Here is a 288,358-nt window from a genome sequence, read left to right on the forward strand (position 1 = left end):
ATTGGGCACATAGTACTGAATAAATCAGATGAAGTCTCTGGTCTATACTGTAGTGTGTGTGTGTGTGTGTGTGTGTGTGTGTGTGTGTGTGTGACTATGAGTAAATAAATATAAACATAACAGAATGCCATAATAGAAATACCACTGTAAAGAAAAAGAAAGCAATGGATGAGGGAAGGGTAATGATGGGGTGTGTGTTATTTTAGATAGGAAGTCAAGGAAGGTATAGCTGACAGCCATCAGCGCCCGGCCCACATTCCCATTCCCTAAGCACTCTGGAATGATCCAGTTCAAGACAGTCTTACTGGCAGCACTTGTGACTCTCTGTCCGTGGCCTGAGGGCTTCTCTCTATCTGTTTGTGTGACAGGTTCATGCTTGAGGAACAGCTCTCAGCCAATGGCCAACAGGAGTGGAAGGACAAACATCCTGTTTCCCTGCCCCCTTGAGTGGGACATCTTTGATGTGTGGTCCACGTTTCCCAGAGGATCCCTGTGGGCTGAGCTCCAGCTGTCATTGGTAGTATCCTGCTCATTAAAGTGCTCTGGATTGTTTCTTTTCCTTTGCGTCTCACGTCTCCACTCCTCTATCACTGCTTCCTGGTATCACCTTTTACTCTTCAAACATACCACTCGCACTCAAATCCTTAAGTTTTGGAGGAACACAGCCTAAGTCAGTAGGTCCTAGAAGTGATGCAAGGAAGGAGACCCTCAGAATAGGATTCTAGAATTGGATCGCTTGCTGGTCAGATGGCAACTAAGACGCTGCTACTGTTGGTAAGTGAGGTCACGATAATGTCTGGCTACTGTAGCATCACTATCACTAAGAGTCTTACCTCTGGTGAATGGGGCTGGTGTGCAGGCGTAAGACAATGTTCTGACGCATAGAGGAGCTCATGAACAGAATGGGGAGCAGCGGCAATTATTAGAACTTTGGAGTTGGTTTGTTGGTGTCAACTGCTAGAGGAGCCATGAAAGAAGAAAATAACAGGCTCAGGTCAGGTAAACATTAATTTAGAATTTGGGTTGAAAGAAAGCCAGAAGTCTTCCATGTCATCTTTTAAAGGGGTCTCATCTCCTGTAGACAGAGGGTAGACTGAGCTGAAAAATAAGACCTCAAATTTGATCTTAAGTACAGCAAAGCTAAAAAAGGAGGTTGACTTCACAGCCCAGAAGTGTTCTTATGCTAAAGTCAGGAAACAGAAAGGGAAGAAGAAGAGCCCATTTGGGTAGATGGGATTGAGGATTTAACTCTCTAGATTCCTCTGAATAATCTGAGCCAGAATTCTCTGGAGCCCTACCTCTTGCTAGAGAAAACTAGTCTCCAACTGCCTGGAGATTGTACAAAGGTCTTACCTAGGGCAGATGCCTTGCAAGATGATGCTTGTCTGTAAGATCTTTCCTTCCCTCTCTTTATTGCTCCTAGACCAATAATTAGAAGTCTTACTATGAGCCCAGCAGAGAAATACTACTATGTGAAGAAAGAGATTATTCACTGAAAGCATTGCAGAATCTGGCAGTGTTATGTACCACCAGGAACTGGGAGAATTTGCCTGGAAATGGATATTAAAGGTGGTGGAATCATGCGGGACAGACTGTGAGGCTGGATAAAAGAGAGTTTAGTAATATGGGTGCATTATTCAGTGACTCAAGACTTACTGTCTTGGTAGGATGCCTAGAACTGTCCCTAGTACATTGCAGGAATAGCTCTTAGAAACTTGAAAACAATGATGAGATGGAGATGCTTGAATTTCGTAGAAGAAAGCTGAGGAAGGGGTAAAAATATTCCAACAGACTAGATTTAAGAATGCATTTATTACATAATACCAGATAACCTACCTGCTAACAATGTTCCCTGGGCGGGGGTGGGGGTGTGTTCAGAGGGCACTCTCTTCACTAAAATATGGAATGTGCTAGTACATTCTGAGAAGCTCAGAATTGTTTGTCCTCTACATTAAGCTTGTTGCCCCAGAATCAATGGGAATAACAGGATTCTAGGGGCCAGGCTGGCAGCACTATACCATCAGAGGCAACAGGGATGTAATTATGATCACATGTATCAACCTGAATAAATCTTAGGGGCCTAACATTGATGGGGGGAAGTGAATCCAGAAGAACATGTGAGTTATTTAGATTTTAAAAACACACAAAATGAAAATGTAAGTGTGTGTGTGTGTGTGTGTGTGTGTGTGTGTGTGTGATGAGAGGTTAGTAAACACAAAACTAGAAGAACGGTTCTGGGAGGAAGAGGGAAGAGAGAAGGGTTGGGGAGGTTATAACAAGACTTCTATGGTCTTGGGAATATTCATTCTCTCAAGCCAGATGCTGAGCACACAGGTGATCACTTTACTGTCACTCTTTATACAAATAAGTTATACTTTTTGAATGTATTCAATATTTTTTAAAAGATTTATTTATTTATTATTTATTTATTTTTGGCTGCGTCAGGTCTTAGTTGTGGCACGTGGGATCTTTTCATTGTGGTGCGTGGGCTCTTTGTTGCAGCGCATGGGCTCTTTGGTTGTGGTGCGTGGGCTTCTCTCTAGTTGTTGCGTGTGGGTTTTTCTCTTCTCTAGTTGTGGTGTGCAGGCTCCAGGGCATGTAGGCTCTGTAGTTTGCGGCACGCGGGCTCTCTAGTTGAGGTGCAGGAGCTCAGTAGTTGTGGCGTGTGGGCTTAGCTGCACCGCAGCATGTAGGATGTTAGTTCCCCGACCAGGGGTCGCACCCATGTCCCCTGCTTTGGAAGGCAGATTCTTTACCACTGGACCACCAGGGAAGTCTTGAATGTATTCAATATTTAACAAAAATAATTTAAAGAAATAAAGCCTAACCACAGTTTCTGGCTGGTAGAGAGTAGTGAAAGGAATGCAGGTGTTGGGCTTTGGCATCAGATAGAGCCAAATTCAAGCCACTTACTGGCTACACAACTTTAGGGAAGTTACTGAGTCTCTTGGAGATAGGTTTCTTGTCAGCAAAATGATTTTGATAATAACTATCCAGCAGAGTAGTGGTAAGGATTAAACGAGATCATTCACATAAATCTTATAGTCAGCACCTGGCACATATCAGGTGCTTAAGATACAGCAATTGCTATTCAAAAAATTTGTCCATGCTTCCCATTTTTTTCCCTTTTAGGAACTGTCCATGTTCCTCACTTGAGTTTGACTGCATTCACCTTAATTATTTCCTGAAAGCACAGCTTTATGTTGGGTGGGCTATGTCTTATTTAAAAAAATTTTTTTAAGTTAGTTTCAAAATACCATTATCTCATTTGACCCGCTTTTTTAATCCTCAGTTCCTAGCACAGGTTGGAACATGAAAGGAGCCCCAATAAATTTTTTTTTCTTTTTATTAGTTTCTGCTTTATAACAAAGTGAATCAGTCATACATATACATCTGTTCCCACATCCCTTCCCTCATGCATCTCCCTCCCTCCCACCCTCCCCATCCCACCCCTCCAGGCGGTCACAAAGCACCGAGCTGATCTCCCTGTGCTCTGCGAGCCCCAATAAATTTTAACAAATGAATGCATGTAGCAGGTAGGTATAATGGGCTGAATTGTGTCCCCCCCCTCAAATCCATATACTGAAATTCCAATCTCCAGTACTTTCAGAATGTAACTGTATTTGGAGATAAGGTCTTTAAAGAGGTGATTAAATTCAAAAGAGGCCATTAGGGTATGGCCCTAATCCAATATGACTATTGTCCTTATAAGAAGAGTAAGAGGGGACTTCCTTGGTGGCGCAATGGTTAAGAATCTGCCTGCCAATGCAAGGGACACAGGTTCAATCCCTGGTCCAGGAAGATCCCACATGTCGCAGAGCAACAAAGCCTGTGTGCCACAACTACTGAGCCCATGCTCTAGAGCCTGTGAGCCATAACTACTGAGCCTGCGTGATGCAACTACTGAAGCCCGTGCACCCAGAGCCCGTGTCTGCAACAAGAGAAGCCACTGCAATGAGAAGCAGGCGCACCACAACGAAGAGTAGCCCCCGGTAGCCACAACTAGAGAAAGCCCGCGCACAGCAACGAAGACCCAATGCAGCCCAATAAATAAATAAATAAATACACACATAAATCTTAAAAAAAGAAGGGTAAGAGACAGGCCATGTGAGGACACAGGGAGAAGGCCAAAGAGAGAGGCCCCAAGAGAAACTAACCCTGCCGACACCTTGATCTCGGACTTCCAGCCTCCAAAACTGTGAGAAATACATTTCTGTTGTTTAAGCCACTTGGTCTGTGGAAGTTTGTTATGGAAGCTCTAGCAAATCAATAAAGTAGGGCAATGTTACTACCCCCAAGTTATAAATGTATAAACTGAGTTTCAGGGGTTAAGACCTGTACAGACTTAACATAAGCAGTAAAAGGGTAGAATTGCTCACTGAATTGAATCTAGGTGTCAGATTCTGACATTAAAGATGCTTCAATCTATACAAACAATTTTTAAATCAAATTCTTATTTTTATCAAAGTTAATATATGGGTTTCTGAAAATAACAAGATTCACCTGCCTTTCCCTCATCTAACGTGGCTTCCTCAGAGGCAACCCATTTGAGCACTTTAGGTGTTTCTACGCTTGGTATACGTGTCTAAATAACATGCTGATACAGAATATGTGTTGATTTTTCAAACCAAGACATCACCTATGAGGTTCGCTATTAAAGATGAGTCTTAATTATCTCCACACACACACAGAGACACACACATAATCACTATCCTTCACCTTTCATCCCAAAGTTTTATCACGACCTTTGATAATTTTTCTTCTTCTGTATTGTCCTAGTTTTCTCTAGGTTAATTTTATTTTTTGCTTTCATATTAGACTTTCCTCAAATGTCTGGTGATCCTTGGCTGTCCATTCACATTTAAGAAAAAGCTTTTTTCCACTTTACCCTGCTCTCATCCTTCAAAGGTGACTAGTGACTTCCATTTTGGACATTTTCTAGGGTTTCACATCAGAGATTGGCTAGTTATTGCTGGACACTCTGCAGGAACTTAGGTTTTAACTTCATTTTCTCTAAGTTAGTTGTTCATTGTCTATCTTTCTATCTTCTAGAATTTCCTGACATCTCCTCTCTGCTGTCATTTCATCTCCTGTGCTCTTTGTACTTTTTATGCCTTTTTATTCCTTAACTGTTATTTTAGGGGTTTTTGAGAGTAGAGACAAACACAGGCTTTTAAACAGAAGCCTACATTTCTAATTTTGACTTCCCTTGGGTTTTTACTATTAGTCAGTAAGTCATGGTTAGTATCAGCTCAATGCAAATGAATAAAAATATCCATATTTTTTCAGTTGCCTTTTTCAAAGCCTCTTTTACTTTGAAAACCTTGTGTTATGAGTTATGAGTGTCACAAATAAGAAGAATAACAAGAAGTTTCTTACTTAAGTATCACTTATACCTGAAGACGTCTGTGCACTGAGCAAGGCTAGGAGGGTGTACACACAGGACAAAGGGCTGGTGTGGAGTCCCATGGAGGCTGGCCCAGCGTGTGGTGACAAAGCCTGTGCAGGGAGAGAGGTGAGGATCCGTGCAGGGGCAGAGTCGGGGTGGGACAGGTCCCGGCCAAACAAAGAGGTCACCCACACTACGGGGCGGCCTGTGGTGAAGTGAGTGAGAGGGTGTCCACCTGCGGGGATGTCCCACCATGGGATCTGAGCACATGCAGGGCATCCTCACAGGGGAGGGGGCAGGGACAGTGATGGGAGTTTGGTCATGTATCAAGAGATTGATCAAATAAGTAAAAAATACTAATGGTAATGAGAGCCAGGGTTCTCGCCCTCAGAGAATGAAGTCATAAACACGGAAAGGGAGAAAACCAGAATACACCTTCAAAACTGGAATTAGAATTTATCAGTGTGAAATCACGGACTGCAACGTATCTGTATCTTTATGGCATGAATGTGGATATATAAATACAGATGTAAATGTCTGTGTGTGTGTGTACACATGTTCCCTAGCTCTGACCATCAAGAGAGCCTAAAAGCTGGGAACTCAAATTGCAACAAGCAGCCCTATCCAGATTGTGGATTCTAAATACCATTTGCTACATAAGGGACCCAGGGCTCCTTGGTAGGGTGCCAGATTTAGTATATAAAAATACAGCAAATATTTAGCAAACAAGAAATTATTGCATGGGACAGACCTACACTAAATATTTATTATTTATCTGACTTTCAAATTTAACTGATTAACCTCTATTTTATCTGGTAACCCTATTCCTTGGAGAAATGGCCACTTGCAATACCGGGGCAGGGAAAGGACAATATGAGCTGGGAACATTTTGTTGCGTCAGGAAAAAAAGAAAATACTCACAGGAGGATGGGGCAAAATGACAAAGAAGCCAATTTGAAGGGGTTCCCAAATATGGGACAACGTGAGCATCAAAATAAATAATAATAGTAACAAATTATAACCCAATGAACAAAATAGGAAACCAGGAGCTGATACTGACGTGAATAAAAGTAAAGGCGTGATAAGGAATAGGATGTTTATTTAGATCTAAAGTATTTCTTTGCAAAATTAATACTTGATAATTCCAACTGGAAAAAATAGTAACTTCATTTTGGAGTTACCTCCTTGTGGAGAAGCCTGGTAGACCGTTTTAATCAAGCGATTAAAGTGAACATCACCAGTAATAGGACAAATCAAAACTGAGTGTCACCTGAACACAGCGTCACTTTGGTGATATTCCTGCCAAACACAAACACCCAAACTGAGGGATATTCCACAAAATAACTGAGTCTTCAAAAGTATCATGAAAATCAAACAAAGAGTGAGGAAACATTTTTGACTAAAGAACACTAAAGAGATGTGACAATTAAATGCAATACATATTCTGAAGTGTATCCTTTTTTTTTTTTGCGGTACGCGGGCCTCTCACTGTTGTGGCCTCTCCCGTTGCGGAGCACAGGCTCCGGATGCGCAGGCTCAGCGACCATGGCTCATGGGCCCAGCCGCTCCGCGGCATGTGGGATCTTCCCGGACCGGGGCACGAACCCGCGTCCCCTGCATCGGCAGGCAGACTCTCAACCACTGCGCCACCAGGGAAGCCCATGTATCCTTTTTTTGCTATAGAAGATATTCTGGGATGATTGATGAAATTTAATTAAGGTCTTAGGATTGTTTAATATAAGTGATCCGTGTTTATTTTGATGGTTATATTGTGATTATGTGGGAGAGTAACTGATTGCACTCCCTTAAGTATTTGGGGATGATGGGGCATCAGGTTGGCAACTTACTCCCAAATGGCAGTTCAAGATAAAAAAGTTCTTCCTACAGTACTTGTAACTTTTTGTAAGTTTCAGATTGTTTTAAACTAAATAAAAGTAATGCTTATGTTTGGTTTTAAAAGGGGAATGAATATTTAATCATTCTTACACATGGGTCTAAATCAAGAGCTTAAAATGCCACTAATAAGCAGTGTTTTGCTATGATGATGTAAGAGATTAAAAACAAACCACATGGAAGTCACAAATTCATTTATTAAAAATGCTCCTGAAACTATATTGCTGGAATTTTTAAACTACAAGAAGCCAAAAAGAAAATTCTACATATTACTGATGTTTGTATGCCAAGCATTGGGGAAATTGCCATTTAAAACAAAAACCGTGGTAGCTGTTTCTGGGGTTTAGACCTTGGCATTTCATCTCTGGGGTAGATGGTCTTTTTAAGAAAAACATCTTTAAGGGAGCTATGGACTGAATGTTCGTACGCTGAAATCCTATTCTGCCCTGCCACCCTCCTCTCCTTCCCCCCTTGTGATGGTACCAAGAGGTGAGGCCTTTGGGAGGTGATCAGATGCGGTCATGAAGGAGGAGCCTCATGAATGGGATCAGGGCCCTTTTAAAAGTTAGGAGAGAGGTTGTTGCCCTCTGCTCTCCATCACGTGAGGATGCAAGAAGTCAGCAGTCTGCAACCTGGAAGAAGGCCCTCTCCCCACCATGCTGGCACCCTGATCTCAGACTTCCAGCCTCCAGAACTGCAGGGAATAAATTTCTGTTACTTATAAGCCACCTAGTCTATGGTAATTTTTTATAGCAGTCAGAACAGACTAAGACAAAGTGTGTCAGACACTCCTAATTTCCTACTCCTTGTCTACTCTTCCCGCTTTCCTTATAGAAATCCAACCTCTTGTTGGGCAACAATGCCCAGCTAAAATACTACTCAGCCTTCTTTAGAGCTAGGTGTGCCCCAAGGCACCACTCTATCAATTAGACCTAAACGGAAGTGTGCTGGAAATGTTGGGAGAAGAATCAGCTTTCCCTCATACAGGCACCACCCGTTCTCCTTCCTTCCAGTCTGCAACTTAGCTGTAGCTCCTGAGGAACAGCAGCCTATTTGTGACTCATTAAACAACAGGCTTGATGATAAAAGTCAACATGACATGGATGGCAATGAGGACAGCAAGGAAAGAAACACAGCCTCTGGGTACCTGATGGCATTCCTGAGCTGCTGTGCCAACCTTGAGCTCCCTACCAGTGGATTTGTTATTAAGAGAAACAGCAAACTCTCTACATGTTTATGCCAGTTGGGTTTTCTGTTATTTGCATCTGTATAAATTATTAACAACAAGTTTGATGGGCTTTTTAAATCAAAGGTGGAGACCCAAGACAGTTGAATTGCTTGTAATAAAGTAAAAGGAATCTTGTATTTAAAGAGACTGTTCTGGAGAGGTGTGAAGGGGATGTGGGGTTCGAGTAGCAAACCCAGGGTGACTGGAAGAGACCTAAGGAACGACATAATCGGTGAGAAATTCCCTAAGGTTGCAACTGACCAACAGTTTTAGGAAAAGTTATATCTGACATCAATTTTGAAATTGTTTCCTGTGCTGTAAGTTGGTTCTTATACTATAATAACCATTTGTTACCCCTCAACCTAAAAGTCTGCTACATAGAACAGTATTATGTTGATGAAATGAAATACTCGTGTCCAATGAGGGGCAAGGCACTGAAATAATTTGAGGACACCAGCCACAGTGGAGAGAACTGGCTCTGAACTTTTCATAACATATAAGATGGTAGGTCATAACATTTTGTTTGGTTATTGAAAGAAATGTCAATCCTGCAACGACAGGCTGGAGAACCTAAGGATATCTTCTCATCCTCGAAGTGGAAGCCTATTGGTTGACAAGGAAGCCTTCAACAAATATCTGGAGGGTGCTGATGTTATACCATGTGATTCTTTCACAGAAGAGTCAGTACCTAGGATTGTTGCTTTCTTTTCCCTAAATGTCATTTCATAGCTTGAATTGGAACTCAGAACTCATATTTCTATAAAAATATAACAAAAGGGGGTTGCATTTTCTCGTCAGGTCACAAAAGCTTACTTATATCACTTAACCTCACTAGATTAGAATACTAACATTCTTTATGTTTTAAATGCAGACTTGTTATTAAACTCAGCAACTTAACATAACTTTATATGTTTTGCTCTGTTCACTGTTTAAGTCAGATAGCACTTCTCCAAGCAGCAACTAAAGAATCTGGACTCCTTCTAGCATGTGATCCAATATCTGCACATCCTTTGCTTCTAAGCCTGTAGACAGAGGAGCTGATTATCTCATGGAAAACTTTAGGGATCAAGCCTGGGCATGACACACATTACTCCTGCCCACATTCTGCTGGACAGACTAATCACTGGGCTCCAGCCTAACTTCAAGGGAGGCTGGGGAACAGTCTTCCTTTGTGGCCAGGGAAGAGGAAAAAGGAACGAGGGCATCTTGCACCTACTTTGCAATGTTTTGTGAAGATTAAATGAAATAACTGCACATTCTAGGTTCTTGTCAAGTATGTCTTTTCCTTCCTCTGGAATCAGCTAAGTACATACTGTGGTGGCAGGCTGCAGTGGTGGTGGGTTCTGGTGCAAAGGACTCCTAGTGAAAGGGTTTTGGTAACGAAAATCAGATGCAGATTCTGGTCGAGTTAAGCAGAGGTTGTGGTAGCCTGAAAGACAGGTAGAGAATGAGAACATAAGGAACTGTTAGATGCTCTTGAAAGGGTTCCTAGAAATTTAGGACAAATTCAAGGAGAGGAGAAAGAGGGAATAAGGGATTTGGCTGGAAGATCAGAGCCTTCCAGGGAATACATGGTGGGGCAAAGGCAGTAGGAAGCAGCGTCTGAGAAACTACAGGTTGCTTTCAGAAAATAGAGGAATGCTTAGCACCTCCCCCAACCACTGAAGCCGCACGGAGTCAAAGGTGAGTGAAAAAGCCACTGAAGGAAAGGAGATCACCCTTTACTGAAAATATATAATGTTCTTAGTAGACTTAAAAATATAACATTTTTAAAAGGAAATGATATAATGTAAAGCAGTTACTTCCAAATAGTATTGGAGAGCCCGGTTTTTAGTTTCCCTAAAAATATTTACATTTACATATGATTGAAGAATGCAATGTGTGAACCTTGATTGGATCAGGTTGGGGGGGAGGACACAAGCTATCAAAAATAATGTTGGTATTTTATGCTTGAAATTTGCTAAGAGAGTAGATCTTAAATGTCCTCCAACCCCCCCCCCCAACAAACACACAAAGGTAACTATGTGAGGTAATGGATTTGTTAACTAACTTTATTGTGGTAATCCATTTCACAATATGTGGGCATATCAAATCATCACGTTGTACACCTTAAACGTATACAATGTTATTGGTCACTTATATCCCATTAAAGCTGGAAAAAATATTGTTGGGACAATCAGGAAAATTTAAATGTGAACTAAATTTAGATATAGATTTTTGTTAATTTTCTTAGATCTGACTAAAGGTTGGGGTTAGGTATATCCTTTTCCTTAGGTGATACCTGCTGAAGCATCATCACCTAAGAAAAAGGATGAAGCATCATGATGCCTGCAATTTAGTTTCAAGTGTTTCAGAAAACATACATAAAGCAAATATAGCAAAATGTTAACAATGACTAAATCTAGGTGGAAGGTGTATGAACAGAAATTATACTGTTCTTTCAATGTTTCTGTATTTTAAAAAACTGTCATAATGAAAATCTGAAAAATGACAATACGACTGAAGGTTTCTAGCCAGTGATCATTTATTTGCTTATCAAGAGAACAAAGCAGTCACCCAATTATTCATAAAATATATCATCAGATGATAATATAGCTCAAATAGTTTTAGATGGAACTGGCTGGGGTCAAGTATCAAGCCTGGGACATACTGGCACCAGACCGTGAACTCCATGAAGCCAGGACACCATTGTTTTCACCATTATACGTCCAGCACTTAGTCAAGTGCTAGGAAATAGTAGGTGATAAGTACATTTCTGTTCATTGAATGGTGAAGTAAATGTGAAAGTTCTATGCTTAGAATAGATATTGCAACCCTTTTGTGTTTTCTACATACCACTGCTTTTTGGAAGACAAAAAATATACAAATAATATTTATGCATCTGGTACCTTTGGCAATTCCCTACTGTTAATTCAATAACTCAGTTTTGAATTTCAAGCCAAAACGTTTAGAAACCTGTGCTTTTCAGAGCTAAGTTACGTGTAAGCCTACCTTAATATTTTTATGAAGTTATTTTCTTTAAGGCTGTTTTCACTCGATATTTTATTTTAAAAATAACAGCTAGATTTCAGTGGATAAAAATAGTGACTATTAGTGACAAAATCAAATGAAGGATTCTTCTGAAACTTTAAAGGTAAATTATCAAACATAACAAAATTATTTCAAAATTATTTTATTAATTTATTTTCCATTAAAACTAGTAGTCATCTATCATTCATTTTTAGAATCAATCTTTATGCAAACCTAGATGATGATAAAGGCCACACAGGGACAATCGTATCAAACAGTTGATAAGTTTTCTAGATTGATTTGTTCTTGTATTTAAAAATGTCTTTAAGTTCTGATACCTTGCAACATTTTTAACAGCATTGTGATATTATTAGGGAGCTGATCACCAAATCCGAGGGCGTTTGCTGCATCATTTTGACACTACCAACCACTGCTTTCTTTCAGTTCTTTTTTCAGATGTTGAGGAAGTATGGTAATTCTCTGGAGAGGCGATCAGGCCTAGTGACAGACTGGCTATAAGGGATGAAGGCAAGAGTGGAGAAACCTTCTTTTTAAAAAGCAGGTTTCCATGTTACCCCTTTTTAGCACTATTATTTATATCAATCTCTAAAAATTTTATTCTTTTATTTTTTATTTTTTTCGGTATGCAGGCCTCTCACTGTTGTGGCCTCTCCCGTTGCGGAGCACGGGCTCCGGACACGCAGGCTCAGCAGCCATGGCTCACAGGCCCAGCCGCTCCGCGTCATGTGGGATCTTCCCAGACCGGGGCACGAACCCGTGTCCCCTGCATCGGCAGGCGGACTCTCAACCACTGTACCACCAGGGAAGCCCCTATTCTTTTATTTTTATTTAGACCAATCTTAATCTGATCCTAAAGCTGTTAGGCTTAAAATAAAGTAACCTTACCCAACGGTAGAATAAGAGGTTTGCCATGTGGAAGTGAAAAATACTCTATAGACCAGGAGAATTAATTTACCTTACTGCTCCAGGAGCCTGAGGGCCAGTGTGATATAATAGCGAGCATACTCTATTTTGAAGACTTGGGGCCAAGTCCAGGCTTCCTTTTTACTTGCTCTTCTGACCCTGGGTAAGTCATTTAATTTCTCTGGGTCTTCCTCCAGTCTTATATTATCACCGACTCTAAACAAAGAACTGACAGAAAAGAAAATGATAAAACAGTCAAATAGAATATGCTGGGAAAATTTGCCAGAGAGTGACATGGATAGTATGTATTTGATATTAATGAGTAAAATGAAAAAACAAACAAAGTATGTATTTTAGCAGGAACTTTAGGAGGAAAGAAAAAGCCATTGTGACTTTTATAAAATGAATGAACATTGGAAACGAAAAAACAATTTGTGCTGGTGAAACGATTTGTTACACAGTTGCCTATAAAATACAAAGCAACAAAGAACAGACTTTAGTTACACAGATTCAAGAGAATAAACATCTGGCTTTACATACTTGAGGGAAACTAAGTCACAACAAAACCGGAAACCACCATGCTGGATTCCAGCAACAATTTAGTAGCCGAAAGCATGGCATTATTTTGGAATGTAAAAAATATAGCCTTATAGGGCTTCCCTGGTGGCGCAGTGGTTGCGAGTCCGCCTGCCGATGCAGGGGACACGGGTTCGTGCCCCGGTCTGGGAAGATCCCACATGCCGCGGAGCGGCTGGGCCCGTGAGCCATGGCCGCTGAGCCTGCGTGTCCAAGAGCCTGTGCTCCGCAACGGGAGAGGCCACAACAGTGAGAGGCCCGCGTACCACACACACACACACACACACAAAATATATATATATATATATATATATGGCCTTATAGTCCTACTTTTAAGAAGTTTATCATCAAATTCATAAGAGATAGTTAGGCAAACTCTAATTATCCTTATTTTGGAAAGAACTTGTCCCAAATGTAACTCATTTGGTAGTATCACCTTACCTGAACTATATTATTCAAAAGTGGACTATAAAAGGATATTGGAAAATCGGGTATCTCAGTGATTAGGCATGAAAACGATAACACATTTCACAAAAGAAGAAATACAAATGGCTAGTTGATATACGAAAAGGTCCTCAATAGCATCAGCAATCAGGGAAGTGCAAGTTAAAACCACAATGATAAGTATACACCCCCACCAAGCTGGCAAAGCTGAAAGGCCTGACTATACCAAATGTGGTTGAGGGTGTGGAGCCATGAGGCTCACACACAGTGGGCGTGAGTGGAACACGTTAGAAAACAGCGCGGCATGATCCGTTCAAATTTATAATACACGTAACCCCTCCCAGGTATACACCATACAGAAACTCACAGAGATGTGATGGAATACATACATGAGGAATATTTACAGCAGCATTTAGAACAGTTCCAAACTGGAAACAACCTAGATATCCATCAACAATAGAATGCCTAATAAATGACGGCATATTGCTACAATAGAAACTGTAATATGCAACAATTAAAATGAACAAACTACAGTTATAGGAACGACATATGGATTAAAAACGATGTTGAGCGAAGCCGTAAGCACAACAGGTTACATATTATTTTGTTCCAAGAAAGGGCAAAACCAAACAATATACTGTTTAGGGATGCATGCATGCTTGTGATAAAACAATAGAGAAAAGCAAGGAAATGGTTATCACAAAAGTTAGAATAATGGTTACCTCTAAAAGGGAGGGAAAGAGTTGTGTTCAGGAAGGTCACCGGGGGACTTCTGGGGTGCTGGCAGTGTTCCAGTTCTTGACCTGGTTGGTTACATGGAGGTTTCTTTTACAGTTACTCATTACAACTGAATAACTGATTTATGCATTTTAATGCATATGTCACAATAAAACCGCTAAAAGTAACTGAAAATTGTAGATGGAATTTCTAGAAAGAAATTTTGCTAGAAAATTTAGCTTATGAAATCTTTGACAGCAAAAGCTACTGATGTGGGATAATAAAACTGATAAAATAGTTTCTCAGACGAGCTCACTTTCAAGTGTAGCAGAAAAGAACCTTATACAAATATCCCATTGTTATATTTTAACAGAGTATGAAGATCTTTATCATACAAACTGATGTACCAGGCAAAGAACGCTGTTACCTAAAACTTCGCATTTTTTTTTGGAATTGCGAATGAACCAACTGTTTTCTCCTCTGAATTAGTAAGAAGTAAAAGAACTAAAGAGATGCAGACCAAGTTGGAAATGTATGAACTTCCTTCTCTGCCGTCACCAGTTCCAGCTGTTTCCTCCAGTTATCATACTGGGTGAAGTGGGTGGATCTTGCCTAGTAAGCTAGGGCAGCTGTAACTTCATCAGTAGGTGGCTGAGTGCCATTCTGCCTCTCAGCACCAAAGTTCTCTGGTGGAGCCAGAGACAACGAAAACAGATCAGGCTGCTGAAAAGCTCCACGTGGTTCCACACTTTTCTGGAGGCGTCCTCTGCTGGGTTGCAGAGCTCTGATGTTTGCATTCTTTTCATCCAAAGCTCTCAGAACTTAAAATCTGAGGTGCTTGGCTTTACAAAATCCCCTCAATCTGTGTATTTTACTCCTGCCATTTTCATCAAAAAATTAGGAAGAGGAACAAAATCCAAAAAGATTTACTTGGTAGCCATGTGGGGCCATCACTTGCTGGTTTGATTTCCTGCGAGTCTTATTTGGAAGGACCTGGCAAGGACTGGTCACGAGAAGAGAGTCGAATCCAGGGTAGCTGAAAAGTAGGAGCGTTAACCTGGCTCTTGGAGCTTTGGATGAAGGGTAGCTGGGCAGACGCTACTTTGTGAGTCTCTTCTGGCTTTGGCAATATCCATCTCCCTCCTCCCATCACTTTTACTGCAGCATTTTAATAAAAATGAGCCCTTGGATTTTACCCAGTTACAAGTTTCCTTGGCCTATTTGCACATGGTGGTGGCAGGAGTGTCAGGAACTCTGAGCTCCCCAGATCTGCCCATAAACGCTTGCGCCTCACCCCCCTGAGGTGGAAAGACCTGTACCAGCCACTACTGCTGCTTCCAGACGAGGTAAGGGGCGCCAGAGTCCGGAGACCCAACTGTGGAATCTGCTTCCTTTCATCACTGCTGCTTTTATCTCGTTCTCACACTATTCACCAGGACAGGTTCAAGACAGATTTCTGAGGATTCTGAAATCCTTTTATCTTAAAATTTCTTGTCCTAGAGAAACCCCCTTTCAACCTCATGAGTTTTTTTTTTTACTTTGATTTACTTTCCAGAATAACACCCGTAGGAAGACCTGCCTAAATGGTAATGATATTTTGGAAAGGAAATAGCCTTTGAGTCAGACCTGAAACACAGGCCAAAATTTCTTGATGACGGTAATGGACACTGATTAACAACCAATACCAGCTCTCCAAAGCTCCAAACCACAAGCAAGAATGATTCCTGAAAGGGAGGCACTGCTAAATTCTCCTCCGGAAAAAGTAAAAAATCCTTCCACACTCTCCGGGAGGATGGCTCCCTTCCCTCATCCCAGCAATTCGCCTCCTTTTTCACTAAAGACTCAGGTTGTGACTCCTCACTCAAGCCGCACCCCTATTTCCTTGCGGGGAGGGGGACGGGGGGAAGAGGGATGTGTTACAACTCTCATCTTTACAATGCTACGCAGTTTACAAAGCGCTTGCACTTCCGTAAAACTCCTCTGAGCTCCACGAGGGAGGGAGGCATTCATTCATTCATTCATCAAACATTTGCTCGGCCCGACCACGCGTTACCGGGCGCTGGGTCTCGCCCCACACGGCGGGAAGGGTGGGGCGCTCGCTCCCTCGAGCAGGTGCAGCGGATCAAGCTGTAAGATAACTTCTCGCTCAGCCGGGCTTTTCGAAGGCCCGTTGGGGCCAAATGCCTCACCTTCGGGTGATGCGCGCCCGAGCATGGCCGCGCGGCCTGGGCCTCCTCCTTGCTCCCCAAGGAGCAGTCACCACCTGCTCTGAAGGAAACCGCTACGGAGCAAGCTCTCTCCACTGCCCTCGGGTCAGGGGTAAGCTTAGGCGGCAGCTTAGGCTCCACGCGGCTCCTCCCCTTCCTCTCCTCAGTTCTGACGCGGCCGTAGAGGCGGCGGCAGCGGCGGCGAGTCCCGCGGCCCGAGGCGCACCCACCCGCTCGCCGAGCCCGACTTCCTCTTCCCTTGGAGCGTCATCGCGCGCGCCAGAGGCGCCCAGGGCGGGGTGGTTGGAAAGGGGAAAAAAGGCCCGCGGAGGAAGCCTCCGAGCGGAGAGAAAAGGGAGGGGGGAAGAGAGCGGTTGCTAGGTGACTTGCGTCATCGGTCCGCGCCGTTTTCCTCCCGCCCCTCTCTCTGGAGTGAGGCGAGAGCCCCGCACTGAGCGAGGGAGACAGCGAGCTGAGCTTGGGGCGCTACCGCCGCCGCCGCCGAGAGCGTGAGAGCGAGGGAGCATCCGAGAGACCCAGCGCCCTTGCACTGGCCGCCGCCGAGACCTCCGCCTTAACCTGGGCCAGCGGGAGCCGCGGCCAGCCCTCTTCTCCCCCCCTCGCCTTCCCGGCCGGCAGCGGCGGCTGCACACGCCGGAGCCCGAGCCCGAGCCGGAGCCGGCGGCTGGGGGGCAGGGAGGCGGCTACCTCGGGTCGGGACTAGTCGGCTGCTCCGCGGTGAGAGGACGCTGAGGAGGGGCCGGAGCTTCTGTCCGTTCCGGGGCGCGGGGCGAGGGACCCCCAAGGTGGAGGGAGGGGGTCCCAGCCGCAGCGACACATGCTGGAGCCGGGAGCGGGGGCGGCGCCGAGCGGAGCCGGCCGGGTCCCCCACCTCGCCGCCGCCTCGGCCACCCGCCCGGGGCCGTAGCATCTTGCCCCGGAGTGTATGAGCCGGGACCCCAAGCCCGGCAACCACCCCCCGACCGGGGGGGCGGGGACCCCGATGTGAAGCGGAGGCCGGGGCGGCGGGGACAGCAGGACCGGCGCCGCCGTCCTTTCCTTCCCTGCCCCCTCCCCTCCGCCCCCTCGGGGGTCTTCTTTCTCGGCCAGTCGCCGGCCCCCCGGCTCCTCGGCAGGACTCCGGGAGGAGTTCTTAGAACCCCCTCCCCCGCCCCAGCCCCGAGGGCGGCGGGGCCGGGGGGGACCCGGGGGGCCGGCCGCAGCCTCCGCCCAGAAGAAACTTTTCAAAAACAAAATCCGGAGCCTCCCAAACGTGACTGTCTGGGGAGAAGTGGCCCGGGACGGGCAGAAGACCCAGCCTGAAGAGACCCAGGAAGAGGAAAAGAGGAGGTAAGCGGGGCCGCCGCCTCGTCTGCTCCGGCGGCGCGGAAGAGACCCGGGTGGCCGCCGGCTTAGCGATCCCAGCCCCGCTTCTTCCTCAGTAACGCGCCGGAGCCTGCCGCAGCTGTCGCCTGAGTCCCAAGGAGGAAGGGAAGCACCCCACTTTCTCAGCGCCCGGCTCGTCTCTAAAGTGTGAGTGGCCTCGGGAAAGGGAATGGAGGGATAGAAAGGGGGAGGATGCTGGGGCGTCCTCCGGAGTTTTGCCGGTGTTTTCCAGGAGTGTTGGGAGTGTCTAGACGAGAGGGGTACCTTAGTCCTCACTGCGGGGAGAGGCATCCGGCAGTCCAGTGTTTTGTAACCTTTTAGCGCTCTGTACGTGTGATACGCAAGCCCACAGGTTTCTCCTCGAGGAGTTCTGTCTTCCTCCAGGGTGGACACTTGGTATCTTTCTGGCCAGTAATTGGCAAAAGGAAATTGAGGAAACCAGAGCCTATGTGCGCACAAGGGACATCTCTGTACTACACATTTTCCTGGTACACCCGGTGGGAAACAGCGCGGTAGCTTTTGTCTCTGGGCAACTCTTATTTGGTTCCCAAGTAGGAACCCCTGACTCTTTGAACCCCTGAAAGTAAAATTACTTTCTTTTTTGCCAGTCTTCCTTGAGAGAGTTCATTTCAGTACCGAGTGGTACAGGAATTTTTTTTACCTTCTCATTTCCTGGGTGCAGTTCCTGCGTATCAGGAAGACACTGTAACATTTCAGTTACTCAGGAAATTCTGAGTTCTTTTGATCACAGCTGATTTGGGGGAGAGCATTTAGTACTTTAACCAGTTTATAAAAGGTATTACATTTTTTCCTTACCCAAATGCTTTTTTTTTTTTTTTTGAGTAGCATATGTCCTGATTGCTAGCAGTTTTTTATTTGTTGGAATGACTTGAAGCTTTGCTTATTTGAGTTATTTCATGCTTCTCTATCAAATGAGGAGAAACTTCTGATGTTTAATTCTTTGAAGAATGATGTTTTTCCTCTTCCTTTATATTAAAGGTGAAGTCTATAAAATCTTTGATTTGGAGTTTAGGTATCCCCTCAGAGTGCCAAATTAAGGCGCAGGAAAGTAATTGACATTTCATATGTTTATACAGACCTTAGGGTTAAGCACAGGGTGGAATTTTATATAACAGAACACAGGCAGTAGTGAGAAGTATGGCCCCTCCAGACAACGGTGTGAGCTCACACTCTCTGAAGCCACTGCCGAGAGAAACTTTGTGGGAATGAATGTAAGCCTGGGGTTATCCATGCTAACTTTTCCATTTGGGATCTTGATTAAACTTCTTTAAAACTTTCTCAAACACTTTTCATCCTGTACTTTTTCTCTTTTGAAGAGATGAATTCTGCAAGTTTATTAGCTCCTGAATTATGCAACAGTTCATTTCTATATCCCAAACCTGTCTCTTTATAAAGTTTCAAGACACATCCCAAGTTTGTGTTTTGAGAATTGCTAGAACAGGCTGGAGTTCGTCTTTTCCTGGTTTGTAGATTTTGATTGTTCCTCTTTACTATCATCTTTCCTGACTTTTTGTCTTGGAATAATTTCTTCCATCCTTTTGATCACTTTGCCCTCCTCTGGAACTTCACCAGCTGTTTTGTTTTTCTTTATATGCCTTTTCCTTGTTATGCTTTTGTTAGGAACCTTAAATTCTACTTTAAATAAGTACTGGCATCAAAATATTGAGTAGTGGGGCTTCCCTGGTGGCGCAGTGGTTGAGAGTCTGCCTGCCGATGCAGGGGACACGGGTTCGTGCCCCGGTCCGGGAGGATCCCACATGCCGCGGAGCGGCTGGGCCCGTGAGCCATGGCCGCTGAGCCTGCGCGTCTGGAGCCTGTGCTCCGCAGTGGGAGAGGCCCCAGCAGTGAGAGGCCCGCGTACCGCAAAAAAAAAAAAAAAAAAAAAAAAAAAAAAAATTGAGTAGTGGATGTAATGTTAGGCGTGGAATCAAAAACAAATGTCTCTAGATCTGTTATTTTGTGACCTTGAGGAAGTCATGTATCCCATACTTCACAAAAATAGGAGGAAGAGAAATCTAGCCTTGCATAGGCTGTTTTTTGGGGGAGGAAAACAGGACAGACCAACAAACTAGTTTGAGCGTAGATTATACTTCATCAGAGTTGCTTACAACTTTGACTTGTATTGTTTTGACTATAGATTGGTTAAAAATCATGGTAATGTTTTATCGTATATTTGGGTAGCAAAGAAACAACAGAACATTTGTGGGTCCCTGCCTTTGAGATGCTTTTGCTTATGGGTGGCAGAGGCAGTGAAACACAGATTGCACAAAATTATAGAAAAGGGGGAATGGACCAGTTTTTATCTACGACCACTGTACGTCAGTTACTGTTTGGTACCTTATAGATGTAAATGTATTTGTACATTTTTCACTAGGGAAATGTTGATGTTGGACTATACAGAACTTATTGGAGTGTCTGAGCCAGGAGAAAGTGTTTTTTAGGAAGAAAAGAACAGGTGGAGATAAAGTGTTTAAGACTTTTGGAATTGGAGGAGGTGAGGGACAAATGTAATTAGGAAGTTAGCTTATGGGAATACAGAGGGAGATTGTTGAGTAGGCTTAGGGCCAATTTGTGTTTGTGTGGATACATGTTTACAGCCCAAAGAATGAATTGAGAACAATGTTTCTGAGAGGGTAGTTTTAGACCATTGAGAAGAAATCGTATTTTAAGCCAAGAGGCATTATACCTGGATTAGGATTTTGTTTTTCTAGAGAACTAACATTTTTACACTACAGTCATTGAAGAGCTGTACAGATGGAGGGGTGAAAAAGAAGGTGCTTCCAGTATGTTGGTATGGTGCTAGTGGTTTCTTATAAAAAGTAATTCAGAAATGAGGCAGTGGACTTTGGACACTAAATTTTAGGGTTAAAGTTGGATGCCAATGCAATCTTAAGACAGTAAAATAATGAGTGATATGCTGAAAATGTAGAATTGGGAGTCATTATAAAAGTACTAAGGTTTCTCTATAGTGCTGATGGAGAGTGGAGAGCTGAAAAATGGGTATTTGGGGGAGGGGAATGTGTTAAAGTTAGCAAAGATACAGGAAGGGGAGAATGGATGAGACTCTCCTGTTTTAAAAGTGAATAAGGGTTGAAATTGAAAGAGGAGGAACAACCTTTACACATGGGCACCAGTTCAGTCTTAGGGCAGATGATTATTTTTGAAACACTAACAAGCTTTTTGTAAGGTATATAGGTCCCTTGAGATTAAGTTCAGAAGACTGTATAAGATTTCAGTGTTAAGGAACTTATACATAAAAGGACAGGTCTGTTTCATCAAATTCATGTTTTTAAAGTTTGCCTTTCATTATTATGCTAAGTTTGGTCTCTAACATGACGAAGTGGGGCTAAAAATAGCTGGCAAAGAACGCTGCTTCCCCTGCTCGCAGTTGGTGTGTGTCTTTGTGTCCCATACAATGGAGGGGATGTCCCTGTGTTGGCACAGCAGTGCCGAAAATGCCTTAAAAAAAATCTTTTTATTAAAAAACAAACAAACAAAAACCAACTTGGCACTTAAAAAAAATTCAGACCTCTTCGAAGCATTTATGGACACTGGAAGACTGATTTTGTAAAAAATTAAAATTTAAACTTTTTGTGGTGAAACTTGCATTTAGTGTTGACACGAACAAGGATTAAGGATTGTGAGGTAGGGAATATGTATATCCACACGTTTTTTGTGTTCCTTAGTTCCAATTCACCTTCTTAGTAGCCTGTTTGGCCTCTTCTTAAGAGTGATAATTCAAATGGCAGGACCTTCCGGGCCACAGCTGTTTACACAGGGAGCTAGATCTATGGTGGTTCTAGGATCTGGAATATATGCCATATGAGTGCCTTCTCTCCTCGCCCTGTGTTTTCCACAACAGTTTTTATGCAGGCGAAATCATGTTTCGATGAACTTTAAAGGGCAGCCTTTTGGGGTTAACATGATTTACTAGTGAAGACAAGTGGGGAAGGTGGGATCCTGGTAGTAGGGAGTGATCACCTCGTGTGCTCTGCCTTGGCAACTTTGGGACTGATATGGGATGGTTAAAGAGCCTTGAGGGTGTGTGTTTGTGTTTGTGTGTTTTATCACCGGATGATCCCAAAACCCCACACCTAGGCTAGCAGCAGCCCAATTCGTTTACTTGGAGATGGTTTTTGGAGAAGTCTTGTGTTGCCTCCGGCAGCTCATTGTGTAGAGGAGGGGTTGGCATACTTTTTTGGGTGAAGGGCCAGTTATTGAATAGTAAATAGTTTAGATTTTGTGGACCATATGGTCTCTGTCGCAACAATGCAGTTCTGCTCTTGAAGTGCTCTTGAACGCAGCCACAGACAATATGTAAGTGAATGAATGTGAATGTGTTCTAATAAAGCCTTATATATAAAAACAGGAGGTAGGTTGGGTTTGGCTCGTTGTTTATGGACCCCTGGTATAGAACACTGACTGCCAAGTCCACCAACATGCAGCATGAGCTCCATTCCACTACAAAGCTGGGACTGGCTCTTTTAGCTGGTCTCTGTTTTCTAAGTGAGATGTGTTCCTTGGAGGCAGTCTTAAAATGATTCTGAATAAAGCACAGAGTCTACTGTTCAAGGTACCTTTGCCTCCACAGTGATGAAAACTGTGGACTGAGGAGCAGGGGCAATGCCATCTATAAAGTGATGAAGCTAAAAAGTAGGACTACTTGTATTTCTTATTCAAAGATACCATACCATATAAGATATCATATAGTGATATACTGGCCGTGTATCATGGCCAGAAGTATCTTTGAAGGAACTTGTGAGTATAATTTTGAAAGCTTCTGAAAATAAGTTGTAAAGCATTTACTTTAGATGTAAAATTAGAAGTATTGATGGTTTGTTTGAATCAGATGAAAATATTTGTCAAACTATAAGAACATTAAGGTTTGATACTTCTGTTTCTTAAAGCTTTGATCTTTTGCAATGACCAATTCATTGTGTAGAATTATTGGCTCCACAATTTTTGTTTTGTTAATTTCAAGTATTATATCTTACCAGATCACTTAAATCATTTAACTCTGTACTTTAAAAAGTTTTGCTGTGTTCTTAAGGGTAAATGTAGCATGGGTTAATAGATTCACCCAAAAAATAAATCTCAAATGTGTTGTTTAGAAAGGATAGTTCACTTTGTGCAATTTTACATCATAGCTAATATCAAAACATCTGTTTCATATGTCAACATTGGACGGTGGTATATTTTTACCCTGGTTTCATAAATCTTATTTATCTCAGGAGTCCCCTGTTTATGGCAGGGGAAGGGGTTAGTCTTGCAATAGTGACCACTTTTTAGTTTCAAACCTGCTTTTACTTTATATAATGTTTCTACATATATAATTGATACTTCAGTTCCTCTTCCTTTAAAAAAGGGGTCTGACAATTTTACATAACCTGACAATTTTAGTATACCTTTTAGAAAGAAGGTCACTGTAGAATTGCTTTTTTTTTTTTTTTTTTTGCGGTACACGGGCCTCTCACCGTTGTGGCCTCTCCCGTTGTGGAGCACAGTCTCTGGACACGCAGGCTCAGCGACCATGGCTCACGGGCCCAGCCGCTCCGCGGCATGTGGGATCTTCCCGGACCGGGGCACGAACCCGTGTCCCCTGCATCGGCAGGCGGACTCTCAACCACTGCGCCACCAGGGAAGCCCTAAAGTTGCTTTTTTATTCATTAGGAGAGGATTCTTTCCTTGCTTTTTAAAAGAATCTTGCTTTTATTTCAGGCTTAAGGGTGAGTGGCAATTTAAAAGACACAAGGTGTCCATCTCCTATCTCCTACCTTCTATCCGAATAGAAATATTCTATATTGGTGACACTTTCAGTGGACCAGGGAAAAGAGTGGTGTATTAGGTTTCATTTATTTATTTTTTTTAGTGTAGCTGAATTGTCATTACAGATGACAATTCCCCACGGAGTGTCAAACCAGTCTGTCTTATGCCTTAGTGTAGTTTTAGATTTTTGCTACTTTTTTATGATACCTCATTGATACTGTCTAATGATCCCTTTCACAATGTGTTTAGAGTGTGTTTCCTAAATCTACATGACATTTCCTGAACACTATGGGATATATATTTTCTAATAATTATACCTTTACACACATGTATATTTAAAATTTCCTCCTGTTCTACCTTCAGAACTGTGAAATATTTGAGGGAACATCTGTACTTGATCTGGATATTGAGTGACAAACCAGTGTATAACAGTTTTTTCTAAAATGTTCCCTTAAAAAGTTTTGAGTAACAATTGATTTCTCTAAAACTAAGAAAATATTATGTTTGTGTTGTATTATCCTGCAATACAGGTAGTTGAAAAATAATAAAAGAAAATGGGCAAGAGACGTTATTGTTTGGTATCTTATTGTTTGCTCTTTCCCCTCATCTAAGGGCTAGCTAGTAGGTCAGTCAGATACTTTGCAGTTTCTGTTGCTCTGCTGTTTCACCTCTGCCCTTTTTTCCAGCTGAAGGTTAGCTACTGGAAATCTGGGTGGCTTTAGGCAGGAGGCAGCATGTGCTCTTTGTGTCTCTGTACGTGTATCATTGCTAGATGCTCCTTCATGACTGCTGTGGAATTTAGGAAATATTAAAAGATAGTGGTACAAAATATTTTTAATATCACTTAGCCTTTCCTCTGAGAGGATCACCATAGGAGAAGATACTGAACCCATCAATATATGTTAGGCCAAATGTGAAGTGTCAAGACAGATTGCTTGTTTGTTTTTGGAAGAATGTATATATCTTAATGAGACTTTTAGGATGGCATGCTTTTCAGGGTAGTGTAAGGGGTAGTAATAGACCTTTGCATGACATCCTCTAGGTCTGAGAAGGACTTGTCTCACTAATAATGGTGGGTAATTTGTAACTATCTAATGGTTGAAAATATGCATGCATGGAGCCAGCAACAGTTGCTAATTCATGTCTCATTTCCCTCATAAAATACGTTGATACTCTGGAGGCAGACGACTCATTAGTTAGGCAGTACCTTTCTTGGCTTTGTGGCATGGGACAAGCTACTTATCCTTTTACTGTCGACTTCATCACCTGTTGATGGGCACATGTCTTACACAGGGTTGTTGTTAGGATTAAATGAGATCATGTAAAACATATGCAAAGCTCTTCCAGTGCCTGGCATATAGTAAGGTGACCCATCACTGTTAACTTACTAAGTTAAAGATCTTTTAAAGTGTGACAGAGACAGAAGGCTAAAGTCAGGCTTTATATTGCCGAACACTTAAATTCAGCCATTGAGTTTGACAAATAATACTGAAGTAATTCTGCCGTGTTTTCAAAAGCCTCTGAAACAGTGTATCATTCATTAATGTTTTTATTTAAAAAAAATCTTAAAAAGTAAAGAAATGGCAGAACTGCTGTGCTTATTATAGAAAAGAAAGACTGATTTGAACATAACTGGAATTTGAATTCATCCCTAAAGACTTCAGTAGTGCTTAGATCAGAAAGGACTCTTTTTTGAACAATTTATTATCTCTGAAAATGACTGTGGTTTAAATTGTCCATTTAGAAATATCAGGATGTAATTGGATTATCCAGTCTTTTAACTATCCATCTCTTTAACACTGGGAATAAAAAACTTAAAAAAAATCATGAAGTTTAATAAGTTTTATTTGTATCCTTACATCTCAAATTAAGATTGAAGGAATTTTATTTGAAGGATTTTATTGAAGGATTTTGTTTTAACTAAATTTTTAGTTTTCTCCTTTTCCTAAAATGATGAGAGTGAGGGAGGGAGGGTTGGATATTCCCTTTTCATGCTTAATATTTATTAAATACAGGATCAGTTTTCAGAAATAACTTTTCCTTCAAACTTGACATAATCAATGTTCTATTGGCCAATTCAAGAAATAAATGTTTCTTGATAGTTTTTTGTATTTGGAAAGTATTTCTACTTTGAGAACAATTTGTCTATGCCTTCATAGTTTGTTTATCTAATAGAACTGTATATTTAAGATAAGTGTATGAAAAAAATCCAAAGGCAGAAAGAAAAGATTGAGATATGTTCCATAGCACTGTTTGTCTTGCCAACTCTTGTTCTCATTCTTTAACTTTTCTTTTAAGGCAGATTTGCTTTAGATTTTGGTGTAAATGCAGAAATCAGATTGACTTATATATTAGTGAATCTCTGGTTAAGTAGTTAATTTAATGGATATTCTAGTTTTTAAACAAAGTCACTATTTTAAATATTTCTCTCGGTGGTGATTGGAGTTATAATTCTGGAGTTAGCTTCTTTCCATTTTAGAGATTTTTCAGAAAGAATTACAATTATGAATAGGTTAGTGGATAGATGGGAGAAGAGCATAATCTCTAGTGAGTTTAATTTCTTCCTGTTTATTTATTATGTCTGTGATACCAGGTTATATAAATAAACATGCGGGTCATCAGCTTTCTTTTGCGTGATTGGTGGTCTCTTCATTGACTAACGTAACTTTTGGAATGCTGCTCTAACGAGTAGGGAACCTTTTTTCTACCGGAGTATTACACAGGTAGACTTCTTTTCCTTAGAGAAATATAAAAGTTTTAACTTAACTAGGTTAGAAATTGAGAGTGGGAAACACAAAATTTCCAAGTTTTTGAAAAGGCCTTTTAGTAGGAGAGGAGAGATGGGATGTACAGAGGAGGGGAGAGACGCAGAGCGAAGGAGGGAGGGAAGTGGCAGATTTGGGGAGAATGGGTCAGGAAGTTTTGAGGTCAGCCTTAGTCAGAGGTCACACCCTGTTATTTCTTTGGGTTGTGGACACGGGGTGTTACCACTCGTTATCTACCACCCTTTGAAATGTTGATTAGATGATTGACTCTAGCTCCTAGTTTTTCAACATCTGGATTCTTTAAACCATTGAAGTTTTAATCTGTATGGGATAATCAGTGTATTCTAGGGTGGGAAAATATCCACAGTACCTGCTAGGAGAGGGGGCGGACATATGGTTTTTGACTACATTGGAGTTTCTTTTTGGTTTTGGTTTGTTGTCTTTCCTCATTGGCCACATTTCCGTAGCTTTGCCTTAGAAGGATACTTGTAATTCTATATATGTGACATAGTAGTTGAGAGGCAAGCCTTGTAGTTGATAGACCCAGGTCCCAGCTGTGCTGCTTTGTGACCTTGGTCAAGTTGTTTATTCTGTGTGTGAACCTGTAAAACTGGGGTGATAATAATAGTACCTACCTCTCTAAAAAGGTAGTTAAGGGGATTGAGATAATGGATCACAGTGTCTGGCTCAGAGTTAGTGCTCAATAAATGTTAGTTGTTGCAATAATAATAAATATTACAATATTATTGTTATTTTTGTGTGTTTGCTGAAGGTCTTTGTGACCTTTGTTCCTGAATATGTCACTATTTTGAATAGTGCCTTTATTCAGCAGCAGATATTTACTAAACACTTACTGTGCCAGGCATTGATTTAAGTGAACAGAACATTAGAATCCCTGCCCTCTTGAAACTTACATTTTGGCTGAAGGAGACAAAATACATAAAGCAAAGTAGATGACCCATCACTCTTCTTATGAAATTTGGTGTTTGACTCATACGTCTAAGCCTCCATTAACCAACCCTACCAGTCTTCACCTTTAGGTCTTTTGCATTCATTCCTGTTGCTGTGCTTGAGAGCGTCTGTGGCAGGAACACCCTAAAAGCACACGACTAGTGTCATTGTCTCCAGCTATTGGGCGATCTTAACTTTAAGGGAGACTTATTACTCCATCACTTCCTTGGCTTACTGTTTACGTTGGCTATCACAGATCTTTCCTTTCAGTCCTCATACTTCTGTTTCACATTGTTTACAGAAGTGTTGCTCCTCCCCAGCTTATCATGTTTTGCTCATCCATTTCATTTCCAAAAGGGGATAATAGAAACCTCTTCTGAGAAGTATTCCCTGACTAATCTAACTATGTACTTTCCTTCTGCTCTTTTTTAACTTCTCACCTTCTATGTGTTGTTAACAGAGATATTTCACTTGCTTATTCTCTGTCTTTTTAAAAAACTACTTTTTTTTATCTGCAATTAAATTGTAAGCCTTTTTAGGTCAGGGACCACTTTTCTATTCTGAGCCTTAGCTTCCTCACTTGAAAAAAAGGTAATACCTACCTCACAGGGATGTTGTGAGATTTCAGAGAGAGAATGTATGGAAAAGATAATACCAAATCCTTAATAAATGTAGTTTTCTTTTCTTTGAACCACTCTAGTTCCCAAAGTTGGTACGGGACATGCATACAGTCAGTGCTTAAAAAAATACTTGTTAAGTTATCCTGAATTGAGGTTGGGAGTCTTTTAATTTAACTTCCACTTGTGTGGATAATTTTAGTTTTTACTTCTAGATAAGATTCAAAATATTAACTTTCCAAGTATCTGATGAAAAAAGCTGAGGCATGAATAAGAGACAACAGAACGGTGCTTAGAGTAGGGATTGAATCCCCGTTGTGTGGGTTCAGTTCGGGCTGGTTGTGTGACTTTTGGCAGGTTGTTTAACTCTTGGCCTCAGTTTCTTTATTTGTAAGATGGGGAAAATAATAACTGCCTCATGGATACTATGTTGTTGGATTAAATGAGAATCAGTGAGAAGCACAGAACGTTGCCTGGCATATAGCAGTAGCCTCAGGGAACACTTGGCAATATCCAGAGATGTTTTTGATGGTCACAGCTGGGGGAGAGGTATGTGTGAGGGTGCTACTAGTATTTTGTGGGTAGAGGCCAGGTATAATCTTTGTACACAGGACAGCACCCTGCTACGAGGGATTATCTGGTTCAAAAGGTCAATAGTGCCAAGATTAGGAAACCTTGCTTTATCGTTAAGCTGTTTCTCATTTGGTTATCTTTGTAGTATAAGGTACTTTGCCAGTTAGATTCTGTATAAATACTGACATCCTTCACTTGTATCTAAAAACTATATATCCATTTGTATGCAACATATGCATATTTGTGTGTGTGTGTATGTATATGCTTTTATGTATGTCTCTGTACTTTGCTATTTCCTCTGCCTGGAGTATTATTTCCCTTTCATCTGTGAAACATTTATCTCTTAAGACTGTACTTAAATATCATCTCCTCTAGGAAGCCTGTCCTGGTTAATGTGAGTAGAGTTCGTTCTTTCTTCTGGTTACCCACAGTATCTATGTGACTTTTATAGCACTGAACATAGTTATTTGTATTTTTCTCTTTTACTGGTCTGTCAGTTTTTTGAGAACAAGGGTTCTATCTTATTCATCTTTTCAGTAAATATCTCCTTCTGCCAAATGCCTGTAACATTTGCTGCCACATAGTAGGCATATATTAAGTTAACGAATGGAAGAGAGAAAAACAAACTGGAAAGGTTTTTTAATAGGCTCTACAAGAAAAGGATATTATCTTGTCACCTTTGTTTCCAAGTGAGTGCTTAGTGTTCAGTGAATATTTATTGAATGAATTAGAGGCCAGTTGCAAAAGTTGATAGATATTTCATGTGACCTTATTTCTTCATTTCTAGAAAGTGTATCCTAGAAGTAAAACGGCCTAGATACTTGGTGCATGTGATGCATTAAGTCGACCTTTCTTTCCTTGACTCACTTAATGAGACTTGATCCAACAGTTACTTCCTGAAAGATGTTTTTGGTTGATTTCTTTTTCACCTGTGTGTCCATTCTAGTGCTGAGCTTGTTGGAAAGATGAACGTGTGGTATCAGTCTTACATTATAGATGAGCTGTCATTAAGTACAAGTGTTAAATAAGGCTTTTGATCTCCTTTACATTTGGGCCCAAACTGAGTGAGTATGTATTTACTTACCCTCAAGTATGGATAATGACTGAGGCTAGTGAAGCATGGGAGAAAAGGAGGGTGAGGAAGTTGCCTACTAGGTCTCTTTTTCTCAATAATGACTGCTTTTTACCTCAGAGCTGCCCCCAGCTATTTATAAAGAATTAGCTAGGAGAGGGTTGTGAATCTAGAGGATAAGAATATAGGTTTGATAATTTGATAAAATCAATTAATAATTTGACAAGTCATGTTTTTTTAAATTTATTTTGTTGAAGTATAGTTGTTTTACAATGTGTGTTAATTTCTACTGTATAGCAGAGTGATTCACTTATACATATATATACATTCTTTTTCATATTCTTTTCCATTATGGTGTATCACAGGATGTTGAATATAGTTCCCTGTGCTGTACAGTAGGGCCTTGTTGCTTATCCATTCTATATACAATAATTTACATCTGCTAACCCCAAAGTCCCAATCTATCCCTCCTCTACCCCCTCCCACCCCGCCCCTTGGCAACCACAAGTCTGTTCTCTATGCCTGAGTCTGTTTCTCTTTTGTAGATAAGTTCACTTGTGTCCTGTTTTAGATTCCACATGTAAGTGATATCATGTGGTATTTGTCTTTCTCTTTCTGTTGACAGTCATTGTTTTGATTATCCTTGTTATCACTTATTGAATGTTTGATGTATGTCAGGCACTGTGCTAAGGAATTTTACCTGCTTTTTAAATTTATTCTTCACAGCAGTGCCTATGAAATATGTACTAATCAGTCTGTTTTATGGCAGAAGAAACAGATTCACAGAATTTTCTAAGAACTTGTAGCTAGGCGTTTGAACGCACAGACCTGAGATTCAAATCCAGATCCAGTGACTCTGTGGTCTCTGTTTTAATTACTGTGCTCCTGCCTCCTAAGTTTCAGTGGAGGAGCTTTGTATTGAAAGTGGTGGTACTGAGGTAGGAGGGGAAAACAATAGGATTTCATCCTGTACAGATGTTAGAAGGAAGAGGATGAACAGACTCATGGAGAAGCCGTTCCCAAGTTTATGTCCTTATACAAAATAATTATGAAATTTAAACCTGTGATTTAACTAACTTACACTAACCTGCATTTTTTTTTTTTTTTTTTTTTTGTGGTACGCGGGCCTCTCTCTGTTGTGGCCTCTCCCATTGCGGAGCACAGGCTCCAGACGCGCAGGCTCAGCGGCCATGGCTCACGGGCCCAGCCGCTCCGCGGCATGTGGGATCTTCCCGGACCGGGGCACGAACCCGTGTCCCCTGAATCGGCAGGCGGACTCTCAACCACTGCGCCACCAGGGAAGCCCCTAACCTGCATTTTTTTATTAAATTTAGTCTTGCTCTTTGTATCAACATCAGGACAGGTGTCCCAGATACATCTTTAGCAGTAGAAGAAATCTTTCTAGGTAGAATCTAAAAGATCATGAAGCAAAGTGATTTTTATAAATACTTTTTTTCTATATGTAACATGTGTTTTGTAGTTAGAGTTAAATCTTTCGAAAGAGATTTTTGTTTAGGGGATGAGCCTCAGAATTACATTATTTAGGACTTGAAAACCTATGATTTGTTATGCTTGGAAGGTATAGCAGAAAATTTGATAATTGACACTTGCTAGTCTCTAAGATATAAATTATTTAAGTCAGTGGATATCTGTGGAGTACGTTTGCTCAGATGGTGTTTGTCATTAAAAAAAATTACTTTTTCCTTCCTTCTCATACTTTGTACTGGACTATTTCTTACACAGCTAGTTTACTTATAGGTGTTGTACATTTAATAAATAAAGTGAGAACGTAGCTTTGGCATCTGTGCACTATTATTTTTATTCATTAGGAGATTTAAATAGTTTTAAATTTTGTTTTGTTAACCTTAAAAAGAGCTAAACCTGGATATGGGTCTTTAAAAAGTTTCCTGAAAGATTTTCTCTTTCCTCTTGGTTGTGTTTTAATACTGTATTTGTAACCATAGTTATATGCATTTGAACTTTGCTCCTTTCAGAATTATAATTCAGTGCTTTTGTAAGATTTTATCAAAAGTTACATGCAAACACTCAGAGCAGTGTGCTGAATGATGTTCTATTAAAGACTAAAGATGCCTGAATGAAATTGAGTTCTGGTAAATAAGAATTTAGGGTTGGGGTACAGGGAATCAGATAATTACGTCAAGATTTTAGGATTCTAAGTCTTAGGCTTGTTAGTGCTTTCACATTATCTACCACAGGTTGCCTTTCTTTTTTTCTTCCAGGCAAACAAGTTTTATTTTCACCTTGCAAGCTTGCATACTTATAAGAAAATGTAGTTTTGTAAAAAGTTTAAGGTTATACAAAGTTTATAAATAACCCTGCAACCATACATAGTAGACAATCAAGTAAATGTGCAATAACTTTGAACTACATCAGCCGTAAATAACATAATTTCTTTGTAATTCATGGGCTTGGTCATAGGTGCACTTGTCTCCAGGTGTAAAGGTTGGGTTTCAGTATTTTAGTGTCCTGTTTCCAGCATTCATACATTTTCAAACTTGATCAGGTGGAATTGCATTCAATCTAGTGATGGAAAACTTAGTATAAACTTACTATACCAGAACCACTATTCCAGTAGTTCCCGAACTTTAGCATGCATCAGGATCACCTGGAAACCTTGTTAAACCATAAATTGCTGGTCCACAAACCTAGTATTTGATTCAGTAGGTCTGGGGTGAGACCCAAAAATGTAATAATTCTTACAATTTCACAAGTGATACTGTTGATCGAGGGACCAAACTTTGAGAACCACTGTATTATACTAATGAGGTGATATCAAATCACTTATTTCAAAAGTTCAAGTACTTGCATATAAAGATTAAGACCTTGAATTTGTAACCTTAATTAGCAGTACCCAGTCATAGGCATCAGTTTTTCATGTTGCAGTTGTGACCTAATCCCACTTCTTGGTGGCTTGTGCCATTTTTTGGTTATAAAGCAACAACATTAGCTGTAAACAATATTTATTTGAATTTGAATATTGCATTTTAGTATTTTATTTGCATAAAATAATATTTTTGAAAGGCTTCTATGGCCTAAATAATGTTATTTTCTCCTTAAAATATCCTGAAAAATAGTGTTTCACCTGCTGTGAAAAGACTGAATAGCATCCAGGAGCCTTAAAGGCACAGAAAAGGAAGTAATGAGTATTAAGAGAAGAAGAAAAAAGCCTGAAATGTTATCCCTCCCATGTAAAAGAAACATAAACTATATTGGCCAAATGCACTGTGTCTTTCGGGTTTGTGCATTTCTAACAAGCCTCTAGGTGATGCTGATTTGGTGGCCCTCAAAACTATATTTTGCATAGCAAAGCCCTAGAATGTCAGTTTTTAATGTTTCCATATAAGTTTCAATTAGTATTTAACAGAGGAACAGACTTAATACTCAAACCTGTAAACATATCATTAAGGTTAAAAAATACAGTAATAATTTTTAACTGTGCCCTGGCAGATTCATACAATTAAATAAAACTAAAAGCCACCCAGGGGGACAGTCCGGCAGGATCCTCAGCAGATACACAGTTTGCCTTTGTTAGAGGTAACTGTTAATATGGTATTATTATAAGAATAATATTGATGTCATCATTTGAGTGCTTAATATGTGCCAGGCACTCTTCTATGTCCTTTGTATATATTAACTCATTCAGTCCTCACTGTAACCCTGTGAGGTAAGTATTGTTAATGTCCCTATTTTATAGTTGAAAATTTGGCCCAGAGAAGTTAAACATGCTCAAAATCTCACCTTTAGTTAGTAGTGGACCTGGGATTGTATCCAGGCAGTCTGGTTCTACAGCCTGGGATCCTAATCACTATTCTGTACTATATTTATCGTCTATACATTTATTTCTTATGTATTATTTAGAGAACAGTGCCTGGCACACAATAAGATCTATAGAAGTTCAGGCTGTTTTCAGTGGCATTTAATTGTATACTACATAAGGTTGGCAGAGCAAGTGTTATTATCCATTTATGGGTGTATATTTTTCTTCTAGTAATTAGACTCCAGACTTTATTCAGGTTTCTATTAGTCTTTTTTTTTTTTTTTTAAGTAGCTGAGTTCCCTGAGGTCTTAGAAACTAGATGGTTGTCCCAAATTATATGGCCTTGCTAGATCTAAAAATTATCTTTTCTTATCACACATTCACCTTTACTTTCATTCCTTTAGAAATGGATAAGGACTGAGATATTTACTTATTTATTTATTTTTGGTATGTCACTGGTTTAGAAAGACAGAAGCAAATATACTAAATTTGTGTGCCCAGTTGATGGAGGAAATAAATTCTTAGATGTTATAAAGTTTTTTTTTTTTTGCCTGTAAAGTTTTGAGAGTGGTATCACCTCATCCTACTGATTTGTGAAATTGAATAATAACACATAATGATGTGAAGTATAAGAAATTGTTCTGATGATAGAGCAGATTAGTAGCGTTTAAGAGAAATAATATAAACCATATTTCCTCAAATCTAAGAAGGCATCTGGTTAGTTTTCCATTGCTGCATTGCAGATTACCACAACTTTAGCAGTTTATCTCACACTTTCTGTTGGTCAGGAGTCTGGCCTTGGTTTAGCTGGGTCCTGTCCTCAGGGTCTTACCAGAGTGAAATCAAGGTGTCAGCCAGAGCTGTGATCTTATCTGAGGCTCATGGTTCTCTTCTAGGCTCACTGGTGGTTCGCAGAATTCAATTCTTTGCATTTGTAGGAATGGCATCCCTGTTTTCTTGCTGGCTCTCTCTGTCATGGACCACTCAGTCCCCTAGAGGCTTCTAGAGGCCACCTTTGAGTTCTTGCTCTGTGGTCTTCCCTATGGGCAGTTCAGGACAATAGGAGACACTCTGCATTCTTTTTTTTTTTTTTTTTTAATTTTTTTTTTTTTTTTTTTTTTGCGGTACGCGGGCCTCTCACTGTTGTGGCCTCTCCCGTTGCGGAGCACAGGCTCCGGACGCTCAGGCCCAGCAGCCACGGCTCACGGGCCCAGCCGCCCCGCGGCATGTGGGATCTTCCCGGACCGGGGCACGAACCCGTGTCCCCTGCATCGGCAGGCGGACTCTTAACCACTGCGCCACCAGGGAAGCCCTGCATTCTTTTAAGAACTGATCTCTTTAGGTCAGGCCTACTACAATAATCTCAGTAATTTAAAGTCAACTGATTAGAGATTTTAACTGCATCTGTAAAATCCCTTCACAACAGCATTTAGATTAATATTTGGTTGAATAACTTTGAGAAGATGTGTACACCAAGGTGTTAGAATCTTGGAGGCCATCTTAGAATGCTATCTACCACATGATCAATTTTAAGACAAATTGTTATTTTATTTACCACTAAGGAAGAAAATGCTGGCTTAAAGTATGATACAATACATTATTAGTACTTGGATGTTGTCTTCTTTAAAAAAAAAAAAGCGGAATTGTGGTCATTCTTCTAAGCACAAATACTTGCTTCACGAATGTCAAACTTATTCCCCATTGCTGCTTTTCTGTGCTTTTTTGCAAGCATAATTTTTTGTTTCAATGCTGAATCATAGTGTAGTCTTTTAGGGGACATTTAAAATTGGGAAGTAAACTCGACGTGTGTGTGCCAAAAGTACACAGAATTCAGTAAAAATTATGGTGATATAAACTGCCATGAGCAAATTCCCACATGCACAGGGAATGGCAGCTACATTGTGACAGCCACAGGGCAAATGGTGATTGCTTTTTTTGTTTGTTTGTTTCCTATTTATTTTCATTCAGCTTTATTGAGGTATAATATGTACAGTAAACTACATCCATTTAAAGAGTTTCATTTGATGAGTTTTGACAAGTGTATACATGAAACCATTACCACAATCAAGACGTTTCCATCAGCCTGAGAAGAGTCAGCCCGAGGCAGTCACTGATCTGTTTTTTGTTAGTGTAGATTAGTTAGCATTTTCTGGTATTTTAAGCAGTGAGAAAAAAATTAAGACAGTGTTCTTGATTTTTGTGTTTTCTTCACACGCCCCTCATTCTTAAAGAAATAGTTTCTTTGTTAGGTCCTAGGTTTATTCCTTCATTGTGGGGGTAAAATGATTCTCTTTGAACCTTTCTGAACTCAATTCTGGGATGTTCTTGACTTCTTCTTTGCCTAGGTATTTTTTTTCCAGCATAATCAGGGTTGGCTCTGCTAAACCATACTTGTGCTTGCATGGCTTCCTGGTCCACTTTTCTACTTACTGTCTTTGAAAGGGCCATAAACAGAAGCAGTTTTCAGCTGGAAGTTCTAAGCTCCTAAAATATTACACTTTGTTATTGCCTGAAGCTTTTCACTTGTTATTTAAGATAGTCCTAACCCCCAAGAGAATCTCAAAATGTACTCATCTCAGTTTTTCTTGTTAAGATTCATAGTACAATTTGAATTTTAGGAAACGTAAGAGATTTCCCTCCTAGTCACTTCTTAGGATTATTGCTTGTTTCATGTTGCCTGGTGTGTGCAGTGTTTTCCAGTAAAAGAAACACTCTGGGAAAAGTCTTACTTCCTGAGCATAAGACAAAGGGAATTGAAGGAGGACTCATGAAGCTCTGAAAAAGCTCATTTAGCTGCCATTTAACACAGCATTGTCCAATAGAAATATAATGTCAGTCAACCTCATTTGAATCAGCCTCTGATACATGAACTCAAAATCATTCATTTTCTAGTTAACACTATTAACAGTTTGTTTTTTCTGGGGCCTCAGTTTTTTTTTTTTTTTTACTTATCTAGGTAGAGTCAGTCTTTTTCTGCTTTTGACATGTCTGAAATAGTAAAAGTAAAATATTTTTACATCTATTTAAAAATTATAGAATGTCTTTATGTGTATGCGTGCATGCGCACACACGCAGAGATACAAACACAGATGTTTAGTGGTATTCTCTCCTATTTTACAGAAAAAAGAGCATAGTATACAGACTTAAAAAAAATTCACAGTGTATCCTAGAAATCTTTTCATAATAGTACATTGAGAACTTTCTCATTTTTTTTCCCTGTAGGATAATTTCTTCAAATTACTGGCTTAAAAAGTGTATCCACTTGAATTTTGATTACCTATACTTAGAAAAAGAGATAAGGGAATATCAATGGGAAAAAGGACACTATGAATGGACATTTGTTTACAAGTGAAAAAATGGAGGATCAGAAATTTTAAGTAATTGCCCATGGTCATGCAACCAGTGCAGGGTCAGGATGCTAATCTAGGTGTGCCTGATTTTAACTAAGCTCCTGGACTTTCTGTTATATCCATATTGCATTTGATGAACAAAAGGGGAGATATGTCATGCCAACTTATTTTTGGAGGAAAATAATAGAATTCCAGGCTTTATTTTTGGGGTCAGTCCTTTAAGAAGCTTTGCATTCTGAAGCCTATAGGTGTGCTTTTCAGTTTTCAGAAGAACTATTTCTGATATTAAGAAGTATCCTGAAATGATAGTAAATGAAACACTCTAGGATGAATTTGAGGAAAGTACTTGAAAAAGAGATCCCAATATACATAGGTATTTATCACAGGCAGCATTTCAAATCGGTGAGGGAAAAGTTGGCTGATTTGGTAATTTGTGTTGCAACAACTTTCTAATCATTTGGCAATAACAACAAAAATCAACTGTTCATTGCTTTACTTTTTACATAAAAATAATTAAAAATTAAAACAAAAGATAATATAAAAAGACTTCATGAGGTTAGCCTTTTTACTAAAAAGACTGAACTCAGTGAGTATAGTCATGCAAGTTTCTTTTTTTTTTTCCAGTCACTATCTTTTGAATTTTCTTCAGTTGCCCCTTAACATCATCTTGGGTCAAGCTCATAGCTTTCCCAGTATTTTTTTCAGTCACAAAAAGTCTAATTCTGCTCTTGTCCCATATTAGGCTTGACCTGTGGCTGGAGGGGTCTGTAGTACTCTTTCAGGCTCCTTCCCCCGTTGTTGGGAGTGTAAATTTATGCAGCCTTTTTGGAGAGCAGTTTGACAATATCTGTGGAAAAGAAGTGCATATGCCCTTTGACTCAGGAGTTATACTTCCAGGAATTTAGTACTACAGATATACTCACACAACTTTATTTGAAAGGTGAGTCCATTAGGGATGAAAATTCTTTGTTAGTTCTGATAGAAATTCAGAAAAGCTGTACTCTGTAACTTAATGTTTATTAACAAGAGAGCTGTTAAACTTATTCTAACTCTTCCAGTAAAATGGTGAGATATGTTATAATTTAACTCCTGGACATTTAAGTTGCTCCCAGTTTTTTTAATAAGTATAAAAAAATGCTGCAGCGAACATCTTTGTGTATACGCTACTCATTCACGGGTGTTGAGAATGTTTCTGAATGGCCGTATTTAGAAACGTCTTCTGCTTTATATTTTGCCCCCGCCTCATACTTCAAGGAGCACAGGAGACCTCCGTTTAAATCACAGCTAGTCGTCTAAATGGGTGTGTGACTTTATGACAGGCACTTTAACCTTCCTGAGCGGGAGGTTCTGCAGATCTGGGCGTCTCAGGCTGACATTTAACAGCTGTAACAAATGCAGTCTTCATTGTTGCCCACTATCACATTCTTCACCACCCTGTAGCGAGCATGTGTCAGCAGGGGTGCTGTGAGTATTTTGGATAAGACAGTCCATTGGTGAGATAGTCCCATGCTTTTCTGGTCTCCTCCTCCATTGTGATGTCATCGGTGCTGCAACTGTGTATAATTACCGATTCAAAAAGCAACTTCAACAGTTATTAAGGAGATAGTACTGCTCCCAGTTGAAAACTACTATAGTAAAAACGTTTGGCAGGAATTATACAAGATTATTTCTGATTTTTATTGGCTTTTCTTTATCACATTCTTTTAGCAAGAAGCAGTGGTAGTTTAAGTTATTTAATCTCAGTATCTACCCTAGAACATGTCATTTTGTTTATTATCCCCATGAAAGACTGGGTCAACAGTAATAGTTTCTTCACAGATACATTAATAATTTGGTATGATATAAAAACAAGACCGTATTCTGATTTATTAGCTTTGCTTTTTAGGTGGTTTTACTTTTTTTTTTTTTTTTTTTTCAAACTGAGGAAAAAAATGGCAAAAATATTGCCACGAATTCTCATACAGCCTTCATTCAGGTTCCCCAAGTGTTAACATCTTACACAGTGACAGTGCAGTTATGAAAATCAGGGAACTAACGTTGATATAATACTGTTATCTAATCTCCAAGCTTTATTCAGATTTCACCAGTTGTCTCACTAATGTCCTTTCTCTGTCCAGGATCTAATGCAGTTGCATTTTAGTTATCATGTCTCTGTTTAGTTTTCTTTAATCTGAAACAATTCCAAAATCTTTGTCTTTCATAACTATTACACTGTGAAGAGTACTAGCCAGTAATTTTGTAGAATGTCCCACAATTTGGATTTATGATTTCCTCCATGATTCAATTAATGTTGAACGTTTTGGTTGAGAATACTATAGAAGTGACATTATTAAGCTTAGCAGGAGGCACATGATACTGATTTATACAATTACCAGTGATGTTAATTTTGTTTATTGGTTAAGGTGATACAGTTGTCCCCCATAGTTGTGTTTTTCCTTTGTAATTAATAGGTATTCTGTAAGAAGATACTTTGTGGCCAGATAATTATCTTATTTTTCATCATACCTCTCTACTTTTTACTTTCATTGGTGATTCACACCTGAAATGATTATTACTAAGGTGTTTGCCAAATGGTGATTTTCTATTTCCATTATTCCTTTTACATTTTGCACTAATTAGAACTGGAGGATTTCTTCATAAGTTACATTGTGCCAAATATGTTATTTCATGGAAATGTGGTTGAAAATTTTATTTGGTTTTTATTGGGTATTTGATAATAACAGTTTTAAAAACTTTTCTAAGAGCTCCCTTCTAATGCTTATGGCATAGAAATGTTTGTATCCTTCATGTATTTATTTAGTATAGTGGTCTCAATTTTTTTTCCTTAAGAAAAATCTTGACTTTGACTTAAGTTCTTGGTTCGTTTACAAAAGGTTGGGTTGGCCATCTATCCAGAGTACATTTTTAATTAGGCTTTACAATATCTACAAAAGATTTCAGGCTTTTCTGCTCATTTAACTTCTGAAACACGTGTTTGCTCTTAATATACAATATACATTAGATCCCTGTCCCAGACTATAACTTTAAATTTGCAGTCTCTAGAAGTCGGAAAAGGAAAATTGTAAAGCATTATTTATAAGCCATCAGCTCCTAGATATCTGAGCTTTTGACTAAGGGAGGGATTAGAACCTCATGTTCTTAGACTGTGTTGTTTTGGCACCACAGAATTCATTCATACTGTCCATTAATTTATCTTGATTTTATCTTGAATTTATCTGTAAATTGTCCTTACCGGTGGTTCTCAAAGATGGTCCCCTACCATTAGTAGTGTCAACCTCATGTCAGAACTGGTTAGAAATGTAAACTTCTTAGGATCCACCCAGAGGAAGCAGTCTGTGTTAACAAGCCCTCCAGGTGATCCTGATGCAGGAGAAACATTGCAGTATACATTTCCTATAAATTGTTTTGGATTGTTGGTGGAGGTAGAGAATACAGTGCCAGTTTATCCATCTGCTGTGTTATATTATCTGTTTTACCTAGCTTGTAGGGGTAGTGAGATATTTTGAAGATTAACTCTCTATTCTCTACCCACCCTGGCACCTGAACCTGGTAACCTCAAATTTACTTTCTGTCTCTATGAATTTGTCCATTCTAGATATTTCACATTAAGTGAAGATTCATACAGTATTTTTCCTTTGTGTCTGACTTATTTCACATAACATAATGTTTTCAGGGTCCATCCATGTTGTAGCATATACGTCATAATTTCATTTCTTTTTATAGTTGAATAGTAGTCTATTGTATGTATATATCATATTTTGATTATCCATTCATTTGTTCACGTATACTTGGGTTATTTTCACCCCTTGGCTATTGTGAATAAGGCTGCAAAGAACCTTGGTGTTAGAGCCCCTTCTTTCAACTCTTGGGTATATACCTAGAAATGGAATTTCAGGTCATAACGGTAATTTTGTGTTTGTCTTTTTGAGAAACTGCCAAACTGTTTCCCACAGTGGCTGCACTGTTATACATTCCCACCAACAATGTACAGTTTCTCCACATCCTTGCCAGTACTTGCTATTTTTTTCTTTAAAAAATTTATTAAACATAATTATAGCTATCCTGGTAGGTGTGAAGTGGTGTCTCATTGTGATTTTGATTCTCATTTCCCTAATGACTAATGATGTTAAGCATGTTTTCACATGTTATTTGGCCATTTATATTTCTCCTTTGAAGAAATGTCTGTTCAAGTCTTTTGCCCATTTTAAAATTGTTTTTTTGCCTTTTTGTTGCATTGTAGGAATTCTTTATATACTCTGGGCATTAAACTCTTACCAGATATATGGCTTACAAATATCTTCACCCATTTGGTAGGTTATCTTGTAAGTTTCTTGATACCGTGATGTATGAACGTTGTAACTTTGACGAAGTCCAATGTATCTATTTGTTTCTTTTGTTGCCTACACTGCTGTCATATCTAAGAATCCATTGCCGTGATCGTGGCAATCCAAGAGCACGTAGGTTTACCCTGCGTTTTTGTGCGACAATTTCTTGGTTTTAGCTTTTACATTTAGATTTTTGATCCATTTGAGTTAATTTTTGCATACAATGTGAGGCAGGGATCAACTTCAATCTTTTACATGTGGAAGAATTCGTTGAAGAGACCATCCTTTCTCCACTGAATGGACTTGGCACCCTTATTGAAAAGCACTTGGCCATAGATATATGGTTTAATGTCTGGACTCTCAATTCTGTTCCATTTGTGTATATCGTCTGTCCTTATGTATTATTTTATTTTGAATATAAATTTCTCATGCCGTTTTATTTACTTAAAAAAACTCTTTCAGCACTTTGCTGTTTTAACTTTTTGTTCTTAATAAAGCTAAAATTATGAGTAACTTTAAACATTAAAAATACTACAGTTAGTAAATTCTAAAGAAATACATTTAGTATCATGTGATAGGTACTCTCCTGAGCTTCTGTGGGAAGCATGAGGATGGGCAAGACTTGTTTCTGTTCTCTAACAATTTGCAATTCAGTTCACTAACTTAAAAAGTACTATACTTTTGCTTTGTCACTCTATTTTTTTGTGTGAGTCCAACCTTGTGATGTCTTTCGTTCACGACATGAGATGCTTATTCCTGTTGCAGCAAAATTGGAATGTTTAGCTGTTATAGTATTACTTTTTTTTCCTTTTTTGCTGTTGTTTGTTTACCTAATTTTATTACTAATTTTATTAGTAATAAGCACCTAATTTTATTACTCTCCTTAACTTTTTGTAATTTGCTTCCGTTATATTCTTCAACTAGTTTCATAGAGAACGGTTCTCCCCTGTTTTAGTTTTATAAAAGACTGAGCTGTTATAACATTGAAGTTTGCCTCTTTCTATATTTTTTTACCTATCCATTTGCAAACAACTGAATCTTAGGCAAATTTATAGTCTGATACTGAGACTTGTTCACTGTGTGTTGTGCATATAGTGGGTTGGGCTATTGTAATGTGAACTTCCAGGGTGAATTGTTTTTTTTTTTTTTGCTGTACGTGGGCCTCTCACTGTTGTGGCCTCTCCTGTTGCGGAGCACAGGCTCTGGACGCGCAGGCTCAGCGGCCATGGCTCACGGGCCTAGCCTCTCCGCGGCATGTGGGATCTTCCCAGATCGGGGCACGAACCTGCGTCCCCTGCATCGGCAGGCGGACTGTCAACCACTGCGCCACCAGGGAAGCCCCAGGGTGAATTTTTAGTAGTTGATAGTTATGTTCTAAAGAATGTGCTCTTCTTGCAAGAACATAATTGCATTCATTTTTAGTTAATCTTGCCTAGAATAGCACTGTGTAATAGAAATATAATTTGAGCCACATAAGTAATTTAAAATTTTCTAGTAGCCTCATTTTAAAAAGTTAAAAAAAAGATTAGATTTATTTTAATATATTTTAGTTAATCTGACATATCCAAAATATTATCATTCTAACATATAAACAATATAAAAATATTGAGATATTTTATATTTCTTTTTTGGACCAATTCTTTGAAACCTGGTAGATGTTTTATATCTCAATTTGATCACCAAATTTTCATCAGAAATACTTCATCTTTCTCACTTCATAAAAATTTATGGTTGAAAAAGTAGATTCACATACCAAATAAACTTATGTTGTTCCAAATAAACTTATGCTTTTCAATATCTGAATTAAGTGCCAAAAAATAAATTTCTCTTGTATTTGCATCCAAATTGATAAAACTGTTTCATATGTTTTTAATAGACTTCATTAGACTTTGAAGCAAAAGCTTAACAGTTTCAAAACTGTGCTACTCAAATTAAGCAAATTCACTGACTCGTGTCAACTCAGTATTATTAACCTCAGATTCCTTAAGGATATTGCATACATTGAAAAGCAACACGAAATTCAGTCAGTATCATAGTGTTCAACTATTTCTTGTCATTTTCTCAGCCAGTTTTCATAAAACTGTCCATTGTAATTAAAATACTGTGTATATGGATTCTTGTTAGGGAAAAGTGTATTAATCAATCTTTATTATTGATCTGTATTGTGAAAGCTTTCAATTTCAAGACAAAAATTTCCATACCTTGTAGCTAGGTCATAAATAAGCTTGTTCTTTCTTTGATACTTCAAATTAAACTTGTTTACATGTAGTGAGATACCAGTGAAAAAACAAAGAATACTGCCATTTTTGTTTTTGATTATTGAATATTGAAAAGCAATCCTTACTTGAATCAGAGTCAGTACAGTAATACAGTAAATCTTTGTGAAGTTCTTCCACTACTCAACCATTGAGCAAAGAGTACAAGATTATTAAATTATTAAATTATTAAATCTTCTGTTTTTTCAATAGTTTTGTAAACTGGCTAGAATTCGTTTTATTTGCATGTACATACTTATCAATTTTAACAAGTTAATCCATTACACTTTTCATAGTTAGTTTTAGAAAGCTGAGCACAGATATTTTCAATGTATATCATACAATGGAACAAAACAATAAGATAAACATCAGTTTCTTCTTTTTTTTTTTTTTTTTTTTTTTTTTTTTTTTTTTTTTTGCGGTACTTGGGCCTCTCACTGTTGTGGCCTCTTCCGTTGTGGGGCACAGGCTCCGGACGTGCAGGCTCGGCGGCCATGGCTCATGGGCCCAGCCGCTCCGCAGCATGTGGGATCTTCCTGGACTGGGGCACGAACCCGTGTCCCCTGCATCGGCAAGTGGACTCTCAACCACTGCGCCACCAGGGAAGCCCCAGTTTCTTCTTTTAAAATTCCAATCAGTGTGGATGTTTGAGCTAACATGACTGGAACTGTCTGTTGAGATAGAAACTAATTTTTTAATTTATAGCTGAAATTCTTTGACAGATGTAAAAGATGAGAAAAGGTCTGTGCCACAATTTTGATTTTTTAAAGCTACATATCGACATTTCTTCTTAAATTTCAAAGTCCTTTCAAAGAAAATGTGTCTAAAGTTTTAATTTGGCAGTGGCTCTCATATCACATGCTATCTAAAGCTAAAAGAAAAGTAATTTCTCAAATCTGTTGATTTTTTGATATTGTTAGAAAGGTCTTCCATATGATGGACAATTGTTTGGTGGCTTAAATGAAGACCTTCCACTTTTTGTAAAATAACCTTTTTAGTATTCCTCATAATTTTCTAACAAAATGTCTATAATTGAAATATCTCTATTTCAATGTCTATAATGTCTATAATTGTCTATAATTGAAATATCTATATTTCAGTGTCTATAATGTCTATAATTGAAATATTTATATATACTATCTTCCCTTCCTCCCTCCTTCCCTCCCTCCCTCCTTTCCTCCCCCCCTTCCCTCCTTCCCCCTCTCTCTCTCTCTCTCTCTCTCTCTCTTCCTCCCTTCCTTCCTTCCTTTGCCGTTTTATAGCTGGTCAGAGTCATAAGCCCAGATCCCTTAAAAATCTTTTAAAAATGTCTGTGGGACATTTAATTCTTATATCAGGTGACTAACTTTGTTGCTTCTCTTTTTTTTATATACATTTATTTATTTATTTTTGGCTGCATTGGGTCTTTGTTGCTGAGCGTGGGCTTTCTCTAGTTGGTGGTGAGCAGGGGCTACTCTTCGTGCCGGTGTACGGGCTTCTCATTGCGGTGGCTTCTCTTGTTGCAGAGCATGGGTTCTAGGCGCCCGGGCTTCGGTAGTTGTGGCACGTGGGCTCGTTAGTTGTGGCTCGCGGGCTCTAGAGTGCAGGCTTAGTAGTAGTGGCACACGGGCTTAGTTGCTCCGTGGCATGTGGGATCTTTACGGACCACGGCTTGAACCCATGTCCCCGGCACTGGCAGGTGGATTCTTAACCACTTCACCACCAGGAAAGTCCCTGTTGCTTCTCTTTTGACTTAGGAAACTTCTTATAAAAATTTATTGCATACTTGCTGAAAATGTCTCTTAATATTGTCCACTTTTTTATTTGAAAAATTTTCTACATAAGAAACAGCTTTTTAATTTTGCTCTACCACAGCTAACTGTGATTATTATTCCTATTAGAATTTGTGGATTATCTTCTTCCAGTCTCACTTCACTGTTCTAGTGATAGTACTAACTTCTGTGTCTCTCCTTGATTGTGCAGGGGTGGAATGCCTTTGTTTTAATTTAAAATTTTTGTTTACCCCCACCACCCTTTTGTCCATTTGTTTTTTTAAAGTTAAAGGGAACAACTTAATTATATTCAAAATATATTAAAATTTAAAAATTAAAGTAAAAATTAAAATGAAAAAGTATCTCCATTTGGTTATCAATTACGATTTCCATAGGCATCACTGCAACTTGTGTTCTTTGCAAAAAAATTTTAAGTAAATGCTTTACACTATCATTACATTGGTATGTAGAAAAAAAGTCATTTCAGTTGAATAGTTAATTGATGCCGCCTAGATCACAACAATACATTTTTCTTTAACAGAAAGACATTTTACATGACTTCAGCTTTTAAATTTAGATAAAATTAATTATAATTAAATAAAAATTTAACTCGATAATGGTAGTCAACATTTCAAGTGTTCACTAGTCACATGCAGCCAATGGCTATTGTATTGGAAATTAAACTTTGATAGTTGGTTATATACTGTATACTTCCAGGTCTGGAAATGAAAACCTTGAGAGTTGGTTATATACTTGCTTAAAATATTTTGGTGACTTGAGACCAAGCATTATAGTCTTTTTTTGATAATGCTAATGTCACAGGAGCAGTACCAAGAGGACTTATGAATCAAGAACCCTGGAAAGAGTTTCTTAGAACTACAGGAATACCTTGTTTTTGTTTTGCACTTTGCTTTATTGAGCTTCGCAGATACTGTGTTTTTTTTTTTTAAAACAAATTGAAGGTTTGTGGCAACCCTGTGTCAATCAAGTCTGTTGGTGCCATTTTTCCAACAGCTTTTGCTCACTTCATGTCTATGTGTCACATTTTGGAAATTCTTGCAGTATTTCAAACTTTTTCATTATTATTATATTTGTAATTGTTATCTGTCATCAGTGATCTTTGATGTTACTATTGTCATTGTTTTGGGGCACCACAAACCACACCCATGTAAGATGGCAAACTTAATTGATAAACGCAGTGTGTTCTGACTGTTCCATCAACTGGTCATTCCGCCATCTCTCTCCCTCTTCTCAGGCCTCCCTGTTCCCTGGGACACAACAATATTGAAATCAGGCCAATTAATAACCCTACAATGGCCCCAGTGTTCAAGTGAAAGGAAGAGTTGCATGTCTCTCACTTTAAATTGAAAACTAGAAACAATTAAGCCTAGTAAGGAAGACATGCTGAAGCCAAGATAGGCTGAAAACTAGGCCTCTTGTGCCAGTGAGCCAAGTTGTGAGCAAAGGAAAAGTGCTTGAAGGAAATTAAAAGTGCTCCTCCAGTGAATACACGAATGATAAGAAAGCAAAACAACCTTATTGCTGATAAATGGAGAAAATTTTGGTGATCTGGGTAGGACATCAGACCAGCCACAATATTCTCTTAAGCCAAAGCCTAATTCAGAGCAAGGCCCTGACTCTCTTCAGTTCCCTGAAGGCTGAGAGAGGTGAGGAAGCCGCAGAAGAAAAGTTTGAAGGTAGCAGAGGTTGGTTCATGAGGTTTAAGGAAAGAAGCTGTCTCCATAAAAGTGCAAGGTGAAGCAGCAATGCTGATGTAGGAGCTGCAGCAAGTTATCCTCAAGATCTAGCTAAGATAATTAATGATGGTGACTACACTAAACAACGGATTTTCAGTGTTGATGAAACAGACATATTGGAAGATGCCATCTAGGACGTTCATAGCTAGAGAGGAGAAGTCAATGTCTGGCTTCAGAAAGCTTCAAGAGAGTCAGGCTGACTCTCTTATTAGGGTCTAATGTAGCTGGTGACTTTCAGTTGAAGCAAATACTTACTTACTATTCTGAAAATCATCAGGCCCTTAAGAATTATGTTCAGTCTACTCTACTGTGCTCTGTAGATGGAACAACAAAACCTAGATGACAGCACATCTGTTTACTACATGGTTTACTGAATATTTTAAATCCACTGTTGAGACCTGCTGCTCAGAAAAAAAAGATCCCTTTCAAAATATTATTGCTCATTGACAGTGCACCTGGTCACCCAAGAGCTCTGATAGAAATGTACAACAAGATTAGTGTTTCTGTGCCTGCTAACAACATCCATTCCGCAGCCCATGGATCAAGGAGTAATTACAACTTTCAAGTCTTATTATTTAAGAAATGCATTTTGTAAGGCTAAAGCTGTCATAGATAGTGATTCCTCAGGTGAATCTGGGCAAAGTAAAGTGAAAACCTTCTGGAAATGATTCACAATTCTAAATGCCAGTAAGAACATTTGTGATTCATGGGAAGAGGTCAAAATAGCATTAACAGGAGTTTGAAAGAAGTTGATTCTAACCTTCATGGATGACTTTTTAAAGAGGGTTCAAGCCTTCAGTGGAGGAGGGAACTACAGATTTCTCTTGCTACAGAAATAGCAAGAGAACTAGAATTTGAAGTGGAGCCTGAAGATATGACTGAATTGCTGCCATCTCATGATAAAACTTGAACGAAGAGTTTGCTCCCTATGGATGAGCAAAGAAAGTGATTTCTTGAGATGGAATCTACTCCTGCTGTGAAGATTGTTGAAATAACAACAAAGGATTTAGAATATTACATAAACTTAGTTGATAAAGCAGCGGTAGGATTTGAGAGGACTGACTCCAGTTTTGAAAGAAGTTCTACTGTGGGTAAAGTGCTATCAAACAGCACCACATGCTACAGAGAAATCATTTGTGAAAGGAAGAGTCAGTCGATGTGGCAAACTTCACTGCTTTAAGAAATGGCCACAGCTGCTCCAGCCTTCAGCAGCTACCATCCTGATTCAGTCAGCAGCCACCAACACGGAGGCAAGTGCTTCCACCAGCAACAAGATTACAACTCACTGTAGGCTCAGATGATGGTTAGCATTTTTTAGCAATAAAGTATTTTTAAAAAAATTTATTTATGCATTTATTTATTTTTGGCTGCATTGGGTCTTCGTTGCTGCGCACGGGCTTTCTCTAGTTGCGGCAAGCGGGAGCTACTCTTCGTTGTGGTGCGTGGGCTTCTCATTGCGGTGGCTCCTCTTGTTGCAGAGCACAGGCTACGGGCGGGCGGGCTTCAGTGGTTGTGGCACGTGGGCTCAGTAGTTGTGGCTTGCGGTCTCTAGAGTGCAGGCTCAGTAGTTGTGGCTTGCAGGCTCTAGAGCACAGGCTCAGTAGTTGTGGCGCACGGGCTTAGTTGATCCACAGCCTGTGGGATCTTCCTGGACCAGGGCTCAAACCTGTGTCCCCTGCACTGGCAGGCGGATTCTTAACCACTGTGTCACCACGGAAGTCCAACAATAAAGTATTTTTTGATTACGGTATGTACATTGTTGTTTTAGACATAAAGCTATCGCACTCTTAATAGACTATAGTATAGTGTAAACATGACTTTGTACTGGGAAACCCGTAAATTCGTGAGACTCACTTTATCGTGATATTCGCTTTACTGCGGTGGTCTGGAATCAAGCCTGCAGTATCTCCGAGACATGCCTGTATTTTCATTTTCTTTGTGGCATGCCTCATAGTCATGAAAAATTAAAAACATTTCAAACATTGTTTATGAGTTAAAGGATATTTAGTAATAAAATACTTGGACACACATATTATATATGAAGTCATGGCCTGCCCGCCTTTTATCCTCCGAGTGTTTTGCAGGAGTACTTGAGAATGGGAACATGTCTATATTCTAAAAACTATTTCATCACTTCGGTGAAAGACCAAGCAACAACAAAATTAGGGGAGTTATTTTTTTTAAGTGCTCTCTCACAAAGAATTAAGAACATTTCATCTATAGAGATCTCATCAGGTTCACAACAGATCTTTAAATTAAGAAATTTAATTTCAGTTGACATGGATTGTGGAAAGATTGTTAATGGAGCTTAAGTATTTAATATTCTGAGTTTGGGTAAATATGAAAATGTTTTATTAAGTATCCCTCAACTCCTTTGTGGTTCTTAAATTTGGAGGGGCCATATCTCAACTAGTTATAGCACCAACATTTCTTTCTTTCTTTTTTCTTTCTTTCTTTTTCTTTTCTTTCTTTTTTCTTTCTTTCTTTCTTTTTCTTTCTCTTTTGTTCTTTTTTCTTTTTCTTTCTTTTTTTTTTTTTTTTTTGCTGTTGTCTTCTGAACAAGCAGTAAGTTCTCCAAAGTTTCTGATTTTCCCAAAATAAAGGAATGGCAATGTTTATTCATTCTCAGTTATGATCTGTGAATACAGGGGGATGTCTAAAGACCTGTTTTAAAAATCAGAGGAGCAGGTCTGTGAATAAAAAGGGAAGTGAAACTTGTCTTAATAGAATTTGTCCACTAGATTGTTTCCAAAATTTGTTCTGTAGAAGTAGTCACTAGCGATGGTCCTTGAAGAATGCTTTCTGTGATTAAGTTTGAAGAAATACTATATACCATAATAATGACCTGTTGAAGATTCACAATGCACAGTGATATATTAAAGACTTTGGGACATCTTACAAGAAAGAAACTTGCTAAAGCTTGTTTATCCTGTGTTTCTTAAACTTCTTGGACAATGGAACTCCTTTTTATTTGTCAAACCTGTCTATCCTATGAGAAATGCTGCCCTCTAGAGGCATAAATTCAATTGCTCTTGAATTTGAGTACCATAATGCTGCCTCATCTTAGTATGTAGAAGCTGTAACAATAAATAGTAAATACATAACAAAATAAAACAGAAAAATCTTATTTTGTCAAATTTTAAGAAAATTCGGGGAGATGGAACAGCAATGTAAAATATATGTTCCTCTTTTTATTGGACATATGCCATATTTATGGCTGCTAATAATCTTTTGAATACATTTTCTTTATTTAGGGAATTATGGACAGAAGTCAAATCAAGTCTCCAAACACCATAAAGTCTCTCTTGCTGGCAGAAGTCATCTTTCCCTGTCTTCTTTGAAGACTTGTAACAATCTTGCTTATGAAAGTTACCATTCAAGGGGAAGCCAGTTTCCTCATACTCCTTCCTATAATTCTCATTGTTTCCAGATCTGTAACTGGAGTCAGATTGTAGCATGCTGTACTTTTGGGTAGTCAAAATGAGAAGAAGGGATTATATATCAACTTAAAAAATTTTTTTGCTAAAATATCAGAAAAAATTTTTTGCTAACATATCAGAAAAAATTTCAGGAGTATGTGTAGACATGGGTTCTGATGATGAGAGGGAAACATGCTTTTACATTTGGCTCAGAGTATTGGCATGGTGCAATTACCAGAGATTTTCAATTCATTATTCCAGCTCAAGCAGCTAAGAGAGGTAATTGTTTGTTTCTTTGACTGATCTCAACATTGGCCTATACTAATGAACTTGAATGCCTGTGAACTCATGGTATAATGAATGTAGAGGAAGAAGTCAAAAGATTAAGGGTCAGAGGACTGATGGAGTGGATTTTTCATTGTGCCCATTCACCCACCTCTTCTGTCTCCACTGTTAGCCACTAAGAGGTCCAGAAGACACTTTACTCACCAAGGTAATGTGGAATACTTTGAGGACAATAGCAATAATTGCTATTGTCTGTAGGTAGGAGACCTACCTGCATTTAATTTAATTTAATTCCATTGAAATTGTCTTTCTGATTTCAGATGGTGGGAGTCTAGGGTGCCTCTAAGTTTCACAGGCAAGGTGGGCATCATTTCCATAAGGTAGCATGACCCGCATGATGATGAGAGATGCAGTGACCTGAATGCTTCTTTTTGGCTGTGGCTAAATGATCATGGGATCTGTAGATCTAAAGTAGATGGGCGGACCATTAAGGTCCTACTAGATCTGTATAACCAAAAATTTTAGGTTTCACAAGGGAAGGTCTGAAGAGTGAGTTGTAGTTCTTCACACGGTTCCTAGACCCAGGTCAGGTCTCTAGAACCTATTAAGTTTTCCTTCTCTGTGTGTTTATGCATTAAAAAATATTTTCATTTGTTTTTCCATTCCCACCTCCTTTGCAGTTTTGTCCATAGGTTATAGAAGAAACCAGGAGGGTGGGGGACACGACCCAGAGATTCTGATATTGGAGCTGTGCGCAATAACTGATGAGACTGGTTCTCATCGCCCTTTGAGGAACAGAGAGTTTTGTTTGTACAAGGCTTGGGTATAATCTGTCAGGCTTGAGAATCTTGTTTGGCACTTGAAGTTTGGAATAAATGTGCATGTTGTTCAATAGCCAAGACTTGGTCTGTATTTGGTCTAATTTCAAATAACCTCCCACTGTTGGATAAATTGGTATGTTAGGAGTCCTACAGAAGGCAGAACTCAATTTCCTAACATCCCTTGCAGCTAGGACATGGGCACATGACCTAGATTCTGTTGATCAGATGCATCTGTGGAATACATGAATTCAGAAGAGAGAATTGTAGGGTAGCAGCTCGTGCTTGGATTGCTTCTTAACGTGGATGTTGGGTGCTGAGACGTTGAGCTTTTAGTGGGGCAGATGTTCTGGTGAGCCTTACAGTCTGAGGCTCTACTTTCATGGCACCAAGGGCTCAAAGAGTGGGAATAATTGGTGAGGATACTTAGGTATTTTTCTGGCTGTTATTCCCCCAAGCTGATTCTTTGCCTCTTTGCAGGGAATTCTGTGCATCATCTAATGTGTTTTAATGAATTCCTTTTCTGGTGAAACTACGGGAAGTAGGTTCTGTTGTTTGTAGGTAGAAACCCTGATTGATCTACTGATTGTAAAGACTTTGTTTATTGTCAAAGTATTTTATTTTTCTAACTAAGATCCAAAAATTACCAAGCACTTGCACTCTATTTTTCCTCCCTGGAGGTCTACCATTTTTTTTCTCCCTAGAATGCCAATTTTTGTACCTTTTGAATTGCTTCCTGTCCTTCACTACTCAGCATGAGTTCCACTGCTGTGGTGAAACCTTTCTTTTACATCGTAGCAGCTGATGGATTCTTTTCTTCCTCTGAATTCCAGTAGCACTTGTTTAGGTGTTAAGTGCTAGTTTTTTTCTTTCTGTATGCATCTTAGTTCTCACACTAAGGGCTAAGCTTCCTGAGAACTGGTAGTATACCTCTTTCTGTCCCTTGCACTATCTAGCAGAATGCCTAGCACCTGTTGGATTCAAGGTCCAGCACGGTCACTTTTATAACATGTGGTGATTAGAGTTGCTTGAGAATCACAATGATGCCAGGCCAAGTGAGCTGAGATAATAAACTGATTAGACTCTATCTTGGTCCTAGTGAGACAAAATTGTCTGGCCACGAGGCCCAATTTCATCTTCCTCAGGAGGTCTGAGACTTGCCTCTCATCCCTGTTTTCATCACTAGGTGGCCATATCTTTTAAATTACCATCTTCAAAATGTTTTACAAGTTTTTGCCTTGACAGAAGCCTTCTATGTATCTCTCTCTTACTTTCTAGTTACTTGCATTGTACCCTCTGGAATTGCTGTTCATAATCAATGAGCTTACTGTTTTCAGTCTCTTAAAATGAAATAATTCAAACATACAAAAACGTACAGGAAGTAATATAACAAACACTTTTGTGCCTCGCCTCAAGATCAAGCACATGTTAACTTTTTTCCTCATTTGCTTTTTCTCTTCTTTTAAAATTCTCCCCTCCTCATCCTTTCTTCCCTCCTTCAGAGATACCCATTATCCTGAAGTCCTGGTGCACCATTCCCCTGTTCTTTCACATGTAGATTTAGTTCATTCTTTTTAACTGCTGTTTGGTATTCCATGTTGAGTGAAACTCAGTTTTATACTGAGAGGTAACTAGGTTCTACCTTTTGGCAAATAGTATTGTAATGAATAGACTTGTACATAGATACCTAGTCACTGTGTAAATTTATCTAGGCTGGACACCCAGCAGTAGAATTGCTGGATCACAGGGTATAGGTGCCGCTTTATCTTACCAGGTAAAGCCAAGTCCAGTCCAAAGTGGAGGTACTACTTTGTAGGCACCAGCATGTTTTCCCACATCTTAACGACATTTTATTTTATCTAGCTCCTAATTTTTCCCTCTCTGAAAGATAAGAAATGGAATTTCAGTTTTCATTTCATTACTTTGATTTTTAGTAGAGTAGAACGTCTTTGCATTTTGGTCTCCTAGTCTGTGAATCTTTTCTCAGTGTCCTTTGCAATTTTTGTTTTTGTTTTTTCTTTCCTCTTAGGCGTTGGCTTTTACTGATTTGTGGCAATTCTTTTTATAATCTGGATATTAATGTTTTTGGTAATATGCGTTGCAAGTATCTTTCTAGTCTGTGGGTTGTTTTTAACTTTGTTTAGAAGTATTTGATTTGTCTACTTTCATGTCACTATCATACTGTGTTAATTACAGCTGTTTTGATATGTCTTGATGTCTGATAAGGTGTCTTCTCTCTCTTAATGAATTTTAGGTCAGTTTGTCAAATTTCACCCCACCTCAGAGAAAATCCAAAAAAACCAAACCCCAAACCCTGTTTGGGATTGTGATTGGAACTTCTTTGAATTTACTGGTTTACAGTCGGGATAATTGTCATCTTATTGGATGACTGTGGTATACATCTCTATTTAGGTATTCTCTAATATTTTTCAATACAGTTGTATTGTTTTCATGAAAGTCTTCTATTAGACTTATTCTTAGTTTTTTTTTTGATTTTTGTTATTGTGAATGATACATTTTTATAAAAATACGTTTTGTAAATGGTGGTTACATACTAGTAACCACCAGTAACCAATTAATATGGGAAACATATTGCTATTTGTATACTGGTTTTGAATTCAGCAACCTTGCTGAACTCTTAATTCTAATGATAGATTCTCTTGGGTGCCCTATGTAGTTAACCATATAATCAGGGAATAATGATGTTTTTGTTGCTCTCTAGGCTTAAGCCTCTTTATTTTACTTGTCTTATTGAGCTGTTCAGGACCCCTTACTAAAACTGCAGCCCTCCCTGGGTCTTGGCTCTATATGAGTGTTAATGTACAGAAGAGGAAGGGAGATCTGAGTTCTGAAGTCTCTCACCAAGGGCCAAAATTCTCATCTACAATCCCTGCATATGAATTAAAGGCCAAATATATACGTTCAGACTAGTAACCCATCCTAGGGCAGAAGCACTGTCAATTTGTAATCTTGTTAGTTTTTCCTGTATTACTGGCACTTAAAGATTTTTCTTTCGTGGTAGCTAAAGGATTTATTTAAACGAATGATTTTGATTTATCCTTTCTGGATGAAGTTTTTGTGGGAAGGCTTTTCATGTGATCTAATCTGATATATTGTTGGGACTAAAGGATAGCCTATGCTTTCTACATTTCTGTAATTGAACTTTCACTCTGGGGATTCTCTGTGGTCTGTACTGCTACCACCTTGGTTTTTGATGTACTGCAGTATCAGACTGCATAGTGGTTTAAGAGAACAACCTTTGTTAAATCTCTTAAAACGTCTCTGAGTTTGTTTCTTCATCTGTTGTAGTAGTAGTATCATTTTTGTCCTTATAGGTTATTGAAGGAATCAAGTAAATTAATACATATAAAGCTTTAAAACAGTGTCAATTATTGTTCTTAGCCTCTTTGTAGCTGCCACCTACTGCCTTCCTGGTAGATTCTGCTTATTCCTCTAAGACAATGGCTCATTGCTCCTATCTCCTTGTACATTCCAGGTCCTGCAGTGATTCTGGATGATTTCAGCATCTGTATGGATGATGCACCAACATTCTGAGTCTCATTTCCCTGACCTCACCAAATCCAGTGACTTTCTCCTCCAGTCTACCCTATTCCTCAATCTCATGGGAATTATTATATCAATAACTGTTACATCTAGTAAATCATTAATAAGCACTTTGTTTCCCTTAGGGTTGTTTGATTCGCTATGTAACTGTTGATTAGCCATTATAACTATTCTACCAGTTCATTTATACTTCCAGTCTTTTGGCCTCTCATTTTTCCAGTCATCATACTTTTCCATTTTTCATATCTCTTGTTAACTAAGAGTCTGTTGTCTACTTCTTGTCCATATCCTAAATTTCTTTTACTTGCATGTATTTCTCCCAATTCTCTGGCAAAATCCCAATTCAGAATTATCTGCTTCCTCCCTTTGTAAACCACATGAATGCTGCAGTCAAAATCATCTGAAAGGACATAGTTCTTTCATTATAAATTCATGATAATTGAAACCACTATGAGATATCATTTCACACCTGTCAGAATGACTAAAAGAACCCAAATAACAAATGTTGGTGAGGATGTGGAGAAAAGGGAACCCTCATACACTGTGAGAATGTAAATTGGTGCAGCTACTGTGGAAAACAGTATGGAGGTATCTCAAAAAACTAGACATAGAACTACCATATGACCCAGCAATTTCACTCCCGGGTATATATCTGAAAAAAAATGAAAATACTAATTCAAAAAGATACATGCACCCCAGTGTTCATCGCAGCATTATTTACAGTTGCCAAGATATGGAAGCAACCTAAGTGTCCATCAACAGATGAATGGATAAAGAAGATGTGGTGTATGTGTGTGTGTATACACACACACACACACACACACACACACACACACACACACTGGAATATTACTCAGCCATAGAAAAGAATGAAAATTTTGCCATTTGCAACATCATGGATGGACTTGGGGAGGGTATTATGCTAGGTCAGACAAAGACAAATACTGTATGATATCACTTATATGTGGAATCTAAAAAATAAACTAGTGAATATAACAAAAAAAAGTGCATTCATAGATATGGAGAATAAACCAGTGGTTCCCAGTGGGGAGAGAAAAGCAGGGAGGGGCAGGATGGGGTAGAGGATTAGGAGGTACAAGCTATTATGTATAAAATAAATAAGCTACAAGGATGTGTTTTATTATGTATAAAATAAGCTATACTGGGAATATAGTCAACATTTTATAATAACCATAAATGGAGTATAACCTTAAAAAAGTGTGAATCACTGTTGTATACCTGTTACATAATATTCTGTTTTCAACTATGCTTCAATAAAAATTAATAAAAAAAATGCGTGATCTTCAACCATAAGTAGGCCGTACTACTGCTTGGAAATCTGTTGCATTACTCTTGTCAGCTGGTCTCGTTGTCACTGTAACTGTTTCAGTCTTCCACTCTCCTCACACTTCCTCCACCATGGCCCTTCTCCTCCTCCAGAATGCTTTTCCTATTACTTCACAGGGAAATAGGAGTACCCGTAGATGCCCACTGTCTTTACGTAATTTTTTCTTCTTTTATGTTAAAATACAGGCACCACTGCTTTTTGTCTAAGGCTCTCTCCGTTTCCTTCCCTCCCTCTGGGGTACCTTAACTGTTAATCATCTCCTCCTTCTTTTGTATATTCAGTTTCTTTCTTTACACTGGATTCTTCTCATCAGTGTTTAAACATACCCAGTTCTCAATATTTAAATAACCAAAACTATATGTCTTCATAGGTACTACATTACTGATCTTTTTGTTCTCTTTCCTAGCCAGATGCTTGAAATCATTGCTTAAGTGTGTTTCCATTTCTCACCTTTGACTCACCTCTTCAATTTATTCACTCCACCAAATAGTATTTGCTAATGATACCAATGACCTCTGTGTTAATAAATTGAGTGGATATTTTTAGACTGGCTCTTACTTGACCTTTGTGTTAGTTTGCTAGGGTTGCCATAACGAAATACCACAGACTGGGTGGCTTAAGCAACAAAAATTTATTTTCTCCCAATTCTGGAGGCTAGAAGTCCAAAATCAAGGTGTCTAGAAGTTTGGCTTCCTCTAAGACATCTCTCCTTGGCTTGCAAATGGCCACCTTCTTGCTGTGTCTTTCTCACATGGTTTTTCCTCTGTGGATGCACATCCTTGATGTCTCTGCATTTCCTCTTATAAGGACACAAGTCAGATTGGATTAAGACCTAGGTGATGACAGAATCACCTCTTTAAAGGCCTATTCCCAAATGCAGTTATGTTCTGAGGTACTGGAAGTTAGAGCTTCAATATATGGATTTTAAGGAACACAATTCAGCTTAGAACAACCTCCTGGCAGCTTTTGGCATTGTTGACAACTCCTTCAAACCTTTTGGGTCTATTACTCTTACGCCTTTTTTTTTTTATAAGCTTCTCTTCCGCTTGGTTATTAAAAATTGTAATTTCATGAGGTTTGGTCCTGGCTGGTTTCTCTTGCTTTTTTGTTCTTTCTCCCCAGGCAGTCTCACCATTCCGATCTTCACTAATGACGTGATGTGCGTGTCTGTTGCTCTAGCCCCTCCTTATCTAAGTTCCAGACCTATTTTATAACTCCACTTCGCCATCCCAGAGGCACCGCAAACAAAGAGTCTGAATCTGAACTCATGATAATTTCGATGTGATGTGACTAGTCTGTTCCTTGCTATAGCCATTGCTGGCCTCTTTATCCAAATGTGATAGATCGTTTACTCCAGAGCATTTGCTCTTGTTATTTTCTATGTCAGTACACTCCTCACCTTCATTTAAAAAATTCCCAATTTTGGGGGCTTCCCTGGTGGCGCAGTGTTTGGAAGTCCGCCTGCCAATGCAGGGGACACGAGTTCATGCCCTGGTCTGGGAAGATCCCACATGCCGCGGAGCGGCTGGGCCCGTGAGCCATGGCCGCTGAGCCTGCGCGTCCGGAGCCTGTGCTCCGCAACGGGGAGAGGCCACAACAGCGAGAGGCCCGCGTACCGCAAAAAAAAAAAAAAAAACAACAAACAAACAGAAAAACCCCCAATTTTTAAAATATATCAAAGTTATAAACATTAGTCGTTAAGGAAATGCAAGTTGAAACCATGAGGTGGCCACTTAAAACCAACTAGAAGGGCTAAATTAAAAAAGACTGTAACAACAAATTTTCTAGTTAGATACCCAGAACTCTCATAAGTTGCTGGCATGAGTATAAAATGGGAGAGCCACTTCGGAAAACCATTTGCCATTTATCAGTTTAAGCATACATCTACTTTTGAATCCAACAATTCTGCTTCTGGGTGTTTTCCCAAGAGAAATGAAAACATACGTCCACAAAAAGCCCTTTTCAAGAATTTTTGTAGTAGATTTATTCATTATAGTTAATAACTGGAAAAACCCAAATATCAGTCAATAGGATAATGGATTAAAAGGTTTTGGTATATTCATACCTTGGAATGCTAGTCAGTAATAGAAAGGAACATGCATGCAAATAAGGTAGATGAATCTCACAAACACAGTGGAAGATGCTGGGCATGATATGGTATGATTCTATTTATATTAGAATCTAGAACAGGCAAAGCTAATCTGTGGTTAAAAAAAAATTGAACTCAAAATTGTTCAAAAGAATTGAACATGGTTCAGTTCTTTTGGTTGTGGGGAGTGCTGGCGCTCCATTGGGAAGAGGCAGACGGGAGTTTCCTGAAGTGATGAACACATTGAGAATCTAATAGAGATGTGGGTTACCCGAGTTTATCTGCCTGTCAAGAGTTGTATAGTTAAGTTGTATAGTTAAGAAATGTATATATCAATATATGTAAATTTTACCTAAAATATAAAAACAGCAGTCAAGTTGGTGGCAGGGTGTGGACGGTATAGATGAAACAAGAATGGCAGGATGTTGATGGTTGCTGAAGTTGGGTAATGAGTATATAGGAATTTATTATGCTATTCTGTTTATTTTGTATATGTTTGAAATTTTCCACATAAAAAGTTTTTTTTAATCTGAAAGTTACAAAGACACAAACTGCACCCATATTCTCACCACCATCTTAATAAATAAAACCTTACCAGTATAATTCTCTTACCTGTGAACCACACCCTGTTTCCATGTCCCATCTCCCACCAACCACTGTCCTGAATCCCTCTTCTCTCTTAAACATTTCCAAATCTCAGTCTAAATGTCGCTTCCTTGAGGGAAGGTCTTTCCTGACTCAAAACACTCACTAGGTTAAGTGCCCCTGTTACGTGCTTTCATGGCTTTTATCACAGTTGTGGTTTATTTGAGTACTCCATATTAATCTCTCCAGTAGACTAAGTTTTCAGAGGGCAGGGTATATTTATTTTTGCTGTCTTAGTGCGTAACATAATAAATTTATTAAATGACTGTGTTGGTGTAGTTTTTTTCTTTACTTTAATGAAGATATCTTAAAAATTGGAGAGCTGTTCTATTATTGCATACTTAGATTGATGGGTCAGTATGTTATAAAAAGTTATGAATGTGAGAGAATGATTGATAGGTAGTAATTCTTTCTGATTTTATTGGCATCAGATAAAAAAGGAACAATAATACTGTGTCCTTAGATCGAAACCATGTCCAAAAGGCCTGCCACTTGGTTCCAAAACGCTCCTGAGCTTTATTATTAATTATTTTAAAAATAAATTTATTTATTTTATTTAGTTATTTTTGGCTGCATTGGGTCTTTGTTGCTGCACGGGCTTTCTCTAGTTGTGGTGAGCGGGGTCTACTCTTGGTTGCAGCGCGTGGGCTTCTCATTGCGGTGGCTTCTCTTGTTGCGGAGCACGGGCTCTAGGCGCATGGGCTTCAGTAGTTATGGCACGTGGGCTCAGTAGTTGTGGCTCGCAGGCTCCAGAGTACAGGCTCAGCAGTTGTGGTGCATGGGCTTAGTTGCTCCACGGCATGTGGGATCCTCCCAGACCAGGGCTCGAACCTGTGTCCCCTGTGTTGGCAGGCGGGTTCCTAACCACTGCGCCACCAGGGAAGCCCCCTGAGCTTTATTATGTTGTCTTTTTTCTTACTTGGAAGCCATGTGAGTGAAAGACCCCTTTCCTATTTACAAAGATTATTTCTAAATACCTTTTCTTTTCCTCTTCTCTAATGTGCCTCCTCCTTTGCTTATTAGTTTTGGTGTTTATCAGGGATAATGATCTTTAAGGGCTTGTTGTTTTCTTATTTTTTATACTGATACTATATATTTTAAACTTTGATATGCCTTACTGCCGAATGACAGTATGAAGTAATAAATAATAGAGATTAATAAAAATGCTTTGCTTATAATTGTACCATTAAACATTATCATTAACGCAAATAGACATTAAAAGTATTGAAGGGGAAGGATTGTATTTTGATTTTTGCCATTTTATATTTACAAGGAATACTTAGGCAGTTTAACACAGTAGTTAAATTTCTGCTATAATTGTTTTTTGTTTTTTAAACTTTTGCTGTCTCTGGAAGACTCAGACCGCCAGGGTTTGAGTCCCGGTTCCATTGTTTCCTAACTGTGTGACATTGACTAAATGACTTAACTGCTTTGTGCTTCAGTTTCCTTATCATTAAAACAGATATTAATAGTACCTGGCAGCATTGTTGTGGGGATCATATGAGGTGGTATGTATAGTGACTGATACTTAGTAGATGTTAGAACTTAATACTTTTTGGGTTCTAGGGAACCTAGTACAACCTTTTCACCATCTTTAAGTATACAATTCAGTGGCATTAAGTAAATTCACAGTGTTGTGCAGCTGTCATCACTATCCATTTCTAGAACGTTTTCATTGTCCCAAACAGAAACTCACTAAAAAAGCTCTCTACCCATTAAATAAAGTTCTCCGCCTTCCCCTCCCCATAGTCCCTGATACCCTCTATTCTACTCTCTGTCTCTATGAATTTTACTATTCAAGGTACCACATATAAGTGGAACCATATATTTGTCCTTTTGTGACTGGCTTATTTCATTTGGCATAATGGTTTCAAGGTTCATCCATATTGTAACATGTTATTGTAGCCATTGATTTTTCTTTTCATTCTCTTGTGATTGGAGAAGATACTTTATATGAGTTCATTCTCTTTGAAATTTTTGAGACCTGTTTTTTGGCCTGACATATGTAGAATTCTTGGAAGAATGTATATTCTGCTGCTTTGGGGTGACATGTTCTGTAGATATCTGTTCTGTCACTTCAGGTTGACATGAAAAGACACAGCTTTCATTCATGAAGAAATGAAGAGAACCATTACTTTTCATGTCAACCTGAATGATTTATTTTAGTACTTGTAAGGCAGGTCTGCTAGTGACGAATTCACTGGTTTTGTTTATCTAGGAATTTCTTAATCTCTCTTTCATTTTTGAAAGATAATTTTGCTGGATATTCTTGGTTGACAGTCTTGGCATTCTGACCTCCTTGGTTTCTGATGATAAATTTGTTGTTGATCTTATTCAGGATCTCTTATACATTTAGATTAGCTTTTTAAATCAAATTTTGGAAGTTTTTGGCTACTATTTCTTGTAATATTCTTTTTGCCTCCTTTTCTCCTTTCCTTCTGGAATTTCCATTTTGTATATGTTGGTAAGCTTGATAGTGTCCCAGAGGTTCTCTGAGAATCAATTCATGTTACTTCATTCTTTTTTCTTTCTGTTCCTCAGACAGGTTAATTTCAGTTGACTTGTCTTCGGATTTGCTGATTATTTCTTCTACCTGCTGAATTCTGCTGTTGAACCCCTCCAGTGAGTTTTTCATTTTAGCTGTTGTACTTTTTAATTCCAGAATTTTTATTTGTTCTTTTAAAAATGTCTTTCTTCTTATCGATGTTCTTTATTTGTTGAGATACTGTTATCTGACCTTTAGTTCTTTTGGCATGCTTTCCTTTAGTTCTTTGAACATGTTGAAAATAGCTGATTGAAAGTCTTTGTCTAGTAAGTCCAGTGTCAGGGCTTCCACAGGGATAGTTTCTTTGACTGCTTTTTTTTCTCTGTGCATGAGCCATGCTTTGAATTTTCTTTGCATGTCTTGTAATTTTTTGTTGGAAACTGGACACTTTAAATTATATAGTATGGCAACTCTGGAAATCAGTTTCTTCTCCCTCTCAAGACTTGCTTTTGTTGTTACTTTTTTTTTTTTAAGTGATCTTTCTCAACTAGTTTTGTAAAGTCTGAGTTCTTTGTTGTGAAGCCACTGAAGTCTTTGCTCAGTTAGCTTAGTAGTCAGCTAAGAATTGAACAGAGACTTCCTTGAATTCATGGAAGCAGTAAGTCCACTGGAGAGATTGTTATGAAGTACTGAAACAAATTAATCACAACTGTGATAAAAGCCATGAAAGTACATAATAGGGACACAACCTAGTGAGTGTTTTGAGTCAGGAAAGACCTTCCCCTAAGGAAGTGACATTTAGACTGATATTTGGAGAATGTTTAAAAGTGAAGAGGGATTCAGGATTGTGGTTGGTGGGGGATAGGACATGGAACCAGGGTGTGGTTCACAGGGAAGAGAATTATATTGGTAAGGTTTTATTTATTAAGCTAGTGGTGAGAACATAGGTACTGTTTATGTGTCTTCAGAACTTTCAGGTAAAAAAAAACTTTTTATGTGGGGAATTTCAAACATACACAATATAAACAGAATCGTATATTAAATAAACTTTTTTCCTTCATGTTTTTCAGTGTAGGCTGGCTTTTCTGCATTGTGGGAAACCTGCAGAAAGAGCCAGTCTGAATTTTTTATCTTAGCACATCAGCCTCTAGAGAGGTTCTGATTAATTTTTGAGCCCCAAGCATTAATAGACTCACTGGTATGGCTTGGTCAAGTTGGACTAATTCACTGTAGTCTAGGGTCATGTAAGAACACTGAGTTCCCAAGGTAGCTGTTGGGATGTGTGTGAAAGGTGGGGAGTTGGGGAAAAGAGATGGTGCTTGGAAGAAGGCAGGGGTGCTAGGCAGACAATACCTTGGATGTTTGCACTAAGGATTACAGTGAACTGAATTTTATGACTTAATTTATAGATTCTAAATGCAATCTGTTGACTTTAACTGAAACTCATAAAATTGACCAATAATATGACTTTACAATATATGAAAACTGATGTTTTTCTAATACTTTGAAGGGGTTTAAAATGCCTGATTATTATTAGAACCAGTATTTTATTTATTCATTGATAATTCTCTTTGATTAGCAATTAGTTTAGAAAATGCTAACGTTAAATTAGTAGTACATAATAGATATATAATTATACTGAGCATGAATCATATTTGAAAATCTAGCATTCATGTATTCCTGGGGTACCCTGCATGCCCCAAAGCATTATGTATTCTGAGGTTACTGAAAATAGAAGCTTTTGGGGGTTCACATATCTCAGGAGTAAACTTTCTAAAAAAACAAACCTGAACACCATATATCTTATAATCTTATATATCTTATAATCTTTTAATGACTACCCATTGCATAGAATAAAGTCCAAATTCTAGAGCAATAAAAACATGGCCTTTCAAGGACTGACAGACATTTCCTACTAACTCCCTACACATATGATACATTCTAGCCTTGCTAAATTAATTAAAAATGTCTGAGTTTATTGTGGTGTTTCATGTATCTGTTTTTGTATATGCTATTCACTAAGCCTAAGGTATACTTTCCTTTATTTAGCCTCAAGAATCTCCTCATTAAAGACTTATCTTGTTTAAGCTCATTTAATGATATCCTTCATGCTATTATATTTAGTAGTTAATACTATTATAAGCTACCTTATAGTAATTTTTTTAGATGCCTGTCTTACTCCTTAAAGTGAATTGCTCGAGGGCAAGGATTGTGTATTAATCTTTGCAGTATCTTCCATGCCTTGCTTACTGTAGTTGATTGATTAATGCTGATTGGGTAAATGAACATTTTTGTTCTTCATTTTAGACTATTATAGGTGTTGTTCCTTTAGTTGTTTATGAGAAGATGGCACAGATTTCTACACAACTTGGCTCCATGGGAAAACAGAAGAGAGTAATTAAATAAAATATAAGTAGTTTCATCTAGGAACAGCTTTCTGAAGTTGGAACTAATATGTTATTAAATTACCTGGAGTGGAAGGTCAGATTTCTAGAATGATCATGTTTTAGTTGTTAAAGCAAATGGCATGTAAGAGAACTTTCAAGTTCGTATGGCAAAAACAGGGAAAAATTGCAAAGTTAGAGTCTCTGAGGTTTCTGATGTTTCATAGACTAACAAAAGGTTGCTTTATTAGCAGCATTAATGAAGGAATCGCTTTATTGGCTTAGGCATACTGGTAGCTTTGTCGGTCCAAAGAGCTAAGAGTTCTTATTTCAATTCATGATTATGTTGGAGTAGTGAAGTGAAAGCCGTTGACCTTCTCTTAAGCAGAAAATAGAAAGTTTTTACAAATAGATTAAAGCATTATAAGGAATGTGACGAAGAACTAACTTATGATCAAATCACTTAAAATTTGAGTTTTCAGAATCTTTTGTGCACCATTTTTACAACAGTAGTAGATTTTTTATAGACTTATTAGTTGGTATTTAAAGTTATAACTTTAATAGGATGGTTATGTAAAATCAGGTCAAAATGATTGAAAAAAACCTGAATTATTAGAATGGATAAACTTTCAGTTCTCCAAATGGTGATGCATATTAAGAGCAATATGAGATACAGGAAGTATTAAACTTTAGAGATGGTGTAATGCCACTCAGATGGTGTACCTTCCAAGTTGTTTTTTATTTAGGTAAATGAAATGCATTTTGCTTTTTAGAATCATTTTGAAAGGGCTGATTTGCTTCTGTTAATTTACATCAGAGATTAAAGCAGAAGGAGGCACTGGGGGCCTGCTTCTAAATTAAAAGTTCTTCAAATCAGTAGTTTTAAACACCAGGAATTACAGAACTAAGTATTATATAGGTGTATAACAGAATTAAAATTTTTGTATAGCAGCAATTCATTTAAAATTTTAAATTTCTAAATGATGGAATATTTAAAAGTATAAAAATTACAGGGATGAATATAAAATGCTCATGTATCCATACTGACCAAATTAACAGATATTAATATTTTGCTATAATTGTTTCAGAACTTTTAAAATAAATTAAAAATATGGCTGAAGATTTCTGATCTCATTCTTTTGCTTCCAAGAGGTAATTACTAATCTCAAGGTATCTTTTAAGTTTTTTATACTTTTATGCACACATTTATATAAAAATATAAATAGTATTGATTTGGTTTTAAAATGTAAATTAAGTAGTATCATATTGTTTACATACATTTGTAACATGCTTTTTTTCACTCAGTGTTCAAGATTTATACATGTTGATATATGTATGTACTTAAAGTTTGCTTATTTTACCCTTTGTATTATTATTAGTTTGTTCCATTATTTGTGATGTTAAGCTAGATTATTTGGTTTAGCTGGTGCTGCCAAATGTCTCTGTTGTAAAGGTATTACAAAGGTATTTTTCCCTTTGGTAATTAATCCATGCCTTCAGGCTGAATTAATATTGTTTCTCAATAACCTTTGACCTAATGATTTTAGTATCCTTTGTTGATTTTTGCCTGAACCGTTGATTATATTGTTGCTTGAAAAATGATGATTTTCTCGTTTATTATTCTTCCCACATTTATTAGCTGGCAGAGTTTCTGCCCTCCTTTTTTCACTATCTCTTGTGGGCTCATGGATTCTTTTTTTATTCAGTGGGCTAAGATCCATTATTGTTACATTTCTTTTGAAGGCTCAAAATGTTAAAATTCAGCAGTAGGAACTCATTCAGTCTGGTTTTTATGTCTCTTTGATATGTACCATCATTTTAGATCACTTCTTTACTTTCTGGCACAACAAAATGTTCCATTCTTATTACCCTATGCTTTCACTGCCCCTAGACCTGGAAACAGCTATTTCTCCAGTAATCCCCATTCCTCTTGTTGGGTACTTACAGGCTACCTCATGAGCTCTGAATGTGTTCTGTATTACTGGTCGTCATTGCTTCTAGGGGTTCTTTTCATTGGACAGGGAGCAAGGAGTTATACTTAAAAAAACTACTAATATTTGTGATTCCAGTCCAGTACCCCAGGGTCCTTCTCTTCTCCTGTTTCATATTTGGATCTCTCCTCTCCCACAGTGAGGATATTGGTTAACAGTAGCATCAATATACATATATTAATTTTCTCTGACCTATGATATACATGATATAATATTGGAATTGCCACACCAATACTACTGCCAACAATAAACCCAGTAAGTAAAGAAAGCTGAAGATTTCTGTGCATTTTGTTCATGTAATGTATCCCAATGAAGGTATGCATCAGAGTACTGTGCTCATAAATTATTTTAATTAGTGATATATTTTTATGCCACCAGTTTGATAAACACTAGGTTCATTTTTTTTGCTTCTATTCAGTTTTAGCGCCCCCATTACTGATTTAATTTTAAAAAAATTTTGAGGCTAGTGAAACAGTAAAATGGCTAAAAGTCAAAACTATGTAAAAAGGCATTCTCAAAAGTCTTACTCTCTTCTTGCCTGTTTTCTATTTTCACTCTCTGCAGTTACCAATTTCATTAGTTTCTTGTTTATCCTTATGTGTCCTTTTATAAAAATAAGCATATTATGTGTTCATGCATTTCTGTTTGTATCTTTATTCATTTTCTTATTTTATACAAACAAGAATATACTATATATACATATTCTCTATGAGTGAAGTTGAACATCAGCTTATTGAGCTCTGGGAAAACAGTTGTTGGTATTTTTATTTGAATAATGTTACTCATTAACGTGGGGAAATCAGTATCTTTATGAGGCTAAGTCATCCTTTCCAAAAGAATAGGGGATTTTTTTTCATTTGTTTACTTTGGTTCGTATCTTTCAGAAGTGTTTTAAAGTTTTCCTTATAGAGACTTCACACATTTATGTTTAATCCTAAATATTTTTTATCTTTTTTGTTGTTTTTGTAAATGCTGTTTTCAAATAAGCAGTTTGAAACTTTTTCCTTTTAATAGGAGAGTTAAGCCTTTTATATATCTTGATATGACAGTGTTTCTTCTAATTGATACATTGCATTTACTGCTGTTTTATGCTGTAAACTTTTTTTCTTCTCTCTCTATGGGCTGTTTCTTTACTCTTTTTGAAGATTATTTTCTTATTTAGGAAGGTTGATGTTTTTGTTTTAATGGCTAACTTTATAGTAATACTTTTTATAATATCATTAGGGTCCCCTTAGGCAAAGGCTTAGACTGCTGATAATTGCTTTGTTTGCATTAAATGAATATCCTTTGACATTCACTTATTACCTGTTCAACTCCAATGAGCTGATTCTTCTGTTTTTTACTTGTTTTCTTCACATTAAAAAAATTGCATGATAATTTGTCAGAGAATATAATATTTAAGTACTATTCTTCTGTCTTTGTCCATATCTTTGTTTTAGTAATGTTTATCCCACTGTTGTAAAGTTTTTGCCAAAGTTTTTGCTGTCTTTTTTTAATGGGTTGAATCTCATTCTTTTGTAGATTGCTCAGAATGGGCTATGAATAGTATAGTCCCAGAGTTCTTGCATGTTTATTTCTGTAATAGACTTTGTAGTTATAAGGATACTTGACTGGATGTAAAATCCTTAGTTTACACTTTCATTCCTTGGGTTTCTAGAAGAAGATGCTACACTGTTACCTCACTTTGACTGTTGCACTTTGGAAATCTGATGCCAACCTTACCTTCTGTCCTGTGTAAGAGGCCTAGTGTTTTTTGTCTGGAGGACCCAAAGATTTTTTTCCTTACTTCCTTTTGAAGTTTTACTAGGCTATATTTTGGAAGTTTATTATTCTGGGTTTTTCCAAGTATATAGTAGGTTGTTGCCAGAATTAATGTATCTTGTATTTCCTCCTGCCCACCACAACATACAAATACATATTTGTTTTTGTTTTGGAAATACTCTATAAATTATAGTTTTAAATATTTGTTCCTTTATTTTGCTTTTATTCTTCTGAGTTTTCAGTTATACATATGTTATAGCTTCTTTAAAGGTATATGTTAATAATGTTTCTCTCCAATCATTTTTTTCTTCTATAGTTTTATTCTCTTGGCTGACCTTCTCTTGTTCCTTATTTTCCTTTATATTTTTACTTGAATCCAACCTTCCTTTTTTTTTTTTTTTTTTTGCGGTACGCAGGCCTCTCACTGTTGTGGCCTCTCCCGTTGCAGAGCACAGGCTCCGGACACGCAGGCTCAGCGGCCATGGCTCATGGGCCTAGCCGCTCCGCGGCATGTGGGATCTTCCCAGACTGGGGCGCGAACCCATGTCCCCCGCATCGGCAGGCGGACTCTCAACCACTGCGCCACCAGGGAAGCCCCAACCTTCCTTTTCATTACTTTTTTTTTGGCCCTGCCAGCATGTGGGATCTTAGTGCAGCATGTGGGTGAGATCTTATTTCCCCGACCAGGGATCAAACCCACACCCCCTGCATTGAAAGCATGGAGTCTTAACCACTGGACCACCAGGGAAGTCCCTTTATTACATATTTTAAAAGTGATTTGTCTTTTTCTCCATTCCCCCCCCCACCCCCGCCCCCGCCTGAGCATGCTCAGTTCTTGTTTCATATCTTGTGTTTTGACCGTTTCTATTTTTGATTTTTGGTTCAAGATTTTTTTTTTTTTTTTTTTTTTTTTTTTTGCGGTATGCGGGCCTCTCCCTGTCGTGGCCTCTCCCGTTGCGGAGCACAGGCTCCGGACGCGCAGGCTCAGCGGCCATGGCTCACGGGCCCAGTCGCTCCGCGGCATGTGGGATTTCCCCGGACTGGGGCACGAACCCGTGTCCCCTGCATCGGCAGACGGACTCTCAACCACTGCGCCACCAGGGAAGCCCCTGGTTCAAGATTTTTAAAAAAATATGTAAAAGTCTGTTACAGATTCATTTTGGAATATTATTTTACAGTTTTGCTGTTTCTGGATTTTTTTTCCTTTGGTGAGAATTTTCGTTAGCTGGAGTGTTTGGACTTGGAATGTCTGTGTTCTTACAGTAGCTTTTAAAATTAGTGTTGTCTGCTATTTCTGTTCCTTTCATGGCTCAGCATTACAAGTTGTATGTAGATGGGGTGAGGGATTTGCTTAGTTTATAAGGTTTTCAGTTCACGAAATCGCATTTTTGTGGTATGGTGCAGTATAATTTCTTTAATCTACAAGTTTTTTGTTTTGTTTGTTTTTTGTTGTTTTGGTCTGTGAGGGGGAATGGGTAGGTATATTGTACAGTTTTTGAAATTCTTTTTTGTTCTTGCAGAATACTTAATTTCTACCCTTTGCTTCCTTCTTTTCCCTTCACCACCAGCCTCTAAGGGATACCCAATCCAAATTATTTTACTGTCTCCCAGAACTGTTGCCTTCCTGGGACTGCCATCTTTGATCCTGTGTACTTTAAGTCCTCCTTTTCTATTCTTTAGTAGCCAGTGATCTGATCTACCCTTCTCTCAGACGCTTTTTCTCAATATTTTCTATTCACTGATAGCAATAATTATTTGTATTTACTGAAACTAAGGTTCAGGCTAACATCTTAGCACCTATTGTGTGTACTTATTATCTGATTTGTTCTTAAGCCGTTGTAACATGTAGGTGTTACTATGCCTGTTTTACTTTGATGAAACTGAAGCTTAGAAAAGTTAAATAATTGTATTCAATAAATATTGAGTGACTACTATATCTAAGGTTGTTTCCTATATGCTAAATGTGGAGTCATAAATAAAACTGATACTAATACAAAGATTTTAAAAAAGACATAATGATCCTTGATAATTATAAAATGTAGAATTGCTTGGTTATGTTGTTTGTTACATATATTTTAAATAGGTAAAGAAACACATTAACCAGAATTTGCAAAATAGATGAAAAAATAGAAATCACCTGCATAATCTGCTATCCTTTCCTGAAAAAGTATTGTAATTCATATCTACTTCCTTGATAGTTACTTGGCATCTAATATTTCTTGCCACAAGTTTATTTAATATTTCAATCATATGTCTAAGTGACATATGACAGTTTCTTTTTTATGTACAAAACAAAATGTAGTTGTATTGCATATTGTAAAGCAGATCTTTTTTAGATACCACATGGCTGTGTTTTAGTAAATAGATTAAATAAAAGTGAACCTTTTTGGTTGGGTCTTAATGATATTGCATGATGGAAGGTATCTATATTGAGATTATGTTTATATCTGTATCCTTGTTTATAGAAAAAGGATATTCATTCTAACTTTGCTCTGAAGTCATATGTGATGGGCTACTGTGGGGCTGGGGAGTTTCCACCAATAATATAATATATCCTAATATTGATAATGTAATGAGTAGATATCATTCTACTCTAAGGAAAAGAATAAAAGGAACAGAAAATGATAAACTTGGAGTGCATATACAAATTTCTCTTTTGTAAAATAATTCATTTACACTTGGAAACTTGATTAAGTAATTGGGGTTGTTTGCTGTGATATTTTGCTTACTGTAATGCCTTTTTAAAAGAGGTATGCATGACGTGAATGTTAACTGAATATTTTCCATATGGAAGTAATTGGAGATAGGACGCATGGGACTAGAGACTGAGAACTTTTTGAGTACAGAGCTGTGCAGCCAAGTTTTACTTTCCGTGGCCTATTCCCAAATATTTATGCTTAGAAAGGTTTCAAGTCATCTTATTAGCTATCCCATTGGAAAGTTTGGAATCTGCTGTATATTTTCTTAAATACATAAGCTTATTATTATGCCAAGGTTATGTACATTGGTGTATATTATTTCTTTTCTTAATGCTAGATAAAATTTGTTAAAACAGGTTTTGGTGCTTGAGAAAATGTATGTTTCCAGATTTTACTCATTTGTAAAGATTATTATTAAAGATAAAATAGAAGACAATTCAAAACTTTTGTAAAATGACCATTAAAGACAAATTAAATGATAGGTTAAAAAGATCATTGTTACAATTCTTTCAGTTATGAATGAAGACCTCATAATTGTTTAGTAATTATAAATGTCCACTGTGGTCATATTTAAAGGAAGACCAAACACTACTTTTGGTTAGTTCCTGATTTAAAAATTATCATTTTGACAAATTTTGTTAAAAGTATTAGAAATACACACACACACACACACACACACACCCCTCTATATATGCTTGTTTCTATTCAGTTATTATGAACTTATATTTTCTGTCATTTTGAACTTAACATTAAAGGAAAAATATACCTTATGAACTAGTATCATTTGATTTTATTTCTCACCTTTACTGTTAGTTTCTTGTTTTTAAAGAAATTTGTGAGGTCTTACTTTTATACCTGATTTAAATAGGAACTTTAAATATTTGACTGTTTAACCATAAAGTATTTGTCCATCAGGGAATATATTAATGTGTATTTTGTTTATATTGTCTTGTTCTCGATTTTCTAAGGTCTGCTTTTTATGTATAATTCCCTAGCATTTGGTGGTGTGGTCTAGTATGGTCTAGCCTGTGTGAAGGGAGAGTCATGTACCCATAGGATAAATACTATTTGTTAGAGCATCAATTTTACTTGAAGAGTTGGAAAAAGGGAACATTAGGCAATTTAACTGTTAAGTAATTAGAAGGTTATTTATATAATAGCATGAACTCACAAATAATACAAAGTTGAATGCAAAATGTGTGTTAATTTTTAATGTGAGTCAAGCATTCCAAACAATTTGGCTTTCATGTAGGCTGTTTCAGACTGCACTTTTCATTGTCACAGGTTAGATGGAGCTGAAGAGTAGGGGGGATAAGGTTGTTATATGTTTTTTACTTTTACCTTTGGTGGTTTTTTGCTAAACTGAAATGTGAGAAGTATTGTCCTAAGGTATTTACCCCTAACTCTTCAGCTGCCTCTGGATACCTTCTTTGTGCCTAGGATACCTTCCTAGGAAATCAGTTTGCCAGCATCTGCTTATCAGGACAAGGCCTGTTTCTGGACTGGTAGTATAATACCTAAAGGCTTTCTTGTCTTGAGGTGTATCATCAGCAGAAGTTTGTCTTCCTTTCTGTAGATCTTTAGAATTTTAATCTTAGCCCTTAGATAGTGGTTTCAGTCTTTTTTGGTATTTTTATTGTCATTACTATGTTTAATTTTGTTAACTAGAATCTACATTTTCTTTTTTTCTGTCCATTTAGTTGGGCTTTACACTTTTCTTTGCAAAAATCTTGTGTCCTGAGGTAAATTTGCATCTGAGCATTTAGTAATTAAACAAATTACCATTGTGAGTGGATCTATTTTATATGAATAGTGTGCCACAACTAAATTGTACAACAGTTGATTTTTCCGTTTTGTGGAGCTTTTACAGTGTTGATAGTATTTTTGTTTGCCTGCTCTCCCTTATGTATAGCTAAGTAATTACCAAAAAAGGTGTTTTTTGCCATATTTATTCTATAATTGCTACTGTGCAATTGAACTGCAAAAGGAGGACATTCTCACAGTGGTTATATGTCACTGCAATAAAGTGATCAGTTGAGACTTGTATTGATTTAAGGAGTATGAAGGTGGTAGTGAAAGATATAAGACCCAGGCTTAATGAGAGGTATGTTGTAAAAATTGGCAATTGACAAGAACTGTGAGGAATTTAGAAATACTTTTAAGGTTTGTGGAAATGTTGAAGAAAAGCGATGAGAGCATAACTTTATAAAGGTGTAATTGTGTAGTGAAAAGGATTATAAAAATGCAGGTAAGTTGTACTGAAACTTATGTTTTGTAATGTTTTAATAACTGGAGCAAGTAAGATGTTTTAAAAGTGTCATGTGTTTCTTTTTAAATTTGTTGGTAGTTTCTATGAGACTGTCATCAGAACATTGAGGGACTCCTTTCAAACTGTTGGAGGCATTGTGGAAGCATTCTTTTGCAGTTTTGTAGCAATCAGGCAAGAAGCTTGAGAGGAGAGGATAAGTGCTGAGTGCTGTGTCTTCTTTGTTCAAGAAATAGAAATGCAGCATGAGATTTTTAAAGTAAAATTTTACATCTTTTACAAAAAATTATGATAGTGTGAAGTTTTTTGAAGACATGTGAAGGATAAAATAGGATTTAGTTCTCTATAAGGTAGGGATAAACTGTTGATTTGGATTGTGTTGATTTCTGAAATATTATAATTAGGGTAAATTGAATGGGTGATGGGCAGTTTGAGAAGTGATTGCTAATGCTTTTTTTTTTTTCCCGGTGAAGATATTTTATTTTTCATAAAAATATAATTGTACAGTGCTCTTCAGAGAAAGAAAAATTCCTTCAATGCCCCAAAATACCATGTGAGTTAGTAGTAATTTTCCTCTCCTTTAAAACTAAAAAATGTAATTGATAATATGCAATTGATTTCTTGTGAAACATCGCATTTACGTTTTTAAATTTTATTTGCCTTTAGTTTAACTAAAGGTAAGTCTGGTTTTAACCTACAGTTTTTGGAATGAGCCAAATCAAGCCTATCAATTCAAAGATGATAAAATAAAATGCTAAATGGTGATGCTGATAAATACTGTCAGTTAGCTGGTAAACAGTGATATGAATTTGCTGCAGCAAGATTCTGATTCCGATATATTAGAAAGATTTTAGATAAAATAGAAAAAAAATTTAAGAACTTCAAGTATATCCTAAAATTTGATCTAGTCAAACTTATTCCATATTATACTCAGTTGCTCTAATATACGATGGATCTTTGCTAAATTAATGACAGAAAATTAATGACTGGTCTAAATTTTCCCCCTTACCTTTCCTTCTTTGGGAAAAGGAAAAAGGAAACATTACTCTGTCTATTCAGAGAGCAAGGAGAACAGCAGAACAGATGAAAGGGGACTGAGGTCACTGACTCTTCCACTGGCTTCTGTTCTCTCTCAGCCTGTATGTTGTCCTTATAGGTTGAGTGAGAGATGCTAGGATTTCATCTTGCTGCTCCTTAACTGGAATGGGACAATTACTTAATTTATAATTCAAGATCTGATATCTTTGTAACAACTTAAAACTCTTGACTAGCTGAGACCTTGCTTTTTAGATATTTTTCACCAGTCTGGCTCTAACTCTTCCACCTCTAAAATTAAAATAGAAAACAGCAACAAAAAATAACAGAATCCTAAGAAAATATATCATTAACATTATTCAAAGATGCTAGTTTTTCAAATACCAGTTTTTACATAGTTATCATTCATGAGCAATCTGTATTAGGTTTATTGCTGACTGAACAGTGTGTAGTCACTGAATTCACTGTGCATCTTTTGTTTTAGGGGAAGACTGCTCTACTTACATCCTTATCGTCCTCTCTGGGATTTTTAGTATATTACTAGAAATCATGAAGTTAGATAATTTTCCTAACAAACCTTTGTCTAGTCCTGTAGGTTCTTTAGATTTGGGATGGATCTATTGGCTCTCTGCCTCAAAATATGTCCTACACGATGATCCTGGTCCTTCTCTTAGTGTTTGTCGGTCTTATTTTAGTGAGATGTGTGACCTCTGGGGAGGTCTCCTTACATTTAGTCAGTTGATCGTTCTCTTTTAGGTAGATAAGCCACACTTCTCTTGAGGGAGAGTTTTTTCGCCTGTATTTTCTAAAGTGCCTCTCAAATGAACACTGTTGTTCATTTCAAACGTTGCCCAAAGTGGGAACTGTACGTCTTACGTTGTTCTTCGTGAAAATACACAATTTAGAAAGATAAGTTCGTGAATTAGAAGAAGCAGGTGTCTGGCTCGGGGGGTGGGTTGACCGATGAAAAAAGTCAGTTTTGTGCAGGTGTTCCTTTTGCAGCTGATGCCTTAGAACCACAACTCAATGGTTGGCTACTTTCAAGTAGAAGCCTGATAAATCCTGGCTGCTTGGAGGTTTGGAGAGATCTCTACCAGGCCAGACTCGTAGGTAAGGCAACCCAAGACTGAGGAAAGTTATTGGAAGGTTTTGATGAGTCGTCTGATGTTGGTCCAAAGGATACTCAGCCTCTGGGAATTGTTCAGGGAACTAACCTGTTGGGGCCTATGCCGTTCTGTTCCTCCGAACATTGTCTTAAGAGACTTATATGACAGGACCCGCCCCCCCAGCTCAAGACAAATCTGTCTTATGCAAATAAGACAGATTTCCATCAACGATACAAGTTTTCAAATCTGATCAAATAATGGTATCATTTAATTTAGAGAGAAGTTAGGTTAAAAAAATAGTTATTAGGTAAATATAATGGAAAAATAAAAGGATATACAGATGAAACTGTTTATATGTTTAATAAAGAAGGTATACCATTGTAAGTATCAACGTAAAAATTTTTAGATATGTAAGAATATTTATTTGGAAGACTTTTCTTCAAACGGTTACTGGTTTTTGACAGTCTTAAATTTTTTCTGAGAAACAGGGCCAAGTAGTGTGCCTTAAGGTTTTTATGAATGCCTGTCTTGGCCATACAATTGCTTTTAAAATCAACTTCTGAGTTGGCTATTAATACTTTTAGTATGTGTGAAGTTATACATTTGTGAACCTAACTTGAGCCTATGTAGAACAGGCACTGGCAAGACTTCATGCAGAACTTTCTCTGCTATTAATAGAAAATCATAAGGAATCCCTTCTTGGTAAAATTTATATTTACATTGAAACTATTCTTAAAACTTATTAATACAAAATAACCAGACATATTTACTTTACCTTTATGCAGTCTATAGAAATAAATTGAAATACATTGTTAGGAGATCCAGATTTTCAAATGAGTGAGTTACAGATCATTAGTACAATGACCTGGAGTTAATTAACTGAGAAGTGATTTTTCATCTATTTTATTTTTTTTTAAATAAACTTTTAGGGACGTCCCTGGCGGTCCAGTGGTTAAGACTCTGTGCTTCCAATGCAGGGGGTGTGGGTTCAATCCCTGGTTGGGGAACCAAGATCCCACATGCTGCAAGGCGTGGCCAAAAAGTAAAAAAAAAAAAAAAAAAAAAAAAAAAGAAACTTTTAAAATGATTGAAGTATAGTTTATATACAGAAAAGGATAGGTGAACTTTTCTATACTGATGAACTTTTACAAAGCGAACACACCTTTGTAACCATACCTAGATCAAGGTATCTGCTGCTCTGAAGCCTCCCTCTGTTCTGTCCCCAGTCAAATAACCCATTCACCCAAAGTTAACTACTGTTCTGACTTTGTGATCAGAGATTAGTTTGGTCTGTTTCTGAATTCGAAAGAATAATATATAGGCTTCTCCTCCCCTCCCCGCCAGCTGCTTCATACAGCATTGTGTTTGTGAGATGTATCTTAATTTTGTGTATGGCATTAGTTTTCTCATTTTCACTGATGTGTAGGATACCATTGTATGAATATACTACAGTTTATTTCTCCTTCCTACTGCTGACGGACATTTGGGTCATGAGTTTTGGGCTCCTTAAATAATGTTACTATGATAAATCTTGTACATATCTTTCTGTGCACAAACATATACATTTCTATTGATTGTATACACAGGAGTTGTATTACTTAGTCATTGGGTATGTGTATTTTCACCTTCAGTAGATATTTCCAAATAGTTTTCCATACTGGTTATACCAATTTCCATTTCTACCTGCAGTGCATGAGAATGCCATTTGCTGCACATGCTCACTTACATTTGGTATTCTCTGATTTTTCGATTAAAAACTAGTCATTTTGGTGTGTAGTAGTATCTTATTGTGTGGTTTATCTGTGTTTTCCTGAGGATTAGTGATACTGAGTACCTTGTCAATATGCTTATTGGTTTTTGAAATTATCTTTTATGAAGTTTTTTTTTGGTCTTTAGCTTATCTTAAAAATTGGGTTGTCTTTTTCTTGGTGATTTAAAGTCTTTTTTAAAAAAATATTTCATACATGAGTCCTTTGGACATGTGCATTGAGAAGATCTTCTCCTACCCTGTAGCTTTTTCATTATAAGAACACAACTTTTTAATGAAGTCCAATTTGCTGTGTTTATCTTTGTGTCTTGTTTAAGAAGTCTTTGCCTGCCTCAAAGTCCTGACAGTGTTTTCCTGTCATCTCACAGCTTTATTGTTTTAAACTTTATTGTTTAGGTCATACTTTTTTCTTCCCTCCTGTTCCATGGCCTGTGGATGGATGTGATTCATTTGACTGATTTTGATTTTAATAGTAGTAGTGATAGAAAATATACTGGTATGGCTTACTCATAAGAAAATGTTTTTATTTTATTTTTATATATGGCATTATAATTTCTGTGTGATAACTTTTAGTGCTAGTTAAAGTAGATGATTTTTATTTTGTTGATTCTTTAAAAGGAATTTAAAAACTTTCTTTTTGTCTGACTCTAAAAGAGGCAATCAGTTTTACTATATATTATGTCATGTTCTGTCTTATTTGTTTTGTTTTTGAGGAGTCATAGTGTGATGCCTTAAAGACATTGGGTTGTGCAGTCAATGGCAGCTACTATATTTAAGCAGATGAATGAATGAATCTCTATAAGGTTTGGTTTTGTAATCTGTAAAATGGAGAGTAAATAAGGTGATTAAAAAAAGTGTGTGTAAGTTTTTTCAAATCTTTGGCAATGTGGCTGACAAACAATAAGAGCACTATAATATTTAGTGCTTTTTTCTTGAATTTTTGAACTTCGTTTTGAAGATTATTTTGACCTGAGACTTGACTGAAAGGACATATACTGTATGTTTATTATAAAATTATTCACAGCTAGCTTTTGTAAGTAGTAAAATTAATTTGTAAGTTTATGCATTTCTTTTTATTGTGGGTAAAATCTTAAATTTTTTTTAGTATCAACATAAGGTGGATTTAAAAATACTTATGTTAATTTTTTAATAAAATAGAGTAAATATATATATTAATAAATAAATATTATAAAATATCTTTCTATTTCATTGGCTCTACTTTAACTCTGTAGATGCTACAGTTACATTGTCTAGCAGCTACTTAAAAGGTGGTAACTAGATACTAGAATGTAGAACATGGCATTGTATGTTGATGGTTAGGAATAATTTAACATATGGATGCTTTTCTAAGACATTGTTAGCATGCTGTTATCTGATTTGTTATAGAGCTCACTCTTTTTGTAGTCTAGTAACTGCCAGTATCTGATAATTCATTAACTTTTCCATATATTACATTTAAACTTTCAGTTGTTTATAAGATTAGGAAAAATTTTGTTAATCATTTGCCAAAGTTCAGCACGTGCTTTGGGTTTTAAAGTACTGTGAAAAAACAAATTGCTGTCATGAAAATGGGATTCCTGCATAGACTTTACAGATTAGAGGTAACTCCGAAGTTGAAAAATTATTCCTGATATATTTATTTTTTTATTATTTAGGGAGTCTCAACAAGATTTTTAAAAGGCTATCAAATATTTGGTAAGTACATATTCTCCATGTTAAATACTTTGCATGTTACTTAAGTTTACATGTATATTACATTAATGGCATTTATAATAATAGCCTGTGTAAATTATAATTATAATTTATATTTCTTTTAATTTTTACCCAGTATTGGAATTTCTTCTCTTTATATTCTGCTCCTCTTCTGATTCTGTCTGCACATTGCATCAAGAAAATTCTTCTAGCATGCAGGCTAAGTATTAAAAGAGTTCAAAGAAAGTAGTAGCGTTCATGGGCAGAAATGCTAATACTTTGTGAATGAAACAGGATTTTCCTCACTTGAGATTTTTGTAACAGTTTTTGATTAGCTGTTGATACTAGTACAGATATCAAGATTCTTCAGCCATCCCTTACTTTACTCCTTACGTTAGGTCCAATTCATCACAATAAGCCAATGTGAAGACTCCGATCAGACCTTATGCTGTTTCCTATCTGGGCCACTCCAGTTTCTTTGTAATAACATTATAATATGAAAATTTGATAAGGGCCTGTAATTAAGAATTTCATAAACTTTTGATTTCACTAGATAGTGATTTTACTTTTTAAAATTTTTTTTCTTTTTTTGCGGTACCCGGGCCTCTCACTGTTGTGGCCTCTCCCATTGTGGAGCACAGGCTCCGGACGCGCAGGCTCAGTGGCCATGGCTCACGGGCCCAGCCGCTCCGCGGCATGTGGGATCTTTCCGGACCGGGGCACGAACCCGCGTCCTCTGCATCGGCAGGCGGACTCTCAACCACTGTGCCACCAGGGAAGCCCTACTTTTTTAAGTTTTTGAGTGAAAGTGGGAGAATTAATCTCAGAATGTGTTTTACTTCACTATATAGGATTTTAGAGTTTTGTGCTGTGGTGATCATATAGATGTAACAATGCTTTGGTTGGTTACTCATGATAGATTTAAAAATTATTGGATATACTTCAACAATGAGGGGAAAGTATCAAGTGGCATATGTAGATTTTGATTATTTTAATACAGTCAATAAAATTTTTTCAAGGATGAATAGATTTACTTGATTAGCTAAAGGAAATTTCCTAGATACATGAAGAAATATTTAATCATTCATTTCTTTTATTATACTTTTTATGTGTTTGAAACAATAAATATTCAACTGAATGATATTTCTAAAATTCTGTAATAATCATAGTTGATGTAAGTATTCAACAAATTATACCACTCTATTTACTGTATATTTATAATAAATGTAACATTTTTAGGAGCAAATGATGTTACAAAAAATCTCTTAAACAATATTTTACTACTTTAAAATGTGGTAACTGATTTCTGGTGATGTATTAAGTGGAAAAAGCAATTTACTGCCGTTTTTTTCCCCATTGATGCAAATATTTGAGTTAGTTTGAGTGAACCATATTCAGAGTTGTGTAATCATTACTGCTATCTAGTTTTAGACATCCCCCCCGACCCCGGCCCAGCACCCTAGGCAACCAGTAATATACTTTTTCTATGAATTGCCTATTCTGGACATTTCTTATAAATGCAATCATACAATATTTGTCATTTTGTGTCTGGCATCTTTCACTTAGCATACTATTTCAAGGTTCACCCATGTGGTAGCGTGTATCATTTATTTTTATGGCTAAAAAATATTCCATTGTATACCACATTTTGTTTCTCCATTCATCAGTTGGTGGGTTGTATCTAGGTTTAGGCTATTAGGAATGCTTCTGCAGTGAACATTCTTGCGTCAGTTTTTGTGTGCACTTATGTTTTCATCTCCTTTGGGGGTATACTTACAAGGGGCAGAATGGCAGGTTAGTATAGTAACTGTGTATAACTCTGAGGAACTGTTAAAATGGATGCTCTGTGTTACAGTCTCACCCCAGTGTATGAGGGTTCCAATGTCTCCACACTCTTGCAGCCATTGATTGTTACACTGTCAATCTGTTTTGTATTTTAGCCATCCAGATAGATATGAAATGGTATTTCATTGTGGTTTTGATTTAGATGTGAAATGGTATTTCATTGTGGTTTTGACTTCATTTCCGTAATGACTAACGATGAACATTATTTCATGTGCTTATTGACCATTTACATATGTTCTTTGGAGAAATGTCTGTTCACATCCTTTGCCCATTTTTTAATTAGGTTGTCTTTTTATTGTTAAACTATACACGTTCTTTATATATTCTGGAAACTAGCCCCTTAGGAGATAATATGATTTGCAAATACTTTCTCCCATTCTGTGGATTGTCTTTTCACTTTCTTTCTGGTGTCCTTTGAAGCACAAAAGTTTTTAATTTTGATGAAGTCTAATTTATCTCTTTTTTTCTTTTGTTGCTTATGCTTTTGGTGTCATATTGCAAAATTATCTTTAAATAAATACTCATTGATAGTCTAGGTCTGTGACAAGGTTTTAATTATCACAGGGCTGTAAAGCATTGACATTTCCTGTGTTTGACAGCCAAAGCCCAAAGGAAGCAATTATCCTTATATTTGTGCTTCAGTTCCTCAGCTAATTGTTTTAAGCAAAACATTATGTTTTGATCCCATGTGTTGCCATGAAAACGTTAGCTGTGTGTGATATGTTTATTGATATTGGTCTCATGAATTCATAGTTAGTTTTTTAGATTGGAGAAGAACTAAGTATTTAGTTTATCGTGGTGTTTATTGCATATCTGATTTCATACCTTAATAAACCATCACTTTTTAGGCTAAGAGTATTATCAGGGTTCTTTTTAGCTTTCCTGTGAGGAAAAAATAGATTTTGAGAATCTTATTGATTTTAATCTTGTACAGGTTATTTGTAGCAGTGATATTTTGATGTTTTTGTAAACCTACATATGGAATACGTATATTTTTCTTCTGCTTTATTAAGTATGTGCCTTTTTAATTTTTATGGGACCATTTTAGTTTCTTATTTTTTACATTATGTGGTTTTTTAAATCAACTGGAGGCATATTTCAGGATGTATTGGCCTGTAATGTTGTCTAATTCAGTTTTTTAGAAAAATGGCATGTAACAATGAAGTGTCACTACTCTTAGTAGATTGGCTTTCTGTGTAAGGGCAAGAGGCTGTAATACAGTATATTTGTTATAATACAGTATAACAAATATATTTTTATTTGGGGAATTTACTTTTGTATCTTTCATATTATCTAATAGTATTCTGTGTTAACTTCAGGTTAACCAAAGTCTATTTTAATGAAATTTTATAGAGCTAAGATCATTGATATTCTTCTTTTTAGTTGATTTTAAATCATAGTGTCCATTGGTGAACAGTCCTTAAGTGCCCATTGGATGAGTGATATTGTTCTTTACATTGATGTGTTTATAGTTTGTGTTATACTATCTGTGGACATTTTGCAATGGAAAAGGAAATAAAAACTGACATTTCATTCATGGTGGTGTTAATTGTGATAAAAATAAGGAAAAGATTTAGCTGAGAGAGCTACCTCATCCTATGGTTATATGTCAAATATGGTGATTAAGAGGATTTTGGTGATCTATTTATGGCTGAATTAAGGTGAAATGGCTTTTGTGTGCTGTTCTTTCCCCCTTCCCTTCTCTTGTTCCAAATGCTTCTAAATGCTTACTAACATAATCACTGAATATATATTAATTCTCTTTGAGTATTTATATTTGAAATGAGGTTTTAATATTAGTAGAGACCTCTTTTTCTTAGAAGGGTAGGAAGGATTACCCTTTAGTTAAACCACTAATTAGTCACTAAAGTCAGTAAGGCCTGCCTTATCCTACAGGGGGCAGCTTCTCAACACATGTAGTAGAGTTTGCCATTCCACTGATCCGTAATACCTTGAAGATATTGGTCAGGGTTGTATGGATAGAACAATTAAACTATTCTTCATCGGAGGGGTCTTTCACTACTTTCTTTTTTTTTTTAATTAATTAATTTATTTATTTTTGGCTGCGTTGGGTCTTCATTGCTGTGCGTGGGCTTTCTTTCTCTAGTTGCGGCGAGCGGGGGCTACTCTTCGTTGCGGCAGGTGGGCTTCTCATTGCGGTGGCTTCTCTTGTTGCAGAGCACTGGCTCTACGCATGCGGGCTTCAGTAGTTATGGCACGTGGGCTCAGTAGTTGTGGCTCGCGGGCTCTAGAGTGTAGGCTCAGTAGTTGTGGCACACGGGATTAGTTGCTCCATGACATGTGGGATCTTCCTGGACCAGGGCTTGAACCTGTGTCCCCCGCATTGGCAGGCGGATTCTTAGCCGCTGCGCCACCAGGGAAGTCCCTCTTTCACTACTTTCTAATCTTACTCTGGAAAGCTCAGCTAGACTTGACTTACTCTAAATGTCACACTGGTTTTTGCACAAATGTCTGAAAGCTATCGCACAAGTAGTATGACTGTTCTTTCTCCCAATACGGTTACTGTAGTAACCACATCATGCAGAGAAGTTTTCCTAGAAGCTTTTTCCTTCAGAACTTACTTAAAAAAAATATTTTTAAACTTAATTTTATTTACTGTTTTATACAGTAGGTTCTTATTAGTCATCAATTTTATGCACATCAGTGTATACATGACAATCCCAATCGCCCAATTCATCACACCACCGTCCCCATCCCCCCCCCATGGTTTTCCCCCCTTGGTGTCCATATGTTTGCAGAACTTACTTTTTAAATGAAAACTTAATCCAGATTAACTCACATTCAGTCTAGTAGCCATCTTAATTTTATTCTTATTAATATCTAAGATTTCCATTCCCCTGATCTTTCTTCAGAAATTTCGCAGCCTGTTAATCCAGGGGTCCCCAATCCCCGGACCGGGAACCAGTACTGGTCCAGGGCCAGTTAGGAACCGGACTGCACAGCAGGAGGTGAGCGGTGGGCAAGTGAGCGAAGCTTCATCTGCGGCTCCCCATTGCTCGCGTTACCGCCTGAATCACCCTCCCCACCCCCATGGAAAAATTGTTTTCCACAAAACCGGTCCCTGGTGCCAAAAAGGTTGGGGACCGCTGTATTAATCTGAAGAGTTACAACTGTTCATTTCTTCTGTTTTATCCCCTGTTCGTGGACTGCTTTATTTTGCTTGAGTGATATATCAGTTTACTGTCTTGAGAGGTTCCTAGTATAAATTCACATCTCCCCCCGCCCAGTATAGCCTCAGCGCTTCTTGGTCATCTTTATCTCTTTTTGATCTTCTATTTCATTCCACATTATTAGTTATTTGGAACCTTTCCACTCTCCTCAAATGACCAGTCCTGTCCGTATTTCGCTTATTCTTTCTTCATTTCATATTTCATACTCTTTCTTTCCCCAGTCTGATTTACTCAAAGAATAAAATGTTTTCATTTCTTTCAAAAGCTAACATCTATATTCTCAGTCTTATTCCTCCTTTGCTTCACTGGAACCTTGTTATTCTCCCTTTTATGCTCCATGCCGGGTTCTCTGCCTTATCACACTAAATCTTGAAACATATCTTACTTCTACTCTTTTCCTGTCCTTCCCGTTATCACTGAGCTTGTTTGATTTCTAGTTGTTGACTGAAGGTGTCCGATTTCTCCACTTCTATTCAACTACCTTCTGCAGTTTGACTATTGTTTCTACTGTTCTGCTTCCTCAAATGAAAGTAAACCACTTTTCTTACCTACCCAGATCGACATTGGTTAGGTTGATGATAGAATGTTCTGTATCATCCCCAAAATAAGACTGAGTTCCAATTGCTAATCTGTGTCTTTTCTCTTCTCCTCCTGTCCTACCTTTTTCAGCATTTGATCTTTTGCTTCTCCTTAACATTCAGTTCTCCCTTGTCTTCTGTAATACTTCAATGGTTTTTCTACTACGTCTCCAACTAAATGCTTGCTTTCTTTGTTATTGCTTTTCTCCTTTACATACTCCTTATGTATAACCTGGGTTGAAGCTTTGCTCCTCCTCATTATATATCATTTTTAGGAGGTGGTCTCTGCTTTTATTATGTAAATTATCACAATTTGTGATGACTCACAGATGCCACATTTTCCTTTATTACCTGTTTTACTTGAGTCATTAGGTCTTAAGCACCCCAAAATTAATATTTCTCAAGCTGAAAATATTGCCTCGATATATGCATGGAACTCAGTAAATACTTGTTGAATCAGTGAATAACTCATCTTAGTCTCCCAATCTGTTTAGTCTGTTCTTTTTTTTTTTTAGATAACAATTTTAACCATTCACTTATTCTCATACTGCAAGCCTTATAACACCTTTGACCAACTCTTGTCTGTGCTGGTTAATATTAGTTATCGTATTTTGGTCCTAAGCTTAACTAATGAGGCAGATGATATTCCCACTTGCAGATGGTAAAAATAGGATCACAGAGGTTGTGATCTGCTTATAATTTCACAGGTAGTGGTGGAGTTGAAAATTAACGTCTGATTCCTTATCACATATTTTCTGGTTTTCATAGAAAACATTCTAATGATAAAAGCAGTATGATGGACAAGAAATTATTGTCAGTGTACTATGTGAGTTAAGGCAGAGAAAACAGGAAGGTGGGAATACTTTAAATTGTTATGTGATGAGATGAAGTCCTAATTTGGTGGGAGGAATGAAAATCAAGGATGTGAGAAGTTTGTCCCTCAAGATTAATACAATTTTGACATCTGGTAGTGATGCAGTGATGCAGGTAAAGTATTGCATGATCCCTCAGATAACAATGATAAAATCTGGATAATATATTGAAAGAAAAACTCTAACTACTTAAAAGCAACAGAAAATGACCAAAAGGAGACAGAAGTCAGCTGAGAAGTTATCCTTTAAAGCCAGAAACTACAATGTGTAAGAGTTGTACATTTGTGTTTTTCTTGCTTTTGGGTGCATCCCAACCTCCTGTATTTCCAGTAGTACAGGACAGAAGTTAAATCTAGCCAAGTAGCTGGAAATTTATTGAGGGAAATCCTAGAAGCAAATGAACCACTGAAAAGTAAACAAAAACTGATGGAGTTTTTTGCCAGCCCACCACCATACAAGCAATTCTAAAGGAAGTTCATCAGTCTGAAGGGAAATGGCACCAGATTTCAAGTGTTATTTACAGGAAGAAACCAACATCAAAAATAGTGAGTAATTGGGTAATTATAAAAAACTATATACAGTTGACCCTTGAACATTATGGCATTAGGAGCACCGACCCTCCACACTGTTGATAATCTGAATATAACTTTACAGTTGACTCTCTGTATCTGGGTTCCGCATCTGAGGATTCAACCAACCATGGATTGTGTAGTACATATTTAGTGAAAAAAATCGATGTATAAGGGGACCTGAACAGTTCAAATCTGTGTTGTTTAAGGGTCCACTGTATATTTTTATTATTAAAAAAATTACTGATTAAAGCAAAACTTATAATACTGTATTTTGGGGTTTGTAATGTATATATGAGAACAACAGCACAAAGTTGGGGGTGTTGTGTTTTTGTATTTCTCTGATGTTAATGTTGAGTATCTTTTCATGTGTTATTGACTATTTGAATATCTTTGGTGAAGTATCTGATCAAGATTTTAAGAATTGACATATTACACAGTATTTAATATAACATGTCATAATAAGACCTATCATGACAAATTGACATACTAAGCAATATTTAGTCTTTTGTTTTGGCTGCACCGTGCGACTTGTGGGATCTTAGTTCTCTGACCAGGGATTGAACCTGAGCCCTTGGCAGTGAAAGCACTCAGCCCTAACCACTGGGCCCCTGGGAATTCCCAACAATGTTTAGTCTTCTAACTTATGAACATGGTATATCTTTTATTTATTTAGGTTGTTTTTTCATTTCTCTCAGTAATGTATGGTAGGTTTTTTTTTTCTTAAGGTGATAAAAAAACTGAACTCTGTACCCATTAAGCAATAATTTCTCATTTCCCCCTCTCCCAGGCCCCAGTAGTATCTAATTTACTTTCTGTCTGTATGAATTTGCCTATTTTAGATATTTCATACAAGTAGACTGTCATCCAGTATTTGTTCTTTTGTGTCTGGCTTATTTCACTTGGCATAATGTTTCCAAAGTACATCTGTGTTGGAGCATGCATCAGAATTTCCTTTCTTTTTATGGCTGAATGATGTTCCATTGCGGTATTCCACATTTTGTTTATCTGTTCATGTATTGATGGACACTTGGGTTGTTTTCACTTTTTGGCTGTTGTGAATAATGCTGCAATGAAATTCAGTGTACAAGTACCTGAGTCCTCTTTTCAGTTCTCTTGGGTGTATATCTAGGAGTGGAATTGCTGGGTCATATGGTAGTTCTATGTTTAGGTTTCTGTGAAGCTGCTAAACTGATTTCCATTGTGGCTTCACCATTTTACATTACCACCAGCGATTTACAAGGGTTATAGTTTCTCCACATCCTCATCAGTGCTTGTTATTTCCTGTCTGTAGTACCTTGGTGGGGCAGATTCCTTAGGATTTTCTACATAAACAATCATGTGAACAGAGACAGTTTTACTTCCTTTTTGATCTTTTTGCTCTTCTTTTTCTTACCTTTTTATTTGGAATTTCTACAATATAATATTGAATATAAGTAATGAGAATAGACATTCTTGCCATGCTCCCAAACTTAGGGAGAATATATTCGATATTTCATTATTAAGTATGTTGTTAACCATAGGACTTTCATAGGTACTCTATCTGGTTGAAAAAGTTCTTTGCTGAATGGCTTTGTTTGCTTGTCTGTTTTTAATCATTAATGGTATTTGATTTTATCACTGACTTCTGCATCTATTGCCACAATCATATAGATTTTCTCTTAAACCATTAATGTGGTTGAATTACATTAATTATTTTTCATGTTAACTCAACCCTGCATTCCTGGATAAACTTTACTTTGTCAGACTGTATTACTGTTTTTATGTATCACTGGATTTGATTTGCTGAAAATTTTGGCAAAACTGGAAAGTGTCCTCTTTTTCTTTATTTTGTATACTACTGGCATATGTTTATATGCCAAATATATAGTTTGTGTAAATCTGGCATGTGTTTTCCTTAACTGTTTGGTAGAATTCACCAGTGAAATCATCTTGGTCAAGAGTATGTTTTGAAGGAAGGTTTTGGATTTATGGATTTTTTATTCTTCCTGGTTTTATTTTTTTATGGGTAAGTCAGCTGTTTTAGTAATTGGTGCTTACCTGGTTAATCCATTTTTCTGTTACGTAATCTGGTTACTGGATTGGATTTTTTTCTCTCTTTTCAAATAGTAGTTTTATTCCTCATTTAGTTTCCTTGGGTTAGTTACACTAATGAAGAGAGCTACATCTTAAGTATTTAGTGATTTAAAAATATGTAAATGGACTTATATATACTACCAAATGTAAAATAGATAGCTAGTGGGAAGCAGCCACATAGCACAGGGAGATCAGCTCGGTGCTTTGTGACCACCTAGAGGGGTGGGATAGGGAGGGTGGAAGGGAGACGCAAGAGGGAGGAGATATGGGGATATATGTATATGTATAGCTGATTCACTTTGTTACAAAGCAGAAACTAACACACCATTGTAAAGCAGTTATACTCCAATGAGGATGTTTTAAAAAAATGTAAATGTATAAATTGTCTTCAGTTCACCCATGTGTCACCTAGGTTTTGAACTGCTTTTTCCTCCCTGTTTTAACGTTTTTGCTTGGATGCTAAAGAGGACTTTATTTCATTGTAGTTTTGTACTGTAGGATTCTTATAGTAGCTTTCTGTGTGTATGTGTGTGTGGTCCTATGTTGTAGTATAGTCTTGCCAGGGAAAACTTGATTTTGTTTGATGTAAGGTCTGGTGGATGCCATTTTCCCGCCTGTACACTCACTGCTACCCCAGCACAACCTTATATATAATAAAAACAAATTCCTTTCCTAAACTGTAATGTGCACTTTTGTTCTATAATAGTTTTAACCTAACTCAGGGTATACACAGTCGGCAAATTTGAAAAATACCCAGCTGGTTATTTGGCATATGGCAGTTTAATAAGTTAAAAAAATTCCTGTTATTGCCTATTTTGAAATTGCATAGTATTTTGAGCTAACTAGTGTGATTTGAACCTAGATTTTAATGTGAGGCACGTTCTAATCCTGCTTCTCTCACTTAACCTTTCTCACTGTGAATTTCTAATACTTGGATTATATTCTTTGTACTTTCTTAGAGATCCATTTTTAATTTTCTGTTGCACATCCTGAAATTTGTTAGTAATTTTTTTTTCTTCTCCTAATGTTATGTAAGATTTGAATTCCTGGGACAGAACTCTGGTAACAGTGGGTAATTCTTTTAATATTAGCACTTCTTTCTCTCATTCAGTTATGTAGTTATTGCCTGGCAAATGTCTGAAAAGATCTTTTAACACAGATTTAAAGATTTTTGTAGGTATAAATAGCAGACAGTTTGTTTGGTTTTGGCTACAGTAAGCTGAGCTGGGGACATGTTTCATTTAATTTGGGTGTAGTGGTATATCTTTATATGGAGATCAGTCACGACCATGTATAATTAAATTATTGCTGGCTGTCCTGTTGTAGGGGTGTGTTCTTAATGTCCAGTGGCTCTAGGCATTGTGACAGGAATGTATAAGGCTGGAGCGCATATACATTAAGAAAGTGTCCTGCGATGGTCGTTACTAGAAGTGTGAGCACACACTTCCAGTAGCAGCAAAGGAGAAACTAGGTTTGAAATTTACAAAGTCAGAGTCAAGTCTGTGGAGACGTTTACAGATACACATCTAAAACTGTAAGACCAAGTTTTCATCCTCCTCAGTCAAAATGTCTGTACTCCTGTGTAGACAATAATCCATAAAGTAATGTGTACATTGTGTATTCACCAAATGTTTTTCCTATGTTAGTCGAAATAGCGTATTTAATAAAATTAAACATGTGATTTCATCTGCCTGTTGGGACAGTTTAGTAAAGCAAGTATGAAATAATAGACTTCTGATTTGGAAGTGTGTTAAAGGTGTATTCTTTTGTCATATTTACATTTAGTTAAGAATTAAGATAAAATTTAAATTAAATTAACGGCATATGAAACAAAAATGGTTAAAGATGTGCCACAAGTAATTAGAAGTTATTCTGACATTGCAAAGCGAATTGTGACATCAAAATGTTTCAATCATGCAAAAGCAGTAATTCATTTAAGAGGAAAAAATAAATTATAAACAGAAGTAATAGGCTCTTGGTTTTCTGATAATCCAGTAAATGAAAAAGAATGAATCATATGAAAATATTGGAAAAATATTTAAATAACTTACTTGTTTGAAACCAGAATCTCTGATCAGTGAACATAGCATAAAACTCATAACCCACCAAGAATGACATTGATGATTGTCTTATCATCAATGAATGTCTTAAATTTAGGGTATGTAAGATTAGTTACTGCACAAGAAAACGTGAATTGAAATCTCAAGTTTATGTATGAAAGGAGCGTGATAGGAGTTCCTCATATCTGTCAACTCTCTCAACAATGTACACGACATTCCCAATACCAAGGTTGGGAAATTCGAAGTTTTGTAAACTTTGAATAATAAAAAATAAATTATGATAAACTATGCTAGAGGAAAGACTAACTTATCCTCCTAATCTCTGTATAGGAAACATTATAAAATTTTGTCACATGAAAAGCCAAGCAAAGATTACTCAACCAAAAAATAAAGGAATTATGGCATACCAGAATTGTGTCAGACATTTAATTAACATGTTATTTTTCTGGATTTATTTATGGTATTTGTCTGTCTTTTAAAAATTAGTATTTTGTTATTTTTTCACATTTCAAATATGTATTCACTTTCATTTCTAATTTTGTATTTGTAATTTTGTATTCTTTCTTTTAAATCCTCCAGATTTTAGAAGCTTCAGGCCCCTTAAAACTTAGCTGTGCCCCTATTAAAGGGATAGAGCACACACAGATGCAAGCGCAGTCTGATGGGCTTGGTGGGGGATGGTTTAGAGAGACTGTCTTTCTGAAGAGGTGGCACTTGAACAAAGATCTGATTAAAGGCATGGAGAGAACCTTATGAGGGTTTGGCGGAAAGAGCAATTCAAGTAGGGGCACTGTTGTGGGAATGTCTGGTATGCTTATTAAGAGGAGGCATTGAGGTTGGAGCCCAGTGGTTGGAGGTGAGATTGAAAAGGAAAGCAAATTATATACTTAAAGCAATTATATATGGCCTGGATAAAAATGTAAGGAATTTAGATTTTGATTCTAGTTACAATGAGGTTACCATTGGAGAATTTTTCACATTTTCAAACTGGCAATGAAACTTTTTCAAGTGCTCATTTGGGGACCCCATTTGCTTTCATCTTTTAGGTCCTTCATCCTTGTGCTTTATTTTCATGTTCCAACTGTATTAGGAAGGAGGAATAATCTGCATACCCACTCTCTTAAAATGCCCAATGCAGAAGGGCACACATTGTTTCTAAAATTCATTTTCCTTTGATGAGAATTTAGGTGTAATTGTAAGGCAGAGTGCCCTGCTACATTGCCGTTACTATGGAAGGCGAGAATGAATTTTGGTTAGAAAATTTGTTGTCACTACCACATTAATACTTAGGTATTAGGACCTAATATCTGACTTATTTTGACTTCTTCTTAGGATTCCATATGAAGGTTGTACTATAGTTTAATGTTTAGCCATTCTTTTATTGCTAGATTAACGTAATTTTTAAGTTCTTGGTACCATAAGCAAGGCTGCAACAAGCAACCTTGTTATGTTTACTTGAATATTAGGGTAGCTAACAAAAAGTATAATTGCTGTATAATAAACATTTTTAAAAATGTAATAGATACTGTGAAATTGTCCTTCACGTGTTACTCTCGTCAGTGGATGGGTATATCCATTTCACTACCTCCCCATTAATACTTGATGTTGTTTTTGATAATCTTTTAACTGAAAAATATATTCTCTTTGTTTCGGTTTGCATTTTCTTAATTATTGGTGAGGCTAAACACCTTTTTGTAAGTTTTTGGTAATTCTTTCTACTGTGAATTGTCTACTTATATATTCCCATTTTTTCTATTAAAATTGTCTTTAAAAATATAATCTGATTATAATTTTAATCCTTTGGATTTTACGTCTCTTTCAAAAACATTGTCCCAGTTTGTTGCCAGTTAAAAAAAATTTTTTTAATGGTGTTTTATATCGTATGTGGTATTTCTATATTGTTTCAACATAGAAATGGAAAATATTGATAAATTATATTACTGGTTTCCAAACTACTCTGTGGAAGCAAATATTTTACAGATTCTATAGACTAAAGTTTTTTAGATTAAAAACATTTGATTTTTTTTCTCCTTTTTGTTTAAAAAATTTCAAACCTACAGTTGAGGAAATAGTACAGTGAACACCTATATACTCTTCACTTAGACTCAACCAGTTGTTAACGTTTTGTTTATGTTTTGCCACATTTTTTTCCAGTCTATATCTCTATTTCTATTCATATCCATATCTACATTTACATATACACATATAATCTTCTTTTGATTACACATTTAGAAAGTAAGTTTTGAGCAAGCAGGTGGTTGCCAGAAGGGAGGAGGGGGTTGGAGGAAAGAACTAGGTGAGGGAGATTAAGAAGTACAAACTTCCATTTGCAAAATAAATGAGTCATGGGTATGAAATGAACACTGTGGGGCATATAGTCATTAACTATGTAATATCTTTGTACCGTGACATATTGTAACTATACTTAACATGGTGATCATCCTGAAATGTATAGAAAAACTGATTCACTATGTTAACAGGAACGAACATAGTGCTTGAGGTCAGTTATACTTCAAAGATGAGCAAACAAACATACATACATAGAAAAGGAGAACAGATGTGTAGTTACCAGAGGTGGGGTATGTGGGGAGGGTAATTGCCGTTTGAAGGCAGTCAAAAGGTATAAGCTTCCAGTTACAAGACAAGTACTAGGGGTATAATGTACATGATAAATATAATTAACACCACTGTGTGTTATATATGAAAATTGTTAAGAGAGTAAATCCTAAGAGTTCTCATCACAAAGAAAATTTTTTTTCCTGTTTCTTTAATTCTGCATCTATAGGAGATGATGGATGCTCACTAAACTTACTGTGGTGATCATTTCATGATGTATGTAAGTCAAATCATTTTGCTGTATACCTCAAACTTATACAGTGCTATATGTCAATTATATCTCAAATCTGGAAAAAAAAAGTTTTATACGTTCTGACACTTAACTGCTAAATACTAAGCATGTATGATATAAAGATAAGATTTTTGAAAATGTATAACAACAGTATCATTATTGTACCCATGAAAATTAGCCTTGATTTGATAAAGTCTAATAATACTGTCCATTTTCAAATTTTCCTAATTGCTTTCTAAAGATTTTTATAATCCCCACCCCCATCTGCTGCCTGCCCAATCTAGGATCTAATCCAGGATCACTCGTGTTTGGTTATAATGTTTTTTTTAGTCTCTCTTAATCTGAAACACTCTCTTGCCTTTATTTTGTATTTTGTGACACTGACTTTTTAAAGAGTCCCAGCTACTTGCCTTGTAGGCATTTTTACATTTTCAATTTTTTCTGAATATTTCCTTATGATTGGATTCAGGTTAAAACATTTTGGCAAAACTAAAACACAGGTGATAGTGTATGCTTTTCAGTGTATCACACATGCCAGTTTTGTTCATTATTGTTCATGATAAGTTTGATTATTTTCTCAAGGTGGTGATGGCCAGATTTCTTTATTATAAATCTACTTCTCCCTTATCGTTTATAAGTAACCTGAGTGTGATACTTTGAGGCCATGTGAATATGTTTCCTACCAAGTTTTCATCCAACAGTTTTATCATCTATTGATGATTATCGCTTGAATCAGTTATTACACTGAGTTTTAGTGTTTACGGCATTTAAAAACACAAATTTAAAACAGTTGTGGTATATCAAATTTTAAAGTGTTAGACACCACTAGTATATTCACTTGGGCTGTCAGAGCAGCTTTTTAAAAGCATTTCCTGCTTTCTTCTGAATGTATTGTCAATGCCCTCCAGCAGAGAGCACCAGAAGCATACCTGCAGTTGGACAAGTTGAGTGTATTACTCATTGCAGCAAGGGAGAACACACACTATGGGAGACCATGGGGTCCCAGTAAGAGGCTGTCAGGACTTAAAGGATTTGGGCTTTGGTTGAGTGATTTTGGGAATGGTCCAAGGTAGCAGAAGTCCACTCTGGATTGGGTACTGTCAAAAAGCAGGAACAGTTTTATGATTTCATACCCCAACAAATCTTATCTATAGGGACGGCAGAATAAAGTGAGACTAGAGCTGTAATTGTTAAAGAAGCAGCATTCACTCATACTTTTTGCAAGAGGGGGATGTTTGGTATTTTGTGGCTTGGAGAGTGTTCATATTTTGCCTGTGTTCAGATGTGATTACTGAGTGGTCTTGTTGTAGTCTTGGTTCATCCTGATCAGAGTGACCATGTCTAATGCAAATGTTCTTTGAAACTGTTTTATGTTCAACAGAAGAATATCAAGGCTGGCAGATGGTACTAGGCAAGTTCCTGGATATTAGGAGTTCTTTTCCATCTCTCAGTGTCATTTAAAAGAAAGTTTTAAACTCACCAGTGTTTTTTAAGGAAGTTTTCCAACTGGATATATTCTGTATGTAAAGTTTAAGAATGATGACTCTACTGCATAGGTGAGGGGACTGGAGGGTGTGGGCTCAGCTAAATGTGGCTGAGACTCAGATGCATATATAGCTCCTGTGTTCTTTTTGTGCTTTGTCAATAATGTATATAGTCATTGTGTAGTTAATGAATCTGTAAATATCTCGAGCATATTGTATTACAGATAATATTAGTACTCATTTTAAATTTGGGGTGTTTAGTTTTATACATTTATAATAAGTTAACAGTTGTTGGAAAGTGTTAGTGATTTAGCTTTGGATTGAAATGTTCCAATGTATCTGTTAGAAATTTCTTATTCAGGTACTTATCTTTATGTATCAGGATTTTCTTAATATAGTCTAACCCAAACAATACAGAAATAAATTGCTGAAACTGATAAAAACTCATGACTACATATTTTTACATTTATTAGACAGCCACATTGTTTTATTAATTCTCTTTATATAAGTAAATATAACTCAACATAATTTTACACTAATAATATTGTTCATATCTTTCAAATATTATAGTTCCATTTAAGATTTTGTTTGCAGAAGGTTCTTTTGGGAGGAAATGGTTGAATATCACTATCTTATGAATAGCATAAAGTAAACATTTTCCGTTTGTATGGTATTGTTACTTCTTTAACTCGGAATAGGTATAGTACATATTTATTTATATAGTGGTGTATATTTATGTGTATTACATCCCCAGATCTTGCTTTTGAGGATTTCTGACTTCTCCGAATCTATTTGTTATGGAAATTAGCAATGTTAGCTCCAATATAATTAGAAACCTTATGATAAAATATAAATTCCACAGAATTTGTTCTGGATAGTAAAAAAAAAAATTAATGTTTTTGATATGACTATTTTAATAATATGTCATACACTTTGCTTTTTTAAAAAGTAGCATATCATGACCATAGTTCATTTTTGGATAACTTAGGGTTTCCCATTTGAATCACGGTTATTGTACAGGGATGCCATTGCAGAGAGTTTACAGTTTAATTCATCCCTGACTTTTCGAAATAGGCAAGTCAGTGCCCTAGGCCATTTTTCTTTCCACATTCCCTCCTTTCCCCCTCCCTTAATACCTATTAAAACCATTGTTACACTCCATTTTATGGTCATGGCAGAAGGTTCTGCCCTCCTCCATCCTTACCTATTATTGTCCACAGTTGGAAGGTGTTAGTATTAGGGATTTATAAAGTATTACTTTCTGTACTTTGTAGTACAAAGAAAATTGGTGTTTTTATTGTAGTAGTGACTGTGCTTTTTCAAACCACACTTCCCCCATGGTTTGGAATCACTGCTGTATTAATGTAAGGTCAGTCTGCCTATGATATGATTCCCCATTTATTACCAGGGTTAACTGAATTAACTGCTGTCTATAAAAAGAGTCTTAGGAATGACTATTGGGTTTGCTCTTTGCATGTTTTGGCTACTCTTGTAGTTAACTTGGCTATAGTATTGTAGCAACTTACTTGCCTCAAAGAGATTTGCCCCAAAGCTTGATTGAAAACAGTGGATCTGCTGATAGTTTTGAAACTATGGTGATCCTGAAGTCCTCTTTCTGGCTTGACTATTTTCCTTATGGCATTAATGATAGATGGGATGCTATTTTAGGTAGTAAAGTTATGTTGTGGTCTGAACTTGCTGTACTATTTTGGCTAGTAACTTAGCAGAGAATACCACTTTCTTAGCGGCGTGCAGGCTTCTCTCTAGTAGTGGCACGCACGTTCTTTTTTCTAGTTGTGGCGCATAGGCTCCAGGGCACGTGGGCTCTGTCGTTGTGGGGCGTGGGTTCCAGAAAGCGTGGGCTCTCTGGTTGAGGCATGCGAGCTCAGTAGTTGTGGCACGCAGGTTTAGTTGCCCCGCGGCATGTGGGATCTTAGTTTCCGACCAGGGATCGAACCCACGTCCCCTGCATTGGAAGGTGGCTTATTTACCACTGGACCACCACTTCTCACCTGTCCTTTGGGGCTGTTGCACTGCACCTTGGAGTGAATCTGCAGAGGAGTAACTAGGTCCTGATTTCCATCGGTTGATCATACCAGTTGGGGAACAGTTTAATTGTGGTTGTCTAGCTGTGTTAGGGCCATATTGGTTTTGCTTTCAGCTGTGCTACAAAGTGGAAAAGATTGAATTGCTTATCAATCTCTCATCACACGCTAAGACTTTCCAGTGACCCATAGAAGTGACATAGCAAACCAAACATAACTGGGGTCGTTTTCCAATCACAAGCTCCCACCTTCCTCTCTCTGTCTCTCTCTGTTTGTCTCTGTCTCCGTCTCTCCCTCTTTCTCTGTTTGATTTTTGGACTTGTTTCTTGTCATATCCACACTGTAAGCAGTTCTTTCCAGCTAGAAGTCAGTTGACTTTTTTTTTTTTATTATTAGTTTCTGCTTTATAACAAAGTGAATCAGTCATACATATACATCTGTTCCCACATCCCTTCCCTCATTCATCTCCCTTCCTCCCACCCTCCCTATCCCACCCCTCCAGGCGGTCACAAAGCACCGAGCTGATCTCCCTGTGCTCTGCGGCTGCTTCCCACTAGCTATCTACCTTACGTTTGGTAGTGTATGTATGTCCATGCCGCTCTTTCACTTTGTCACAGCTTACTCTTCCCCCTCCCCATATCCTCAAGTCCATTCTCATGTAGGTCTGTGTCTTTGTTCCTGTTTTACCCCTAGGTTCTTCATGACATTTTTTTTCTTAAATTCCATATATATGTGTTAGCATACGGTATTTGTCTTTCTCTTTCTGACTTACTTCACTCTGTATGACAGACTCTGGGTCTATCCACCTCATTACAAATAGCTCAATTTCGTTTCTTTTTATGGCTGAGTAATATTCCATTGTATATATGTGCCACATCTTCTTTATCCATTCATCCGATGATGGACATTTAGGTTGTTTCCATCTCCGGGCTATTGTGAATAGAGCTGCAATGAACATTTTGGTACATATGTCTCTTTTTGAATTATGGTTTTCTCAGGGTATATGCCCAGTAGTGGGATTGCTGGGTCACACGGTAGTTCTATTTTTAGTTTTTTAAGGAACCTCCATACTGTTCTCCATAGAGGCTGTACCAATTCACATTCCCACCAGCAGTGCAAGAGGGTTCCCTTTTCTCCACACCTTCTCCAGCATTTATTGTTTCTAGATTTTTTGATGATGGCCATTCTGACTGGTATGAGATGATATCTCATTGTAGTTTTGATTTGCATTTCTCTAATGATTAATGATGTTGAGCATTCTTTCATGTGTTTGTTGGCAGTCTGTGTATCTTCTTTTAGAAATGTCTGTTTAGATCTTCTGCCCATTTTTGGATTGGGTTGTTTGTTTTTTTTGCTATTGAGCTGCATGAGCTGCTTATAAATTTTGGAGATTAATCCTTTGTCATTTGCTTCATTTGCAAATATTTTCTCCCCAGTTGACTCTTAATAGAGCTGGTTTACACAGAGATGGGACTAGGGTAGCAATCCAACATGAGATTATTGTGCTGTCATTTTAAAAAGAGCAAATGGCTGTTTATGAGATGGTGGTTTGTCTAAGATAGTATTGCCTACTGAGGTTTGTCTGACCTAGAGCCCAGATGTGTTGATTTCCTAATAATGTCTCAGCGTTATGATGGATCATGCATATCTGGATCATTCTTTTTAGTTGACTAAGTTGATACATATTTTTTATCTCTGAGAGTTAAAAATATTTAAAAAGTCAGAAATTTATTAGGCACTCTCTCTGAAGGTGAAAATAACTGTGCCTCATAAACTAGTAAAGTTTATGTTTGACCACTGTGTCAATCTGCTTAGAAAGTTTATTTTAAACATCAACTTACAAAAGTCTCCTGAACTTTCTCCTTTTTATGGTGTTGGGGAGGATAAGAGTGGTGGAGAAGTCCAGTGGAAACTGAGTACCACCACCCTTTTCCTTTACCTTCTAACCAGAAATCTTTCCTAAATTCCACAGTTAATATCTATATTCCAGCTCCAATTCTCAGGTGTCCTACAATTCAGTTTAATTCAGTTTGGAAACTAACTATCATTAATGTTAAATCCCACAAGTTAAAGGGCAAGGTTTCCAACAAAACTGCCTTTACTTGAGATGCCAGCCACAAGTGCTCTTCTGTCTGACCTGTTTACAAATTCAGAGGTTTCTACAACTAGAAAGATTGGATGATTCCCTAGAATGATTCACAGAACTCACTGAAAACTCTGTACTTATGATTATACTTTTATTTTAAAGGATACAACTCAGAAACAGCCAAATGGAAGAGAGGAATAGGCCAGGTCTGGGGTGAGGGTAGGGGCCATACAGAGCTTCCATGTCCTCTCCTCACGCTCTCTGTGAATGCCACCTCCTACCATATCAGTGCATCCACCAACAAGGGAGATCCCTTGAGCCACAATGTTTAGTGTTTTTATCAAGGTCTTATTATGTAGGGGTAATTGATTAAACCATTGGTTTTGTGTGATCAAATTTAATCTCCAGCCCCTCTCCCATCCCTGGAGATTGAGAGGTGGGGCTGAAAGTTTTTCTGATGACCAGCCCCCCATCCTGAAGCTCTGTAATACCACTTTGAGTCACCTCATTAGCATAAACTCAGGAGTGGTTGAAAGGGGCTTGACAGAGGTAGTGTCAGAATGGAAGGATTGTACCTTTAATTTGTGCATTCTGACACTAACTCTGGTTAGTATCAGAATTGAATTGAATTGTAGGACACCTAGTTGGTATCGGAGAATGAATAACAAAAGACACTTTATCACTAGGGAAAGTCACGGGCTTTTGCCAGGAACTGGGGCCAAAGACCAAATACATATATTGAATGTATTTTAAATTGTATTACAGTGTCAGTGTAACATCTTTAATCTTTCGAGTTGTCTTTGGGATTCTTTACTTTGTCTCCAGAATGTTTATTAAGATTCTACCAAAAAAATAGGTTTCAGATTTTAATTTCTCTGCTTCATTTCCATGTTCTAATTTTTAAATTTAAAAAGTTTAGTTTTATTTAGATGTAATTAATGCATAATTTGATGAGTTTTGACACATATATGTACTCATGAAGCCATCACCACATTCAAGATGAATATATACGTCATCCCCAAAAGCCTCCTTATAACTCTGTAATTCCTCCCTCCCCTCCCCCACTTTCCAGGCAAACACTGATTTTCCTTTCTGTCATTACAGGTTAGTTTGTATTTTCTTGAATGTTATATAAGTAAAATTATATAATATGTCTCCTCTTTTCTCTGGCTTCTTTCCCCCAGCTTAATAAATTGGAGATTTACCCATATTGTTGGATGGACTATCAATACTTTGTCCCTTTTTATTATGGAATACTAAAATTTTGATTTGATTTTGATACATCGCAATTTGTTTTCCATTTACCTGTTGCTGTGTTGGGTTGTTAACAGTTTTGGGCTATTGCAAATCGGCTACAAACATTTGCATGGATTTTTTCATGTGGACATGTACTTTCCTTTTTCCTCTGAGTGCAATAGTGGAATCATATAGTAGGCATATGTTTACCTTTATAAGAAACTAGTCCTTTGTGTAACTGTTTGAGGTTTTTCCCTGTTTGTGGCTTGCGTTTCATTTTTGTTTTAACCAATGTCTTTTGGAGTTTAGAAGTTTTTCATTTTGACGAAGCTGAGTTTATATCTTTTTCTTTTATATTTCATGCTTTTTTGATATATTGTGGGAGGTTGACTAGTATCCCCAGCCCCAAAAATGTCCATGTCCTAATTTACAAAATCTGTGACTATACTATCTTATGTGGCTAAAGGAACTTTTCAGATGTGATTAAGTTAAGGATCTTGAGATGGGGAGTTTATCCTGAATTACCCTGGTGGGCCCAGTATAATCACAGACTCCTTAAAAGAGGGAGGTAAGAAGGTCAGGGAAACTGAAGGTAAGAGTTTAGAGTGGTACACTCTGAAGATTGAGGAAAGGGCCAGGAGCTAAGGAACGAGGGAGCTTTCTAAAAGTTAGAAAAGGCAAGGAAACAGATTCTCTTTTAGAGCCTTAGAAAGAACACTGGCCTGCCAACACCTTGATTTTTTTTTTTTTTTTTTTTTTTTTTTTTGCGGTACGCGGGCCTCTCACTCTCGTGGCCTCTCCTGTTGCAGAGCACAGGCTCCGGACGCGCAGGCTCAGCGGCCACGGCTCACGGGCCCAGCCGCTCCACGGCATGTGGGATCTTCCCGGACTGGGACACGAACCCGCGTCCCCTGCATCGGCAGGCGGACTCTCAACCACTGCGCCACCAGGGAAGCCCCAACACCTTGATTTTTAGCCCACTGAAACTGATTTTGGGCTTCTGACCTCAAGAAACTGTAAGAGAATAAATTCATGTTGTGATATGCCAGCAGCCTTGTGGTAATGTGTTATAGCAGCCATAGGAAGCTAGTACAGAAGTGGACGGTGCTGCTGTAACCAAAACCTGCACATATAGAAGCGGCTTTGAGATTGGGTAATGAGTAGAATTTTGAGGAATATGATAGGAAAAGCGTAGATTGCCTCGAAGGTACTGTTGGTAGAAACATGGACGGTAAAGATCCTGAAGATGGGGACTCAGAAGAAAGTAAGGAGCATGGTAAAGAAAGCCTATAGCTTCTTAAAGAAATGCCAAAATGTCATATACAGAATTTGGTGGAAACATGAACATTAATGGTACTGCTGGTAGGGGCTCCGAAGGAGGTGCACATGTTATTGGAAACTGGAGTAAAGGGGATCCTTGTTAGATAGTAACAGAAAGCTTGCCTGACTTTTGTCCTATAGTTACCTAGCTAGCTCTCTTCTGTCTTGCCTTGGTAGAGTAGCAGTCATGTGTGTATAAATTTTGCTCTTCTTTTATGTACTTGCATAAAGTACTTCAGTTTTAATTAAAGTGACAGATCTATATTTGTATATAAATTAAATTTACATTTTAATAAAATGTCAGGATTTTTCAGAGCAAACATCTTAGTAGACTATGCTTATTCTTGAGATGTCATTATTACTGGTCTTTTTGCAGTTTCCCTTTGAATAAATGGATATGCAAAAACAGCTTGCTGTAAAACCCTTAATTTCTGGATTTTCCTGATGACTTCAAGAAAACTGTTTTTCAAAACATAACTTTAACTTATCATTTTGAACTAAAATGGCTATTATAAAACACATACCTTGGTTTTAATGTATATTTGCTCATTGAAGATAAATATTTAGAAAGTAGAAGTGCATTGTTTGGTAAATTAATTTTAAATAATTTTAAATTTTAAAATTAGCTTTTGTTAATGGTTATTATTTATTAGTATGATACAACTTATAAATATCTGTGCATTCAGTCTTTACCCTGTTCTTGCAAATCTTTTTCTTCTGTATTCTAGGGTTTTTGTTTGTTTTGTTTTTGGAGGGAGGATATATAAAGCAGTAATCATTACTATATTTTCAACCATTGCCACGTTGAAACTCAGTGTTTAAATTTGAAACTAAAGTTAGTGCTATTTAAATGTGGAATTCCTAAATATTATAGTTCCCTCTTCTGTCTTTTCAGAGCTATTGCACCATATTAAATGTTTCAAATTAATTTCAGCAAGTGTTTGAAAATTACCAATAGACTTAAATTGCTGTTTGATTCTCTGGAGTTAGAAGGACTCCTGTGTCTGCCATCTCAAATCTCTAGTATTTCTGTTAAATTTGGAATTTGGAATAACCATTATCAAAAATTATTTGTGGGAAATAGGAAAGATTGGGGTATAGGGTAAATGACATAGTGAAGAAGCATATAGACAGCTTCAGGATATAAGAAAACTAAAGTGGTTTCTGCAAGTCAGTGACATGAAAAAGAGGGGCAGGAGAGTTGCTCTCAAGCGAAAGAGATGTGAGAAACAAGAATCACATACCAAGAGTAGTTCTTTTTAGATTCTGTTTAGATCACATTATCTAAAATAGACATTCTTGAGGCAGTCTTAGAAATTTGAGTATTGACTGGTATTAGTTAATACCTTGGAAGCTTAATTTGATAAATGTGATATAGTGATTTTGTGATTATGTAAGGCAATGGCAAAATTAAAGATATGTGATGTGTGTGGATGGGGGAAAGGAGTGACATGATATCTGGGATTTACTTTAAAAATACCTCAAAAACAAAAAGAATAAAAGACAAATATAGAAATATCGATAATATCCTAAATCATATTCCTAAATCGTTAAAAGTATTATTTATATTTCTAATAAGACAAACGAGGCTTTTCCCGACCATTTCGTTCTTCTTTCTTTTTTTTCTCCTTATGATTTATCACCATCTCCTATAGTAAATATCTGTGTTGTTGTTGTGTGTCTTCTCCTGGAATATAAGTTTAATGGAGGCAGGAGGGATTTTTATCTGTTTTGTGCATTGCAACTTCTTCATTACCTATCCCTGCCTAGCACATGGGTGGTGCTTAGTAAATAGTTGAATGAATGAACGAATGGGAACTAAAGCTCTTGAATACTGAGGACATGGGGTTTGGCCAAAGACAGAACTAAGGAGAACCCCTTTGAAAATTAACCATGTGGAACTTACAGGGGAAAACGTGGCCTAGTACATTAAAATTTAAGGTGATAAGAAGCCGTCTCTCCCGTGTTAGACTATAAAGTCATAATATATCAAATATTCACCATATTCTCAGCAACAGGAGTGGCTCTAAAGTAATTATTCTCTTACTGTAATTTCTCTAGTTGTCTTTCATATCGTCTTTAACGTTTCTCCTCTCCCCAGTCATCTGTTTATCACATCTTGAGATGTACAGCCTTCCCTTGGTGTCTGCCGGAGGTTGTTTCCAGGACCCCCCACAGACATCAAAGTTCGCAGATGCTCAAGTCTCTCTTGTAAATGGTGTAGTACGGTTGGCTCTCCGATTCCCTGGGTTCCACATCTGCCTATATGGAGGGCTGACTCTTTTATTTGAAGGCTATGTATTTCTTCTCGGGGGGGGGGGGAATGATTTAAAACTAGTAATTTTGTACAGGTAAGATGAATTTTAGAAACTGTTCTTATGGTTTATTTTTATGTTAGAATATATGTAATCTCACATTTCTCCTTTCTCTAACAACTGCTTTTCTCTCTTTTTCATTGTACATGTGTTTACAAGCTAGATTTTAATATCTCGCTTATGAATATAATTATCAGTTATCTACTACTTTTAAAAAATAGATTTTAGTTTTTAGCATTACTGTGAGACACAGCTGATAATAATTGTACTCAATAATTAAGGTGACCAAGTTGAGTATTAAAATGACATCAGTGAAAATTCAGAAACTTTTTATATTTGATATTTTAAAATGAATGTTTTTAGAATCACTGCTTTTAAAATTGCTGAAGTCATTTTTATAACCCCAAACTGTAAGCCTTGACTGGAGGAAAAATGTGAGCAAAAATTTCTAGTGAGTCTGAACTTTTTTGTGTTTCAGGACCCTATTATACTCTTAGAAATTACTTAGGACCCCAAAGACGTTTGATTTATTTGAGTTATATTTCTCAATATTTAACCGATTAGAAAGTAAAACTGAGAAGTTTAAAAAGTACTGTATTCATTCTTTTAAATTCACTTAAAAATAACTGGTAATTACATGTTCATGCAATTAATATATTTTGGGGGAATTAGCCTTATTTTCCCCAAACAAAAAAAGTCAATAAGAAAGATGACATTGTCTTACGTTTCTACAAATGTACTTAAAGTCTGGCTTAATGAAAGATAGTTGGATTCTCTTATCTGCTTCTACATTCAGTCTGTTAAGATATAACAAACCATGTTGTCTGAGGAAAACTTCATTGTATACTCATGAGAGATTGAGAGTGAAAAACACAACTAACATCTTAGTATTATGAAAATAATTTTGATCTCAGACTTTATGTCAGGGTCTCAGAGACCACCCCCAAGTCCATATTTTGAGAACTGCTGGAATAATTTCTCACTGGGAAACTATATGTGGCAATATCTTAAAGTCTTTTAAATGAAAGACAAGTTTTAAATATATAATAGTGTCAATTGAGTGTTTCTGTTCCATTCGCTCTACTTTAGGGAAACTATTGAAGTTAGCTTGTGCTTACTTATGTATATATCAATACATTTGGGCATTGAGGAAGGATGCCCTGACCTGCAGTGTTGTGTTTGTAGATTTCACATGTTTTAGACTACCATGTAATAGAACGGTCACCTTATTTCTTAGAGAAGTAGAAATTTATTCAATAGTAATAGATTGTTAAAATTTTTAAAACAAGTTTATGGTATTCAGAGTTACTTGCAATTAAGGGGGAAAGCACAACTTTAAAATGCAGTTAATTTATTAAAAAATAATCATGATGCTTAATGTCAGTAGTGGGCAAATATTACTGTTGTTTCCACCTCTTGGTAAATATAACTCTAGCCATACAAAGATAACTGTTAACTGTTTTGTTTTTTTTTCCCTAAATATGTTATGTTTCTTTTTCTGATAGTTTTTAAAGCTCTTTCTTTGTTGGCTCGCCTTCTGCCTCCATCTGTATGCAACCTAAAAATCAATAGTACATTAAATTAGCTGACACGGAAGGAAAAATAATAAGTAATGAAAATAGCACTTATTGCTTACATTCGATTTCAGTTATAACTAGTGTAAGATCCAGAGGGTATTGATGGGGAATGAGGGAAATGAAGCACTACACATGAAGTTATTTCACAAGTAGTAATCTATACTTTTGCATCTTTTATTTCATGGTTTTGTTTAGAAACAACATTGATGCTGAGTAGCTAGTAAAATAACTTACTTTCACTAACAGCATTTGGTGAGGATTGTTATTGATGCTTGTCTGTAATATTAGACACAATGATTTATTTAAAGGCTGTGTTAATTATAAAGCTAATAAAAACCTCATATTATTATAGGCATGCTATATATTTGTTGACAATATAAATTGCATGAGGTTTTAATGCTCAGTACATTGTCCTTATGTTCGGATGATGTACTAATTTTTTCATTACCTCTCTAAGCTTCCCAGTCTCGCACATTTGCTAGGAAGAGTGCATTAGCAGCAATAAGATCTTTTTCTCCAACGTGTCTGACAAGCCTCTGAAAATGTGATGGAGCAAGCTATAGCTAGATTTTAGAAGTTCTTTTGTTAAATCATGTAAGAAACTTAAACTTACAGTACTTCACATTTTCCACGGTAATTTGCTCTTTCGATGAATAGCTGGGTAGCAGCAGCACAGGAAAAGCAGAGTTCTTGGCAATACCAGCTTAATTGCATCTGCAGATGAGGATTTAAAATTCTATGCAGCAGACAGTACCTCCAGCAGGCGAGTAAAAGGTTACTGCATTATTTTGCTTGTTTGTTTCCGTAGCCTTTATCTACAAGCGGTTTTTAAAAAATGTAATGTGAAGTGCATGCCTGTTTTTAGATATTCTGGAAATTGATTTAAGTTTAACATGAATATCAAAAGGACAGCGCAAGGTGAAGGAAGAGGCAATACTGGCTCTTTTTAGACTTAAACCAAAGAAGAAATTGAACATGAGACATACACAAATGAAGAACCTTTCAATGCCACAGAAAACAGGAAGTTTTAAAAATATACATTTTAATACAAGGTATTTCTTTTTAGTTTTTAGACTATCTTCCTCAAAAACAGTGCTGTTAACAAACTGATATTCGTGGGTCTATGAATGCTCATTAAGTTACAGTTGTTTGAAGTTTGATAATTTGGGAAGACTATAAAGTATTTGTATTAATATGACCCTCTCTTGTCCTGGAAATTATAATGTGGATTATAATTACATGGTATACATACATATATATATCTTTATACATTATTGGCAAAAGATACTAGAGTATGGCTAACATAATTAATAGTGTTGTTTATGTTTTCAGGGTGGTTTGTGTTTTTTGAATCTTTTTAATGAGATGCAGGTAACCAGGTAGGACAAGATTCAGTATCAAAACAACCAGGTTTTTTGTGGCTTTTCACTTATTGTCACTACCTATCTATGTAGTCACACGCCCTTTCCTTCTCATTTTAAACTCTTCTTACATTTATGATAGCAGGGGTCTCCTTGGATTCTCTTTCTTAGTTATTCTGTCATTATCAACACCACTATTTTTGCTATAGAATTTTATTGCGCCATATTTCTCAAGTTTAAGTACAATATTCAGAAGGAATTTTTTACTTTGCCTATCAACCACCGTCCTGCCCTCTTCCAGCAATACTCAAAGATTTTTACTAGCTACTGTCTAAATTTTGTTTAAAAAAATAGTTATGCCTATGTTTTTGTATTTTAGATTGAATAACAAGATTGAAAACAATCCTATAAATTAATCTGTAATAAAGAAGTAAAATCAGTTGATTATTCTTACTGTGAGAGTTTGGCTGGCTTCTTGAATCGTAGAGTCATAAAGGGTCAGCAGTTCTGATTGGTAAGTTAAAGAATCCGTCCAGTAATTTGCTCCCTGTTGTTTCTCAAAGCAATGCTGCAGCAGTTCTTTTCCAGATATTGAGCGGTTCTTGAACAGAGTGTATGGGGACAGGGAGGGGTGGGGCTCATTCCTGTTGGTTGTTGAGACAGTGTGCATTTACAGAGGGAACAGGTTGGATAGGCTGAGCCGGAGGAGTAGGCAAGCAGATCTAAACTGATGGAGGACAGAAAGAGTGGTTAGTATAATTTGGGGGTATATTATCTTGAGTTTGCTCCTTTATTCAGTACTTGGGCTTTAATAGAAAACAGTTTAAAATATTAAAGCACCCTACCTTCTTTCTAAAGAGTAGCCGGGAGACTTCTGCTTTTAATATCGAGTTTTTCTTGGCAGTGAGTTTGTGGCTGGTATCTTCTGTAGGGAAGCTGTTGTTTTATTCTTTTTTAACAGTGTTTCTTTCAGCCAGAGAGCTGCAGAATGAGGCAGTTAGCCAATTTTGAGTATACATGGGACATTACCAGTTCTGATTTTTTAAGTTAAATTCTCTGATTTTTTAAGTTAAATGAGCAAGTCAATGTGTGGCTGTGGCTGCAGCGTTATTTCTTCTTTAATGAAGAGGTTGAGCCGTTCGACCTGCTGCTCCGACCTGTTCCCTGGTAGCCATACATCAGACCAGTTGCAGAGATTATCCATCGAGTGTCCCAGGCAACCAAAGGTAACTACATAGATTTATTTCAAATAAAAATATACAATTAAAATGGATGCATTATAACTAAGACCAAATGATTAAAAATAAAAGATCAATTAAAGATGTTCTGAGCAGTTTTCTTGACCTTGCAGTAGCTATCCAGTATCATTTTGTCATCATCAGATTGTGTAGCATTGGAAATGCACTGCAGTAATTGATTTTGTAATAGGATCAGGTGATTTACTAGCTGCACTGACAACCACTTGCTTGCCTGCTCTGAGCTGTGGAGGACTCTAATGGATGTTGTGATTGCAGCCCCGAGTTGCTGTGAGGCTGCTGGCCACTTAAAGCAGCAGCATGTATTTTTAAAATTAGAATAGTAAGTTTCTCTTTTTTGTTTTCTTTGCTGTAAGTTATGGGTAACCTCAGTCATTTTACAGGTAATTGAATGCCCCCATGAAATTTTAGAGATTATGTGTTATTTCATCCATCAGTTCATAAAAAGTTCATTGGTACTAGTAGTCTTGAATATAATCTCTGCTCCCTGCTCCTAGTTTAGCATCAACATGTGTATCAACATACTTTGGTATTGATCATGAGAGCACATCTCTAAAATATAACAATTTATGTTAACTATCCTGTGTCATCTAAATGAAACAGAATATTCCTCACATTTGTAAATTTCATCAGTTTCATCTAGCTATAATTATGATAATGGGATTATGGTAAATTCTTGTACTAGTGAGGAGTTGTATTAAGAGTTGTTTTGTATCCTTTTTTGGTCTTTTGCTTTCTTAGTGGTCTCATAGATATAACAACATTTAGGAACTCTGGGTTGAACCAATTCTAAGGAATGTTGAAAACATAGTAGCTATTTTAAAGTAGTGTTTAAGGGTATAGCAATTTAAAAATTGAAAAATTGGATATTAAAAATTTAATATCCAAGATTATGAATTTTCAGTGATTATATTTTAATAACCTTTGCTTTCATCTTTCCTTTATGCATTTTAAACAAATAATTGATTATAAATATAGAAGTATAAGACCAAAGCTTAAAACAGAATAGAACTAGTGTTATGTAAAGGACCATCAGACTCAGGTGCCCAAGATTTTGCCCACTTTGAAGTTCTGCTTAGGGCTTTGCATTAGGAAAGAAAATTATCTCCCCTCTCTACATTCCTCACCAACTTCTTTACCTCTCTAGCTATCTAACACGTGAAGTGTTTTGTACACAGCCTGATACATAAAAATACTGAATTCTCTGTCCTTCCCTAATTTACATTCTTAAATCATATTTATGTTCTTGCCACGATAGAGGTGCTATTTCTTTCAACCACATCTAAAACATTTACATTAATTAATGTTACTAATTTGCTATAGAAGCAATTGGACATAAAATTGCCATCGTATATGATAGTCAAACCTCCAAGTGACGACAGCTTCTCTGTGTGATGTACTTAAATACTTGCCCGTAGTATTTGAGGCCTTTGTGTTTCTTGAAAGATGCAAACATTTCCAATATCATTGTATACTTTATCCTAAATTCAGATACTTAAAACTTTAATTATGGAAGACTAATATAATTTAAACACTAGTATTTGTAATCTTTTATTATTCAATTGGTAACAAGTTTATTAACCCCCCGCCCACCCCACCCCCCCCCAAAAAAATCTCGATGAACACTGATAGCATGAACATAAGGATGTTAATACCATAAGAGTTTGGTCAAGGATGTGCTGAAATTTCATATATATTGAAATGTTAAGTGGTGGATTACCAATAAATTACTAGGAAGTTTCACTGGATTGGTGTACCTTAAAGCTTTTTTGCAGTGGGGTGGGCAAATAGGAGGAAAGGAAGTGAATATCAGAAGTGTTGACTACTTTTTAAAAAGATTGGTTATAAAACATAGGAGATACTGTGACCTGTAATTCAACACTCTGTGAAGTCCTAGCCCTAGTGGAACTGCTTTTTCTTAAGAGCTCTAGATCAAGCATTAGAAGACCTGGATTTAATCACACTCTGCCACTAATCTGTTGTACTTGATGACCTTGATCAATTTGTATATGAACATTTTCAGGGTTCCTTAAGCATGCTTCTAAAATGTCCATTAAAAAGAAATGAGTTGACTCTTACCACTGTGAGGTATGGTAATAGTTGACCTGGAAGAAAGTTAAAGTTAGGAGGAAGGATGAAATTTCTTAAAGAGTCAGGTTCTAGGTGATATTGAAATGTCTCCTTTCATTTTTCATGTTTTGGGGCGGGAGGGCAGAGAGGCACATGTTTTTGCTTAAGAACACATCTTTTTGATATCCAATATTCTCTAAATAGGATAATTATTCTAGATAATAAATAAAAGAACAAATTTGGGATTAAATTCTGGAGCTGCCATTTTTTCCTATGCTCTCTAACAAAGATAATGTTGTTAAAGAGTTTGTTTCCACACCTGGCATATTTTTTAGTCAGCATTTTTTTTTAAAGGCAGCCTTTATGTTGCTACTGCTTTTTCCATATAGGGCCTATCAGATAAGCTGAACACAGTCCTCTTTTTTGCCTGGGCAAAGTCGTTTGTGGGTTGATTGAATTAGGTGCATTCACCATGATGATCGTGTCATAATAATTATAACAAAGATTTATTGAACCCTTAACTTGGACCAGATGCTATCCTAAGCACTTCTATGTTAATTATGTCATTTATGAGATAGGTGTTCTTACTGTCATTTTTAAAAATGAGGAAACTGAGGCTCTGAGAGGTTATATAACTTACCTTAAATCACACAGCTAGGAAATAGCAGAGCCAATATTAAAACTTATACTTAAAAAATATATATATATACACACACATATATGTGTGTGTGTATATATATATATTTTAATTGTGGTAAAATACTGTACTTTAATATACTTTTAAAGTATTTGCACTTGCAATTAAGCAGTGACTGCAGAGATGAAGCCAAGTTTTTGTCTGAAGACATTATATGATTACTTAATTTTTGTGTCTTGAATGGGAAGAAAGTGATATATTCCCCTCTTACTCAGCTCTTTGGAATATACTTTTCATTGTTGCAGTAATTATTCATTTAAAGCATTTGTACTGTGTTTGCAGTAATGTTTCTCAAAGTGTGGTTCAGAGATCACTTATATCTGTATCATTCAGGATGGTAGTTGAATGCACAAATACACATCAGAACCCACTGACAGAATCACTAGAATTGGATCCAGGGCTTTTCATTTTTAAACAGTCCACTCAGGTGATTCGTATGCATACCAAATTTTATACGTCCATACATATGTAGTGCATATGGTCTTAGGTTGAACCGTATGAAATTGCCATTTTTGTAGGCCTAGTGGTTTAATATCGGCATTTTCACGGAGTTTAACCTACCATGACATCAATTTTGAAAATATGTATTAGTTACACATTGTAGTGAGGGAGACTGGAAGCAAATACAACAAATTTATAAAGTGATTATCTCTGGATTATGAGATTATAGATAATTAATAGATAATTTAAAATATTTCTTCTTTACATGCCTAGGTTTTTCATGCCTTCTTTACATACTAGGTCTTAGATTTGACCTTTATAGTAAGGCAAAACAAGTTGCCTTACTGATAACAGTTCTAATAAAAATATTAATATAGCTAAACATTTGCAGTTAGTCTTCTCCTTTGAAATGTAGGTCCATGAGGGCATTCAATTCTGTTTAAGATAAATTGTCCAAATTAAATATTCTGATCCAGGATGTAGCCTCCTTTAGTAGTCCTCCCTACCCCCAACCCCCGTTTTCTTAAGAAAAAGGAAACATGGGAAAGGTATTTTCATGGCTTATTTATCTGTACTCACAGCTTGGCCAGATAGTTTAACACTGTGGAAATCCTGGCAGTTCTTGACCATTAACCAGCCTCTGCTTGGCCTCTTCTACAAAATTTTTATTTTATTTTTCCTTAAGGTCATCGTATATTGCTAAGGCTCTCTCTGTGAGGAAGCTTGTCCCTGATGGCTTTAAAACATTACTATGCTGGAGAATATTTTTTCTGGGCCAAAGTGACTTTCACATTATTCTGACCTCATCCCTTAATGATGAATGAATGAACTAATTCTCACTACAGAAACGTGTTTTGTAGAAAAATAGTGTCTCTAGTTGTCCCATTGCTTTGTCAGCAATCATGTATTGAACTATATTTGTGCACATTCATGTTTATATTTATATATTACCATGTAGTAAAGGAAAGGGGCTTTGGAGTTAGGCTGATTTGTCGGAATGAATCAGATTTAGGTGACTGAGTTTTGGTTGTGTGAGGATAATACTAATTATCTGATAGGATTCTTTTGAAGTTTCAGACAGAATGTACATAAAACATCTAGCACAGTGATTGGCATATAGCAGATAACAAATGTTACTTCCTTTTCTAATGCTGAAATTTGAGACTGCAAAGATGAAGTGACTTGCCCAAGGTTACCTCTCGGCAAGCAAAGGGGCATGTAGCAAAAGTCAGATTCACTGACTACTATAATTCCTATCTTAATTCCTATCCTATCATAATTCCTGTATGTACACGTATACATACTTGTGGGTGCATACATACATGGAGAGTCTCCTACTGATTTAAGGTTTATTCTTCCCTTAGTTGATTAATGTCTCACTAATTCGTATTCTTTTCTATTCAGATATTGATGCTGATAATGGTAACAGATTGGTAGGGAAGCTCTTTACTTTATGTAAGTTCCTATTCTAATTAGACTAGTGCTGCTTTCAAGTGAAGGATGCTGTACTTAAGGTTGTGTCAGCAGTTTTATTCATGCCTGTTTGCACTTTTCCAGTAGACTGTAAACTGTTTCCCTAGTTACACGATAATAGACAGGCATTGGCAAATGCATTGTTTACTTTTTTAAAAAACATGGCATCTTCCCCCAGTCAAAATAAAATATACCAGTTTACTTGTTTTATACTAATGCATTATGTTGATCATACAAGTTTTCCTTTGGAGTAATTTATAAATGAATATGAAATTAATTTGGTTAATATGAAATTAACCCCTTTCTATTTGTTTTTCAGTAAAATTTCTATTCTTTAATATGGTCATTATTTTATTCTTCTATTTATAGATAAAAATACAGCAACAAAGATTATTTTCTTTTCCCAAGCTTGCTACCTTTTAGTATAAAAAAGAAGGAATATCTTCCTATATTTCTGTAACTGAGATTTGTTTACATTACCTGCAGTTATTTACCTCACAATACCATTTGCAGTAATGTTAAAGAATACGCATGCTGTAGATTTTATGGAGGATGTGTTATATGAGTTTGTAGTGGTTGTTATTATGTTCTTTTATGTTTTGAAATTTTAAGAATCAGAACTCAGTAGGATTTGACATTGCACCGTGTCTGGCTTTCATTAAATTTTTGAACTGTTACTCATAATAAAAATTATAATTACATATCCAAATTTGCATGTAGTAAGTGATTAATTTTGAAATCATGTTAACATACAATATTAGAATCAATTGATATATTTGATCAAATCTACAAAGCTTGAGGTGCACAATTATTTTAACTATTAGAAGAGGAAAAATGCTGCTTATTTAAACTATGGCATGCCATCAATTTCAGAGAAGCCGAGATGTGAAAAAAATGTGCCTTTCAGAATCTATGAAATATTTCAGGTGTGTATTCAGATTTTAGGGCTTTTTTTCGGTGAGGAGCAAATTTTGTGTTGCTAGTTGTTGAGGACCCTACTTAATTCTCTGTATATGTACAACTTCACCAATTCTTTTTGTTCATTTGTTCTTCCTTTAGTATTTATTGAGTGTCTTTCATGTGCAGAGCTGTGTCATGTTTCTGGCCACATAAGATTTCTTCCTCCTTGGAACTTCTATTACATATCCAGAGCATAACAGTAAACCAGGTTATTGATAATACAAAGTAGTACTTACTTGTATCTCCAGCTAGTTTTCAGGCTATCTTAGGGCAAGATTGTTGGTTTTTACGTGTCATGTATCTGCTTCATTTCCTGTCACATACTTGGTAATTCACCGTAATTTCTTGATTAAACTTCGTTTAAAATGGTAGGAAAGAGAAGTAGCACATACACCTCAAAAGAGTGTCTATATGATTATGTTTTGTTTTTTTTTTGTGGTATGCGGGCCTCTCACCGCCACAGCCTCTCCCATCGCGGAGCACAGGCTCCGGACACGCAGGCTCAGTGGCCATGGCTCATGGGCCCAGCCGCTCCGCGGCACGTGGGATCCTCCCAGACCGGGGCACGAACCCACGTCCCCTGCATCGGCAGGCGGACTCCCAACCACTGCACCACCAGGGAAGCCCGATTATGTTTTAATAGTAGTTTGTATCTCTTAATCTCCTATTCCTACTACTATGTATAAAATAAATAAGCAACGATGATACATTGTATAGCATAAGGAAATGTAACCATTATTTTATAACAGCTTTAAATGGAGTATAATGTATAAAAATATTGAATCACTGTGATTCAATTATTATAACTATGTTAGTATAATACTAACATTTTGCAGCCTCCAATAAATTAATGGATGGAGCCACCAAATATCAACAGCTGCTAACATCATGAAAGGAAGGACACCAGACGCTAGGTGACTCCTAATGAAATAACTCACCACGCTGTGACAGAGGGACCAAACCAAGCCTAATAAAGCCTCTGGATCCAGCTGCCAGTTTGAATGAGGAAATACAAAGGACAGATAAATGTGTTGAACTGTATCACGTGTATGCAATTAGTCAAATCCAGACTATGAAAAACAGATCAAACAGATAAATTTTAAGAAAGGTATGGAAAATAAATCTGTAGATTGACATAGACTTAAAAGAAATATCAACTGTTTTTTTTTTAAATGGTTAAGATTGAAAAACAGTATCTAGGGAGACATACTTGAGTGAGAGAATCATAAACAAAAGGAAGTGATTTCTGCAAGAGTGACTTAGAGGAAAGGAGTTACTTAAAGGAAGGGAAGGGGCTATGATTGAGTCAGGGCACATGGAGGCACTTCTGGGATAGTTGGCAAACTTCTAAGTATTGAGCTGTGTGGTAGTTATAAGAATGTATATCCATCAATATAAAAAAAATCTGATTAGAAAATGGGCAGAAGATCTGAATAGACATTTTTCCAAAGAAGACATACAGATGGCCAACAGACACATAAAAAATGCTCGACATCGTTAATCATCAGAAATGAAAATCAAAACCACAGTGAAATATCAGCTCACATGTGTCAGAATGGCCATCATCAAAAGTCTATGAATAATGAAACGTTGGCAAGGACATATAGAAAAGGGAACCCTAGTACACTGTTGGTGGGAATGTAAACTGGTGCAGCCACTATGGAAATAGTATGGAGGTTCCTCAAAAAACTAAAAGTGGAACTACCATATGACCCAGCAATTCCACTCCTGGGTATATATCCGAAAAAAACAAAAACACTAATTCGAACAGGTACATGCACCCCAATGTTCATAGCAGCATTATTTACAACTGCCAAGATATGGAAGCAACCTAAGTGTCTATAAACAGATGAGTGGATAAAGAAGGTGTATATACATATACATATATACAATGGAATATTACTCAGCCATAAAAAGGAATGAAATTCTGCCATTTGCAACATCACAGATGGGCCGAGAGGGTATTATGCTTAGTGAAATAAGACATAGAAAGACAAATACTGTATGTTATCAATTATATGTGGAATCTAAAAAATAAAACGAATGAATATAACAAAACAGAAACAGACTCACAGATGTAGAGAACACACTAGTGGTTACCAGGGGGAAAGAAAAGGGGAAAGATAGGTTGACTCCGTATCTTAGCTACGGTGAATAATGGTGCAGTGATCGTGGGAGTGCAGATATCTCTTCAATATCCTGTTTCCATTTCCTTTGGATATATACCCAGAAGTGGGGTTGCTGGATCATATGGTACTTCTATTTCTAACCTTTTGAGGAACATCTATACTGTTTTCCATAGTGGCTATACAAGTTTGCATTCCCACCAGTAGTGTACAGTAGTTCTCTTTTCTCCACACACTCCCCATGAATATTTGGTATGTTTGGGTTTGGAAGATAGTTACTCTGACCTTGTAAGTAGTACCCAAATTGAGTTAAGGTTTGAATTAGATGTCTTTAATGACTGCTAATCTCCTTTCTTCTGTGTCATATTTAACTCATGATGAGGTAACCTATTTTAAATATATATTTTAAAATATTTATTTATTTATTTGATTGTGCTGGGTCTTAGTTGCGGCACATGGGCTCCTTAGTTGTGGCCTGTGAACTCTTAGTTGTGGCATGCACGTGGGATCTAGTTCCCTGACCAGGGATTGAAACTGGGCCCCCTGCATTGGGAGCGCAGAGTCTTAACCACTGCGCCCACCAGGAAAGTCCTGAGGTAACCTATTTTAAAGTGTTTTTAAAATGTCTTTAAACATTTTACATGTATTATCTCTCTAATCCTCACAATAATCCTGTGATATAGAGGTACCATTTTAAATCTCCTTTTGCAGATGAGGTAACTGAGATTTAGAGGTGTTGAGTGATATATCCAAGTTTACATAGCTAGGTAATGGTAGAACTAGAATCTGTATTGTCATCTACTACTGAACATGGGCTCTTAACCACTGGGATTTATAACCTCAATTTTATGCAGCTGTTTCTCTATCAGTTTGGCTTTGACCAAATGGATCCCCAACCCACTGTCCCTGACCCTGATTGGAAGAAAGGTGATGTTTAGGGGTCTGAGAAAGGAGAGTGGGCCCTATCTTAAGGGGCTTTTATATGATAGAGATAGTTGTAGTGGTGTCATGTTACTGTCACCTGTGCCCATTGTTTTTCTTGGTGCTTCAAGGTTTTTATTATGCCATGTTGGAAGGCAGGTTGGTCTAATGGAATGTACATAAACCATGGCTCAGACATATCTGAGTTTCAAACATGTTACTAAATCTTACTAACTGTAAATCTTTGGGCAAGTGACCTTAATCCGAGGCTATTTCCTGTTTTGTAAAATGGAAGTAATGATCTCAGGGTTGTAGATTAAATGAATGTGCTGTACCTAGCATCGTGTTGGTCCCTAGTGGACACTCTGTAAATGTTTGTTGATTACATGAATGCATTGGAAGTATCTTTACTAATTTGAATATAAAAACAGGCTTCTTAACCTATAAGATTCCCTACTAATATTTTGGTTTCTATATCTGGAGGAATCGAATTGCTGCAGTAGAAAAACAAAGGCCTATTTTATGACTTTCAATTAATTATTATTATTATTCTTTTGACTTAACCTTCTACTTTTGTCTAGGGGAGAGGAATAACTTCAGAATGAAGGAATCCTATCCAGAAACTTGGAAGTTCTGAGAAATATTCCTTCAAACAAATCTGAAATCAGTAGTTTTGGAGAGCAGCAACCACCGTTATTGTCTTCCCAGTTATTTGAATGGCTGAGTTTAGTGGTAAAATCCTTCGGCCGTCCTCATTGTGATAAGGAATTCAAGTTGTGACCAACCCACAATGCTTCCTCTTAGTTTTAGATTGAGTGTACAACACAGCATTGTTTGTACTGAAATTGAGGGTGTTTGGAAGTTTGAGAGTGTTGTACAACTACTGCCTTGTTAGGTTTGTCCAGAAATACTGTTCTATAACCTGAAAAATTTTAAAAATTTCTTGTCTGAAAAATGACAGATCATTACATAAGGGATCTAGTTTACTGATTTAATCATTATGACAGTGTTGCTTTATTTCTACATAAATAGAAAAGGTCTTTGTAAGAAGATCATATTTCTTACTATTTAAAAAATAATAGCTCGTAGTCTACTAAAAAGAAAGAATAGTTTTGAGTGGATTATAATTGTTTCTTGGTATTAGAATTAGTATTTTACATGTTTTGTTATTTTCTTAGTGGTGGTGATGGGTTTTTTTTTAATTTTATTTTTTTATTATTATTATTTTTTGTGGTACACGGGCCTCTCACTGTTGTGGCCTCTCCCGTTGCGGAGCACAGGCTCCGGATGCGCAGGCTCAGCGGCCATGGCTCACGGGCCCAGCTGCTCCGCGGCATGTGGGATCTTCCCGGACCGGGGCACGAACCCGCGTCCCCTGCATCGGCAGGCAGACTCTCAACCACTGCACCACCAAGGAAGCCCGTGGTGATGGTTTTTACCTTTTTTTTTTTTTTTTTCAGTTACTGTAGACATTGGTGGGCACTGATGAAACTGGGCTAGAATGAAGTTTATTTTACCTGGTTTCTACTATAATTATATAACTTTTAGAAGTTTTTTTGTCCATATATCTTACAAAGGTCTAACTAGGGTAGATGTTTGTCTCATAATTTTAAAAAAATAGTATCTTTATAATGATTGCACTCTAGTTTTTGGATGCAGGGTTTATGTCTTTGGTCAGCATTGTATCCCCAGTGCCTGGCGCATGTTAGAGTTTAAATGTTTTCTCTATTTCAGTTCAGATACACATTTTCTGAAGGCACATTGTGTGCGGTGCAGTCACGCACTATCTTCCCCCAATATGTCCACTCAACCTTCCTGCCAAGAATTTGAAGAGGAAGATGGAGTGATTGTTTCTGAGAGTCTACATGTGAATAGTGATTTTCTGGCATATTCATCTAAATGAGGTCATTGTTTTGTCTCAGAGAGCAAGAAAAGAAATCTAGGTAGGAGTTACCTGAGTTCTAATCGCACACATACTGACTGACACTTCCTAGGGATCCAGGCATGGGGGGCGGATCAAGCAATAGCAAATGAGAATAGGATTCCTAAATTTAAAAAGCAAATAATAAGACGACATTTTTCTCCACTTGTGGCTTACTGTAGTTGCCAAGCTAAAATTATGCTCACCAAGATAGGAACCCTATTTAAAAAACAGACTCACTGGTTTTCTATAGACAATACATTTTCTATATTACAGTGGTGTGCTTTTTCTGAAGTGCAAAACCTTGTAAAATGATAGTGACGCAGAGTAGAGGCCAGAGTTCCAGGATTTGTTCAAGTCAGTAGTTGCTCATTGTGATGGTGCTGAGTTATTTCTGAAATTTAGCAGATTCTGGCTTTCTTTGGTCCTGTGATCACTGGCTCTTTAGGTAGTGGCTTCAGATGTTGTTTCTTCTAGTACAGTTGCTTATGTGTCCCTATTGTATTCTTCATTCCAAATTCTGTCTGCTTGCTACAGAATGTTTCACAGTGAACCATGTGTTGCTGACTCTTCATCTATGGGCCCAGAGCAAAGAAGAGAAGACCTAAGCCTTCTTCAGCATGTAACAGTCTTCAGCATGATGGGAGAGTCAAGGAAGGCAGAGAAGTTTTTGCATTGTCTTCAGTTAATTACACATTTTTAATTGAGGTGCTTTTATGTAAAGTGAAAGGTACAGATGAGTTTTGACCAATGTATGCACTTATGTAACCATAACCAACACCCCAATCAATATACAGAATATTTCTGTCACCCCCCCAAGTTTCCCTCATGCTCCATTCCATTCAGTCCACACTTAGGCAACTACTGTTCTGATGACTCTCACTGTAGATTAGTTCTGTGTATTTGCAAACATCATATAAACAGAATCACATAGTGTTGCTTTTTTGTGTCTGACTTCTTTCATTCAATGTACTGTTTTTGCCATCCATGTTGTTGCATGTATCAGAAGTGCATTCTTTTTTATTTCTGTGTACTATTCCATTGCATGAATACAATTCAATTTATCCATTCTTCTGTTGATGAATACTTGAGTTGTTTCCCGTTTTGGCTATTCTGAATAAAGCTGCTATAAACATTCTTGTACCAGCCTTTTTTATGGGCATTTCTCTTGGGTAGGTACCTAGGAGTGTACATGCTAGCTCACAGCGTAAGTGTGTGTTTTTGTAAGAAACTGCCAAGTGGTTTTCTACAGTGGTGGTACCATTTTACAGTCCAGTAGCCAAATATGAGAGTTTCAATTGTTCCCTATTTTCAGCAACATATGGTGGTGTTTGGTCTCTTTTAATTTTAGTAATTCTCGTGGATGAGAAGTTCTTTTGCATTGTGGTTTTGATTTGCATTTCCTTGATGGCTGATGTTGTTGAGCACCTTTTCATGTGTTTATCAACCCTTTATATCTTCTTTTAGTCAACTGTTGGTCTTTCACCCATTTTTTTGACCTATTTAATGTTTGAATGGTGAACGACTGAATTACTACATGAATTCTGTGACTATTTACCTTACTTACCCAGATTTCAGCCTTCATATCCAAACCTGACACCCCTCTTGCTCCAAGCCATGATGAGAGCACCACTCTACCTAAAAGACTTCTAGGAAGGATCTGTTTGCTCAGTCGTAAGGTTTTTTTCAGTAGACTTCAGTTCAGTAGACTTCTTCAACTACCACAAAGAAATAGAAATATCTGGTAACAACTTAAGATGGACACTTACAGTTTTGTTTTAAAAATCTATAATCACTAAGCTTTTTTGTTTACAGTCTATAAGAAAAGTTATTGAATATAAAGACAAAGCAGGGTGTATTGAAGATGGATAGAGGTGAGACCAGATTGGGTATGTCTTAAGTACTGTGCTTAGGATTTTAGATTTATCCTACAGAATAGTAGTTTACAGAAGTTTTGCAGAGTCACTCGAGGGTTGCTAATTCTCTCTTCTCCCCTGCGCTCACAAGCTCTCTCTTCACCTTTTTAATATTTTGCTCTCATTTGAGCAAAGGGTTCAGCATGCAAAAAGTTTAAAAGCTGCCACTGAGTTGTTGACATTTCCTGTTCTGGCAGCAGTATAGAGGGTAGATGAGAGGGGCAGGAGACAAAAGATAGGGAGATTACTAGGGATGTTATTCAAGTAGTTTGGGCAATAGGCAGATGGCATGCGCTTATTAAACAGTACTAGAAAAGTGGGATTGGCTGTAGTGGACTTAGGAGGACTTAGTGATGATGTGAGTGGGTGACCGAAGTGTGGGGACAGGCAAGGGTAGTTTGTAACAAATGATAGGAACCAGAATGACATCCAGATTTCTCCTTTTCCCCCCTTATTTCAGAAAAGTTCCAAGTACAGTGCTAAGAACTTATTTTGCCCCAGAACCATTTGATAAGTTGCCAAAATGATGCACCATCACTCCCAAACACTGGCGTATGCATTTCTTATAAACAAGGACATTCTTCTGCATAATCACAATATAACCATTAAAATCAGGACATTGGCACTGGTATATTAGATTGTCTATTCCTCAGACCCCATTTGAGTTTCACCAGTTGTTCAAATAATATCTCGTATAAGGACAAGATTCCATTCAAAATCATGGGTTGCATTTATTATCATGTATCCATGATCTTTTATTTTCATTCCTTTAACACTTTTGAAGATTACAGGCCAGTCATTTTGAACCAGGACCCTTAATTTGGGTTTATCTTGTGTTTCCTCATGTTTCCTCGTTAGGTTAGGCATTGTTGACAGGAATATAACAGAAGGGATGCTGTGTTACTCCCACTGCTTCCTATTAAGTAAACATAATTTCAGTTTGTCCCATTACTGACTTTCACTTTCAGCCTTTCTCACTCTTACACTGGGAAAACACTTAAAATAATTTTCTGATCTTGAGAAACTTACATAAAAATTATTATATCTACAGCTCATGGTATATTCGCTTGATCAGAAGTTGTAGATATAATGATTCATTGATCATTGTCAGTGCTCTTTTGAGTACAGAATGCTTTTTTTTTTTTTTCCTGTGGACATGTTTATACTGGCAAATTTATTAGCCTCTTCTTTTTGTGTGGTTCCCCCTTCCCACAAAGGATGTCAGCTCCAATACAAGTTAATGGAGCAGATAGAGGAAACTCCAGTTTTTTCTTGTTTTTTCTTTTTTTTTTTTTTTTTGCGGTACGCGGGCCTCTCACTGTTGTGGCCTCTCCCGTTGCGGAGCACAGGCTCCGGATGCGCAGGCTCAGCGGCCATGGCTCACGGGCCCAGCCGCTCCACGGCATATGGGATCCTCCCGGACCGGGGCACGAACCCGTATCCCCTGCATCGGCAGGCGGACTCTCAACCACTGCGCCACCAGGGAGGCCCCCAGTTTTTTCTTTTTTTAACTTTACTACTTTACCTTCTTAACCTTGACCATTTGAGATCCAAATGCGATATGGTACGTGCAAGAGCAGCCCCCCTTCCCGCCCCAATATTTAAGACTAAACATTTTAGCCAGCTTTTCTTGGGGGAAAATACAAACCCCTGGTAATTAAGCTTAACTTACTTTCCTTGAAATTAATCTTTTAGGGAATTCCCTGGTGGTCCAGTGGTTAGGACTGTGTGCTTTCACTGCCGAGAGCCCAGGTTCAGTCCCTGGTCGGGGAACTAAGATCCCACAAGCCACCTGGCTCGGCCAAAAAAAAAACAAAAAACAAAGAAATTAATCTCTTTTATCATTTCATAAATTTTGCAGGCTCATAAGAAACATAATAAATTTCATGTAACTAACTTAAACCAAAATGGGACTCAATTTTTCTTAATGTAGGCTTAGCAGATTGAATTTAAATAAAGGTTATAAATTAATTTTAATTAATGTTATTTACAGCATGAAAATTTATTGACAGTGTTGAATAGTAGAGCAACTGAAATCATAAGGCAAAGCAATATGAATAAAAATATTGCCTAGATACAATTTTATACAAGACTTTGAAAAAACATTTCCTTATTCAGTGACATGATCAGGCTCAAATGTAGACCAAGCAGTTAGAAAATTACTTCTTTTATAGGCTCATATACGCATAAAAGTGTTGTTTTTGAATCTTAAAAATTATATTTACCTCCTTACAGTGAATTTACCGTTTTAATGTAAAAATTGTATTTATTTTGTGTGCTTGTTTTTTGCTTTAGAAATGCCATTCAGGGTCAAACATGGGATAAGCAAGCACATACAAATTTTTCTTTCAGCTGAAATGAGACCATTTTTTAGCTTACTCTTGATGTTCATTGAATAAGTAAAAGATTGTTCAAATGTGTGAGAAGTTGGAAACTGTAGCATAATGTTCATTGTTTCTTATGATAGCAGGATATTCTTTGCTTTGCAGAAATCCAGAACTTGTCTGGGCAGATCAGTAAAACTCATCTTGAATGTACTAGACTGCAGCTTCTTCCTTTTTTCTCAAGTCAAATTCTCACAATCAGGAGATTCAGAAAAAGAGTACCTGCTCATAGATACACTTGTTTTTGAAAGGGAAGGAAAATCAGTTCAGATTGTTCTTCAGCTTCACTAGGTGGTTTCCAGTAAGACTTGAGACTTGCTGATACCTTCTTCACTTGGGCCTGAGCAGCTGTGGAAACATTTTAGGATTTCTTTTTTGTAACATGATGTTTTCCAAAAGTGTATTTTCCTTTTAAATCCAAGAATTTTGTCCCTTGAAGTCAAAAACATTAGAGACTGAAGAGCAAGTGTGAGATCTGTAGCCGTTCTTCATCTTCAAAGTATTCAACAAAATCTCTTGCTCTGTTGTCTTAAAAGGACCCCTTTCAGCTCAAATACCCTGTTGAGAATTTTTCCTCTGCTAAGCCACTGGATTTCTTTATGTAGTGGGAGATGTTCTTTAAATACTCTGGAGTGAAATGACCTTTGTTTAATGAAGTTAACCATTTTGTAGTGTCTTCCAGAACAGTTTTATTTCATCACGAGTGTTTTTGACACCAGTACGTGAATACCTTCTGTGTCAGTTCAGGTCCCCAGAGAAACAGATGTCAAGACAAGATTTGATGTGCAGGGAGCCCCATCCAGAGTTGACTATGGGAGCATTCCCACCATGCTCAGTCTTTTGCTGGGAGAAGTCTAGAGGAAGCATGGCCAGGTGTGAATGTTACCATGGATTCCAAAGTGAGGTAGCTGGGGGTTGTCAGGCAGCTCGGCTCCTCATAGCAGGTTCTGTTGAAGGGATATCTGAGCAGGGCACCGCTGTGACCACCACACCCGCGATATCCCATTTGGGGTCTGACGCCATCCTGTCACGTGGATGCCTTTCTTACCCTGCTGACGTTCAACACCCCCACCCAAGTAGAACTTCTCATTTTGCTCTGACTTTGCCCTGCTGGGCCTCTCCGCTGTATGGATCACTCCTCACCTTGCTCGTAGTCAGGCTGTTTCCTCCCACCTTCCCCCACATACTGGGAAGCCCTCCTCCCTCTGCTTGGACTGACCCCTCTGCTGGACTGCCACCACCTCCCACATGTATACCTGACTTGCCTGGCTCCACTTAATGGCTTTAGGACTGAATTGTTGAGTGGAGAGGATAATAGAAGGAAGTAGAAGAGGAAGAACCATTTGGGTTTCTTAAATCTGCAACTGACTAGAATATGCTTCCATTCACTGAGGCAGAGAAAATAGGAGGAGGACCTAAGAAGAAACTTAGGCGGGTGTGTGTGTACAGGAATTTGCGTTTTAAAATAATGAATTTGGGGCAACTGTGGGATATCTTGATAGAACTAATAGGCTCAGTGGAGGAGTTTGGCTAGAGAGAATAGAATTGGTTGTCATTAGCTTCTATGTGGTAGTTAAAACCCCAGGTTGCAAAGAAACTGCAGAGAAGGAAGGAGCTGTCAGTGGAGAACAATAGTGCTGCCTGGTGGACAATACTAAGAAAAGGATTATATCAAGGGAAACTAAGAGATGTGAGAATTGTAAAGAGGGGAGTGCTTGTTTAGTAATGTCAAAAGCTACAAAAATGGTAAAGATGCAGTGGGATTTAGCAACCAGTTTAAAATTTAGTTATAATGGAGTAAACCCAGATTGCAGAGGGAGTGGAGGTGAACGGGAGTGAGAAATTAAATTTGGCCAGAAATATGTGTGTTATTTAACTTACATATACATATGTATATGTAAGTTAAATAACATAAAAAGTAGGTATTGACATATGGACTGAAAAATAGTGTTTCTCATCCTTTCTAGTAAAGATATACATGATTGATGAGGCATGTGGATTTAAAATATTCAGTTCAGAACCATAAAACTTCAAATGAATAATTGCTGCTTGTATGAATACTTGTATGATGTGCCCCGTATTGTTCATTTTGTGTTGATTTTATTAATCTACAGTACTAAGGATCTGTTCAGCTAATTTTGCAGCCTCTGGAAGATTTTCACCTTAAGCTGCATAAATGATTTCCCAGTTAACTGCAGTATGGGAGATGTGAAACTAGAATTACTCCACAAATTATGTGCTTTTGAAGTATTCATCTTTTTAGTCACACATTTTTTATAGCATGTGCTGAAAATAACAAGAAATTTGATAAAGGGAAAATATCTTTATGACTTAGAGGAAGATAATTTATAAATAAATGTTAACATATTAGATTTATACCCTCTGAATTTCAAGAGTACAAGTGACTTGTTCAGTACAGACTACAACTTAAAAAAATGTGTTTAAAATATTTGGTACTTTTTTGTGACCTGGCTTGTAGCTCTTCTTTGATGAGGAAAGAATTCTTATCACACGACTGGCTTTAAAAAGATGTAATAATTATTTACTCACTAAATGTTTTGAGGACCTACTGAGCCAAGCATTTTTGTAGGTGCTGAAGATAGTGGTGAAAAAGGTAAGTCTCTTTCCTTATGGAGCTTAAATTCTAGTGGGAAGAGGCGGATAATACATGAAGAAATGAATGGATGGATGAATAGATAGATAGATAGATAGATAGATAGGCACTCTATATAACAGACACTATTCCAGTGCTTTTATACAGTGCTTGGAGCAGACTAAAGCAGGGCAAAGGGGAATAATGTGATGCAAGGGAGTGATTATTTTAAATAAGATTATTAGGGAAAGTACATTTCTTAGAGGATGTTTGAAAAGAGTCCTGAAAGAAATAATGGGAAGAACCATGCAGATATATGAGGGAGAGCATTCAGGCAGAAGGTGTATCCAGTGCAAAGGCTCTGAGGTAGCAGGTGTATTTTCCTCTTCCAGAAAGAACAAGGACAGAAAGAGTGGAGCAAAGTGAAAAAGAGAGAAGAGTGGAATATGAGCTCAGAGTGGTGGGGTGTGTGTCGATTATACAGGGCCATTTTAAAAAAATGACCTTTATTGTGAGTGAGATGGGAAGCTCTTGGTGGATTTTGAGGAGCAGAGTGATACTAAGTAAGTGCTACTTAGTATGTGTTCCAGATACTTACCTTTAATCAGTTTGAACATAGTGATTAATTATTAATTTGTCATATAGAGAGTTCATAATATGCAGCTGGAGTATTATTAAGTGGTGCATCCAGAAGAGGAATCCTGGTGATTAGTAAGGTTCTTTTAGGATTCACTGAAAATCCTAACCTGCTTATAGAAGGTGATTCCAAGCTTTGAGTATCCTTCTCAATGATCAGTACAATTTGGTTGATTTTCCTACCATCTATATCTTAAAGCTTCTTAACTGACTTTGTAGATCAAGCCTAGTGGCTTCTGAAAATGTTAGTATTGCACAGTCTTTGAAGGCTTTGACAATTTGCTTGTCACCCCGTGTACATTAGTGTAACCAATATTCCTCAGTGTCTACTATGATTTCAAGGTTAATCTTTGCCTGGTAATCTTCTTTGGAGGCTCACAATTCTGGTTCACTCTGAGATAGGCTTTCAGAGCTCACTTTAACATGTATATTATGCCCTCTTTAACTAGGCAACCTAAAATAAGCTGTTCAAATGGTTTTGGATAATCAAAGGTCTTTTGAGAAGCGACATTCATAAGAAACTATTTTAAAAGTTTGTGAGAAACTTAAAAAAAAAAGGCACTGAAATTAGGTCTGAAGTGCTGCTAAATTAACCAGGTATAATGACTAAAAGTTACCCTGTATTTTCTAGGACTTGGGGAAAGTCACAGAGTAGTTCTCTTTTATCTCAATAACCTTATTATTGAATTTTTTTGAAGAGCAATTATTATAATACTTATAATAGTTCTCCTTCATCCTGGAATGGAGATGCCTGTAGGTGTCTCTTCCTTTAGGTACCCTTAGGTTTGGGCCTCTCTGGACTTTCACACTGCCAGGAGAAGCCTGTTCTCCCCACTTACCTAAGGAAAAGTGGTGTCCCTTCTCCCTTTTCTTTCTCCAGCCGTTACTTTGTACAAAGTCCAGCTTTATTTAATATGAGATTTGCCTACTCACTAAAATTTGTTTGTAACTAAAAATCAGAACTTGTGGTACTTTCACGGTCATTTGTGGATGTTCGCACGCACAGGGTGGCAAAAAATTTGAGTCACCTGACATGGACTTTCCCGTCTGAACCAAGTGACACTCTGCTTTCTTGTTTCAGCTCTCATATTCTACACAAGTGTCCTTTTCATCGTCTGTTTACTGAAACATTTTTCACTAAAAGCTTTTTGTGCTTATTGTTTGTGGTTTTGCTGTTCAAAATGATTCCCAAGCAGTTTTGAGGTACTGCCTAGTGTTTTGATGTGCGTTATGGAAAACATACATGTTAGATAAGCTTCTTTCAGGCATGAATTTATAGTGCTGTTGACCATGAGTTCAATGTTAATGAATCAACTATATATTAAATAACATGTATTTAAATAGAAATACACATATAAGAAGATTATGTGTTGATCAGTTGGCAAAAATGTGACTAGAGGCTTGCAGGAACTCAACCGTGTATTTCCCTTAGGAACACTCATTTGGTGTTTGTGGCAACTTTATAGAACACAGTTACTGTAAATAATGAGAATGGACTGGGACTTCCCTGGTGGCGCAGTGGTTAGGAATCCGCTTGCCAATGCGGGGGACATGGGTTCGAGCCCTGGTCTGGGAAGATCCCACATGCCGCAGAGCAACTAAGCCTGTGCACCACAACTACTGAGCCTGCACTCTGGAGCCCGTGAGCCATAACTACTGAGCCTGCATGCCACAACTATTGAAGCCCGTGCACCTGGAGCGCGTGCTCCGCAACAAGAGAAGCTACCGCAATGAGAAGCCTGTGCACCACAAGGAAGAGTAACCCCCGCTCACTGCAACTAGAGAAAGCCCGCACACAGCAACGAAGACCCAATGCAGCCAAAAATAAATACGTAAATTAAAAAAAAATAATGAAAATGGACTATGTTTAATTAAGGGTAGTGATTTATAGAGACTTTAGGTATAAACATTTCATCATTCCCTCTCACTGAAACCATTGTTTTAGATTTGTTTAAATACATGCATGAAGAGTTGTAATGTAAAATTTAATTTTGCTATGGGTTCAGGTTAAAAGTCACTGATTAACTTGTAAAGAAACATTTCTAAGCATTATCTTCTACAAAATTAATATGTGCCTGAGGCATATTGAGTGCTTAGTGGGTATTTATTGTAGAGTAATAATTTTTGAGCATTGTAGGATTCTGGTTTTGGAGAAGAAGGCAATATCAGTGTTAGAGAATAATATTCTTTTAAGACTTTATCATATGTAGTTATGTAGACTGAGGCACATGAAAGAAAACTCAGTTGAATGTCAGTTTCTGGTCCCTGCTTTGCTCTAAGCTAGCTAATCTTGAGAAATACTTACTCTCTTTGAGCCCAATTGCTTTGTCTGTGAAGTGAGGAACATTTTCAATTTGTTCAGTTTCATTTTCTTTTATCAGTATTATTCCTGACCTTAAATCATTTCCATTCTCATCAAGGAAATCATACAATTTAATGTCAAAATATATTAGCTGTCACATTTTGTTTTACTGACTTCAACTTCAGTCTCACTGATTATTGATAAAAATGTAAGTTATGTACATGATATATCTTGACATTATATATTGGTAAGAAGAAATAAAAGAACATCCTTAAATTTTACATAATTTTTTTTTTTTAGGATATAGGATTCTGTTTGTTGATGTTTGTGTTTCATATGATACCGTGTCCTAAATCATACAAAAAGTTTTCTCTAAAAAAAGTTTAAAATTAGAATTATAAAAAGCAAAAATGGGGGCCTCCCTGGTGGCGCAGTGGTTGAGAGTCTGCCTGCCGATGCAGGGGATACGGGTTCGTGCCCCGGTCTGGGAGGATCCCATATGCCGCGGAGCGGCTGGGCCCGTGAGCCATGGCCGCTGAGCCTGCGCGTCCGGAGCCTGTGCTCCGCAACGGGAGAGGCCACAACAGTGAGAGGCCCACGTACTGCAAAAAAAAAAAAAAGCGAAAATGTGCTTTTATTAATGCCTCATTTATTAATATTTCCCTTATGGCAGTTTCAAGTTTTAGATTATGGGTGCTTAGGTTTTTTTTGTGGGACTTTATAAACTAATTTTTTTTTGGAAAAATTGCTTTATGAAGCCTTAAGAAGTACTGAGTATAATTAAACTGTAGTCCAGAGTTAGACACAATTTAATAATAGTTCAATTCCAAAATAAAAGTTATTGTAGGTGAGACCATGAAATTTCCTAACACGTGATTTTAATACTTTGCCCTAAATTTTCCAAAACAACTCAGAGGAACCAATCTTTACAGTAGATGGCGTATTTATGAAAAATCTGGCATTACCTATTTCATATGTATATATTACCCAAGATTATATGAACTAGGAAACAGATGTTGTATATCTCAACAACAATACTAGAATGCAGAGTTTGAGACTGGGATTTATAACGTGGGATTTGGGAAAGGAGCAGACATCTTGTTTTCAAAACCTGAAGTTTTTCTCAAGACCGAAGTCAACATTGTAACTGCCACAGAACAGGAAAAAGGGAAGCTTTTCTCCCATCTTCATGAAATAACCTGTCTCCCATTGAATTTCCTTTTGTTTCCTTTCTTGGGCTTCTGCTCTTTGTCTTTCTTCAGGTCTGTGCTTGGCTTCAGTTGCTGCATCAGTGTTTCTGACTTTTAAGTTGAAAGTGACATCCTTCCAAAGGCAGTGGGATTCATACTCATTCTGATCTTCCAACTTCCTCACTTTCTTCTTGATTATAGGCAACTTCTTGGTATCTATAAAAACTGCATTTTCCCCTGTTGAGTATTTTGCATACATTATACCATTCCATTCCCCATCAACTGAGCAGAAAGATTTCTTGTCATTTGGAGAAAAAATCTCAGCAGTAATTCTGTGCTTCTTGCCCCATAGAAAGGTTTAGTGTGGAAGACGATATTGGTACTATAGCCAGTTTTGGAACCATTAATATTGCATTCTCCGCCTAGTTCCACACAGGGCATTGTGAGGATAGACCTTCCGTAACCATTGTGGAATGTGAGAATGTAATGTTCATCATGAAGTACCATTTTACAGCCTGAACCATTCGGTCTGTGGCATCCTTCTGGTCACTAATACTCACAAACAGGTCCGGATGTGCAAAAAAGTCTGCATACATTTCTAAAAGAGATCTTCTTTCCAGAGTAAATGTTGGAAGAACTACCTTAGTGAGATCCATTCCAAGCCTAACCTGTGACAACAGACGCATGATAACACTCTTGTGCTCTTCCACCGACCCTGCCTCCCCTTCATCATCTCTCTCATCTCGTGCATCGAAAAGGTCAGCATTACTTGTTCCATTGGACATGGAAGCGTTCAGTGATTCCGTGGTATCTGGGCACCTTAGACTATTCCCTGAGCTGCTGTGTGTCAGGACTGAGGCAGATCCAGAGGAATCTATTAAGTGCTGTGGGGATGAGCCACTCTGATGGAATTCATCCGCATCATAGACTTCATCTTCACTGCTAGAATAAGAGAACTCTGGGACTGTGTTTGGAGACAAGTTGACATGGCTCGGAGAAGTTAGACTGCTTCTAGGTGGTGAGTGCTCACTGCCTGTACTATTTGGTGTTGGAGTCTGATGATGTCCCAAGGTAGCTAATACAGGTCCAACTGGTAGAGAAGATGGATGCTGCTCTGACTTACACAACTGAGCAGGTTCTGGAGGTAAGACAGCCTGGGAAGGCATTGTGTTGATCACACGTTCCAAGGGACTAGGTTGATATATTGCATCTACAGGATTAATAGTACTTTCGGCGATCTGCAGCAACACAATGCAGTGTTTGATTCTACCATGCTATTTGTTGTCTTTTTGAGAGTTGCAGTTTTCTTTCTCTGTTCATCATCTTTGCAGTTTTGAAGTTTGTCATCAAAAAGCTTTAACTGCTCTATCAAGATTTGTAGGTAAGCATCAGCCTCTGTAAGTTTCTTATCAAAGTTTTGGACACTAGGAACAAATCCTGAATCAAACCCCCGGGGGGGGGGCGGCGGGAAGGAGGCAGGGAGAGAACGATATTGATATTCGTGCCCGCAGCCCGGCAAGCAGCAGGGTCCCTGGGGACTCAGGGGTGGGAGCCGGCCCCTCTCTCTCCCAGGCCCCCCGGGTCTAATTACTCCACAAGTAGCCATCAAAAAAGCCATTCGCCAAGGCCCCTCCCCTCTGTGCCTCCAGGGGAGGGAGCCGAGGGCCGCTTCCTAGCACCCCCTCTTCTCCACAGTCCGCCGGATTACCGAGCTGCTGCGCAGTCGGTCCGGTCCGGTTCGGTTCAGCCGGTCCCCCGGGACATCCCCTCGCCCCCTGTGTAAACTAAGTTTTGAATGTTTTTTCCCCCTTAAAAGTGTTTAATAGTTGATTCTGATTTCCTATTAATTATTGGATAAATATTTATTATTTTAATTAAGTCAGCTTATTTAATAGATTATTATTAGAAAGAACAAATTTTCTAAAAATACTGTTTTTTAAATTAATACCAACAGAAAATGAAATTTTCCTCTTAGTTTCTATATATTTATTACTATTTTCCACTCCCAAAATGAGTCAGAGAAATCCAATTTTTATGTAAGTCTATCAGTTAAATATTTTCAGCCTCTTCAAGGATTCTGGAATTCCTGTAATTTGACTTTCAGTTGTGTCATTGAATATTTTTTATTGGCTGTACTTTAAATCTGATTCTTCTACTTGGATTTTCCATTATTGACCAGGTCTATCTTTAAGAATCTGTTTGAAAGCTATTTACATGCCACACTGTAAATATGAGTCAGTTATCTTTATTGGCTTAAGACATTTCTTCTCTGTTCCCCTCAATATTACACTAAAGTTACACAATGACAGTGATTTGTATTTTTATTATTCATAATTGGTAACAGGAGTGTTCTTCAATGACCAGTACTGGTACTATTTTTGAAATGTCAGTTATAAACTTTCTATTTGTTGATAGGCTGGCTGCTTACCAACAGTCTCCTCCCTTTACATACATTCTTTATGCTTTGTTTTATGATCTTGGTTCTCTCATTTTTTTACTTTGTAAGTTGCTCTTCTTATGTCATTTAACCTGTTTCAGTCTTGTAAAAATAGGCCTGTTAGGTTGGGTACACAAAGGGCAATTTTCTTGGGGCCTGCGTTATCCCAGGCAGTGTCCCTGATTTCATGCCATTCTGTGAATAAACACCCAAGTACAAAACGTTCTTGTTAGTGTTACGAGAGCTATACTTTAGATACAGTTACTAAAGCAAGATTTTGATTCTAGAAATCCTGTGTATAGCAGATTTACTTTTATATACACAGGGGTACTGTGTGTGTGTGTGTGTATTTTTTCATTTGTGTAGGTCACTGTGTTTCAGCATGTTATTTTTAACTTGATGTCCTGTGATATTTTCATAGTTTGTCTTGGACATATACTAGCCAGCAAGATTTTGATGACCTTTATTTTCTGTAGTTTATCTTCTGAAAGCAATGGATATATATATTCCTTTTTCTAAGGAACCCTACCTGTTACCTCAAAGATAAAGTTTGTATTGTGCTTGCCTGAGTTGTAAATAAGAACCACTTGACTTTTATTTTTATCTTCAAAAGCATAATAACATTTTGTTTTATTTTTAATTTTTATTTTACACTGTAGTATAGTTGATTAATGATGTTGTGTTAGTTTCAGGTGTACAGCAAAGTGATTCAGTTATACATGTATCTCTTCTTTTTCAAATTCTTTTCCCATTTAGGTTTTTACATAATACTTGGCAGAGTTCTCTGTGCTATACAGTAGGTTCTTTTTGGTTATCTACTAGAACCACTTGACTTTTAAAAGCCACATTTAATATATATTACATCATAGTTTATTGATTACATTTGATCATCAAAATCTCTTGCGTGAAAGAAGGTTCCCTTCCTCTTTCCCTAGAGGGCTATTTCATATCTTTCTCTTCAAATTTGTAACATCACTCTCAGCTGATAACCTTGCTTCTTCCTACTTTACAAAGAAAAGGAAAAAATAATTGAAGGAATGAGCAGGGAACTTCCAAAGACTCTGACCACTATAAAAATCTACCTACTTCCAACAGTTCCCACATTGAGAAATATGCTTAAAAGAAGTAAAGTATTTATATAATACTATTCTGCTTTTCCATCTATTACCATAAATGTAGTATCCCCTTTTCTAACCATCCCCTTTTCTAACGTTTGAACGCTTTCTCATCACCCCCTTTTAAATTACGTAAGGATATTACTTCACTATTTCTTACCTCTTGATTACATTATCGACTTTTTTGTTTTGTGCTGGATCAGTCTTGTCAGTGTACAGATATGCTGCTAGTTCTCTAGTCTTAAAGGATCAAAAATCTTCTCTTGACCCCGTTTTCCCTACCAATTACTACTCCCTTTCTTTTGTTCCCCTTTGCATCAAACTCCAAACTCTTCCATACCCACCATCTCTATTCTCTTTTCCCAGTCTCTTAAATCTACTTTTATCAGACTTCAACTAACGAAAACTGCTCCTATTACTAGTGACTTCCATGTTACTGAATCCGGTGGTCAGTTCTTTGTCTCCATCCTCCTTGATCTCTTGGCGGTAGTTGTCATCATTTACTTTCTCCTGCTGGATGTGCTTTCTTCACGTGGCTTTACGGGGACCTCTTGTTCTTGGTTTTCCTACTCAGTCACCTTTGCTGGCTACTTCTTTTAGAATGTTGGAGGGTCTCAGGTGTCCATCTTTAGAACTCTTCTCTTTCTACATTTATACTTCTAGAGTAATTAGAATTTAAGAATTTTTCCCCCCCACACTGTAGCTTATTTCTTAGAAATTGTTGATTATAGAAGAGAAAATAAAATACTGTTATTTAAAAACGATCTTTTGGACTTTCTTGACCCCATCTTAAAATTTGCCGTGAGAACTGTGGACCTTTGGGGGAGTGACCATCTCGTGGCAAGGGTTGGAGAGGTGGATAAGGCTGTTTTATTTAAAGATAATTGTGATATAATGTTGTTACTCTTAGGGCATGATAGAAAATGGATATTGTATTTCCTTATCTCATAAACCTTAAAGGTATTTTTTAAAGGAATTTTATATAAACTTGTGTAATGTGTTGGCATTATTTTCTGTAACCTCAAGCATGTCCATATAGATATCTGCAAAGGATGAAATTTAAGAAGGAATGTTATGAAAAGATTCTATATCAGATTAAATTTTAGAGCCACTGTTAAAAACATAAAAGTAAACATGCTTGATGCATAAAATTTGAGAAATATGGTAAAAAATGAATTAAAACACCTATCATACCACTGCCTAAATGCAGTTTATATTTTGAAATATTTCTTCAATCTAGTCTTGTGCATTTAAAAATCATTCTGTGATCATATAATGTCCTTCATTTTGTGAAAACGTCCATGTTTTCACAAATTTTTTTTATGAACATAATGTTTAGGGATTGTACTAAATATATCCCATCTCATGGGTTCCTTTGTCTTGAACATTTGGGTTTTGATTATTTTAACTTACATTTACATTTATTTTTTTTTGTTTTTGTGGATAAAGCTGCAGTGAGCATCCTCTGCATCATTTTTTTTTCTGTTTTAGGATTACTTCCTTAGGATAGATTGCCAGAAGTGGAGTGACTGGGTCAGAGGGTATGAACTTACGAACGTTTTTTTCTTTTCTTTTTTTGAAATAAAATTTTTTATTTATTTTATGTCTAGTTGATTTATATTCATTATGAAAAATGAAAATCATAGTGATTATATTTGGTAACTGTCAGAAAACTGTGTCTAAAGGCAAGTTTCTGTGATCAGAAAAGTTTGGGAAATTCCTAAAGTTCAAAAAAAAGCCTTTTAATCTTGGTTTATCTCAGCATTTCCTGAACTTAACTGAGCATTGAATAGGTTTTTTTTTGATACACTTCTTAACATTTTGTGGAAGTTTGACAAAGGGTATAGTTTATGAGCTACTGATCTAAAATTTAAACATGTTTTATTGGTTAGATTATGTTTTATTGGTCAAAGCAACTAAACTATAAACCTTTGTTCTAAAATTATTTTTAAAAGGAGATTAAAATAAAGCTGTTTACTATATGATTTTTGTGTATGTCTTTATAACGTCTCATACTTTTATAATTTAAACTTTCTATACTGACTCCAAAAGAATATCTTAATGTCTCCATGGCATCAAATACTTTTTACAGTCTTTAATGAAATTTGGAATATAGACATAGAACATAAAAGTAGAAGATAATGTAGATTGTACAAACCTTTTTTCCCTCCCCCCATTTTTCTCTACAGAATGTGAAAACCTTTGCATCTTCTGATAGTCTAGCCAAGGTCCAAGAAGTAGCAAGCTGGCTTTTGGAAATGAATCAGGAACTGCTCTCTGTGGGCAGCAAAAGACGACGAACTGGAGGCTCTCTGAGAGGTAACCCTTCCTCAAGCCAGGCAGATGAGGAGCAGATGAATCGCGTGGTGGAGGAGGAACAGCAGCAGCAGCTAAGACCACAAGAGGAGGAGCACACTGCAAGGAATGGTGAAGTCGTTGGAGCAGAACCTAGACCTGGAGACCAAAGTGATTCCCAGCAAGGACAATTGGAAGAAAACAATAACCGGTTTATTTCAGTAGATGAGGACTCCTCGGGAAACCAAGAGGAACGAGAGGAAGACGAAGAACATGCTGGTGAACAAGATGAGGAGGATGAAGAGGAAGAGGAAATGGACCAGGAGAGTGATGATTTTGATCAGTCTGATGACAGCAGCAGGGAAGATGAACAGACACATAGTAACAGTGTCACCAACTCCAGTAGTATCGTGGACCTGCCTATCCACCAGCTCTCCTCCCCGTTCTATACCAAGACGACAAAAGTGAGTACACGTAGTCTGCTCTTCACCTGAGAAAGTTTACATACCCGTATTAATTGTAATGAAACTTTGCTCACAGTCTCTGTAGTATTGCAAAATTAATCTTCAGTTGTGTAGTGCTAAAGTGAACTAATGTTTGTTTTACAGAAGGTATTAGAAGGTATTAGAAATGGAAATACTGATAATGGGACAATGTTATTACACATGGAGAGAGGGTATTTGATCCTATTACTATGAAAAATCATTAATATCAAATTTCATTATCAGTTTTGTCCCTGGGACAGGGGTTAGTAGGTTGCATGTAGTGGAGAGGGTTGGAGTGAAACGTGGTTTGTGTAGATCAAGTAGTGAAGGCTCTTTTCTTATTTACCAAGTGCAGCTGGGCTGGTGGGCTGTGTATTCACAGGTGTTACTCCAGGGCACTAGTTACTGGAAGTTACCTCATAATTAGTTTTCTTATTATGATGAATAAGATATATCCTTTGTAAATAGTTTTCTCTTTGTTATGTAAACAGGTAAAATTACAGTCTGAATATTAGTATTTGGTTGTTGGGGAAATCTGAGTAGGTATTTTTAAAAGTTAAAATACTAGATGCCGACATATTTAAGATTATGAAACATTTTTCCTACGTTATAAAACAACAAGAATGTATGGTGCTGTCTTCACTGCTTGTTTTCTTCTAGTTATTTTATTAAAGTTAAAGCATTTAGGAACCCCAGAGGAATGGTTTTTTTTTCCTGATTCCATTTTAGTGGAACACTCCATTTGCTTCTCCAGGCAATTTGAATATTAAGTATAGGATAACCACACCATTTTGGTTGGTATTTGACTGTGAGAAATAGGAGGTGATATGAAGATGCACTTAGATTCCCAACTTCCGCTCAAGTTACTGCCACTACTTCCCTTGCTTGCAGTTTTCCTTTCCCTTTGTTCCTGGGAGACGGCTCTGTTGGATGTGCCTCCTTATCTCATTTAGCTGGTGGTAGCCCATGGAACTAGCCATAGCCATGTTTTAAAAGGTGGACAGTTAGACTCTTGTCTAAACTAGAGGAATCCTATCAGTTCAGGGACTTGGTGACTAACCTAGTGCTGAGACACAATTCCATTTTATACAGTCCTTGGAGGCTGTGCCAGAGTTAAGGACTGGATACACTGTCACTATCACACACTGTCATTGCTTCCCAGAATTGTCCTTGCTGTATAGCCAGGGAGCTGCTGTCTGAGGTGGAAGCGGGAAGTGTTTGAGTAAATATGGAATTGCCAGTGCTAATTCTCGGGGGTGGCATGTGGGCTTCTTTCCTCAAAACATTCCTGGAAATATCACTTAAAATTGCGGTCATAACAAGGGGCAGGGATTGTGGAGAGAAAGAGGAAGCATTTCCCACTACCCAATCTTTCTATTGTATTCCCTTTCCCCCATCAAATTACAGTCAAAATGAAATGATACAGTGTGTGGGCTTTGCTTCAAAATAATACTGAAGGGGAGAATAGGAAGGAGGGTATAGATTGGCCATGAGTTGCTAATTGTTGAAGCCGGGTTATAGGGACATAGGGATTCGTGGGTATTCTATGTAGTTTTCCAAGTATGTTTAAAGTTTTCCATAATAAAAAAAATTAAGTTGTAAAGAATATGAACACACACACACACACACACACACACACACACACACACACACACACCCCACCCAAAGTTGGAAATGAGAGTTTTCTTTACGTACCTTGGTCTTGTTCACTAGCTCCTCAGTCATCTAAGCGCTGACTTCTCTTCTTCATTGAATTTTATTTTCTCTGTATTTTGGTGCTATTGAAATTACAGGAAATTCAATAAGGACATCATGTGCATTTCATTGGAGTTAGAATTTATCTTAATCAATATTTTAGGCAGTGTTGCTAAGTAGTGGTCTATATAAAGAGGAGAGAAAGTAAAAAGAATTATACTCAGAATGAATGAGGTATGTAGCATAACTTCTATCCTTTTTTTCCCTTCAGGCTTCTTCGCTCATAGATCTTTATCTTTGCATGCTTTCTGGTTCTTTATCATTTAAAAATTAGATAAAAATCATGAATATCCATGTAGAGTAGACTGTGAGTTAAACAATTCTTTGGAAAGGAGCATTTTAACTCAAATAATATCTTATTTTACAGACATTAAAATAAATAATGGCTGAGGTCGTTTATCCTCTTATTTGCTTCCTTTTAAATTTTACAGTGAATCATTTAGCCCATAAACAACACACAAACAGATTTAATATCATCCTCTTTAACTTGACCTGCAATAAAATAGCTTAGACACTCGGTTTAATAGTTGCATTGCTGTATCAGTTTTGCTTCGGCTTGTGAACCTTAAACTCTTTCTAAAACATGTTTATCCCTAATTTCCCTAGCCCATCTGCAAGTTTAGATTTTATTTAATTGGTTTGATCTAGGACGGAAGTGGCTTCAAGTGGTGGTTTTCATCCCTTTTACCATCCCTGTCTCAAGGTGTTGAAGTGGTGCTTTGGATCTCAGCCAGATGGCTCTAACGCAACCAGTGGCAAAGCTCAAACCTTTTATTTTTTATTTTTATTTTTTTTTCTTTTTGCGGTATGCGGGCCTCTCACTGTTGTGGCCTCTCCCGTTGCGGAGCGCAGGCTCCAGATGCGCAGGCCCAGCGGCCATGGCTCACGGGCCCAGCCGCTCCGCGGCATATGGGATCCTCCCAGACCGGGGCACGAACCCGTGTCCCCTGCATCGGCAGGCGGACTCTCAACCACTGCGCCACCAGGGAGGCCCCTCAAACCTTTTATAGTGCAATTCGCGCAGCTCATGTACCTGATCTCTTGATTCCTCCCCCTCAAGGTTACTATCGCAAAAGAGGAAATTCATCTCTCTCCTGTTTGTTTCTGAGGATTCAGTTGGAGGAATAGGGACTTAGTATTTAATCGCATTATCTTATTTAAGAAAGAAGTTTAATCAAAACTAAGCCTTTCAGAACAATGCAGAGCTATCAATGAATTCTGCTGCATTTTAAATGAAAAACGAGAAAGCCAACTAGACGAAATGTATCATTTCCCTAAAGGAGAAGTCATCATAGTGTTCAGTAGGAAACTTTCCAGTGTACAGATTTGACGGGTGCTTCATCCCTTCCCTTCAAGGTGAAACCATAGACAGAACTTTGAGATATGTCTTATACAGATTGGCTACCTCCTTCAAAACAAACATAGTGAATTTAAGTCTGTTTCCCCTAGTGACTCTTGAGTTGTGAATACAGTTATTGTGTTATACATACAAGGCCACAGGAGTGGCTGATACTAACAGCAGCAGAGCTAGATGTGTTCATGTGTTTGAGTGTGTGTGTGTGTGTGTGTGTGTGTGTGTGTGTGGAAAACGCACTTTTGATATACTATTTATCTTGAGGTCATTTGCCTTAATAAATATGGCAAGAAGAATACAAAACTATTTGATTGCCAAGGCACAGATGCCCTTCTAAAAAGTAGGATGTCAATCCGAGATTGGCTCGTTTTCCTTTTTGTTCGTTCTTGAAACGCTTCTTCAGGATCATTCCCAACAACATTTTATTTTTTCAACAACATTTTAAAAAATCACCTAGTACTGTGTTACTTCAAGAGAAAATGTCAGTCACCCATGTGTATAAATCTTTTAACTACAGTAAACAGGGGGAAAGCTCTCACTGTTTCAAAATTACTTTATTTGGAGCAGCTCTAAATTATTGATTATTATAAACATAAGACACTTTAAACTCTTGATCATTATAAACATAAGACACTTCTACAGATACTACCCTCAGCCACAATTTCTTTTAAATCCTCTTAAACTATAACTTTTGAGAATAGTGGAGGTATAATAATTATTTTTAAAATCCCATTTTTTAATGTTAATATGGGATTAGCCTTCTACAGTCTTACCCAGGATACCTTTCAAATGTTTTTTTTGTTTTCTTTGTTTGTTTGTTTGTTTTAGGGCAGTTTCTTAAACATACCCTTTGGACCACTAGACTTATTTGGCATTCCTGAACATGCTATATATGCAAATATGATATTAATGAGAAAAACCATTTTTGGTCTTTCATTGTATTGGTCTTTTCTTTGAAAGCATATTGGAAACTATCAAAACTCTTAGGACAATCTTTTTTCCCCCTAGTCACCAAAGATTTATTCTAATGGGAGCCTATGGCAATAATATAAATTAGAAATTCCAGACTTTCTTAATGTAAAGAGTCAAGGACAGTGGCAGTCAAGAATTGGTGCTTATTAAGTCCATACTGTTTGCAAGTTCCTATGAACTTGCAAACAAACTTAAGTAAGCAGAGCTTGCAGAGAGGCCAACACCCCAAAATTTCACTGTAAGTGGCAAGAGATTTTAAGACAGATCTGCCTAATTTCAGAAAAACCCTTTCTTTCCATGTGCTATGCTGCCCCCTATGGTAGAGTTTGGCAAACATTACTAAACAAGATTTTCAGCAGAATTGTAAGTCTCTAGGTTCTAGGCTTTGAAGTATGGTGGTTTTCTAATACCATATCACATTTGAAATCAACACAGCTATCCTTTAGAAAGTACGGATTGCTTAGTTAAATGCTTTTCTTTGTGATATTTAACAAGTACTGAAGTTATGAGGGCTCAAGGCTAAAGTTATAACAGGAAGAAGTGACAATAAAATTTGAGACTGGATAACAGATATCATTCCTCTCTGGATTCCATCAAATGTGCTTCTTAATTAGTGGTTGTGTGCCAGCTATTTCTGTAAGTTTGGTTAGTCTGCCTGCAAATTCGAAATTCAACTTGCTTCCCTGCATAGAAATGCCCATCTCTTCAGTTTTAACTCCCTGTGTCAACAGTCAACAGTCAAATTCAGTTTTAACTCCCTGTGTCAACAGTCAAACAGTCAACAGTTTTAACTCCCTGTGTCAACAGTCAAATATATATATATATATATATATATATATATATATATATATATATATATATTAAATCTTGTTTCTTAAAGAGATGCCCAGCCCATACTAAAGACTTCTTTTCCATGTTTAATGTAGAGTATCAACTCATTTTCTAGTAAAATGAAAAGCAAATGAGATTAACATCAGGCCAGATCTTGTATCCTCCTGATCTTTTCATGAAGAGAACCATGTTTGAGCACCGATTTCTGCTTCTTCCATGTCTATCATAGTGCCTTTTATTTGTTCTCACATAACTTCATTCCTTATCTCAAATTAATATATATTTTTTGCCATCCTGATTGTTAGATTCCTCCTGGTAACTAAGCTGTTTTTTTTTTTTTTTAGCTGTGCCGCACGGCACGTGGGATCTTAGTTCCCCAACCAGGGATCAAACCCGCACCCCCTGCAGTGGAAGCGCAGAGTCTTAACCACTGGACTGCCAGGGAAGTCCCTAAGCAGTTTTTTTTTAAATCCTTTTCCCTCAAATAAGAAATAAGTGTTTAGTAAAAATATGTATATATTCAAAGAAGCAGTATGTTAGTGTATAAGAGGCCTGAGACTTTCTTGTCTCTAGATTCAAAACAATAGAGGAACTAGGGGACAAGGATCACTAACCAGTCAGGGGATCAAAATTACAGTTTTGTTTCTAGTCCAGCATCTTTCAGCTACTCCCTTGAGCCAGACCTACTGGCAAACTTTGTAGGACAATGTGGGTAACAACTGAAATCAAATAGGGTTCTAAATTCTACTTTATTTAGGTAGAGTTCTAGAGAGCGAGGGCCATATCACGAAGTCCCTGGCCTTGTCTTGTTCTTGTAGGACAAAGAACCAAAGTTTAAATTCTGTTAGGTGGAGAGAGGTCCAGAGAGCAGTCATCTTGAATAACATCCACTAGGAAACATAGCCCAACAAATAGTCATGCCTCCTGCATTTGTGAAGGAGGACAGACTGGAAACATTCACTCAGCCCAGTTTAACGCAATTTTAAACATGTGGAGAGGGTGGAAGCGGAGGGAAGGGGACACACTGGAGGAGATGGGTTTCCCCTAACTTAGTAGAGTGAAAAGAGCTTTTCAGACTTGAACTTGAATTCTGATTTTGCCGCTCATTATATGGCCATAAATATGTAATCTCATTGAACTGTTTCCTTATCTGTAAAATAAGACTATAATACCTACTTCACAGGGTTTTTGTAAGGATTGAGTAAAATAATTTATGTAAAGCAAGTAGTGTAGTGCCTGGGGCACGCAAGTAGTTTGCAGATGTAAGCCTGCGACCTTATTTTGTCTGTCTCTTATCCTTCATCCCTAATCTCACAGAACACACTTCATTCCCCACAGAAGATATCAGTCTATATACTTTTTATGACCTTTAGTGTTCAGTCATCATATCACCCTCTAGTGGAAAAAGTTATTAATAGAGAAATAGATAAATACTTTTAAAAGGATGCTCAGGAGGAGCGGGAGCATACTATAATAAGCTGGGCTGATCTCTGATAAAAATAAGAATAGAACAGATTTCCAAGGGGATGCTTTTCACAGATCTTCCTAGTTGATAGGTAGGCATCATTTCCTTCTATTAGAATTTGTCAGTTTCTCTAAATTTTCTTCTTTAAAACATCTGTATACTTTAAATGCTTTGTGAATTTTACAACTGGATGGCAAAATGAACTTTAGTTTATGGTCAAATGCTAATTAATTCCTGTTAGTGCAGTTTTAAAAATACTTATTAACATTATTTTAAACCATAAGAGCTCTCAATGTTGGTCATGTTTAAATCTGTTATCCTGTTCACTGCAAATAATTAATTAATTATGGATTTTAATTATAGACCCAAACAAATCTTCCCACAGAATGGAGAATTTAAAAAAATTTTCAATAGTGTTCCATTGATTTGTACTCTATGCAGATGATAACCTTCTCTGAAGTATCCACAAATACCAAAAATAGTTATACTCAAAATGTTCCTGAGGCAGATTGTTTCATATGTATATAATTAAAATGAACTGATGTTTATTAATGTTGTTTTTGTTGGTGATAAGGAAGAAGGTATGAACAGGATAAAGGGGTTCTGTTTTTACTTTGGTAGGTAACTCCAAAATTAAGTCTCAAGGGCCCATCATTCACCCAGGCCTCAGTCCTGCATTTCTACCTGTCTCTTGGGCATTGTCACCTGAGTGGTCCACTGAAAGCTAAAGCTACTACTGTATGTATTTCTTCCTACCAGTTTTTAATTTTCCTCTTTAGACTTTCTAGTCTCTTAATATCCTAGTCTTCTGTTCATTTGGTGAAAAAATGGTTTGACTTTTTCTTATCATCTAAGTCTGTGGGTTTGCTGAAGAGTTTAACACATGAACACTTGATCTTCCTTTTTCTTACCCCCAGGCACTTGTAAGATAAAAATTGAAGAGTCATGTTTAAAAATCTTAAGAGCATCTTTGCTTAATGTTTCTGTTTGCACCAGGCTATAATGCCATGTCCTTGACAATGTGTTGCCGGTATGAATTATTGGGTGAATTTTTAAAAATAAATTTTTGTTCTGTATGGATCAGTAACCTCAATTTTAAGTATCTGGTGCTCCATTTCCCACTGATGAAGCCAAATCCATAGGTGGACACTTGAAGTTTTTCACAATCTTACCAATTTTTTCTACCTGATTTCATCTCCATTTCTCCCCTTGCTTTTTTTTTTTTTTTTTTTTTGCGGTACGCGGGCCTCTCACTGTTGTGGCCTCTCCCGTTGCGGAGCACAGGCTCCGGATGCGCAGGCTCAGCGGCCATGGCTCATGGGCCCAGCCGCTCCGCGGCACGTGGGATCTTCCCGGACCGGCACAAGAACCCGTGTCCCCTGCATCGGCAGGCGGACTCTCAACCACTGCGCCACCAGGGAAGCCCCTCTCCCCTTGCTTTTAATAAACTCTAGCCAGATCCTTCAGATTCCAGGCCAAATTCCATCTCTATCTTTACGCCTTCCTAGAACTAGAAAATTCAATTCCTTGAACCCGTTGTCGGTTCTCCGTGTTACGGTTCATTTGGTGTTACCTTGTGACTCTTGCGGTAAGTTTTGTCTTGAGTTGACATTTAATTCTTTTATTTTTTGAACAGTAGAAATTTGATGTATTTGTCTCTAGTGCTGATTCAGGTTGAGAATTGAAGTTTCACAGATTGCAATGTGAGCAATTCTCATTTCACCTCTTAAGATGTACCCAAGCTAGACTATAAATTATAAATAAGCATGCCATTTAAGTTTAGTTTAAAACTCAGATATTCATTATAAAGATAGTTCCATTGAGGAACATTATAATAACAATTAGCAGTTGACTCCCTGGAGGAGAAGTTAAAACCCTAGTTTAAGAACTGTGTTGTTAAGATGCAGAAATCAATCGCAGGTAGCTCATACAGTCATTAAAAGTCATATTTTTAAAGGAAATTTAATAACAAGAAAACCTTAAAAATATAATATTTACTAAAAATATAGAACTCAAAACTATGTATATAATATGATCCTAACTATGAAATAAACATGCAATAATCTATATATATATATGCATGGGAAAAGATCAAAAAGAATTAAACCAAATGTTAGAAGTTATCTCTGAATGTGGTTATTTCTGTTTTTTCTTATATACTTTTCAGAATTTCCCAAGCTTGTTATAACAGGCATATATTACTATTATTTATTAGGGAAAAAAACTATATCTATTAGAAACAGTTCTTATTCTACTTGCTTAGTCTTTTTAGATAACTTCCATAATGTATAATGCTCCAGTGGAAGACTGGATAAAAAGACATCTTTCACAAGGAAGGGCATTATATAATGATCTCTTCATGAAAATGCAGCTGAATATAGTGGGAAAAAAGCAATGAAATCTTTAAGAGTTCTTTGAATAACCAATTCTTCACCTCTCTAGGACTCAGGTGCCATGCTGGCAATTCTCTAAGGTCACCTTACCACATCATTAGAGGAGTGGTAGTTAGCATGGTGGTATGTTTCTTTGTTTCTAAGACATTTATTTAATATATGGTTTCTTCAGAGTTACTTAGAGTAGCCTTGGCAGCACTTTTGGCTGTCCCTGAAACATGAATATCGTTCATTTAAACATCCTGTGAGCAATTTCAGAACCCATCTTTTAAAATATAATTCTGCAGTGCTTTACCAGGAAGTCACCAGTGCTTTTCCTCCCCTCCCCTGTTCCCAACGCTTCATTTCTTCAAACTGATTAATCTATTTAAACTGCTTGGGTTTTCCATCCTAGTTTTAAGTCTCCTGAGATAGAATCCAAAGGGGACCTTTGAGATCACCAAGTCCAAACCTGTGCCCAGTAGCTTTATCAAGAGACTTGGGCTTGAAAAGGAAGTCATCACTAGGGAATACTACAGTGTGGAGCAGCATTGTATGTTTAGACAGTCCTTTATGTGGACATCTGTTACCTTTTTCCGGTCCTTCCTCTTCCATGTAGAGCAGTAACAGCCTTTCTTGTCGAAGACGCTGTCATATTCATCCATAATCTTCTCACCAGACTTAATGCCTTCAGCGTGTTTTCTAGGATCACCATCCTGGTTGCCCTTCCCTGGACAAATTGATCTTGCAGTGTTGTATGCCATAGTCCGTGGCGGTGCTGCTCAGGTGTTGTAGGGCCAGACTACGCCCTGTTCTTGCTCTGAACCTCATCAGTGCAACGGCAAGCTGCACCGATAAGAATGCTACTACTAATAAGCCGCTTCTTGAACACTGTTTACGATCTGCTGGGACTCCGCTAGATACTCTCCATATGTAACCTCCTGTACTCGCAACAGGCCTGTTAATGCTGGTTCTGAGTCGTATCTCCGTATTAGAGGCGAGAAACAGCTGAAGAGGGGTTAAGTAATTCGACACTGGTCAGTCATGTGCTACGTAGTGGAGCTAGGAATTTCAACCTAGATCTCATTCTGGGTCCAAGTTGCACTTCTGTTAAAATTTGAAAATTCAAGGAAACAGTAATTTTGGGAGGAGGGGGACAGTAAAATAGCCCATAACGCCAGCTAGTGTCTGTTTTTATCCCCCCCCAAGAGTTTCCCTGTCTTAATCTCTACTCCCATGCTCTATTTATTATGACTCATTTCGTATTATATTAAATTTGTTTTCCTATCTCCCTCCTATTCAAGCCCTTTGATTTCTTATCTTGCCTAAGAGTACTTATCATGTGTAAGGCACCCATACACCTAATAATTTGTCACTAAGTAATTAGTGAATAAATTTTTACATATTACTTGCCAGTCCTTAACGACACGGATACATATTTGGCATAGCTAGGGTCAGTGTATATACTGTTTCTCATTTCTGATGCTTCTAACATCCGTGTGCAGGTTTTTGTTTAGGCAGAAGTTTTCATCTCCTTTGGGTAAATAACAATGAGCATGATTGCTGGATAGTATGGCAAGAGTATGTTTAATTTTGTAAGAAATTGCCAAACTCTTCCAGAGTGGCTGTACCATTCAGCATTCCCACCAGCAATGAATGAGAGTTCCTGTTGCCAGCATTTGATGTCGGTGTTTTGGATTTTGGCCACTCTAATAATCATGTAGTAGTACTTCATTGTTGTTTTAATTTGAAATTCCCTAATGACATAGGATATTCAACATCTTTTCATATGTTTACTTGCCATTTGCATATCTTCTTCGGTGAGGTGTCTGTACAGATCTTTTGCCTGTTTTTTAATCAGGTTTTTTTTTTTCTTATTGTTTAGTTTTAAGAGTTCTTTATATATTTTGGATAACAGGCCTCTATCATATTGTCTCTTACAAGTATTTTCTCCTAACCAGTGGCTTGTCTTCTCATTCTCTTGACATCGTTTTTCACAGAGCAGTTTTTAATGAAGTCCAGTTGTCAATTATTTCTTTCATAGATTGTACCTTTAGTGTTGTATTTAGAAAGTCTTCAGCATATCTAATGTCATCTAGGTTTTCTTCTATGTTATTTTCTCGGAGTTTTATAGTTTTGTGTTTTACATTTAGGTCTGTGATCTATTTTGAGTTAGTTTTTGCATGTGTATGTCCAGTTGTTCCAGTACCATTTGTTGAATAGGCTGTCTTTATCCCATTGTATTGCCTTTGCTCCTTTGTCAAAGATCAGTCAGTTGGTTATATTTATAATGTAATGTACGTCTGTTTCTGGGCTCTTTATTTTGTTACTTTTTTTTTTATATCCACAGCATCTTTCCCCAGCATGACCTGTGGACGTCATTGTTGGATAGCTTTCCTCTGTTGAATCACATCCCTGGTGTATAGGTTAGGCAGGTACTATTAGACAGACTTGTGTGCTGAAAAGAATAGGAGGTAAGAAGGCTTACCTGCTCTGTCTCATCCATTAACCTCCTTGAGCCTCAGTTTCTTCATCATGAAACAGGAATAGGGTACCTGACCTTATTGCAAAGGGTTGTGTGGAATTGAAATGGCATGATGAATGTGAAATGCTTTGCAAGTGTTAAAAAGCTGTGCAAACAGCTGTGTCATTTTTATCATCCTTATTATCTCCATTGGTGACATGATCATAAGCAAGGCAGGGATTATCCAGTGTTGCCCTTGCATATTTTTGCCTATTCATTTGCTTACTGGGTTTCTTCTTCCCCAGTTGAGACATGCATCTTTGCTCTTGTGATCAGTGAAGGATTCCTTCCAACATGATAAGAGGTGAACCTAAATGATGATAAGCTAATGATTACAAGTTTTAAGACCTACTTACTGTGGAGAAATGCTTGTGCATTATCAAGAAAACAAGTTTGGAAAGGAAAATGAGGACATTTTGTCCCTTTGATTGATTTGTCTATTCTTCTACTAGTACCACACTGTCTTGATTAGTCAGTCCTCTGCCTCTGACTTTGTTGTTTTCTTTCAATATTGAATTGGCTATTCTGGGTCTTTTGCCTCTCTATATAAACTTTAGAATCAGCTTATCAATATCCACAAAGTAACTTGCTGGGATTTTGATTGGGATTGCATTGAATCTATACATCAGGTTGTGAAAAACTGACATCTTGATAATGAGTCTTCCTATCTAAGATCATGGACTATCTCTCCATTTAGTTAGTTCTTTGGTATCTTTCATCAGAGTTATAGTTTTCCTCATTGAGACCTTGGACATGTTTTACTAGATTTGTGACTATTTCATTTTGGGGGGTGCTAACGTAAAGGGTAATGCTTTTTTTTGGCGGTATGCGGGCCTCTCACCGCTGTGGCCTCTCCCGTTGCGGAGCACAGGCTCCGGACGCGCAGGCTTAGCAGCCACGGCTCACGGGCCCAGCTTCTCCGTGGCATGTGGGATCATCCCAGACCGGGGCGCGAACCCGTGTCCCCTGCATCAGCAGGCGGACTCTCAACCACCAGGGAAGCCTGGGTAATGCATTTTTAATTTCAGATTTACTTGTTTATTGATGGTATATAGGAAAGTGATTCCTTGCTATGATCACTTATTAGTTCCAGTAGTTTTTTTCTTGTTGTTTATCCTTTCTGATTTTCTTCATATGTGAATAAAGACAGTTTTATTTCCTGCTTCCTAATCTGCATGTCCCTTATTTCCTTTTCTTGTCTTATTGCATTTGCTCGGACTCCCAGTATGATGTCGAAAAGCAGTAGTGAGAGAAGACACCCTTGCCTTGCTCCTGATCTTATTTCCTTCAGCTTGTTTCTGCCCTACTTGCTACCTCAGTAGCAGCAGTTTATTTGACATTTCTGAGAACAGAGGAATTCAGACTACTTTGATACGTTTGCTTAAGCTTTTTCCTTCTCTTTTAAATGTCTTCTTCCCTCTGTAGCCTCTTTCAAATTTCTGTCCTTCTTTTTAAGATCCATTTCAAATCTTATCTCCTTTACAAATATTTTGCAGAACTCCGGGCAAAATTCTGTATCTCCATTAGGTCTTTGTTTTTAACTTATATTGTGATAGTTGTAGTCAGCTTTTTTTTTTTAATTTATATATATTTAGTTTGTTGATTCTCTAGATGATTGATTCATCAGATTGTAGATTCTCTAAGATTCTGCTGTGTTTTACAGGACTTTGTACTTTGCATGTAGAAAATGCTTAAAAATTGAATTCAGGGCTTCCCTGGTGGCGCAGTGATTGAGAGTCCGCCTGCTGATGCAGGGGACACGGGTTCGTGCCCCGGTCCGGGAGGATCCCACATGCTGCGGAGCGGCTGGGCCCGTGAGCCATAGCCGCTGAGCCTGCGCGTCCAGAGCCTGTGCTCCGCAACGGGAGAGGCCACAACAGTGAGAGGCCTGGAAAAAAAAAAAAATTGAATTCAGTTTTCAGAAAACAAAATCTTATGTATTTTTATAAACACAGTTTAGTTTAATCCTGTTCCACAAGACTTTACATTTGTCCCTATTAGATTTTCTATTGTTATTTGCCATTGTGCCTCCATCCTCACTGAGTTCACATTTTGTCTCCTTTACCAAGTTCTTGTTTGTTTGTTTAAAAAAAATAAATTTATTTATTTATTTATTTTTGGATGTGTTGGGTCTTCGTTGCTATGCTTGGGCTTTCTTTAGTTGTGGTGAGCGGGGGCTGCTCTTCATTGCGGTGCGTGGGCTTCTCATGGCGGTGGCTTCTCTTGTGGAGCATGGGCTTCAGTTGCGTGGGCTTCAGTAGTTGTGGCTCGTGGGCTCTAGAGCACAGGCTCAGTAGTTGTGGCACACGGGCTTAGTTGCTCCACGGCATGTGGGATCTTACCTGACCAGGGCTCAAACCTGTGTCCCCTGCCTTAGCAGGTGGACTCCTAACCACTGTGCCACCAGGGAAGTCCCCAAGTTCTTGTTTACTAAGATTATTTTGTATTAAAATTCTGTCTTCCAGCATTTTCATTGTCCCTCCCACCTTTGTATTTCTCAACACTTATGCATCCACATTCAAATAATTAAATCAGTGATATCTTCAGAGAGGAAATGAAAGCTAGGCTGAGACCTGTAGGATAGGAATTAGTGTTGGGAGGCTGTAAAGAATTGAAAATGAGGAGTTGTAACTTTTTTGAATAGTGGCAGAATTTTTAGAAGTAATTATAGAACCTTTCTAGGTGACTATTTGAATATATTCCACATATCTATATGGGTTAATATTGGGCAAATTTGTCTAAATTTTCTTTGTTTATATCCTGTCTTTTTCTGGTGATTTACTGATGGCCAAGTGGTACTTTGAGGGGTCATTTGTAGAGTTTCCAGGCTGTAGTCAACTTACTACCTTGACTTTTGCAGGATTGATCTTGATACCAAGTACAAGAACTTCAGATCTTTCTGTGGTTTCTGAAGTTTTTAACTCGGAAATATTATTTGCTTAAAGTTACAGGAAGTGAATGACAGAGCTAGGAGTATAATTTAGATCTTGCTCACATACCAGTCCCCACCTTCCCCCTACAAAACTCCAATATATAAACAATAAATACATATTTTTAAAACATGTAATAAACTTAGGTCCATTTTGAAATTAGTGTTTCACCAACTTTATTTAGACAGTAATAATCAATTTTATGTAATAAAAAATAATAATCAGTTTTTCACCAGTGCTTATTACAATCTTAATCTCCTCTGAGTCTATACTTTTTTACTCTGACTCTTGTCCTAAAATCTCAATCCCATCTTTGACCTCTCTTCTGGGGAATACAGTTTTCAGGTATTTCATTGCTTTGGTTGCTGTAATGAATGTCTGTCATCTATAAATTATGATAAAGAGAAAAACCAAGTTGGATGAATTATAGAAGTAGAATACAGAGAAAGGAAAATACGATTAGAGAATATGGATTAGTTGTGTTCTAAATACCTACCTAATTTGTAGTCATGACACTATTATTTTTGTTTCTTCTTTGAAAATTTCCTTAAATTTAATACTGTTTAGTTTTAATTGAGAAATGTTGTTTCTTCTCTGTTTAGAATTGGGGTTTTTTTAATGGAAAATCTTTAAAAACATTTAAGAGTTCTTTCAGAATCTTTTGGATACTCTAAATATGGATGGTAGTTCAAAAGAAAGCACATAGAAGTAAAGCCACAGAAGATACAACCTATTTGGGTTTTTGTAGAAGTCATACATGAACATGTTTAACATACTTAGTAAATCAGAGAAAGTATTATTTTTTACTATGAAATGTCATATATAAGAATTAAGAATTCATCTGTTTCTTCATTGAACACTAGAGGGCCATATGGTACCTTACTGTTGCTTTTAACGTGTTTAAATATAGTTAGTAAGTGCTTTTTTCTCTTATGCTTTGTGTTCTAGTACACTATTCCTTGCTCAGAATTAGAAATTAATATTTGGAGTAGTTATCTGCCCTGTCATATAATATGTGAGATACCTAGTGTTGTCTTTTTTTTTAACCAGCAACTAGCATATATTCATTTTGCTATTTTAAAACAACAATGCCAACAAAAAGTGAACAAACAGTGAGCCTTGGGATGACAGTACCTATGTGCCCAGACTTACTGTGCTTTGGGAATATGTGTATGCTTTTTGAAAATTTCTCAAGTATATGCACATAAGTGCATTAAAAACAAAAGTCTTGTCATTGTTAGTTGCTCTGGGCATCCTCATCATGGATGTGAGAAAAGAATGATCCGTCCAGTCCAAGACGCTATCTTTCTTGTTTTGATTTCCTCTTTTGTTAACATAGAAGGTAATATTGCAGCATAGAGCCAGATCATCCTGAACTAAAGAACATTTGAGCAGATGATTCTTCTTCCTCAATTTCTTTTAGCTGCTTGGGGTGAAGAAATGAGAAATATAATCTACAATTCCCAAACAAGTAGTGTGAATGAGTGAAGAAAGAGTCATGACTGAGCCAGTAAGATTGCTCAGGCTCTTACGAACCACAGGGCACATTTGTGCAGGATCCAAAAACACTGGCTTTGAGCCACGTTTGACCTCTGGATTACGTTTTATCTTTGATAGCTTCTAAAAAGGAAATTCAACATCTTAAGTATAGCCTTAGTTAAATTCTTATTTCCCCCTCAGACATACTTTAAAGAGCACTGCTCGTTATTAATTTCTGTATTATGTTTTGGAGGGAAAATAAGGGCATTTTCTCTTCAGCTACTATTTATACTTCCCTCTTAGTGAAGGAAGATTAGAATGAACTCAGCAGAAACACATTGTTTATACCTAGAGGAGGGCCTGATCATGTGACAGAGAGAAGGCGCAATAATAGTTAAAGACTTCAAAGAACCTTATCTTTTGAGTTTCTCTTCCTTGTATTTGTTAATTTTAATGTCTTAAATTATTTCCTCAGATTGGTTACTATCAATATAATGAAGTGGCAAAACTTCGATCTTTAATTCTAAATTATACTGAGGAGTTAGTCCTTTTGAATATTGATGAACTTCTTTTCAACTTAGTCACTGCTATGATAAACAGTATTCTCTGATAAAGTTATATTTTGTATATGTTTGCTTTTTTTTGAATCATTACCATTTTCTGAAAACCCCATTTATTGCTGTATTTTTACAGCTAACATTAGCCTAAGTGATTAAGACACTGAGCTAGAATTCTGATCTTTTTGCTCAGATAATGAAATTAGCTACTAATAGAATAATTTATTTGGTGAATGTTAAATGGTCAATAGTGTAAAACGCAGAAGAAAAACCAGATCAGTATCTGGATATGGTGAGAAACACCTGAACTTCTCCCTCCTAGAGAAGGAGAGGTATTAGATGCTCTTGATGGATTGAAGACATGAAAATCCTGCCTCTGTAACATGCTTCTGGAGGAAACATTAGCTTACTAGTTAAAATTTTGTTCAATTCAGCAACATTACTGAGCACCAGAAGAATTGCCATTTTCCTTTTAGGATGTGCCACAATTTGATCCTAGCTCTTATGGGAGTGGGGAAGAGGTAGGCGTGGGGCACAGTACTGCTGTAAATGCATACAACCACCATAAGGGTGTTATGTTTCCAAAGGTTAATGGGGGAGGGGCAAGTGCAGGCTTGAGGGTATGGGGTATTTCACAAAGGTTTGGGAAAATCTGGTTAGTATGAGTAATAGAAATGTTTCTAGAATACCATTCACCCGTCTTATAACTAGTTTCTAGCAGTGATTCCTGGACTACGCTGAAATGATTTTCTTCCAGAAAATCTTCTTAATCTCATTTACCCCATCACAATTTATAGGAGACAAAAACTCAAGGCATAGGGGCCAGAAAGGTAATTTAAACGAATGAAATAGACTAAATATAAGACCTGGGGAGCCAAAGCATCTCTAGATAAAGGGGATGAGTGAAAATTGGGATACTGATATTGCCATATTTTCCCATTTTTCAGAAGTCACTGGAATTCCAGATTTTTCCATGATAATTTCTCAATTTTTTGTATGTTGACATCCATATTTTTCAAATACATTTCTGTGAGCTGGTTTGACCTATAGACCACCCGTTTCCACTAGACGTTATATGTGGAAGAAGAGTGTGCTGTTCATCATTCACTGAAGAATTAAAATAGTTTGCACCTAGTGCAGATCCATTAAGGGCATTGAGAGGGCTGGAGTGGGAGAGCACCATATGCAGAGCCCATTAAGTGTTTTAGCAGGGACCTACGGACTTTGTGCTTTATGAATTTAATATACTGGTTTTAGGTATTGAACTGCCAAATGAATTAGCCTCGTTTGAAAGAAATATGTATCCTAACTTTCACAAGGAATTTGAGGTGACCTATATATAGGAGAAACACATATGATAAAATAATCAAGTGTACCTGAAAATCAGAGCCAGGGAAAATAGTGGAGTAGACTATGAAGAAGACAAGGCCATGAGAAGAGCTAAGGAATGAATTATGATGAGTTGGAGTAAGCTGTTCATAGGTTACAGGTTGACCACTCATAAGGACCAGTATTCTTTAAAGTGTGACCCATCAGAAATATCAGGAATGCTTACTAAAAGTGCAAGTTTCTGGCTTACACTGCAGAACTACTTAACCAAATCTCTAAGGGTGGGATATGTATTTTTAACAGGCTCCCACGTGATTCTAATGTAGGCTAAAGTTTGCACAACATTGGACTGTTAGTGTCTCTGCTTCCTTGTGATAAAATTACGAGGAGAAAGTGCTGAGTCCTCTCACGAGAAAACATGTCAGTCACACACACACACACACACACACGCACCCCTTTTCCTAACATTATATAAAAGGAATTTCTCACATGGGACTTCGTGAGTGATGCAGTAAACAGTGCCCTCAATAAGCATAACATCTATAACAAATTCATCAATGCTTATAAATACTGGTAGGTAGAGATCATGATCTCTGAAGTCAGACTGTGTTTTCCAGGTCTGTCACTTCGTGGCACTTTGACCTTGGGCAAACTGTTAACTGCTGTTATATAGTTATTTTAAGGATGATAGTAGTATCATAATAATACAGTATTATTGAGAGGATTCAATGAGATAATGTTTGTAAGGTACTTAGAAAGTAACTGGCAGATAGTAAAGTCCTTAATAAGTGTTAAGTATTATATTTTGTAAGATTTATTGTAGTGTTAGAAGACTACGCTAAAGCTAGCTTAACAAACTAGTCCAGGCTAGATAATGCTATGCAAAATATTTTTGGTTTCAAAGATGTCAACTCTCTTAGGTGGGTTGAAACTATTCCACTAATTTTTGCCTGAATTATTTTGACTTGTAGAGTAGTGTTCAGCTGTTTGGTACTGTAAATTTTGTTAGTACTAACTGTGAAGCACTTTAGCTCTCTGATGGGTGTTTGTTTTCCTAATTGATTGTTAATGTTGAACCTAGAAGGAATTTGAAAGAAAACCTAAAAGTACATTTGGTAGTCCTGGGGCTTTGAGTCCTCACATGAAGACTAGTTCTATTCTATAATGTTAGTTCTTGAACTGAATAGCTAGGGAACTGGAATATATGCAAGGGAAAATTCTCTTTGGTACTTCTGTAGAAATTCTAGAATTACTGCTTGATACTATAGGAAATACCTACATTTTCATAATTAAGAGAGTATTGTAAACAAGTGAAAGCCGTCTTTACAAATGGAAGAATAGTTTCAGTCAAGTTAAAATGATCTCTACTTAGGATATATTTTAGCGAACACATTTTGTAAAATGTTGGTATAAGCTACTGGATGTATCTGATGTTCAATATTAACTCGATTGCTCCTAATAATAAGAATTATTGTCAGAGTAACACCTTGCATATAAACCTTAACCTCTAATTATATGAAATGTAAATAGAAAAATGATGATTATTTTCATAGATCACCAGGGCTAAAAATAATGTATAAGACTGGGGGGGTGGGGGTCCAGAAAAGGATTTATTTTGTTGAAATGTACCATGTTCTTCTGTTCAGTGGTCTTTGCTGATGGTACTATTAAAGGTAGCTTCTGTGCTTTAGAGTAACAATTGCTTTTAGAAGATACTTTACTTTCAAAGTGAAAAATGCTTTTTTCTGTGTTTCTGGTTGGTCTTAAATGGCAATTTCTGGTTATTGAAATCAGATGCAAATGAGAAATGGAAGTATGAAGAAAATACTGGTGAATTTGGGAGCTAAGTGCCAAGAGTCATTCATTTGCTTAGCTATAGGTATTGGTTTTATATGTCAACATTATAAATTTAATTGTTAAGAATGAATTGTTTGTACTTTACCAATATACTGCCATCTGTCTTATGGTCTAATGAGTGAAAACATTAAATAAGCTGAGGTGCATCTCTAATGTTTATCACTTAAATTTTCAGTTTTCTGATTTGTTTCTTATTTCACTCTGTTAACAGGTATAGAAAAGAAGATTAAAACATTTAGAATCATTATTTTATATCATTTAGATATCAGTAATCTTATATTTAATCTTTATTATATTTTTATGCTTCTTTACTCCAGGGAAGAACAGAGCAGAGATTGCAAACTAGTGTCTTATATAGTGTTTTTTTTTTTTTAACAAATTTAAATATGTTGCCAACACTTAAAAATCTGGAGAGTTCACATAAAAATATTGATTCTTCACCTTCTTTTGCAAATGTAGACTGTCTGTCCTTACTGGGTTCCTTTGCTTACATGACAACAATCAACGGCACCTTTTAAATGGCCTTTCCAGGCCTTAAACCTGCCCTGTTTTTCTCCTTTATTTTACCTGAGTGCTCCTCTAGTCACTTGAGTTTGCTTAGAATGACAACAAAATCAGGACTGTAGGAAATGCAAAAGTAAGTTGATTTTTTCTTTATTTGTCACATGTCAAACTAGTTTGGATGAAGATCCAAGTCGAAGTAATATGTAACCATTTTTCAAGTTTATTATTAATATAGACAAGAGATTTGCTAAACACCACATTTCTAATGGGTATTATCAAGGTGGGAATTTGTCACCAAAGCTTTTACCAACCTCCAAATACCTACTCGTTTAAATTTTCATTCTAGCTCACCTGTTATCTTTCTCATTCTTGTTAAATTTTGAAGTTAAAACTCCACTAGGATGACTATCATATTACAACAGTAAACCAGTGTTCTTGGAGCTTCTTGTTTTGTAAGATGTTTCAGTAATCTGTTGCCACCTAACTGTCACCCCAAAGATTTATGATTATAACAAGCAACAATTATTTTATTATTTCTCATCATTCTTGTAGGTTATGAATTTAGGAAGGGCTCACTTGGGTATTGTTGATTCGGGGTTGCAGTCCGATGGTGGCTGGAGGTGGAACACAGGGGGCTAGAACAGCTAGCTGGGGTCTAGCCAAAAATCTCCTCTTCATATAGTCTCAGGACTTACCCAGATATGGTCTTTTTACCCGGGTTAGTTTGGGCTTCTTCATGGCATGGTGACCTCAGGGCAATCAGACTACTCACAACAGAGCTACCATGTGAGTATTCCAACAAGCAAGATGGAAATGGAATCTCCTTTGTATGACTTAGCCTAGGAAATTGCATTCTGTTTTGGTTGAAACAGACTCACTTCTCAATGGAAGGAGTGTCGCAGTACATTGTAAGAAGAGCATGCGAAGATGTGGGATATTGCTGTGACCATCTTTGAGACACACAGTGTACTATAGAAGGTCATAATATCTTTGCTCTTAGAACTTTCTGGTTTTTTTTATTTGTACTTCATAAAATCAGGCTCATTAAAACAGATTTCATATATAATATATGTATATTATGTAATTCCTTAAAATGTAGACTAATGATACCTCACAGTCTTGTCATGATATTTAAGTGAAAGAAAGCATGATCTACTAGGAACTCTGTCAGTCTTTTATCCTTCCCTCATATCATTGTACCAATCTGAAATAATATATATTTTTTCTAAGCCCTGTAGCTGCAAACTTCCTTTATATCTCCTATTGATCTCTGATAGTCTCCTACTATCCATAGACTTCCTCCTTCCATCCCAAGATCTTTCTGTTTCAGGCATAATCAAGAATTATAGGGATTGAGTTTTGTTTTTTCTTTGTTTTTAATGTTTCTTGATAAACAGTGTTTTATTTATTGGAGAGAATGAAAACTTGGGCTGTCAGTTTAATTTAAGCTTCAGTCGATGTTTATCAGATGCTGTATTTTGTTGAATATGTAATTTTTTAATATTTATTTGTCTGCATTGGGTCTTAGTTGCAGCACGCGGGATCTTTGTTGCAGCATGCGGGATCTTTTGTTGTGGCATGCAGGCTCTTCATTGCAGCGCATGGGCTTCTCTCTAGTTGTGGTGCGTGGGCTCCAGAGCACATGGGCTCAGTAGTTGTGGCATGCAGCCTCTCTAGTTGTGGTGCACGGTCTCTTTAGTTGCGGTGCATGGGCTCTCTAGTTGTGGTGCGTGGGCTCTCCAGTCATGGTGCGCAGGCTCAGTAGTTGCGGCACGCGGGCTCACTAGTTGTGGTACATGAGCTCTAGAGCACGCAGGCTTAGTTGCCCTGCAACATGTGGGATCTTAGTTCCCCAACCAGGGATCAAACCCACGTCCCCTGCGTTGGAAGGTGGTTCTTAACCACTGGAGCACCAGGGAAGTCCCTGAATATATAATTTTGACAATGTAAAAAGGCCAGTGGTGTCAACTGTCAGCCCATCCAAGAATGAGACCCTAAATATGTATTTTCTATAGCTTAATTCTATATTGAAGTATTTTCTATGCTTAAAGTAATTCTATACTTAAATTTGATACTGAAGTGAATATTGACAAATGAATATTTATAATGAATAAATTATTCAGTGAATATTGTTAAGGCTCATATGCTTTAATAGCATGTTATTGAAAATCATACAATTGAAGTCATGGAACTATGTTCACCTCACTCAAAATAATTGATTTTTACTTATAATTGCATCAGAAACTCAACAACCTAGGGAATATAATTATCTGCCCTCTCCTTACTGTTTTACTTTCTTAAATTGTTAACACTGTCAAATATCTTACATTTCCATTTATTTTTCATAGGGTACATTCCTACAGTGTGTTAAGCCATCACTTTGGTGAACTTCCTGCGTTATAGCTTAGTTTAATTTTTTTTAAGTGCAGAAAAAACCACCTACATTACTTACTGTGCTTTAAAGGAATTAATAGTATTATGTACCTACTTATTACTCCGTGGCCTATAACACTTTTCAGAATTTTTACAAGAGAGATAAATGATTGATAAATTGTATTTAGTTTTAACTGAAAGGTTAATGAAACTTTTATGCTTAAACTTGTTCATAAAAGTAACAAATCATAAACCTTAAAAAAACTGATATTAAATAAGTTTTTGTCCTCTTTGTTATACTTAAATTTTATTTTGAGAATTTTGGAAAATTAAGTTGCTTTTAAATCACTCTGTCATCACATGAGGCTTTTGCATGATTGAAATACCTGTAATTACTATGTCATTTTTGTCATTGTTGACTTAAAGGTGTAACTATAATAATCATCTGCTAAATTCTTGGAGAGCAGCTGTATAAGACCGATTTAACAGCTGGGGTAACCCAGCACAGACTGTAAGAGTTAAACTTAATCTTGAGGCAAGTTATGTTATGGTCATTGAGGACTTCATACTGGGCATTTCTGAAATACTTAAAAAATTCAGTCCAATAGTTGGATTTTTGTTTTATCACAAATATTTCTTTAAATGTTTAATGAAAGAGTGAGGAAAAGTATCATTTTGATATTAACAACTGAAGTTCTAAGACAAAATATGGGAATAAAATCCAAAGTTTACTCATTAAAAAAAATCAAATATACTCTGAATGTCACTGTTTATGCCACTATGGTAAATAGGAAAGGAAAAATACGTTAAAAATATTATGGAATCATATGGAATCAGAAAAATTCTAAGATCCTTATCTTGAATTTCATCTTTTAAAATCATGTTTTAAAAAATCATTTATGGGGCTTCCCTGGTGGTGCAGTGGTTGGGAATCTGCCTGCCAATGCAGGGGACAGGGGTTCGGGCCCTGGTCTGGGAAGATCCCACATGCCGCGGAGCAACTAGGCCCGTGAGCCACAATTACTGAGCCTGCGCGTCTGGAGCCTGTGCTCCGCAACAAGAAAGGCCGCGATAGTCAGAGGCCTGCGCACTGCAATGAGGAGTGGCCCCCGCTCGCCGCAACTGGAGAAAGCCCTCGCACAAAAACGAAGACCCAACACAGCCATAAATAAATAAATAAAATTAAAAAAAAATCATTTATGCCTGTAACTTTTTTCCATTGAAAATGTTTTCTTATTGTTATGCAACATTAATATAGATTCACAACACAAGGATAGATGCCTGTTTTTAGACGCTATACACACAAATGAATTGAGGCAGGGAATCTTATTTGGATATATTTTGTAACAGTGTAACTACCTACTAAACTATAATAAAGGAAGGCTCACCACATTGACAGTCCCAACACATTACAAGAAGGTGCTGTACTCGGTGCTCTTAGAACTGTAATATATATATATTCTTCAAGCTGTAAGGGACCTCATTCTTCATCATTTTGCCCAACCTCCGCATTCCTCATTCTAGAAATCTGAAATCTGAGACAGCTAAGAGACTTACCTAAGGTCACTGGTTAGTGGTAGGGCTGAAAGTAGAACTTAAAGTTCACCCTATAGTTTTTGTATACTGTTAAGTTTACCTGGAGTATTAATTTCAGGCAATTTGGCTGAAAGTTGATTGAGGCAATAGTTAAGAGTAATTTAATTGTAAGTGAATTTCGTTGTAAGTCAGTCAGTAAATAGTTGGTGTTTTTTGAGTCATGGAGTTTCTAGTGCACTATGCAATGGTGTCATTATATTTAATTTTTAAGGACTTTTTTGGGTGTTTTTTTATAGTTTTTACCTTGTAACTTTATTTTCAGCGAATTCAAAAAAATTAACTGGAATTTTCCAGCAGGATTTGGAAATAACCTAAATGTTCAGCAATCAGACCTTGATTATACAAATCAAAGCAGTTCCAGTACTTTATATAACCTGATATTGTAACGTCCTTATTTTGAAAATGCTACACATATATGTATATATGTAATGCTTTTATTTTGCAAATGTCTAATTACCAGGTCACATTTTTATAATACTTATATAAACTGTATGTGCTGTTTTAGAACCCAAGCTAATTTCTCTTAAGTACTTAGGGGCTACACGAAGTCCCTGGATAAAGAAAATCAGCAAGGAAGTACAGTAATAAGTTATGACTCATTAAATGTTTACATGAATATAATATCTTAAATGCATTATAATTAGAAGTTGTAATCTTAGTGAACACTTTGAGCATTTAAATGTCTTTCAGAATTTTTTAAGGAAATGTTTTGAATGTGATTTTAATTTTTATAAAACATTTCTGTTCATTTGACTTATACCTTTTATGAATAATAAAACTTTAAGAGGAATGCCATATATTTAAATTTTTCCTTCATAGTAAATTTAATTGTGTTTTTAGTTTCTACAATTAAAGTACGATATGTTATTTGGATTTTTTTTTGCAGTTGTTTTTTGCTCTTTTGCAGTTGTTTCTAATACAAGCTTGACTGTTCATCATTAAGCAAAGAACTTAATTTCTTGATTCATCATCATTTTTCTCTGTTTTTAAATTGTTCTATCTTTGTACATGAATTGCTTAGACTAGGGAGATAACTTTTAACGCTCTGGTATCTAAGGTGTTAGGAAAGACTAAAAACAATGACTTAGATACAGAGAATAATCTGTCTCACTCTATATCCCAGAATAAATGAGTATGCTCTTTATAATACCGTATTTTCATCTCAAAAGGATATTGATTCTGATTTATTTCACTTTAGTAGTGGTGTTAATTTTTAGAATCTGGAATTCTTTTGTTTCTACAGAGAGTAAGTCACTGTTGTTTAAATTCACAGAAGTAATAAATAATACTGAATTTAAATGGTGTATGCTGATAGTCTCCCTGTCAAAAGCTTTTGATGTGAGACTGAAAACTTTTGGTTAAAATCATAAATACTTGTAGGTAAACTTGTATCTTCCAAGCGATTTGTTTTAGCTGATTCAAAAATAGTTTATGACAAACAGAAAATCTTTATGCTGCTCATATGCTGTGGCCTTTGATCTGGAGCAGTTAAATCCTAGCCTTCTGTATAATAATGAATGAAAGAAATGGTAGAAATTCAGAATAAACTACTATAAATCATTCTGTCATTGTTGTACGAGAATTGGGGTGTATGGAACTGTAATACATTTTAGAAATACTGTATTGGTGATACTTTGTTACATGCAACATTTATATATAATCATCTTTGACTAATACAAACTTTTAGAAGAAAGAAAAATCAGAGAGTGATAAACAGGCAAAATATCTTGTATAGAGATCTTCTCTTTTATCACAAGTTCCCCAATGTTGAGTTCTTCTTGGATGGATAATGAAACCTGAAGTCTTAAAATGCCAAGGCACAACTACTAAGATGCTACAGCTTAACTTTTAGATAAAAATCTTGACAGAATTTAGGAAGTCTTTCTAAAACTTGTAGATGATTGTGTTTTAAAATATTATACTCCAAAGTTATTATAGGTGGATTTTGCATCTTTGCTTGCTTTCTTAGTGATTTTTAGGATTGAAATGTAACCTGCAAAGCTCTACGTGATTTTTTTTTATCCTAGTAGTAGTAGTAATGGCAGCTAACAGTATTGAGCACTTACTAAATGTGAAGCATTGTTCTTTGTGTTTCACTTATATTAACTGTTGTAATCCTCATAACTGTCCTATGAGGTAGGTTCTATATAGATGAAATTGAGGCACAGAGGCATTGATTTAAGGACATACCACTAATAAGTGGTAGAACCAGGCTTTGAACTATGGCAGTTTGACTCCAGCATATATATTCCTACCTACTGTATTATACTCCCATAATATTTATTGATATCATCTTAAAAAGAGCTTGTCTGTTTTGAAAAGTCTCAGTTTGGATGGGTGGATGGGGGGTTAATAATTAAGACTATCTTAAATGATTTTAAAAGGATAATTGAGACCAAGACTTTATTTTTTCTTGAACGTGTGCAACTAGTTGCATTTAAAAATATTAGCAATTGAGGTTCTCCTACGCATTGTCTTCAGCTTCCCTCACTGACTAGGGTTTTCTTCTGTATTTGAAGATTTTGTAGTTTGCATGTTTCCATGCTGATTTAGAGCATTGCTTTAGAAGTACTATTAACTTGAATCCTCAGAAAAAAGATGAAACTCGGTAGTTTGGAACTTAGTAGTCACTTTGCTCCGTCACTAATAACGTCTCTTCCACAGAAGTGTATTGTTACAGACACATGATTTGATTTAGCGTTTGCTTGAGTTGCAGAGCTCTATACTGTCCAGTTGAGGGCAGCTACTTACCAATTTAAAAGATGAGCTGAATGAGAATGCCACCACTTGGTATTTACCAAACCTTGGTATCTAGTGTAAAACACCACATTTAATATACAAGACTGCTTTAATTTTCATTCCGACTTTTACCATAAATAATTTCTTAAAAATGAAAAACTAGTTTTACTTCATAGTAATTTCTGCCCTTTCATAAGTAGTTTATATATATTTTAGTTTTGATTTTCCTAATCCAAATTCTTTTCAATTCCAATCTCCTCCCCCTCCCTTGCTTTAGGATCAGACTCCAAGAAGATTAGAGAGGTTCATAGCATCCTTATCTTCAAACTACCTACATGTAAATACATGTGATTATAAATTTCAATATAAAAGTGAAAACTTATTTTCAGTATGGTGATCTTTGTTAAGTGAAAGTCAAAATTGGAGTTGATCTGTTTGATTCATTTTTCTCTGCAGAATACGTTCCATTTGCGGAATGAAGTACGCTCTTCTAATTTTTCTCGATTGAAATAACACATAGTTTAAATTACATCTTCTGTGTGGTATCAAGAAATGAATTTGGAGGGGTTAATTAACTAACTGATTCAAAGATATCACTGAGACAATTCTTTTGAGAATAAAGAATGTCTACCTAAAACTATATGTAATACTAACAAAGTGACCCTGATAGTAACTTGGAGAGGGGGCATTCTACAGGAGCTGCCTCAACAAAGGGATTTTTCTAATAAGGAGAAACAGACACAATATGACTGAAGGTTATGTTATACAAAAAAAACAAAAAAAACAAATTAGACTTGTGTTAAGGAATAAAGTGAGCACCAGAAGAGATGCTGAGATTAGAATGAGGCTAGAGACATTCATTCTGCAAGGTAGTAGTCTAGTGGGGCCGTAGACATCCTTATCTCAGGTATCAGTCTCACCTTGTTGTACTGTATCAACTTAACAGATTTCCAGTACCCTCTCTCCTATCCCTAGATCTCTGTTGGGTTTTTTCAGTGGTTATGGTTGTATTCTTAGTCATTTACTTTTTTACTAAAACAATTTTTGTATTGTGATTAAATACCCATGACATAAAATTTACCATTTTAACCATGTTTAAGTGTACAATTCAGTAGCATTAAGTACATTCACAGTGTTGTGCAACCGTTACCACTATCCATGTCCAGAAGTTTTTATCTTTTCCAGCAAAAATTCTGTACCCATTAAACACGAACACCTCATTCCTTTCTCCCCCGAGCCCCTGGCAACCACCATTCTACTTTCTATGTGTAAATTTAACTACTCTAGGGACCTCAGATAAGTGGAATCATACAATATATATCCTTTTTTGACTGACTTATTTCACTTAGCATTATATCTTCAAGGTTCATCCATGTTGTGTCAGAATCTTCTTCCTTTTTAGGCTGAATAATATTCTGTTGTATGTGTATGTACCACATTTTTTTACCCATTCATCCATTATTGGTTACTTAAGTTGTCTCCACCTCTAGGCTGTTGTGAATAATGCTGCTATGAACATGGTTGTACAAATATCTGTGTGAGCCCTGCTTTCAATTCTTTGGGGGTGTATATCCAAAAGTGGAATTGCTGGATCACACAGTAATGTTTTGAGGCCTCTCCATATTTTCCACAGTAGCTCTGTCCATTTTACATTCTTACCAACAGTACACAAGGGTTCCAGTTTCTCCACGTCGTTGCCAACACATATTTGTGTGTGTCTGTGTTTAAATAATAGCCATAATAATGGGTGTACAGTGTGGTTCTGGTTTTGATTTGCATTGCCCTAATTATTAGTGAAATTGAGCATCTTTACATGTACTTATTGGTCATTTACATATCTACTTTGGAGGAATTCAGTTGTTTACTTTTGTGTAACTAAAAATGTCTTCTCTGCTTAATGATTCTGCATTTTCAACTACATTTTAAATTGTGATATCAGAGAAAGGTGTACTTTAAGAAAGTAGCATCATGGTAGGACTAGGGGTATTTCTTGTGTGTGGATTGACTTCCCAGCAACCCACTTCGTGTATTTAGTAAGACAGATCTCACCAAAGTCAAAGAAGAGACCACCCATTTCTGACATTCTCCTTTCTAACTCTCTCCGTATCACATTCTAAATTCCCACTCATAAAAATCCATAAAAGCAGGTGGAAGGAGAGGTAAGTGAGATGACTGGCTGTTGGAAGAAAAAAATAGAATGGAAGGAGAGAACAAACATTAGCTGAATATTGTGAATGGATAGTTCACATCTATTATCTATCTATTAAAACTACTATCAATTCTCACACTAGGCTTTTTTTAAATCATCATAATGTTCTAGTTCATGGGCTTGGAAATGAAATGTAGCATAAAGATTAATTAGCATGGCATAAGTAGTTAATTTAGGGAAATATTTGAGATAATTCCGAAAAAGTGAGTGGGGCCACTTTGAGGAGAGTCTTCATCTCCAAACTTTATCTTAGGCTTTGGGGAACCATTGAAAGTTCTTGAGGAGTGTATTGTACACCCCATTCCGTCTCCATGTTTTGGGAAGACGTATCTGACTATGGTATGTTCAAGAAATGAAGCCCTAAGGATTTGTGATGAACTGGTTAGTTATTATTCATTTTACTTTAATTACTTCCCAACACGGGTTACATTTATAAATACTTGGGTTTTTAAATATATTTAATCAGTCACATTACTGTTATACTTTCAAGTGAAATCACTAAATGTTTCAGAATTGTAGAGATTGCAGTGAAATTTGCAAACAACTAAAATGTCTCCTGGTAAAATTAACCTGCAGTGCATATTAATAGCTATTGAGAGCTAGAGTTGATTTAATGTCTTAGTTTGAGATAAAGACTGGTACATATGGAAGAGGAAAAGAGAGCATGCTTAAGACAAAACACTTGAAGATATAGTGCTCATTCTGAATATATCTAAGATAGAACAAATATACGTTTGTATTTTTTGAGCATGCATAAATGCTGTCCTTAAATTTGAAGCACGATTCGAAACACTCCTAAAATATTAATGCTGATATTTGGGTAAGGAAGACTTAATAAATATTCAAGAGAAAATACAATGTTTATGTTTTGGATTTTTGTAAAGACAAGTTTACTTTCACTTTCTAGGGAATACCTAGGTTAGTCACTGGAGACGCTTTCAAAGGGACCCCGTAGCACAGCCCTGCTTTGGTTGTCTTCGCATTACTGACTTTGTATGGGAGGTTCACCAGCTGTTTGACTGGCAGGAGCAGGAGCTTTCACTTCAGTAGTTTATAACTCCTGGCTATTCTAGGATAGTTTGCACTTCACCAAGCCTCAGACAGGTCAGGACATTTGGTAGGAGAAGGTTGAAAGACAAAAGCAGCAGGCCTTGGGTTCTCAGCCTTTTTTTTAAATTAGAAAGTTATATTTTAATTTGGTGGTTAGAGTTTTTAGTAATGTGCCTGTATTACATGTAGAGAGTATTCATCAGCCAAGAGGAGTTTTAAAATGTCAAAACCGGGAAAAGCTACTCTAAACCATGGCTTGGTTCCTGTTGATCTTAAAAGTGCAAAAGAGCCTCTACCACATCAAACCATGATGAAGATATTTAGCATTAGCATCATTGCCCAAGGCCTCCCCTTTTGTCGAAGACGGGTAAGTCTCACACATTTGAAAAATAGGAGTATTTATTTAAATGAACTACTTCTGCCTCTTTTGGTGAGGAAATGGTTCAAATTTCAATTGGATTTATAACTAAAACTATCAGTGCATTATGTAGCCAGTGAAAACTTCTGTAAGTGATAGTTTTAATAGTATGATAGAGAGCCTTGAGGGCAAGGTTACCTAATGCACCGTTTTGTGTCTCTCATTTATTTTTATGCTATTAGAATTCTTTAAACTTACTTAAAATTGGTAAATTTTAAAAGTATGTTTTGAAATATGTCGGCAAATACTAACACCCCAAATGTGTCATTTTTATTTTGTGGGAAAAGTAAAAAGCTGGTGGTGTGGTCCTTATACGTGATAATCAAAGCATTGAGCTCTCTTACAAAGTTTATCTGCCAATTTAAGCTAGATTGTTTTTAAATCACTCTTTCTTAAATTCAGACCTAACATAATAGAGATGTTACTTTTTGCTGTTATATGAAATAAAAATAGCATGCTATGGTGTGGCAGTTACGATACAGTTTATATATAGACAATTCTGAAGTAACATTTTGTAGAACTTGTGCTAATCTATAATCAGGTTATGATCCTTTGGATGTTTTTGGGGATGACGTTCTCCTCCTCGCCAGACTTGGACCCTGTTAATATGAACAGTTTTGTTGTATTTTCTGTGTTACTTGGTATTACCATTTTGAACGATTAACTAGAGTGATGTATTTTTAGATCTACAACATGTTTAGGATCCTGAACACGTTAAACCAAACAATACCTGTTGGAGATTCACTGAGTGTTTTTATATATCACTGTTATTAGTGTGTTTAGTTCCTTGTACCAACTCGCCCCCACCCCCGCTTTTTTTTTTTTTTTTACTAAAAGGGAAACATTCTATTAAACAAGTAGGTTAACTTAACAACACCTGAAAAATATTTCTCCTCTTTTGTGAACAAAATCTTCTATTTGCTTGGACTTAAATAGCCTTTGTAAAAATATGTTTTCTAAGTACCTTAGTTCTTTTTGAATTGTTCCTACTTCTACTCCAATAAATGGTAGCCATGTTGAAAAACATTTTGAGTAAGTTTTAAATGTAATACAATTTAAACATTGAAAATAGAATATAAATATCTCTGTCACCCACTTACTTTCTTCTTAACTGTGTTTTCAGAAAGTGTGTCTTTTATTTTGTCTTCTGTCACTTTGTCGCTTTTATAACTTCTGAATGAGGTCACTGCTCTGATTTAAACATTTACACAGAGGCCTCTAGTAGCTTTAAGGTCATTAATAAACTAATTTATTATTTTAATACTTCTGTAAAAAAATAACAATACAAGTAAATTTTCAAATTAAGGAGAAGAAGTGTGAGTTTTTAAAATGAAGGGGTTAAGATCTTAACAAGATAATTTTGTTCTTGTTGAATATTTCTAATAAACTTAAGTACAGTTTATAGCAGATTATTCATTATGTCACACTGTATGTTTTCTATCTGTATCTTCTTTACAAGTGCATGAAACTTAAAAGGCTCAGGAGCAGATTCTATAAGAAAAATTAATAGAGAACTTAAGGGCTTTCTTTGAGGGTTTCCTAGGGTCACTATTCAGTTTGACTTTTCTAGGTTACTGTTATGTTAAATTATAGCCTGGCATTTGTAATTATAGAAGAGGACTAAATGCAAAAAATAAAATTCAAACTAGAACATACGGGGAAGATAGATAACAAAATTAACACATTCAGTTTTAGACTGCCTGCCAATAATTTACTATTGTATAACTCATTGACTCTGACTACTAGAAATATTAGAGGGATCATGTAATTATATCCTCTCCCCTCCTTTTTGCAACTGGTTAATTTAGGTAGCTTTAAATTGATTCACATGTTCTTTGTTGTTTTAACTTACTAACTTTCCCTTGGTGATGTTAATGATAGATACTTTTTAATATATTTTTTATCAAAGATTTTAAAGACTTTTGGTGTGATATGTAATTAATCACATTCTGTATCTAACATTCCAGTATATCTTTTCCATTAGGTATGTTTAGCCTCTTTCAATCAGAGTGTTATACACTGACAACAAGTGTACAGACTTCTCTATTTTGTAGGCCATTTTTATCCTTCCAAGTAGTGAGCTAATGTATAGTGAACTCTTACAAGACTGTATGTAGTCTTGGCCTATTAAAAGTTGAAAAACATGTTATTGCGCCTCCATCCATCATAGGTGTTGATCCATTTAATGTTTGCACAATAAAATAATTTTGAAAATTGTGAAAAATTCTTTAAAATAGTTGTCATAACTACAGCTTCAATTTATAGCTCTCGAAATGTTTTCAGGAAATTTATTTACCTCATTATTAAGTACTATTAGTAATGATAGTCTAATTTATTATTATGTAAATTATTCTAGCTCCTCATCAGAGATACTTTGGACTTAATACTAACAACAGTAAAGAAATAGCAATCTAGCTATTAACCAGTTACCGCCAATCAAAATGTTTTTAGTATTTAGGTCCTCATAGTTCATATAAGTCCTATAGGTAATTCTTAGCATCAGGAATATTTGAGAATATTACTTGAGTATATAACTTTTTATTCTAAAAGAACTGATCGTCCTTTAAAGGAAGAGAATATTTACAGGAAAAACTTACTTAGTCTATAAAATCACCGGAAAATTGTTTTATTTTTCTTTGAAATTGGAATACCTAGTTATGGTAATACTGTATTTCCTAAATCCTAAGACACATTATTTTTCTACATTTTAAACATATGTAAAATTAGCGTACGTCTGGATGGAATTTCATAGCTTAGCTGGCAGCATTTTTTTCTTTCTAGTGATAAGAGAAATAATATCTTACAATTAATAATAGTATGTTGAAAGAAATGTCATTAAAATGTTTAAATTTCATTTATTAACTCATTTTTGTTTGGAGACTTTCAAGCATTGACAATATTCTCTTAAAGTTATTCTTCAATGTTACTATTTTGGTAGAAATTTCCAAACGACATGCAATCTTGGTTATGTATATAGGGCTTTTAAAGATATCTGGTTGACTGTGTTGGTTTATAGAAGGAAAATGTTTTTAGAGTGCCTTTATATTCTTGGGTTTGTACCACCGACCGATTGTGTAGCATAAGCATCAGCAACAGAGCTAAGAGAATGGGGTAGAGCTGCTGGTGGGAGCAGCAGGGAGGCGTGGCTGGAGCAATGTGGTACAAGGACTTGTTCACCCGAAACCCAAGAGCTCAGGTAACAATGAAATGTATGACTAGATTTCTGATAGTTGAAAACAATTTTGTACTGGTTATATTCCATAGCCAGTTCTGTTTAAAGTACCATATTTAAAATAATCTTTCTTTAAAGTGAAAATAGAAGTAAAATTGAAATAGAATATTTGAGTCATTTGAGAAAATATTTGAGTTAATATCACTCCTGTGTATTGTTATCTTTGAGGGTTAGCTTAAGTCAGGGGTCCACAAACTTTTTCTGCAAAGGGCCAGCAGTTATTTTATACTTTGTGGACCAGATAGTCACTGTTAGAACTATTCAGCTCTGCCATTGTAGCATGAAAACAGCTGTAGGCAATACTTAAAGGAGTAGTTGAATGAGCATGATTGTGTTTTAATAAAACTTTATTTACAAAACAGTGAAATACAGATTTTTATGATTACAGTAATACTATAGTAAATCTTCTTGTGCATGTATCTTTTTGCTTGAACATAAGTTTCAGCTAACAGTAAATTTTTAGAAAGAGATTGTTAGAGCCATAACCTTTCATTTTCTTTAAAAACGCTCATTCTCTCTTCTAATTCTTTTGTAGCTATATAGAGAAAATTTTTTATGTATATAATCACTAGCATTTTAACATACTGCTTTTTTTTTTTTTTTTTTTTTTTTTTTTTTGCGCTACGCGGTCCTCTCACTGTTATGGCCTCTCCGGTTGCGGAGCACAGGCTCCAGACGCGCAGGCTCAGCGGCCATGGCTCACTGGCCCAGCTGCTCCGTGGCATGTGGGATCCTCCCGGAACGGGGCACGAACCCGTGTCCCCCGCATTGGCAGGCGGACTCTCAACCACTGCGCCACCAGGGAAGCCCAACATACTGCTTTTTAATTTTCCTTCTCGATGTACAGTAGTAGCATAATAATGCTATTAATAATTGCTCTTATTTTAAAAGGACCTACTATATATTCTAGGCATTGTCCAGCTATTTTGTATATTTTAAATAATTCTTAAATGATTTAAACGTTTGTTAAGTACTGTAAGTTAGGTATTATCTCCACTCAGTAGACTAGAAAGCTGAGGCCCAAACAAAAACCTCTCCCCAGTTTTCTTGGTAAATAGTAAAGCTGGTATTTAACCTCAGGACTCTAATGCTGCAAGTAGTAGCCATTCTCTTTCTACTATGTTTTGTGACCTTTGCTTATGAACTTAACTTTTTTCAACTACTGTTATATTCATATTTTGGTGGGTAAACCTGGGAGCCTATCATTGTTGACATTGTTTCTTTGAGAAAATTCAAAGATTCAAATAATTGAACTACAAATAACTTTTGGTAGCATGTTACATTTATAAATTTAGGATTTTTTGTGTAATCTCTTTCAAGATGTTTCATTTGTAAATTTATCCCACAGATGATGCAATGATTATAGTGATAAAAAACTAGAAATATTCAAACAGTATGCATGTTTGTAGTCTTTCTGTAAGCTGAGGGATGATACCTGTTAAAGAAAAAATTATTCATGAACCTTGTCAAGATCGTAAGACAGACTTTATTCAAGGGGACTGTCATGATGTGTATAGGGACTGCTACAAGGGAAGTTTGCAGTAGGGGAGATAGATTAGGCTCAACTGTTAATAGAACAAAGAAAAGTGAGAATTTATGGCCAAGGAGCAGCATGGGGTTCAGTGGGTAGATAATTTCTAAGAGGAAGCATCGGGGTAAAGGGGGGCGGGTGCTCTGGTTAAATGAACTTAACCAAGGTGGTCAGAAATCCCCTGGGGGATGGTGGAGGATGGCGAACCCAACAGATATGGAGAGGGTGACCAGGTACCACAGGTGATCGACATCAAGGGCAGGGAATTCTGGTTAGACTGATTTAGCAGGATTCTTGCTAAAATTTGGTTCCTGAGAACATGCCGAAGGACAGGTCCTATGTGAAAAAGAGCTCAGGAGCCTGACTAGAGTTTGGTTAAGGAGAGAATCGTTGTCATACCTCAGGGTCTGTGTTTGGTAGGAAACAACTCAGAACAGGGTGTCTGACAGATTAACCATCCTCAAACTGCAGTGCAGTACCACTCTCATCAGTTTGTTTATTTAGTACTTTTGACTATGATGACAGAAATTAAAAACAGCATTATAACTCTCTTAGCTTCAATACTATCTTGGATTCAAGTTTTTTCTTTATTGTTGAACTATTGATGATACTAATTAAAAAAACCCTATATTCAAAATTTTAATCTCATTCAGGCATAATCTATTCTGTTGTTTTTGTGTGTATAATCTTCAGTTAGTTCAAGCTATATATAATTATAGTCTATTAAGCTCCTTTAATAGACTTTTCAGCAAAGGTCTGCCAGTTTTATCAAACAGTTGTAATGTCTTTGTTTCAAAAAACAACCTCTCTAATTATTTATTCTACAATAAAATTTTCACTTGTAGGAAGATTTTATAATCCATCATAAATTCTGTTGGTAAAGCAAATTTGTGAGTTATTACCTTACTGAATTTAATAATTTGATAATTCCCTAAATTCCGAGTTGAATTATGATATAGAGAATTTTTATTTTCTTCCAGTAGTTAATATCTTTTACTTCGGTTTATAAAAATTAGACATGCTCAGTATGTAAAATGCAGAAGAAATGTTTCTTTACGTTTTCCTAAATTATCAGTAATTCCACTGCTCAGAAATAACCACAGTAAAAATTTTAAGTAAATAACTCTTTAAACAAAATCGATACTTTAATCCATTTTTCATATATTGCTAGTAGTCCCCCATGGCTATAGTTATTCAAAAGTGTATAATCTGCCAAATGAATGTGTCATCATTTTCTAACTGCTGTTGATTTGGTCAGTGACCTGCTCTGAACTTTTTTATACATAAATCTTTAACATCTCTATATACATTTTTCTAGAAGTAGAATTACTGGGTCAAGGAGTGTGAATTTTTTTAGATTCTTAATAAATACTGCTAAATTGTTTTCCAGAAAGATTGTACCAAATAAAAAACAGCACTAGGGACTTCTAATGTTGTTTAATAAGAGAAAGAAATCATATTTTAAGCAAATTTATTCCTACCATGGCAAAGTTTTATGGATTTTACTTAGTTGATACGATATCATTATATTTCTGTGTTTATTGTTCTAGGTTTTCTATTGAAGGAATTTTTTTTTCGTTTTGAGAAAATAATGATATGTGTTTATACTTACAACTTCATTAGGAAAATATATAAATAGATCAAGAAATTATTTGTTGTTCATGGTGATTTCTTAAAATAATACTTTCTGGAAAATAATGTTTGCCATAAACCTGTCACCAGTATTATTTTCAACTATAATTTTCTTCTACTCTTCCCATAGTTTTAAAACTATTATCTCTGTTTTTATCTAAACAGATGACCCATGTATATAGTTTTATAATTTATCATTGATTTAACACATTTTTACTGTGTCTTATGGTTATCTCAGTTTTTGTCATCTTAGTTTATACTTTTACATTTCTGAGTTTTAGTGTGTTGTTTGTACAGTTTAAATGACAGCTTCTCCAAAAGTATATTGCTATTAATAATCTTTACTACAGGAGTACTTCTCATGCTAGCAAAAGCAGCTGCCAGAAATACTTGCCTATTTCTTAAAGCACTACAACTTAGTCTTACATTTCTGACATAGCTTTGCCTTTTGCCCCAATCCAGGTTTACCTTTTATTTTTATTTTTTAATTCTAGTCTAGCTATGATTCATTCTCATTTAAAATAGTTGTAGCAAGTCTCCCATTCTAAAATGCCTTGATGCCTGAAAGGCATTTCATGAAACTCAACATTTGTTTCATGGAACTCTTAGCCAAGAGGAAATAGATGGATATTTCCTTAACATATAGAAATATGAAACCTTTAAAAAGCCAGTATCATGTTCCCCTCCCCCATACTAATCTATTCAGTATCTGCCAGTTACATTTGTGCCTCTTTCTCCAAATCCTTTCTGTGACCTCACAATCTAGCTTGTCTCTCTGGTTGGAACCTTCCTCCTGGCACTGGTTGCATGTACCGTTGTCCTCATCCATTAGTGGAACGTTTTGTAGTTGTTGCAATTACCTTTGGCCCTTAGACATATATGTACTGCTCAGTGGTGTTATTTGACAGCTTCATTTAGTTATCTTGTTTCCTCAGTTGAGGCTATGAACTCTTAGAACTTCAGAAATTATCTCTAACATCTTTTCATGCTCCCAGTGATGTGCAAGAGAAGGTTAGTGTAAATATTTGTTGAAGCTTTTGTTAAGTTTGGAAAATTCTTTAAGGAGTTTTTGTACTGTTAGAATATGGCATGTTTTTGTTTACTAAATGTTTTTGAATGACTGTGCAGCTGTGATTTTGAATATTTCATTTTCTAAATATAACTAAATTCAGATACAGTTTGACACTTAATTTTAAAAGTAATTACTACTTAGCAGTTCCGAAAACGAAGGAGAAACAAACAGGGTGTACTCATTTAGATGGCACTTTTGAGAGTCTACAGTAGCCAGACAAGTCAGAAAATGCTAAAATAAAAATTAGTACAATACTTCGGAGAGAAGGAAGAACAGGGTTGTGCTATGAGCAGGTTTGGAGGGAGATTTTAATAGTTTTGCCTGATTTTTTTTTTTTTTTTGAGTAAACTAAAATGTGGCTTCCTAAAGTTTTTTTCCACAGATATATTCCATTGGAACTTGGGAAAAAATTGGCATTTTCAGGTCATCTGATATCTTTTATTGTCACTACTTATTTTATCAATAAAGGAATTAACTAGTTACCACATATCAGGTCATTCTATTTTTGATCCTCTGAGTTTCTTCTTAAGAATGTTTCATACATCATGCATAAACATGAGTAAACAGAATATAAATTGTAAATTTTCTTCTGGTCTTATTTTCTGTACTGTGCAAGGCGGTGGCTGTAAATAAAAAGGTGATGATTCTTCCTCTCTGCCTGTGGACATACAAAAATGAAAATTACAATCTGTTAAGCATTTAATAGGTAGTGGTAAAACCACAAACAAACCCTTAGACCAAAGGATAATTGCTTTAAATGGACCCATATACAAAGTACTGTGGGAGCATGAGAGGGCCACCCAAGTCTCAATTCAGATGGCTCAGGAAAGGCTTCACAGTAACTTTAAATGAAAACGTGAAGGATGTTTGCTAAGCAGATGATCAGAGAAGTTATGGACAGAAGGAACTTGTATTATTGCTTGGTCTCACATCTTGTTTTTTTCACATTAATTATACTGCTGCAAAATTATTCACTTATATCTGGATATGAAGTTTATTAATAGTAGTAACAGCCCCAAAATATGTATTAAGGACTTAGAACAGAGTTGGGAACTTTTCTAGAACCTGTAGGTATAACAGTAAAGTAGATGGACAAAGGCCATGCTCTCATGGAGCTTAGATTCTAATTTAGGGAAACAGAAAAGTAACTGTTAATGCTAATGTTTTGATGATGATAAAACAGGGTAGCAGTATATAATAGAGTCTAACTTGGGATACAGGGGAAACACTATTCTAAGTATTTTCCACATATGAGCTCAATTAATCCTTAAAATAACCTCATGAAGTAGATTGCATTATATTATCCATATTTTATAGATGTAGAATCAGAGGTGTAGGAAGTTTAACTAACTTGCCCTAGAGCTAGTAAATGATGGAGCTAAGATTCTAACCTAGGTGTCTGGCTCCAGCATCATAAACAGTGTGGTGTACTGACTTGGGTAAGGGTTTGTTGAGTGAATGGATCCTCAGTTTCCAAATATTTCAAGGTTAACTTTTGCCATGTAATCCTGGATTTTTAAATACATAATTCATACTTTGTTTTCACAATTTATGAAGACCTCAATATCTAATTACTGATAACATTGCTTTCTAGATGTTTTTGTCATCAGGTGATGTCATAGTATTAGGTTGTGCCTCAGTTGTCAGATACTAACGCAAAGCAAATTATAACATGATTTGTAAATCTACAACTACAGCATAGAAATAACTGCTCTGAATTGTTATCCCTTTTGTTGATAGTTAATCTGTACAAATAGTATAGTAATTTTAACATCACAGGGCAAGGCTATTTAAATTTGTAGGTTATATTTTACAGAAACTAAATATTAAGACTTGGAGTATGGGAGACAGATGAAAAATATGCTAAAAATAAACTTGTTACAAAGCTTCTGGCTGGGTAAACAAGTATGAAATAAATCCACGGTCCCTTGTCTGCAAATCAGGAGTCCAGTAAGCCCTGAAAACCAAGAAGTGTTTTAACAAGTTGGCCAAACCTAACCCTAACTAACTTAAGACAGTCACTTTTATTGTTTATCTGAATACTTGTATATTTTGCTGCAGAAATGTTTGTACGTGATGTACTGGAAGTGTTCTGCCATACGCTGTATATGTACCATATTACCCTTCTAAACTCCAGAAGTTTTGAAGTCAGGAGCACGGCTTTCTCCAAAATTGCGGAGTTAACTGCAGACCTTTGAGTTTTATAGGTATCATCTACATTCAGAAATGGAATACACTTTGAAATGTCAAAGTAACCTAAGCCTTATCTTAAGTCTCTTAGGTACATTCATATTTAACTGCTTTAAAACATACATTACATAAATGAATACCTAAATTTTATTAACCTAGTTATAGGCAGCTCAATATAGTATGATAATAGTTCAGAGCGTCTATATTATTTTTCTTCAGTGACTAAAGGCAACTCATGCTATCAGATAGATACTTTAAATGAGGAATGAGAACTGCAACAACTTTTAAAATTTTTCTCAGTATTTCCGTGGAATATTAACACCGCTAAATTAATTTTAATTCTGCTAATATGTATTAGGCGTATACATACTCCCTGCTTGTGATGCTAATGTAACAAAGATGAATAAGGCAGAGACCTTCCCTTAAGGAGGCCACTGACGCTTTTCTGTCTCTGACTTATTGTCACCATTCCATGATATTCTCGTGATATCAATCATAGGAACATGAATTAATTAATCCATTCAACAAATAAGCATCTACTAATTGCCAGGCACAGTTCTAGATACATTATTGAACAAAACAAACAACAAAAATTCTACCTTTTTAATAATTTAACATTTTGGTGACCCTGAGAATTCCACCTAGGCGTGGAGAGTGTGTTTGATCTGCTCCAGTATCTACAGTGTTTCATCAGACTCCTTTATTCAGTTGTACACTTTTCATTTCCAAGTCAACTGGTGATCATTTGTAGTTTATAGTTTCTCCATATGTATATAAGGATACCTCCATACACATGCCTGCATATGCAGACACTCTACCTGACTTGATAGGATTATTTTGGTAACTTAAGTGAAATGTATTGATAGTAAAATCTACAAGTTTTCAAATACTGTTAGGTAGCATCCAGTATATTATATTATTTTGAGGCTCTGAAAGATTAAATATGATTCCATATTATTTCATTTTTCATGTTCTTGCCAGAAAACTTTAGTCTTTAATATCCTATCAGGTCCACCATAGTGATTTCTTTCTGGATCGTACCTGGGTCAGAATTAGAGTTCTTGGCCCTATCCCTGACTTGTTGTGGAAAGTAGCATAAATTAATGTGTCTCACATATAAATCAGTTAAATAATGGTAGATTAATTGCGGTAGATGCAAATAATGATAGATATAATTTTTAAAATGTAGGATTTTTAAAATGTGATGTAAGTTTTACTATAGACATAATACCAGAAAGGACTACCATTTGTGATAAAAGCAATGACACTCATATTTCCTTTTACAAAGACCTATTGATGCAGCACATCTCTTTATTTACATATATAGTGCTTTCTTCCTACAATGTGTAAACGGTGAAATAATTACAGTAGATTTTTAAAAAGTAAATCTGGTATTAGATAAATAAAAGTTTCTGTTGTGGTTTTGGTAGTACCTATGTATATACGTGTTTATGTATATACATTTATGAGCTTTATAGAAATTTTTTTAGGTCTGGGGGAAACAATTCAACGGTTAGTATTTCTCAAACATTAATATATAAACATTGATCCCAGAAGCACATAGGTGACTAGCTATTTGTTTATGGTTACTTTATGATATCTTCATGTAAGGTTGGGGAAATCTGTTTTGAGAGAAAAAAATATAATGTTGGATGAAATTCTCTTATCTTAAATTTCTTCTCCTTGCTAGTATTGAAAGTGAAAATTGAAACTTGTGGGTTATTCCTATTTTTAACTACCTTTTTATGTATGGGTGATTTCATATCATTCACTTGGGAACAATTTGAGCTTAAAGAGCTTTTCAATAATCCACAGAAATCTCTACATTATCACTTTAGATTTTGAAATGTCATTGTTACTACTAGTTTGAACATGTAGGGGCAGTGTAGTACTGTTTTTGTAAATCTCATCTGAATTTGTGGGTTTTTTAAATCTGTAAGTGTTCTTTGAGGAAATACAACTTACATCTTACTTTTTAAGGGATGATTGGTGCTGTTTTATTAAGTTGGAACTATTCTTTCAATTCAGGTTCTTTATATATATATATATATATATATATATATATATGTAAAATACAAAGCTTTTATATTATAGAAGCTCATGGCCCTAATTTATATTTGAAGTCAAGGAATATGTTAAGCTAGTTAACAGGGAAAATGCATTTTTATAGTTAGACAATAAAAACGAGAACAAGTGGATTCATGGAAATGCTAAAATCAGTGCAATTTTGCTCTTATTCATTCTGTACCAACCTTTCAAAATGAATGTTTAATCATGAGAATTTTTAAAATTTAGTCTTAATTTTTCAACCTGACAAGTAAAGAGATTCCTAAGCAGTCTTATTTTAAGATTCTTTAATTGGTAAATAATTTTTTTAGTATCAAAATGATTAAGGGTTTTTACAAAATTTATGGTAGCTTTTTTTTTTCCACGTAAAGTGATGTACACTTAATAAAAACACAACTGAGCAGTTATCTCTTCTATCCATTCCATCTATTTATTCAATCTATTCAACAACTCCTATGAACCAAGGACTACTTTAGGCATTTGGAGTACAGTAGTGAATGAAACAGACCCAAATCTTTGCCCTTGTGGAGTTTATGTCAGGATGGCAGACTGTTTAAGAACATAGAGATAGAGTCAGTTAGACCTGGGGTTCAGTTTTTAGCTCCATCACTTACTAAGCCCCCTCTGTAGGGTGGCAATAATAGTAGTACCTACTTCACAGGGTAGTTTTATGGGTAAAATGAAATAACATAGAGAAAGTATGGTTATATAATAAGAACTTAGTAACTGTTACGAAGTCCACATAAGGCTTATTTAGATGTGTTGGTAAAAATGTAATTAATTCTCCTCATAGAATAGTACTTATTTCTTTCACTTACGGTTAATATTTTGAATATTTTTTCATTTTCAGTTTCTTCAGATTGTGAGAGAAAACGCATAACACCAATTTTGATAGTCATTTTTCTTAAAGTTTCCCGAATGACTGTTAATCTCTAAATGGAAAGATACTGCACATAAAAAATTAATGTGATTTGGATCTTCTTACATTATATAGAGTCATTCAGTGTGACTCTCATGTATATAAAAATTAACCCCAATATGTCTTCCTGAATTAAGAAAGTAACATGTGCCACTTAGTATTTTGTTTGGAGTTTCTCTGTTCAGAATAAATGTGTTGGTTTCAAATACCATTACATTTTTAGAAATTAAATTGCTATATAAGAATTAAAAACATAGTTTGTTGGCTCACATATTATGTTAGCAGCTAAAATGTCTAGGAAATAGTTTTCATTATGATTCTTAAGTTTGGACACCATTTCTTTCCCTGAAGGCCCCAAAATGAGTTAATTAAGAAATGAAATGTAACTTGTTAACATCTTTGAAAACTAGCTTGTCCAAATGGCACCTGGTATATTATTACTATATAGGAGTTGAGACTTAAAACATTTAAAGAAGTGATTCACAAGTCTTAACAAAAGTACTTAGAAATTTAGATCCTTCTTGGGTACCCTGTACTGCTTTTGGTTCTTTTTATTTTTTAATTATGTGGAAGACCCATGTTTAACACACACGTGCGTGCACAGGCACAAGCACACATCCCCCACATACAAACAAATAAAATTCTCATCACCACCCCCAACCCCCGTTTAACAGCTTATCTGCTATGTTCATGGGACAACCGCTTCATTGAGGGGAAGTTGTTGTTCTGCCGTTTTCATATTAGCTTTGTTATCATGCAGGATTTTCAGCTGCTCACACTCATTACCATACAGCTGGTATGTAGAGAAGGAAGCAAGCAGAAGTTGTACTGTCTACAAGAATAAGAAGCTCTCTTGCAGATGGGGTGCTGGCAGATGGGGCATGTGTTTGAACAGGTTTTACTAATGACAGAGTGCATTAAAAATCATTCTGAGAAAGTCTAAGGTCAGTGCCATGAATTCAGAGCTTGAGAGGTTGTTCAGCTTTTTGTAGACCTTTTTAGAATATTAATTAACTCTAATGCAAATAAGTAATAAATGGCCCAACCACAACCTCTTCCAAAATTTTTTTTTATCAGTTTTCCTTTTTTATTTTAGTATATTTTGTTTCTCTTTAATATAATTTAAAAAGCACTGACACTGTTAGCTAGCGTTTCTCATCATCTTGCACTGTATTTTGTAGTCTTCAAATATATTTACTTAACATTCCAGAGTATGTTTATATACAAAAGTGTTTTGTATACATGCTTTGAAATGTATACATGTATACATTCTTTGAGCGATGTAATAACATTCCTCAGTTTTGATATATGAGAGTATTTATCAGAAGATGAAAACCAAAGAGGATTTGGAAATCCATATGTGTAGTGTTGATTACTTTGAAGATTAAGATGAGGTATGTTCTATCTGCATTCAAAATTAGAAGTGGGGCTTCCCTGGTGACGCAGTGGTTGACAGTCCGCCTGCCGATGCAGGGGACACGGGTTCGTGCCCCGGTCCGGGAAGATCCCGCATGCCGCAGAGCGGCTGGGCCCGTGAGCCATGGCCGCTGAGCCTGCGCGTCCGGAGCCTGTGCTCCGCAACAGGACAGGCCACAGCGGTGAGAGGCCTGCGTACCGCAAAAAAAAAAAAAAAAAAAGAAGTGAATGGTATGCCCCCAAATGTATCTGTTGTTAAAATTATTACTTGCATATGTTTCATATTCACAAAACCAAAATGAATAAAGTAGTAATTGAAATATCTATCAATATTTTTTTAAAGATATTTCAGTGGGATCTTAGTTCTTTTGACCCTTTTCATTAAATGTAGTGTTTCTTGATACATCCTATCTCAGTGGGAGATGGTGATAAAGAGCAGGTAAAACAAAATAAAGCTAGGCAATTATAAGTAAAAATGCAATTTTCAATTTAATTTTAATGGAAATGGAACTCAGCCTGTTATTCTGTTCATAGGGATTAAGATATATATTGCCAAAGTTGTTTTTTAGTTATAATGCTTTTGGTAACTCTCAAAAACTTATATGCTGTAGATTTCCTGTCAGTAAAATTGAAGCACAAAAAAGCTATCTGTTAGGTTAATACCTATGAATCAATAGAATACTTGGTAAGTGAGATCTGTAGGAAATAGTGTACATTAAGTGTTGTTAAAACTGTATACTGCCTTTATCAGTAAAAGTTTATATTCTGTTGGGCATTTTTTTTTTTTTTTTTTTTTTTTTGCTGTACGCGGGCCTCTCACTGCTGTGGCCTCTCCCGTTGCGGAGCACAGGCTCCGGACGCGCAGGCTCAGCGGCCATGGCTCGCGGGCCCAGCCGCTCCGCGGCATGTGGGATCTTCCGGGATCGGGGCAGGAACCCACGTCCCCTGCATCGGCAGGCGGACTCTCAACCACTGCGCCACCAGGGAAGCCCTCTGTTGGGCATTTTTAAAGCTACAGGAAGTCCCAAACCAGGGTGGCTTTTAACAACAAAGACAATTGCATTTTCATTGCATATCAAACTGTATATTTTCTTCCAATTTAATTTATACTTGAACTGTGTAACTGATAAATATGTAGAAAATTTTATTACTTTTCCCTGAGGGGGAAAATATATAAACTATTATGAGTAATAATATGTATAGTACAATACTAAATAAGTGTGTGAAATGTATTGTTTACCTATTAATATTTTTCAGTTATTATTTCTGTACTTCTGTTATTGTGGACTAGAGTGTATCTACATTCTTAATTATCTCATACAAATGTTATTTATTGATACTCTGATATGTGCAAGACCTGTGTGAGGAGCTGAGATACAACGGAAATCAAACTAGACGTGGTCACTGCTTTTATGGAACTTCCAGTCTAATGGCGAAGAGAGACACATAATTAATGTGCACACATTGTGACAGGGTGTTGGGTTCAAGCACTGTGATTCACAGCTTTAAAATGGGGGGAGGTGGCTCTGCGAAGGAAAGTGGAGATGGCCTGTACACAGTTAATTCCCGTGTTTTTATCTCCAATCTAGACCGTTGTTTGAGCTCCAGAGCCAGTTGGAGCATGATATGAGTTGAGACCTGGATGTCTCAAAGACACCTCAAACCAAATAAGACTAAAAATGGAACTGGTGATCCTCCCTACTCTAGAAAACAAAGACAAACACTGACCTTGCTCAGTGTCCTCTGTCATCTTCCATCCAGTTGCATAAGTAAGAGACTTTGGTGTCATTGTTAATAACTAACTCCCTCTCCTTTATTTCCCATGACCAGTCTGTCACCAAATCCAATGAGTTTTATGTCCTAAATATCTCCTAACTCTTCACTTCTGTCCATCTGTAATGCACCTAGCTAGTCCAGGCCAACATTATCTCTTGCATGGTCTAATGGAATAGCTTCTTCCTCAGCCTCTCCACATCAACTCTCACTTACTTCCCCATTCTGCTCTTTTTTATTTTCTTCTTTTTAATTTTTATTGGAGTATAGTTGTTTTACAATGCTGTTAGTTTCTACTGTACGCAAAGTGAATCAGCTATATGTATACATATATCCCCTCTTTTCTGGATTTCCTTCCCATTTAGGTCACCACAGAGCATTGAGTAGAGTTCCCTGAGCTATACTGCAGGTTCTCATTAGTTAACTATTTTATACATAGTATCAATAGTATATATATGTCTATCCAATTTCCCAGTTCATCCCACCCCCCTTCCCCCTTGGTATCCATACATCTGTTCTCCGCATCTGTCTCTGTTTCTACTCCTCATTCTGTTCTTAACATTACATTCAGAATGATACTGCAAGAGGTATATCTGGGTCATGCCCTTCCCTTGACTGACTTTACTTTTCATTACTCTTATGGTAAAGACCAAAATCCTTTATGAGGTCTTGCGTAAGCTGGCCCTTCTCTACTTCTCTAGCCTCATCTTGCACCTGCCATAATACCTTTATTCTGTACACTGCAGCCCTATGGGTGCCCCTCCCCCGCCACAGCACAGCTTAGTCATTCCTTTAGAGAAGAGAAGCATTCTCTGAACCCCCAAACTAGGTCAAAACCTTAACGTTATGCATTTTTCTAACACTGTGTAGCATTTACTAGTTTCAGCTTTGCTCTGTTTTAATTGTTTATGCTTTCTCCCCTACTACACTGTGGACTCCAGTCATGAAGCTGAGACCATACTTAATTTAGCTTGTGTATAATAGGCAACCAAGTAAATGTTGAGTGAATGAGTGTCTGTGGGAGATTAAAATAACCATATAAATCTAAATTTGTTGTAATTGTGTATCTTACTTAGAATAAAGGTAGTTAGAGATAGTTGAAACAATAAAGTGTAGGATAGACTCATAGAGATATGCATGTATCAACAATGGTGTTTACTGCTAGAAAGTGATAACCACACATGGATCAAACTGACATTTCTTAAAGATGGATTGGCTCTTAGAAAAAGGTCATATGTGATGAAATTAAGAAACACGGCCAAAGTGATAGTCACATATTGAAGAGTATGTTCTGTATGTACTCAGATGGAAAAGTGCTCTGTGTGTGTGTGTATGTATATGCACACTCACGTACACATTACTTAGTTAATAAGTATTTTTAGGCTGTCTACTAAATTAAACTAAATTAAAAATCAAGTAGAAGTCATAATTCCCTGTTAGTGTATTTGGGTTAGAGTAACCAATAAAGAGCACTTGAAGCAGTTCCTTCAATAAGTGTTATAATGTATACAGTAACTTTTGCCTATCTACTATAGCATTCAGATCATTTTGGTAATGGTGAGAGACCCAGTATCCTCTTTGAAAGGACCTTCCAGTGAAGACCCTTTCGTTGTATTCTGTTCTCAGCTCTTTTTCATTATTTCACGTTTTGGGGAAATAAAGCATGGAACATGAAGAAATAAGGGTAGGAGATAGAAGTTCTTAGGGTATTTGGGAAAAGGAGGCAAAACCCATGTGTTGTTGTGAGCACCTTCCATCAGACTTTCTTCCACTCTGCCTACTGATGGCTGCTTAGCCTCAGTACGTGTCCAAGATGCCATCATCTTGGAGCAGTTCTTCACCAGGGAAGCATTGGCAGTAGTGTGTTAACTCTTTGGCAAGTTGCTCTTAGTAAATTCCCAAAAATAAAGTGTATCAGAGTACATAATTAGCTGCCTAGTTTGTCTTTTCTTTCTCTGTGTCTACTGTGAGTCTAACATAAATTTCATCCATACATCACACATTTGCATACTGAAATAGCCCAGGAAGCATCCCAAAGATGTCTTAACTACCAATACTTCTTGCTATATATGTAGAAAACCCTATTTCATTTTCTGTAAACTGGAGACCAAGATCTCCCTGTGGTTAAATTGCTGTTACCAACTCAATAGTTGTGTGACCTTGGGAAAGTTACTTAAACTCACCGAGCCTGTTCCTTATTTGTAAAATGGGTTAATAGTAGTACCTACTTCATAGGACTGTTAACACAGTTTCAGTGAGTTAATATAAGTAAAGCACCTAGAAGAGTGCCTGGCATATAGTAAGTTCTCTTCCCTGTATATTTCATTTTCTTAAGAGATCATTTTTTTTTAAGAGTTGCTTATTCAAAGTTGAATAGTTTATAGTATCTTTGATAATGAGCAATGAAGGAGCACTCAAGTCAGAATAAAATCTCGTGTTTATTTTTCCTTTATTCTTTTGGTTTAAAATATTGCCATGTGTGACAACATTTATTTCTTCCTCTTTGTAGGTCTGTGTATTGTCGTATAAATTGAGCAATTTTATTTATCAGTTATATTGCTTTGTCATTTTTTTATTGATTTGTCTGTCCTTCCCTCTGAATTGGGGAGTTCTTCCAGGATAGAGACTACATCTTGCTCAATTTTGCATCCTTTTTTGCTTGGAGTCTGGCTTTCAGTAACCTTGGCTAAATATTTCTAGAATGTGGTAGGTCTAGATCTATAAAAATAAAATGTTTGAATCACTGTTTAGTTTTTTTCCACCTCTTGTTTCATTGTTCAGAAAATAGAGAACCATTATATGACTCAGGATTCATTTGGATGAGACTGATAATATTGAAGTGAAACGTGGGGTTAGAAGATCACCGTAAATTTTTCTCACAGTAATTTCCTTTTCCTTTGCTACGTATATATAAACACACAGAGTGAACTTCACAAAGTTAAGGTCTTTGAAATAAATGAATTGGTGGGGAGTAAATTACACCTTGGCCTAACAAAATCTGTTTATTATAATTGTTCAGTAAAAGCTAGTTGAGTAAAAATATCTTAGAAAATACCATCTAATTTTAGTCTTTGCTTTTTTACATTGTGATCATGATGATTAGTATCACCTCATTCAACATCTCTGGAAAAAATTCTAAGTTCTTAATCTGCTGTTTTGTCTCCTGATAGAATAACTTTAAAGGAAAGGCTTAAAATGAAGAGGTGTGTGTGTGTGTGTGTGTGTGTGTGTGTGTGTGTGTGTGCCTGTCTGTCTGTCTGTCTGTCTGTCTTTATCCTAAGAGCTAACAAAATATTACAATTTTAAGAATATTCTAAAGTTCAACATCTTTCTGCTAGCTTTAACTTTATATTCTTTGGTAGATTTAAGCTGTTCCTCATAGAATTTTTTTTTCATATTGTAGAAGTTTGAACATGCATTGACTCAATAAAAATAGAATTTAGATTCAGTTTTTTGAAGTGCTCTCATACCACCATGTAACAGTTTCCAGCAGACCAGCTGTGTGCATAGAGCAGTTCTTAATTAAGTTGTATGCAAATTTGTTTAATAGTCAGCATGCCATCACTACATACCATGCTTTCATGCAACTGGTGGGGAAACCCTGATATCCATCCTACAGAAAGAACTGTTTAGAGTCATGTATCAAGTGTGACAAACTTTCAAAGTTAATTTGTAAACATTTGGAGGCCTCAAGTATTTATAGGTAAATATTTTTTGAGTTATGTGCTAAATATTAAAGAACTTTTTAATAAAGAAAATGAACTTATAAATAAAATATTTCTATTACAATAGTCTTGCTAAGATATTAAAGTACTCCTAATCATCAATCTTACAGTTCATTGCAAATAAAAGACTACTGTAGATCAGATACTTTTTCAAATTAATAGTTATTTTGAAAATGTTTCCATGACAGACAAAATTATGTCAAACCCTACTCATGACTATTTCCAGCAATATTTCTTTGTACTCAGATTTTATTTACCGAATCTTCACAGTCTTTTGGAATCTCCTGAAAAGGTAGGAGATCATGTAAGTGTTATGCTAGTCATGTAATTCTTGATAGTTTCAAAGTAAAGAATGCAGTTTGTTAAATTATAGGTACAGTAATTGCTTTAAAATGTAAATTGATGTTTCTCAAATGAATATTTAGAATCCTCCTTTTTATATGTAGTGGGGGCATGATTACTAGGTTCTTCGCTACTCACTTGACAGCTACGTCAAACACTTGAATACTTAAAGAGCAGGCAAGCTACTCTAAAATAAGTAAAGAATTGATTAAAGATCACTATGATGTACACTTTCTAGAGGAAGAACCCAGTGTGATTTATGTTTCTTACTGGCCTAGCACCAATATGGAATAGGTACTTAATAAATGTTTTTAAGTAAGGGAAATAAGTTCAGGTTCACAGACCTTGATTCTTGACTGGAGTTTGAAGAGATTGTTTTAAGCTATCCCTTCTCATTTTGAATTCTTCTGGAAATTTTTAAAGATATTTGGGAAGAGATGTTATGTTTTAAAAAGTGCAGTAAGTTTGAATCTGTACTTTATGTGTCTGCTAGTCAAATATTTATAATTGAACATAATTATCAAAATCAGTAAGCCAACTAATAGAAGACCACAGAGTTGAGAATAACTTACGTATTTTAGGTTAACCAGGTCCTGGATGACAACGTGCTAGTGAAAGTATACCTAAGAGTGTAACGGAACCTGTACTAAACTTTAGGTGACGGCTTTTTCCAACCTTAAGATTCAGTGATTGTGTTCTGAATTCCTTTATGATCACAGAGAAGCAGTTTTAAAAAGTGTATCATGGGTAAAATCATTTCACCTCCAATAACTAAGGGTGACCATGTCTTTCACCATTGTAGACATTTGCTAAAGTAAGGCTGGCAGATGCATTAACAATCTACAGAGATCTGAGCCCAGTATCTCTCTCTTTCTCAAAAAGAGCCAAGTATCAAATGGAAAGATAAAACAGGGCATAGCAAGTAGAAGAGCAAGGAAATAGAGATGATATGGTAGATACCCTTTCATTCTTATAGAATGGAGTTACTAGATATAAAGGCTTTAGAATGGTGCTTGGTTCATGGTACAGAATCATTATTACCTACTATTCCAAGTCTCTTCCTCTTCCAAGTTTAAGAATCTTGGAATAGGTGCTAAGTTTGAGAATTAGTATGAGGTGACAAGTGATAAGGGAAATGGAAGAGTAATTGGACATGAAAGAGTTGAAAAGATTTTTATGCATTTTCTCTATATGTCTAATTTCAGCAAGTGAGAATTAATTACTTTGTGAGTGATCTTCAATTTTATATACATTTTTTACAATATAAAAAATAATATTAAGGGCTTCTCTGGTGGCGCAGTGGTTGAGAGTCCGCCTGCCGATGCAGGGGACATGGGTTCGTGCCCCGGTCCGGGAGGATCCCACATGCCGTGGAGCGGCTGGGCCCGTGAGCCATGGCCGCTGAGCCTGCGCGTCCGGAGCCTGTGCTCCGCAACGGGAGAGGCCACAGCAGTGAGAGACCCGTGTACTGCAAAAAAAATAAAAATAATAATAATATTAAAACATATACATAGAAATTGTGTATCCTAGACATCCTCAGAATCCTCTAAGGGCTTCACATTACACTAGAGTTCCTTAAGTCCTCACTCTTGACCGTGGCCAAGATCCTACATGATCTGGCCCTTGGTTACCTCTCCGTCTTCATCTCGTACCAGTCACTTTACCCAGCCAGATTGGCCTTATTCTTGCTGAGTCTAGGCTCCACTCCATTTTAACTTAAAAGTTGTTTCCTGGGTAATACCTTGCAAAATTAGCTACAGTTCTCTACTACCCTCTGTTGACTGCTTACTTCTTTCATAGTACCCTGTTTTATTTCTCTCTTAGAGCTTAGCATTCTATGAAATTATCTTTTCCATTTATTAGTTTATTTATTGTGTGTTTTCCCCCACTCCAGAATACAAACTGTATGAGACTATGGAGCTCATCTGCATTGTTTGCTACCTTATACGCAGTGCCTAGAACAGTTGTTAGCACATAATAAGGAATACTTGTTTATTGACAAGTTAAAAGAAAAAGAAGGAGAATCTCTTATTAAGCCATTTAGATGACCACTGTGCACATTTTTATATATTTTTGTAGGCTTTTCCCCATCCATACACATGTGTGCATGCACACACACACACACACACACACACACTTAAATATGCGTGTATATATTTTCAAAAGGACCATACTTTTTATCATGTGTTTGAATCTCACAACTCCTGCTTTATAGTAACCTTTCTCCTAGTTTTGTATATGGTGAACAGTTTCTGTGCCTTCAGAATGCTCTATACTGAAATCTATTCCTTAGCAGGAGGCTTTGAGTCTGGAGGCTGGAAGGGCAAGGCATAGGAAGAAAGGGCTGGGAGTGGAACAAGACAAAGTATTTCATTTTCCAAGCAAGCTGTGTTTTTGAATAGTAGAGGTCCTTTTGGCCACATGTTGGTGAGAATGAGTCAGGTATCCACCTTGGCCCTGAGTTACATTTTTTAATTGTCTTTTCATAAAGCTTTTTGGTGAATATGACATTTGAATGTTTATTTAAGAACTCTCTTATATGTGCACCATTCCCCCCTATATTCAAGAGTACAACCTGCTTTTATATATGATTTCTGTATGAGTACCTTTGGAAACAGAAGGACCCCTTCCTAGTCAGTGTTTGTTACTAAAATGAAAGGTCTACAGTCTTCACACCCACACAGTAAAGTTCTCCTTGTACAGAAAGACACATATTAGCCCTAAAATGGAAGAATGAATCATGGCAGGAAGTACTTTTGAAGAAACGATTACTAGTAAGTTAAAGACTATTTTAACTGTATTATTAAGTGTTTGAGTTAGGAGATAATAGTAGTAAAAAGGTTATTCCCTAATGAGCCTTATAAGGACTAGTGACTGCTAGAAGTCTTATAGATGTTGTCAATCCTTCAAGTTAATGATTGTGGCATTTCCACATATATCTTAGGTCCACAGATGATAATTTCCTTCTATCTCCTCAGCATCTACCAAACTTCTGTCTTTTAAATTTAGAAGCAAGACTGTATGTTTTATGAAATCTCAGACTAGTTAAATGATTTCTCCATTTTCTGACTTCTTACACTGCCCAATTTGGCACTTGATATCCAGTCAAATATTGTTCTCTATTAGTCTCTTGTCTTGCCAGTTGGATTTTAAGTATCTTAGGGGTGGAGGGTTATTGCAATGTTTTTATTTGACTTCAGTAGCATTTTGCAGATAGTGGGTGATTTTTTCTTAATTGATTGATTTCATTTAAGCTAACTCTTTCTCTCAGTTTCTGTTACCTTTTCCCAATTACCATGTCTTTGCCTCAGATTCCCACGTGTAGCAGAAGCATAGTTACACAGACCTACATATTCATTCCATGAACTGAATAAATCAAGATTTAGTTGTGGTTTGCATATTTAATTGCTATTTGCAAAATATAACACATTTTTCCTTCTTTAGTAATGTCTGATTTTTTTAGCTAAACTTGAGCCATCACATAGCTGATGGAAATCAGTTAAAAGTAGTGAACTTGGGACCTGAGCCTACGCTTCTAAAATAGATGTATGACCCTGAGCAAGACAATTCTCTCCCTCACCTTTCTCACCTGTAAATAATAGTTATTATTTTATAGGGGTACCTCTGTGTTTTCACAATGACTCTGGCCTAGGTTGGTAAAGTAAATGGTATTACCACCACATTTAAGAGAAAACTGGAGCTCATCATGGTCAAATAACCCCTACCGAGGTTACACTCTAGTAATGGCGTAACTGTTGTTTAAACTCAGATTTCTCCGATTCCAAAACTTAGGTTCATTCCACAAACGAAGGAGAATTAGATTAGATGATTTCCAAGATCCCTTCTAGTTCTACACTCAATGACTTCCTGCTATTAGTGGTTTTTTTGTTGATTCAGTGGATATAACTTTTTTACTTCTTAGCCTTTATCTCTTTTCTCAAAGCTTTTTAGTCATGACTAGTAGCTAATATAAGAAATTAATTTCAGAATTTTAAGCAGTGCTTAAAATGAAAGGTTATTTTAATATTAAAATACAAGGTTGATATACCACATCTATAGGAAATTTTTCTCAAGCCAGGTAAATATATTTGAACATTACAAACAGCAGCAGTAAATATCCAGTTGGATAAAGAAAGAAGAGCAAATGTGGTTCTAAGCAATACATGGAAGGAAAATTGATTTCATTCTTTCTCCATGTTAATTAAATTAATTCCTGGGTCATATTTGCTGTTTTATTTTTCTTGAACTTAACCTTTTAAAAAATGGTTTCCCATGATATTTTTCTTACTTTACTGAAGGGATTACTACAAAAAATTTATAATAAAAATTTGAGAGGAAACTGCTAGGTATGAATTCAAGATGCTCACTGGTAGTTTATTTTGGATTCTAAGCGTGAGATTTAAAGATTAATTGCTTTCTAGATAATTCAGGATAAACTCCAGAGTGACTTACCAACTTTGTCAAATCATTGCAGATGTTGCTTGTCTACAAAGAAGTATTGTAAGTAATGTTTTGGTATGTGTAGTAAGTCTCTGACAGCTCTATAACAATATAAATTTTAGAAGAGCAAACAAGCAGAGCTCCCATCTTCATTATTTTCTTCTGTGCCTGTGATAAATAGAACTCTTAACTTGCATTATTGTGTGAAATTCTGTGTGTGTCTATATTTATATATTGGTAGATACATATATTTGTGCATGTTTATCAGATCAGTAATTTGGCCCAAACTAAGGGATGAAAAAAACTTTTATCTTGAATCAATATTGTAATTTGTGTCAAATCCTCAGGGGCTGCATTTTTATAAAGAAAGTTATAAATATTTTAAACATCAGGAATAAGAAAAAATTTTTAAGTACCACTCCTACAATCATAGTTATCTTAAAATTTTTTTAAACCAGTCTAAGCTGTGATACCTTGATTTGCATTTTGATTTACTGAGGTTAGGATTTTGTATATTATTATAAGCATCCCCCTCACTTCCCAACAAGTGTATTTTAAACAAAGTTGTTATATATTACAATATTTAGTGTTTGGGATATTTTCTAATGCAGTAGTATTTTAATTGTTTCCTTGGATGGTAATTTCAAACTAATTCTGGCTTACCTTGTTTCGTTTTACATATTCTCAAAATTTTTTTTGAACTAATTTCAGTGTGAGTTCTAAGAATCAGATGTGTATATGTATCACCCTATTCTCTGTCTTAAACTGAGCATAAATTCAATGGAGAAAAAAAAGTTTTTTTAATTATGTACTATCCTGTGCCTGACACATAGTTGGTGTAAATAAATGCTTAACGAATGAATAAATGTGAAAATAGCTTATTGATCAATACTGCCACCTACTTGTATTAGGGAAAATGTAGGTGCTGGGCATACATCCTATTTTAATAGATAATACCTGTGATAGAACGGGTTTATTAACTTGCCAATTTCAGTTGTGAACCTTTTAATAAGAACTTGAACCCCAGAAACCTGATGACTGTGGCTTAGTGAGATTTCAAGTTTGTTTCACCCTCAACATGCTTGCCATTCCTTTCTTTGATGTTGAAATCCCAGACTGTCTCTAATCTAAATTCTGTGCTCAGGGCAAGACAGCTAACTGTGCTAGGTGGTTGTCTCAGTGTAACATCAGAGTAAAGAATGTTGTCATAATAGTAATGAAGAGAATCACTGACGTACAAATATAAACACATTATCCTACTATTATAAAATGGAAATAAAATTTTAAATGTTGGCAAAGTAATGCAAAGAACCAATAGTATTTATAGTATCATCAACTAATTATAATACAATAGTTGGACTTTTAGCACTAAGTATAATTTAGTACTAGTTATATATTTATGCTTTAGAAAAATGATGCCACGGTTGCTACTACTTGCTTGTATGGCCAGTGATTCAAAACTATTAATTATTTGTTATATATCATTTTTCTGCTATGTCTTAGAAAGCTGTGAACCTTCGAGTGATAGGGGAGAGAGATGTATAAAAACTACAATGAGGTATGATAAGTGCAATGGAAGAATGTATTTAAAATGGAAATAATGAACTCTGAGAGTCAAAGTGAGGAAAAGTACTCTATTAACGACTCCTTCCTCTGTCGACACCATTTATAAAGATACATATTTCTCTGAAGATACATGATACATGAAGACTGTTTTACCGTTTGTATTTTTCTATTTACATGTAGATTGTTTTTTGTTTCTGCCCATAACCACAGCTTGCTCTTCTGAAAACTTAATCCTCCCCACCAATTGCTTAGAAAGAGCCGTTTCTCTTACACTAGCTTACAAGTTAATCATTCTACTGCTACTGTTTCCCAGAGGCTTACACTCTGGGCCAGTACATCTTCATATCTTTGTGCTGTTTTTCAGTTTTCAAGCTACTGCTCTCATGCATTCCTCATACACCTAGCTCAATGGAGTTGTGATGAAATGAGCACTGAGTCTGAATTAGCAGATAGGCTATAATCTAAGGACTTCATTGTTAGTCACTCCCTTACTAATAGATCTTCAGCAAGGTTTATAGCACATCAGTCAGCACAAGAAATAATTCTTTATAGAATGGGAAATTCATTGCTTAGCTGATATTACATGAAGATTTAGTTTATTGTAGTGAAAATGATATTGAATACACTGAGATATTAATTCTAAAAATGTGGATGACAAGTATTTTCTTAGCTATAATGATTAACTAGCTAGCTTTTTCAGTGAACTTAGTAGCTAACATTCTAGCATAAAGCATAAAATACTTTTTTTGGTAAACTTATTTAACATAGATTATGGACTGATCTCAGTTTTACAATGTTTCTGTCTACCACAGGGATAATATAGATAAAGGTTCACACACAAAGCCTTTTTCAGTCATATTACTAAAAACCTGAAATCTCTGAATAAAGTTTTAAATGTTTGTATTTTAGCCAAGACTCCCAGAAACAGGAATTTGAGAATGATTTCATTTGCTTTGTTCATATATAGATTATGATGAAAATAATATAATGGATCATAATTGTCATTCCTAGTACTTTAGAGAATATTGAAAATCATTTTTATTCTGTTAATTTGAAATCTACTTAGAGACTTGGTTGACTAGCTTTGCTTGAAAATTCTTTCTTCGCAGTTCAAATTAACATTATAAACAAGATATTAGGGAGAATTGTTTAAATATTTGGAAAAATTAAGTCTTTGTGAGTATTTCTAAGCATACACATTCTCACTTAAAGGATAAACAAACTAATGAAAATCATTTCTAAGTGGGAACCATGGTAGATGGGTGGGTGGGGGTGTTGGAGCATCTTCTCAGTGTTTACTTTTTGCATATCATTTTGATTTTTGAGCCAGATAAATATTTTACCTGTTTAAAAATAAAATATGAATACACATACCTACATATAAACATACATTTGTGGGAATCAGGTTTTCCTGTAACTTCATAGCCATACATAGGAGCCATGTAACCAGAAGAGCATTCCGTTGAATGTACAAAGTTAAGATATTTTCTTCTTCAACTATCCTAGATTTTGAGACAGCATTCCTGGTTTATTAAAGTTGGTCGGTGTCCTCAACTGAGTAGACTTAATGTGAAAAGGTTAGTTCAACAGAGGTAAGACATGATTTCAATTGAAGTCAAGGTATATACCAGTATGTGACTGGTAGGTAGTCTCTTTGTCCTCCGACAAGCTTTAGAGGAAATTTCAGGTGTTCATTTTACAATTAGTTTCTTCAGACAGCCCAGAATGGGAGGAGGGGGTATCCTTTTTTTTTTTTTTTTTTTTAAATCCTGCGTGCTCTGAACCTCTAATAAAAGGGTTTATGGGTCTGTTCCTAACATTTGGGATTTTTTTTCCTAAGAGTAAGAGATTTCTTTTTAAAAGGAACTTGCCTTTAAAGTACGCTAATTGTTTATTTAGAAAACTAACTTTTGTTGGGTACATATACATATTGTTTCTGAGGGTAAGAATTAGTTTAAGAGCCAGGAAGGGGATTTTTTTTTTTAAAGATAATATGTAGACTATAACTTCCAGGAGAAGATCCAAGATGTACATTTTCATAAAATTTTAGATTATCTTATTGATGTTTTAAAGTAAAAGACAGGAGGGAGATGCAAGAGGGAGGAGATATGGGGACATATGTATATGTATAGCTGATTCACTTTGTTATAAAGCAGAAACTAACACACCATTGTAAAGCAATTATACTCCAATAAAGATGTTTTAAAAAGAAATAAAGTAAAAGATGTTATACTGACTTAATGTCTTAATTAAAAAGGTAAACATTTATTTTTAAAATTATGATACTACTTTATACAGTATTTAGAATCATTTTTTTAACAAAAGTCATTTATTACCATAGCAGACAGTATTAAAATGTAGTAAGTCAAAATAGTATTTCTTTTTTCCTGAAGAAACTTTTTAAGTACTTAAGTAACTATAGGCACACAGTTTACTTGTAATAAAGAATGTTAATGGGGAGGGTAGGAGTTAATTAACTAGGCCCTTAATAATGGGCCTTTCTAGTCCAAGGAATCTTATAATTGCCTCCGAAGCTGGTTTTGTAGCAAGTTGAGCGATGAAATATCTAGATTCGCGTAGTAGTCATTCTAAGAAAAAGGTTGCCTTCAAGCAAACTTTAGTACCTTTATTATTCTATAAAATACCTTTTTAATGATAAGCAGTACACATTGTGAAAGTAAGTTTAGAGGTAGAAGTCCAGTGCCTCCTGTTTACTCAACAGTAAATGAACAAATAATTATAAGACTCTCCAATGAGCACGGTTTTTGCTCTCTTGGGAGAAACAGAACCTTTCAGCCAGACTTTATATACTTAGTTTGTTAATCATAAAAAGATATTCTCATGATTAGTAAGGATTGTCAGTGTGTGGTAATTTTCTTGAAGACTATGTCTTAAATGAATGGAATGGGAAAGCAAAGGGAATATTTACATTAAATCTTAATATAAGAAATATACAGGTTGAAGTATAACTTATTACATAATTTCTGCAAATGCCGTATGCTCCAAACTGGTTTACCATTTTGTAAATCGCCCCAAAGAATACCTAATTCCTCCCTTTGGAATTGCCCATTTTGGACCATCCGAGCTACTTGAAAAACCTGATCCAGGACTGACTGCAATAGGGTAGCAGTTAGTGAAAATAGACTGCTTTGCTTCCGTTGGGAGGACCATATGAAAATATATTCCATTTTCAGAATGTTTCTGAAAGGACTTATTTGCGGAAACGATGCTTGCCATTTAAAACTCTTCAAAAATGCAGGTTTTACAAAATACAAAAATAACCTCCTGAAAGTTTGAAAGGGGAGAGAGGGGGCTGTGGTATGGGGGCGGTCTCCTTCGTTGCCCACCTCCTCCCTCTGTTCAGCGCGCTGTGTGCTTACGGGTTCCCTGGAGCGGATCACCATGTAATTGATGTGCAGTCTGCATTGCTGAATCCTGGACTGCACCATTCTGTGTTCAAGGGAAGATGTAATCTGATCCCTCTGCTGCTGAGGGAGGAATCTGTTCAGTCCAGGCTTTGACAGGGCATAGTCTCCTCCAATAATCTTCTCGGTTCTCTCTCATTATTCCCTTGAGTTCTCCTCAGTCAAGCTGCATGTATGTATGTGTGTCCCAAGAAGCGGTTTGATACTGAGCTGCATTTGCCTCTACTGTGGAGTTTTGTTGCCGGTTCTGCTCCCTAATCTTCCTTTTCTGACGTGCCTGAGCATGTCCACATTAGAATCTGTGACATACCTACCTGAAAAAGGTTTATATTGTCAGAGACTGCCAAGCAGCCGGACACACGGGGGCACAGAATCACTGAAGGGGAAAAATCCAGAAAATATGGGTTTCTACGGCACACTAAAAATGATTTTTTACAAAGTAAGTAAGCTGTTTTCTTCCTGTGTTGTATGATTGTGTGTGTGTGCCTGCCTGAGAAGGAAAATCTGTATCATCAGAGATGGCTGCAGTATCCTCTAATTTTGGTGGGTGGCTGGATGTCTGGTATTCTGTTTTATATCATGAATGTAAGCAAATAATGGAAAGACAACATGAACTGGAAAAAGCTTTACATTTAAAATAAAATGTACATTTTAATCTGAGAATTTTCCTCTAAAAATATATTCAGACTTTAGAAATGTGGCTCCGTTAAATGCTGACCTGGAAATACTCTATCCTTAGTTAGCTTTTAGTGAACCTCTTGCCTTTAATTTTTCTATACCTTATATATAGGTTTTTCTTTAGTTGCCTCTCTTAAAGTGTAGAATTGCTAGAATATTGGGGATTTATATTTAAAGAGGTTATATTTACTTTCTGTACCCCTTCAAAATTGCAGAATTGATTTTTGGTTCTAAAGTCAGTATTTTCAGTAAACAATATAATATTTAAAAGACATATAGTCATACAGAAAGTGCTTTATTTTATAAAATATTCTAAATTTTAAAATCCTCTCACAGCAGTTCCCTTGATATGAATTTCAGGCATTTTTATTCATTGAAGGATTTCTAAGATGAAAATAAAGTTTGCTTTAGTGGCAAATGGCATTTGCACCAATGTATTTACAAGATATCCAGGGAAGTTCTGAAAGCCAGTATTACAAACTTAATTACAGTGAATATCAAAGTTTATCATAACAACTTTGAAAATGAGGGTTTGTGGAAGTTATAAAAAATAGATTTTTAAGGTAATCTGTACTGACTGACCTTCCTGATGGATACATTTGTGTGTATGTGTACATGTGTGTCTATAATTTATATATATGCAAGCATGTGGCTACCTATGTATTAAAGTATTTATTTTTGCTTTTTATTAAAATTATTTGGAGAAAGAAAATAATGGGTTTTGAGAGGAATCACTTTAAAACAATGTTATGAGCACAGAAACTTCTGAAGGGTTGAAATAAGACCAATTCCATTTCTGTCGGTATTTCATGAACTAAGGTATAAATTGTGGATGAGCTTGTCGTATGCTCACCTCTTGCCTCTAACGTTGTAAGATTATCCCTGTGTTTTAGAATACTTTCTTCTTGATGATAAAAACACAGTCTTTATTCCCCAGAGTGTGGTTCAAAAAGCTTTTAGAGTCTTGTTGCTTCTCTCTGGTATTTACAGCGTGGCATGCTGTGTTATGACGTTCCCATGTGGGGAATAGGTAAGAAAATAAGGCTGCTGCAAAGCAAGGATTTTCACCTTATTACAAAAATGAGGGTAACTTTCTATCACCCTGGGATTCCCCCGCTCCCATCATTTTCAATGATACAGTAATTAATTAGCAGACACAAATCTTAGAGGGGTTGCTGAAATAGAGAAAGTTGAATCTTCTCAGATCTTATTTTATAGTTTTATAACATATCTATAATAAGATGACCTCAGTTAACCAATAGTAAAATATAAAAAAATATATATTTCAATATTGATGATGACAAAATATAATTCTGAATATATTTACAATATTACATACCTATATACCATAATAAAATACTTTAGAACTACAGATGTTGGGTATACCTTACAAAGATGCATAACTCATTCTTTTTAAATCTTTCTGTTTTTCTTGTTGGTTTTCAAGTTAGAATATTTTGTCCTGAGTGAGTATCTGCCAGTAGAGCTATGTATTCTGTGTAAAATATCAATTGATGGCTTTTTTCCTACTGTTATTATACCATCTCCAGATTTCCCTCTTATTAGGGACTTACTTTTTGTACTGTCTTCATTGCCCATATTCATTGCTTTATGCCTTATCATAATTACTTTTCAAGAGCATTTTATTTACATTATTCTCCTTACCCTTTTATAATAATGTGTTTTAAATTCAGTGACTATTACTTCCATTCTGATTTTGAAATTTTGAATTTGTTGTTTATCTTTCTTAAAATATGTTTTTAAAGGAAAATGTAAATCACTAAGAACAGTATATTAAATATGGTTCTTTTCTGTGTGGGTTAACATGACATGTTCCTCTGTATTCTTAAACTAGAAAATGTGAAAGGTATAGTACTCTCAAGGAATATATACGATGGATATCAATTTTTAAATCACCATACACTGTTCTTCTGGACAAATATTAGGGGGGAAAATTCACCTTTCCAGTCTTGTAAAGAGTAAAACAAAGTAGAACTAATAGAAGAAAGTATAAAACATTTATTTTCTGTATGAATTAACTATGCCTAATTAACATTGCGGGCATATGAAAATTTAAGAATTTTTTCAGTATTACTGATGCTAACATTAAGATTTGATAGTTGGACAGGTGATTTTTTTTAAACATATCTCATTTGTTTTACCTTATAGATGAAAAGAAAGTTGGACCATGGTTCTGAGGTCCGCTCTTTTTCTTTGGGAAAGAAACCATGCAAAGTCTCAGAATATACAAGGTAATATTAAGTATAATAATTCATTCTCTCATGATTCTCATGTTTCTTTAAAGAGTTGATGATTCTGTCACTAATACTGTAGACTGTTTAACACATTTTGAGATCACTGAAAGTTGAGAAACATACATTTTAGATAAGGAGAAGAATGACTACCACTGTGGCTTTATATTACTGATACATTGAAGTAAGACACAAGCAGAAGTTCTCTTATCAACAAAATTTTTAAATCATAATTTTTAAGGAATTCTAAGAAGTAAATCCTAAAATATGGATATGAGCAAATGTATCTTGTTACTATAGCAACAGCTGTTCTAGGGTGGATAGTTATATATGCATAACTGAAGATACATTTGTTAGCAGTGAAATAGACTGCACAGTTACTAACTAAATCTTATTTCATGAGATTACTATGTTAGAAACCCCCTTTATTTGCTTCGTAAGTCTTATGTTTTTAACACATACATTTCTACACCAGTAGAATAGTTTCCATAACAACTAAATACAACTGTACTCTTGTTTCCTGCACCATTCCATCATTTTTGGATTTTGCATCAGTATAAAGCTTTTCCCACTCTCACGCTAATTAGGCTAACTTAAGCACAATATCTATTACCCAGCTAATTAAAAATGGCTTTGGATGTCATTTAGAATGTGGTATTTTAAAATTTAAATGACAAAAGCATCTTAAGGGTTTTTTTGGGGGGTCTTTTTTGCATAATTGTCACTTCTTCAAATAACTGATTGAAAGTTATAGAAACCATAAGAACTTCATGATGGTGACATTTCTTTTTTTTCCCCTCAATATTTTGATTTAGATTTATTTTTACTCTTTAAGATACAATAAAATTAACATTGCTCAGACATAAGTTTATGTGATTGAACATTGTTACAGATTGCATCTCTTTTTTCCAGGGAACCAGTTTATACTTTTACTTCATTCAGTTGTGGAATATATTTCTTTCAGATGCTCTTTGGTGAAACTTAGAAATCATAATAATTAGAGTAGTGTTATATACAAAAGTGATACAAAAGAGAAAAACAAGGCTATTTCTTGGTTACTCAGGAAATGCTTTTTGTGTGATTTTCCCATGTTAACTGTTCCCTTCCTCCCTCTTATGTAGGCTTTGCCTTTTGACAATTTCACTGTGTTTTGGCACTTCCGCCAGAGGGTGTGGAGCGGTAGACAAGTGAAACTATTCACTTCATTTTTGGTTTTTTTCCTCTAATCTTGATAAACTGTTTCTTGGATGAGAAAGTTGAGTTTAATGTTTAAAATGTGCTGTTTTTTTTAATGTATAGATTTCAGTCAACCATATAATTTTGGTCTTCAATTAATATGGCTAATGCCAGGGCAGAAGTATTCAATGGTTCAGTTGTTTTTAAGGCAGTTTATAAATGACTGCTGAATTTTTACCACAGAACACATTTTAGTAAAATTTTTCTTTAGTTGCCGACTTTTTTATTGAGAAAGTACTTGCAAAGGTGAAAGTTTTATTTTTAGCCTTTTAACACACAGTCTTACTAAAGCAAGCCAGACAGCATATTGATTGCCGTGTCTTTTTGGAGACTTGATCAGTGTATTTTTGATGTTCTTTAATTTTGTTGAAAGATTTTCTAATAAGATGAAACTATGATTTTTCATCATTTTTGTTAGAAAATTTAAGTTATAATCACATCCTATTTCATTTCAGAGAAGAAAATAGAGCTTACCTTTGAAATTTGATAAAAGAAAAATAGATTTAGTTGTTGAATGTTAGAGACCATCTTAGATGTATAATGCTAAAAGATTTAAAGGTGGTAGATATGAAGAATTTTCTGTATAATCTGGTGACTGAGATGCGTTTTTAAGCAAAATAATGAGATACGCTGGATAGAAAAGAATTGGAGTTGTTTCATTAGTAATTTTTCAGAGCTTGATAGTTAACTGTTAGGATATAATTTATATGTTCTTTGGATTTAAAACACTTTACTGTCATAGCTCAATAAAATGAAGATTATTTTACAAACGCGGTTTTGTTAACTGAATCTTTCTGCTCCTTTTTTTTCCACATGTCTCTAAGATAGAGATGTTCAGTATTTACCTCAAGTTTAACTAATTTAATTAGGCATTGAAATTAGAAAGTAAAATTTAATATACTAATAACATAGTTCTAACTACTTTTTCTGCTATTAGGCATTTTTAGGAGAGTTGAACAATTTTAGAGATAGATCATCTCTTATTTTACGAGTGGCAGAATTAATTGAATTTCAGGTTTGTGGTGTTTTTTTTTTTTAACTGTCTCAAAATTTAAATTATTGGCTAAAAGTATTTAGCCAAAATGATCTCATTTTACAGTATTTAATTTTGCGTATAATAAAGTAAGTTCTCACTACCTACCTGTTTGAGTAAACACATTTCTAATCAAGGCTTATTCCTGTCAAATATTATTTAGACTAAGCTTAATCATAGCAATAGAAATTAGAGAGGAATAGACAAATATTATAAATAACTTAGAAGGAATCTGGGACAAACTTAAGGAATAATGTGACTAGCGAAATGTCTAAAACATTTAACAGACTACTTCTACATATGATTTTTTTAAAGCATTAATAATCTTACACGCCTTTTTATGAAAGAAATTTAAACTTTTGTTTAATTATGATGCTGGAAACCAGTCATAGGCAAGTGGAACCTGAATCTTCTAAGGAAATATTTTAACATTATTTGTATGTTACCAACAACTTACAGTTTTGCCATAGAGATTCTGTCATTCGGTTGCGATTAGCTGTGCCGGGATAAAAACAGGTGGTTATATAGGAGGGAGGAAACTTACTCTACAATAGCAGAATAGGTTTTGTGCATCCTTGCTCTCTGGAAACAAGCAAATAAAAATAATAGTTTGATTGATGTTTGAAATATGCCATGTCGTCCCATTCTTATTAAACTAGAGCCCATTATTCTTAATAAATATCTGTCTTTGCCTCCACTCTTGTACTTTCTTGTAGTACCGCTGGCCTCGTACCATGTTCAGCAACACCGACAACTTTTGGAGACCTGAGAGCAGCCAATGGCCAAGGGCAACAACGACGCCGAATTACATCTGTCCAACCACCTACAGGCCTCCAGGAGTGGCTGAAAATGTTTCAGGTGACATGTCTAAACACAGTACTTGAAATGCTTCACTTATTTGCTGCAAAAAATAAGGGATTGTTCAGCCATGAAAAGGAACATGCTACACCATGGATGAACCTTGAAAACCTTATGCTAAGTAAAAGAAGCCAGACACAAAAGGCCACATAATGTATGATTATATGAAATATCCAGAACAGGAAAATCCATAGAGACAGAAAGGAGATTAGTGATTGCTAGGTGATGTTGGGAGGGCAGGTTGGGACTAACTGCCGATAGGTATGGGGCTTCTTTTGGGGGTGATGGAAGTTTTCTGGAATTGGATAGTGGTGATGGTTGCACAGCAAGATGGGTGTGCTGGGAACTATTGAAGTGTACACTTAAATGGTGAATTTTATGTTTGTGAAGTATATCTCAATTAAAAAATGCTATTAAAAATAAGGGAACTCACTTTAATTTTTAGGTATATTAATCAAGAGGGTCCAGTTCTTGTTTTGTGTAAGTGTGCATTTGCATTGTTTATTGCTTTTTAGATGATAAGACCTTTCTTTTTCTCCTTTACGTTTGGGTTTCTGGTATTACTGAATGTGCGTGTTTTCTAAACTGCACTGTTTGGAAGTTAAGCATTGGAAGAACTCTGCTTATTAGTCACTAGTGGTAACTTATCCATCACTGTCACCCCCGTAGCCTCCAAGAGTTGATGCATCTTCTTTCCATCAGTGCCATGCTTGTGTGTGGCTTATTGTGCTCAAAATTCTGATTACTATATTTTACTATCATTTAAAGTTTTGGGAATTTTACTGGGAAGTTCGGCTACAACCAAACCTTGAATCTTATGAATTTTATAACTCATGATAGTGATATTAAATTGATTTATCTCTTCTTCTAGTGAGAAACATAGAAGTCAAGTATTTAGCAAAGTAGTTGGCATCAGTTAAACACTTGGTTAATTATTCCTTGTAAATAGTAAATAATATAAAGTATGTAAAGTGAAGGTATCTCTGATACTAGCCACTGTACTAATGTAAAATGAATATATTTCCTTACCTCTGGCTACTTGATTGATGGTATTTTATGAATGCATAGAGGAATAATGGTTGAAAAAGAAGATACTTTATAGATTTTATTTGATATTTCAGATTTTTATGGTGTCCATTTATATAAATCCCAATATTTTAAATACCTGGGCAATAACTAAGTAAATGTCCCAGTTTTTTTCTTCTGGAGCTGGAAAACTCACTTGAAGCAATGTTTATTTAAAATGGATTTTAAAAATTGTTTTCTACCCTTCAGGTGATTTCAGAGAAACTAGGATAACTTCTTTTTTCAGTTGATAACTGAAAGGTTAGAGCAGCACTTCTCGACAGGGGGCAGATTTTCCCTTGGTTGAAACATTTTTAGTTCTTACAACTGCCTGGGTCGGGGGTAGGACACTGCTGGCATCTGATGGGTGGAGCCAATGTAAGGGACAGCCTCCCCCAACACAGAGTTATCCAGCTCAAAGTATCAATTGCTGAGGTTGAGAATCTATGGCTTAGAGGCATAAAAGTTATACTTCACTGTTACAATAATGTTATGAACCACTACAATTACAAAGATTTTGTGTTTTGTTTTCACAGTCATTTGTTAATTAAACTTACCTTTCCTTAAGGATCATTCCCTCCCCTCATCTGAGTTCTTTTATCTTAGGTTCATGATTTTTTAATTTTATTTTAATTTTTTCCTACCCATGCCCTCAGAATTCTAAATTATTTGTCACACCTTTTTTTTTTTTTTTTTTGCGGTACGCGGGCCTCTCACTGCTGTGCCTTCTCCCGCCGCGGAGCACAGGCCCTGGACGTGCAGGCTCGGTGGCCATGGCTCACGGGCCCAGCCGCTCCGCAGCATGTGGGATCTTCCCCGACCGGGGCATGAACTCGTGTCCCCTGCATCGGCAGGTGGACTCTCAACCACTGCGCCACCAGGGAAGCCCCTGTCACATCCTTTTAAAAAGAGATGTATCCCGCCAATTAGAGCTGAAAATAGAACTCAGACACTTACAAATCCTAAAACAAATGCTTTAAAGACTTGTATCATCTCTGATTAAGCCAAGGAGACAGGAATATGGGTGTGGATTGTCATGCTTACACACACATGTAGTGTAAGCAGCACAGCGCTTGAGAGTATGCAGAGGCTGATTTCATATCATTTTTCTAGGAAAGTACCAACATGATGGAAAATTACACTATTAGTAATAGTTTTATCATCATTGTAGACAGCCTCCAAAATGTTTATTTTATATGCAAAGCTTTATTTCTTATCAGAATGTAGTCTAGACTGAGATTTATTTTGTATGTGGTATAGACCTATTTTTTTTCAATGTTTCAGAGGCCCAGAATATTCTTTGCTAGCCATTTAGGGTTTGGTTTTTTTTTTACCAGTTTTAAGAGAATTATCTCAAATACTGATATATAGTAGAGGGCATTTGTGCTCTCTTTTGCAGTGAGGGTGTCTTAGGGAGTCCTTTGTACAATGTTGGCTTGTTTGTTAGCTCACTCATGGGTTTCTTAATGAAACACCCTCCTGTTACCACGTACTGTATGTCGTCCAATCTGAGATACCATAGATTATTAGATGCATCCCAAATTCAGAAATGTTAATTGTAATTTTAAAAACTTGGTTTTTTTAGAATTAATGATATTCAGTAAACTCTATTAGGCTAGCTTTTGTCCTATAAAAAGGCCCATTTGATCACTTTTCATAGGAGAAGTGGAAAACTTGTTCTCAGTTAATAAGAATAACATATAGAATTATCCCTGCAGGTACAGTACTATATATATTTTTTTCACATAAATATTCTGTAGCAAAGAAGTTTACTAGAAACAGAAGTTCAGCTAGATGGGTAGATCAAGACCTTAATCCTTTGCATACCATTTCTGCCTTGACACACCCAAGGCCTCAAGCTTGTCCCCTTACTGTTCTGCTATTGCTCCTAAGATGGTGACACAGCATTGTTTTGGTCCAGCTCCATCTATTCTGACAAAGTACTCTGTACTCAATTTATAAATTGAATGAGAACAAATGATACCCCATTTTAGGAAAAGAGAAATTGAAACAGAATGCCACTCTAAAATAGAAGCGCCAATTAAAAACAAAACTAAAAAAAAAAAAATTTTGTAGTGTTTGAATTTTCATTTGCCCTTGATTCTGCTTTTTTTTGGCAGCCCCAGGTCGATGCTTTCAGATTGTTAATTTGGGGGAAGAGGATTGGTCGCTTTTTTATTTTGTTTATGTCATTTGAGTGTTAATATATAGTTTTTCACTTGCAAATAGTAGACTAGGTAAAGACACCAATAACATTAACATTCTCTGATGTTGAAATTGGTATTCAGAGGTATCCTGATGTAATGAGAAGCACTTTGACTTAGAAGAAAAAGCTCTTAGTACAAATTCTGGCTTTCCCTCTTAATAACTGGGTAATTTCATTGATATTATGTAACTACTTTTGCCTGTGTTCTCATCCTCTGTAAAATAGATATAATGCTAAAAAGTTGTCGAAAGGGAGAAAACATGTAAATGTGCTTAAAGCTGTTCTTGGAAATACAGTGGAAACTCAATAAATGTTAGTTTCCTCTCTTGGTCAAGAAATAGCCTTTGTGAACCTCAGTTTTCTCAGGTGTTAAAAGAAGCTATTAACACTAGCTTCCTGCAAATGTCATCAGATTAACATTATTAGCATTATTTTAATCAAAACATATTTGTATTGTATTAAAACTATGAATGTATTTTGAAAATGCCTGTTATACTCCATAATATTTTTTGAATGATAAAGGAGAAAATACTTCTGTGATTTGAAATTAAAAGTGGAGTAAAAACTATTCCTTTGAAGGACTTAATCAAGTTTTATGGTAACACTTAGAAATTGTACATGTTTTCTAACTTATTTGGATCTCTTTTATTTGCTAGCCAACGACATATTAAAACAGCAAAGTGCCAAATGAAAATGAATTCAGTAATACTTTGCCATTGTATTTGAAACAGTATGATCAAGAAGCCCTGGGGAAGAGTTAAAGAAAGTCATGTATTTAGCCAGAGAAGACTAAGGGAAAAATGTTGTTTCTGTCTAACATTTAAAAGACTTTTGTATAAAAGTAGAATCAGACTGATTCTTGGTTTCTTCAGCAAACAAAACCTGGATCATATTCTTTGAGTCAGATTTTGGTATAAGTTGAACTTAACAATTCGAACTGACCCAGAGTAGAATGGGAGCTAGTAAGTCTCCACTCCTGGAACTGTTCAGACAGACTAAGTAACCATCTTCTGGCGGTACTAGAGAAGTGAGTTCTTTACCACATGAAATTCAGGTGCTAGACTGCCTAAAGTCATAAAATATATATATATCTGAATGAGATACCACCAGGGATCATCCAGACTAATAACCACTGCTGGTTTGTGAATCACCCGCATCAATACAGGATGAGTTGGTTATTTAAAGCATAAACTGCCCTCAGCCCCACCATGACCACTGAATCAGACTCTTTGATGGTGGGCTGGAGGACTCCATGATTCTTGGACCATTCAAGCAGCACTTGGGAACCCCTGGTCTGGCCAAGCCCCTCATCATACAGGTGAGGTCTCTGAGACGCAGTCTAATTAAGGGGCTTCCCTGCAGTTCCACAGTGAGTTTACTGGTGAAACCTAGGCCCCTGGTTACAGTTCAGTGCTCCTTCTACTCTTCTCTACTACCTTCAGGTATTCTCTGATTACCTGAAATCAAATACAGCTTCCATGGGGAATTTTCAAGTTTGCATTTGAAATTTTGTCCACAAATTAAATTTTGTTTATCTTGATTCTGATTTTGGAATGTTTTTCCTATCCCTTTCAGTGTGTTCCCAGTAACTTTACCATGAAAGACCAAAGGAAAGTACTTTTTTCTTTTCCAGAAGAACTACTTTTCAGAGCAGAAATAAAATAATTATTATCAGAATTTCCAACACTTTTTCAGATAAAGAAACTAAAGCCTGCAGAGGTAAATTGTAACCTAATTAGTGGCAGTTATCTTCTCCAAAAGTTGTATTTCCTGATCCCCAATTCGGTATTCTTTCCTCTAGTCCTCATTAAAGATTGTTGTGGGTTCAACAATCCACACCAATAATAATAAAATATTATTTTATTTTAATATAGTCATTAACTGCAAGGTTTTCAAGTTAATACATCCTTCCCTTGCTGTTAAACCATGTATGTATCAAAACTGGGAACCAGTCTTGGAACCAGACTAAGCAAGCAAGTCCGAGTGATACCATCAGGTACATAGAATAGAAACTTTCTCAAGAAAGAGTTTTAAGATAGCATTGGTGCAGTATTTCCTGACTCTTTGGAGATTCATTCATTTATTCAACAAATATTTACTGAGTATCTGTCAGGTGCTAGGCCCTAATTTGGATCTGGGATACAGTAATTAACAAAACAGACAAAAACCCTTTTTTGGAGAACTTAACTCTAGTCAGGAAAGGGAGGGGGTTGGGGGATTTCAAACTGGTTTGCAGTTTTAGAAAATTGCACAGAGAAGGTCTCAGAGAAGGAGGTAGGGAGGTAAAGCATGTGGGTGTCTAGGGAAAGAATAGTCCAGGGATCAGCAAGTGAAAAGGCTCTCAAGCAGAGCATGCTGGGTGTGTCTGAGGCACAGAAAGAGTATCTATGGCTAAAGTAGAGTAAACGAGGGAAAGGAATAGGAAATTAGAACCTGTAGGCCAACCTGAAGACTTTGGTTTTTACTTGGAGTGAAGTGGGAAGCCACTGGAGGGCTTCAAGCAGAAGAGTGAGTAAGTGACTTTTAGCACGGTCACTCTGACTGCTTTGTGGAGAACAGAACTAGGAGGGCAGAGGTGGAAAGCTGGGAGACTGGGTAAGAGGTTATAGGAATAACCCAGGTGAGAGACAATAGTAGCTTAGACCAATGTAGTAATAGTCAGATTCTGGGTATATTTTGAATTTTAAGGCCTTAGAATTCGCTGATGGATCAGAACTATCTGATGGTGAAAGTAAGAGAGTTGGGGATGACTCCAGTGCTTTGGGCCTGAACAAACTAATATAATAAGAGTTACATCTTACTGAAATAGGGAAGATTGTGGACATGCATATTTGAAGAGAAAGGTCATAGATAAAGTTTCTATTACATACCCAAGAATACATGTTGAATAAACAATTTTATAAACAGGTCTGTAGTTCAGGAAAGAAATCCAGGCTGGAGAGAGAAAAGCTAGGGACTACGTGGTCCAGACCTTTGCTGGAACCATCTAAGAGATGTGACTTAAAGTAATTGGACTGTCGAATATGTATGGTCAGTGAAAACAGTCTCATTTACTTTGTAGATTACAGCTTGTTACTAATCTTTGTCAGTTGTATACTTTTCAATAAAATGTCACAAAGTAACATCTGCTGGATATATGTATAATTCAAATTGAAATATAATTTAAATTTTATTTAACTCGTTAAATATTATCTTAAAACAAAATAAAAATATTGTTTAAAGTCTTAGAAGCATTTTGCTATATGGGCATAATTTTCATCATGGACTTTGCCTTAAATATATAGAAGTTTCTGACACAGTTTCTAACATTTACCCAAGATCTGAATTATTTATCTTCTGTTCTGGCTTTTTTCATTCTATACTCCAGCCCCTAAAATCCTTGAAAGGATATTTTTTTCATCTGTTAGCAGTTATATACCATGTATTGATACTGTTTTTCTATTCCTTCCTTTCTTAAACACAGTAATAATATGTTAACTGAAAAAAAACAAAACATGAAACTTGTATATTAACCTTTAATTAGAAATATTCATAATAGTAATTTATATAGAATAGTAATAAATTATATAGAATATAAATTATAATTAGTAATATAAATAGTAATATGTTAAAAGATGTTTCACTATCTTTTTACCATAGAAGATCACATATCTTTATTTAACCATAAATATTTCCAAATATTTCCAAAAATATCTGTAAAGCTGGCATTCATATATGCAAAGGAGATTAAAAAGTTTACATTAAAATTATTCTATCAAGTGTCTTAATTAAAGCCACATTTTAATCAAGTCAGCATAGTTATCCATCACCCAAAATGGGCATGTTTTTATACTGGTATCCATGAATTCTTATAATGTAGATGGAGAGGAACAGCATATTATAAAAACCCACCTCAAATCCTGTGAGGAATATAAATCAATAACTCAGAGTTTATAGTATTGGTACTGTCAGGGATGAGTGGCGATTGATCAGCATGAGTTTTGTCAAAGAGGTAGTAAGTTTTGAACCAGGATTTGAAGCTATGTGAGGGAAATGGAGTGAAATAAACTTCAAATTAACTGCTTTTAATTGGTCATGTGTGTGCATATACATGTATATGAGTATTTTTAATTTCTATGTATAAATCCTCACCCTAACCAAAAAGGATACACAGTGAGTACTCAAGGAGAATGTTCTGGGTATATGTATGTGTCAAAGTAAAAGGAAAGGACACAGCTTATTAGAGCCTCTGTTTCCTCATATTTGGTGGTAAAATGGGGATATTCTCCAGGGTTTTTATGATGATTAAGTGAGATACACATATGTAGTAGTACTGTGGAAGTACTACTGAAATGTTTGCTAGTATTAGGATAGTCTACACTTTATGATAGGAAAGAAGAGATGAGATTTCATTTTAGATTCTGATAAATATTTTGAGAAATACTTTAAAAAGTGTTGATATTCTGAATAAGGCTTCCAGTATCCTCAGCGTATCTCAGTTTTCAACTATTATCTATTTCACGTTACAAAATCCAGGTTCCTAGTTTGAGCAAGAAATGGAATGTCAAAATCCAGCTCTTTCTAGCTCCAAACCTCACCTATTGTTCTCTCTTCTCCCACTTCCAAAGTGGACATAATAATTTACAAAGGTACTATATCAGCTTCCTCAAGGATGTTTTTTCACCTAAGTGTTTCAAGGTTATTTAAATGTTTTACTGATTTTTGTGAGGGGAGGTCCTAACATTTTAAATGATTCATGTAGCTTTTTAGTTTCTCCTTTTAAGAATCATGGCATTTCTGTGCAGGTGTTCCACACTGGGGAAAAAAAATTAAAACAACCTCGTTAGTATGGTTTAAAGGAGCTCATATTTTTGAGATATAATTGTTTTTGTTTTTCCATACCATATACTTTATTTCGTACCCTCTTTTAGCCTTTGTTCATATTCTAATTTTACTATTAAGTCAGCTACCATTTTCTGTTGTTTGCTGTTTTTTATTTGAAATTATTTTCACATAGCAAATCAAAGCCCTTTTAATTTGTAGAAGACACTTGTCAGATGTGCAGTCTATCCAGTTATTAATCTTTCTCTAGTTGATGCTGCCAGTCTCAGATGAGTGCCTTACTAAAACCATCAACTTTTATGGTGCCCACTAGAAAGAAAGGGAAGAAAGGAAAATCATCTGTCAAAATTCATTTACTTAGTGGCTCAAACCGATGTTTCGGAATAAAATTTTGGTTTCTCAGCCAGTATCTTGGTGGTAGATGGACGAACATAACAATTATAATAATACAATGCAAAAATATTTTTCTGTCTATCAAACCTAAAAAAAGCTTTTACAAAATAAAGGTAGCTAATAAACTTAATGAGACTAAATGATTGTCACTTCAGTGCCTTCTACTGTAAGCAGCCACTTTTTATGTTGTGTGTAGATGTGGATTTTCCTTTATGAGTTTATAATTTGAGACATTTATTAAAATAATAGATAAAAATTTCTAATTCCTCTTTGATAGAGCTGGAGTGGACCAGAGAAATTGCTTGCTTTAGATGAACTTATTGATAGTTGTGAACCAACACAAGTAAAACATATGATGCAAGTGATAGAACCCCAGTTTCAGCGAGACTTCATTTCCTTGCTCCCTAAAGAGGTAAGGATTATCAATTATATTCTTCATTAGTGCTATTTGAAAATATAAATCAACAGCTACCATCTATAGACATTGTCATGCTAATTATGGTATTCAGTATTGTCAGTTTAACACTCTTAATTAGTATTAAAGGGGGCTGTAAATGATAAGGTGCTGTGACTTAATATAATTTTCAGATTAAATTATACTTACAGACTAAGTACCTTCTTTCCATCACTGGAATAAGTCATGTATGAGACTAAGCTATTGAGTTTCGTTAATTTGACTGTTTCTTTACCAAGATTTCTTCCCAGGTTATTTGAAGTCCAACCTTTAGTTGTCTTGGTATGTTCATCTATAGTAGTAGATTTTTTTAAATTCTGATTTTATTAAAACAGCAGTATTTTTTTTCTTTTGCTTTTTGTTTATCCTAAGTCCCTTCAAGACTAATAGTTTCATGATTCTATTGGATAGTAGTTCTCAGTGACTTACATTATGTAATTATTTTGAAGTATATGGAATTTCACATGTACGTTGTCTTCTGTAAATCATTCCCCTTCCTGCTGCATCACACACACACACACAATCATAGATTTCCCATACCAGTTACATTCTTATAGTATTTCTCCTAGAATTATGTATGCCCATTTGTTTTAATATCTTTATATAAAATAAAACATCTTTGATTTTTTATCATAGATTGATTACGACCACATGTGCATTCTCGACTATGTAAATGAGGCATAGTTTAGATGTAGTTCTCTTTTGATGTTGTAACCTTCATAGTTTCATTTTTGTCAGCAAACAGAAATAAGATAACATTAAATAATCAATGTTACCATGATTTATATTTTCACATTTTTGTATATGCCACTAATCATAGATCAGCTAAGAAGACAATATAAAATACCATTTATGTTAATATAAATATAAATGCAAATGGTCCTGAAACTTCAAACTTGAAGAGAAAGGAAGTTGATTTTTTTTTTCAGATTCTCATGCTAAATATCCTAAGGGCATTAAAGATAGTCCCAATACTAATTTCACAATGGATATTAATAAAATGATTTCATCATAGTTAATGGATAAAATTAAGCATAACTACAGGAAAAAGCAAAGTGGAAAAAAATATCTTTTTCCTGAGATGTTGCTTCTTTAGAGTGATTTTTAAAATGACATTGTCCCAGAAAAAAAAAATCTTTATTCTTGCTGGCTCATTCTAAAACTGACCCCTTTGGATAGATTTCTCTTATGAAAGTGGCATAAGCTCTCTCTCTTTGCTTCCAGAAGGGTGGTAATAATAGGAAGCACTTTTATAAGTATTTGACTGAAACTGAATTTATTCACCTTTGATATATTTTTCATAGTTTCCCTTGATATCCTTCATATTTTAGAAGGTAGTATTTTTGTTAAAATATAGCCTTTTTCTCAGTCTAGTTTGTCCTCTTATGTCTAAAGATTGTGAGGTTTTTATTTTGTTTCGTTTTTTCTTTATTTGGATTTCCATAGTAGCTTTGTAACACAAAAAAACGTGATTTGAAATCAGAAGAATATAAAAGTATTCTTAAAAATCTAAAATTTAAGCACAAATTATCCATAACCAGGGCAGTAAAGATTTTCTTGAATTAAGTGTTCCTTTGAAGATTGCCTGAGGGGAAAGAAGCTTTGCTAGATAGAATGAGTGAGCCTGACTTAGCATGGCACCTGTCCCCCCCCTTTTTTAATTTGTTTTTTATTGAAGTATAGTTGAATTACAGTGTTGTGTTAATTACTACTATACAGCAAAGTGACTCAGTTATACATACATATACATTCTTTTTCATATGCTTTTCCATTATGGTTTATCAAAGGATATTGAATATAGTTTTAACTGCTAGAAAATTTGAAAAATGCCTTTTTTTTTTTTTTCTTTTTTTTCTTGCGGTACGCGGGCCTCTCACTGCTGTGGCCTCTCCCGTTGCGGAGCACAGGCTCCGGACGCGCAGGTTCAGCGGCCATGGCTCACGGGCCCAGCCGCTCCGCGGCATGTGGGATCCTCCCGGACCGGGGCGCGAACCCGTGTCCCCTGCATCGGCAGGCGGACCCCCAACCACTGCGCCACCAGGGAAGCTCAAAATGCTTTATTTTAAATGTAGAGAAATAATGGTATAGATCTAAGTCCTTAAGGAAACTTAACATCTTATTGGAGACTAAGTACTATCATTATTTAAAACAGTATTACCTTTGTGTCAGGAAATGGACTTATAGTAATTTTCTTATAATTCCTTTCAACAGATCTCAAAGCTCTTTACCAACATTTACTTATTAATCTCAAAAACCTTGACAGGAATCTCACTAGTCTCACATGGGAGACTTGTGATAAAGAGCACTATCCTTATTTTGTAAGTAAACGCCAAGGAAAGCATAGTGATATAGTAGATGATCTAGAACAAAGCCTAAATTCTTAACATAGGATTGGCCAACATTTTCTTTATTCTTTTCTTTTCTTTTTCTTTCACTATTTCAATCCACTGAAATATAGCAATTCTGGGGAAGTATTAGCTACTTTTTAAATATAATATGGTGGTCTTTTATATTGGGTTGGCCAAAAAGTTTTTTCGGTTTTAAGTAAAAATAAAAGACACGTTTTTTCATTTTCACCAGGAATTTTACTGAACAATGTATTCACTAACCGAATGAACTTTTTGGCCAACCCAATATAAGTTATACTGAAAAACAAAAAACAGCAACTCTCATTGAAATGACAAGTTTGGCCGAAGAAAAGATAATCATCTGAAATAAATTTTCGATTTAAGAGCTTTTCTTGTGTGGAAGTAGTCCTTAGGAAGAATTACTAATCAAGAGTTTACCTTTAATACAAATTAATAGAAAACTGCATTAGCTAGAGCATTTGATTTGGCTCCAAGAAACCTGTAACCCCCTCTGTGGTATTGTAGAGATGTAGTTTGGGACAGTGGCCACTCTCTGTCCCCTATAAGGAACCCTACATGACAAAACCTTGTTTCTTTTGAGGAACTGGTATAACTAATTGCTGTTTTCTTTTTGCTTGGCAGCCTAATTAAAAAACCATGTAAAATACTGTTGCCAGTATATTTGTGTTCTACTTTTCCTCTAGTTTAAACCTTTTCTATTTATATTTTTCCTGGTTCTGATTTTCTTATTCATATTTTTCTATGTATATTTTCTCTTTTTTTAAAAAAAATTATTTGGCTGCATCAGGTCTTAGTTGCGGCATGAGGGATCTTCACTGCAGCATGTGGGCTGCTCTAGTTGTGGCACGTGGGCTTCTCTCTAGTTGTGATGTGCGGGCTCCAGAGTGCACGGGCTCAGTAGTTGCTGCTTGCGGGCTCTCTAGTGGCGTGCGGGCTCTGTAGTGGCATGCAGGCTCTAGAGTGCACGGGCTCAGTAGTTGCTGAGCGTGGGCTTAGTTGTCCCACAGCATGTGGGATTTTAGTTCCCCAACCAGGGATCGAACCCTTGTCCCCTGCATTGGAAGGCAGATTCTCAACCACTGGACCACGAGGGAAGTCCCATGCTATGTGTATTTTCTGTAATACAGGGATGTTTTGATGGCATGGACAAACATTTAATAAGTTGAAGTTTATGGTTGAGTTAGGGACTTTGCTATTTTAAAGGAATGGGTGCCAGCTACCTATGAAGTTAGCACTTCAAATTGCCTTAGCACCTGAGTGTTTCTTTACATTTCTTTTTAATGCATGCAGACACTGGACTAGATGATCTCTTAATCACCAGTAATGAAGGAAATTTTACCTGTTGATTTGGGGATAAATCTAACCTGCTCTGGATTTGTTTCTTAGCATTTAGGATCCATTGAATGTTTCTATAAATTACCTGATTTCTGCTTCAGCTGGATAGCTAAAATAAGAGTAGGCTTTTTCATATGACCATTCTCAATATCTTGGGCATTAACTAGCATCTCTTTTCCACAAATATAACTTCGTGCCTGATAATTTCTATGTTAAATATCAGTTTCACATAGAAGGTTAATAGTATGGTGTTAAGACTGACACTAAGCAAACTTGTCTAGGCTTTGATTGATTGATAGTTTCAAAATTAATTGGTTTATGGGGTATCCATTTAAAAAATATATTGTTGAGTTATGTATGTATGTGTATATTTGTATATGTGTATGTATGTGTGAACACACACGCATATATGGATTGTTTAATATAGTTATGCCTTTTCATTTTAAATGACTCGGTTTCTGTATATAATACTGAATGGTCGTCTCTGATAGACCAAAAATAATTATTTCACAAAATTTTTCACTGTCATTTATCAATAGTAGTATTAAGTTGAATACTGACTGGTTGAAGTACTTTCTATATAGAATATACTCAATAAATATGTGATTAATGATGAACTCTGTATATATATTGATACAAAGTCATTGGGAAAGCATAATTTATTTCATGTAATTCCTGTTTACCATCAAAAAATAACTCAGATTGTGCTTTTACTCCCTATATGACCCTAGGCCCCTTAAATGATAGTTTGTTTTAATCTTTGTCACTTAGTTCATGTGAAAGTAAACTTTGCTGCTCTGTTTAGATCACTCTGTCCTAATATCATAATTTAAATTTTTATGTGATTTGTGAGGCTAATTGAATGAGCATAGTCGGAAGCTGTCATTCTCCTTTTTCTTCTATTTCCTTTTCTTTTATTTATTTGAATTGACTTTACACACTGGAAAAAAAATTGATGGTTTGCCAGTATTGGAAACAATATTTTTAAATCAGTGATATATCAAAGACTTAACTCAAATATACAACTCTATCTGGCCCATCCAGAAAATCTCCATAAGCAATATAAAGGAATGAGAACCCAATTACTTTTATAGGTCTAGGGAGCAGTTTAATAATTGTTCCCTTTTGTCATTTTCAGTAAAGGATTAAATGTTTGAAAAGTTCATCACTGTGATATAAAGTTTGATACAATAAAGAACTATTAATTATATCTAACTATCTGAAGGATTCTGAAATTATGCCACACAGAGTATACAGGAATCTCATTTCTTAAGTGAAATTATATTGTAGTGAGGACAGAAAAAGACAAAATTTAAACAACTAATAAAGTAAAAATATATATAAATAAATAGTAGAATTCTTGAGATGAGGTTCACAGAGCAAAGGCAAGAGAAGAGGCAGGGAGGTTTAATAAGTATTCCTTGAAGAGGTGAGGAGTTAGTGGGGTGAAGTTCATAAAAACCAATAGGGTGTTTTTAAATCTGGTATGTATTTGTTAAAATTGAATATTAGAAGGTAGGTACTGCCTTTCATAATTTTAGAAATTAGAATGTAAAATTATATTACATTTATCTATAAGTATTTTATACTATAGGGAATAATTAACTTATTTTTTATAGTTAAAAAGAGACACATGGTATACTATGCTTTTTCTTTTCATAGCTTGCACTTTATGTGCTTTCATTCCTGGAACCCAAAGACCTGCTACAAGCGGCTCAGACGTGTCGCTACTGGAGAATTTTGGCTGAAGACAACCTTCTCTGGAGAGAGAAATGTAAAGAAGAGGGTAAGGTTCAAAATCACAGAGAGAAAATATTTTGTAGTTCGAAAAAGCAAAGTGATTCTGAAAAATAATAATAAGTTTTATGTGCACATAGAATAAAGTGGTGGATAAACTAAAAAAGAGAACTTTGGCAGCCTATCAAAGAATCAAGACTACGTCTTCATTTACATTCACCTACTTGTATAAAATCCACATGTTATTCCACATATTCAAATGTGCCAAATCTTGCCACTAACCCCTTTAGTGAGTACTGTAACTAATAGTGAATATATCTCATTTGCTTCCCAGTCTCCAGTAGAATTAATAAACAATGAGAAAGTCAAGATGAGGACAATTTAAAGAGAACCCCCAAATTAAACTAGCAATTAAATACTCAAATATTTGTAGTCTATTCATTTCTTCCACAAATATTTCTTGAGCACCTCTTATGTGCTAGATATTCTTAAATCCTGGGACTGTAGGAGTAAAGTCCCATTTTCTTCCCACTATGGAGCCTGTGTTCTGAGACCTGTTTAAAAAAAAAAAAAAAAAATCCCCTTTCCTAGTAATGGAGTAGGTATCATCCATATTAAGAAAGGACATTTTTTCTTTCCAGCAGGCATCTAGAAAAATATTACTTTTGAAAAAATTATGCAAAAATATTATTTGCCTTCGACAAGCAAAATTTTTTTTTTTTTTTTTTTGCGGTATGCGGGCCTCTCACTGTTGGGGCCTCTCCCATTGCAGAGCACAGGCTCTGGACGCCCAGGCTCAGCGGCCATGGCTCATGGGCCCAGCCGCTCCGTGGCATGTGGGATCTTCCCGGACCGGGGCATGAACCCGCGTCCCCTGCATCGGCAGGCGGACTCTCAAACCACTGCGCCACCAGGGAAGCCCCGACAAGCAAAATTTTTAAGAAAGAATCATAGAGTGTAAGACAGATGCGCTATAGGTTCTCTTTAGTAAAGCTGAGAGGTAAAGAAAGATCCAGGATACTTAGTTTCTAATCCTGCCTCTGCCCTGTCTGTGGCTTGGACTACTCAGTGAAACCTTCTCTTCTCAGATATATATAAAGTGGGATTAATTATCCCTGCCATACCTTCTCATAGAATCATTATTTTAATGACTTTTTTAAATTGTGATAATTTATACATAAAATAGAATTTATCACTTTCACTATTTTTAAGTGTATAGTTCAGCGGCATTAAGTACGCTGACTTTGCTATGGAACCATCACCACCATCCATCTCCAGAACTTTATCATCTTCCCCAGCTGCAACTCCATACCCATTTAACAATAACTCCTTATTCCTCTTCCCTGCAGCACTGGCAACCACCATTTTGTTTTCTGTCTCTATAAATTTGATGACTCTAGGGACCTCATATAAGTGGAATCATACAGTATTTGTCTTTTTGTGACTGTCTTATTTCACTTAGCATAATGTCTTCAAGGTTCATCCAAATGTATCAGAATTCCCTCCTTTTTTAAGACTAAACATTCCATTGTATGTATATACCACACTTTTTTCTCCATTTATCCATCAATGGACACTTCGGTTGCTTCCACCTCTTGGCTGTTATAAATAATGCTGCTACGAACATGGATGTACAAATACCTGTTCAAGTCCCTGCTTTCAGTTCTTTTGGGTGTATGTTCAGAAGTGGAATTGCTGGATCATATGGTAATTTTATGGTTAATTTATTTTGAGTAACCTCCATACTGTTTTCCGTAGCAGCTACATTATTTTATAGTCCCACAAGCATTGCACAAGGGTTCCAATTTCTCCACATCCTCACCAACATTTCATAGAATTATTCTGAGAGAAGTGAAATAGTCAGTAGAAAACATGCCATATAGATTGCAAATTTACATTAGTGTCTCGTAATAACAGTGTTAGAAATTAGTGTTCTGCATTTCAGTGGTTTTCAGCATAGGAGAAAATGAGATGCATTATAAAATGTGTAATTTGTATTATCGGTGAAGGCAATTATACTCTAAATTTTCTAAACCTTAGGTATTGATGAACCATTGCACATCAAGAGAAGAAAAGTAATAAAACCAGGTTTCATACACAGTCCGTGGAAAAGTGCATACATCAGGCAGCACAGAATTGATACTAACTGGAGGCGAGGAGAACTCAAGTCTCCTAAGGTAACTGAACTCTTGCATGGTGTAACAGAGACCATTAATCAGTGTTAGTACGTAGTGTACTCTTTCATATCTGACAAGCAGTATAATTTGACAACCCATGTCCTGTAGAAAGAAAACAATATATTTTAAAATAACTGAAAATGTAACTGACAGTATTCCTCTGTGCTAATATCTCTAGTCTGACAACTAATTGTACTTGAATAAAAGATGAATTGACTTACGTGTTGTTCTATCTATTGCACGTAAATGAAAATTTCTGAATATCCTGTTGAATTTTGTGTCATATACATACTGCCTAAGAATTTGCTCCCTCTCTGACTAAGCATGATTTTCTGAGGAGTACCCATGTTTGGGGGGTTTTTTGATGGCTTTTGTGTGTTTTAATTTTATAAATTTAAGCATAATTCTGATTTTCTGCCTTATAACATTTCAATTATATAAAGAATGGCAAAAATACTTGAAATCCTTAGCTATATTTTTTTCAACTGGAAAAAAGCAATTTGGGGAGACATTTTGTTTTAAAACGTATACATTATGACAGGCTTTTTTGTTTTAAGTTGAAAAAGTTGATTATTGTCTTTCTACTTAGTAGGTGCTTTTGTTTTTGTGTGTCAAAATTGCACAACTTAAGTGCATATTCTTTTGGTTTGAGCGGATAAAATAGATGATTATAAAATACGTTTGTGTTTGAACCATATTTATGAGGTCTTGACTGAGTAAAATTTTAATAGTTGATGTCTCAAGTATAAATAATAGAATATGGAAACAATAAAATGTTTAATACTTAATTCATCCGCCAGGAAGGATGCTTCATATTTTATACAAATTTTTACTCTGGAAATAGACTATGGATTACTGTTGCTATTTATGGCCTCATTTTTCTTTTCACCAGTATTTTAAAAAACATAATGTAGTAACATACTTCTGATCTGTACATCTATGTTGTAGGTGCTGAAAGGACATGATGATCATGTGATCACATGCTTACAGTTTTGTGGTAACCGAATAGTTAGTGGTTCTGATGACAACACTTTAAAAGTTTGGTCAGCAGTCACAGGCAAAGTAAGTGTACTTCTCTCTACACTTCGTAAAGTCACCATTTGGTACCTACCTTTACAAGGATCAACCAGTGAAAGGAAAACAAGGATTCATTTTTGAGTCTAGCTTATTTTGATAGCAAATATCAGAGCTTCTAATTCAGCTTTTTTCTTGGCATGAAAATGATGTTTCTCATGATAGGGATGTCATTAGTTTCTTCTTCATTTAAATAGTTTGTCTATCTTTGTGACTTAGCTATTTTAAGATTTTACAGATGTGCTTTTTTTTTTCTTTTTTGGGGGTTAATTTTTCCCACTTTTATTAACCATCAAAGTTATATCTCCTTCCTTTTTAATCTTTTTCAAAAATATGACTGAGGGATATATTTTTTCCTTGTAAACTTTGTTGATAACCTACCTATAGTTTAAAAGTTAAATACATCATGTTAATTTTGATTTATCTCAAACCCTGTAAGATAGAAGTTAAGCAGGCTAGTTATTTAAATAGGAGTTTGAAGGAAACAAAGCAGTCCAGGCAGTCAGTTTCACTTCATACAATATTATACTTTAATGGTTCTCTACTGAATACTTATTTTTATCTGTCCAATGGAAAATATTTTCTTGAATTAGGTAATTGACCACCTAAAAAAGAATAGAAGAAAGTGTGTGGGGAGGGGGAAATCTGTCTTTTAAAATGTCTTATAACGTGTTGATTCTTGGGCAAGAATCTTCTAAATATTCCAAGTCAGATGTAAACGTTTTTTTAAAACTGCTTCGTATTTCCATAGTGTAATATTAGTTTTGGATTTATTTCAGGGTTTTAGTGTCTGTCTTTACTTGTCTAGAAGTACCTTGCCTAGAAGTACCCTAACTACTGCCTTGGGGCAGATTCAGATGAAATGTGGAATGTAGCCACACCCAACTCTGTTGGCATTCTTTCACTGAATCCATTCCCATGGAAGAAACCAAGTTGCAATTTTAGTATTATTTTATCAAAGAGGCCAGGCCGGAGTTGTCATACTTTAGTGAGAAAGGTTTACTGTCTACATACTTGTTCCTCGGCTGTGTGTGTGTGTATAATATGCAGTGCTGCTGAGTAAACAAAGAAATACACAGTGATGGGATCATGTTATATTGATGTGAAAAATTATTTTCTAATATGCCAAACATTCCAACTGAGTAAATAACTTTACTTCAGATTTTAATGAACGGCTGAAATGTTATTTACATTGTTTTTCTTTCTACCCAAAAGTAATCATCTTAAGTGTTTTTGCAGTGTCTGAGGACATTAGTGGGACACACAGGTGGAGTATGGTCATCACAGATGAGAGACAATATCATTATTAGTGGATCTACAGATCGGACTCTCAAAGTGTGGAATGCGGAGACGGGAGAATGTATACACACCTTATATGGGCATACTTCCACTGTACGTTGTATGCATCTCCATGAAAAAAGGTAGGGGAAACCCTGTAGGGGTTGGGAATTCTTCCTCTGTTACTTGTGAACTTGGGGCCTTTTGTATAGAGTTCCGTTGTACAGTACTTACCATGTCTAACAGAGAGATAGTGATAATACGCTCCTAAATTAGACTCATCATCCAACTGCAGATATTTCTCTGCTAGGAAAGCAGCAGTGTGTTGCCTTAGAATCGGGCAGTCGGGTGTTGCCTTTAAATGTCCGTCCTCATTTGATGTGCTGTTGGCTTCCACCTTGAAACCCTGTTCTCTGATCTTGACTAACACCTTACTTTATCGTTCTAAATCTTTGATGACTCATCATCTTCAAAAAAATTGGGGGGGGGCATATATTTCCAGTAGTGGGACACATTCCCTAATTCAGGCTTCAAGTCTCTGAGTCTTTTTAATTACCCACCACCCTTCCCCCACTCCATCATATCCCCTGTGTCTGGGCAAAAGCTGAGGCCTGTGGGTTTTAACTTATTCTCTCATTACCTATCACCTGAACTACTGACAGAGCTTTCAAACTCGGTCACCTTTTACACAGCTGCAGAGAACCTCCTCTCATTACAGTAGTACCGCTGCCCTTTGGGAGCCTACTGTTGCCCGCCGAATTAAGGAAGAAACCCTCAATCCAGTTCTCAAAATAGTTTAAGCCAAACCAGACTGCTTGCCTTTTTCTTCTCGGCATCTTTGCGGTTGCTTTTATCTCCTCCTACAGAGCCCTCCTATTAAAGTCCTTTCTGTCTTCCATTGGCGTGTCTTCATGGTACTCCTGTTAAACAGATGTGATTTCTACCTCCCTTGTCAGAAAAGGTCTCTCTGAAGGGTCCTCACAGTGAATCCACTCCAGTTTTTACCGTTAATTCATTCTGTCCATGGCATCTTCTTTATCAAGAACCATTACATTTAGCAGATTTCACTTCAGATTTGTAATATGTGCAGAAAAGTACCTTCTCACTTGTAATTTGAATCTACTTTGAACAATGTGCTCTACTATTAAAATTGGGGGGGGGGGATTGGTATCAAGAGACCTTGCATTTCAGTTTCCATTATGTTCTGACTTAAATCGCTCAATGCTTCCATTTTCTACTGTTCCAAAGGTGGAAACTCTGGCCTTTCTTAATCTCTTAGGAATGACATTAAAGACATCTGAGTTTTCAACTCTCCTTTGTAATCCAAAGGTGATTGCCATATTTGTATCACTCTGGTCTTCGGAAGAGAATAAATGTTGGGTCAGAGTTTTAAGGGATTTCTGTTGCCCCTACATGTGTATGTTCTAAAAATCTGTATGTCTTAATGCCCCGGTAGCCTACAGAATATTTTTAAATATAAACATAAGCAGCCTTTGTTTGAGGACATGTTTAAAACTGGTTAACTTAACCAGAGTATATGGTGTAAAGCTCATATGTTTAGCTGTTTAAACTCCAGATTCTGATTTGTTTTGTTGAAAAACCTTCATTGAATTTTTTCCCTAGTCACAAAGGGACTTTGTGCTCATAATTAAAATTGGAGGAAATGACAGAAAGAATAAAGAAGAAAACTTAAGTTTTTCAAAATACTGCCACCCATTAGCATTTTACACATATTGCCCACACTAACATTTTATTTCTAAACTCAAGATCTTATTGTATGTGTTTAGAGCTGGCTGCTTCCGCTGCTGCTTCTTTATCTTCTTTGACTTCATCTTCCTCTTCTTCCTCTTTGTCATTTCTAATTACAGTACAGTAGCCTTAAAACTGTTCCACAGGACCCCAAGGTGCTCCTGGGTCCCTCATAGGTGGAGGAATCAAACAGGCAGAATTCTAGGCTTTCCAACTTCCCATCCCAATCAGAGTAACTCAACTTTTGCATGTTTATATATCAAGGTTTTACATAGTATGTATTTATTTTGAAAACAGGTATTCCTGCTTGAGAAAAGGAAAAAATGTTTTAATAACCACAGACATTTTATGTATCATGTTTTCTCACAATATCAAAATTCTACTACATTCTTTTTTCTGTTTTCCCCCCTACAGAGTTGTTAGTGGTTCTCGAGATGCCACCCTTAGGGTTTGGGATATTGAGACAGGCCAGTGTTTACATGTTTTGATGGGTCATGTAGCAGCGGTCCGCTGCGTTCAATATGATGGCAGAAGGGTTGTGAGTGGAGCGTATGACTTTATGGTGAAGGTGTGGGACCCGGAGACGGAGACCTGTCTGCACACACTGCAGGGGCACACCAACAGGGTCTACTCGTTACAGGTAAGAGACCTGTCTCTCCTGCTCTCTCCTGAGCTGCTCTGTTGATGAGTCATAAGGTTGTCTTACTCATAATCACTGTCAGATTGCTGATCCAATACAGTCCAAAAAAAGGTGAATCAAATTATTCTGTTTACATATACTTTATTTTTTTAAAATAAACTTTATTTATTTATTGGCTGCATTGGGTCTCTGTTGCTGTGCACATTCTTTCTCTAGTTGCAGCGAGCGGGGGCTACTCTTTGTTGCGGTGCTCGGGCTTCTCGTTGCGGAGCATGGGCTCTAGGCGCAGGCTTCAGTAGTTGTGGCTCGTGGGCTCTAGAGTGCAGGCTCAGTCGTTGTGGCTCGCGGGCTCTAGAGTGCAGGCTCAGTACTTGTGGCACATGGACTTAGTTGCTCCGTGGCATGTGGGATCTTCCCAGACCCGGGCTCGAACCCGTGTCCCCTGCACTGGCAGGTGGATTCATAACCACTGTGCCACCAGGGAAGTCCCTACGTATACTTTAAAATGGGCATGAAGAAAGCATAAATTTTGAAATTATTTAAATGATTTGTTTCAATTTTTCTGTGATTGATTTCCCTCTAAAATACAAATATTTTTCTTGGAACCTGAGACTTTGGGGCCCTAAATTTTGCTGTGTTCATTCATGGATAGATGGTCTCATAGGAGAATAACCTGGATTTTAATGAACTTCTTAGAGGATTAATTTGGCCGGCAGCTGCCCCTTTGCCTTGATAGCGGGAAGTGGACGGACCATGTAACTGTGATTCCGCCCCCATGCACGGTGGAAGTGGAACTGTCTGCACAGAGCTGCTCTGCTGTCACGGGGCCGCTGGTCTGTAGTCATGAAGAAGTACATGTGACTTAAACTGATGTTCGGTTTGTTTTCATTTGAACCTGAGGTTCTACAATAGACTGCCACAGTTTGACATAAATAACTAGATTAATAGCAAGTTTAGAAAATAGATCTTGTTTCGTTTCGTGAAAGACAACATTGTCAATTCAAAAATACAGTTGACCCTTGAACAACTTAGGAGTCAGGGGCACCAACCACCCCACCCCCACCCCCAACGCCAGTCGAAAATCCTCGAATAACTTTACAGTTGGCCCTCCGTATCTGCAGTTCCACATCCAAGAATTCAACCAACCTGGGATTGTGTAGTAGGTATTTAGCGAAAGAAATTCGAGTATAGGTGTGGACCCTCCCGGTTCAAACCCATGTTGTTCAAGGGTCAGCTGTATTTCCTGTTACTTGCATAGCTTGTTTACCAGTTACTGCCCATTCGTAATCAGCAAATTAGTATGTAGTCCCAGGGCTCTCAGTTCTGTCGTTGGGGTATTTGTATCTTAACTGATGGAATACTTACTGTCCATGTCATGAAATATTGACATATAATAAAGATGTCTGTTAACTTAGAAAAGGTTATGAACTTGGAGGAGAGGGAATTGGATGCAATTGTTTGTATGTTTCGTGATATGTTCGAACCTTAATGAATATAATAATCTTATTTAAATAAGCCATTAGATTGAGGAAAGAGGTGGTAACATTATTATAGATCTGGGAATTGGTAGATATTTGTTGACTTTAGGTATAGCTGGGAAGCTGGAGAAGAGATGCTGTATATAGTTTGCTTTTGTTCTCAAAATGCCACCACTTCTAATTCCAGATATAATTATCTGTTGGCACATTTCCTAAATAGCATTAGGTTCTTGTAAATGAAATTTTTATTTTACATACAATTTTTAATGGAACTTACTTTGAAATATCATGAAAGCTATCTCCAGCCCTTTTCATGCCATAGGTGTTGATAAGCACACCCTTTATTCATAAACCACGTCAGCAGTTTAAGCTTCCTATTGGGAAGTAAAACTCAAATGGCAATCCATATTGAATCATTCATGGTATGTAGCTAGTAAATGTGGCCAGACGATCTGAAAATAATATGTTCATTTTAGGTGGTTTTTTGAAAATTGTTTCTGCATCTAGTTTGAAGCCACTGTCCATAAAAATTTAGCATTTCTGGTAGAAGCTTCTGAGAACATGCCCTGTGGAGTTGCTTGATTGCGTGCACTTTGTCCTAGTACCTCCTTTTGTTCCTGGCATTTTGTTCTCATGCTTTACTCCCGTCCCCTTTTAGGATTAAGGTCAATAAATAATATCAAGAATATGTACACTTCTAGTCTAATAAACTGTGTCTGTTGTAGTTTGATGGCATCCATGTGGTGAGTGGATCTCTTGATACATCAATCCGAGTTTGGGATGTGGAGACAGGGAATTGCATTCACACGTTAACAGGACACCAGTCGTTAACAAGCGGCATGGAACTCAAAGACAACATTCTTGTCTCTGGGAATGCAGACTCTACAGTTAAAATCTGGGATATCAAAACAGGACAGTGTTTACAAACATTGCAAGGTAAATATTGGCTACCCACCTTTAGTTGTGTTTCTTAAAAATGAGATTGTTGGTCAAAAGAGAAATATGGAGCTTTTGTGTCACAGAAAGAATTAACCTCGTACAAAATGAAAACTTATGTTGGATAAGTTTATGAGCCTTTCCACTCTGACTCGAGTAGGAGTGGGAGTAGCATGGGAAGGATTCACAGTGCCCACTGAACTAGAGGAAGAAACATGTGAAAGCCGCTAATACTAAATGAGGCACAGCAGTGTTAACTCCTGATATCATGATTCACTTCTTTTTCTTAGTCATAGCCCTTAGAAAGTGGTTTTTTCTCATCGAGGCCATCTGGTGGGCTACACTGCAGCTTTCTTACTCACTGATTTTGTCTCTTCCTCAGGGCTTTGGAATAGTGTCCATTCAGCCTTTGCCTTTGACTGGTTAGTTCAGAGTGGCGGGGCAATAGATGGTCCGTGAGCAGAATACGTAATGCTGGTACTATCCACGTCACACCGAGAGAAGTGCTCATTCATGCAACCAGGACACAAGATGCACGCCTGGTAGCTAGCCACGCTTCCTGGAACACAGAACCCTCAGAGATAAACGTTTCAGTTACAAATAGCTACCAGCTTTTCTTACACCCCTGCCGATCCTAAAATACTCAGAACACACTTTCTAAATGTGCAGCGTTTTAAATATTTCATTTATTGTGTGTTCCAATATAGAGTCCACAAATTACAGTATAACTGACCCTTAGTCATGATTTCTAACCAGTAACGAAATTCCTTTGGTTTTGCCTAGGTCCCAACAAGCATCAGAGTGCTGTGACCTGTTTACAGTTCAACAAGAACTTTGTAATTACCAGCTCAGATGATGGAACTGTAAAACTATGGGACTTGAAAACGGGTGAATTTATTCGCAACCTAGTCACATTGGAGAGTGGGGGGAGCGGGGGAGTCGTGTGGCGGATCAGAGCCTCAAACACAAAGCTGGTGTGTGCAGTCGGGAGTCGCAACGGGACGGAGGAAACCAAGCTGCTGGTGCTGGACTTTGATGTGGACATGAAGTGAGGAGCAGGAAAGGTGGCATCGTCCCAACGTGTAGACGACATACTCCCTGCCCTTCCCCCTGCAAAAGAAAAAAAGAGAAAAAAAAGAAAAAAGAAAAGAAAAAGAAAAAAAATCCCTTGTTCTCAGTGGTGCAGGATGTTGGATTGGGGCAACAGAGCGAAAAGACCTACAGACTCAGAAGAAAAAGAGGAAGCGATGACAAACCGCAACTGACAAGAGAGGCGCCTGCCGGCTCATCCCGGAAAAAGCTTCACTTTGGACTGAGGGCAGCTTTGCAAAACGAGACTTTCGAAATCAAACCAGGTGCAATTATTTCTTTATTTTCTTCTCCAGTGGTCGCTGGGCAGCGTTACTGCAGAGATGTCGTTACAGATTCTGCTAGCCTGTTCTTTTACCACTGAGACCTAGAAAGAAGCTGCAGTAACATCCACACAGTACCGGTGGCCTTTCTCACCAGAGAGCATCTGCAACAAAAAGTCATTTTTCTGGAGCGGAAAAGCTAAAAAGGAAAAAAATTACTGTGAATTGTTTTTGTACAGTTATCACGAAAAGCTTTTTTTTTTTTTTTTTTTTTTTTTTTTTGCCAACCATTGCCAATGTCAATCAATCACAGTATTAGCCTCTGTTAATCTATTCCTGTCGCTTCCACATACACTCTGCAATGCCTGTGTTGCTCAAAGGTGGCAAGTTGTCCTGGGTTCTGTGAGTCCCGACATGGATTTAATTCTTGATGCTGGTGCTAGAAGTAGGTCTTCAAATACGGGATTGTGTCCCACCCCTGTACTGTACTCCCAGTGGCCAAACTTATTTATGCTGCTAAATGAAAGAAAGAAAAAAAAAAAGCAAATTATTTTTTTTTATTTTTTTTCTGCTGTGACGTTTTAGTCCCAGACTGAATTCCAAATTTGCTCTAGTTTGGTTACGGAAAAAAAAAGACTTTTTGCCACTGAAACTTGAACCATCTGTGCCTCTAAGAGGCTGAGAATGGGAGAGTTTCAGAAAATAAAGAGTGAAGTTTGCCTGCAAGTAAAGAATTGAGAGTGTGTGCAAAGCTTATTTTCTTTTATCTGGGCAAAAATTAAAACACATTCCTTGGAACAGAGCTGTTGCCGCCTGTTCTGCGGAGAAACTTTTCTTTTTGAGGGCTGTGGTGAATGGATGAACATACATAATAAAACTGACAAAATATTTTAAAAATATATAAAACACAAAGTTAAAATAAAGTTGCTGGTCAGTCTTAGTGTTTTACAGTATTTGGGAAAACAACTGTTACAGTTTTATTGCTCTGAGTAACTGACAAAGCAGAAACTATCCAGTTTTTGTAGTAAAGGCGTCACATGCAAACACGCAAAATGAATGAAAAAGTCAAATGGTTTGCCTCATTCTCCAAGAGCCACAACTCAAGCTGAACTGTGAAAGTGGTTTAACACTGTATCCTAGGTGATCTTTTTTTCCTCCTCCTGTTTATTTTTTTTGTTTGTTTTATTTATAGTCTGATTTAAAACAATCAGATTCAAGTTGGTTAATTTTAGTTATGTAACAACCTGACATGATGGAGGAAAACAACCTTTAAAGGGATTGTGTCTATGGTTTGATTCACTTAGAAATTTTATTTTCTTATAACTTAAGTGCAATAAAATGTGTTTTTTCATGTTAGTATGCCTGTTTCTTCCACTGAGGTAAGAACACTTGATTATCAATATTGAGGGTTTGTCTCTGATATTTTAATCTTCGCATCCCCCGTAGTGCGGCATAGAAATTGATGCTTCCAGGCCTGTTGTCCACAGCCAAAGTAAGAACAGTGGGCGGCAAGATGCAAATTGTATTTATTTAAGCTGTGCAGGAGGATGTGGCACTGTGCTCATCTCTATCACATGGGGGTATATAGGTATGAAATCTCGTCCCTCAAAGAGCCAGCAGACTTTTATGGTAGTTGCAACTAGAATTCCTATAGGAAGTTCATTTTTAAAATGTGACCACGTGTCGACTACTTACCAGGAACTTTCTATGCGTTCTCTCTGAAGCTCCCACCATCCTGAGATGTAGACACCATTCTCTCCACTTTAAAGATGAGGGCAGGACTGCGGCTCACACGGGTTAGGTGTTTGTCAGGAGTCAGGTACCTGGCCAAGCACCAGGATTCACACTCATGCCCTTTAAGGAGAAAGAAACCTAGAATTTTGACAGACTATAAAGCAAGATTCGTGGCGGGGGCGGGGGGGATCATTTTTGTGGTAATTTCAGGCTCTTTTGTCACTGTTTTATTGAATAAATCTAGCATTTTATAAAGTAAGGGAAAAAAATGAAGTTCAGTTACTCAAATTAGGTAGCCTCTCAAGTAGCAGGTTTCTGCCATGTGTGTATCTCCAGGAATCTCAACTATCTAGGCCCGAGGTGAACGTTGGAAAGTTAACAAATATTGATGCTACTTAGAGAATAAATTTCTCACAGTCACAAAGTATGTGTTCTTTACTCCTAAGGCAGCAATGCTTGGGCCTCACTCTCCCAAAACTGCTGAATGAGAACATCTGGGGATGGGACCCAAGAATCTGTATTTAAACTAGCTCACCAGGTGGGGTATGGACACGACTTTGAGAACCACTGCCCTAGAGACCTTCCAGTACGTTTGGTTATTTGGTTTTTTAGTCCACAGCACATTACAGGCACAAGAACATCGGAAAGAAGTGACAGGTTAAGGGAAAAGACAAAAAGCCACATGGTTAAAGACAGAAGTCGTATTAGGCAATGAAGTGCAGGTGAACGGCCCGGCCTGCTTTAGGGAGAACCGGGGCGAAGCCTGGAGCCATGACTGCTGTTCACACGGACAACTCAGTGATTGAGAAGAAGCTGTAATCCTACTTGGTAGTCTTGAAACTGCTTGATTTTTCATAACGTAAATGTGGCTTGACTCTAATACAATTGAAGAACAACATCATCAATAAAAATAAATGTACAGTATAGAATAGAATGAGTTCACAGACAGATACGCCTGAATCCAAATCCCAGTTCTGTCCATTTACGGGACCTTCATCAGATTACTTGACCTCATGTTTCCTCATCTTCTAGGAGGTAGAGAATACCCAACTCCTAAGGTTATTGTAGGGATTAAACACAATGTTATAAAGCACATAGCACACTGTTGGCACGTAGCTCAATGAAGTGGTAGCTGCTATTACAACTTTAAGAAAATAGACCCAGATAATTGCAACTTGCTATATTTGGGAGCAATTGAATGTATTTGTGACTCATTCAGGTATGAAACAAAAATAGTATGTCTCTCTATATAGCAATTTACATTTTTTAAGTGGAGTCACATAGATTTCTCATTTGAGTCTTACAGAAACCTTGTAAAAGACAGATACGGAGCACCTAGGAGTGATTTTATATATGTTCATTAAGTATTATTTATGAATAAATGAATAATCTTTATTATAGTGGATCTATTCCTGAAAGGGAAAATATTACCCTCATCCGAAAGGAATTAAAGTATTGTCATTGAAGTAAGAAATGTCACAAAGGGAACCCTGCTTTGTGGCCTCCTTAATGAAGAAATTCACCACCTTATATAACTGAATTTTCAACTCTTTATACCGGAGTAAAGGCAGTCCCCACATTTAGATGTTACAATTTCCCAAAGATCAAACATTGCCTGAAACTAAAATTAGGACACAGAGTAACCCATAAAAGCTCAGTAAATACCTGTTGAACTGAGCAAAGAGAGTTTACTATCTCTCTTTTTTTTTTAATTGGAATTGTTTATAATTTTGCCACTTGGAAACTCCCTTCCTGCTGTTTAAGAAGCATAGCTATTTCATTAATTTGCAACAGCTAGTACATGCCAAATGGTTAAGTAAATGTTTCAACCTGCCTATTTGTTTAATTTCAAAAGGTAGTTGACATTTAGTTAAGTGTATTAACTGTTTTTAAGCCATTTTCTCTATGCCTTTTGGGCTAGCCTGTTATAAAGTCTCCTTTCTACTTCTCTGAATTGATTGGAGGCTACAATCAGATAACAAAGACCTCTGTGCCTTTCTCTTCCCGGAAGTGAAACAGGATAGAGGACAGCCTCCCCAGACCCAGGCTGTGCCTTGTTTTCTGCACACTTTTCCCGGATGCACTCACTGCACTCTGTGAAACAAAGACACCAAGGTGGACAGAGAAACTACCTGACAGGACCTGCCCAGCTCTGTCCTGGCTCCTATAACTCCTAACATCCCATATTAATAGAAACCAGAAACAAGCGGCTTGCTTGGCACGAGTAGATTAGATTCACATCACATTGATTCTGATTCCTTCCCTCAGATACAACTGGATTCATTTTCCTTCTATTAGTCATCCTCACCCCCAGTAAACCGAGTCAGTGCTGTAACCCCTGCTCCATCAGATTCATCGGCAACAGAGGATTCGACCTTGTCATCCCTTGCAGCAATTCTAGGAGAAACTCCTAGTTTGTAAAGCCATTTGGAATTCTACCGATAGTCAAAGTGGTTTAGTGTTGCTGGTGAATGAATTTGAATAAATGCTTCTGACACAGGTGGTTTTCATGTTCCCTGACTCACTGCGTTTTGGAGATAGGTTATGTGTGTGCATGTGTACACAACGTGCATATACACGAATATATTGGAACCTGTTTATATAACATTTCCATTAAGCCTTTCCCCTCATCATCCATGAAAAAATAAAGGAATGGGCCATATGAAGGGAAGGTTGTTGGTGGCCTAGAGACTTCCCAAGTCTTTTCTGTGATAGATCAATGGCCTCTGTGTGAAGAGGGTGTGTTTTCACACAATGTTCTGCATTCAACAAATGGTAATTACCATATGGTAATTTGAAAAGTGGGTGCACGGTTTTTTATTTTGGCATTGCCTGCCAAGGAGATGGATTTTAAATGGGTCCAAAGTGGCTGCACCCAGCTCCCCATTTTGGGGAGTGCCAGTCGTCGATTTGAATTGCAAACAGACATAGCGTGGCATAGTTCACTAGCCAACACATCTCATTGTCCATTTGATTAATACTAGTGATGCCCAAAGGTGGGAGGCTCTTGCCAACTTCATTCCTCTACCACCTTCTCTTTCTAGGTGGCGGAGATCAGAAATATTAAAAGGTAATTCAAAGGTTCTTCAAAAAAAGGAAGAGCACCAAAAGTTGAAATGACTCAGAATGCACCTTTCCCCAAAGTGTAAATAAATTCTAGACCCAGTTCCTAGGAAGACTCATTGCTGAGATGAAAGCCTGGCGACTTCCCAGTTTGCAATTGGGTATAAAAATAGCAGAGTTTCTATTTCAGATGATCTGATTCTCCCCAGGATTCTTAAGGACAAGGAACCACTGAGCGGACATTTTGATGTTTTATTCTTTGCTTTGGAAAGTCTATCGTGGCCAAACTTACGAAGGCTGTTTATCATTGAGTTTTGCTTTGCTTCAGCGGTCATGCTCTGCAAAAGGAAAATTATGTTGAAATCACTCTTGCAAATCAAAAGTTCAAACATAATAGAGCACAGAAATATATTGCCAGTTTACTGCTTTACTAGGAGATTCATAGATTATAAAAGAGACATCAAACCACTATTCCCCATAAGAGGAAGGAAGGTTACTTGCAAGACTTTTTAAACATATATTAATGAAGCCCATTAATACTTCACCAAACCATTATGCCTTGCTAAACGCAGGCAGCAAGACAGTCTAGTCCCCTGCTACCATGAGCCTTTCAGTTTGAGGATTCTCTCCATTCCTATAAAGTGACTTTATGATCTTAAATCAATCTTGCAAGGACATAATATGGTGTAGAGATTAAAAGTAAGACTGGATGCACCTCTGTTAAGAGTCAGATCTGAGTTTGGGAGACCTGAAGCTCATAAACTTAAGGACCCTCTTAAAGAAAAGAAAAAACTTACAAAATTAGATCCCAAAGTGAACATTTAGAATGATAAAGATTATGACAACTTACTGAGGCCTTGGTAATTCAGATCCCTTTCTCTGAGATCTCTTTAGGCAATTGCCAGAGTCGCTTAATAGAAGTGCTTCTGACTGCAGGCTGGCTTCTCCTTCCCCCTGCACGTCCTAGCACCCCCAGCACTCACAGAGATCTGTTAAAGGAGGGGCCCTGAAGCTCAGCTTCATGAGTTTCAGGGAAGATCCTCCTCTGTTCTCCCAGCTCTAATCCACTCATCTGTAAATGGGGTAACATGTCATGGGGATTACATGAGACACTGTATGTTGAGCATTTAGCAATGTGCCTGGTATGCAGTAAGTATTCATTAAAGGTTGTAGATATCAACAGTAAAAATGGTAGCTAGCTGCTATCACACACTTATTATAACTTAGCACGGTGACAAGTACTTTAAAATCATTTATTACTCATTAATCTTCTCAGCTGTCCTATGATATCTTATTATTAGCCCTATTTTACAGATGAGGAAACAGGTACAGAGATGTCAAGGCACTTGCTCAAGGCCACGAAGTTAAGAAGAAAAAAAAAAAAAACTTGTAGAAACTGGGATTCAAACCTGGGCTTGTGGCCCCAGAGCCCAAGCTCTTACCCACTTTATTATGCATTGATTCACAACTGCCTTGCAAATATAGGAACATGTAGTATGTTGTAGATCATACCAGAAAATGACACAGTCTCAGTCCCAACCTGCCGACCTGGGAGCTGACAAAGCCACAGAAGCAGGCATGGGCCTGGATTTCAACTAGGGAGCCCTGAAGAACAGTGTGTAGTAGATTCCTGCTATGGTTTGGCTGTAATGAATCCCCTTTTGTTGGAAAATTGGAATCACTTTTTCCAGTTGCAGAGTCAAAAGAGAGTGATTTGCCTAAAAAGAAAGGCATAGCGATGAAAATATAGGAATAATGGGTAAAATAGTGTATTATTAAAAGAGAGTTTGCTTCCAGATCATTTAGGGAAAAATATATGCTATTTCTACAAAAGATGGACACTTTAGTTATACAAGAATTTTTTTTTTTTTATAAATCACCATTGATGCCCTTGTGCCCCCCCAAACAACTAGGCAAATGAGGAGCAAGCTTTTGCATTCTCAGGATTGATACATGGTGAATCCTCAATAAATGTTAGCAGCCTTTGTTTTTGTTATTATTATCAAGAAATACAGCTGTAGTCAAATTCCATCTCAGCCACTTGTGTGACTCTGGAAGACTTCTTTTTTTAATCTTTCTGAATCTCGCTCATCATCTGTAGAGGAGAAACTTGTGAATGTTACATGAGATAACTCAAAGTGCCGACGAAGAGGGGGCACTAATGGGAAGTGAGCTGACCCCTCTATGTGGACGGCGAGGCCAGACACAGGGCTCAGAACTGGGGACTGATTGAAAGTAAGAGCAGGGGTGAGTGGGACCTACCTCTCTTTCTCATCTTCTTGCAGCCAGGGGACCATCTGTGTTGAACCCACCCCTCTCCAGGCCCAACACACTTGCCATTTACAAGAACTATGAAGGGATGTGACACAAACTGCATACCCAGGCTTAGGCAGAGGCAGCGGGGAGTGAGGCTCAGAAATGAAACGGGAGATTAAGTTACAGTCTGCAGTTCTCCCCCACTCTGTCCCAGAAGGCCAACAGTCTGGCATATACCAGAGGATTCTTTCCCAGAGAAGCGAACAGCAGGGAAAAAAGTTTCCATGTACTGGTGTTGGTGGGAGAGGCGAGAGTCCCTCCAATGAAAGTTGACTCCCCTCCCAATCAAAGGAGAAACTCCTCTTCCAGTGAACCCCAACCAATACAGAGAGCCTTCTCTCTGATTTTTAGTGTCTATCTCTTAAATATGAACAGATAGTCAAGAATCACCAAACATCTGAGAAAGACCTCCAGTTTGAAAGACTAAGCCAAAAACGTTATGAAATAAACTTGGAAAAAGAACAGTAGAAAGGTAAAATACTATCTTATAATACAGGAACAGGATGCAATATTTTAAAGGCCTCGTGGAAACTAAAATGTGGTAGAAATTCAAAAAGAAAAAGAAAAACCTTCAATAGAAAATAAAAATTGAGCAAATCAAACAGAAAGTTAAAAAAGAGATGGAAATTAGCAGAGAAAACATAAAAGACTTAGAAGATCAGTCTGAGACATCTTACACCTAATAACAGTGTCAATAAAGAAAATAGCACAGAATAAATTATTCAAAAATTAATATAAGAAAAATTAGCAGAATTGAAGGACAGAAAACCTCTAGATTGAAAGGGCCACTCAGTGTCTTTTGAATAAATGGATGAAAAAAATCCATACCATGATTTATTATTATGAAAGTTTGGAACACCTGGGCTAAAAAGAAGTCGCTAAAAATTTGTGGAGGGAAAAATCAGGATTAAAAAAATGAGAAGTGGAATTCTGGACTTCTCAATAGCAACATCAGATGCTAGAAGACAAAGGTCTTTGAAATTCTACAGGCAAATTATTTTTAATTTATAATTGTACACCCAGTCAAATTATTGACCAAGTGAGAGGGAGAATTTAAAACATTCCCAGACAAAGGACTCCAAAGATTACCTCTCACAAACTCTTTCTTAAGAGGCTGTGGACAATATGGTCCAACAGAACAATGAAATAAACCACAGAAGAGGAAAACATGGTATACAGAAAATTGAGATTTCAATACAGGAGAGGGAGTTCTAGGGTGATAGATGGGCATTTGGACTCAAGAACTACCAGTCGAGGTGTGAGCAGGGAGGGCCTTAGAGAAAGCCCCTAAGAATACAAAGGAAATGATCATTCATCTCACAATCATGGTACAGCATTTAGAGAAAAACACTTCTCAGAATTCAGGACATCAGATGATAAATTCAGAAAAATTTTAAAAGGTTCAATATATTAAAAGCTATGCAACACATCAAAATGAGGCAATTTTTTCATTTTTTTTTTTGCGGTACGCGGGCCTCTCACTGTTGTGGCCTCTCCCATTGAGGAGCACAGGCTCCGGACGCGCAGGCTCAGCGGCCATGGCTCATGGGCCCAGCCGCTCCGCAGCATGTGGGATCTTCCCAGACTGGGGCACAAACCCCCCCGGTCTGCCGATGCAGGTGGACTCTCAACCACTGCGCCACCAGGAAAGCCGTAGGCAATTATTAATTCAAAATAGTATGTGAAGAAACGTAAGCATAGTTGGTACACTGTGTAGCCCTGCAGTAAGCCATATTCATGCAGCTATAAAAATGTAAATACTGATTAAAGACTGTGCTAAAACGTATGTGAGGGAGGGGAGGGATGTGGGATGGTGGGAGAGTTAAATCCTCCTCTACCATAATTAGAAGTTATTAATGTTTAATATGAAAAAAAAGCTAAAAATAAGAGGATGAGCACATTATGAAAAGATGGGAGATAGCCATCATAGAATTAGCTAAAAGAGTTAGAAATGTTTGCCTTTGTGCTTGAGGAGACAGGAGAGGGGTGCAGCATTTTGATATGCTTTACTTTTTTTGCATTACTTTGCTAAAAAATATATATTTTAAAGGAAGGCCAAATAAAAATTAGTAGGGCAGGACTTCCCTGGTGGCACAGTGCTTAAGAATCCGCCTGCCAATGCAGGTGACATGGGTTCGATCCCTGGCCCGGGAAGATCCCACATGCCGCGGAGCAACTAAGCCCGTGTGCCACAACTACTGAGCCCGCATGCCTAGAGCCCACGTTCCACAACAAGAGAAACCACCACAAGGAGAAGTCCACGTACCGCAATGAAGAGTAGCCCCTGCTCGCCGCAACTAGAGAGAAAAGCCCATGTGCAGCAACGAAGACCCAACAGAGCCCCCCCACAAAAAAGTTAGTAGGGCAAATTTCAGAACTAATGGCACTTCTTTACCCATGCCAGCCAGCATCCATTAACAAGGAACTGATCAAGCTAGTCACCATGAATTACTAGTCTAATGGCAAAAAAGAGGGGCATGGGGGTGCTCCTCTGGAGGAGTTCCACAGGGTGAGAGCCGTGTGGGCACAAATGACCTAGGTTCTCTTTGTCCCCATTTTTCATCTGTAAAATGGGCCCAATGATAAGCCCCCTCCTTAATACATGATGCATGTGACGTGCTCAGCATAGTCTCTGGCTCATGAGTTTTTAATAAAGGGAGCCTTATTTTTACCACCACCGCTCAGTCTCAGGATGAAAGCTAACTTACATTAAGATCTGGAACTAGTAAGATCCAGTACTTTTGACTTCAGGTTCTGATTTGAGCATGGATAGATGGGTAAACTGAGTTATAACCCTGTGTATCTTATATCAGGAGGATTAGACACTTGTGGAGCCCCAAGGATATAGGCCTCATCCCCTCCCCAACCTGTTTGCCATCATCTCTTTTATTTAACTTAACTTTTATTTTATATTGGAGTATAGTTGATTTACAATGTTTTGTTAGATTCAGACGTACAGCAAAGTGATTCAGTTATACATATACATATATCTATTCTTTTTCAGATTCTTTTCCCATATAGGTTATTACAGAGTATTAAGTAGAGTTCCCTGTGCTATACAGTAGGTCCTTGTTAGTTATCTATTTTGTATATAGTAGTATGTCTATGTCAATCCCAAACTCCTAATTTATCCCTCCCCCGCAACTTTACACTTCGGTAACCGTAAATTTGTTTTTAAAGTCTGTGAGTCTGTTTCTGTTTTGTAAATAAGTTCATTTGTATCATTTTTTTAGATTCCATATATAAGGGATATCATATGATATTTGTCTGTCTCTGACTTCATGTAGTATGATAATCTCTAGGTCCATCCATGTTGCTGCAAATGGCATTATTTCAGTCTTTTTTATGGTTGAATAATATTCCATTGTATATATGTACCACATATTCTTTATCCATTCATCTGTCAATGGACATTTGGGTTGCTTCTACATCTTGGCTATTGTAAATAGTGCTGCAGTGAACATTGGGGTGCATGTATCTTTTTTGAATTATGGTTTACTCTGGATATATGTCCAGTAGTTGGGTTGCTGGATCATATGGTAGCTCTATTTTTAGTTTTTTAAGGAACCTCCATACTCTTCTCCACAGTGGCTGTAACAATTTACATTCCCACCAACAGTGTAGGAGGGTTTCCTTTTCCCCAGGCCCTCTCCAGCATTTATTATTTGTAGACATTTTGATCATGGCCATTCAATCATCTCTTTTTAACTAGCTTTGGGTTTTACTTCCAAATTCTCCCACCAGGTATCTTAAGCTTTTTCTCTACTTGGAAATACTTCTCAAATGAAAATGACTAAACTTCTTGTAATGTGAAGTCCAGAGTATCTCTTTTGGACACTCTGTCTTTCCCTTAAAATTCTAGATCAAAATTTCAAAAAGGCCAGAGAGGGGTGAGAAGAGCAGAAGCGATGAATTGGAAGGACTTCCATTGTGTCTGCATTAGGTCCTGCTAAATGGAGCACCAAGGGTGAGTGCACAATTCCTCCCAAGCCAAAAGGCTCTTTCCCACCTGGGAAGTGTGCAGCATGACTTAGTCTGGGTGCGTATCGGTCCCCAGCACAGCACAGCTGTGACAGGCGTGCTGTGCTGTGAGTTACTCCTGACCTTGCAAGCCTGCCTAAAACAGACAGCAGCAGTACCGTGAGTTCTTCATCTGCCCTGGCTGCTCTCTCTAAAGGCTCTAGAACCAGTGGAAGCCTCAGAGGTGCACAGGATTTGGGGACTGGGGCTGGGGGTCGGTGTGGGCTTGCTGCTGTCAGCGCAGCTCTCCAGGCTGGGTTCTAAGAACCACGTGACAGGCTGCAGCCACCTGATTCTTTGGAACACATCCCAGATGGCCAGAAAGCCCCCCCAACCACAGACCTTCCTTGTGGCGCCTGGGTCCTGAGCGCCAGGCTAGTCATTCGTGTACATTTCACTGTGGCTTTCTGGTTGGCGATCTAGACTCTCACCCAACAAGATTCCTGTAGGTTTCAAGGCAACTAGAGGGACCGATAGCAAGCTTGTCTTTTTTGAGGACTGTATAAACATCACTTGACAACTGAAATCAGCTGTTGGTTGAAGTGGGCGGTGTCTTCGTTTTCTGAAGTCATCAGTGACTTCATAAGATGTATCCTCGAATGTTAAAGATGTGTGAACAGATCAGGCTTAGTATCATTACCCTCAGTGAAGGTTTTGTATTCCGGTTTTGTTTTTGTTTTTTTTTTAATTTAAAGCAGCCATCAGAGGCCCAGGGTCTAATTTAATTAAGCAACTCGGCTTCATGACCAGGGCTCCAATGAAAGACTCTTCAGTATTGATTTGCTGCTTCTGGAAGTTGGCCCAAGTTCCCACACAGGTGTTGGGAACACCTAGTTCTAGTTGGAAAAGAAACACCAAGGAGAGAAATGCTGTGACATTTCCTCTTCTCTCAGAGCCCAAGTCCTTTGCTTTGGTGAGTACAATTCTTTAAAACTCCTAGGAGAGGGATTCTGGTACTTTGCTTGCAAAAGCCTCACCATCCTGATCACACACACACCCTCCATCCGCAGGGCCTGAGCGTACACATACCCTAGTGTTTCTGTTTATTTCCACTGAGCTAAGGAGTCATTGCAATGGGGAAAATAAATTAGAACTCAATTAGACGGACATTCAGAGTCCTGGAAGCATGACTGCCGATGAGCATTACTGGTTGTTTTATGTCTCCACTGCCTGGGGGTTGGGGGTGAGGTGGCTTCCCACATCAGTAACGGGTAATCTGGCTAATCAGTGCACAGAACAGAAATCTGGAGAGAGGTCCAAATCTGCTATGATGGAGAGTGGCATTCAGCAATTCAAGTTGTATCCATCTCTAAGAAAAAAAAATCACTTACCTACAGAATATACTCAAATTGTTGAAAAGCTCTCACTTCACTCTTTTCCCTTGCTTACCCTAATTTGGAGAAATCCAAATTAGAAAACTTCCTATTTAAGATAATCAACAGAGGAGAACAACAGATCAGCTTGGCCTAATATCAGTAGCAGTGAAGACCAATTAACAAATTCATGAATTGTGTTGTTTACACTTCTAGTCCTAAACTTAATTATGCGATCAAGTAATAGCTGTTGCCTTGATTACAGGGCCCTTAGGAAATAAAAGTGTGCTTCCACTTTACAAGTATGTTTGCATCTCAGTCCTGCACTGAAAGCACAGGGACTGAGTTTAGTAAGTATCACCTGTACACACCGCTGCAGTCAAAGGGGAGGGTTGTTAAAAAAAGAAACAGGCCCTAAATGGAGTCACTTGTGCTAAGCCCACGTCACCAAACTGAGACTTAATAGCTAACCTAGTCGCAGTTTCAGCCTCTCCCAGCAAAGTAATCTTAACCAGTCATTCTGGAATTTCCTGGTCAGCCCTAGAGAGGTAATTCAACTGATAGAACCTGGCTGTCCCCCAGAGGAAGGGGACCCTGCCTGGAACAATCCACTCTTTGCTAGAATAACTTCCTCACCCACCTCCTTCTGCCTATAAAAGTCTCATTTTTGCAGCTCTTCAGAGCTCCTTTCTATTTGCTAGATGCCCAATTCATGAATTGTTGAATAAATCCAAAAGCCAATAAGATCTTTAAAATTTACTCAGTTGAATTTTGTTTTTTAACAGGGTCTTAGCCTCAAGACTCGATGTGTAAACAGAAACATAATTCGTAGAAGTACTAACATCCACCTATACATTTTTCCCTTCTCTCTGCTTTAGACTATTTGTACTGTCAATTCTTTCCAGATGTTGTAGATTGGAGAGTGCAGGTCTTTTCTCATTATTCCCTATTGGGAAGAATCAGTAAAATGATCTACTTGGCTTTAAATATATGTACAGAAAAAAGAAACGTCACCTACGTTTTCAGGGGACAATCTTAGCAAGCCTGTTCCAGGTCCCTGTGAATAATGGCAGCTTACACTTTTGGAGAGATTGGCCCTTGACAGGCAACTCACATGAATTAATTTGTGTGGTTTTTACAATAAGCCTATGAGGTAGTGTAGGGGAGCCAAAGCTGCCACCCCAAAATATCTCTTTAGACCTTGATTATTTCGAGTTAAAAACAATCGACGTCCAACAGAGGAAGAAACTCTGACCTTTCCCCTAACTGCCTAAAAGAATTTACACAGGCTCTTTGGTGGAGCTAATGGTGGACTCCAGGAGGGCTCATGACAAGCAGTACTTCTGCTGCCAGTGTCCTTGTCCCTTGCCACGAGCCACAGCTACCCACTCCCTCCAACCTCTGCAGGAGACCTTCCATCACTAGCAGGACCTCTAACTGGAAACTTTTACAACTGACTCATCGTTGGGGGTTGAAGATTGGGAGGTTATTCCTGGGCAAAGTTGAGCTTTAGGACCTGGTAGCAGATTCAGAATGAGGAAAGTGCTATAGCAACTTTATACTCATATAGGAATATGAGCTGCTAAACTGAATCCTAAGGCAGAAGGTAGGAAGCAGATAGAAAATACTCCCAGAAGAATTGTTCAGGACTTCCGGGGAAGATGGCGGAAGAGTAAGACGCGGAGATCACCTTCCTCCCCACAGATACACCAGAAATACAGCTACACGTGGAACAACTCCTACAGAACACCTACTGAACGGTGGCAGAAGACCTCAGACCTCCCAAAAGGAAAGAAACTCCCCACATACCTGGGTAGGGCAAAGCGGAGAGATTCCCGCACAGAGGATCGGTGCCGAGCGGCACTCACCAGCCCGAGAGGCTCGTCTGCTCGCCCGCCGGGGAGAGCGGCGCTGGGAGCTGAGGCTCGGGCTTCAGTCGGAGCGCAGGGAGAGGACTGGGGCTGGCGGCATGAACACAGCCTGAAGGGGGCTAATGCGCCACAGCTGGCCGGGAGGGAGTCCGGGAAAAAGTCTGGAGCTGCCGAAGAGGCAAGAGACTTTTTCTTCCCTCTTTGTTTCCTGGTGCGCGAGGAGAGGGGATTCAGAGCGCTGTTTAAAGAAGCACCAGAGACGGGCGCGAGTCGCGGCTGAAAGCGCGGACCCCGGAGACGGGCGTGGGACGCTGGGGCTGCTGCTGCCGCCACCACGAGGCCTGTGTGCGAGCGCAGGTCACTGTCCACGCCCCTCTTCCGGGAGCCCGTGCAGCCTGCCACTGCCGGGGTTCCCGGATCCAGAGACGTCTTCCCCGGGAGAGCGCACGGCGCGCCTCGGGCTGGTGCAACGTCACGCCGGCCTCTACCGTCGCACGCTCGCCCCGCCTCCGTGCCCCTCCCTCCCCCGCGGCCTGAGTGAGCCAGAGCCCCCAAATCAGCGGCTCCTTTAACCCCGTCCTGTCTGAGCGAAGAACAGACGTATTCCGGCGACCTACACGCAGAGGCGGGGCCGAATCCAAAGCTGAGCCCCGGGAGCTGTGCGAACAAAGAAGAGAAAGGGGAATCTCTCCCAGCAGCCTCAGGAGCAGTGGATTAAAGCTCCACAATCAACTTGATGTACCCTGCATCTGTGGAATACATGAATAGACAACTAATCATCCCAAATTGAGGAGCCAGGAGTCAGTGCTGTGTCTCTGAGGTGGGAGAGCCAACTTCAGGACACTGGTCCACAAGAGACCTCCCAGCTCCACATAATATCAAACGGCAACAATCTTCCAGAGATCTCCATCTCAACACCAGCAAGCTACAGTTCTGGACACCCTATGCCAAACAACTAGCAAGACAGGAACACAACGCCACCCATTAGCAGAGAGGTGGCCTAAAATCATAAAAAGTCCACAGACACCCCAAAACACACCACCAGACGTGGACCTGCCCATCAGAAAGACAAGATCCAGCCTCATCCACCAGAACACAGACAGTAGTCACCTCCACCAGGAAGCCTACACAACCCACTGAACCAACCTTAGCCACTGGGGACAGACACCAAAAACAACAGGAACTACGAACCTGCAGCCTGCAAAAAGGAGACCCCAAACACAGTAAGATAAGCAAAATGAGAAGACAAAAAAACACACAGCAGGAGAAGGAGCAAGATAAAAACCCGCCAGACCTAACAAATGAAGAGGAAATAGGCAGTCTACCTGAAAAAGAATTCAGAATAATGATAGTAAAGATGATCCAAAATCTTGGAAATAGAATAGACAAAATGCAAGAAACAGTTAACAAGGACCTAGAAGAACTAAAGAGCAAACAAACAGTGATGAACAACACAATAAATAAAATGAAAAATACTCTAAATGGGATCAATAGCAGAATAACTGAGGCATAAGAACAGTTAAGTGACGTGGAAGATAAAATAGTGGAAATAACTACTGCAGAGCAGAAGAAAGAAAAAAGAATGAAAAGAACTAAAGACAGTCTCAGAGACCTCTGGGACAACATTAAACACACCAACATTCGAATTATAGGGGTTCCAGAAGAAGAAGAGAAAAAGAAAGGGACTGAGAAAATATTTGAAGAGATTATAGTTGAAAACTTCCCTAATATGGGAAAGGAAATAGTCAAGTCCAGGAGGCACAGAGAGTCCCATACAGGATAAATCCAAGGAGAAATACGCCAAGACACATATTAATCAAACTGTCAAAAATTAAATACAAAGAAAACATATTAAAAGTAGCAAGGGAAAAACAACAAATAACACACAAGGGAATCCCCATGAGGTTAACAGCTGATCTTTCAGCAGAAACTCTGCAAGCCAGAAGGGAGTGGCAGGACATATTTAAAGTGATGAAGGAGAAAAACGTGCAACCAAGATTACTCTACCCAGCAAGGATCTCATTCAGATTTGATGGAGAAATTAAAACGTTTACAGACAAGCAAAAGCTGAGAGAGTTCAGCACCACCAAACCAGCTTTACAACAAATGCTAAAGGAACTTCTCTAGGCAAGAAACACAACAGAAGGAAAAGACCTACAATAACGAACCCAAAACAATTAAGGAAATGGGAATAGGAACATACATATTGATAATTACCTTAAATGTAAATGGACTAAATGCTCCCACCAAAAGACACAGACTGGCTGAATGGATACAAAAACAAGACCCATATATACGCTGTCTACAAGAGACCCACTTCAGACCTAGAGACACATACAGACTGAAAGTGAGGGGATGGAAAAAGATATTCCATGCAAATGGAAACCAAAAGAAAGCTGGAGTAGCAATTCTCATATCAGAAAAAATAGACTTTGAAATAAAGACTACTAGAAGAGACAAAGAAGGACACTACATAATGATCAAGGGATCGATCGAAGAGGAAGATATAACAATTGTAAATATTTATTCACCCAACATAGGAGCACCTCAATACATAAGGCAAGTACTAACAGCCATAAAAGGGGAAATCGACAGTAACACAGTCATAGTAGGGGACTTTAACACCCCACTTTCACCAATGGACAGATCATCCAAAATGAAAATAAATAAGGAAACACAAGCTTTAAATGATACATTAAACAAGATGGACTTAATTGATATTTATAGGACATTCCATCCAAAAACAACAGAATACACATTTTTCTCAAGTGCTCATGGAACATTCTCCAGGATAGATCATATCTTGGGCCACAAATCAATCCTTGGTAAATTTAAGAAAACTGAAATTGTATCAAGTATCTTTTCCGACCACAATGCTATGAGACTAGATATCAATTACAGGAAAAGATCTGTAAAAAATACAAACACATGGAGGCTAAACAATACACTACTTAATAACGAAGTGATCACTGAAGAAGTCAAAGAGGAAATTAAAAAATACCTAGAAACAAACGACAATGGAGACACAATGACCCAAAACCTATGGGATGCAGCAAAAGCAGTTCCAAGAGGGAAGTTTATAGCAATGCAATCCCACCTTAAGAAACAGGAAACATCTCGAATAAACAACCTAACCTTGCACCTAAAGCAATTAGAGAAAGAAGAACAAAAACACCCCAAAGTTAGCAGAAGGAAAGAAATCATAAAAATCAGATCAGAAAGAAATGAAAAAGAAATGAAGGAAATGATAGCAAAGATCAATAAAACTAAAAGCTGGTTCTTTGAGAAGATAAACAAAATTGATAAACCATTAGCCAGACTCATCAAGAAAAAAAGGGAGAAGACTCAAATCAATAGAATTAGAAATGAAAAAGGAGAAGTAACAACTGACACTGCAGAAATACAAAAGATCATGAGAGATTACTATAAGCAACTCTATGCCAATAAAATGGACAACCTGGAAGAAATGGACAAATTCTTAGAAATGCACAACCTGCCAAGACTGAATCAGGAAGAAATAGAAAATATGAACAGACCAATCACAAGCACTGAAATTGAAACTGTGATAAAAAAATCTTCCAACAAACAAAAGCCCAGGACCAGATGGCTTCACGGGCGACTTCTATCAAACATTTAGAGAAGAGCTAACACCTATCCTTCTCAAACTCTTCCAAAATATAGCAGAGGGAGGAACACTCCCAAACTCATTCTACGAGGCCACCATCACCTTGATACCAAAACCAGACAAGGATGTCACAAAGAAAGAAAACTACAGGCCAATATCACTGATGAACATAGATGCAAAAATTCTCAACAAATTACTAGCAAACAGGGCTTCCCTAGTGGCGCAGTGGTTGAGAGTCCGCCTGCCGATGCAGGGGACACGGGTTCGTGCCCCCATCCGGGAAGATCCCACATGCTGCGGAGCGGCTGGGCCCGTGAGCCATGGCCGCTGAGCATGCGCGTCCGGAGCCTGTGCTCTGCAACGGGAGAGGCCACAACAGTGAGAGGCCCGCGTACCACAAAAAAAAAAAAAAAAAAAAAAAAAGAAAGGAAAAAATACTAGCAAACAGAATCCAACAGCACATTAAAAGGATCATACACCATGATCAAGTGAGGTTTATTCCAAGAATGCAAGGATTCTTCAATATATGCAAATCAATCAACGTGATACACCATATTAACAAATTGAAGGAGAAAAACCATATGATAATCTCAATAGATGCAGTAAAAGCTTTTGACAAAATTCAACACCCATTTATGATAAAAACCCTGCAGAAAGTAGGCATAGAGGGAACTTTCCTCAACATAATAAAGGCCATATATGACAATTCCACAGACAACATTGTTTTCAACGGTGAAAAACTGAAACCATTTCCCTTAAAATCAGAAACAATACAAGGTTGTCCATTCTCGCCGTTATTATTTAACATAGTTTTGAAAGCTTTAGCCACAGCAATCAGAGAGGAAAAAGAAATAAAAGGAATCCAAATCAGAAAAGAAGAAGTATAGCTGTCACTATTTGCAGATGACATGATACTATGCATAGAGAATCCTAAAGATGCTAACAGAAAACTACTAGAGCTAATCAATGAATTGGTAAAGTAGCAGATTACAAAATTAATCCACAGAAATCTCTTGCATTTTTATATATTACTGGTGAAAAATCTGAAAGAGAAATTAAGGAAACACTCCCATTTACCATTGCAACAAGAAAAATAAAATTACTAGGAATAAACCTACCTAAGGAGATAAAAAACCTGTATGCAGAAAACTATAAGACACCGCTGAAAGAAATTAAAGATGATATAAACAGATGGGGAGATGTACCATGCTCTTGGATTGGAAGAATCAACATTGTGAAAATGGCTATACTACCCAAAAGCAAACTACAGATTCAATGCAATCCCTATCAAACTACCAATGGCATTTTTCACAGAACTAGAACAAAAATTTCACAATTTGTATGGAAACACAAAAGACCCCGAATAGCCAAAGCAATCTGGAGAAAGAAAAACGGAGCTGGAGGAATCAGGCTCCCTGACTTCTGACTATACTACAAAGCTACAGTAATCAAGACAGTATGGTACTGGCACAAAAACAGAAATATAGATCAATGGAACAGGATAGAAAGCCCAGAGATAAACCCACGCACATATCGTCACCTTATCTTTGATAAAGGAGGCAGGAATGTACAGTGGAGAAAGGACAGTCTCTTCAATAAGTGGTGCTGGGAAAACTGGACAGGGACATGTAAAAGTATGAGATTAGATCACTCCCTAACACCATACACAGAAATAAGCTCAAAATGGATTAAAGACCTAAATGTAAGGCCAGACACTATCAAACACTTAGAGGAAAACATAGGCAGAACACTCTATGACATAAATCACAGCAAGATCCTTTTTGACCCACCTCCTAGAGAAATGGAAATAAAGACAAAAATAAACACATGGGACCTAATGAAACTTAAAAGCTTTTGCACAGAAAAGGAAACCATAAACAAGACCAAAAGACAACCCTTAGAATGGGAGAAAATATTTGCAAATGAAACAACTGACAAAGGATTAATCTCCAAAATTTATAAGCAACTTATGCAGCTCAATAACAAAAAAACAAACAACCCAATCCAAAAATGGGCAGAAGACCTAAATAGACATTTCTCCACAGAAGATATACAGACTGCCAACAAACACATGAAAGGATGCTCAACATCTTTACTCATTAGAGAAATGCAAATCAAAACTACAATGAGATATCATCTCACACCAGTCAGAATGGCCATCATCAAAAAATCTAGAAACAATAAATGCTGGAGAGGTTGTGGAAAAAAGGGAACACTCTTGCACTGCTGGTGGGTATGTGAATTGGTACAGCCACTATGGAGAACGGTATGGAGGTTCCTTAAAAAACTACAAATAGAACTACCATATGACCCAGCAATCCCACTACTGGGCATATACCCTGAGAAAACCATAATTCAAAAAGAGTCATGTACCAAAATATTCATAGCAGCCCTATTTACAATAGCCCAGAGATGGAAACAACCTAAGTGTCCATCATCGGATGAATGGATAAAGAAGATGTGGCACGTATATACGATGGAATATTACTCAGCCATAAAAAGAAATGAAATTGAGCTATTTGTAATGAGGTGGATGGACCTAGAGTCTGTCATACAGAGTGAAGTAAGTCAGAAAGAGAAAAACAAATACCGAATGCTAACACATATATATGGAATCTAAGAAGGAAAAAAAAGAAGGTCATGAAGAACCTAGGGGTAAGACGGGAATAAAGACACAGACTTACTAGAGAATGGACTTGAGGATATGGGGAGGGGGAAGGGTAAGCTGTGACAAAGCGAAAGAGAGGCATGGACATATATACGCTACCAAACGTAAGGTAGATAGCTAGTGGGAAACAGCCGCATAGCACAGGGAGATCAGCTCGGTGCTTTGTGACCGCCTGGAGGGGTGGGATAGGGAGGGTGGGAGGGAGACACAAGAGGGAAGGGATATGGGAACATATGTATATGTATAACTGATTAATTTTGTTATAAAGCAGAAACTAACACACCATTGTTAAGCAATTATACTCCAATAAAGATGTAAAAAAAAAAATTAATTAATTAATTTTAAAAAAAGAATTTACACAGAGGGCCAGTTCCCGGAATAGAGCTATCTCCAGAGAGATCTGCTAGGAATATGGGCAAGGTATGGTGGGAAAACTTGGGCATGACATAGAAATCAGAGTCCACTTTGTGTCCCAGTCTCTGCAGGGCCCAGCAAACATTTATTTACCAAATATTTGCTTTTCTATCTCCATGTGAATTGCCTTCCCCCCCTTTGAAGTCTCAAACCTGTAGCCCCAACATTCTCTTTCATCTTTAGCTGAACATGGTATGTGAGGTGAGGGCTTCGGCCATTTTGGCGAGTGACTCAGTTTTTCCTGGGTCTCTCCCATGTACACATGTTATTAAACTTTGGTGTGATTTTCTCCTGTTCATCTGTCTCATGTCAATTTAATTCTTAGACCAGCCAGAAGATACTAGAAGGGTAGAGGAATATGTCTTTTTCCCAGACAGTAGATACTATCATTCCCATCATCTCTCCTCTGCAGGTGAGAAAATGAAAACATTGAGAGATTATGCAAACTGGCCAAGCCCCTAGCGGCTAGTTAAGTCGGGATCTGAACCCAGGCAATCTGGCTCCAGAGCCTCCACACTTAACTACCATGTGCTATTGTTTCTCCCTTTGGGCCCCGACTCTGGTTTGCAGTATTAGAGGATAGTGGGTTATTTCAACAAAATGGAGAAGCAACACCTAGAAGGTATATTGTGTCGTTTGTAAACTTTACCTTGAGGTGCAAAAGTTAACCTCTTCTGCATGCCATCACTTCTGAGTAATCTGACCCAAAGTATTCAAAAAGATCACTGGTTTCTTTGGGGGCTGCCAGAAGTATTACCAAGATACGACCAGAGCTATCTGATGTCCGGCTGACCCTTCCTGCCTCTCCTGGAGCCCTGGGCTGGCCCATGTCCCCAGGGCAGCAGAGCCAGTACTGCATGGATGCAAACCCTGATCAACAGTGTGGATGGTGAGGAAAGGACTTACTGGCTAATTGAACAAGGGCTCACCACAGAATTCTCTGGATTAAGATCAAGGTACCAAATTCACTTTCTGTGTTTCTTTTCACTTATAAAGAGAAGAGGTGTGTATAGCAGCTGTGAGTTCGGGCTGCAGGGTCAGACTGAACTAAATCAAACCCAGTCTCTGCTGTTTACAGCCAGGTGACTTGGGGTGTGTTCCTTAATCTTGCACCTCAGCGGCCTCATCTGTAAAAGAGTATCTACCTCATAGGTTGTCCTGAAGGCGAAATCTGATAAACATGGTAAAGAGACTCAAAGTGGGGTCCTCAGACCAGCAGCAACAGCGTCACCAGTGAGCTTCTCAGAGATGCAGGCTCTCAGGCCCCATCCCAGACCATTCACCTGAATGGTGGGCCCTTCATCTCAAATACTAAAGACTGATAAGTCAGTGAAGTGAAACACAAGATCGCTATTAGTTGTAATTATATAAAGTCAGATCATCTGCCATCCAAGTGGCTTCAGCGTCACCCTCCCAGGAAGAAAGTGTTAGACAGGCGGGACCTCGGGAATGAGCCACAAGGCCCAGGTTGGAAATCCCCTCCCCTGCCTCTACTGTTCCTCATTTTCTAAATTCTCAGCGATGAAAAGAAAACCTCTGAAGAAAGTAATGGAGACTTTCTGGGGAAGCCAAAGTCGGGGAAACAGCCGTAAAACGTGCAGCTTTTGCACCGGCAATGACAGCAGCTGGCCACTCCTGCCAGCACCTAAACTAAGAAAGCCGTTTGTAACAATGATGATTATTACTTTTTTCAGCACAGCCCGTTTCCTGCCCGATCCTGGCTTTTAATTTAAGTGTACAGTTGCTGCTCAAAAGTGAGTCGCCAGCCTTTGAAGAGCCACTCTCCTTTAGAAGTCGGTTGAGAATGCAGAGGGTTTGAAGATTAGTGTTGGCAGTGAGAGCGTTTGACTGCCCAAGTAGTCCATCTCCCAGGGACTTAGATATTTCCCTGCGGGAAACTGATGTTCATTAAACTGTAAGCAAATTCGAGTTCAAGCCCAAGGTATAAAGGAAGACATAATGAGTGTACCGGAGCCACAGCCACCAGCGTTTGACTTCTCTTAGGTGAGAATCTTATACTTCGGAATTAGTTCCTTGCACAAAAGAAAATCATACAGCTGCTTTTATGCAGGCTGCTGATGCTGTGTTTTATCGCACTCAATTTACAATGAAATGAAGCAGAAGCCAGCAAGACGGCATTAAAGCTTTAATTTTCCTTTTGGGTTTTACCTCCATTTTATCTTTAGAGGAAACAGGAATGGGTTGATAAATAGAGTATTTTGCCAGTCAATAAATAAAAAAGCTATTTTTACCAAGTGGACGCTGAATTGCTGCAGCACACGACAGAAGCTTCCTGGGAGTCAGAGGGTGGGAAGGCATGCCATCCTTCAGCAAAATCGATTTGGGGAAAAAAGCATTGCTCCCTGTCCCCCGAATCTGGCCACCCTGAAGTAATGTGATTCTCAAGGACTCCTGACACACCCTGGGGGCTACCCTACCAGGCCTAGGTTCCAGGCACAACTTGAGGGAAACAGACAAAGGAACTGAACTCCCAGAGGAAAATAAATCTCATCAGACATACTATAGCAACAACTCTGCGGCTCCAAGAGGAGTTTTGTAAGGAATGAAATACCCAGTTCTCCATCGCCCCACCCTGAAACATTTTATTTTCAGGCAGCTGAACTAGAAATTCTGAGGGAGTCACATCTGAGTCTGTAGAACATGCCCCACTCCACACCCCCTCCCACCATCCCTCCCCAGGTACTGGGAGTTGAAAGAGCTCAGAAAAGGCCCTCCCTTGGATCTGGAAGGTAATCATAGATCAGCAAGGGCAGGTGGGCAGGCCATGGACTGGGACCCCAATTCCCTGGGTCTGCAGAGCAGGGAAGGGCACCCCTGGGTCTGGACTGAAAGGGAAAGCTGTGTATGCAACGGCAGCCAAATGCATCCTTGAAAGAGGAGCAGCAACATGGCGGCTCCCTGCAGGGGCTGAGAGAGGAGGCTAAGCAGGCTGGGGAGTTTGGGCTCGCTCAGCAGGTGTGCTGCATCCAGATCATCCCTGACCAGCAGCCCCCAGGTCTGACTTGGTAGGAAAGATGCTGCTGTGACTGAATGGGCTGGGAACGGGAACACTGCTTTGGAAACTAGAATAATGTCAGTCATCATAGACACCTCTCTGAGAGCCCCCTTTTACAGTGAGTCTGAGAAGTGGATTGGTTTTACCTCTGTTTCACCAATAAGGGAACAGAAGCGAAGTGCACGCCTGCCATTTGCCTAAAGTCACCCAAACAGAGGATGGGAGAGATTGAAGAGTAGGAGTAGTTTCCACCTAGGAAACTAAAGCTGGCCCCCCATCTGCCCAGTTCCAGAAAGTTCTGAAATCTGGGAAATGTGTAAGGCAAAAGAAGAAACTTGGAATATGATTTCTATTTTTCCTTTTTTAAAGACTCAATGTCGAGGACTTCCGGGTAAGATGGCGGAAGAGTAAGACGCGGAGATGACCTTCCTCCCCACGGATACACCAGAAATACAGCTACACGTGGAACAACTCCTACAGAACACCTACTGAACGCTGGCAGAAGACCCCAGACCTCCCAAAAGGCAAGAAACTCCCCACATACCTGGGTAGGGCAAAGCGGAGAGATCCCCGCACAGAGGATCGGTGCCGAGCGGCACTCACCAGCCCGAGAGGCTTGTCTGCTCGCCCGCCGGGGCGGGCGGCGCTGGAAGCTGAGGCTCGGGCTTCGGTCAGAGCGCAGGGAGAGGACTGGGGCTGGCGGCGAGAACTCAGCCTGAAGGGGGCTAATGCGCCACAGCTAGCCGGGAGGGAGTCCGGGAAAACTCTGGAGCTGCCGAAGAGGCAAGAGACTTTTTCTTCCCTCTTGGTTTCCTGGTGCGCGAGGAGAGGGGATTAAGAGCGCTGCTTAAAGGGGCTCCACAGACGGGCGCGAGTCGCGGCTGAAAGCACGGAGCCCAGTGACGGGCGTGGGACGCTGGGGCTGCTGCTGCCGCCGCCAAGAAGCCTGTGTGCGAGCGCAGGGCACTGTCCACACCGCCCTTCCGGGAGCCTGTGCAGCCCGCCACTGCCGGGGTCCCAGGATCCAGGGGCGGCTTCCCTGGGAGAACGCACGGCGCGCCTCGGGCTGGTGCAACATCACGCCGACCTCTGCCGCTGCAGGCTCGCCCCGCACTCCGTGCCCCGCCCTCCCGCCCGGCCTGAGTGAACCAGAGTCCCCGAAGAGGCTGCTCCTTTAACCCTGTCCTGTCTGAGCGAAGAACAGACGCCCTCCGGCGACCTACACGCAGAGGCGGGGCCAAATCCAAAGCTGAGACCCAGGAGCTGTGAGAACAAAGAAGAGAAAGGGAAACCTCTCCCAGCAGCCTCAGAAGCAGTGGATTAAAGCTCCACAATCAACTTGATGTACCCTGCATCTGTGGAATACATGAATGGACAACAAATCATCCCAAATTGAGGAGCCAGGAGTCAGTGCTGTGTCTCTGAGGTGGGAGAGCCAACTTCAGGACACTGGTCCACAAGAGACCTCCCAGCTCCACATAATATCAAATGGCAAAAATCTTCCAGAGATCTCCATCTCAACACCAGCACCCAGCTTCACTCAACGACCAGCAAACTACAGTGCTGGACACCCTATGCCAAGCAACTAGCAAGACAGGAACACAACACCACCCATTAGCAGAGAGGTGGCCTAAAATCATAAAAAGTCCACAGACACCCCAAAACACACCACCAGACGTGGACCTGCCCACCAGAAAGACAAGATCCAGCCTCATCCACCAGAACACAGGCACTAGTCCCCTCCACCAGGAAGCCTACACAACCCACTGAACCAACCTTAGCCACTGGGGACAGACACCAAAAACAACGGGAACTACGAACCTGCAGCCTGCAAAAAGGAGACCCCAAACACAGTAACATAAGCAAAATGAGAAGACAGAAAAACACACAGCAGGAGAAGAAGCAAGATAAAAACCCACCAGACCTAACAAATGAAGAGGTAATAGGCAGTCTACCTGAAAAAGAATTCAGAATAATGATGGTAAAGATGATCCAAGATTCTATTTCCCAGATCCAAAATCTTGGAAATAGAATAGACAAAATGCAAGAAACAGTTAACAAGGACCTAGAAGAACTAAAGATGAATCAAGCATCGATTAAAAACACAATAAATGAAATGAAAAATACTCTAGATGGGATCAATAGCAGAATAACTGAGGCAGAAGAACGGATAAGTGAGGTGGAAGATAAAATAGTGGAAATAACTGCTGCAGAGCAAAATAAAGAAAAAAGAATGAAAAGAACAGAAGACAGTCTCAGAGACCTCTGGGACAACATTAAACGCACCAACATTCGAATTATAGGGGTTCCAGAAGAAGAAGAGAAAAAGAAAGGGACTGAGAAAATATTTGAAGAGATTATAGTTGAAAACTTCCCTAATATGGGAAAGGAAATAGTTAATCAAGTCCAGGAGGCACAGAGAGTCCCATACAGAATAAATCCAAGGAGAAATTACGCCAAGACACATATTAATCAAACTGTCAAAAATTAAACACAAAGAAATCATATTAAAAGCATCAAGGCAATAACAACAAATAACACACAAGGGAATCCCCATCAGGATAACAGCTGATCTCTCAGCAGAAACTCTACAAGCCAGAAGGGAGTGGCAGGACATAAGTAAAGTGATGAAGGAGAAAAACCTGCCACCAAGATTACTCTACCCAGCAAGGATCTCATTCAGATTTGATGGAGAAATTAAAACGTTTACAGAGAAGCAAAAGCTGAGAGAGTTCAGCACCACCAAAACAGCTTTACAACAAATGCTAAAGGAACTTCTCTAGGCAAGAAACACAACAGAAGGAAAAGACCTACAATAACGAACCCAAAACAATTAAGAAAATGGGAATAGGAACATACATATCGATAATTACCTTAAATGTAAATGGACTAAATGCTCCCACCAAAAGACACAGATTGGCTGAATGGATACAAAAACAAGACCCATATATATGCTGTCTACAAGAGAACCACTTCAGACCTAGAGACACATACAGACTGAAAGTGAGGGGATGGAAAAAGTTATTCCATGCAAATGGAAACCAAAAGAAAGCTGGAGTAGCAATTCTCATATCAGAAAAAATAGACTTTAAAATAAAGACTACTAGAAGAGACAAAGAAGGACACTACACAATGATCAAGGGATCGATCCAAGAAGAAGATATAACAATTGTAAATATTTATGCACCCAACATAGGAGCACCTCAGTACATAAGGCAAATGCTAACAGCCATAAAAGGGGAAATCGACAGTAACACAGTCATAGTAGGGGACTTTAACACCCCACTTTCACCAATGGACAGATCATCCAAAATGAAAATAAATAAGGAAACACAAGCTTTAAATGATACATTAAACAAGATGGACTTAATTGATATTTATAGGACATTCCATCCAAAAACAACAGAATACACATTTTTCTCAAGTGCTCATGGAACATTCTCCAGGATAGATCATATCTTGGGCCACAAATCAAGCCTTGGTAAATTTAAGAAAATTGAAATTGTATCAAGTATCTTTTCCGACCACAATGCTATGAGACTAGATATCAATTACAGGAAAAGATCTGTAAAAAATACAAACACATGGAGGCTAAACAATACACTACTTAATAATGAAGTGATCACTGAAGAAGTCAAAGAGGAAATTAAAAAATACCTAGAAACAAATGACAATGGAGACACAATGACCCAAAACCTATGGGATGCAGCAAAAGCAGTTCTAAGAGGGAAGTTTATAGCAATGCAATCCCACCTTAAGAAACAGGAAACATCTCGAGTAAACAACCTAACCTTGCACCTAAAGCAATTAGAGAAAGAAGAACAAAACACCCCAAAGTTAGCAGAAGGAAAGAAATCATAAAAATCAGATCAGAAAGAAATGAAAAAGAAATGAAGGAAACGATAGCAAAGATCAATAAAACTAAAAGCTGGTTCTTTGAGAAGATAAACAAAATTGATAAACCATTAGCCAGACTCATCAAGAAAAAAAGGGAGAAGACTCAAATCAATAGAATTAGAAATGAAAAAGGAGAAGTAACAACTGACACTGCAGAAATACAAAAGATCATGAGAGAGTACTACAAGCAACTCTATGCCAATAAAATGGACAACCTGGAAGAAATGGACAAATTCTTAGAAATGCACAACCTGCCAAGACTGAATCAGGAAGAAATAGAAAATATGAACAGACCAATCACAAGCACTGAAATTGAAACTGTGATAAAAAAATCTTCCAACAAACAAAAGCCCAGGACCAGATGGCTTCACAGGCGAATTCTATCAAACATTTAGAGAAGAGCTAACACCTATCCTTCTCAAACTCTTCCAAAATATAGCAGAGGGAGGAACACTCCCAAACTCATTCTACGAGGCCACGATCACCTTGATACCAAAACCAGACAAGGATGTCACAAAGAAAGAAAACTACAGGCCAATATCACTGATGAACATAGATGCAAAAATCCTCAACAAAATACTAGCAAACAGAATCCAACAGCACATTAAAAGGATCATACACCATGATCAAGTGGGGTTTATTCCAGGAATGCAAGGATTCTTCAATATACGCAAATCAATCAACGTGATACACCATATTAACAAATTGAAGGAGAAAAACCATATGATCATCTCAATAGATGCAGAGAAAGCTTTCGACAAAATTCAACACCCATTTATGATAAAAACCCTGCAGAAAGTAGGCATAGAGGGAACTTTCCTCAACATAATAAAGGCCATTTATGACAAACCCACAGCCAGCATCGTCCTCAATGGTGAAAAACTGAAAGCATTTCCACTAAGATCAGGAACAAGACAAGGTTGCCCACTCTCACCACTCTTATTCAACATGGTATTGGAAGTTTTAGCCACAGCAACCAGAGAAGAAAAGGAAATAAAAGGAATCCAAATCGGAAAAGAAGAACTAAAGCTGTCACTGTTTGCAGATGACATGATACTATACATAAAGAATCCTAAAGATGCTACCAGAAAACTTCTTGAGCTAATCAATGAATTTGGTAAAGTAGCAGGATACAAAATTAATGCACAGAAATCTCTGGCATTCCTATATACTAATGATGAAAAATCTGAAAGTGAAATCAAGAAAACACTCCCATTTACCATTGCAACAAAAAGAATAAAATATCTAGGAAAAACCTACCTAAGGAGACAAAAGACCTGTATGCAGAAAATTATAAGACCCTGATGAAAGAAATTAAAGATGATACAAATAGACGGAGAGATATACCATGTTCTTGGATTGGAAGAATCAACATTGTGAAAATGACTCTACTACCCAAAGCAATCAACAGATTCAATGCAATCCCTATCAAACTACCACTGGCATTTTTCACAGAACTAGAACAAAAAATTTCACAACTTGTATGGAAACACAAAAGACCCCGAATAGCCAAAGCAATCTTGAGAACGAAACATGGAGCTGGAGGAATCAGGCTCCCTGACTTCAGACTATACTACAAAGCTACAGTAATCAAGACAGTATGGTACTGGCACAAAAACAGAAAGATAGATCAATGGAACAGGATAGAAAGCCCAGAGATAAACCCATGCACATATGGTCACCTTATCTTTGATAAAGGAGGCAGGAATGTACAGTGGAGAAAGGACAGTCTCTTCAATAAGTGGTGCTGGGAAAACTGGACAGGGACATGTAAAAGTATGAGATTAGATCACTCCCTAACACCATACACAGAAATAAGCTCAAAATGGATTAAAGACCTAAATATAAGGCCAGACACTATCAAACTCTTAGAGGAAAACATAGGCAGAACACTCTATGACATAAATCACAGCAAGATCCTTTTTGACCCACCTCCTAGAGAAATGGAAATAAAGACAAAAATAAACAAATGGGACCTAATGAAACTTAAAAGCTTTTGCACAGCAAAGGAAACCATAAACAAGACAAAAAGACAACCCTCAGAATGGGAGAAAATATTTTCAAATGAAGCAACTGACAAAGGATTAATCTCCAAAATTTATAAGCAGCTCATGCAGCTCAATAACAAAAAAACAAACAACCCAATCCAAAAATGGGCAGAAGACCTAAATAGACATTTCTCCACAGAAGATATACAGACTGCCAACAAACACATGAAAGGATGCTCAACATCTTTACTCATTAGAGAAATGCAAATCAAAACTACAATGAGATATCATCTCACACTGGTCAGAATGGCCATCATCAAAAAATCTAGAAACAATAAATGCTGGAGAGGGTGTGGAGAAAAGGGAACACTCTTGCATTGCTGGTGGGTATGTGAATTGGTACAGCCACTATGGAGAACAGTATGGAGGTTCCTTAAAAAACTACATATAGATCTACCATATGACCCAGCAATCCCACTACTGGGCATATACCCTGAGAAAACCATAATTCAAAAAGAGTCATGTACCAAAATATTCATAGCAGCCCTATTTACAATAGCCCGGAGATGGAAACAACCTAAGTGTCCATCATCGGATGAATGGGTAAAGAAGATGTGGCACATATATACAATGGAATATTACTCAGCCATAAAAAGAAATGAAATTGAGCTATTTGTAATGAGGTGGATGGACCTAGAGTCTGTCATACAGAGTGAAGTAAGTCAGAAAGAGAAAGACAAATACTGTATGCTGACACATATATATGGAACTTAAGAAAAAAAAATGTCATGAAGAACATAGGGGTAAGACAGGAATAAAGACACAGACCTACTAGAGAATGGACTTGAGGATATGGGGAGGGGGAAGGGTAAGCTGTGACAAAGTGAAAGAGCGGCATGGACATATATACACTACCAAACGTAAGGTAGATAGCTAGTGGGAAGCAGCTGCATAGCACAGGGAGATCAGCTCGGTGCTTTGTGACCGCCTGGAGGGGTGGAATAGGGAGGGTGGGAGGGAGACGCAAAAGGGAGGGGATATGGGAACATATGTATATGTATAACTGATTAAATTTGTTATAAAGCAAAAAAATAAAAAGACTCAATGTCTTTTTTTTGATTAATTTATTTTTGGCTGCATTGGGTCTTCATTTCTGTGCGCGGGCTTTTCTCTCTAGTTTTGGCGAGCAGGGGCTACTCTTCATTTTGGTGCGCAGGCTTCTCATTGCAGGGGCTTCTCTTGTTGCAGAGCATGGGCTCTAGGCGCGTGGGCTTCAGTAGTTGCAGGAAGTGGGCTCAGGAGTTGTGGCTCGCAGGCTCTAGAGCACAGGCTCGGTAGTTGTGTCACACAGGCTTAGTTGCTCCATGGCATGTGGGATCTTCCCGGACCAGGGCTCAAACCTGTGTTCCCTGCCTTGGCAGGCGGATTCTTAACCACTGTGCCACCAGGGAAGTCCTGGGGACATGATTTCTGAGGGAGGGAGTAGAATGTCCAGAAAAATGAAGGAAGTGGAGATTCAGGAAAGCAGGGAAGGGATAAAAAGAAAGAGGGATCCCAAGAAGGAGAGAGCAGGGTGTTAGGAATGGAAGGAAATTCATGGTCCCAAGTTCTGGGCAGTGAGGATTGAGGCTTTCCACTTCTGCTCCTCATGTTGCTTGAGTCAAGAACCTCAGAAACCTCCTGGAGCCTTGAGTGTGGGGACAGTGGCCAGGATGGAATCTGGAGGGACATGGCACAAACCACACCAGAAATTCCTCCATCATGGAATATGAGGCTGGAGGGCAGCCAGTGTCCTGGCAACAACCTCAGCTGGAGCCCGAGACCCCTCCCCAGAATTTCTCTTGCCCAGAGGACAGGAGGGCACTCCTTGGCAACACTCTCCCACAGCAGCAGGAAGTGGTCCTGACACCAGTCCCTGTTGACTCCCTGCTCTAAAGGAGGCCCTGGGGTGGGGTCACACTGCCCTTTGGAACAGAGGGGAGCTGGGGTGGGAGAGTGTGTGGAATGCCAGGGCCAGATCACAGAAAGCAGTTTTTTTCTGGAGCTCTCTCTGTTAATGGTGGTTTGATTCCACCCAATGCCCATCTTCCTAAGAGCACCATAAAGTGGTTTTGGGTTTGTTTGTTTTATAAAGTGTTTATTTTAAATTTCATCTTCTCAATGGCTCTTAAGATCCTCTCACCAAGACTTTGGAATCACTCATTGAAACATTGATGGGGTGGGGGTGGGGGAATGAAGCAGAGAGAGAGGAGACGAATAGAATAGTCCTTTCTCCCAGCTCTATAAAGGAATCATTAAAAAAATTCCCCAGGCCTTCCCTGGTGGCGCAGTGGTTGAGAGTCCGCCTGCCGATGCAGGGAACACGGGTTCGTGCCCCAGTCCGGGAAGATCCCATGTGCCGCGGAGCCGCTGGGCCCGTGAGCCATGGCCGCTGAGCCTGCGCGTCCGGAGCCTGTGCTCCGCAACGGGAGAGGCCACAGCAGTGAGAGGCCCGCGTACCGCAAAAAAAAAAAAAAAAAAAAATTCCCCAAGCAGCAATAGATCAGCCATTTGGCCTGGGAAGAGTGCACCTAACACGCACGAGCTGCTTCCCGGGCTGGGTCTGTCAGTGCCTGGCCTCATCACATCAACTAACATTTCTGAAAAGCCCTTCAATGCACCAATGAGGGTAGTCAGTTTGCTGTCCCGCGTATCCATCAGGCAGATGGTCCATCATATTTTGTAAAAGAAACCAGTCCTGCAGCTCTGGTGGAGAAGCGGGGATCTGTGGGCATACATGATGCAGAACCAGGAGAGGCCAGGGAAGCTAGGGATGGGGCCCCAAGAAGGACCCAAGGAATGTCACCAGCCTGGACCCCTCCCTGGGGACCAGGAGAGAAGCCACTGGCCCAGGAGTCCCCTCAAGAGGACAGTTAGGAGCTGCAGAGGTGGAACTGAAATAGGAGGCACCTTGGTCATATGGATGCCAAGTGTTCTGAGATTCCCAGGACTGTCTTGATTCCCTATTATATTCTTTTCAGTAAAGTTGTGCCAGCATTTCTGCTCTATCGTCATACATACGTTGCTAAAAACCCTGAGTTCTACAAAGTGGCACACTAAAAAAATGATAGGTCTTATGGGAAAAATAGAGTTGGGGCAGTCTGTAAAAATCTGTGGAACTTGGTAACCAGTGCACTAGCAAAAACAATCACAACTCTCATAAATACGAGCCCAGCTACATGTCTCCTGGCATTTGCAGAGCATCACTGGCTGTGATTCCTTGCAGCCTCTCCCCGGGGCTTTCACTTCCTTTTTCTAAACCCGGGTCCTGGAGGGTGTTCGCTTCCACTGGAGATAAGTGTCATCGAAATGAAAAGTCTGAGTCAGGGTGAAGGCATCCTTAATAATGTTTCCATCTTTGGGGGAAATATAATCAAACTCCTAGATCTAAGTCTATAAGAAACACTGAAGATGGATTTATCAATCATCTTAAATACATGAAGATACAACTAGCTAAATCCACTGTAAACCTGGTTTGAACAAACTAACTGTAAAAATGCTTTTTTTTAACAGAGAAAAATAAACACTGACTTGTAATAGGTGATATTCGGGCATTAGTATTCACTTTTGTTAGGTGTGATAGTGATTCTGTGGTTATGTTTTTTCAATCTTTATCTGTTAGACGTAAAAATAGAAAAACAGATGGGGGGACTTCCCTGGTGGCACAGTGGTTAAGAATCCGCCTGCAAAGGCAGGGGACACAGGTTTGAGCCCTGGTTTGGGAAGATCCCACATGCCATGGAGCAACTAAACCCTTGCGCCACAACTACTGAGCTTGCACTGTAGAGCCCGCAAGCCACAACTATTGAAGCTCACAAGCCTAGAGCCTGTGCTCTGCAACAAGAGAAACCACCGCAAGAAGAAGCCCGTGCACCACAACAAAGAGTAGCCCCCACTCGCCACAACTAGAGAAAGCCTGTACACAGCAATGAAGACACAATGCAGCCAAAAATAAATAAAAAGTACTTAATTAATTTTAAAAATAAATATTACATTAAAAAGAAAGGAAAAAACCAGATGGGGTAGATATGTCAAAAAAATGTTAACAGTTGTTAGGTCTAAAAGGTGAGTATCTGAAGTTTCTTTATACGATTCATTTTTCTGTTTGAGATTTTTTTATAATAAAAAATAAATAGGATCTCATCTTGTACTGCCAGAAAGTAAGGAAGGGCTCAGAAAAACAAAACACCATCAATTATGGGAGCAGGCCAACTGAAAGAGCTCCCAGTAGCCAAAGTTGGAACAATTTGAGCAAAGAAAAAAAAAAAGTAGCACTAGATTATAACTGAAAGTATAAAATAAATATCCCTAAGTCCATACTGATATTAAAAAATGATCAAATAAATAAATAAATGGGAGAGAAGAGACAAATCTTCTGTGCAGAAGAATTCCAAGTAATTCATGTGTTAATGTCTACTCTGTCCTCCACGAGTGGAGCATAACCCTCCTCCTTAGTGAGAGCTGCCAGAGTGACTACCTTCCAATGAGTACGGTACGTATGGAAAGGGGGAGAGGAGTACTTTGCAAGGGGAGAAACCCAATAGGTAATACCTCAGCCTGGTGGTGATCAAGGTCAACATCAGCTGTGAGAAATCATGCCGATATTGTGTACCCTTGATATATGATAAAAAACAGCACTTCACCTCTGTGATCTGCCTCAAAAATCCTATAACCACAGTCTAATTATGAGAAAAACATTGGACAAATCCCAATGGAGGAACAGTCTACAAAACAACTGACCAGTGCTCTCTAAAACTGTCCAGGTCATCAAAAACAAGGAAAGTCTGAGAAACTGAGCCTAAGAAAGTTGATGGCTAAATGAACTGTGGGAACCTGTGTGGGATCGTGGAATGGAAAAAGGACATCAGGTAAGGAAAACTGAATAAAGTACAGACTTGAGATAATAGTAGTGTATCAATATTGGCTCATTAATTGTGACAAATGTACCACACTAATCTAAGGTGTTACTAAGATGTGCAGGGTAGATGCGAACTCTCTGTACCATCTTCACAATTTTTCTGTAAATCTAAAACTTAAAAAAAATAGTTTATTTAAAAAAAATAGGAGCACCCAATGTTCATTGCAGCACTATTTACAATAGCCAAGATATGGAAGCAACCTAAATGCCCACAGACAGAGGAATGGATAAAGAAGATATGGTACGTATATACAATGGAATATTACTCAGCCATAAAAAATAATGCCATTTTCAGCAACATGGATGGACCTAGAGATTATCATACTAAGTGAAGTAAGCCAGACAGAAAAAGATAAATATCATATGGTATCACTTATATGTAGAATCTAATGAAACAAAAATGATACAAATGAACTTTTTTGCACAGCAGAAACACACTCACAGATCTCAAAATCAAATTTATGGTTACCAAAGGGGAAACATGGGGAGAAGTAATGGATTGGGAGATTGAGATTAATATATACACACTACTTACATATAAGAGTATATAACATATACACACTACTATATATACCCACTGTATAGCACAGGGAACTCTACTCAGTGTTCTGTGGTGACCTATATGGGAAAAGAATCTGAAACAGAATGAATATATATATATATGTATATATATATTCATATATATACATATATATATATATTCATATATATAAATATATATATATTCATATATATAAACTTTGATGGATGGTTTGTTTTTAGTAACAGCTTTATTGCCGTATAATTCATGTAACCCAAAGTTCACTGTTTTAAAATGTACAATTCAGTTGTTCTTAATTTATTCACAGAGTTACACAACCATCACCACTAATTTTAAAACATTTTCATCCCTCCAAAAAGATTCCCATATGCATCAGCAGTCACCCCCTACAACCCCCACCCCAGGGCAACTACTAATCTTCTTTCTGACTCCATGGATTTGGCTATTTTGAACATTTCATAAACACGAACTCATACCATATATGATCTTTTGTGACTGGCTTTTTTTTACTTAGCATAAAGTTTTCAAGGTCCATTCCTGTTGTAGCAGGTATCAGAACTCCATTCTGTTTAGTTTTTTTTAATTTGAGACTCCAGCAGGGCTCACACTAAGGGGTACTTCCCAGAACTTCTGCTGCCAATGTCCTTCTCGCTGCGGTGAGCCACAGCCACTGTTGCAGGAGACCCTCCAACACTAGCAGGACGTGGAAGGATAATTGATGGTTGGAAAGAATAAACATTATGCATATAAAAAACATTGTTAGAGCATGAATATAAAGTTGCTCTTAAACTTTTAATAGAGAGGACAAACAGCAGAAGCCAGAAGAACTACAATTCTGCAGCCTGTGGGAGGAAAACCACATTCACAGAAAGATAGACAAGATGAAAAGGCAGAGGACCATGTACCAGATGAAAGAACAAGATAAAACCCCCAGAAAAACAACTAAATGAAGTGGAGACAGGCAACCTTCCAGAAAAAGAATTTAGAATAACGATAGTGAAGGGCTTCCCTGGTGGCGCAGTGGTTGAGGGTCCGCCTGCCGATGCAGGGGACGCGGGTTTGTGCCCTGGTCTGGGAGGGTCCCACATGCCATGGTGTGGCTGGACCCGTGAGCCATGGCCGCTGGGCCTGCACGACTGGAGCCTGTGCTCTGCAGCAGGAGAGGCCACAGCAGTGAGAGGCCCGCGTATCGCAAAAAAAAAAAAAAAATTGAATAATGATAGTGAAGATGATCCAGGACATTGGAAAAAGAATGGAGGCAAAGATCAAGAAGATGCAAGAAATATTTAACAAAGGCCTAGAAGAATTAAAGAACAAACAAACAGAGATGAACAATACAGTAACTGAAATGAAAAATACACTAGAAGGAATCAATAGCAAAATAACTGAGGGAGAAGAATGGGTATGTGACCTGGAAGACACAATGGTGGAATTCACTGCCACGGAACAGAATAAAGAAAACAAGATGAAAAGAAATGAAGACAGCCTAAGAGAACTCTGGGACAACATTAAATGCAACAACATTCACATTATAGGGGTCCCAGAAGGAGAAGAGAGAGAGAAAGGACCCGAGAAAATATTTGAAGAGATTATAATCAAAAACCTCACTAACGGGCTTCCCTGGTGGCGCAGTGGTTGAGAGTCCACCTGCCGATGCAGGGGACACGAGTTTGTGCCCCGGTGGGAAGATCCCACATGCCACGGAGCAGCTGGGCCTGTGAGCCATGGCTGATGAGCCTGTGTGTCCAGAGCCTGTGCTCCACAATGGGAGAGGCCACAACAGTGAGAAGCCCGCGTACGGCAAAAAAAAAAAAAAAAACAACAACTTCACTAACATAAGAAAGGAAATAGCCACCCAAGACAGGAAGCACAGAGAGCTCCAAGCAGGATAAACCCAAGGAGAAACACGTTGAGACACATAGTAATCAAATTGACAAAAATTAAAGACAAAGAAAAATTATTGAAACCAACAAGGGAAAAATGACAAATAACATACAAGGGAACTCCCATAAGGTTAACAACTGATTTCTCAGCAGAAACTCTACAACCCAGAAGGGAGTGGCATGATATATTTAAAGTGATGAAAGGGAAGAACCTACAACCAAGTTACTCAACTTGGCAAGGATCTCATTCAGATTCGACAGAGAAATCAAAAGCTTTACAGACAAGCAAAAGCTAAGAGAATTCAGTACCACAAAACCAGCTCTACAACAAATGCTAAACTTCTCTAAGTGGGAAACACAAGAGAAGAAAAGGACCTACAAAAACAAACCCATAACAATTAAGAAAATGGTAATAGGAACATACATATTGATAATTACCTTAAACGTGAATGGATTAAACACTCCAACCAAATGACACAGGCTCGCTGAATGGATACAAAAACAAGACCTGTATATATGCTGTTTACAAGAGACCCACTTCAGACCTAGGGACACATACAAACTGAAAGTGAGGGGATGGAAAAAGGTATTCCATGCAAATGAAAATCAAAAGAAAGCTGGAGTAGCAATTCTCATATCAGATAAAATAGACTTTAAAATAAAGAATGTTGCAAGAGGCAAAGAAGGACACTACATAATGATCAAAGGATCAAGCCAAGAAGAAGACATAACAATTATAAATATATCTGCACCCAACATAGGGGCATCTCAATACATAAGGCAACTGCTAACAGCTATAAAAGAGGAATTCGACAGTAACACAATAATAGTGAGGGACTTTAACACCTCACTTACACCAATGGACACATCATCCAGACAGAAAATTAATAAGGAAAAAAAGCTTTATATGACACAATAGACCAGATAGATTTAATTGATATTTATAGGACATTCCATCCAAAAACATCAGATGACACTTTCTTCCCAAATGCACACGGAACATTCTCTAGGATAGATCACATCCTGGGTCACAAATCAAGCCTCAGTAAATTTAAGAAAATTGAAATCATATGAAGCATCTTTTTCGACCACACTGCTATGAGATTAAAAATCAGTTACAGGGAAAAAAACGTAAAAAAAAAAAACACATGGAGGCTAACAATATGTTACTAAATAAGCAAGAGATCACTGAAGAAATCAAAGAAGAAATCAAAAAATACCTGGAGCCAAGTTACAACGAAAACACAATGATCCAAAACCTATGGGATGCAGCAAAAGCAGTTCTAAGAGAGAAGTTTATAGCAATAAAAGCCTACCTCAAGAAACAAGAAAAATCTCAAATAAACCATCTAACCTTACACCTAAAGGAACTAAAGAAAGAAGAACAAACAAAACCCAAAGTTAGTAGAAGGAAAGAAATCATAAAGATCAGAGCAGAAATAAATGAAATAGAAACAAAGTAAACAATAGCAAAGATCAATAAAACTAAACACTGGTTCTTTGAGAAGATAAACAAAATGGATAAACCTTTACCCAGACTCATCAAGAAAAAGAGGGAGAGAACCCAAATCAATAAAATTAGAAATGAAAAAGGGGAAGTTACAATGGACACCACAGAAATACAAAGCATCAAAAGAGACTACTACAAGCAACTCTATGCCAATAAAATGGACAACCTGGAAGAAATGGACAAATTCTTAGAAAGGTATAACCTTCCAAGACTGAACCAGGAAGAAGTAGAAAATATGAACAGACCAATCACAAGTAATGAAATGGAAATTGTGATAAAAAATCTTTCAACAAACAAAAGCCCAGGACCAGATGGCTTCACCGGTGAATTCTATCAAACATTTAGAGAAGAGCTAACACCTATCCTTCTCAAACTACTCCAAAAAATTGCAGAGGAAGGAACACTCACAAACTCATTCTATGAGGCCACCATCACCCTGATACCAAAACCAGACAAAGATACTACAAAAAAAGAAAATTACAGACCAATATCACTGATGAATATAGATGCAAAAATCCTCAACGAAATACTAGCAAACAGAATCCAACACCACATTAAAAGGATCATACACCATGATCAAGTGGGATTTATCCCAGGGATGTAAGGATTCTTCAATATACACAAATCAATCAATGTGATACACCATATTAACAAATTGAAGAATAAAAACCATATGATCATCTCAATAGATGCAATAAAAGCTTTTGACAAAATTCAACACCCATTTATGATAAAAACTCTCCAGAAAGTGGGCACAGAGGGAACCTACATCAATGTAATAAAGGCCATATATGACAAACCCACAGCAAACATCATTTTCAGTGGTGAAACACTGAAAGCATTTCCTCTAAGATCAGGAACAAGACAAGGATGTGCACTCTCACCACTATTATTCAACATAATTTTGGAAGTCCTGGCCATGGCAATCAGAGAAGAAAAAGAAATAAAATGAATACAAATTGGAAAAGAAGAAGTAAAACTGTCACTGTTTGCAGATGACATGATACTATACATAGAGAATCCTAAAGATGCCACCAGGAAACTACTAGAGCTAATCAATGAATTTGGTAAAGTAGCAGGATACAAAATTAATGCACAGAAATCTCTGGCATTCCTATACACTAATGATGAAAAATCTGAAAGAGAAATTAAGGAAACAATACCATTCACCATTGTAACAAAAAGAATAAAATACCTAGGAATAAACCTACCTAAGGAGGTAAAAGACCTGTATGCAGAAAACTATAAGACACTGATGAAAGAAATCAAAGATGACACAAACAGATGGAGAGATATACCATGTTCTTGGATTGGAGGAATCAACATTGTGAAAATGACTATAGTACCCAAAGCAATCTACAGATTCGATGCAATCCCTATCAAATTACCAGTGGCACTTTTTACAGAACTAGAACAAAAAATCTTAAAATTTGTATGGAGACACAAAAGACCCCGAATAGCCAAAGCAGTCTTGAGGGAAAAAAACGGAGCTGGAGGAATCAGACTCCCTGACTTCAGACTACACTACAAAGCTACAGTAATCAAGACAATATGGTACTGACACAAAAACAGAAATATAGATCAATGGAACAGGATAGAAAGCCCAGAGATAAACCCACACACTTATAGTCAACTAATCTATGACAGAGGAGGCAAGGATAAACAATGGAGAAAAGACAGTCTCTTCAATAAGTGGTGCTGGGAAAACTGGACAGCTACATGTAGAAGAATGAAATTAGAACACTCCCTAACACCATACACAAAAATAAACTCAAAATGGATTAAAGACTTAAATGTAAGACTGGACACTATAAAACTCTTAGAGGAAAACATAGGGAGAACACTCTTTGACATAAATCACAGCGAGATCTTTTTTGATCCACCTCCTAGAGTAATGGAAATAAAAACAAAAGTAAACAAATGGGACCTAATGAAACTTAAAAGCTTTTGCAAAGCAAAGGACACTACAAACAAGATGAAGAGATGACCCTCAGAATGGGAGAAAATATTTGCAAACAAATCAACAGACAAAGGATTAATCTCCAAAATATATAAACAGCTCATGCAGCTCAATATTAAAAAAACAAACAACCCAATCCAAAAATGGGCAGAAGACCTAAACAGACATTTCTCCAAAGAAGACATACAGATGGCCAAGAAGCACATGAAAAGTTGCTCAACATCACTAATTATTAGAGAAATGCAAATCAAAACTACAGTGAGGTATCACCTCACACCAGTTAGAATGGGCATTATCAGAAAATCTACAAACAACAAATGCTGAAGAGGGTGTGGAGAAAAGGTAACCCTCTTGCACTGTTGGTGGGAATGTAAATTGATACAGCCACTGTGGTGAACATTATGGAGGTCCCTTAAAAATCTAAAAATAGAACTACCATATGACCCAGCAATCCCACTACTGGGCATATACCCTGAGAAAACCATAATTTAAAAAGACATATGGACTCCCAATGTTCATGGCAGCACTATTTACAATAGCCAGGTCATGGAAGCAACCTAAATGCCCATCAACAGATGAATGGATAAAGAAGATGTAGTATATATATGCAATAGAATATTACTCAGCCATAAAAAGGATCGAAATTTGGTCATTTGTAGAGATGTGGATGGATCTAGAGACTGTGATACAGAGTGAAGTAAGTCAGAAAGAGAAAAATGAATATCATATATTAATGCATATATGTAGAACCTAGAAAAATGGTACAGATGAACGGGTTTGCAGGGCAGAAATTGAGACACAGATGCAGAGAACAAACGTATGGATACAAGGGGGGAAAGCAGCGGGGGTTGGGGGGTGGTGATGTGATGAATTGGGAGATTGGGATTGACACATATACGCTAATATGTATAAAATAGATAACTGATAACAACCTACTGTATAAAAGATAAATAAAATAAATTCAAAAAAATTTCAATAGAAAATGTCATTACTTACAGAGTAACACATGTAAATCCTATCAGACTAACTGGAAATGTGTATACCTTTACCTCTAAATGTAGGACGCTGTAAATTTAGTTTATTTGAGAAATGGTGTTGGTAATCTTGTGTGGTGTTGAAGGTAGAGACACACATTAGATGGAGGTTTAAAGTCAATTTAATAAAAGTAAATTAATAACTTATTAATGTGAAAACAATTTTAATTAATTAATTAATTAATTTTTTGTGCACCAGGTCTTAGTTGCAACACGTGGGCTCCTTACTTGTGGCTCGCCAGCTTTTTAGTTGCAGCACATGGGCTCTTTAGTTGTGGCATGCGAACTCTTAGTTGAGGCATGCATATGGGATCTAGTTCCCTGACCAGCGATCAAACCAGGGCCCCTTGCATTGGGAGCATGGTGTCCTACCCAGTGCACCACCATGGAAGTCCCCTCCATTCTTTTTTATGGCTGAATATTATCTCATCTTATGGAGATATACCATATTTTGTGTATCCATCCATCAGCAGATGGATGTTTGGGTAGTTGCCACTTTTGGGCTATTGTGAATAATGTTACTATGAGCATTCAAGTGCAAGTTATGTGTGAACATATGTTTTCATTTCTCTTGTGTATATACCTAAGAATGTAATTACTTGGTCATGTGGTAAGTCTATGTTTAACTTTTTGAGAAACTGCCAAATTGTTTTCTCAAGTGGCTTTATTGTTTTCTCATCCCACCAGGAATGTATTAGGGTCCCAATTTCTCCTCACCAACACTTGTTATTGTCTGTCTTTTTTTATTTTACTCATCCTAGTGGATATGAATCATATTGTGATTCTGATTTATTTGCATTTCTTTAGTAAATATTAATGTTGAATACCTTTTTCCCCCAGCTTTATCATGGTATAATTGACAAATAAAAATTATATATATGTAACGTGTACAACTTGATGTTCTAATTTATGTATACATGGTACAATAATGACCACGGTCAAGCTAATTACATATCCATCATACCAGATGTTGAGCACATTTTCATGTGCTTATTAGATATTTGTTCATCTTCTTTATAGAAATGTCTATTCAAATCCTTTACCCATTAAAAATTGTATTGTCTTTTTATTGATGAGTGACGAGTTCTTTATATAGTCTGGATATGAGTCCCTTATCAGACATACAATTTGCAAAAGTTTTCTCCAATACCATGGGTTGTCTTTTCACTTTTTAATGGTGTCCTTTAAAGCACAAAAGTTTTACATTTTGATGAAGTCCTATTTATTTATTTAGTTATTTAATCTCTTGTGCTGTATGTGTTCTATCTAAGAAATCATTGCTTAACCCAAGGTCATCAAGAGTTATGCTTATGTGTTCTACTAAGAGTTTTATAGTTTTATGTCTTACATTTAGGTCTATGATCCATTTTAAGTTAAATGCATTTTTGTGTATGGTGTGAGGTAGGGATCCAACTTCATTCTTTTGCATGTGGATATCCAGTTGCCCCAGCATCCTTCATTGAAAGGACTATTCTTTCCCCTATTGAATTATCTTGCCGCTCTTATTGATGATCAACTGACCATAAATGTAAGGGTTTATTTCTACTTCCTTGTTTCTTAGTAACTATTATTTTCTTGTTACAAAAAACAATATTTGTTCATTGCAGAAGTTTTGGAAAATACAACAACAAAAGAGAATATATTAAAACACGCTAGAATCTCATCCTCTAGAGCAAACCAGATTTTCAAAACCTGATTTCAAAATGTTTGATATTTGAAACATTTTTTCTTGTAAATCAAAAACCTCAAGGCTTCCCTGGTGGCGCAGTGGTTGAGAGTCCGCCTGCCGATGCAGGGGACACGGGTTCGTGCCCCGGTCCGGGAAGATCCCACATGCCGCGGAGCGGCTGGGCCTGTGAGCCATGGCCGCTGAGCCTGCGCGTCTGGAGCCTGTGCTCCGCAACGGGAGAGGCCACAACAGTGAGAGGCCCGTGTACCAAAAAAAACCCCCAAAAAACCTTGGGGGTGGGGGTAGAGGGTGATTCTGATGTGCAGCCAGAGTTGAGAACCACACCAAGAAAGGCCATCATGGGCTGTGCAGATGTACTCAGATAAGCTCTGGGGATGAGAATTGTGCAAGCATCCTAGGGAGTAAGTGGCCCAGGACGGCATCCCAGGAGCCCAACTGTCAGGGGAGTCAGGGCATGTGAAGTTCCGGTCTCCCTCACACGTCCCCACCCTCCTGCTCTTGTCATTCTTAGAAAAGCACACCCATGCTACTTCTCCTCTTGTGACCCACCAGACTCGGGATTCAGCCTCCCTCTGTTTCTGCCACTACTGCTTCTGCTTCTGCTTCTGTTTGGATTTCTTCCTAATGTCTCTCTTTTCCTAAGTCGCAAATTCACAACCCTCCAAGAGAAGATCTAACTGGTGTTTCACAATTCAACATGAAACAACATGGAATCCTCCATCCAGGTCACTGGAGGTGACCATATGATTTGTCATTCGAGTTGGGACACTCTTGAGAGTGAACATGAGGGCGGATCGTAATTGAGCTGGAGTAACAGGTATAAACCAAGACTACGCTGGGCAGACTGGGCTGCATGGTCACCCTACTCTAGCATTTTCCAAATGTGCTGTGTGTGAAACACTACATATTATATACTCCCTCTTCCTACCTCTTTCTTGGTGGTTTACAGAGCACATTAGCCTATTAAAGGCTGAGAAGAAATCTGAGTAACTTTATTTAACATTTTCCATATTCATTTGACTATTTTTTCTTTATGTAATATGTGTTTGGTGGACTCCTTTTCCACATGGATTCTTCCTTTTACCCCTGGCAACCTGGCTCTAGACAACTGGGGCATCCCTTCCCATCCCCTTGAACTCAGTGATTGGGTCAGGGATGGTCATGTGATAGAACTGGGGCAAATGAGGGCATTGATCCCAGAACTTGCACAAAAGCTCCCAAAGATTTTCTCTCTCCTCTTCTGGAAGAGATGAGGTAAAGACAAAATTCCTGCAGCCATAAAGTGAAAATAAGCTTAACGGTGCCATCAGCGCCCCCAAAGGGCAGAGAAGAAAGCATCTGCGTCCTGCTCCATCTAAGGGGTAATGAAATAAGGGATGACTCAGCAACCTCCCAGCAGAGATTAAAAAATGGCAATTATCCCCATCAACGATCAACTCAGAGGCCATTCATAAGGAAAAATGGGGGGAGAGAAAATAACTTCCCTAGAAAGAAACCAGGTGAACCACTGATGGTTTCTCAGCTGAATCCAGCCCTGACTTGTGTTACTTGCCAATTAAATATCTTTTGTTCCTAGGCCTGTTTGGTTTGGGTTTTCTTTCACCAACAATTTTTTTTAAAAAGCCAACTAGGAGAAAGCTGATTTTTGTCTTAGTTTTCTAGACCACAGACCCCTGGACCAGGGTAGTGGAGGAGGCAGGAAGTGTCACATATCACAAATGCACGTGGCTGCTGATGGCTGATGACAACTTATTCAGGAGAGGGCTGTGGTCATGGCAGGCTGACTGTACTCCTCAGTATTTTGACAATTTACCACGAACTATTTCCTATGTCATCAAACATACTTCTGCAACATGATTTATGATCGCTACATAGTATTCCATTGTATGCATTTGTTATCCGTTTAATTAACCAGCCCCCTATTTTTGTCCCTTTTAAAAATAATTATAAATAATACTATGATGAACATCTTGTGCATAATTGCTCATGTCTATCTCTGATTATTTTCTTATAATTAATTACCAGAAATGGAATTGCTAGGTCAGGTGGTACGATGTGGTCTTCAATCTTTATATACCACTGCCAATTGCCTTCCAGGAACATTGCATTAGTTTACATGCCCAATGCACACACATGAGAGGATGGATGCCCTTGAGTCCACACATGGTCATTTAAAAATTTTTGGCAATCAACTAGACCTCAATAAAATAAAATAAAATAAATCTTTGCCAGTTGATAGGTAGGAGATAGGATCTCATTGTTCTAATGTGCCTTCATTTTGTTGTTAATTGGCTGTCATGGACTTGTATAGGTTATCTCTAGTCCAAGAATTAGGAAAGGTCCCCAAAGGACGCTGACTACAAATACACAGAGGAAGATGAGCCCTACCCTGAAGCCCGTGGTGAGGGACACCTGTGGGCTGAGAAGGTGAGTCAGGTAAGAGCATCGTCTCCCAGGGGTCTGGAGCCAGGCCTGGGACATGCAAGGGAAGAGCCCAAGAGGAAAGGGCAGGACACGAAGGCGGGGAGACTTTACAGGATGTATCAGCCTCAGGTGCAGTTCCTCCTTACAGAGAGGCCTGGAGAGGACCGAAGAAGAGGAAGAGAGAAAGAAAAGGAAAAAAAAAAAAACCCAGTCCTTCCCAGAGGAGGAGAGGGCAGCCTGTGGGGCAGAGGGCGTCTCTGGCCTTCCACGTCCGGCCCCCCCAACTTCACACTTTGAGCCTGCCTTTCCTGGACTAGAGGCCAGTTCTCACTTCAGAAGTAAAATTGTACACATTTTGTCGTTCATCCGAGGAACATACTGACACTCATTTCTCCTGGCCGGCAGCCCCTCTTTTCCTATTTGAACCTTTTTTTCTCATCACCATTTGCCTGTGGGTTTGGGCTATTACACACACCACACCCCAAAGGCATTGGGACCTAAGACTGATTTTAAAAACACATGCTTTTTTTTTTTTTTTTTTACTGACTGCAAAATACACACAAGCACAAGACCCATAAATAAATAAAAACCGCACATAATTCCACCACCAGAGATAACGACGACTAATACGATAATCCACATACTTAGTGGTTTTCCTTGGCATATACATATCATCTTTTCAAAATGTGATTTTTTCTAAAGGAAATTTCTTCCCGAGTCCTCCCCTCCCCATCCTTTACCCATTTGCTCTGAATAAAATGTGTGCAGCAGACTCATGAGCTTATTGGAGAGAGAACATGACTCTTTAGAGAACATTCTCTGTGATAAACATGAAGGAAATGACCATCTTAACATACATTTCAGAGACTTTCTGCTGTACCAATATGACCTGTCAGATGTCCCCTGCTTTCTAAGCTTCCAGAAGATTATTGTGAAAGAGATTCTTTATTTTCTTTAACAATCATAAATGGAAAATCAGTTCCAAGCTGGGTAGTCCCCGAGGCTGAGCTATCCCTGGAAGAATGAGGTGCGGACAAGAGCAGAGAACAGGGTAGCCGAGAAGAGGGGTCCCCCCTTGGCAGGCAGCAGGCAGGGCGGTTTTCAGACAAGCTTAGGGGGCCTCTACTGGCCTCGCTCAGGACCCAGTGCAGCCTGGCAGCCCAGGTGCAACACTGGTTCTGGTATCTTCTTTGGTGCCCCTTGCTCTGGCCTCCTGGGTGCCGGAGGTGTTTAAGTGCAAGTTTACTGATGATGCCCTGAGGACGGATGGGGATGTCCCAGCTATAGCAGCTGCTGAGAACTGCTGTATCCCAGGGCACCCCATCTCCTGACCCCTGTGGCTCAAAGGCTCCTGCCAATAGGTATTCTCTACTTAGTAGACGAGCTCTGGGTCCAACTTGGTCATTTGAAGCCAGAGAATTTTGGAAAGGGGGACTTCTGGAACTTCAGTTGGCTCATCCAATTTGATGAGATTTCTTTAAAAAGAATAATAAAGTTGTTAGGGACTTCCCTGGCGGTCCAGTGGTTAAGACTCCACGCTTCCACTGCAGGGGGTGCAGGTTCGAGCCGTGGTTGGAGAACTAAGATCCCCCATGCTATGTGGCGCAGCCAAAAAATTAAAAAAAAAAATTAAAAAAAAAGAATAATTAAGTTGTTATCCTGATAAAACAAAGGTAGTTTTTACTCAGATGCTTTATTGGTCCTTTAATCTCTTTAAGAAGACTTTAGAGCAGTGTTTCTCAAAGTGTGGTCCCAGACTAGCATCAACTTGTCAGAAGTGGAAATCACGGTTCCCCCAGACCTACTGAGTCTGAAAATCAGATGTCCTGTCCCAGCAGTCTGCGATTCTGGTGTCTGCTAATTGCTTAGAGCCATTGCTTAGAAGACACACACGTGGATGTGACTAGGAGTGTCTGAAAGCAAAAAGCATTTTGTCGGAGCTCCATTTGGGGAAGACTTGGTAGAAAGACCTTGCTGACCCCTCTGTCCCCAGGGGCCCAAGTGCATAGTCAGAATACAATGGCCAGAGCAAATGGCTCCTTTAATAGGCTCATCTTTGCAGAACTAACTCATCCTTCCCTGGACTCTTGCTCCCGTCTCCCCGCCTCCCAGTTCCCCACTCTCCCCCCATCCCTCTCCTCCCGCCCTTACATTTTCTTTTCTTGCCCTGGAGAATCCCCTTCATGACCAGCACCCCCGCCAGGAAGCCCACCCTGACTCTCCCCAGTGGGAAGGCCTACTCCCTTTGCTCAACTCCCACGACATTCTGTCTGAATCCTGTTCTAAACTCTTGGACAACCAGGAAAGGAGATCTGAGCTGGAGTCACTTTGCCACACCCTCAGTGGAGCCTGTCACAGAAAGGATGAACACACCTCGGATGCAGGAACGGCAAATAAGAAATCGTAGCACAGAGGGGTGTGGAGGACTTTGAGGGAAGGAGAATGAAAAGGCACAGAAATAAATGAGCATCTGAATGCTGACATGAAGACCAAGACAAATTGGCCCCTTAGTTTTCAGTTTAAAGATCGATGATCACATTAATGTTAAATTTTATTTAAATGAGCCTATTTCTTCACAGTGGGCATTCCGTAAAATATCCCTATGGAACAGAATATAGGAGGGAAGAAGAAAGGCTCAGTGACGATGGGCATCACTAGAGGGAAAACCAACTGCATCCATACAGGTCTCTCTCTAAGACTCGTGTCCCTCGTCTCCAAGGGCGTCATCCTCGTGCTTCTTTCTGCTATACCAGTGCAGGTTACTCCCTTGTGTAGCTAACAGTGAGCCCTTTCATTTTCGGCCACTTGACCGTGCACCATTCAGTAAGGTGCATCCTTATTTCCCCAGCCTTTTTGGTCACTTTGACCTTTCATTTCAGGAATGTAACTATTGAAAGGCAGCCTCTGAATCCCACGAAGCTAGAACAGCCTTCCTTGTTTTAGGCTCCACCTCATTCCCCCTGTGTTGTTGGTTTTTTTTTTTTTTGCGGTACGCGGGCCTCTCACTGTTGTGGTCTCTCCCGTTGTGGAGCACAGGCTCCGGACGCACAGGCTCAGCGGCCATGGCTCACGGGCCCAGCCGCTCCGCGGCACGTGGGATCCTCCCGGACCGGGGCACGAACCCGCGTCCCCTGCATCGGCAGGCGGACCCTCAACCACTGCGCCACCAGGGAAGCCCATCATTCCCCCTGTTTTGCCTTGATCCGCTGAACCTAGTTCAACGCCGGCACATCCAGAACATCTCGCACAGACAGTTGGTGGGAGGCAAGACCTCAGAGAACTGTCCCATCCGTCCCGTCCAGTCCAATTGCAGCTGCCCTTGATCCCAGGCTCTGTGAGAATAACACATTCAAATTGTAGTTGTTTCCACCAGACAAGTGGGGACCAGAACCAGCTGTGCTTCTGGATGCCTGTGGACCCTGGAGATCCACAGGAGCCTGCCTGACCTGGTTGGCTCCTGCCCGAGCATTTGCAGGCTGTGTGCCACTGACTTGTAGCTTCACCTCCCTCGGCTCAGGGTGCCTCTCCTGTAAAATCCTTACCTCAAAGAGTGGTTGTGAGGACCGGCACAGTGGCTAGCACATAGTAAGCGCTCAATAAAAGATAGCTTTTAGCTAATAATTCTAATGGTAACTGACATTCTGCCCAGGATCCCTGGTACCTATTTGTTGTTGTTGTGTGCCAGTCACCTCTCCCTAACCTGTTCCTGTCAGAGATGCTGAAGCCTGTTCATGAAAACAGCAAGCCCGCTGGGGGAGGGGGGTTCATCACATCACACAATCCTCAGTCCATTTTGTGAAGCCAGACTCTTCCTCTCTGTCACCTCGTATAGATCAGCCTGATGGCCAGACTCCTGGCTTTTAACAACTCGAGAACGGAGACGATGCCTTTTAGTTCTTGCTGAATGAATGAATGAATGAATGAATACAAAAGCGACCCTGCCCAGCTCCACATTCTCTCTAACTCCTTCTGCGTCACCCCTTGCTCTGTTCTCCCCTGTGCCTTGGGCTCTGGTTCCTCCAGGGAGGGGGCTGTCTCCTCTCCTGGTTGCGCACGCACACCTCTCCCCTTTCCGCCTGGACCCGCGTGCTCTCCCTTCTCGGGAAAACTAGGGGTGATGTAGCCAGGCTGAGCTCAGCAGTGGCCGAGGATCAAGGCACGCCCTCTGCCAAGGAAAAAGAGCCAGTAATAAGGCTGGCTGTTAGGACAGTAACCCGGAGCCTGTCCTTCCCCAACCTAACTTCACACAGAAGGAAGAACTTCTATTTGAAGGCCCTTCCATTTTAAACATTATCACTCCATGTGCATTTAAAAGCACCAGCTACGTGTTTGGCATTTCACTACATGCAGAGAGTAAGAAAGACAAACTGTATTGTTGTGAATAGCAAGAAGGTTTCCCTTACAGTTTTAGAATAAAACATGCCTTTCTGCTCTCTGCTTTACTGGTGACCCCAGCTCCCTTATACACTCAAACTTCACCTCTAGGAAGGAAACCAGGGGGTCAAAGGATATTGGAGTGGGAAAGTGTATTCACAGCACAGGATTTGACGCCTGTTAATAACATTTTCATATCAACTCAAGTCAATAAACATGATATAGCATTTTGGTACAAAATAAACATAGAGGTACCAATTCAATATAATTTAAACTAAATGTAAGCTGTAGTCAATTAATATTTAACTCTGATTTCCTTTTTCATTTGAACAAAACTCTTTTCACCCTTCCATGGTGGTTGGACCAAGTTCCAGACCTTTCAACTTCCACAGTTCCACTGTGTTCGTTGATGCAAGGAACAGAGATGCCGAAAAGTGACCTCCCAGGATGGCCAGGGAAGGATGCTGGTGGGAATTAAAAAGACAGGACCTCCCAGGAGCACAGGCCCAGCCACACAGCCAGGGCTTGCAGAGATTGGAAGACAGCACAGGACATGGAAGGATCCAGCACAGCTCTTCGGGCTGGGTTCTCTCGCTGCTTCCTTAGGAGTTTCTGGATCCTTTGCCCTTCCTGGCAACCCCCACCCCCCGCCCTGGCTTCTATTATTCCTGCCTTTACCATGAACTCCCACAGCCTGTGGCCAGGAGGGCCTATACCTCGTAGATTCTGTACCTTTTCTTTATGCTAACTCGGGGTTTCCCTGAGCCTCTCTTAGCCCCTGCTCTTTGATGTGCATGTGAATCTTTTCTGCTTCTGGTTCTGAAACTGAGCAGGACCCTGTGGGGCTCCTGGGCTCAGAAGCCTTTCTGTGTCCCTCATTTCTTTTTTTTTTTTTTTCCGTACGCGGGCCTCTCACTGTTGTGGCCTCTCCCATTGCGGAGCACAGGCTCCGGACGCGCAGGCCCAGCGGCCATGGCTCATGGGCCCAGCCGCTCCGCGGCATATGGGATCCTCCCAGACCGGGGCACGAACCCGTATCCCCTGCATCGGCAGGCGGACTCTCAACCACTGCGCCACCAGGGAGGCCCTCCCTCATTTCTTGATTACAGGAAATAGGCTTCATTCAGCCTCCATGACCTTCCCTGAGTTCCAACAGGGCAGGTTCAAACACCTGCTAATCAGGGAAGGGAGGGGATGCAGAGACAAGGGAGGAGCAGTCAAGAAACAGTAGTGCAGCCTTGGGGCAGGGTCCTGGTTCCCCCTCAAGGGATACACATAACACTGTCTTTGAGCTGTTCTGCAGATACTGACACCCTCACCAGGTGGGAGAAGTTAACTGTATGCTGCCCACAAGCGTGTAGACACCCGACCAGTTGGAACCACAAGGCTGATGATGCCGACTCCCGCTTACCTCCCCACCAACCAGTCAGAAGAATGTCCACGAGCTGATCACGTCCCTTTGAACCATTACTGTAAAACTCCTCACTAGCCCCTCCAGGTTGGAACACGCAGTTTTGAGGACATTAGCCTGCCATGACCCTGCTTGCCTGGCAAAGCAGTAAAGCTATTCTTTTCTACTTCACCCAAAACTCTGTCTCTGAGATTAGATTTAATTCAGTGTCAGGGTACAGAGGCCGGATTTGGCATCAGTTCCATTACTCCACTGATGAATTATCTCATTTTGCCCCCAGTTGGATCCTTAGAAAGAGAGACTCAGATTTCAGCAGCTGATCACCATTGTCTCTGCCTGGGACACATGCTGCTCTGTGCCAGCTCGCAGGTCACAGGACAACATATGGATTAGCTGTCTTCAGGCCAGTGCCCACGCCACAGCTAGGACGGAAGACAATAAGACCATCTTTGGCATCTCCCTAAGCCCAGCACCACGATGGCAAGTCCATGTAAGGAACACTTGGGCTTCTAGTGAGATGCTCCTAGCCTTTTTCCTGCCATCCTGGACTGAGGTCCATCAGGACCAAGCAGGTATCCTCCAGCTCTCAGCTGTTCCTCAGTTTATAGCATAAAGTCGATTCACGTTTATCAGAATATTTTTTGGAATATTGAGTGTCACTGAAAGGTTTTTTTCTGCACTTCTTTGCTTGGCTAAGTCCTACTCAGTTGAGGCCCAATTCAGCAGATTAACTTCCATGCTGCCTCCATCACGCTTGGTTATTTCAACTTCTCTGGAATCATGAAGCATTCTGGGTATGCGTCAGTCTCATGTTCGCACCTTACTCTGTAGTGGTTTATTTTATCATAGTGAACAACTGTCATTCACAGAGACCTCAAATCTTTTGAACTGCTTCTTCATATTCTGCTGGTTCCCCATGGTATAAATCTCAAATTCCCATCAAAGAATGCCTTATGTTTCCCAGGCTCTTGCGCTAGAGTACAGATACTGATTTATAATCTGCCAGTCAGATACACTCATGCAAGACTTGGATTCAGATCTAATTTTCATGGGAAAAGAAGCAGGGCATGGACCATTCTTTCTGCTGGCTCTGATAATGGCAGATGTGATGTGGTTACAGAACCAGCCGTGGTGGCGATGGCTTTCCAATTCAGAGGTTCTTGTCTGTGGCAAGGATAGCTTGTCTTTTGGCAAAAGCTATTTTGGTGGAGTCTTGGAAGCCTAGCCTGGAGCTTGTTTCTTCCCAATGATTTTGTGAGATATTTATAAACCTTAATTAACCCCTTTCAGCTTAAACTAGCTAGAATGGATCATATTGTCTGCAACCAAGAACCTTGACCTTTTTCCTATCAGACTGAACCTTACGAAGGCAGGAACCAAGCCATGTTTGTTTTTGTATCCTTAGCACATAGCACATTTGTGGCACAGAGTAGGGTTTCAATAAATGTTTATGGAAGTGCTTTAGTCATCTATACAGGCTTACCTGTGTACAACTCTTTCTAACTAGTTAGTATTTTTGTTGAAGGCAAAACTATTCTTTTGAGAAATCTTATATTTATATACTTATCGGGATTACTATCTATTCCAGCAGCTGTGTTGGGCTATGCATATAATGTTGAATAAGATACAGTCTTCATTCCTCCCTCAAACCATTGGGGAGATCTGTCATTTTACTATATAAATGTGATTTGTAGCTCATGCCTGGAGTGAGAAAGAAAGCAAGTGAGATGATATTTTCCCATCCTAAGATGAGGTATGATTGAACACTAAAAATACTCTTTATGGAATTTCTAAAATATTCCCCATTTAACCAGCATCAGCTCTTGATTATTTCCTCCCTGATGGCAAGGAAAACAGCTTTGACTATCTTCAAGAAGCTGATCAATCAAATAACATTTATATGGGGCTTTGGGACTTTTTTAAAAAAGGATGGCAGAATCTTATGTTCTGGGAATTTATTTCAAGCAGCACGATGAAGCAGAACTGGAAAAACTTGACTCGGTTGGATCTGGGAATCCATCCAGCTTCCCTAGCCTGCCCCTCTGTTCAAACCTCTCCTCTAACGGTCTCAATGCTAGGAATAGACTCTTCATCGGGCTGATTAATGCAGAGCATCACCCAGAGCAGAGCTGCCCTTACTGAATCTTTCTGAGAGTTGGACATATCATTAAGTGTTTCATTTCCACAGGGTTTCCCTGTTGGGATCCAGGGTTTATAGAAAATCAGAGCAACACACAGTTGAGGTGACAATGAAGGAGAGAGAAAATAATCAGTAGCTTGAAAGCTACTGAAAAGATAGAGCCTAATCTGTTGACAACCCTTGGGTGGATTTTATGTGTCTCTATTTTCTCCATTGTCTTGAAAAAACTACTTTTCTTTAACTCTCCTGGAATCCCAAGTTTCCTTACATAATAGCCATTCTTGGCATTTACTTCTGGCCAAACACTGGGCTAAAAGCTTTCCCTGCATTATCTCATTTAATCCTCATTCTGACACTCCCTGGTATGTATTTGAATTCCAGTGTTACAGATGAGAAAACAGCTCAGAGGCCATAAAGAAGGAAATGTCCCTAAGACCATATAAGCAAGGATTCAAGCTCTGGTTGTTCTGGCTCCAAAAACTGTGTGCTCACAACTATGCTACAGCTAGCCAACAAGGAGGAACACAAGAGTCAGTTCCAAAACTTCCTCTTGTCCTTTTCAGCATTTGGAGGGGCTCAAAAGTTTTTGCATTCTTACCCTCCTTCAAAAATGGGTCCCTTCAGATTATTTTCAATAGATAAGCCCTTAGGTGTAAAAGCCTACCCATCATATTTTTAATAAACTTATTCCATAATAGAGAATCACATTCTCCCCACATAGGGCTGCTTTCATGGTTGTGTGTGTGTGTGTGTGTGTGTGCATGAAAACCTACTATGCACCTTCTAAAACATGACTTTAGGGGTCTGGAAAATAACATCTCATGTGTCTATGGTGCTTTTTTGTTTACAAAGGGATCATGAATCCATTATCTACTTCTAATCTTGCCACAAAGCTGTGAGATAGGTATGAGCATTATATTTTACACATAAGAAAACCAAGGCTCAAAAAGGATAAGCAACATGCCGTGCTCACACAGCTGTTAAGTGGCAAAGCTGAGCTGGGTTCGGGTGTCCTCAGACCACGGGCTTCCCCGCACCGCTGCCTCTGCTCTGACAGCTCAGTTGAGGAGAAAGGCCCTGCTGAAGTGATAGACCATCGAAAACAGGACTCAGAAAGCTCACCTGTAATTTCCCACAAAAGGATAAGGCTTCAAAACAGGCCACAATTAAGTTTCCATTGGCATAAACGTTCCTTACAGTGAGTTTCAGAAACACAATAGCAGCCAAATGGCTGCTCTTTAGAGTAAGCAGAAGACCTAAGTGTGATTTCACAATTTAGAGCTCACTTTTTACATTTTTTCAAGTAGCTTTCTGGGAGGATCTGTGCATTTTGGGGGTGGCTGGTGCTGACACGTTCTGGCACTTTACAGCCTCCTTGAACTGTGAGAAGAGGTCTTTGTGGGCTGGTGGCTAATACTTCCCCCTCCTTGATGAATTCCTGCCCAACTTCCTGCCTTCTGCAAACGACCCACGACAAAACTCCCAAAGCAACTCTCAGAGCTGCATTTGTCCGCATCAAGGAAAGTTAAAACACCTGCATCTAACATGATCCAAAGTTTGAGGCTTCATTTGCATATTTTATTGATCCCACACACCTTTCTTTCAAGAAGAAAAAAGCGTCAATCTGGCGGCCTTTACCTGCATCATCATGTGAACACTTAGACTGGTTTGGAAACCCCTGGGAGGCAAAATAACATCGCAAAACCCTGAGAATAGTGTACATTTCAGAGCCTTCCTAGTTACTAGACTCAAAATTTGCCCAGTAAAATCAGTCTTACCATCATAAACATTCAGTAATGTAGAGTCCCTCTACACAATTTTTTTCATATCTGAAAGTTCTCTTACAGGTATGGGGAAACCCAAGAAAGAAAAGTGTGAAAGGAGGGTTTATTCCATTTTCTTGGGTTTGTTGTCTGACTTTTTTAGGTAGTTTCTGAACAGGGCTTAGGTAGATGGGGAAAATACAGATGTACACACACACATGTGTATGTGTGTGTGTGCCCCTCTCCATGTACCTATTTCATTGAAACCCTCCAGAAGAGGAGAACTACCCCCACCCTCCTTTGGCTACCATGTCTAGCATTGGGAATAAGGTAAGTCAAAGACTTTAGGAACATGTGTCAGGAAACCCAGTTCAAACCAGTTTAAACAACAGTGTAAAGAAAAAGTTAGATTTCTTTAGCTCCTTTAGCTGGAGAGTCTACAAGTAGTGAAGCTTCAGTCATGGCTAGATCCAGGGGGTCATAATCATACAATGCCACAGGACTTGGTCTCCTTTCTTGGTCTTTTAGTATTAATTTCATTCTCAGCCAGACATTCTTTATCTGGTGGTCCTCATCAATAGATTTAGTAAAAAGTCCTGGGTCAGCAGTCAGCTTGGCTTATGTGTCTGTTGGGCTACACCTCACAGGCCTACAGTACCTGTGCTTGCCCAGCTTCAAGACTGAAGAAAGAGCCCAGAGTCAGGAACAGAGACATCAGTGGTTTAATGGAAGCGGGAGCTTACCTTTCTGGAGCAAGGTTCTGGTGTGACACCCTACCATGTGTGGTGGACGGCGGGCAGGACACGGCAGGCAAGCTTTGCTCCCAGGGAGAAGGGGAGGTTACCAGTTACAGGGGGAACTGACGTCAGGTGGGCTCATTAGTTACCAGGGAAACCAGAAGAGGGGCACGCCCCTCACCACCCCTTTGATAAGAACAATCACCAGCTGGGGCCTGGGGCAAGTATCGGAAGGTCAGTCATGTGAGTCGGGTGTAGGTGAAGCAGGCACTGGTTGGGCAGGGGATGCACTGGTTGGACAGCAAGAGAACAGCTGTCTTGACTGGCCTGACCATACAGTGTCCGCCCCTGAATCAGCATGGATAGATGGGGGCTAGAACATGTGGCAAGGCCAGGGCTGAGCCAGGTACCCACCCTCAGAGCTCAGAATGGGGTCAACCACCTGCACGTGTGGCCTGAGAGTGGGGGAGGGATGGTTTCCCAAAGCGAAATACAAGTTCACCAGAAGGGGGCATGGCTGCTGGGAGGCCAAATCTACAGATGTCTACTGTATTTACAGACTCCTCAGGAAAGATTAAAAACCTCTTGTTTTCTCTGGCTTAGTCCCATTATTCTCCATAAACTACTTTTTCAAAGATAGGAATCCTATTAAGCAGAGAGATCGTCTGCCTTACCTTCCTAGTGAAACTGTCCTAACTCGACCTGGTGGAGTTGACTAGATTAATCTTCAAAAATATTTGCTGTGTGATAAAATTGCATAAAAGTAAACACACACATAAACACAAATGAGAGCATGTAAAATTGGTGACATCTGAATAAGGCTGGTGGATGGTCTCAATGTCAATTTCCTGGTTGTGGTTCGGATGGTCGTGCAGGATGTTACCACTGAGGGAAACTGCAGGAAGGGTACACAGGCTCTCTTTTGTATTATTTCTTACAATGCATGTGCATCTACAATTATCTCAAAATAAAAAGCTTTTAAAGAAGTTCCTTGCCCTTTCCTGGGAAAAATTCCTATTTCCCAACTCCATTGATGGCAGACTTGGTCACGTCTTGTTTCGGCCAATGAAATGTGAGCAAAGACAGTGCTGAGCTGAAGCTTTAAGAGTGAGACCATTGTTTGCCATGTTCTCGTCTCCCTCTGCCATGAGGACTGGCCATGTTCAGACAGAGATTGCCGGCTGGGCCAGCCCGGGTCTTGGAGAAGCGCACGAGCAGCCCACGGTGAACAAGTTTTGTGAGCAAGAGAGCAACCTTTGTCACCACGAGCCATTGAGCTGTGAGGGTTATTTGTTACTGCGTCACATCCTAGCCCAGCACTCCTCCGATTCTGTCGCTTGCTTCGGAACCATCTAGAGAGCTTGTTAAAACACAGATCTCAGAGCCCTGCCCCAGAGATTCTGATTCAGTGCTTTTGGGGGGTGTGGGCTGAGAATTTGCATTTCTAATAGCTTATGCTGATGTGGCTCATCTAGGTAGGAGTGTGAGTAGCACTGACCTGGCTTATCTTAACCGATAAAACTTTAATTCTTCAGTGACCCTTCTCTCAAACTTTCCCAACTTGCTCATGTCCCTCCTATCACAGAATCCAGAGCTTGGCCTGGGACAGTGCTTTCCATGTTTTCAATGGATCTGCTGAATGAATATATGGTCCAGTGTTCTTGACAGAACCTAATCTACCAGCTCAAGTGGAAAAATGATCTTCCTAGCCTTATAATCCCAGTAAAGTGATTGTGATCTTTAAAAGGTATGTTAATTTTTTTTCCTGATTACACAATAAGAAAATGTTCATTGGAGAAAATTTTATGTCAAACACAAAAGTAAAAAACAACCCACAGTTGAATCACCCAGAGGAAGATACTGTCAAATTTTGGTACATATCCTTCTGTTTTGTGTTGCCCACAGTTTTGGCGGAGTTACACAGAGCACCAGCCCAGGTTCAGGTCATGGTTCATTCAGACTTCTTACTTCCCTGTACTCATAACTGTTCTTGTCCAATCGTTTCCTGCTTTGTGTTTGTACAGTTCTCCCCAAGGGTTTCATCAGGCATTGGTCACTAGTGTTCTTTGTTTTGATACTACGAAGCCAGCAAGTGACTAACAGGCCATGGCCCAGGAGTTAGAGTTGCTCTTTCAGTAGCCCCTGAAAGGCTCCTCATGCTGGTGTGAACCCATGTCCACTTCTCTCCTGGGCCTGAGTTCCCTGCTCTGCACCCGGCAACTTTGGGCCTCATGGCTCATGGGAGAACCAGGCCAGGATCCATACCACCATGGGTCCTGATGGGGCCTGGGCAGAGCCCTCCAAAGGAGAATGTCAGATCTGCCCCTGCCATCAGGAGGAGCACAGAGATGTCAGCGATTCCCATAGGCCAGAAGCTCAGCAATGGAGTCAGGTTACCACTCGAAGTCTGACAAGGGAGGGAAGGAAGTAAGTTTATTGAGCACCTACTGTGTGCTGGGACCTTCCCATGCCATCTTCATGGTCCTCGTGTGAGACAGCTTTCAGATTTTACATTTTATAGTTGAAGGAACTGAGAGTCATTGAGGTTTGGGTACTATTTGTGTGACTAAAAGAAAGGAGAGGGATATCTTGTTTAATTTCCAGGGATTGTTAAACCAGGCAAATAAAAGAATGAACTTCTACATGAAGACAGACTGATGTGCTCACACTCTCCAGCCTAGAAACTCTGAGAAAGAGTGTGTTCAAGGACTAGAACATGAAACAGAAGCTTGTGCTTGACCATGGACTGGTCCACTCAATCCCAGATCCCCACAACAAAGAGAAGATACCAGGGTAAGGGAGGGGGTGGACCCTCAGCCTTGGGACTCCAACTGCTCAGGTTCAAATCCTCATCTTGTGAACTCTGTACCCTTCAGCAAGCCCTTGGATCTCCGCCTCAGTTTCCTCATCTGTTCAAGAAAGGGTGGTAATGATAGTACCCAGTCACAAAGTTTCTTTAAGGATTAAAAGAAGTGACATATATAAAGCACCTTGCAGAGGGCCTGGTACCATAGTACCACGGTACTAGCTATTTTAATCTGGGAACATGTTGTACAGTCTAAACGAGGTAACTGTAGATGAAAAGAAAGCTTACTTGCCAGGTGGGAAGTAAACTTGCTAAACCTATTAGCCCCAAAGACGGCACAAACTGAAAATATAAATAAAATAGAAAAAGGTTAGCTCAGGAGTGGATAACATTTTCTCTACCCTAAGCCAAGGACACACAGGGAAAAACATCCATTTCTGGCCCTGATAAATCAGGGAAGCCATCATGGGCTGCTGTGAAGGGAGTTCAGTTAGTCACTGGTTGCCATGCCAATGCAAACCTTCCACCCACACCCCCGTCAACACATTTGAATAAGTAACAATGAAAACAGCATGCACTAAAAATGCTATTTTTAACAAAGTTAAAGGCACTTCTGTCAAAAGTCTAGTTTTCAGAAATAATTGCTGTAGGCCAGATAAAGATTTGCATAGAATCCCTAAGATGGGTTGAGTATAGTCACAGAAGAGAAAGCGTCTATAGATCGTTAAGGGACTCCGGATCTGGGGCGGGGTGGGTGGGGGAGTTGAGGGGGATGGGGTCCACCTAACATTCCAAGCTTGACAAAAGTCCCCTTTGTGGTGTCAGAAGCGAGGGTGAGACAGCCCTCAGGTGACACTGCCTTCTTCATCCCCTGCTGCCTAATGTGGATCCCTGGACCTCATGGTCCCTTCTTTAAGCATTACTTGAATATTCACAATTTGGTGATGTGTATCTAAAAGTTAAAACAAAACAAAACAAAACAAAACAAAAAACTTTGATCTAGGAATTTAATTTCCCATAATCAATCCTGAGAAAAACCATAGCTGACATGCAATCAGATTTATAATAGCAAAATAAAAGAAATGAAAACAAAACCAATAGAACTAATCTAAATGTCTAAATTAAATTGTTGTGCATCCTTATGTTAGAATATGATGAACTATTAAAAATGAGATGGTCAAAGACCATTTGATGATGTGGAAAATTATTATACGTTGTTAAGTGAAACAAGCAGGTTACAGAGCAAGGATTTGGTAAAATCCGAATTCGATGTATGCAATTTTATGCAAATATATGCATAGGAAAAACTAGCAGTGTGTTACTCTAAAATGTTAATGGTTATTTTGGGATGATAGGAGTACAGGTGGCTTTTTGTTGTCTTTGTGCCATTTTCTCAAAAAACACTTTTTATGATGACTGCATATTTCTTCTATAATCAGGGGAAAAAATCCAATGAATATCATATACAGAGAACCAAGGGCCTGCTCTGTGTCTGAGGCATGAAAAGGAAGGACTTCAGGGGGCGTGGTGGTGCTGCAGTTGGGCCACCTGTGGCCAGACCCCCACCTCCCTCAGGGCGCCAGAGGTCACGGCTGAGGTCTCAGCCGAGGTGACTTAGGTCCAAGTCTGAAACGACCTGAGCTCTCAAAGGATCTGTCAGCTCCCTGAGGAAGCCTTTCACACTTGAGCTTGGCTTCACCCAGCCCCACTATTAATAGTGTTTCAGTGTCTCTGACTGGTCTGCACATTCTGGTCCTGGCAATGAAGGCAGATGTGCCCAAATGGGAGACAGTTTTCTCATGGAAGTTTGTGGGTGTGTGTTGGGGGGCTTTATTGGGCTTGTGGAAGCATCACATGAAGTTTTATGAACAAATAAGCCACCTATCACCTCGCCCTCTCTCCCACAATGCCCTTCCCATCCCCCGGGATCCAGAAGTGCCACATAAAAGGTAATCAGAGAAGCTGTATCCCTAGGACCATGATGTGGACCATCATGTACAATAGGACTATGATGGTGCCGATGAGAAAAGTCAGCCTAAGAGATGGACATTCCTTTTCTGCAGGATTTCTTACAGTTCAGCCCTTCAACCACCTGACCCCAATTTCCTGGCTAGAACGTGGACATTCCTGGGTCCACCCCAGACCTACCACAATCAGAATCTCTGGGAGTCAGGAGTAATTCTATGCGCCCTAGAATTGGAGAACCGCCTCCCCAAGAACTGGAAGTGGGGAAGAAAAATGCCCAAGGGACTGGACTAAGAAGTACAGAGGGACACATCCCCTGAACTGGGCGCCCCATCTCTGTGCACTCCCATCTAAAACAACGGCCATTTATTGAGTGCCTACTGTGCGCTAGGCATACCCCTGGTGCGGTATATCCATGACCTCCAATAACCTTCTCTACCACCCATCCAGGGCACTTTTTATCTCGATGAGGAAACAGATTAAGAGGGTTTACTGGAACTCACCTAGAAGTCCTTTTATTTGAACTTGACCCCTGTAAACTGCCCATTGTCTATCTTCTGTTTTCTCTTCTCCTTCTCAAACCTTGGCGCACATAGATAAAGTGTTTCCTTTGAGATGAAGTTCCCAAGACTCTCCCACACCACTGGCCCCATGGTTGTCGTCTCTCCTGGTCCCTTCCCTAGAGGGTTATCCTCAGTGCTTCAGCAGGTGGGAGGTCCAGCTGCATAACCACACCATGTGTAGAGTAGGGCCAGGTATGGATTCAGCAGTGGGTGGACTTGTCCTGGCTGAGCACTGGGTCCCAGCACTCTTCACTGGCCTCTGCTGCAGGGACTGCCCAGGCTGCCCTGTTTCCACCATACCGGCCTCCTAGGCTCTCCCTCCGTCCCGCCACCATGACTAAGGCACCTGCGTGTACCGTGTACCTGAGACGGCTGCTTGCCACCCATTGACAGCCTAGCAAAGTGGCATTTCCTGGGCAACTTTGAAGCCAGGCTTAGTCATGTGGATAAATTCGGGCCCTGGGAGTGGGGGTGACTCATGCCATTCCAGGGCTCCTGCGGTATGGGTGTGGTGGTGAGCAATCTTGGACCATTTAGGCAAAGTCTCCACCCTAGGATGATGGAGTAACAAATTGCAAGGAGCCTGGATCTCGGAGAACTTTGCAGAGAAGGGCTGCTGTGGCAGACTCTCAGGAGAGGAAACAGATGCTCCTGTTTAACTGTGATTTGCGGTCTCCTCGCTGCAGCGGTTCAGCTGACACCCAAACAAATGCACTGAACCCACTAAGGTTCTTTCCCAGGAATTTGGAATGGATACCCTGGGAATTAGCTGTCAGGGAGCCCAAAGGTCATGGCCACTGTCAGAGCCATGGCCAGCCTAAACAGAGACCCTGGATAAGCAGAGGAAGCTAGAGAGAGGAGCATGAAGCGAGGTGCAGTGAGAAAAGAGTGGAGAAGAAAGAAGGTAGGGAGAGGGCTGCTGCTGCTCTCGATGGCACCCCAGTCCCCGCACCCCAGTCCCAGGCACCGGATGTATCCTGCTGTTCGATGTCATAAAATTGTCCTGTGTCCTTTCACTACTATGACTCAGTTTCTCTTCTTTGCAACCAGGTGAGTTGTAATTAAAATACAGTGCCCTTTATTATTATATTACTGTATCTATTAGTTTATATTACTATTA

The 288,358-nt window shown here is 37.8% G+C and overlaps 1 protein-coding gene and 1 pseudogene across 9 annotated transcripts; one reads left to right on the forward strand and one right to left on the reverse strand.

The window, feature by feature from the left end:
• Positions 1–17,652: 17,652 nt before the first annotated feature.
• FBXW7 (F-box and WD repeat domain containing 7) lies at positions 17,653–226,906 on the forward strand. 8 transcript variants are annotated; one of them, XM_082605570.1, is made up of 16 exons: positions 17,653–17,737; positions 17,830–17,920; positions 61,464–61,544; positions 78,073–78,112; positions 133,502–133,551; positions 134,200–134,769; positions 197,282–197,364; positions 200,350–200,491; positions 209,254–209,388; positions 214,797–214,920; positions 216,912–217,048; positions 217,997–218,110; positions 219,362–219,543; positions 221,564–221,789; positions 223,993–224,203; positions 224,987–226,906. In XM_082605570.1, exons 6-16 carry the CDS (start codon positions 134,269–134,271, stop codon positions 225,253–225,255), a joined length of 2,124 nt encoding a protein of 707 aa, XP_082461696.1. In that variant the 5' UTR covers positions 17,653–17,737; positions 17,830–17,920; positions 61,464–61,544; positions 78,073–78,112; positions 133,502–133,551; positions 134,200–134,268; the 3' UTR covers positions 225,256–226,906. The 8 variants fall into 8 exon arrangements, with proteins under 8 accessions (XP_082461696.1, XP_082461698.1, XP_082461699.1 ...); XM_082605572.1 differs by lacking the exons at positions 61,464–61,544; positions 78,073–78,112; XM_082605569.1 differs by lacking the exons at positions 17,653–17,737; positions 61,464–61,544 and having other exon boundaries at positions 17,832–17,920.
• On the reverse strand, positions 128,262–129,917 carry LOC309816630 (oxysterol-binding protein-related protein 9-like; annotated as a pseudogene). The gene has a single exon. The product of its transcript is annotated as an oxysterol-binding protein-related protein 9-like (transcript).
• Positions 226,907–288,358: the final 61,452 nt, after the last annotated feature.

Source organism: Mesoplodon mirus (genome assembly GCF_964341445.2).
Source record: "Mesoplodon mirus genome assembly, chromosome: 2".
Lineage (NCBI taxonomy): Eukaryota > Metazoa > Chordata > Mammalia > Artiodactyla > Ziphiidae > Mesoplodon > Mesoplodon mirus.

Excerpts from the sequence above, each read along its gene's own strand:
- FBXW7 (XM_082605570.1), top strand. The coding sequence starts at position 134,269 with ATGAATCAGGAACTGCTCTCTGTGGGCAGCAAAAGACGACGAACTGGA. Across the intron at positions 134,770-197,281 it reads TCTATACCAAGACGACAAAA|ATGAAAAGAAAGTTGGACCA; the intron begins GTGAGTACACGT and ends TTTACCTTATAG. Across the intron at positions 217,049-217,996 it reads GAGAACTCAAGTCTCCTAAG|GTGCTGAAAGGACATGATGA; the intron begins GTAACTGAACTC and ends TCTATGTTGTAG.